At 36.2% G+C, this 238,968-nt stretch overlaps 2 protein-coding genes across 2 annotated transcripts; one reads left to right on the forward strand and one right to left on the reverse strand.

Annotated features, from left to right (window-relative positions):
• Positions 1-65,613: 65,613 nt before the first annotated feature.
• Positions 65,614-231,072, forward strand: LOC131850404 (1-phosphatidylinositol 4,5-bisphosphate phosphodiesterase epsilon-1-like). Its single transcript, XM_059200616.1, has 43 exons — positions 65,614-65,683; positions 66,468-66,583; positions 99,710-99,868; positions 125,024-125,169; positions 152,141-152,314; positions 159,496-159,591; positions 160,318-160,441; positions 161,475-161,659; positions 162,488-162,689; positions 164,019-164,151; positions 165,008-165,134; positions 169,149-169,352; positions 170,194-170,347; positions 171,828-171,941; positions 173,730-173,845; positions 174,875-174,979; positions 175,865-175,987; positions 177,165-177,298; positions 177,992-178,090; positions 179,580-179,692; positions 180,511-180,638; positions 181,846-181,999; positions 194,764-194,894; positions 196,574-196,667; positions 198,464-198,559; positions 198,984-199,090; positions 200,642-200,787; positions 201,391-201,581; positions 203,034-203,174; positions 203,591-203,772; positions 204,839-205,030; positions 206,394-206,613; positions 211,587-211,711; positions 212,867-213,074; positions 215,402-215,616; positions 216,365-216,512; positions 217,421-217,497; positions 218,573-218,669; positions 219,701-219,827; positions 224,683-224,779; positions 226,969-227,071; positions 229,449-229,571; positions 230,992-231,072. Exons 1-42 carry the CDS (start codon positions 65,614-65,616, stop codon positions 229,560-229,562), a joined length of 5,787 nt encoding a protein of 1,928 aa, XP_059056599.1. The 3' UTR covers positions 229,563-229,571; positions 230,992-231,072.
• On the reverse strand, positions 183,330-192,991 carry LOC131850405 (cleavage stimulation factor subunit 1). Its single transcript, XM_059200617.1, has 11 exons — positions 192,835-192,991; positions 192,527-192,613; positions 191,439-191,542; positions 190,415-190,569; positions 189,909-190,000; positions 189,184-189,322; positions 187,851-188,011; positions 187,079-187,229; positions 186,473-186,566; positions 185,579-185,729; positions 183,330-184,072 (listed from the first exon to the last, which is right to left on the reverse strand). The coding sequence occupies exons 1-11, from the start codon at positions 192,909-192,911 to the stop codon at positions 183,982-183,984; spliced, it is 1,302 nt and encodes a 433-aa protein (XP_059056600.1). The 5' UTR covers positions 192,912-192,991; the 3' UTR covers positions 183,330-183,981.
• Positions 231,073-238,968: the final 7,896 nt, after the last annotated feature.

Here is a 238,968-nt window from a genome sequence, read left to right on the forward strand (position 1 = left end):
CTGCTTCGCAAAATCTGCAGATTGCAACAACTGTAACAAACCTAGTATAATTAGCCAAACTGAAGAGGAAACGCCACTACACATCTTATGTGGTTGTAGCCCACTCATGCATAAACGTAATATCTCCTTTGGAAAGTATACACTCTATACTGAGGAGATAAAAACCATCGCTCCTAAGAATATGCTTCAATTCTTGTCCCTGCCGGGTCTAGGTAGCGAACATTGAAAAAGGGCGAGCACAATAGATCTATGTACGTCCCAGTGCTACATGTCCATGCACCTGATTATAGTCCAAACAACCCAATAAAAAAACCTAATATACAGCAGAATATAACAACTGTTTTGCTTACGGTACAGACACGAATACCTTTTAGCCAAAGAGCGGACGGCCCGAATAAAACCTGTAATGCAGTGTCTCTTTATGTGCGAGACTGACTGTACTTACCTGTTATTACAAACTTACTTTTAAATGTTTACTTCTCAATTAAAACAACATCTGTATGATTGTAAACATGTACAACATTTATTTGAAAAGAATACGAGCTGAGTTTCTTGTCAGTTCTAATCTCGAAATCATTCCGAACTGACGGTAGATTTGATATATCATAAGAATAGAATAGAAAATCATTTATTCAAATAAACTTTGAATAGTCATCACATTTTTTTTTAATCTACCGCTCATTCGGAGACCTGTCTCATCACAAGAAGAACGAGCAAAAAACTTGCGTGTTGCTCTTTTAAATAATTTTATTGTTACTTTACATTTTTAAGTTGAAGTGAATACAAACTACTAATTAACACTAATTCAATTACATAAATAATCAAATAGAAAAAAATATTGAATATACAACCAACTGGTTAAACAATTAATAAAAGAAAATCAGTCATAGTGATTAGTATTAGTTAGTTATAAGAGTCTGTAATAAACTTACATGAATATAGATATTTTGATTTTTTTGACGGTTTCGAGATCGATTTAATTTTGCTATCGCGCCATCTAGTCCCAAGTAAGCAGAGCTTGTGTTATAAGTACTAGACAATTTATAGAAATACTTATGGTTTTTCCATAAATACTTATGTTTTTTTTTTGTAAATATATACATTATTATCTAAATATATACAACTCAAAGGTGACTGACATAGTGATTTATCAACGCACAGCCCAAACCACTGGACGGATCGGGCTGAAATTTGCATGCAAGTAGATGTTATGACGTAGGCATTTCCTAAGAAAGGATTTTTATTAATTCTACCCCCAAAGGGATAAAATAGGGGATGAAAGTTTAAATGAAACTTTGTCAATTTTAAACCGATAGGGCTGAGACTTTGCATGCATAAAGCTACTATAAGCTAACTACTGGGGATAGTAGTTAGGTTAAGAAAAGATTTTGATAAATTCCACCCCTAAGGGGATAAATTAACGCGAGCGAAGCCGCGGGCAAAAGCTAGTATAAATATAAAATAGGTACAACTTGGTAAAGTGGAGTGTCGCATCAAGAGAGGCTTGTGACTGCGGAGCGCCATCCCAGACTATGGCACATCTATTGACCTGTTCTTTGTGTTCAACATCCTGCACAAAGCAAGACCTTAAACTGCGACAGAATGCGCAAAAGTCGTCGCAACATTCTGGGGAAAATCTATTTAAATATATGTATTTAGTGCCTTTGAAATGAAAGAAGAAGTATGAAACACAGTAACTGTCGCTGTCTGTCCGTCCCTATGTACGCTTAAATTTTTTGAAACTACGCAACGGATTTTGAAGAGGTTTTTTTTATAGATAGAGTGATTTAAGGTGAAGGTTTATATGTTGTATATATAATACAGGTACACCCGTGCGAAGCCGGGGTGGGTAGCTAGTAATATACATAGACAACACCCAGAGTGATATAGTGAGCGACCATTGGAGGTCGACAAATTGTAATCAAATTAAATCAAAAAACATTTATTTATTAGTCACATTTTAGCCACTTATGAACGTCAAGTTTTTAGTATTAATATTATTCCCTACCGTCCAGTTCAGTAAACAGATTCCATTGAGATGAACTGACAAGAAACTTAACTGCATTTCTTTCATTTAAAAGCTACTTTATTTACACTATTCACTTATATAGGTGATTATGTCTAACATTTAATGAAAATCCAATACATGAACAACTATTGCCATACACGCTCGTCATTCAAGTAATCGTTTAGTGAGTAATAAATTCAAATTCAAATTTAAAATACATACTTTATTCATGTAGGTCTATTACAGACTCTTATGATATGTCAAATCTACCGTCAGTTCGGAAAGATTTTGAGATGAGAAGAATTGATAATAGCTAAGAATCTCCATAATATGTGCTTTGAAACAAAAAAAACCGCATCGTAATCGATTATGTAGTTTCTGAGTTACGATGCCACAAACAGACATAGAAATACGTCATACTTATAACACTTATAATCGCGTGGGTGGTTAAAAATAGACGAATGTATTAAACAAGTCGCGTGCTTAGTATAAATAACTGAAAGGTCAATTACTTAGTAACAATAACGGTTTCAGGAAATAAGTTGTAATGAAAACGTTTTATTGTAACTAAAGAACTAGATACCGTGGCGAGTTTAAAGTACTGTATCTATTGGAACGTTTCGAAAAGTAACGAGTAACTTGTGTAACGACATCCGAATTTCTAGCGGTGCCCTCAGACTAAAGTCGTATCTGTCAGGCGGGTGTTGGCCTTCAGTTGCTCTTAAGTCCTTCCTTTGGTTTGGAGTGCCATCTGCACTCAACCCCTATCGTCAGGTGAAGCTGTAAAGGTCAGTTAATAAATAAAAATTTGTAATCCTAGTAGTTATTAGTTACTCTAGTTACTTAGTGAATAATAATAATATCCCAAGACAATTGACATATTGTCATCTAGTCGCAAGCTAAGCTGAGCTTGTGTTATGGGTACTAGACAACTAATATTAATACTTAGATATTTTTTATTACGTAATATACATGACAATCATGCTCAAGAATACAATTGTACGTAACGTGTGAAGAATCGAACAGGCGGTCATCGGAAGGAAAGCGGTGTTAAACCGCTAGACCATAGACCGCCGAGGCCGTCAATGTAACTATCTAGTTATTATAGTTGCTTATAGGTACTGTAGTTATATAGTTCATCATAGTTACTAACGTATTTAGTTAGTTTTGCACCTTGAAACTGGAGGTATCTGTTTATTGTATTTCTCTAGTTAATATAACTATATAGTTACTAAAATTGTAAACAAAAATAATATAATTTAACGGATTAAATGGTGTAGCGGTTTAGAACACTGCTTTGCTTCTAATGGTCACAGATTTGAGTCCTCGCACGCTAAAACATATCTATTTGTGAATCTGATTGTCTGTATTTATCTGGATGTTTTCTGTGTAGGTATATTATATATGTATATTCCTAAAAAATCTTAGTATTTATATCAGTTGTCTAGGACCCATAACACAAGCTCTACATAGCTTAGGACTAGATGGCGCTGTTTGCATTGTCCAAGCTTATTATTATTATTACCAATTCTTCTTTCCAAGTATATCGGGAGGTATATATATATATATATATTCTTTATCGAAGAGATGTTAATAAAGTTTAAATTCTAAAGTATAATGAATTATGGTTCAATTTCCTCCAGTTGGGGATTAATAGTAATAAATTTTATGTTAGAGTGTTTTAATGTTACTTTTAGTGACTAACAACCTGACATTATGTTCGTTATGACTTATTAACATGCACTCTCACTGTATACTCCCTTGTTCTAAACTAGCTGAACTCGCGACTTCGTCCGCAGTGAATAGTGACCTTGTCCAAATAAAGTCAAGATATTTAATAATCTAACCCAAAGAAGCTAAAGCAAGTTCAACAGTAAGCAGAGCTTGTGTTGTAAGTACTAGACAACTGATATAAATACTGAAATTTATATATTTTTGTAAATACATACATAACATACATAGAAAACACCCAGACCGATACAAACAATCATACTCATGAATACAAATGTTTGTACCGTGCGAGGAATCGAACACGCGACCGTCGAAAGAAAAGCGGTGTCCTATAGGTACCACTAGAATATATACGTCTAATAATAAAAAAGTTTAGTTTCTCAATCACTTAAAATTTGTATTTCCAGTAAAACTTTACAATTTACATTTAATAAGTATCCAGTAAAACTCTTTACAATTTACATTTAGTAATAGTCTCAAGTAAAACTCTTTACAATTTACATTAAGTAAGAGTCTTCAGTAGAAGTCTTTACAATTTACATTCAGTAAGAGTCTACAGTGAAACTCTTTACAATTTACATTCAGTAAGAGTCTACAGTGAAACTCTTTACAATTTACATTTAGTAAGAGTCTACAGTGAAACTCTTTACAATTTACATTTAGTAAGAGTCTACAGTGAAACTCTTTACAATTTACATTTAGTAAAAGTTTCCAGTAGCAGTCTTTACAATTTACATTCAGTAAGAGTCTACAGTGAAACTCTTTACAATTTACATTTAGTAAGAGTCTACAGTGAAACTCTTTACAATTTACATTCAGTCAGAGTCTCCAGCGAAACTCTTTACAATTTACATTTAGTAAAAGTTTCTAGTAGCAGTCTTTACAATTTACATTTAGTAAGAGTCTCCAGTAGAAGTCTTTACAATTTACATTTAGTAAGAGTAACCAGTAAAACTCTTTACAATTTACATTTAAAGTAATGTAAACTGAAGTAGTAAAGTCAAACCACTACACACGCTTACAGATCGTCAATTAAACATTTTAATTGTTTGAAACAGATGGGAGTTCATGAAAGCTGTCTCGCTAACTTCATTACGTGTTAACTCGGCTTAGTTATTGGTCACAGGGTTACTAAGTGGCGAGTAAGTTAATCAACCTCGGTACCCAGTCGATAATCTCACTTACTTTGTAGCTTACGATTGATCTCATATCCGCCCCCGTTCAAAGGGCAGAACCACTTAATTGAATGGTAATTATCTCTGTTTTTTACGTCGTAACCCAGTGGTTTACTAGTCCGGTTTTTATCTAAAAGATCGTGAGTTCAAATCTGGCGAAAATAAACTTTTAATTTAGTAAAATTATATTATTTTATTAGTCAAATTATATTTTGTACTAGCTTTACGAGTGATGGCCTGATAATTTATTTATTCTTTATTGTACACACACACACATAATAAAAAAAATAAACAGAATAAATGTAATGTACAAGGGCGAGCTTATCTCTAAAAAGAGATTTCTTCCAGCAAACCTAGAAAATGTTATAGGATCTTGTATTAAATAGAATAGTCATACATACGTGTACGAAAAGAGGAGATATTAAAATATTGTAATTTATTTATAAACTCTTTATTGCACCAATAGAATTAATACATAAGATTTATAATTAGTAAGTATTATAAGCAATAAGTGTATAATTGTACAAAAAGAAATAGTTTATTAAATTATTCAAGGATATATAAATAATTGTTATTCAAATAAACTTAATGTAAGGAATTTTGAATAGTCGTATTTTTATTCTATCACTCATTCGGAGCGCAGACGAAACTTACGTTTTGTTCTTTTAAGTAAATGTTGTTCAAATTACATTTTTAGGAATTTTGTGCGAATAAGAAATGCTGAAGAATAGTTGACATAAATACAACAGATTACAAATATCCATATAGACAAAAACGATGATCACTTTATACAAAGTCCATGTAGGTATACATGACTTTGAATAAAGTGATCTTACTAGTATTAAAAATGCGAAAATTTGTGAGTATGGATGGGTTAGTTACTCTTTTAACTACTAAACGTATTTTAATGAAACTTTACTGTAATGTAGCTTATACATCGGAATAACACATGGCTATTTTCATGCGGGTATCTCCGCGGACACAGCTAGTCTTTGATATTTCAAGTTTACGTTTTTAACTTGATGTCTCTCGTATTAAAGAGGTCAAAAGGGAAGGAAGGGACTTTAATTTAATATAATAAGTAGATAGATAAAAGTAGATAATCTGCTTGCTTGTTTGTTGCTTGTCCATTTCTGTCGATGTTTTCTTTAGTGACTACATCATGGGGTTTTTCAAGGGTATGTTAACGGGGGAGTTTAATAGATAGATAGATAAAGGTAGATAATAATTCATGTAGATAATCTACTTATTTTGTCGTAGCTTTTCCATTTATGCCGTAGCTTTCTCTAGTGACTACATCATGGGGTTTTTCAAGGGTATGTTACCAGGGGAGTTCAATAGAATAACATAAATAGATAATAATTCATGTAGATAAATAGATTCCAAAGTTTTTTGTAGTGACTATATAATGTTCGGGGGAGTTTAATAGAATAACATAGATAGATAATAATTCATAGATAATCTACTTGTTTTGTCGTAGCTTTTCCATTTCTACCGACGTTTTTTCTAGTGACTACAGCATGGGGATTTCCAAGGGTATGTTAACGGGGGAGTTTAATAGAATAACATAGATAGATAATAATTCATGTAGATAATCTACTTGTTTTGTCGTAGCTTTCCATTTCTGCCGAGGTTTTTTCTAGTGACTACATCATGGGGTTTTTCAAGGGTATGTTAACGGGGGAGTTGAATAGAATAGCATAAATAGATAGATAGATAAAGATAGATAATAATTCATGTCGATAATCTACTTGTTTTGTCGTAGCTTTTCCATTTCTACCGACGTTTTTTCTAGTGACTACAGCATGGGGATTTCCAAGGGTATGTTAACGGGGGAGTTTAATAGATAGATAGAAAAAGGTAGATAATAATTCATGTAGATAATCTGCTTGTTGGTTTTTTGTAGATTTGGACAAGCTACAACAAAATTCCTGCCGAGGTTTTCTCTAGAGACTACAGCATGGGGTTTTTCGTTATATTAATGTTTTTAAAGGGTCGCTAACTCGCATGACACTCTTGGCGCTTCAGGCGACTATAGGTTCATTCCTGTTGAGGTTTTCTCTGGAGACTACAATATATTTTTCAAGGTTATATGTTTGTTGTTGTGTTTGTGTAACGATGTGTTAACGTTATTACGTTTGTTAAGGGTCGGCAACGTGACACCTCTGGTGTTTCAGGCGTCCATATCCAGTCCAGTCCGTCCACGTTAACCATTTATTATCAGATGGGCCGATGCCACCAACTCTCTCTCTCTCTCTTCTTAGCTACATATCCCATATGGTGGTGGGTCAGTTTTCCTTATTTTTGAATGCCACTTTATCCTGTCCCGGACATCGTCTTCAGAGACCTCGTACTCTGAAATCTATCATATTCCTAGCAACTACGTCTTCCCACCACTGCCTTAGTCGGCCTCTGCCTCTTCGACCGGGGACGGAAAGTTACAGCGCAAGGTTTCCGACGTAATCAGACGGCCTTCTCATCATGTGTCCGTACCGTCGCAGCCTACTTTCCGGCAATGTAGCACACAGACAGACTTCCTTGTACGTACTCGTCACGGATTTTATCAAGTCTGGTTATACCGCACATTCTGCCAAACTGAAGAGGAAACGCCACTACACATCCTATGCGATTGTAGCCCACTCATGCATAAACGAAATATCTCCTTTGGAAAGTATACGCTCTTTCCCGAGGAGATAAAAACCATCGCTCCTAAGAATATCTTTCAATTCTTGTCCCTGACGGGTCTAGGTAGCGAACATTGAAAAAGGGCGAGCACAATAGATCTATATAGGTCGCAGTGCTACAGGTGCTACAACACCTGATAATAGCCCAAACAACCCAATAAAAAAAAAATATACAGCACATCCACCTCAGAACCATTTTCCTTGGACGGTATGCACGTTCTTCTTGGTCGGCCATATTTCACTGCCATAATAAGCATAAGTCTTATAACTGTTTTATAAATATTGGCCTGATTGACACCAACGTTGTATAAAAATGTATGTATATGTAAAAAGAAATCTCATTTCGATTCAGTGAATTATGTACACAGCGGAAATTACAGGTACTGCCGACGCCCAGAGGCGCGGGCGTGATGTTTGCACTGCGCTGTGTGCCGGCCGAGTCATGTACTATGGTACTGCAAACACAATTAAACGGTGCTCGGCAGCTGCGATGTAGCGTTAGCAGAAACATCGTTCCGTAGTACATTTGTATTTGTTTGTATTCATGTGTATGAATTGTTTGTATTTGTGTGAGATTCATTTAGGAAAACAGTTTAAACAAAAGTAATAAGAAAGGAACTTTATTTATTTATTTCTTTAAAAAACTATATTAAATTTTGTATAATAGGCGGGCTTAATGCTAATAGCATTCTCTACCAGCCAACCTTAAGGAGTGCAGAGATACTCGAAGGCGGTTTGGTTTAGGTTTCATTCAACTTTCGCTTCATTTCTTCATTTCGTTAAATAAATGTTGAAACTTAACTTTTTAAGCTGCGTTGTAGCGTTAGCAGAGACATCGCGCGGTAATATATTTGTATTCATGTGTATGAATATTTGTATTTGTATGAGATTCGATTTGAAAACCAGTCTCAGCAAAATAATAAGAAGAGATAAATTTTAGTGCAGCTCTTTTAAATAAATGTTAAAACTTAACATTTTAAATCAACATATTTGCCAGTCTTGCCATGTGCTGGTACTGCTAACACAATTAAACGTCGCTCGGCAGCTGCGTTGTAGCGATAACAGAAACATTATACAAATGTATAACACATTTGTATTCATGTGTATGAATATTTGTATTTATGTGAGATTCGTTTTGGAAAACTGTTTGAACAAATATATAATTAAAAAGAAATTTACGAGTCGCTTTTGTATATAAACGTTGAAACTTAACATTTTTATTAAAAATATTGGCGATATATTATAAAATCATACATATACATTTAATAAAACATTTTAATCTGTAATTAATATACTTACAAATGTATTTAAGTGCAATAAAGAATATTTAATAAATGCGAAAGTAACTCTGTCCGTCTGTCTCACTTTCAAGCCAAAACTACTGAACCGATTTAAATGAAATTTGGTATACAGATAGTCTAGACTCTGAGAAAGGACATAGGCAATATGTACACTGGAACTGCATTTACCTTTTCATTCCAACGTCAGAGGCCGAGATTCTGTCACAGTGAGTGATGTGATGACGTCCAGAAGATTTGCTATCCCGACAGATTTCCTCGCAGATCCCGAGCTCGCTGTTGTCTGTCTCCGACGGATAAGTGACATATCATTTGTATTGCGTCTTCTTCTTCTTCGACGGACTCTTGTCAAGTGGTCGTGACATATCATTTGTATTCGTCGCGGACTGCGTACATTCGTCAGTACCGTCAGAAAAAAAACAACTCGGTATTATATTAAACGAATTGTTATACCTCGACCAGACACAGTCTAATCACTCCTCTCCATCCTAAGGTTGCCTGGAAGAAATCGCTATTTAGCGATAAGGCCGCCCATTGTTACCTCTATATTATAATTATTTTGTTATTATTTTCATATTTAATGTACATATTAATTTATGTAATTACTCTTTCTGTGAGAGGAACAATAAAGTGTTTTTCATTCATTTTTTCATTCATTCATTAAAGTGTATAAATCTTTACTTAATATTATAAATACGAAAGAAACTCTGTCTGCTTGTCTCTGTCTTGTTTTTACGCCAAAACTACTGAACCGATTTAATTGAAATTTAATATGCAGATAGTCTATACCCTGAGAAAGGACATAGACTACTTCTTAATGCGAAAAAAAGGTTGTAAGGGGTGGAAAGAGGTGATTAAAGGTTGTATGGAGGTATCATAATATCATGACATTTTTGAAACTGTTGATTAAGTATATATAAACATAACTTCGACAGTTTTTTAAAGCTAAAACGATGAAACCTTTTCATTTGACTTTTTTGGGTCAGATTATTAAATATTTTTCTTTATTTTGTCACTATTTCAATAATTTCACGCGGACAAAGCCGCGAGTACAGCTAGTATTATATATATATCTTCATTATGTACCGTATACACATACGAAATAAATTATTTAAATTTATTTTATTCATGAATATTATCTGTTTTGCTGTCTGTACATCATTATCGACGGGGTCCCAATCTTTGTGACAGTTTCTATACTTAAATTACTTGAGAACGGGGGGGCCTGGGGTACTGATAAGACGACCCCTAAGTGTTTAGGGTTCCGCCCACCACACGAAGAACGTTCATGCAATCATACATTTTTAATGGGTGATAATGGTATGGTACAGGTTTTTTTTTTTTGTTTTCTGACAATGTTTATTTAATTGCTAACTAACTCCGCAAACGTTGTTTTGTCATATAAATTAAAAATCGTTGTTAAATATAGGGGTTGATGGTAGAAAGGTAAGAAACGGTAGGGAAAAATTATAATATAAAAAATTTACGTTCATATGCAGCAAAAAGGTCTTACATGAATAAATGGGTTTTGAATTTGAATTTGAATTTAGGGTTGTATGAGTTTACAATGTCACATTGAAAAAAATTACCAAAAAATAAAAAAAATGTTACAGGTGGACAACCCTTATCACGTAGGTGTATGAAAAATAGATAGTAGCTGTTGTATAAATATGTAATAAAACTATTTATGACTGAAAATTGTATTTTAATGTTATGGTAGATAGAGAAGGTGACACAATATAATAATTTTTTTTATTATATTTTTGATTATAGAATAGAAAAAACCTTTAAATATATTAACATCAAAAGAGTTTTCTCAACAGTAGCCGATTCTCAAATTTACCGAATATGCATATAAAATTTCATAAAAATCGGTCTCAAGACGTTTCAGAGGAGTATGGTAACTAACATTGTGACACGAGAATTTTATATATATAACTAGCTGTCCCGGCAATCGTTGTTTTGCCGTATAAATTAATAACGCTATAAAAAAATAGGGGTTGGTGGTAGAAAGGTGAAAATTTAGGGTTGTATGTATTTTTTAATGACACATAATAAAAAATATATTAAAAAATTTTGCCAAAAAAAAAATAATGTTAAGGGTGAACAACCCTTATCACGTGGGTTATGAAAAATAGATAGTAGCCGATTCTCAAAATTACTGAGTATGCATATAAAATTTAATAAAATTCGGTCTTAATTTAAAGAATTTTATATATAAGATTATTTTTGACGGCCACAGTGGTTTAGTAGTTTAGTACACCGCCTTGCTTCCAATGGTCGCGGGTTTGATTCCTCTAACAGTGCAAACATTTTTATTAATAAGTATGATTGTTTGTATTAGTCTTAGTGTTTTGTACATAGAAATATATTTTTTAGTCAATAGTATTATATGAATATTTATAAGTTCTCCTTCTTCTTTATAGTGTACGCTCATGACAGAGTGATCGTGGCTTTTACTATGGGATCTCTTCGTTGTCCTCCTTAGTGACAGTGCTCAAAAAGTGATTATATTAAAAAGTTTATTTGAATAAATATTTCTATTCAATTCTCTTTTATTCTACTCTATTCTGTTCTAATAAAAGTAGACGTGAAAAAAACATCAAAACGCCAGATATAGTATATCGTTTGCCTCAAAAAACACAAACGAGATCGCGTTTATTACAAGTACTGTATCTTCAAATTAAAATGAAAATTTTAAGTCAATAATAAGTTAGAAAACTTATTAATAATACTTCAATGTGTTTGCAGTAAAAATATTTCTACTTCAACCTTTGCTGTTATTTAGTGTATTGTTTGAAAAAACTTTCCAAATTATTCCTTGTGGAGCTTTATCAAAGGAGTTTCCAGATGCTTATGAATTCTGTTACGAATGATTTCGCCTTTGTTCTTAATGTTTAATGTTTTGTTTGCTATTCGGGCACCGCGTGTTTGTATTTGGCTATTGTTATGATTACTATAGTGCTCTGCCCTAAAATAACAAAACTAACTAACTAAAAACATCAAATAAATGTACAAGTTGAGTTTCTTTTATTCAAATTCAAAGTATATTTATTCATGTAGGTCTATTACAGACTTTTATGATATGTCAAATCAACCGTCAGTTCGGAGTGAATTCGAGTTGAAAACTGATAAGAAACTCAGCTCGTATTCTTTTCACAAACTCAAACTGAACTCAGTTATTTATATAGAAACTTTCGGTTTCTTATGTACATCATATTTATCACTAACCCTACCGACTAGTTCGATAATCTACTTCAATTGGGAAGAACCGGCAAGAGACTTCAGGATCACCTGATGGTTGCCGGACATTTAAGAAAGGATAAGCTCTTAAAGGATTGAATATTGGTATCGTATCGGTTCCGAAATACTATTGCTATAAGGTGATTCCACAATGTGGTTGTGCGTGGCAAAAAGTTTCTAGAAAACGCACTGTGGAGGACCGTCATTCATCCTGATGATTAGGATGGTATTTTAGTGTCTGGTCATGGCAAAAAGTTTCTAGAAAACGCACTGTGGAGGACCGTCTTTCATCCTGATGATTAGGATGGTATTTTAGTTTCTGGTCATGGCAAAAAGTTTCTAGAAAACGCACTGTGGAGGACCGTCATTCATCCTGATGATTAGGATGGTATTTTAGTGTCTGGTCATGGCAAAAAGTTTCTAGAAAACGCACTGTGGAGGACCGTCTTTCATCCTGATGATTAGGATGGTATTTTAGTTTCTGGTCATGGCAAAAAGTTTCTAGAAAACGCACTGTGGAGGACCGTCATTCATCCTGATGATTAGGATGGTATTTTAGTTTCTGGTGATGGCAAAAAGTTTCTAGAAAACGCACTGTGGAGGACCGTCTTTCATCCTGATGATTAGGATGGTATTTTAGTTTCTGGTCATGGCAAAAAGTTTCTAGAAAACGCACTGTGGAGGACCGTCATTCATCCTGATGATTAGGATGGTATTTTAGTTTCTGGTGATGGCAAAAAGTTTCTAGAAAACGCACTGTGGAGGACCGTCATTCATCCTGATGATTAGGATGGTATTTTAGTTTCTGGTCATGGCAAAAAGTTTCTAGAAAACGCACTGTGGAGGACCGTCATTCATCCTGATGATTAGGATGGTATTTTAGTTTCTGGTCATGGCAAAAAGTTTCTAGAAAACGCACTGTGGAGGACCGTCATTCATCCTGATGATTAGGATGGTATTTTAGTTTCTGGTCATGGCAAAAAGTTTCTAGAAAACGCACTGTGGAGGACCGTCTTTCATCCTGATGATTAGGATGGTATTTTAGTTTCTGGTCATGGCAAAAAGTTTCTAGAAAACGCACTGTGGAGGACCGCCATTCAACCTGATGATTAGGATGGTATTTTAGTTTCTGGTCATGGCAAAAAGTTTCTAGAAAACGCACTGTGGAGGACCGTCATTCAACCTGATGATTAGGATGGTATTTTAGTTTCTGGTGAGTATTACGACAGTGAAATTCAGAAGCTGATATTAATCCAAACAATTCCTCTAAAATTGCATAAGTGATATGGCCGCCATTTGTACACTGTTAATATTAATTCCTGTAATTTATCTAGTGGATTAAAGATCATATAAATGAATAAATATTTGAATTTAAAAATGAATCTATTGTAAACAAGTACAACATTTATATGGGCTGAGTTTCTTGTCAGTTCTTCTCATCTCGAAATCATTCCGAACTGACGGTAGATTTGACATATATAAGTCTGTAATAGACCTACATGAATAAGGATATTTTGAATTTGAATACAGATAGAGTCACGGGATTCGACTATGCTACATGCAATCGCATAGTTGATTACTTAAATGGATATTGTATGAATTAAAGTGATAATCTATTGTAATCTGATAATGAAATATCGATCGAGATATGTTATCAAAACTCATTGATAACAATATTTTAATAAATCTGCTGAAATGAAAGGAATACCGCATGGAAAGATAACTTCCAACTTAGTTAAAAGTTATAGTCACTCACCATCCACCTTGTCTTTCTCCTGTATCCAAAGGTTGTCTGGAAGAGATTGAGTAAAAATTAATGAAAATAGGTAGATGTTTGAACAGACGCCTTTTATTGCAGAGCGCAGTGACAGAAGAACCGGATTATAAAAAGGTACAAGCATATCTGGCTGCTGAGATGAGGATGGAACTTGGTCATTGTCAGGATGTTGATAAAATTTATCCTCGACAAAGACAACATCTCTAGAAATTATAATTTTTCTAGGATTTAGGGGATCTACAAGACAATAGCCTTTGCTTTCTGTAGCATATCCTATAAAAATACAAGATTGAGTTTTAGATTCCAGTTTTGTCCGTGTTGAGATTCCATAAATTGAGTATTAGGTTGAAGCATTTTTGCCCATAACCAGTAAAAATGAATGAAAATAGGTAGATGTTTGAACAAATGTCTTTTATTGCAGAGCGCAGTGACAGAAGTAGAATAAAATAAAAATTATACAAAGAACATCATAGTTTGAATATGGATAAAAAGAATATAAAAACTGCCAGTGACTCTGATTGTAGGTCTAACAGATTGCTTAAGCGATAAGACGGCCTATTGCGTCTTTAATAGTGACCTTGACCAAATAAAGAAAAAATATTTAATAATCCAACCCAAAAGAACTGAAGACAAAAGTTTCATCCTTCCAAAAGTGACGAATGTCGATAGAAACTTTCATCCCCTATTTTATTTTGATCCCTTAAAAATGTTACTTTTTTACTTACTTTGAAATCTTAATAATGTGTTAAACGTTATAATAGTTTCTGAGTATATATGTTTGTTACTTTTTCACGCAAAAGCTACTGAACGGATTTTGAAGAAACTTTACAGTAGTATAGCTTATACATCAGAAGAAAATATCTTAATAATATTATAAACGTGAGAGTTTGTAAGTATGGAAGTTTGTTACTCTTTCACGCAAAAACTACTGAACTGATTTTGATAAAAGTTGACAGTAATATAGCTTATACATCAGAATAACATATCTTAATAATATTATATACCTAAAAGTTTGTAAATATGGAAGTTTTTTTTTTTCACGCAAGAGCTACTGAACTGATTTTGATAAAATATGCCATATTTTATATTGAAATTTAAAGCGAGTGAAACCGCGGACACAGCTAGTATATAAATAAGCTAAGGATTTGTGCATTGAAATAGAGATAAATGAATATACCCGTCTGGATTTGTTAATGGCGATACGTACAATATACAATTTGAGTCGTAGACAAACATTTAGAATAGAATAGAAGAGAAGAGAATAGAATAGAATAGAAGAGAATAGAATAGAAAATTATTTATTCAAATAAACTCAATTTAAGCACTTTTGAATAGTCAACATTTTTTTAAATCTACCGCTTCGGAAAGCTGTCTCATCACAAGAAGAATAAGTTTTCGTGGGTACGTGCGTACGATCGATGGCAAATAAAAAATTAACAACTCCGTGACCTAATTACGTGGCCCATTAGATGTTTGACATGATTACTCGACGTACCCACATCGCTATTGATCCAACTCCATTATTAATACCAATAAATATTTATCTTCATAGTATTCAGTATTTGCTTCAACGGATTTTGAAGCGGTTTTTCTTAATAGATAGAGTGATTCAAGAGGAAGGTTTATATTTATTTATTTATTTATTTATAAAATTACATGCTCTCAGTGAGTATTACAGTACAATACCAATGCACTCACCAAGGAATAAAACGTATACAATACATATATTAATATTAATACTAGTGATAACAATAAGGTCATAAAAAAAAAAAGAAAAAAAAAATTAAAAATAATGAAATATAAAAAATAAAAACAGCAACTAATTACAATAATATCAATAATCTAGAAATATACTAATACTGAATATAATTTGTTACAGCTCTGTGAAACTCTGTGGCAGTACAATTAAATATGTCAAGTGGAAAAAATATATATAACTCATTAAGCAGACGAAGTGCTCTTGAGAGTGGTGCATGATCAGCATTTAAGGTTCTACACAGGGGCAGGGCAAATATATATATACGATTACGCTTTCCAAGTTCTGGGACGTGAAAGCTGATCGCCAATATATTGGATTATATTTTTGATAATTTTGAATACGAATTATATATATTCGTCTCATTTCGAGGGCTCTATATCCCACCATACCTAACAAGAAAGTGCTCGGATATATATGTGGATAAATTCGATAACCGTATTGTTTATAGTATAACCATCTTATAAACTTTTTTTGCAATTTTTCAATCATCATTGAATATTTTGTCTCGTGTGGATTCCATACAATAGCGTTACTTTCTAAAATACTCCTAACGTAAGCATTATACAAAATTTTGATGGCTTCAACACTATTCAGATACTAAAAAAACAGCTGTATGATCTGCGACATATCCCTACGATATGTTCACGAAAAGATAAATCCTACTCATTAACAGTAAATCGCTAACAGAGCTAAATGTTTTTGGAGTCTAGACAATTAAAAATAAAAGTTTTTTTAATCGACTGAATGTTATATATAACATTTGTCAATATTTTTAAGTCATTAGATCTCCATTGTTTGACGGACTCAATATCTTGTTGGAGAAGAATACAGTCAGAGTAGCTATTAATTCGCACGGGTGTACACGTATTATATATATAAACCTTACTTTAGAATTACTGCATCTATTAAAAAAAACCGAAAAGAAAATCAAAATCCGTTGCGTAGTTTTAAAGATTTAAGCACACAGACACGCCACTACACATCCTATTGTAGTTGTGGTATGTGGTTGTAGCCCACTCATGTATAGAAATAGAAATAATCTTTATTCAAATAAACTCATTACAAGCACTTTTGAATAGTCATATTTTGATTCTACCACTCATTAGGAACGCAGACTCATCACTAGAAGAATGAGCGAGAAACTTGTGTGTTGCTTTATTGAATACATGTTGTTTTTTAAATAAATAATTACACAATAACAAGTAAGAGGCATGTTATAATCAACATAGAAACCGCTACGCACTCATTCTTAGTGCAATCAGATAATATTGTCAGCGCTATGAATTTAAAGTTTTCTCTACAAAATATAAACTCTTTAATTTTATAATAAGGATTCTTACACAGAAAGTTTTTTATACAACATTTGAATCTCTTTTTTTAGGCAGATTTAGATAAACGAATATAAGCGAAATATCTCTTTTAGAATGTACACACTCTTTCCTGAGGAGATAAAAACCATCGCTCCTAAGAATATCCTTCAATTCTTGTCCCTGACGGGTCTACGTAGCGTACTCTGAAAAAGGGCGAGCACAATAGATCTATGTAGGTCGCAGTGCTACAGCTCTTATCACCTGGCAATAGCGCGAAACTCTCAATAAAAACAAAATAGTATCTCTCTGTCTAGCCTTTTACAATTTTATTTGTGGTCGGCTCACATAGTCCTTCCTCTCCAGACACATCTGTCCCGGGTTGTAGAGTCGGTTATTTTAGTTTTCTTTAGGTCTTTAATGATAACGGACTCCCAAGTTAATAGGGCCATCCCCGTCTCTTGGACTGCCAAGTTAGGTTAGTACGGCCTTTCTCGCCTATTTGGGCCGATATTATTAATTTAATGAAAGATAATATAACTCTTTTTTGTGCATAAAAAAATATTTACAACAAAATAACTTAATATAAATAGGTTAACAAAAGCCAGCCTTATCGCTTAATCGCGCTGACACTCAAGATAGTGTATTTTGTAAAGTTCCTGCAATTTATAACCAACTAGCTGTGTCTGTGACTTCATCCATGAGAAATAGAATAGAATTTTATTAACTCGTTTTTACAGTAATAACATAAGAAATACAAGAATAATTTACACATTAAAAAACGGAGTCAATGTGGACCACAACTCAGCATAATGCTGGAAGTAGTTTCCAGCGCTGATTTTCAGTTGGGCCCTCAGTACGGACGCGCAAATATTACAATTAAAAATAACTTAATAAATCAGATTTTTATTTTATTTGTATAATAAATAAAATAAAAATAATAATATCAAGAGAAAAAGTATATAAATAATAAAAAGTAAAATTATATATTAATAATCTTAAATAATAATCGTAAAACATTATATACGTAATGGATAAAAGAAAAAATAAACAATTATAAAGAAATAAAATAAAATAAAATTAAATAGAGGGGATAACATTTTATTTTAAGGGTAAATGTTTAACAAACTTTTAATGTCGTATTTATTTCTATTTTTTTTTTCGAACTATTCTTACGCTGTTAGCCGCTGCTGTCCTTTACAACTTCACCGGATAATAGGGAGACGAGTGCCGATGGCACTCCAAACCCGTGGAGCGGGTGAAGGCCAACTCCTGCCTGACGGTTAAAAGACTTAAGCCTGAGGGTATTATCGCTAGGGATTCGAACCTCTTTTGCTCAGATCCTCGTAATATCGAACTTCCTCGAATTGGATGGGGGATTAATCGGAGAGGTAATTTGATGTTTTTTCGGACTACTCTAATGCTGTTGACTGCAGCTATCCTTTACTGCTTCACCGAACTAAAAGAGCGAGTGCAGATGGCACTTCAACCCCGTGGAATAACTTATGGAGCGGTTAAAGGCCAACTCCTACCTGATAGATACGACTTAAGCTTGAAGGGCACACGGCTAGGGACTCGAACTTCAGTTCAGGCTGTCGTAATTTCGATGCCCGTTTGAATTGGACGAGGATCAATCTAAGGGATAATTTGTTTTTTTTTTTTCAAACAACTCTAATGCTGTTGGCGGTAGCTGGCCTTTACAGTTTCACCGGACGATAGGGGGCAAGTGTAACAGATGGCAATCCAAACTCGCAGGCACTTATAAAGTGGATGAAGACCAAATCCTGCCTGACAGATAAGATTTTAATCTGAGAGCCAGGAGTTCGAAACTCAGTTCAGGTGGTCGTAATTTCGATCCCCGTTTGAATTGGACGGGGGAGATCGATCGTAGCGGTAATTTTTTTATTTTTTTTTCGGACTTCTCTAATGCTGTTGGCCGCAGCTGGCTTTTACAACTTCACCGGACTATAAGGGGGCAAATGTAGCAGAGGGCACTCCAAACCCCAGGATGGACTTATGGAGCTGATGAAGGCCAACTCCTGCATGACAGATAACTGGTCTGAGAACTAGGAGTTCGAAGCTCAGTTCAGGCTGTCGAATTTTCGATCCGTGTTTGAATTAGACTGGAGATCGTTCATCATATATCATCGCAGCCCGGAAGCCGTCCACTGCTGGACATAGGCCTCCCCCAAAGATCTCCACGACGATCGGTACTGCGCTGCTCGCATCCGATGCCTTCCCGCGATCTTGACCAGATCGTCGGTCCACCTAACAATGACTGGAGGAATTAAATTTGTTCCCAAACTTATTGTCTTAGTATTTGTGGTCACATTACTGAGGACAAATATAAATTTAATGGACCCCAACGGCCATCTGTCCTACGATTATGTGTTGCCCATTGCCACTTCAAAGTCGCAATTCTTTCTTCATTTATGTCGGTCATTACTGGTTCTTCTGCGGATCTAAAATCATTTCTGATGTTTGATCACGCAGAGAAACTCCGGGCAATAGCCCTCTCCATTGCCCAATAGAGTGACTCTGAGCTTGTTGAGGGGGCCCATAGTTAGCGACCACGTCTCTGTTCCGTAAGTCATCACTGGCAACACACATTGGTCGTAAACCGGGGTAGCTTAATATATAATTGTTATGTATATCTAAACACAGAAAACGAAAATATATCGCGTTGTAGACTTAGTGTAGCGCCATCTAACGCTAAAAGGTGATTTAATCCGAACAACAACAATCAGTTAATGGCGCCCTCGATTATATTCCAGAGAAATTAACGGTTTCACAAACAAATCCCTAACTCGATTGTATACAATGTTTATTCGCGAAACTTCACCCCGCTAACAATGACGGGAGTGAATCGTGGAATTAAATTTGTTCCCCAATAAAACTTATTGTTTTTAGTATTTGTTGTACACATTAGGTGAGGGTATTTGTTTAAATACAAATATAAATTTAATGGACACGGAAATAAAGTTAATTTTAAAATGTCTCATAATTATTGTGTTGTTAAATTGTAGACAAATAGAATACGGCAAATCAAATCAAATCAAAATATCTTCATTCATGTAGGTCAATTACAGACTCTTTTATATGTATTATAAAATGCACTCGCTTCCGGTGTCTGTTCGCTTAGATCTTTTAAACTACGCAACGGATTTTAATGCAGTTTTCAGCAATAGATAGAGTGATTCAAGAGGAAGGTTTATATGTATAATATATGTACTTCCATGCGAGGTTGCGGCGCGTAGCAATGTAGCGCGTAGTTTGTTTTGTTTCATGCATGATAGTGGAATGGTGCACCCGCCTGCGCTAACGGTTTACGCTGGCGGGGCACCAGTGGAGGATGATAAGATGAGCACGAGGTCAATTAGCACATCGCGGTTAAATAACCAGGAATTAACCACGATGTTTGTCATTTTTAAAGCTAGAAGCTTGTAGCTTTTTTTTCTATTGTGGGTGAAATCATTGAATATTTTTTATTTATTTATTTCAATGTCAATAAGAAGTGGACGAAGCCGCGGGCAAAGCTAGTATAGAAATATATAAATAGCGTTAATGTTTACAAAAGTACTGCAAATAATCACATCCTATTAGCATAAATGAGATCACTCCAAAACACCTTATTTTTGATGTCGGTCGAAAACAGGGTTGACAAAATGAAATTAATTACGTCTAAGGGACGGGGATACAGCCTTGAATAAATAAATAGCGTACCGCTTGAGCTACAATATTTTTTTTAAGGATGATAATGGAATGGTGCACCCGCCTGCGCTAACGGTTTACGCTGGCGGGGCACCAGTGGAGGATGATAAGATGAGCATGAGGTCAGGTCAGTTAGCCCATCGTGACAAATTCACCAAGAATTTATCACGATGGTTTCCAGGGGGAGCCGCGTGGAGGTCAACCTGACATGGTACATTGCTAGCAATAGGATTATTAGTTCACATTACTAACAATCCTTCCACCCAGATCTACAGTATAACCATATTGGTATAGTAGCCGGCCCCGGTGGTCTAGCGGTTTAGCACACCCGTTTACTTCCGATGGTCGCGGGTTCTTTTCCTCGCACGGTGCAATCATTTGTATTCATGTGTATGATTGTTTGTATTGGTACGGTTACAAAAAAATCTATGTATTTAGTAGCTGTCCCGGCAAACGTTGTTTGGCCATATAAATTAATAACGCTATACAAAAATAGGGATTGATGATAGAAGGGTGAAAATTTAGGATTGTATGTATTTTTGTATGTTGTATCATAAAAAAATAGAAACTAAAAATTTTGTCTAAAAAATAAAAAAATAAAATTTAGGGGTGGACTACCCCTAACATTTAGGGGGATGAAAAATAGATGTTGGCCGATTCTCAGACCTACTCAATTCGCTCACAAAATTTTATTAGAATCGGTCAAGCCGTTTCGGAGGAGTATGGGAACGAAAACTGTGACACGAGAATTTTATATATAAGATATCAGTTGTCTAGTACCCATAATACAAGCTCTGCTTACCGTGGGACTAGATGGCGCTGTGTTAATTGTCCAGAGTTATTTATTTATTTATATCAGTTGTCTAGTACCCATAACACAAGCTCTGCTTACCGCGGGACTAGATGGCGCTGTGTTAATTGTCCAGGGGTATTTATTTATTTATATCAGTTGTCTAGTACCCAAACACTTGTTTACACTTTTCCTTATCTTTCAGTACTATACTTGCAAACAACTTTCAACCGACGTCAAAAAAGACTAATGACTATATTCAGATTCGAACACGGGAATAAACTTTTCATTAAAAAAAAAACCAACTTCCAACTGAAAGTTTCATCTAAAAGTTTCGACGCTTTCTACTAAGGATTTCATTTCATTTCGTAGGTATAAAGTTTTTATTGAATTCAACGAAACTATATTTAACGTTTGAGTACCTGGGCGACCGTGCTCCACGTTTTTTTTAGGAAGGAAGGAACTTATGTGTTGCTCTTTTAAATAAATATAGTTTTACTTATTTATTATTTAATTATCTATCACTTCCTCAATAATAATTATTACATATAAAACTTTCCGTCAGGTGGGCCGACTGCTCGTCTGTCGTTTTATTTAATTTCCTTGATGTAGCTGTTCCTTGGTCTCTCCCCCTCTATCTTCTATCTCTTCCGCAATAATAACTATTCCATAAAAGTTTCCATCAGGTGGTACGTCTGTTTATCTGTGCTTTTAAATTAATTTGCTTGATGTAGCTGTTCCTTTGTCTCTCCCCCTCTATCTTCTATCTCTTCCGCAATAATAACTATTCCATAAAAGTTTCCATCAGGTGGTACGTCTGTTTATCTGTGCTTTTAAATTAATTTCCTTGATGTAGCTGTTCCTTGGTCTCTCCCCCTCTATCTTCTATCTCTTCCTCAATAATAACTATTACATATAAAACTTTCCGTCAGGTGGGCCGACTGCTCGTCTGTCGTTTTATTTAATTTCCTTGATGTAGCTGTTCCTTGGTCTCTCCCCCACTTTCCTTCTGTCTTTCCTATTTCAATAATAATTATTACATAAAAGTTTCCATCCTCAATAATAACTATTCCATAAAAGTTTCCATAGGTGGTACGTCTGATTATCTGTGCTTTTAATTTAATTTGCTTGATGTAACTGTGCCATTTGCTCTCTCCCTCTTTTACTTTCTAACTATCCCTCAATGTTTTTAATAACTATTACATAAAAACTTTCCATCAAGTGGTCCATCTGTTTGTCTGTTGTTTCAGTATATAAATAAAAACGTACATAGCTCTCAACAGACCGGGTGTATGTTGCCGTTTGAGGTCCAATAACAGCACGCATCGACCAACACGACGCTTTTAATTAACTTGTTTAGTTCACTGTGTATGGTCCAAGATACAGCATGAAGCGGATATTGTCTATATATTTTCTTATTTATTTATTTAAACATTATTGATTTTTTTATACTATATATATATTTTTATAGCCGGGTTTAATGCTAATAGCATTCTCTACCAGCCTAACAATTATACAATGTTATTGTTATATATCTAAGCAGCTACTCGCCCCGGCTTCGCCCGCGTGTACATATATTATATATATATATATATATATATATATATATATATAAACCTTCCTAATGAATCATTCTATCTATTAAAAAAACCGCTTCAAAATCCGTTGCGTAGTTTTAAAGATTTAAGCATACATAGGGACGGACAGACAGCGACAGCGATTTTGTTTTATACTATGTAATGATAAATTATGATAGATATGAACTATTACTGTCTGGGGTTTGTTAGAATGAATGAATGAATGAATGAATGAATGAATGAATGAATGAATGAATGAATGAATGAATGAATGATACTTTTTATTCTTCCTCTCACAAACAATACATTTACATACACAATTATGTATGAAATTATAAAAAACACAATAACTAACAAGACAAGGCAACAACGGGCGGCCTTATCGCTAAAAAACGATCTCTTCCAGGCAACCTTAAGATGGATAAAAGTGATTAGACTTGCGTCTGGTAGAGGTATAATGATGGTAACAATATTGCAATAATAGCAATGAATCAATTAGGTTGACCACCACGCGGTTCCCCCTGGACTGAAAATCATCACTGGACACTATGTTTCCAACATTATATCCACTTTGCTATTAGCAATTTGTTTTCACACAAAATTGCTGAAAAGTAATTCTTAATAACATTTATTTACTGAAATTATTATTTTTTTTTATTGTAAAAATGCTTGTTATAAAATTAAAGAGTTCGTAAATGATAATAATGTTTTTGTAGAAAAAAAACTTAAAATTCATAGCGCTGACAATATTTATCTGATTGCACTAAGAATGAATGCGTAACGGTTTCTATGTTGATTATCGCATGCATCTTACTTGTTATTGTGTAGTAATTTATTAAAAAAAATATTTATTCAAAAGAGCAACACACAAGTTTCTGTCTCATTCTTCATGTGATGAGTCTGAGTTCCGAATGAGAGGTAGAATAAAAAATATGACTATTCAAAAGTGCTTGTATTGAGTTTATTTGAATAAACTATTTTCTATTTCTATGCTGAGTGATGGACATTGAATCTGTTTTTATATTTCATATTGCATCAAAAATCATTTAGTCATCAAAAACGGCACGCGTAGGTACTCATTTAACAAAATAACTCTCTCAAACTGATTAACATTTTGGAAGAGTTTGTAGATAGTTCTATCTACCTCATCTGGGGTAAAAGTCGTGAATATATTTCAGTCCTGGATTTGATTTGTTATCTATGTTTATATTACCGGAGAATTAATTAGAAATGTAGGTTAATAAGACTAAACTAAAATTATATTCTTCGACGTAGTAGCTTTGATTTTGTTTGTTGGATATATATGTCTTAAAAAAATAATATTATGGCAGACTTATCCCAAAAGATTCCTTCCAGTCAACCTTTGAGTGACTGAAAGGAACTGTGGAGTGGTGGATACAGACCAGGTACAAAATCAATAAAAAAAAATACGCGTCGAAAAACAATATATAAATAAATATCTGTTCTTAATACTGATATTTAGAAGATAAATATAGTTTAACAATTTTTATAGCTTTCATCAAGCACAGAACACAAACATAGACAAGATGAGGTGCTCTACAAACTCTATAGTCTACAGACTATACTATAGAGACAACATGCTACAGATAAACAAATATTTTATTACATCAACATAGGCAAACTCGCTGTGATTACACCCACGTGAAATTTATAGTCTATGTATTATTCTGATGATTTCTAATAACTATATTATTGTAAAGTTTCATTAAAATCCATTCTGTAGTTTTTGTGTGAAAGAGTAACAAACATACATAGATATTCACAAACTCCCATGTTTATAATATAAGTAAGATATAGCCACATATTTTTTTAATGTCAGCAGATTTGAACTTGATACTTTTGACGTCGAATTCCCGTGTAACGGTGGATTACATAAGGAATCTCTCCCTATTAGGCTGAGTGCGTGGGAGTTCCAACAGTGTCCTGAAGGCAATGGCTTGTAATATAGACTGTCCCATTCTAAGAGACTGGATGGGACAGGTAATACATTAAAGTTTACATTTCTATAATATTTTCTTTTTATTTTATACTAGCTGTTGCGATTTCGTCCGCGTGGAGTTTTATTTTATTTTTCTAAAATAAAAGTAGCCTAAGTTACTCCTTATTGCATCAGCTACCTGCCAAAAAAAGTCCCGTCAAAATCGGTCCAGCCATTTCAGAGATTAGCCGGAACAAACAGACCGACAGACAGACAGACAAAAATTGTAAAAAATGTTATTTTGGTGTATGTACTCCTGTATTTGGTGTGTGTACTATGTACTCCTATTTTACTGTATGTAATATATAAATGATAATAATGTTTTTGTAGAAAATATCTAACTTAAAATTCAAGTGCTGACAATGTTATCTGGTTGAAGAGAGATTAAGTGCGTAGCGGTTTATATGTTGATTGTCATGCCTAATCCTTGTTGTTAATTAAATATAAGTAAATCAATATTTATTTAAAAGAGCAACACACAAGTTTCTTGCTTGAATAAGCGGTAGAATAAAAGAACTTGACTATTCAAAAGTGCTTATATTAAGTTTATTTGAATAAAGATTATTTCTATTTCGATGCGTCGGAGATTCCTACTACCTGCGGCTGTATTGATTCAATATATCGTAAGAAATGGTAAGCAAACGTCTTCCGGGCTGCGATGATGATGATGATGATGATCGTAAGAAAGCGTCAGTCATGACATGTAATTATGTTAACTAGTCATCACGACACATTACCAAACGTAAATCCTCCTTTTAAAATATAAGTACAATAAAATTTCCTACCCCCTATTGCTAACAATCCCTCCCCCTACCCCCCAATTCCCACGGGGCTCGTTCAGTAATATACTAAATTCGCTTTTTAACAAGGAAAATAATAATGAAATTGCTGTTCTTATTGTTAACAGGTCGTGGGTGGGCGGATGATGAAATGAACTTTGACGGTGAGTAGAAAATACACAAAGACACACCGACAGGAAGGAGCTATGTGGTTTATTTAAGAAATAATTTAGACGTATAATAATTGAGGGTCATAGTGGTGTTGCGGTTTAGACTGGATAGTCACGGGTTCGATTCCTCGTGCATACAAACGTTTGTATTCATGAGTATGTTTATTTATATCGGTCTGGGTGTTTTCTTTATATAAAATTAAAAAAATGTATCTGTGTAAGTGTGTATCCATATCTGTTGTCTAGTATTCATAACACAAGCTCTGCTTTATTTGGGTTAAGATGGCGCTGTATGTATTGTCTTGAGATTAAAAAAATACTTGATAAGTGCACAGAAAAACAAAAGCCAGCCATATAGCTATAAGCAATTTATTACAGACAATCTGATAAGGAGCAAATAGATAACTGTAAGCCAATTTTATTCTGTTTATTCACTGTAGACTTTATAAAAAGTCTAGGTTATACCGGGACTTGGTAGACTCTTAAAAAACTCGTCCGCGTGCTTTTTTTTTTATACCGCGATGGTGGCAATCAAGCATACGGCTCATCTGATGGTAAAGGTTACCGTAGCCTATGAACGCCTGAAACACCAGGGGTATCAGTTGCGCGTTGCCGACCCTTAAGAAACCTTAATATACCCTTCTTGAAAAACCCTATGCTGTAGTCTCGTGGGAAAACCTCGGCAGGAAGTTCATTCCACAATCTAAGTGTACGCGGGAGGAAACTCCTCTGAAACCGCACTGTTCGAGACCACTTAGGTTTCAGTGTGTGGGGATGAATTCACTGTCGATGGCGAGCGGTGTGGTGGTAAAAGGTGGCTGTCGGCATCATGTCGAACAATTCCTCAGTCTCACCTATTTCAGTCAAGCAGCTTGCTTTGTAAGATGTTTCGGTTGTAGGGTGCAGATTAGACAGTGAAATTACAGGGTAAGAGGCGTGACATCTTAGTACTCTGGAATGACAACGCAGGAGTGGTATCACGGGTGTCACATGATAACGTGATGTCCGTAGTGCTGTTTATGTCTACCGGCTGGAACCTATGTGATCTCGGATAATGAGGATTCAGAGAACACCTGCGTATACTTAGATTGTGGAATGAACTACCTGCTGTGATTTTCTCACGAGACTACAGCATGCGGTTTTTCAAGAAGGGTATATTAAGGTTTCTTAAGGGTCGGCAACGTGCACGTGACACATCTGGTGTTACACGCGTCCATAGACTACAATAATCGTTTACCATCAAATAGGTCGCATGCTTGTGTGCCATTTCAATTAAAGACATGGAATTATTCAAGTCACCAGCTGTTTGGTAGCTGAAATAGGTCATGTGGACTTATAATACCATTGTTAACAATGTACCATGTTAGGTTGACCTCCACGAGGTTCCCCCTGGAAACCCTCGTGATAAATTGCAGGTGAAATTATCACGATGTGCTGACTGACCTGAACTCATGTTCATCTTATCATCCTCCACTGGTGCCCCGCCAGCGTAAACCATTAGCACAGGCGGGTGCATCATTTCACTATCATCTATTTAAAAAAAAGGTGAACTCTGTCAAGTATTGCCAATATCCAGTAAGATTAAGATATCATCCTTCTCATTCTATAGAAATTTAGAAATAGAAATAGAAATAATCTTTATTCAAATAAACTCATTACAACCACTTTTGAATAGTCATATTTTGATTCTACCACTCATTCGGAATGCAGATTCATCACAAGAAGCAAGAAGCAAGAAACTTGTGTGTTCTTTTTAATAGATGTTTTTTATATAAATAATTACTGTAATTATATAAGAGATCTGTTCAGGTTACTAACACTGATTAGACTTGTTTTTACAATAGCATATGCTGGTGGTCACTCTATTCTCCCAAATTTGAATTTAAAATGAATCTGTATTATTGTAAATATGTACAACATTTACTTGCAAAGAATACGAGCTGAGTTTCTTGTCAGTTCTCATCTCGAAATCATTCCGAACTGACAGTACATTTGATATCATTATTATTATTACATAGTATGAGACAAACGCTGTCGCTGTCTGTCCGTCCCTATATATGCTTAAATCTTTAAAACTACGCAACGGATTTTGAAGCGGTTTGTTTTTAATAGATAGAGTGATTCAAAAGGAAGGTTTATATGTATAATACATGTACACTCGGAGTAGCCGGAGCGATCAGCTAGTATCTGATAAGTCTGTAATAGACCTACATGAATAAAGATATTTTGAACTGAATAAAAAAAAAATCAAAACAAGTAGGTACTTACTCTTCAAGTTGATTATAATAAATATAATTTATGTACGCACTGAGCCTATTCAGGTTGTAATAAAAGAAATTAGACATAATAAAAACAGAGCACAATATTGGCTATTATTTCGGAAAGAATAAAGTATATATTTAAATGAATTTATTTTAATTGAAACCAGCTCTGTTGCCTGAGGGCCGTTGACCCAAAACCTAGCCACTTGGAGTAGTCGACGGGGATCAAAGGTCTATCTAAAATTTGTTTTAGCAATGTTTACTTTATGGTTAATGAATAGGGCTCAGAATAGGTAGTTCTGTTTTGTGTACTTGCGATTTTGTGACATCAATAATATGGATGTGCCTATAGAATAGGAATCATTTATTCAAATAAACTTACATTGAAGCACTTTCGTCAATCTAGTCATTACATTTTCTTAATCTACCGCTCATTCGGAAAGCTGCCTCATCACAAGAAGAACGAGCAAGAAACTTGCGTGTTGCTCTTTTAAATAATTGTACTATTACTTTACATTTTTAAGTTTAAATGTGTAAATACAAACCACCAATTAGTATTAATTCAAATAAATACTCAAATAGAAAAAATATTGAATATATAACCAACTGGTTAAACAATTAATAAGAGGAAATCTAGATGATAAATCTAGATGCATAACAGTGAGTAAAAATATAATATATAGGAGCCATTTATAAATTTCTGGGTAACTAGGGACGGTGTTAGTACCCATTTAAAATAAGTAATCTTGAATGACACAAGGGAATAATGTATATTCATATAATATACTAGCTCATCGCCCCAGCTTCGCACAGGTGTACATGTATTATACATATAAACCTTCCTCTTGAATCACTCTATCTATTAAAATAAACTGCTTCAAAATCCGTTGCGTAGTTTTAAAGTTTTAAGCATACATAGTGATGGACAGACAGCGACAGCGACTTTGTTTTATACTGTGTAAAAATGATGAGTGTATATTATGTATGTATTTAAAAAAAATCCTTGGTTTTCTATCGGTTGTCTAGTAAATATATAACTGAAAATCCTTGGTCTCAACAACCAGCCCCGGATCATTATTTTTAATAATAATGATATTAAATGTACCGTCAGATCGGAATGATTTCGAGATGAGAACTGACAAGAAACTCAGCTCGTATTCTTTTTAAATAAATGTTGTACATGTTAACAATAATACAGATTTATTTAAATTCAAATTTGGGAGAATAGAGTGACCATTAGCATATGCTTTTGCAAAAGCAAGTCTAATCAGTGTTCGTAACCTGAACAGATCTCTTATAGAATGAGAGGAATGATATCTTAGTTCTACAGGACGGCAATACTTGACAGAGTTCACCTTTTTTTTAATAGATGATAATGTATTGGTACATTCGCCTGTGCTAACGGTTTACGCTGGCGGGGCACCAGTGGAGGATAAGATGAGCATGAGGTCAGGTCAGTTAGTACATCGTGACAAATTCACCTGGAATTTATCACGAGGGTTTCCAGGAACCTCGTGGAGGTCAACCTGACATGGTACATTGTTAGCAATGGGATTATAAGTCCACATTACTTATTTCAACTACCAAACAGCTGAAATAATACCATGTCTTTAATTGAAATGGCAAACAAGCATACGACCCATCTGATGGTAAACGGTCACCGTAGTCTATGGACGCGTGTAACACCAGCTGTGTCACGTGTACGTTGCGGACCTTTAATATACCTTTATTGAAAACACCATGATGTAGTCTCGTGAGAAAATCTACACAGCGACAGCAACTTTGCATTATACCAAATAACAATCTGGTCACACTAAGTTTTTAACTATTTATTTATTAGAAATGTGCTCCATTGAAATATAGGCTCATAACCTATATTTCAATGGAGCACACAATCCAAGTCTACAGCCTGGAAATCAATCCACAAACAAAAGGCTTAACTTTCTGTAATAACGTACAATCCATTGTCTCTGGCTGTATTGAAAAAGACAAATGGATGCGATTTCAATCTCGTTTTAATCAAATTGGTAAAACTATTCCGGATTCCTGACGGTGAGCGTCGTGACCTATTGTGTACATCTTATCACTACATAGTTTAAAACAAAGTCGCTGTCGCTGTCTGTCCGTCCGTATGTATACTTAAATCTTTTAAATTGTACACATTGTATCATTACATAGTATAAAACAAAGTCGCTGTCGCTGTCTGTCCGTCTCTATGTATGCTTAAATCTTTTAAACTGTATACATTGTATCACTACATAGTATAAAATAAAGTCGCTGTCGCTGTCTGTCCGTCCGTATGTATGCTTAAATATTTTAAATTGTACACATTGTATCATTATATAGTATAAAACAAAGTCGCTGTCGCTGTCTGTCCGTCTCTATGTATGCTTATATCTTTTAAACTGTATACATTGTATCACTACATAGTATAAAATAAAATCGCTGTCGCTGTCTATCTGTCCCTATATATACTTAAATCTTTAAATCTACGCAACGGATTTTGAAGCGGCTTTTTTTTAATTAATAGAATGATTCTAGAGGAAGGTTTATATATATACTACATGCACATCCAGGCGAAGCCAGGGCGACTAGCTAGTAGTATATAAAACAAGTCGCTGTCGCTGTCTGTCCCTATGTATGCTTAAATCTTTAAAACTACGCAACGGATTTTGAAGCGGTTTTTAATAGATAGAGCGATTCAAGAAGAAGGTTTATATATATAATACATGCATAATATTGTAGAGAAACACTGATCAATTTAGAGGTAGGTGTATGTACTCACAAATAAGCGTATCTATATATTTATATCAGTTGTCTAGTACCCATAATACAAGCTCTGCTTAGCTCGGAACTAGATGGCGCTGTGTGAGTTGTTCTTAGATGCATTATTCAAAGTATTAAAAAAGAATTCTGCATTATTCAGAGGATAGAAAAAATTGGATTAAAAAAAATGAATTCCCGCCTTCTTGAGTAGATCAAACGTCGACCGACTGGCCGGGCGGCGCCGAAAAGGGTATTAATCGACATCTAACAACAGACATTTCCGGTATGCGACAGCGCCATCGGAAGTGACTTTTGGCAGTAGCTAAGGGTTGTCAGTTTTGTAAGCGATAAGGCTGCCACTTTACTAAAATAACTATTAGTAATTAAGATAATATAATAGTGTTATTGTAATGGGGTAGTAATGTTGCTTTTTGTTTGACAATAAAATATTTGATATATTTTATTACTGGATAACCTCGGTGGTTCAGCGGTTTATAACAAGGCTTTACTTCCGATGGTCGCCGGATCGATTTCTCCACGCAAACATTTGTGTTCATGAGTATGATTGTTTGTATCGGTCTGGGTGTTTTCTATGTATAATATGTATTTACAAAAAAATCTATGTATTTGTATCCGTTATCTAGTACCTATAACATAAGCTTTAGCTAGTTTAACTTGGATCTAGATAGCGCTGTGTGAATTGTCCTGAGATTATTATTATTATTAGAATAGAATCGAAAAGAAGATTGAACAGAAAATCATTTATTCAAGTAAAATTACATTGAAGCACTTTTAATTAGTCATCACATTATTTTTCAATCTACCGCTCTTTCGGAATGCTGTCTCATTACAAGGAGAACGAGCAAGAAACTTGCGTGTTGCTCTTTTAAATTTAAGTTGAAGTGTGTGAATACAAACTACCAAGCACTAATTCAATTATCTAACTAATTAATAATATAAAATGTAGGGTGGTTCGCAAAACTACAGCCATGTACAACGGCGGATCCAGGGGGGGGGGTCATGGGGGTCATGACCTCCCCTGAGTCCAGGACTTAGGTGGACCACTAATTGAACACAATGATTTTATTTATATATTTTATCACCATACAGATGTTATGTAACTACATACCTTCAATATTTAATTAATTATAATTAAATAGTGCTTCTCTCGATGTCTTCAAGAGAAGATGGCGATATGTACGTGTATGTGTACAAGTTATTACGTGTTAAGTTTTTCAAGTGTACAATAAAGAATAAATATGTTTAAGTACAGTGCATATGTACATTAATAAATTACCTACTTTTTACTTGTATCTATTGTTATCAAAATCTAAATATTTATAACTCAAAGGTGACTGACATAGTGATCTATCAACGCACAGCTCAAACCACTGGACGGATCGGCCTGAAATTTGGCATGCAGGTAGATATTATGACGTAGGCATCCGCTAAGAAAGGATTTTGATTAATTCGGGTAGAATGGAAGGGGATGAAAACGGGGATGAAAGTTTGTATGACACTATGTCAATTTTAAACAGATTGGGCTGAGACTTTGCATGCATAAAGATACTATGACGTAGGCATCCTCTAAGAAAGGATTTTGATAAATTCCACCCCTAAGGGCATACATTAACGCGAGCGAAGCCGCAGGCACAAGGCTAGTTAAATTATAAGTTCTTGACTTGACCACGACTATGTGACCCCCTCCTGGCGCCAAAGCTGGATCCACCCTTGGCCATGTAACGAACAAATCAACCTTATGACTTTATTATTTATCACCTGGGATTTAGTGAAATGTTTAAATTAACAAAGTTCCGTTGCGGGGATCAAGAACTTGCGAGTTCTTTTGAGTACATCTCAAAGAACAATAGGATTCTGCTTACAGCTCAATATCTAACTTTTACAGTACTTTACTAACTTTCATTAATAACTTTTTTGAACAGATTACGTTGTACATTTTATTTATGTGCTAGCTGTACCCGCGAGCTCGTCTGCGTAGAATTTTATTTTATTTTTCCAAAATAAAATTAGCCTAAATTACTTCTTGTTATGTAATCTACCTGCCAAAAAAAGTCGCGTCAAAATCGGTCCAGCCATTTCAGAGATTAGCCGGAATAAACAGACAGATAGACAAAAATTGTAAAAAATGTTATTTTAGTGTATGTAAATTAACTTTTTTTTTCTAAAATAAAAATAGCCTAAGTTACTGCTTATTATGTAAGCTACCTGCCAAAAAAAGTCGCGTCAAAATCGGTCCAGCCATTTCAGAGAGTAACCGGAACAGACAGACAGACAAAAATTGTAAAAAATGTTATTTTGGTGTATGTACCGTATTCATATGCATGCAGTAAAAAACGGTTATTTTAATATTACAAACGGACACTCCAATTTTATTTATATGTACAGGTTAAACCCCCGTCATAAGCTACCCAGCATCTCTCCAACAGTCCGCGACTCCTGATCTCTTATCACTAGTATAGATGTAGGTAATTTAATAAATGCGTTTCCCCCCCTTAATACAGGGTTAATTTGAGATAACTCTTTGTAGGTCAACGATAATCGTTCTACAACGATAATATATGATAGCGTAGCGGCTTTTGTATTGATTGCCTCATGCATCCTCATGTATAGTGCGAATACTGTAACTACCATATAGTAATTTTTGTAGCTGTGACGTGGTCGAGTGGAATGAGTAGTCATGATCACTAATGTCCAGACATGTGGCGGCGTGGTGGGCCGGGTCATTGGGCTCCCTAAAATATGGTCGAGGGCAGTGATGGCTGGCTCATCCGTCATACTCGTGAACGAGTGCTGCTTGTAGGGTCTGGTCTGCTCTTATCACTACGACTGATTTAATCTTATTGTGTTTTTATATTTGAGCCTATAGTACTATAGTACAGATATAGGTAATTTAATAAATACGTTTCCGGGTACAGCTAGTATAAAGTAAAACAAGCAAATCAACGGACAACAACTAGTCAATTTAATTAAAAAAACACAAAGGCAATATCCCGTAAGGCATTGATCCACTCGGCAAAGTCATTAAGTAGATTCCAGTTATCTGCTGTCGGACACCGGACGCGGGCCGGACGTCCGGCCCCGGACACGACTGTATTCGGACGCCGTCCGGCGTTCAGAATGATACACACAGTATTAAGCTTCTTTTATATAAACTAACTGTGCCCGCGGTTTCACTTAGGTCTAAATGACGATCTGTGAACTGTTCTGAGATTATTATTATTATTTATATACAGTGAGCGGATTCACCCGCATGAAATTTAGCCTATACGTTATTCTGAAGTTTCATTAAAATCGGTTCAGTAGTTTTTGCGTGAAAGAGTAACAAACAGCCATCCACACTCACAAAGTTACGCGTTCATAACATTAACCTAAATATACATAACTCAAAGGTGACTGACATAGTGATCAACGCACAGCCCAAACCACTTACTAGCAATGTACCATGTCAGGTTGACCTCCACGCGGTGCCCCCTGGAAACCATCATGATAAATTCCTGGTGAATTTGTCACGATGGGCTAACTGACCTGACCTCATGCTCACCTTATCATCCTCCACTGGTGCCCCGCCAGCGTAAACCGTCAGCGCAGGCGGGTGCACCATTCCATTATCATCCAAAAAAAAAAAAAAAGCCCAAACCACTCGACGGATCTGGCTGAAATTTGGCATGCAGGTAGATGTTATGACGTAGGCATCCGCTAAGAAAGGATTTTGATAAATTCCAACCCTAAGGGGATAAATTAACGCGAGCGAAGCCGAGGGCAAAAGCTAGTAAGATAGAATACGTGTTTTGCCTCTGAACAAGGCATCGTCAGGCGTTGAATAGAGGTCTATGAAAATATCAAATTCAAAATTCTTCATTTAGGTAAAATGAAGAATTCTGTACTTTGATAAACCGAAAATATTTCACATAGATATGTTCGGCTACCAAATTGGCCACATTGGCCGTAAAAATCTGAAAGCACTCTCGCTCCCTTATAATTAAGGACCCTAATCAAATAACAAAGCATCTAGTCGCCTCAGTAAACATAGTCGTTAACAAACAGAGTAATTTCTATTATTACCGACATCAGAGACAATTAGTTAATTACCTTCTTAACTACGTCAAGCTGATAACTAACAGAGTGACTGTAGCACGGTTCAGTTCACCACTGAAGGTCGTTGGTTCGAATCTGGCTTGAGATAAATAATAATAATCTCAGGACAATTCACACAGCGCCATCTAGTCCCACGGTAAGCAGAGTTTGTGTTATGGGTACTCATCATCTGCTTCATCCTTATCCCATTTATTTGGGGTCGGCGTAATATGTTTTTCGTTTCCATTCATCCCTGTTCGCAGTCATCGCGTTTAACACTTTCTTACCATATCATCTTTCACACAGTCCATCCATCTCTTTTTTGGCCTTCCTCTGATATAACCATAAATAAATATTATCCTCGTTCCTACGCATTAACATGTCCATCTACTCATGATAGCACGATTGTGTTCAACCTCTCTGACACCGATGCCATAAATAAATAACTTCCTCTAATGTATTCATTCTTTATCTTATCCATTCTTGTCACACCACACATCCACCTCAACATTCTCATTTCAGTTATGGGTACTAGACAACTGATATAAATACATAGATTTGTTTTTGTAAATAATAATAATTATGTTCATTTGTCTCAAATAAAAAATAATACAATTGCTGCTTATATATAAATAAAATTAAAAGGACTGAACGCGATATTACAGTGTATAAAGGATGGAACATTAAAACACGACTTATGTTCGCAAAGTAAGAGCACGCACTTATTTTATATGTGACAGTGATTTGTTCCAGCGTTCTGTAGATGATATTTAGTACTATAATATAATAAAATTATCAGGTTAATAATTTATTAAGTAATTGTTAGGGTTCACATCGATATTGTCGAAAAATCTGATATTTTATATTAAAAGAAGGCAGTTTCATTATTACTCGGTATCGTTAAACTAGTTGCATATAACCCCCACTCATATCTTCTCTGTATAAAAGGGAGGGTTTTTGTAGGCCGCGGCACCCCGCCGATCGATCCCCCGTCCAATTCAAACGGGGATCGAAATTACGACGGCCTGAGCCGAGGTTCGAACCCCTAGTGGTGCCCTCAGACTAAAGTCGTATCCGTCAGGCAGGAGTTGGCCTTCAGCCGCTCCATAAGTCCTTCCGCGGGTTTGGAGTGCCATCTGCACTCGCCCCATAACGTCCGGTGAAGCTGTAAAGGCCAGCTACGGCCAACAGCATTAGAGTAGTACGAAAAAAAAAAAAGCCATAGGCATTCGGTCTTTGAGCACAGGATGTGCTGGTTGTATTTTAATTGCTAAAGTGAATTGTGTTAGAGACATAGTTAAATTAATGTTATATAGTTGTTATTTTATTATAATACATACTTTTACTAGTACATAGAGTTGATATATCTAACATAATGAAATAATAAAAATTAATGATATTTTACATCGCAAGAGAACACCCACCGTCGTTTCACAACTGACCTTTTGCAAATTGGACAGACGTGAATGTTATAGAATTACATGTTCATAATCAATATATTTTAATAACGTGTGGATTTCTACATAGAACATAACATACATATATAATAAAACCTGACTTTACTATTACATGGTTTTATTGTATACTATATACTGTTTTAAACTTGACGCGGTCATTATTTATACATATAATTAGTAAAAATCACGGGATCTTACCACGTTTTATATTTATTTGCTGAGTTCCCGATATCTCGGTAGTGTTTCAACCACCATGATCACGGGTAAACTGAAGAGCAGCGGGTAGATGGAAAATGAAATCTTTTTATGGGCAGACATATGCGTCTACCTTCACACGTCTTCGTTTGTTGCTACTACTGGAACCCGCTCGATATTCATCTCGGCAAACTGTACTCACAGTATCTTTACGTACATTTAATACACTTTTTGATCGCGTTTTTTGTTTGTATGTAATTAAACCAATCAGTGGATTCCAGGCATTAGAGAGCCTATAGCCGTCTTCTCGATTGAAATTTTTATATTTCTGTATTTCAACGGCCTCTCTAACCATTCTTGGGATATAATGCCGTTCTGATGTTAATACTTTTGGTTGGTGTAGTTCAATCCAGTGATTGGGTCCCGATCCCAACAAGTGTTCCGCTATGGCTGATTTACGTGGATCGTTGTTTTTAATAGCTTTTATACTATTACATGGTTTTATTGTATACTAGCTGTATACAATAAAACCATGTAATAGTAAAGTCAGGTTTTATTATAGGTTACATTCGACAGTGTCCGCATGGAATTTAAGTTTATTTTTCTAAAATAAAAGTAGCCTAAGTTATTTCTTATTACATCAGCTACATGCCCAAAAAATGTCCCGTCAAAATCAGTTCAGCCATTTCAGAGATTACCCGGAACAAATGACAGACAGTCAAAATGCATAAATAAATAAATAATTTAATAAAAAAATAATATAATTTATATTATTTTATTTTATTTTCGCTACAATTAGCATTAAGTAGTGAAATGGATTTCCGAAATATAACACCTAATTCAATTAAAAAATTCATCCCCACACGCTGGAACCTAAGTGGTCTCGGACAGAGCGGTTTCAGAGGAGCTTCCTCCCGCGTACACTTAGATTGTGGAATGAACTACCTGCCGAGGTTTTCACACGAGACTACAGCATGGGGTTTTTCAAGAAGGGTATATTAAGGTTTCTTAAGGGTCGACAACGCGCACGTGACACCATTGGTCTTTTAAGCGTGCATAGGGTAGGGGTGACCATTTACCATCAGATAGGCCGTATGCTTGTTTGTAGTATAAAAAAAAATTAAGTACACTTGAGTAGGCTACAAGTGAATTTGTATGTACTCATACAAAATCATTTATACTGCGTTTCTTTTCGAGTTAAACACAATAAGCCTTGACATGAGACGAAACTAAGTTATTCCTAGGGTTGTCAACGAGCTCAAATGTTTATTATTTATTTAACGTGAATAAATTTTTTATCTATCTTTTAATATTTTAATTATGTATGTTAGCAGCACTAATTAATGATAACGACTTAGGCTTTGAAGCCGGCTACCGCAAGGGAAACCCCAAGTAGCGCCCGTGACTTGTGACAGGGATGTAAGTTTAAAAGGCCCTTTTAGAATGCACTCACCTTCACTACTTGCAGCTTCCCCCCAGGCCCAACTAAGACCGGGATAAACCCATTTCTAATACAATTCACTTTATACTGTTTTAAACTTTATACTGTTTTAAACTTGACGCGGTCATTATTTATATGTATAATTAGTAAAAATCACGGGATCTTACCACGTTTTATATTTATTGAGTTCCCGATATTTTGGCGCATATGTCTGCCCATAAAAAGATTTCATTTTCCATCTACCCGCTGCTCTTCAGTTGACCCGTGATCATGGTGGTTGAAACACTGCCCAAATATCGGGAACTCAGCAAATAAATATAAAACGTGGTAAGATCCCGTGATTTTTACTAATTATACAATTCACTTTAGTATCCAACACAACCGGTACGCTCTGCGCTCGTCGACTGAATGCCGCAGTTCACTCAACGAAAGAGGATTATTCAACTACCGACCTCCGTAACATATGACAAACATCTTAGTTAGGTCTATAAATACTAGATGGCGTTATTTACAATATTTGTACTAAACACAAACTACCTTCTTCTAATATCTTTTAAAATATCGGATTTTCCTACAATATTGATGTGAATTCTAACATGTATAGCGATTTTGTATATACATATATAATTGACGGCCTCGGTGGTCTAGCAGTTAGCATACCACATTACTTCCGATAGGCGTGTGTTCGATTCCTCGCCCGGTGCAAAATTTTATTCATAAATTGATTGGGTGTATCAGTCTGAATGTTCTATGTGTATTGTTTATGTATTTACAGAAAAATATATCAGTTACGTAGTACCCATAACGTATTCTGCTTAGCTTGGGACTAGATAGCGCTGTGTTCCATTGAATCGTGGATGCTGGATGGCATGGTAGAAAAATGTATATACTTTATTTATGGCGCTGATGTAGCAAAATGTATATGTTTTATTTTTTTGTATTTTATAGAAAATATTAGTTTTTTTTTTTATTAAAAAGTATCCTATGTTCATTCTAATCCAATCACATGCGTACAAAATTTCATGATGATCGGTTTAGTAGTTTTTACGTGAAAACGTGCCAAATATCAGTAATTTCACATTTATAATATTACTAGCTACTTGCCCCGGCTTCGCACGGGTGTACATGTATTATATATATAAACCTTCCTCTTGAATCACTCTATCTATTAAAAAAAGCCGCATCAAAATCCGTTGCGTAGTTTTAAAGATTTAAGCATACATAGGGACAGACAGCGACAGCGACTTTTTTTATACATTATAGAATATTATTTTTGATAAACCAGATGTTGACAACCCTACAGTTTGTCGCTGCTGCTATTACAAATATGATTGGAACAATTTGTAAATCAATTACTATTGATTCCTGAACTCATAACGTTTTCTTATAGGTACCTTGATTCGAATCAATTTTGCCATTACAATATACGAAATTAGGTTTCTCTGGGCATTATAATTGTATTATTGTATCATGACCTTCCAATTCTTGATATTTCATCCCTTTTCGAATGACTTCTTCATCTTACTAATATTACTAAGTTGATTATCGCATGCCTCTTACTTGTTATATTGTAATTATTTATTTAAAAAAAATCTATTCAAAAGAGCAAGACACAAGTTTCTTGCTCCTTCTTCTTGTGATGAGTCTGCGTTCCGAATGAGTGCTAGAATCAAAACTATGACTATTCAAAAGTGCTTGTAATGAGTTTATTTGAATAAAGATTATTTCTATTTCTATTAGGTCCTTACATAATATATGAAATTCGCGTTTTGTAAGGGAGTACCTTAAAGTCGATTTTCCTCAAAATCATTACATAGTATAAAACAAAGTCGCTGTCGCTGTCTGTCCGTCCCTATTTATGCTTAAATATTTAAAACTACGCAACGGATTTTCGAGCCGTTTTTTTTAATAGGTAGAGTGATTCAAGAGGAAGGTTTATATGTATAATACATGTACACCTGAGCATAGTCGGGGAGAGTAGGTAGTATAATATATTTATTTAGACAAAGTATGTACCATTGCTATTTATATAGTTTTGCCATCTGATAGGTAGTTCATTGATCCCTTTATTAAAAATCCATTCGGACGGGAATATATAACCTTTAAAATAAAACCTTTAAAGGTGCTTTGGAATATTCTATAAGAGTGTAAAGGCAAAACAACGTTTGCCAGCTCAGCTAGTTGATCTGTAGGATGCTACGTAGTTTTTTTATTTATTTATACTATGATGGTGTCTATCAAGCATACGGCCTATCTGATGGTAAACGGTTACCGTAGCCTATGAACGCCTGAAACACCAGGGGTATCACGTGCACGTTGCCGACCCTTAAGAAACCTTAATATATCCTTCTTGAAAAACCCCATGCTGTAGTCTCGTGGGAAAACCTCAGCAGGAAGTTCATTCCGCAACCTAAGTGTACGTGGTGTAGTGCTACATGCTACATTATGCTACATTGCATGTAGTATGCTACGCCGACGCGACGTAGCAGTGATGTAATGGCTGGTATCTTGTTAGCTGGAGAGCTACGCCGTAGTCGTAGCGAACTGCGACAGCTTTGTAGCAAATGCTACGACGCGACGCAGCAGTAATGTAATGGCTGGTACCCTGGTAGCTGGCGAGCTACGCCGTAGTCGTAGCGAACTGCAGCTTTGTAGCAAATGCTACGACGCGACGTAGCAGTGATGTAATGGCTGGTATTCTGGTAGCTGGCGAGCTACGCCGTAGTCGTAGCGACAGCAGCTTTGTAGCTAATGCTACGACGCGTCGTTGAAGTGATGTAATGGCTGGTATCCTGGTATCTGGCGAGCTACGCCGTAATCGTAGCGAACAGCAGCTTTGTAGCAAAAGCTACGACGCGACGTTGCAGTGATGTAAAGGCTGGTATCCTGGTAGCTGATTGTATGGATCAGAGTACTGGCCCGTAAAGGCGACGGATGACAGACGACTGCATGCAACTGAAATGAGAATGTTGAGGTGGATGTGTGGTGTGACAGGAATGTATAAGATAAAGAATGAATACATTAGAGGAAGTATGAAAGTGGCGCCGGTGTCGGAGAGGTTGAAGAGTAATCGTCTATCATGGTATGGACATGTAATGCGTAGGAATGAAGATAATATTTTAAGAAAGATGTTACATATGAATGTGGATGGTTATAAGGGCAGAGGAAGGCCGAAAAAGGGATGGATGGACTGTGTGAAAGATGATATGGTAAGAAAGGAAGTAAAGAACGGAAGTAAAAACATAGAAATAAATAATGGAAGCGAAAAACATATTACGCCGACCACAAATAAATGGGATAAGGAAAAAGCAGATGATGATCCTGGTAGCTGACTCTGAGCTTGCCTCAACAATTATACTGAGTTCATACTCGTGAACGGGCGCTGCTTTTAGGGACTGGTCTGCTCTAATCACTATGACTGATTTCCTCTTATTAATTGTTTAATCAGTTGTTGTGTATTCAATATTTTTTCTATTTGATTATTTAATTGAATTAGTGCTAATCGGTAGTTTGTATTCACACACTTAAACTTAAATTGTATAGTAAGAACAAAATTATTTAAAAGAGCAACACGCAAGTTTCTTGCTCGTTCTTCTTGTGATGAGACAGCTTTCCGAATGAGCGGTAGATAAAAAAAATATGATGACTATTCAAAAGTGCTTCAATGTAAGTTTATTTGAATAAATGATTTTCTATTCTATTCTATTCTACTGGCGAGTGTATAATTCCTTTATCATCCATTAAAAAACAATATATTATATAGTAAATTCAATTCAATAAATCAATTCAATAAAGTTTAGGATTAATAGCACGTCCCGGCTTCATCCATACGCTCATAATCAAATATTGTTTGGAATTAGATTGTTAGTAATGTGGATGGATGGATGGATGGATCAATGAACCCAATGCTAGCAATGTACTATATCTTAAAATAAATTCGAAATCTCAAAATATATATTACTGGACAAAGCCTATTACTCACTAAACGATTACTTAAATGACGAGCGTTCATGCAAGGGACTTTCATTTAATGTTAGATACAAACAACTATATAATTAAACATGTAAATAAAAACACAAAATGACAAATGATTTTTTAATTTGAATTTACAACCTCTGATCTACACACGTCAAACAGAATCTTAGAAATATAATGGTGAATAATGTACCTAATTAAAAGAACAAAAAACAAGTTTCTTGCTCATTTTTCTTGTAAAAATATACTATTTCAAAGTGTACTCGACAATCACTTTAAGTTAAGTTTATTATAAGGATAAGTTTATTTAAATAAATATTTCTGTTCTATTATTTCTATTCTATTTTATTCATTGAATAAAATTAAAACTGATTAAAAAAATATTATTATTATTACATTAAACGACCTCGGTGGTCTAGCACACCGCTTTACGTCCGATGATCGCGGGTTTGATTCCTCACGGCACAAACATTTGTATTCATGTTTGTATCGGTCTGGGTATTTTCTATGTATATTATGTATTATGTATGTATTTACGAAAAAAAGGATATCAATGTATTTATATCAGTCGTCTAGTACCCATAACACAAGCTCTGCTTACCGTGGGATTAGATGGCGCTGTGTTAATTGTCCAGGGTTATTTATTTATTTATATTAGTTGTCTAGTACCCATAACACAAGCTCTGCTTACCATGGGACTAGATAGCGCTGTGTTAATTGTCCAGGGTTATTTATTTATTTATATCAGTTGTCTAGTACCCATAACACAAGCTCTGCTTACCGTGGGATTAGATGGCGCTGTGTTAATTGTCCAGGGTTATTTATTTATTTATATCAGTTGTCTAGTACCCATAACACAAGCTCTGCTTACCATGGGACTAGATGGCGCTGTGTTAATTGTCCAGGGTTATTTATTTATTTATATCAGTTGTCTAGTACCCATAACACAAGCTCTGCTTACCGTGGGATTAGATGGCGCTGTGTTAATTGTCCAGGGTTATTTATTTATTTATATCAGTTGTCTAGTACCCATAACACAAGCTCTGCTTACCATGGGACTAGATGGCGCTGTGTTAATTGTACAGGGTTACTTATTTATTTCTTGCGACTATTTCTTGCCAGAAAAACCAACCATCCACCTGCCTTACACTATTTAGTTAAAAAGAACAAAAAAACCGTTTAAACGTTATTGCAGCTCATACAATACAAACAAACAAATATTTATTTATATATATATAAAACTTACAACGTCTCCCCTACTCGATCTTATTTTATCCACGAGAATCTATTATAAGTTTTGTCAGTCCAATTTTAACCTTATAACGACGTGTTAAAGTTTACAATGCAGATAGATACAGCGACCTACATTTTTCACCTATCTCGAAGCAAGGTCGCCCGATAAATGGGTCCGATTATAGATATAGCCCTACGTGAGAGACCTACCCTATACAATATAAGACTGTCTGTCACACGATGAATAGAAGAAAGAAAGAAAGAAAACTATTTTATTCAGTGCAATGTAAAAAATACTACATAAACAACAAACGAAAAAAATAGAGCAAATAAAATGTACGTATAATTAAACTTAATTTACCATAATTATAAAAAAATTACAGAATAAATAAAATTAGATCTATTTTTTTTAAATATAATCTTATATGTAAAATTCTTTTGTCATAATGTTAGTTACCATACTTTTCCTAAACGGCTTGATCGGTTTTCATGAAATTTTATATGCATATTCACTAGGCCTGAGATTATATACATATATATAATTAAAGTGTCTGTTTGTAATATTGAAATAACCGTTTTTTACTAGATGCATATGAATATAAATACGGTACATGCACAATTTTAGTCTGTCTGACTGTGTGTTCCGGCTAATCTCTGAAATGGCTGGACCGATTTTGACGGAACTTTTTTTGGCAGGTAGCTGATGTAATAGGGAGTAACTTAGGATACTTTTGTTTTAGAAATATAAAGTTAAATTCCACGCGGACGAAGTCGCAGGAATAGCTAGTTATATTATAATTGTGAAAGGGGTACATAGTAATTCATTTTCGCGAAACGTCAACGACCGAAGAAAATGCTAGTGAAATGAAAAGATGGCGACTGCAGTTTGTTTGTCAGTGTCATTAGAATTTAACGAAATACTCCATAATTGTAACCAATTCTTTAACGGTACATAGCTGTACTTTATTTGTGTGTTCTGTGGACACATCGCTACTTGTGGGTATGTTGGTCTATTTACTTGTACTGTATAACTACAACTGAAACACTGTCACGTGATTACTTCGATATGTTAAAATTGGCTAATGAAAAATTTAATCTGCTAACACTATTGGCGACGATTATTAATTGGCATACGACAATTTTATATGACAAGTAATATGTAAATAATTACACCGTTAATCTTCCTAAATAAATAAATAAATAATCCGAATTTTGCGGATATATGTTGTCGACTCGAAATCAATATTTTTTTATGTTTTGTTATTCACATAAGGTTTCGTTCGAGTCTACCGTACCCTTTGACGGAATTATTAATATAGATAAGATATAGATATAATAATATTGGGAAACTACTCTGCTACCAAAATGTTAGGGAATTTACTCTCTGTATATATATAGGGAAAAATAAGTGGAAGCGTCAGTCACGTACCTGTATTCTACACGTTCTGCGGATTTCTTGGGCTTCAGGGTCACGAAGATATCTTCGCTAGCTTTCCAGTTTCACAGTAGGTTTCACAGTTCTAATTTATTTTAATTCACAACACAATGCGCGCGCGCGTCAAGGCCGGCGTACAGTCAGTTCAGTACTGTAGGTAAGGGAGGGGAAGGAAAGACGCGGGAACCGAAAACTAACGGACTCTAATATAATAATCTGTGCTTACAATGGTACAGGGTAGATTTTGAACAGATATTAATATAGATAGATTTTAAGGCGTTTCTTTTTATTTATATTTCATGTAGGACATTTTAGTCGCCTTTCTGCCTGTAAAGCTTTTCATGTGACACGGAAATGTTTTATTGAGTGCGCGCGGAATCGAATCTTATACCACTTTGATTTACGAAGCAGATTACCGGGGTATCTCACTTTGTTACTTTAAACCCTTCATTTATTTTACTGGCATTCTATCACACGCAGCTGTTTAAATATATATGTATATATATAAATACAATTGGAGTGTCTGTTTGTAATATTGAAATAACCGTATTTATATTCATATGTATGCAGTATAGCATACATATGAATATAAATACGGTACATACACGAAAATAACATTTTTTGCAATTTTTGTCTGTTTGTTCCGGCTGATCTCTGAAATGGCTGGACCGATTTTGAACCGATGGACCGATGGACCGATGTTGCCGCGACTTCGTCCGTGTGGAATTTAACTTTATTTTTCTAAAATAAAAGAATTTTTCTGAAATAAAAGTAGCCTAAGTTACTTCTTATTACATCAGCTATCTACTAAAAAAGTCCCATCAAAATCGGTCTAGTCATTTCAGAGATTAGCTGGAGCAAACAGACAGACAGACAGACATAAATTGTAAAAAAAAATATTTTGCTATATGTACCGTATTTATATTATGCGTGTAGTAAAAAACAGTTATTTCAATATTACAAACAGACACTCCAATTTTATTTATATGTATAGATAAGTTCGCTTCTATATGACTTTCATATCCATTCAAACCCGCGTTTACGTCCTGCCCAGAATAGTTGAATCATTTATTGTCCCATAAAAAAAATAATATAAAAATAAAAACAACAATTCCTGCCCTTGGACGGGAATAGTAAAAGATCACTAAACGTCTGTGGGTCGTTGCCCCGCCCTGGATAATGCCATTGAGGTATTATGTAGCAATATAATTAGAGATGGGCATTCAAAGTCAAAACCCGGGCACCGCAAGGTTCGAACCGACTCAGGCCGTTGTAGATCCGAAATAAAAGTTTAAGGTGCAACTAAACGCAATCTTCAAAAGCAAACGTTTAGTTATTGCTAAGTTTTACGAAGTTACGAAATCCCGCCAACTGCACCAGATGGCCTCCTACGATCGATCACCCGTCCAATTCAAACGGGGATCGAAATTACGACGGCCTGAGCTTCACACTCTAGCAGTGTCCTCAGACTAAAGTCGTATCCGTCAGGCGGGAGTTGGTCTTCAGCCGCTCCCTAAGACTACATCATCTGGGATGGCAGTAGTGAAGTTATGTTTGTATGTTTGTTTGTTTCTCTTGGATAATTCACACTATGCCATCTAGTCCTAAGCTAAGCAGAACTTGTGTTATGGGTACAATACGACTGATATGAACACAGAGTTCTTTTTTGAAAAAAATTGCATATGTAAAAACATCCAGACCAATACAAACAATCATACGTATTAATAGAAAAATGTACCATATCAAGAATCGAACCCCGGATCATGTAAAACTGCTAGACCACCGAGGCCGTCAATAGAGGTCCCCACGCATACAACTTTATACAAATACACCTCGTTCAGTCATATCTAAAACATTCAAAAGCTCCAATAACGGACTACTCGAAAACCCCAATAGACTATTGCTATTGAGTAAAAATAATGCATCATGACGACCTCGGTGGTCTAGCGGTTAGCACACCGCTTCACGTCCGATGGTCGCGGGTTCGATTCCTCGCACGGCACAAACATTTGTATTTGTATGATTGTTTGTATCGGTCTGGGTGTTTTCTATGTATAATATGTATGTATTTACGAAAAAAAATATTAATGTACTTGTATCAGTTATCTAGTACCCGTAACACAAGCTTTAGGTAGCTTAACTTGGGACTAGATGGCGTTGGATGAATTGTCCTGAGATTATTATTATTATTTTACAAACATTCTCACCTCCCCTCTTAAGGAGAGGAGATGGCAACATACCCCCGGCAGAAGCACAGTCGGCCGGGGTTCAGGGCCCCAGGGAGAGAAGCCAGCGTACAACGCGGGCAGAATCTTTATTATTATTTAATTAATTATTATTATTATTATGACTAAGGGCCTCACTGGACACCGCAAATGTAATAAAACACATGGCGAAATTAGGCCTGTGCACAAGAACAATCTGCAGTTTTTGCCAAACTGAAGAGGAAACGCCACTACACATCCTATGTGGTTGTAGCACACTCATGCATAAACGAAATATCTCCTTTTTAAAGTTTAAACAAAAACTGGCAATTATATTTTCATTATTCGTACTAGATTAGAATAAATTATGCGAGTTAAAATTAGCCATGTTCAAAGACAGCTCGTTGCACTCAAAAATAACTACTCTGGGACGAAGGAAGAGGTCTATGACCTTACGCTACTTACAAGTGACTCTACCGTGAGGAGATAAAAACCATCGCTTCTAAAAATATGCTTCAATTTCTGTCTCTGACGGGTCTAGGTAGCGAGCTCTGAAAAAGGACGAGGACAATAGATCTATGTAGGTCGCAGTGCTACAGGTCTAAGCAGCTGACAATAGCCCAAACTCCTCAATAAACTCCTTGTTGCGTGTCGCAACACTGTCTTCGACAATGTACCTATCCCGCCTCCACGACGCCACCAAGCAATAGGACATTGTCGATTATATCCGAACCAAAATTAACCTGGCACTGAGGGTGACGCAGTTGGAATCGAGCCACAACGCGAGCTTCAAAGCGTTCGTGGCCCTGGTCCCCACCAACATGCTGCCCACCTTCATGAAGGAGGACTACTGGCCGAAGTGTGTGGTGTATCGGCGCTAACGTGGCAGATTACAGTCGTGAGTGCCGTGACCATAGAGACAATTTGAATTTCTATTTTATTATTATTTCTTACTAGCTACACACGCGACTTCATCTGCGTGCAATATAATTTTATTTTTCTAAAATAAAATTAACCTAAGTCTCTCCTTATCAGCTACCTGCCAAAAAAAGTTCCGTCAAAATCTGTCTAGCCATTTCAGAGATTAGCCGGAACAAACAGAAAGATAAAAATTGTAAAAAATGTTATTTCGGTGTATATACCGTGTCTATATTCATATGCATGTAGTAAAAATTACAAACGGTTATTTCAATACTACAAACAGACACTCCAATTTTATTTATATGTATAGATGTATGTTGTTAGTCTATAAAGTATTAATAATATGGATCATGTAGCCTGAATTGAATAAATAAAATAGTCTTATCTGACACATTAGGCCATAATGAGTCAATGTACAACTCACTCCCCAATTTGTGGTGGGGTAGGGATGTGTGGGGATTATGGCAGTAGAATTTATTATTCAACGTGCGAAACCACAACCACGGATGCGAAGGTTTTCACGTGCGTCTTCGACAGGTTGAAGTTTATGGGGTTTTTCATCGGGGATTGGGGTTTTTCATCGGGGATTGGGGTTTTTGGAGGATTGTTCTAAATAACATGTTTGTTTGTGGTTTTAATCTTACTATTTTAATAATAATATAACGGCCTCTGTGCCTAGTGGTTTAGCACGCCGCTTTTCTTCCAAATGACGCGGGTTCGATTTTTTTGTTCAAATCACTTTAGCATTTAAAATACAACCAGCACATCCTGTGCTCAAAGACCGAATGCCGCGGCCTACAAAAACCCTCCCTCTTATACAGAGAAGATATGAGTGGGGGTTATACGCAACTAGTTTTAACGATACTGCGTAATAATGAAACTACCTTCTGTTAATATTTTTAAAATATCATATTTTCGACAATATCATATTGTTGGTTAATAACTACGGGTATTAATAAATGTATGTAATATTTATTTTACTTATTTAAAGTATATATATCTATCACAATTCCACTTATTAAAAGACACAACTGGCACGTTCCACTGTCGTTACCAGAATGCCGTGGCTCATTTTTTTTTTTTCGGACTACTCTATTGCTGTTGGCCGTAGCTGGCCTTTACAGCTTCACCGGACGTTATGGGGCGAATGCAGATAGCACTCCAAACCCGCGGAAGGACTTATGGAGCGGCTGAAGGCACCACTAGGGGTTCGAACCTCGGCTCAGGCCGTCGTAATTTCGATCCCCGTTTGAATTGGACGGGGGATCGATCGAAGGGGGGCCGTGGCTCACAAAATTTCCCTCCTTTTATACCAAGAGACGTGGGGATGTTATCGCAACTAATTCAATAATAATCAAAGTACCTCCTTTTAATGTTTTAAATTATCTATTTTTTCGCCAATAATGACTTGAACCCTAACAATATGACATGTGGCGGCGTGGTGGGCCGGGTCATTGGGCTCCCTAAAATATGGTCGAGCGCAGTGATGGCTGGCTCATCCGTCATACTCGTGAACGGCGTGCTGCTTGTAGGGACTGGTCTGCTCTTATCACTACGACTGATTTAATCTTATTGTGTTTTTATATTTGAGCCTAAATAAATTAGTGCTGGTTGGTAGTTTGTATTCACACGTTTCGACTTGTAAAATGTGAACTTACAAGGATTGTTTAAAAGAGCAACACACAAGTTTCTTGCTTATTCTTCTTGTGATGAGACAGCTTTCCGAATAAGCGGTAGAATTAAAAAAATGTTGACTATTCAAAAGTGCTTAAATTAAGTTTATTTCAATTTAAAATTATTTCATAATTTTCTATTCTATTCTTATTATAAAATACAAGGACACCCGTGCGGAGCCGGGGCGAGTAGCAAGTTTACATATAATGAGACAAAAAAATAATTTCAAACTACAGACAAAGTGGATAATAATAATAATAATAATAATAATAATCTCAGGACAATTCACACAGCGCCATCTAGACCCAAGTTAAGCTAGCTAAAGCTTGTGTTATGGGTACTAGATAACTGATACAAGTACATAGATTTTTTTTTTCGTAAATACATACATATTATACATAGAAAACACCCAGACTGATACAAACAATCATACTCATGAATAGAAATGTTTGTGCCGTGCGAGGAATCGAACCCGCGACCATCGGACGTAAAGCGGTGTGCTAGACCGCTAGACCACCGAGGTCGTCATGTATATATAAAGTAACGGCAAGAAATTAGTTTCCAGGGTAATATAATTGAATCAACCATCAAGCAACGGTTATATTTGATCTAATTTGCCACGCAATGGTCACCCTGAGCGCTAGTCCGGTATAATCCGGTTTAGGCCGGATATAACCGGTTATAACCGGTTTTATCCGGCTAGCGGCCAATTACAGCCTATTTTATTTCCCCTTCGGAGTATCCTGCGTTCAAAACCAAATTGTATAGATACTTTTGTTTTCACGTTATTTCGTTCAGTTTATTTTTGTTTATCTATACATCTATATATATAAAAAAAATTGGAGTGTCTGTTTGTAAATTGAAGTAACCGTTTTTTACTACATGCATAGGAATATAAATACGGTACATACATCAAAATATTTTTTTTTACAAATTTTGTCTGTCTGTCTGTTCAGGTTAATTTCTGAAATGGCTAGACCGATTTTGACGGGACTTTTATTCGCAGGTAGCTGATGCAATAAGGATTAACTTAGGCTACTTTTATTTTAGAAAAATAAAGTCAAATTCCACGACGAATTCGCTGGTACTGCTAGTAAGTAATATATATTAAATATCGGTACATTTCATCGAGTTGGGTCACGATTTTAATTAGAAGTAATGCGTAATCTTATAATCTGGCGTTCAGAATGATCATTTTAATTAGGTCGGATATTATAGGAGTACTAGTCGACCAGCCAAGTTGTTATCGCCATTTTTTTATTGGGATGTTTGGGCTATTGTCAGGTGCTTGGACCTGTAGCACTGCGAACTCGTAGGGTTATTTGGGCTATTGTCAGGTGCTTGGCCCTGTAGCACTGCAAACTCGTAGGGTTGTTCGGGCTATTGTCAGGTGCTTAGATCTGTAGCACTGCGAACTAGTAGGTCTGTTCGGGCTATTGTCAGGTGCTTAGATCTGTAGCACTGCGAATTCGTAGGGTTGTTCGGGCTATTGTCAGGTGCTTGGACCTGTGGCACTGCGACCTATGTAGGGTTGTTCGGGCTATTGTCAGGTGCTAAGACCTGTAGCACTGCGAACTCGTAGGGTTATTCGGGCTATTGTCAGGTGCTTAGATCTGTAGCACTACGAACTCGTAGGGTTATTTGGGCTATTGTCAGGTGCTTGGATCTGTAGCACTGCAAACTCGTAGGGTTGTTCGGGCTATTGTCAGGTGCTTAGATCTGTAGCACTGCAAACTCGTAGGGTTGTTCGGGCTATTGTCAGGTGCTTAGATCTGTAGCACTGCGAACTCGTAGGGTTATTTGGGCTATTGTCAGGTGCTTGGACCTGTAGCACTGCGAACTCGTAGGGTTATTCGGGCTATTGTCAGGTGCTTAGATCTGTAGCACTGCGAACTCGTAGGGTTATTTGGGCTATTGTCAGGTGCTTGGACCTGTAGCACTGCGAACTCGTAGGGTTATTTGGGCTATTGTCAGGTGCTTGGACCTGTAGCACTGCGAACTCGTAGGGTTATTTGGGCTATTGTCAGGTGCTTGGACCTGTAGCACTGCGACCTATGTAGGGTTGTTCGGGTTATTGTCAGAACCTACATAGATCTATTGTGCTCGCCCTTTTTTAGAGCTCGCTACCTAGACCCGTCAGGGACAAGAGTTTCATACAAACTGTCATCCCCTATTTTATCCCCTTGGAATTAATCAAAATCCTTTCTTAGCAAATGCCTACGTCATAACATCTACCTGTATGCCACATTTCAGCCCGATCCATCCAGTGGTTTGGGCTGTGCGTTGATAGATCACTATGTCAGTCACCTTTGAGTTATATATATTTAAATTGCCACTATGTTAATTATATATGTACATAGATTTTATTTAGTTATTTATATATATTAGTATTATCATTATCATATATTTTCGCCATCACTGCCGATGCTTTCTGGTTCTACCCAAAGGTTCGCTGGTAGATAATGCCATATGCCTCGCTTGCCTCCAGCACACTCCTTATAGTGTAATAAAGAATAAAAAAAATACAAGCACTTTTGAATAATCATATTTTGTTTCTACCACTCATTCGGAATGCAGACTCATCACAAGAAGATTGAGCTAGAAACTTGTATGTTGCTCTTTTGAATAAAATAATAATCACACAATAATAAGTAAAAGGCATGCGATAATCAACATAGAAACCGCACTCATTCTTAGTGCATTTTTTATTCATCATAAGAAGAATAAATAAATAAATATATTTGTACAAGCTGTGCCCGCGGTTTTACATGAAATTAATATATTAAAATTCAACGCGGATTAAACCGCAGGCACAAATAGAATAGAATTTTATTAACTCGTTTTTACAGTAATAACATAAGAAATACAAGAATAATTTACACATTAAAAAACCGTAGTCAATGTGGACCACAACTCAGCATAATGCTGGAAGTAGTTTCCAACTAGTATTGTTATAAAAACTGACCTAAAAACAAATTCTGTCACTCAATCGTTTAGCACCTAAACAAAAGGCCTTGTCTCAGACACGATAAATTAGAAAAAAAAATGTGTACGGACCGGGCCGTTTATTTTACCGGAGATATTGACCCGATATATCAGCAGAACGTTGCTGTGTAAGGCTGCGGTCGGACTGACAGCGATTAGCGATTTACTACTTCTGTATTATATATATATGTATTGGTATGAGCCATGAACTGTTATTATTATTATTAATGTTACTTTGTGAATATGTTAGTGAGATTTGTTACTCTTTCATGCTTGAATCTATATAATATACTGGACGGTAGGGAAAAAATTATAATATATAAAACTTAACGCTAAAATGTCCTACATGAATAAATGATTTTTGAATTTTGATTTATTTTAAATGCAAAAACTACACAACAGATTTTAATGAAATTTTACAGAAATATAACTTAAACATCAGATTAACACATCGGCTAGGATTTAATACGATATTATGTAAACTGAGAGAAATGTAATGATAAATATTTATTTATTTATTTAAATAACTTTAATGCACTATATGCATATGTAAAAATAATGGCGAACTTAACACCTAGTGGCATGTTAAGTAAGTGTAATGCAGGCGAAGTTGCGCGCGTCAGCTAGTCTACATATATTCTGAGAAGGGTCTGACAAGATGACTGCGAACAGGGATGAATGGAAAAGAAAAACATTCCGACCTCGAATTTGACTACTGTAACTAACACTTTCTGCCACACACAACCACATTGTGGAATCACCTACCAGCAATGGTATTTCCGATTGCAACGATATCGTCTGACTAGCTTTTGCCCGCGGCTTTCGCGGTAATTTATCCCCTTAGCGGTGGAATTTATTAAAATCCTTTCATAGGGGATGCCTACGTGATAGCAGCTTTATGCATGCAAAGTCTCAGTCGGATCGGTTTGAAATTGACAAAGTTTCATACAAACTTTCCTAGGGTTATTGGGGGTAGAATTAATCAAAATCCTTTCTTAGCGGATGCCTACGTTATAACATCTACCTGCATGCCAAATTTCAGCCCGATCCGTCCAGTGGTTTGGGCTGTGCGTTGATAGATCACTACGTCAGTCACCTTTGAGTTATATATATTTAGATTGTCACTATTATACTATTGAACTCGTAGGGTTGTTCGGGCTATTGTCAGGTGCTTGGACCTGTAGCACTGCGACCTATGTAGGGTTGTTCGGGTTATTGTCAGAACCTACATAGATCTATTGTGCTCGCCCTTTTTTAGAGCTCGCTACCTAGACCCGTCAGGGACAAGAGTTTCATACAAACTGTCATCCCCTATTTTATCCCCTTGGAATTAATCAAAATCCTTTCTTAGCAAATGCCTACGTCATAACATCTACCTGTATGCCACATTTCAGCCCGATCCATCCAGTGGTTTGGGCTGTGCGTTGATAGATCACTATGTCAGTCACCTTTGAGTTATATATATTTAAATTGCCACTATGTGATTATATATGTATATATATTTTATTTAGTTATTTATATATATTAGTATTATCATTATCATATATTTTCGCCATCACTGCCGATGCTTTCTGGTTCTACCCAAAGGTTCGCTGGTAGATAATGCCATATGCCTCGCTTGCCTCCAGCACACTCCTTATAGTGTAATAAAGAATAAAAAAAATACAAGCACTTTTGAATAATCATATTTTGTTTCTACCACTCATTCGGAACGCAGACTCATCACAAGAAGAATGAGCGAGAAACGTGTGTGTTGCTCTTTTGAATAGATGTTTTTTTTAAATAAATTATTGCATAATTACATGTAAGAGGCATGCGATAATCAACATAGAACCGATGAGATGTTTACCACAATAATGAACACAAGTACAGAATAGGGGTAGGATAGGATATCTGGTGGTTGTACCGATTGGACCTTCGAGCCACATACGATCAAGTTTTTATTCATCACATCATAGTTTTTTAAGAATAAACAAATAAATAAATATATTTGTACAAGCTGTGCCCGCGGTTTTACATGAAATTAATATATTAAAATTCAACGCGGATTAAACCGCAGGCACAAATAGAATAGAATTTTATTAACTCGTTTTTACAGTAATAACATAAGAAATACAAGAATAATTTACACATTAAAAAACCGTAGTCAATGTGGACCACAACTCAGCATAATGCTGGAAGTAGTTTCCAACTAGTATTGTTATAAAAACTGACCTAAAAACAAATTCTGTCACTCAATCGTTTAGCACCTAAACAAAAGGCCGTGTCTCAGACACGATAAATTAGAAAAAAAAATGTGTACGGACCGGGCCGTTTATTTTACCGGAGATATTGACCCGATATATCAGCAGAACGTTGCTGTGTAAGGCTGCGGTCGGACTGACAGCGATTAGCGATTTACTACTTCTGTATTATATATATATGTATTGGTATGAGCCATGAACTGTTATTATTATTATTAATGTTACTTTGTGAATATGTTAGTGAGATTTGTTACTCTTTCATGCTTGAATCTATATAATATACTGGACGGTAGGGAAAAAATTATAATATATAAAACTTAACGCTAAAATGTCCTACATGAATAAATGATTTTTGAATTTTGATTTGTTTTAAATGCAAAAACTACACAACAGATTTTAATGAAATTTTACAGTAATATAACTTAAACATCAGATTAACACATCGGCTAGGATTTAATACGATATTATGTAAACTGAGAGAAATGTAATGATAAATATTTAATTTTATATATTTAAATAACTTTAATGCACTATATGCATATGTAAAAATAATGGCGAACTTAACACCTAGTGGCATGTTAAGTAAGTGTAATGCAGGCGAAGTTGCGCGCGTCAGCTAGTCTACATATATTCTGAGAAGGGTCTGACAAGATGACTGCGAACAGGGATGAATGGAAAAGAAAAACATACCGACCTCGAATTTGACTACTGTAAATAACACTTTCTGCCACACACAACCACATTGTGGAATCACCTACCAGCAATGGTATTTCCGATTGCAACGATATCGTCTGACTAGCTTTTGCCCGCGGCTTCGCTCGCGGTAATTTATCCCCTTAGCGGTGGAATTTATTAAAATCCTTTCATAGGGGATGCCTACGTCACAGTAGCTTTATGTATGCAAAGCCTCAGCCCGATCGGTTTGAAATTGACAAAGTTTCATACAAACTTTCAACCCCTATTTTATCCCCTTGGGGGTAGAATTAATCAAAATCGTTTCTTAGCGGATGCCTACATTATAACATCTACCTGCATGCCAAATTTCAGCCCGATCCGTCCAGTGGTTTGGGCTGTGCGTTGATAGATCACTATGTCAGTCACCTTTGAGTTATATATATTTAGATTGTCACTATTGTTATTGTATCTATAAATTAGAGTTGCCAACCGTCCTGTTTTCTCAGGACACGTCCTAGTTTTTGAAGTGTCCGGGGATGTTCTGAACAGTAGTTAGGCAGCGTCCTGGGGGCGTATTATGAACTCTTTAAAATCCAGTCAGTTTCCAGGCAGTTCAGTTTAAGCCGTAAACTAAATGGGAATAAGAGTTCATAATACGCCCCCTGGGTTTTTAAAATATGCTCGCCTCTTAATTACTGATTTTCAACAGTATAATTTTATCAAATACTTGTTATTAAAAACCTGATTATATTAATTACTTCAATTTTACTACATATTAATATAACTATAGCAACACTATCACTGCGATCTATTTTTAAACTGGATAGTCCTTTGTTTCTTGTACTTTCAATGTTGGATTTTTAAATTTGGGATTGGCAACCCTAGTATAAATTAATGCTTGAAACAAAACTGTGTAGGTACCCGTTTTTAAAATACGAAACGAAAAAAGTTTATGCTTCACGTACGTGGATGGGTCTGGAAAGTTTCTGACCTAGCAATGATACGGCAATTTTTTCTTAATTTTCGAAGTGAAACTTGTATATAGACGGTTTGAATTTGGTTTTTTAGGTCATGAAACGTTACGATACTTTAGAAAAGAAGTCCAGTATCTATTACCATCTTCAAATAAATGAATGAAGGAATAAATAAAACACTCTATACTGTTCCTCTCACAGAAAAAAAAACAATTACATAGTTTAGTTTAGTTTAATTTATTGACCAATGTAAAAAACATATATGACAAGTCATAATATACAATAATGATATTTATAAATTTTAAATTTAATTACAATTATTAATTAAATAAAATAATATAAATTAATTACGTACACAATACACGGTATAACTAATTACAAAACGTCATAATGTTTAAAAATCATAATTACGGTATAATTACATTTTATTCATATATTCTGTAATATTAAAAAAAGGTTGTTTTTTAAAATAATATTTTATTATCAATTTAAATTCTTTTGGAGTTAATTGTCTGATAGTAGTAGGTAGCTGTACATTATTTATTTTTCACAAAAAAATGTTATATCGAGTCTTGTATTTTGGCTAATTGTATAAAAAAAGATATATATATATATAAATATAACGCAAAATATTTTATTTCAATAAAAATTAATAATAATAATAAACACTGTATAAATATAAACATGATATATAAATATTATATATAAATAAATCATAATATATATCAAATTAAATTAATATGAAAAAAATATATACCAGTGTATATATATAGAGAGAGAAGGGAAATAACAGAGAGATGTGTAAAAGGTACAATAGTTACAATTTAAATGTTAAATTTCTGTTTAAACGAAATTTTACACTTTTAAATTTTTACTTTTTTACTAATTATTGTTGTTTTTATGTAAATATTATTGTCTATATATTACATTGTGACGCGTATTATTTATTGTACATATTTACACCACTCCGCAATTCCTCTCAGTAACTCAAAGGTTGACTGGAAGAAATCCCTCCTCTGGGATAAGTCTGCCATCCATCTACCCGCTGCTCTTCAGTTTACCCGTGATCATGGTGGTTGAAACACTACCGAAATATCGGGAACTCAGCAAATAAATATAAAACGTGGTAAGATCCCGTGATTTTTACTAATTATACGTATAAATAATGACCGCGTCAAGTTTAACACAGTATATAAGTCTGCCATTGTATGCATTTTTTTTCTATGCCAATTGTGTCCTTTTATTTATAATATTATTGTACAATAAAGTAGTACAAACAAACAAACAATATATAGTTAACAATCGGCGGTCTTATTGCTAAATAGCAGCATTTTCTATCTAATTTGAAAAATAATTTCATTTGTTTCTATCGACAAATAGAAATGGAAATAGAAATAATCTTTATTCAAATAAACTCATTACAAGCACTTTTGAATAGTCATATTTTGATTCTACCACTCATTCGGAATGCAGATTCATCACAAGAAGAATGAGCAAGAAACTTGTGTGTTGCTCTTTTTAATAGATGTTTTTTTTTATATAAATAATTACAGTATAACAAGTAAGAGGCATGCGATAATCAACATAGAAGTCGCTACGCACTCATTATTTGTGTAATCAGATAATATTGTCAGTGCTATGGATTTAAAGTTTTTCTATAAAAACATTATTATCGTTAACGAATTCTTCAATTTTATAGTAAGCTTTTTTGCAAAGGAACTGTTTTATTTATTTAAATCTTTTTTCTGGCAGATTTATAACAGATTCTGGTATTTTATTGTAATACCTTACGCAATTGCCATAAAACGAATTACTAACTTTAGCCAAACGACATTTAGGTAAAATCAGTTTGTTATTGTTACGTAAGCTTTGATTAGTGCAATCACTAACTCTTTTGAAACTATCTATATTCCTTCTGGCATAGACGATATTTTCATAAATGTATTGAGAAGCAACGGTGAAGATATTTGATTCCTTAAAACACTCTCGCAATGACTCCCTGGAACCCATACCATAAATGGAGCGAATGGCCCTCTTTTGTAAAGTAAATATTGTATTTATATCAGCTGCTTTGCCCCATAACAAAATACCATACGACATAATGCTATGGAAATAGCTAAAATAGACAATATGTTATGTTAGGGAAAGTACTCTCTGCTACCCAAATGTTAGGGAAAATACTATGTATATATATAGGGAAAAATATGTGGAAACATCTGTCACGTACCTGTATGGTTCTACGGATTTCTTGGGCTTCAGGGTCTCGAAGATATCTTCGCTAGCTTTCCAGTTTCACAGTAGGTTTAACACAGTTCTAATTTATTTTAATTCACAACACAATGCGCGCGCGCGTCAAGGCCGCTGTACGGTCAGTTCAGTACTGTAGGTAAGGGAGGGGAACAGAAACCGCGGGAACACAAACTAACGGACTCTAATATAATAATCTGTGCTTACAATGGTACAGGGTAGATTTTGAACATATCGCGATACGCGAGCAGAGAGACAGCAGCCACGTCCTAATAATAAAGAATCGCCTCGGAATATGTCTTATAGCTTTCTAGCTGTATCTGATATCAACGCTTTCCGAGAGGGAATCAAATGCCATTATATTGGAAACAATTACTCTGTGAACGGATAGCGCTCATCTGGACGCAGTGTTGCCAGTTTGTGAGATTTTCTCCCAAAATTGCGGAGATTTTATGGGCACGCGGTAATTTTTTCTTATGTTTACTACACGCATGTGAATATAAATACGGTACATATATCGAAATAGTCTGTCTGTCGGTTTGTTCCAGCTAATCTCTGATTTTGACGGGACTTTTTTTGGCAGGTAGCTTATGTAATAAGGAGTAACTTAGGATACTTTTATTTTAGAAAAATATAGTTAAATTCCACGCGGACGAAGTCGCGTGTATAGCTAGTAACACATATATATAGAAAAAAACCAGACCAATACAAACAATCATAGTAACGAGTATAAAAGTTAGCATTCGAGGAATCGAATCCGCGACCAAAGCTAAGTGTACGGTGTCAGGCCAGATTTGAAGTAATAACGTTAAACGGCGTGCTTTGTATCGACCAGACTTGAACTAATGACCTTTCAATGTAAGCAGGGATAACAAACCACTAAGCTCAATAAAACTTCCGCTAAAGTTACTTAAATAACTTGAATAGCCCCATTCATCAAGTAAGGCCCCAAAATGCCTACAACACGTGCCCCCGTATAAATAGGGTTGCCATCTCTAAAATTTGAAAACCAGGACAAAACGCGTGAAAACCCCGGATTTGAGTCCAGAACTGGGACATGTCAACAGGTTTTTTTAGTACAACTATACATATAAATAAAATTGGAGTATCTGTTTGTAATATTGAAATAACCGTTTTACTACATGCATATGTATATAAATACGGTACATACACCAAAATAACATTTGTTTGTTTATCTCTGTCTGTTTGTTCCGGTTAATCTCTGAAATGGCTGGACCGATTTTGACGGGACTTTTTTTGGCAGGTAGCTGATGTAATAAGGAGTAACTTAGGCTACTTTTATTTTAGAAAAATAAAATAAAATAATTGTCTCCTTAAAATTAAATGTAGTAATTTTTTAACATCATTTTAAATATCAATACATAGTATAATCCAAAGTCGCTGTTTGTCTGTATATGTATCTTAAATCTTTAAAACTACGCAACGGATTTTGAAGCGGTTTTTTTTTTAACATAGAGTAATTTAAAAGGAAGGTTTATATAATACATGTACACTCGTGCGAAGCCGGGGTAGTAGCTAGTATTAAACAAAACAGGATCTTATTACAGTTGTTTACAAATTGTTATAAGAATCAGTTTGATGTTAAGTTCGTAAAATAAAACAATTTATTAATATACTTTAATATTCTTTAAAAATAATACGTTCAACGGATTTTGATGCCTCTAAACTAGAACATATTAGAATAGAATAGAAAATCATTTATTCAAATAAACTTAATTTAAGCACTTTTGAATAGTCATAACAATTTGTTTTTTATCTACCACTCGTTCGGAAAGCTGTCTCATCACAAGAAGAACGAGCGAGAAACTTGCGTGTTGCTCTTTTAAATAATTTTGTTCTTACTTTACAATTTAAGTTTAAGTGTGTGAATACAAACCACCAATTAGCACTAATTCAATTAAAACAAATAGAAAAAATCACAAGAATAACGAGCAAGAGACTTGTGTGTTGCTCTTTTAAATAATCCTTGTGAGTTTACATTTACAAGTCGAAACGTGTGAATAAACCAGCACTAATTTAATAGGACCCTATAAAATATAAATACACAATAAGATTAAATCAGTCGTAGTGATAAGAGCAGACCAGTCACTACAAGCAGCACTCGTTCACGAGTATGACGGATTCGGGGGAACCTGGACGGATGGCAACCCTATGTATAAGTTGAAGTTATAACTTAAGCATTACTTGCCAAACATTTGATTGAATTGGCCCAATTTATTATCGGCTGATTGGGAAAACTCCGAGTAGGATATGGTACTAGCTGTGGCCGCGAATTCGTCCGCGTGGAATAGTCCATCTCTTTTTCGACCCTTACCAAATAAGTTTCTCTGGCCGCGACTTCCGCGTGGAATAACCATCCAAATAAGTACTGCTGGAACGACTTCGTCCCGTGGAATAGTGATACCAAATAAGATCTTCATTCGTCCGCGTGGAACATGACCCTTACCAAATAAGTACCACGATAGACCGCGACTTCGTCCGCGTTTAACCTCTCTGACATCTGTGGCCGCGACTTCGTCCGCGTGGAATGTGATTCATTCTTTATCTGTGGCCGCGACTTCGTCCGCGTGGAATCACACCACACATCCATCGCGACTTCGTCCGCGTGGAATAGTTGCATGCAAATAAGTCGTCTCTCATCCGTCGCCTTTATGGACCAGCACTCTGATCCAAACAAATTAATATACTTTAATATTAAACCCATAAATAATATTGGCCGCGAATTCGTCCGCGTGGAATAGTGACCCTTACCAAATAAGTACTAGCTGTGGCCGCGACTTCTCTCTGGAATGCCCTCTACCAAATAAGAACATATTAGTAATAGAATAGAAAATCATTGTGGCCGCGATCGTCGTGGAAAATAAAATAAGTACTAGCTGTGAGCACTTTTGAATAGTCATAACAATTTCGTTTTATCTACCACTCGTTGGCCGCGACTTCGTCACAAGAAAGAACTTACCAAATAAGTAAGCTGTGGCCGCGACTTCGTTGCTCTTTTACCAAATAATTTTGTTCTTACTTTACAATTTAAGTTTAAGTGTGTGAATACAAACCAGCTGTGGCCGCGACTTCGTCCGCGTGGAATAGTTAAAACAAATACCAAAAATACAAGAATAACGGCCGCGAGACTTGTGTGTTACCCTTACCAAATAATCCTGTGTAAGTTCGTGGAATATTTATAAGTGGCCGCGAAACGTGCGTGGAATACAAACTACCAAATAAGCACTAATTGGCCGGACTTCAAATATGGAAATACACAATAAGTATTAAATCGACTTCGTCCGCGTGGAATAGTGACCCTTACCAAATAAGAGCGAGACCGTGTAATAGTGACCTTACTTACCAAATAAGTACTCGTTCACTTCGTCCGCGTGGAATGACAAATAAGACTTGTGGCCGCGAACCGCGTGGAATGGCAACCAAATAATGTATAGCTGTGGCCGCGAAGTTATAACTTACCAAATAAGTACATTGGCCGCGACTTGCCAAACATTACCAAATGATTGACTTCGTCCGCGTGGAATTTATTATCGGCTGATTGTGGAAAACCCTTACCAAATAAGTACTAGCTGTGGCCGCGAATTCGTCCGCGTGGAATAGTGACCCTTACCAAATAAGTACTAGCTGTGGCCGCGACTTCGTCCGCGTGGAATAGTGACCCTTACCAAATAAGTACTAGCTGTGGCCGCGACTTCGTCCGCGTGGAATAGTGACCCTTACCAAATAAGTACTAGCTGTGGCCGCGACTTCGTCCGCGTGGAATTGTGACCCTTACCAAATAAGTACTAGCTGTGGCCGCGACTTCGTCCGCGTGTAATAGTGACCCTTACCAAATAAGTACTAGCTGTGGCCGCGACTTCGCCCGCGTGAACCTTGGCCAAATAATAAATAAACCGTGGGACTAGATGGGGCTGTCCCGATCTAGTCCCACGGTAAGCAGATCTTGTGTTATGGGTACTAGACTACTGATATAACTACTTATACCAATAAATAAATAACACAGCGCCATCTAGTCCCCGTAAGCAGAGCTTGTGTTTGTATAGACAACTGATATAAATATTTTTATTATTTTACATAGAAATCACCTGATACGTTTGTATCAGGTGATTTCTAATCATATAAATATTCGCACCGTGCAAGGAATCGAACCCGCGACCATCGGAATTAAGATGTGCTAAACCGCTAGTCCACCGAGACAGTCTTTACATGTAAACTTAATTATTATTTTACTATTTAGCTTTTGTGTGTGTGTGTGTATGTCTGTGTACGTATTATAGAATAACACATAAGCTTTATTCTCCACACGGGGGAAACCGCGGCGACAGCTAGTACTGGAATAAAAATGTATATTTTATAAAAGCAGATGGAAAAATATCGAGTATCAGGTGCAGGCGGGAGTGCCTAGATACGATGACGGTGCGTCACGTGACGCACCCCAACTATCCCCCGCCTGGGACGTATTAAGGGCGGATGGGTAACGGGACTACACGTCCCGATTTGAATGGGACTGTTGACGGGGACGCAATGTTGTCCCATTTTCGGAATCCACGCGAATTTTTGAGTATTCGAGCCGGTTGTGTTATTGATAATATAGAGTGAACTAGCTTTTGCCCGCGGCTTCGCTCGCGTTAATTTATCCCCTTAGGGGTGGAATTTATCAAAATTCTTTCTTAGGAGATGCCTACGTCATAGTAGCTTTATGCATGCAAAGTCTCAGCCCGATCGGTTTAAAATTGACAAAGTTTCATACAAACTTTCATCCCCTATTTTATCCCCATAGGGGTAGAATTAATCAAAATCCTTTCTGAGCGGATGTCTACGTCATAACATCTACCTGCATGCCAAATTTCAGCCCGATCCGTCCAGTGGTTTTGGGCTGTGCGTTGATGGATCACTATGTCAGTCACCTTTGAGTTATATATATTTAGATATAAAAAACGTACCAAGAGTGTCATTTTTCCCCCTCCGATCGATCCCCCGTCCAATTCAAACGGGGATCGGAATTAAGACGGCCTGAGTCGAGGTTCGAACCCCTAGCGGTGTTCTCAGACTACAGTCGTATCCGTCAGGCGGGAGTTGGCCTTCAGCCGCTCCATAAGTCCTTCCTTTGGTTTGGAGTGCCATCTGCACTCGCCCCTATCGTCCGGTGAAGCTGTAAAGGCCAGCTTCGGACAACAGCATCAGAGTAGTCCGAAAAAAAACTCATTCTTACTTAATATATTCAGCAACTGTATTAAAACAAATTTGCATCTCTTATTTTTTTATTTGTAAATTTTAAGCTAATTATTTCTTCATCATTACATAGTATAAAGCAAAGTCGCTGTCGCCGTCTGTCCCTATGTATGCTTAAAACATTAAAACTACGCAACGGATTTTGAAGCGGTTTTTTTAATAAATAGAGTGATTCAAGAGGAAGGTTTATATTGTAGTAAATAAGTTTACTAAGTTTGTTTATATTAGCTACTCGCCCCGACTTCGCCCGGGTATAAATAAACCACGCGGATGAAGTCGCAGGTACAACTACTAACTACTAAGTATACTAATAACTTTACATTTAAATTAAAACTACAATCCTATACAGTACACAATCAAACATGTACACTTTATTACAATACCAGTTCCGGGCACAGCTAGTAAATAAATGAAGTATACATAGTAGTGACGACCTCGGTGGTCTAGCGGTCTAGCACACCGCTTTACGACCGATGGTCGCGGGTTCGATTCCTCGCACGGCACAAACATTTGTATTCATGAGTATGATTGTTTGTATCGGTCTGGGTATTTTCTATGTATAATATGTATGTATTTACGAAAAAAAAAAAATTATCTATGTATTTGTATCAGTTGTCTAGGACCCATAACACAAGCTTTAGCTAGCTTAACTTGGCTCTAGATGGCGCTGTGTGAATTGTCCTGAGATTATTATCATTATACAAGTCTGTGGCGGTGGCGCCTAGAATCCGGCCCTGTCCGGAATTTAATACGAACATATCGTATAACAAGTATTTGTTGTACTACTTTCTGTGATTGATTGCGCAAATACAACACTGTGGCATTCTCGACATGTCACAATATACATTTATTTTTAATCAAAAATCATTTATTCATGTAGGACATTTTAGCAGCTTATGAACGTCAAATATTTTATATTACATTTTTAAATGTTTCCCTATCGTCCAATTCAGTATATGTATCCAATTGAGGAGAACTGGCAAGAAACTCAATTGAATATTTAATTTTGATTTTTTAAAAGCCAGTTTATTTACAACTAGCTGTACCGGTGACTTCGTCCGCGTGGAATTTAACTAAATTTTTCTAAAATAAAAGTAGCCTAAGTTATTCCTTTAGTTTAGTTAGCTACCTGCCAAAAAAAGTCCCGTCTAAATCGGTCCAGCCATTTCAGAGATTAGCCGGAATAAACAGACTGACAGACAGACAAAAATTTTAATAAATGTTATTTTGGTGTATGTATCGTATTTATATTCATATGTATGTAGTAAAAAACGGTTATTTCAATATTACAAACGGACATTTCATTTTTATTTATATGTATAGATTAAATACGAAACTTTAAAAATAACCGTTAATCTGTATTGTTACAGAGAGCAGTTCAAAAACACGCGAATAATGAGGACTAACTACGCTATCGCCCAACAGATGTCGCTGCTCCAATCATGAAGTTCAACCTACTCACCACTAGATGGCGTGTGTTTAGAACATTGAAGTGCCAGTGAATTTTATACCGTACTCCGTTAATTTTAAATAACAAATTGTGTTGTTTTAAGTAACAAAGTGCGTGTGAAATGATAGAAGGTTTTAGACACGGGCCCAGTGGCGCCTCGACGGGGCAAGAATTCGACAAAGATGAAGAAAGTAAGTACTTTTGGGTATATAAGGTTTTTTAAGGGTCGGCAACGCGCACGTGACACCCCTAGTGTTTCAGGCGTCATTAACACTCACCTTCACTACTTGCAGCTTCCCCCCCCCAGGCTCAACTAAGACCGGGATAAACCTATTCCTAATACAATTCACTCTAGTATCCAAAACACAACCGGCACGCTCTGCGCTCGTCGACTGAATGCCGCGGCTCACCCAACGAAAGAGGATTATTCAACTACCGACCTCCGTATTTATAGACCAAAGTCAGTGTAGTAGGTCGGACTATAAATACTAGATGGCGCTATTTACTAATATTCGTAATAATCCTTACATTGGGTACTTCATTAGTACTAAAAACAAACTACCTTCTTTTAATATATTTTTAAAATATCGGATTTTTCTACAATAATGATGTGAATTCTAACACAAGTTCATCATCACATCTATATATATAAATAGAATTGGTTTGTCTGTTTGTAATACTGTAAAAACCGTTTTTTACTACATGCACACAAATATAAATACGGTACATAAACCAATTTTTTTTTTTATTTTCGTCTGTCTGTCTGTTCCGGCTAATCTCTGAAATGGCTTAACTATTTTCACGGGACTTTTATTGGCGGGTAGCTGATGAAATAAGGAGTAACTTTTAGAAAAATATATTTTTATTTTTCTAAAATAAAAGTAGCCTAAGTTCCACGCGGACGAAGTCGCGAGTAGAGCTATTAGTAATATAGGTTTTTTTTAAAAAACCTCTTCATCACCTTCTCTATTCCAGGTTCAGCGCCGGAAGACACCAGTTACGAGGAACTGTCATCTTTGAAGAGTCTACTGCACTTCCCTGAGGAGGTGGCGCTGAGGCTCACAGATACTGAGTATCAGTTATTTTATCAAGTAAGTAATAGTTCTTTACTATACTATTGTTTTAATAATAATAATAATAAAGAAAGTGGTGCTCTTAGATTCTCCCTGGGGCCCTGAACCCTGGCCGACTGTGCTTCTGCCGGGGGTATTTTGCCATCTCCTCTCCTTAAGAGGGGAGATGAGATTTTTTTTGGAAGTTAGGAATAAGAACATATATCTTTATTGCGCACAGACAAACAAAGAACAATAAAAAAAAAGTGATTTTATCACTAACAGCAATTTCTTACAGACAACCTGGTATTGACAGATACTTGGTTTTACTGCGGTTTCGTCCGCTTTCGTGCTTTAAATTGAATCATTCATTAAATTACATGTGTATTCCGACTGCTCAGTTCCTATTTACGGAATCGAATGCTTCCACAATGTACATGAATGTACTTATGGATAATTTGGTTTGTTTACAGTATTTACCGTCACCAGTAAGTATGTTGGAAATTTAAAAAGAGATATAAAGTTAGAAGCTTGTTATTTTTTTCGACCGATTTCATAAAAGGATACGTGCCTGATACTTGTAATATAATAATAACTATCTCAGGGCAATTCACACAGCGCCATCTAGTCCTAAGCTAAGCAGAGATTGTGTTATGAGTACTAGACAACTGATATAAATACATCGATACATTTTTCTGTAAATACATACACATTATATATAGAAAACACCCAGACCGACACAAACAATTATACTCATGAATACAAATGTTTGTACCGTGTGAGGAATCGAACCCACGACTATCGGATAGTAAAGCGGTATGCTAAACCATTAGATCACCGAGGCTATCATAATATTTCTGTCAACACTTGACACCCCTTGTCGGGGACCCCCACAGGTGCTACTGACAGTCCCTTGTCGGGGACCCCCACAGGTGCTACTGACAGCCCCTTGTCGGGGACCCCCACAGGTGCTACTGACAGCCCCTTGTCGGGGACCCCCACAGGTGCTACTGACAGCCCCTTGTCGGGGACCCCCACAGGTGCTACTGACAGCCCCTTGTCGGGGATGTTATGACTATTCAAAAGTGCTTCAAAGAAATCGCTCACGTACGATTTCTTCGGTTTCAAAGCAGCCCCGACAAGGGACTGTCAGTAGCACCTGTGGACCCCCACAATGATGCCCTAATGATGACTTATGAGGGTTTTTTGCTTGTAAAACCACCGTGTTTGAATACTACTCGAACACTGATATTTATTACTAAAATAAATATAATGAAGTTAAATTGCAAGTGCACGCAATTGTATATTACACAGTAAGCACACATTTGCGGTTGCCCCAGCACCTATTGTATGCAGGAGTTTAATTCAAACCTGCTACCACCGAAACGAGAAGTGGTTCCACTTAACAAAAACGCCGGGGTACGTATCGATTATGTCTAAATTTAAACAGACCAACCCTTCACGGCACAGGGTTGCCGCCCCTCTGTTATTTACATTTAGTTGTAACGCTCGGGGAAATTAAATATGTATAAATTTGTAATATTTGTAAAGTTAAACTTACTGTGCCTAATCTTTATGGCCATTTAATGGGATTAAGTGGGGTTTTATGACGTGGTCTTTAATTCCATTGTTGGGATTAAATTTCTGAATCGAAAGAAGAATTAAAAACATTTTTTTTAAGTAATTAAATCAAATCAAATCAAAAATTATTTATTTATATAGGACATTTTATTAAACTTCTGGAGCGGAAAGTTGAATAAAAAAAATTTGATGTAATTAAATAATTTATTTTTACCAATGCACTATTATTTATTACAAAACAAATCAAAAATTATTTATTCATATAGAACATTTTATTAAATATCTGGGAATATTGAATAAATAAAAATTTAAGTAATTGAATAATTTATTTTTACCTATGCACTATTATTTATTACAAATCTAATCAAAAGTTATTTATTCGTATAAAACATTTTATTAAATATCTGGGAATATTGAATAAAAAAAATTTGATGTAATTAAATAATTTATTTTTACCAATGCACTATTATTTATTACAAAACAAATCAAAAATTATTTATTCATATAGAACATTTTAGGCTATTATGAATAACATAATATTTTTTTCCTACCGTCCAGTTCAGTATATAAATCTGATTTAGAAGAACTGATGAGAACCTCAACTGATATTTCTAACTAACTAACCACCGCCTGACGGATACAACTTTAGTCTGAGGGCACTATGGGTTCGAACCTCGGCTCAGACCGTCGTAATTTCGGTCCCCGGTTGGACGGGGGATTGATCACATAGTAATCAAATAACTGAAATTTTGTTTCCAATTGGAATAAATTGAACATAAAATTTGTTGTATTAGTGAAAACTGCACCCAAAAGGGTTCAGTCGATTTTGAGATTAACGCGGCAAAATAAACAGAGTATATATGATTCGAGCCATATTACTGTAAAGTTTCATCAAAATCCGTTCAGGAGTTTTTGCGTGAAAGAGTAACAAACTTCTATCCATAAACATTTACAAACTTTCGAATTTATAATATTAGTAAGATGTATTTACAAAAAAATCTAAGTATTTGTATCAGTTGTCTAGTACCCATAACACAAGCTCTGCTTACCGTGGGACTAGATAGCGCTGTGTTAATTGTCCAGAGTTATTTATTTATTTATATCAGTTGTCTAGTACCCATAACACAAGCTCTGCTTACCGTGGGACTAGATGGCGCTGTGTTAATTGTCCAGGGTTATTTATTTATTTATATCAGTTGTCTAGTACCTATAACACAAGGTCTGCTTACCGTGGGACTAGATGGCGCTGTGTTAATTGTCCTGGGTTATTTATTTATTTATATCAGTTGTCTAGTACCCATAACACAAGCTCTGCTTACCGTGGGACTAGATGGCGCTGTGTTAATTGTCCTGGGTTATTTATTTATTTATATCAGTTGTCTAGTACCCATAACACAAGCTCTGCTTACCGTGGGACTAGATGGCGCTGTGTTAATTGTCCTGGGTTATTTATTTATTTATATCAGTTGTCTAGTACCCATAACACAAGCTCTGCTTACCGTGGGACTAGATGGCGCTGTGTTAATTGTCCAGGGTTATTTATTTATTTATATCAGTTGTCTAGTACCTATAACACAAGGTCTGCTTACCGTGGGACTAGATGGCGCTGTGTTAATTGTCCAGGGTTATTTATTTATTTGTATCAGTTGTCTAGTACCCATAATACAAGCTCTGCTTACCGTGGGACTAGATGGCGCTGTGTTAATTGTCCAGGTTTATTTATTACTATCTGTACTATCTTTATTCTTCTGTAATAAAATATGTTTTCTTAAATAAAAGTATCTCCTTATTACATCAGCTATCTGGCAAAAAGAATACCGTCAGAATCGGTCCAGCCATTTCACAGATTAGCCGGAACAAACAGACAGACAGACAAAAAATGTAAAAAGTGTTATTTTGGTGTTATGTACCGTATTTATATTCATATGCATGTAGTAAAAAACGATTATTTTAATATTACAAACAGACACTACAATTTTATTTATATGTATAGATTAGTCAACTTATGACTTTTTAAGTGTATACTGGAATGAAATACCAGACACAAGCGCTCTCTTTTTTTTTATTTATCAATTAAAATATCCACTTCTATTACTTTTAAAAATAGAGTTGCAATTTGCCTGTGATTTCTTTTTAACAAGTTCGTCATTGGATTTTACTATTTATTGCGTATTCAAATGAAGCGAAAATCCTCTGCTCTTCCGTCATTGTTGCGAGCATACAATGGAATCCCGAGGGATAACCAGACCGGCGGATGATCATTAACAGAGGTATATTCCGTCATTGAGGCAATATGTAACAATGTACTAGATTAGACAATGTCCTTGTGTTCATCCATTGTTGTGCGATAGCTGCAATTAGCTCAATAGTTACCCAGCAGTGTTACATACAGGCTGTCGCAGAACTCAACGTCTGGATGACAGGATTGATTGTAACCATCATGGCAAAAATAAAAAATAAATGTAGCCCATGTAATTTGAATATTATGGGCATTTAAGAAAAACCTAGAAATTTGGTCAAACTGTAATCATTCTTTGGTTGTTGTGATTAATTTTTGTTACCCTAAATAACATTTCTAGAATCACAGTAAAAAATAATGACACAATTGCCCCAAGTTTTCTAGAATTAAGACTATTTGTGACTATTAAACCATGAATTTAAAATTTTTAATATTAGTCGACTTTGAAAGGCCCTCCTTTAAAAATAATGTACTAAAGTGCCTTGGCAAGTGCCATGAAAAGTTCGCGCATTTAATCAGGATTATAAAATAGTACAATACTTGTTAGTTTCATATTAAAACAAACCGTATAATAAAATAAAAACCTCAAGTAACCCAATTTTTTCTAACCCATTTTACCCAGTATAAATTCTTTTTTCTTCACACAAGCGCTTAATTTTACGGCAAAATGATGAGAGAGATGGATAGTGGACATGTTTGCCATGAGTGAGCGAGACAGATAGTGAAGTCACTTTTACCAAAGTCAACAAAAGTAAGTAAAATGAATAAGATAATGAAAAAACTTGACCTGGTTTAGATTAGGTTTATTGGAATAAAACACTTCCTATGTAAAAAAGCATATTATAAAAGTAAAGAGTTTGTAAACGATAATAATGTTTTTGTAGAAAAAACTTAAAATTCATAGCGCTGACAATATTATCTGATTGCACTAAGAATGAGTGACGGTTTCTATATTGATTATCACATGCCTCTTACTTGTTACTGTGTAATTATTTATTTTAAATAACATCTATTCGAAAGAGCAACACACAAGTTTCTTACTCATTCTTCATGTGATGAATCTGCGTTCCGAATGAGTCGTAGAATAAAAATATTTATTTTGTTTTATATAGTTTATACAATGTTTTTTTTGTGGAAATAAAATATTTATATTATTATTATCTTTATATATATATAAAAATGAAATGCTGTTTGTTAGTCTCGCTTAAACTCGAGAACGGCTGAACGGATTTGGCTAATTTTAGTCTTGAAATATCCGCGGAAGTCCAGAGAAGGTTTAAACGGTGAGAAAATATGAAGAAAATGCATGTAAAGTTGTAAAAACAACAATTTTATTGTCCCATACAAACCTGTCAAACAGGGTGCGTTCAGAAATTTATAGCGTAACTAAACTTCAAAAAACCTTCGATATATTTAATTGTGAGGCGGAAAGAAGTTCGCAGGGTCAGCTAGTTATTAATATATATACATATACATTTTTTTAAGGTTGGATTATATTTTGAATTCGACTCAAAAAAATAAGACAATTCAAAAGTGCTTGTATTGAGTTTATTTGAATAGAGATTATTTCTATTCTATTTCTGTAAATAGTTTAAAATGTGGCGTGTGCTCTAGCACATAATACATCAATGTATCCTTAAACATTTATGCAGAATATAACACGGATAATGATATTTAGATTTGTACGGACTACAAAAAGAATTTCACCCGAGGGAGATCTCGTACGGAGCCTGAATTAGGCTTATCTGATATAGCTTTCATGTGGTGTTCAGTCGTATATTTTTTTATATAATGATGAAAGTAAGCTTTCATCATTATATAAAAAAATGTAATGTAAGGCTCACCTGATGGTAAGTTATTACTGTCATCTATAATAATTATAACATAGCTTACAAAGTGGTTTAAGAGGAATTGAGATCAAAAGAGACTAGAGCTAGTAGTCCAATACATATTTAAATTAGACATGATGTGAGGAGTTTTGGCGTAACAGAATAGAATAGAAAATCATTTATTCAAATAAACTTAATTTAAGCACTTTTGAATAGTCATAACAATTTGTTTTTTATCTACCACTCGTTCGGAAAGCTGTCTCACCACAAGAAGAACCAGCAAGAAACTTGTGTGTTGCTCTTTTAAAGAAAAAATAATTTTACAGAAAAAAATAAGTCCGTAAATATATGAATAATAATAGTAAAAAAAATTATATAACACTTTTTCTAAATAACTCGATAACGGTAAGAAATATGAAAAATAGTTTTAAATAAAAGTTGTAGAGGAAAAAATTCTGCACAATACAGGTCCTCTTCATTTTTTTTGACAATTCACACAGCGCCATCTAGACCCAAGTTAAGCTAGCTTGTGTTATGGGTACTAGATAACTGATACAAATACATGTACATATATATTTATTTGTAAATACATACATATTATACATAGAAAACACCCAGACCGATACAAACGATCATACTCATGAATACAAATGTTTGTACCGCGCGATGAATCGAACTTGTGACCATCTGATGTAAGGCGGTGGACTAAACCACTACCCCACCGCGACCGTCAGTTTTTATTACATTTTTTTCTATTTACTTAGTATTTCCGAAAAACAGTTAACCCTTAAGTGATTTGCAAAATAATTCCGCCACATAGAGGCAATTTTATTTGAAAGTCGATGTTTCTCGATGACCGGGCATTTGGGCCCGGCAATGTGATAGTGGGCAAAAAAACTAGTTCGTACGAAATGGCCTATAAAGTGAATGGTTCTGTACGAAACATTCTGCAACTTGTAATAATGTGGTGGGAAAATTGGGCGGTGGGTCGATGGGGGTCAGGGGGTCGAGGAGTGTGACGTCACGAAACATATATAAATTGTATTGTTGTAAAGTATTGATTATATTGCAGTTGTTCGACGGTCATTGTAAACATTTTACAATGACGACCTCGTTGGTGTAGCGGTTTCGTTCAACGCCTTACTTCCGATTGTCACAAGTTCGATCGCACGGCACAAACATTTGTATTCATGAGTATGATTGTTTATATCTGTCTGGGTGTTTTGTATGTATAATTTTACTATTATAAACGCAAAAGTTTGTCAGTATGAATGTATGTTGTTACCATTTCACGCAAAAACTACTGAATTGATATTGATGAAACTTTAAAATAACTATAGTTTATAAATCAGGATAACACATAGGCTGTAATATAAAAATAGATTATGTAAATTGAGCGATATATATAAGTATGATGCAGACGTGTCGCGCGGGGCAGCTAGTATATATGTATTTACGAAAACAAATATATCTATGTATTTGTATCAGTTATTTAGTACCCATAACACAAGCTTTAGCTAGCGCTAGGGTCTAGATGGCGCTGTGTGAATTATCCTGAGAATATTATTATTATTTTGTTTATATATCTTATATATAAAATTCTCGTGTCACAGTTTTCGTTCCCATACTCCTCCGAAACGGCTTGACCGATTCTCATGAAATTTTGTGAGCGTATTGAGTAGGTCTGAGAATCTGAGAATCAACATTTATTTTTAATCCCCCTAAATGTTAGGGGTATTCCACCCCTAATTTTTTTTTATTTTAAGGCAAAACAACCATTGGCGGGACAGCTAGTATGTTATATATCTCCCTTTTTACGGGGATAATACATTCAAACACCCCGCGTGTATGAATGTATTATCCCCGAAAAATTCCCTTACAAATAGCCAAGCGTGGATGAGTTTAAAAGTTATATGAGGATTGTAGTGTATGTGGAAACACTAGCAGTTTATTATCTATCGTCTCGAGCCGAGCGTACACGGACCGCCGTGCGCAAGAGGGAAGGGATTCCCTGCGCAAGCGCCGCGGAGTAAAGACGTGGAGCTATGGCTAACGAGCCGATATTACGTCGATAACAACTTACATACAAGAAGACATAAATAACAAATAAGTGAACACTATATGTGGCGACGAGGCAAAATGGATATAAATAAAGATAAGTACAAAATCATTTAATAAGATATACATATACCTACGGGTACGGAGTAATTACAAATTTAGAAGGATTATGGTGGGGCCGCACGGGGAGCGAATTATATAGACCTATACAGAAAAAACAATAGCTGGGTAACATCGGTTTACGATCGATTTGCGCCAAGTAAGTAGGTACCTAATTATAAATTGTACTTGCTATACCTATAGTATCTCTAGCTGGTAGGAATAGTCGTATTAATAATCATTGTAGTAATATGTTTACGTATATCCGTGATTTATTATTTTTAATGTATGATAATAGTGTACTGCCTGCGCTGGCGTGGCACTGATGGAGTATGGTGGAATGAGCGGGGGGGATAGGATCGGTTGGCCCGTCGTGATGGGTTCGTGTTAATTTGTCGCGATGGTTTCTGGGGGGAGCCGCGTGGAGGTCCCTCTGGCGTGATACATTGTTAGCAGTGGGATTATTTTAACAATCCCATTCCCCCTTCCGTATTTCCGTGTTGAAATAAAAAAATCGGTAATGATTGTAGTTGCCGCTGCATGTTCGTTTCATGAGGGGACGGTGACGGTGAGATGTTTAGTGGGACATCATATTACGTGATGCAATAGACCTGTGGGTATGAAGTATAATAGAGCACTGTGCGGACGACACGTTTGTTTTGCTTTATCTTTTCTAGGTGTCGATGCACTTTAATTACTTTTGGCAATAGGGCCGGCTTATTGTATTTATACAGATGTGGTGACTAGTGTTCAAATGTCACTATTTTCTTTTAGAGTATTGCTGCAAATGGAAGTAGTCTAAAGTTCCTCTTTCTAACTGTAATGATCACATGATAACCTAATATTACGATGTTGTCGGGTGATACGATATTATTACAAATGATGGTGAGCTGACAATTGTACCTGCATTATAGTACTGATGTTGGGTATTATATACAAAACAACAATAGTAAAATCTAAGGTGGGGTGACACACACGGTTTGAGCAGTGCTTGGTGGACAATATTTATATTTGCCTTAATTGATTGCAAGTGTTGAAGTATCTGGGTAACAGTGTCCCATACATTTCGATGCGGATGAGTTGTTCGGAATACCTGCAGACTATTTTATTCTGGTATTCGAGCAGAGCCGCGAAGTAGTGTGGTTAAAATGTTTTTATTTGGATTGGATTTGGCTTTTGGATTATATAATTTATAAATAATAATTATTAGTGAGCATTCCAATGGATGCCGGTGGGAATTGCAATTGTTTTGCATAGGAAGGTTTTAAATGTAGATTAATTATTAGTTTTATATATTATGTTGGGGTCTACTATACATGTTGTATAGTGCAAGGTGCCTATCTACTTGTCTGGCATATTTTTAACAATTTGTGCTTTGTGTTAAAATGAAGCGCGCATCTACACTTGCGACCTAGAAGGCAATCTTTTGGTTTGGTGAATTTAGTGTCTAATGAATTCGTTGAAGAAAAACAAAAAACAACGTAGTCAAGAGGTTGAGATGCCGACTATTATATTGCGAGGAAGTGTGTCGCTAGTTATGGTCGGATGTAAGGTACAGGAGTGCTGTTTCTGTATGCGGTGTGTGGTTTCTATAGTCAGTAACACTGGAACGAGAAAAAGGATACCTAATTATGTATATAGAATTATTCTATTATTTTTACAGCAATGACAGTGATTAACTTTTAATAATAAGCTATAGTATAGTACAGTGGTGGTGAGTATGTCTTTATGGAATCATATTTAAGATTCTCTCTAATTTAAAAATACCAGTAAATTAGAAATTGCACAATAATGGTTACATGAAATAGAACTACTATTAAGTTCTGAATTATTGTACCTACTCGCCTAATGCATTATGCGGATGAGTGAAGGGGTTATTAGAGTGGAAAAAAAAAATGTTTTTACATTCTTTGAAGTTTCGGGAACATGGAATAGAATATGAATATTCTTTATTTAAAGAAGCTTGAATAAATAATAGGAATAATAGCCATAATTGCATTAATGTACCGCATTTAGTAGCTGTGGAATGGAGTTAGAATTTGTTTTGTGATCACATGCAGACAGCGCTGACAGCTGTTTTATATGAATGTGACGGGGATGTTGGAGCGATGGGGAGTCATTTTTAATTGACAGTTAATCCAGTTGCGGCTGGAGTTGTGTAGTGTCGCGATACGCGAAATAAGTGTATTAATGTGGTTTTGAGTTTTGAAATAGCTAATAGGAAATGATACCTGCTTCCTCCCGCGTACACTTAGATTGTGGAATGAACTTCCTGCCGAGGTTTTCTCACGAGACTACAGCATGGGGTTTTTCAAGAAGGGTATATTAAGGTTTCTTAAGGGTCGGCAACGCGCACGTGACACCCCTGGTGCTTCAGGCGTCCATAGGCTACGGTAACTATTTACCATCGGATGGGCCGTATGCTTGTTTGCCAACATATTATTAAAAAAAAAAAAAAAAAAAGTAGTTGTAAAATATATACATGTATTTGTTTATCGTCATAGTACTGGTGTTGGTCGCTCTCTAAATACTTTGGCCGCATTGCAGGGTAGCTTAGACAAATTAGCGTGTTTTAACTTTTACATACGTACTACAGTGCAACCTCGATAAAACAAATCGAAAAAAAAATATATATATATAGTATATCAAGTAATTCGTTGAACTGAGATTTATTATGTTGAAGGTACGTTGGTCTAAACTTCGTTATAAATAGGTAAAAAAAAAAACCTGTCTAAGCCATTTCAACTTGAATCTTTAACAATAGTGACGAGCAGCAGTGTTTACAAAACTTTACATTACTTTCCATCGAACAACAATTATTGTTCTACGAACAAAAGTACGTCGAAACATGTCCTGACATGAATCACATTTTATGAGATAAGAGATAAGTAGAGTTAGAGTCATACCATTGGTGGGAACATTACATAAAGGTTTTGGGTTAAGAAAATTCCTTAGAAAGAGGTGTTTTTCCAAATTTAAAAAAAAAAAAAATAATAATAATGTCGCAATGTAAAGGTATATTTTACATCGATTCTTATGGAAAATCCAAGGGATTACAAAGAATTAGTTAAATCAAGGAAGTCGTTATATACGAGGTATATTATTGTGAATGAGGTGCGTTATATTATGGCTGCACAATTATTATTATTATTACTAGATAATAATGTAAACCATGATGCATGATAGTAACAATTACTGACGATACATTATTGGAAAAAAAGTAGTTCTGAGGATACTATTAGTATTCCTATACTTTAGATTAGAATTATTTACTGGACATTCTTGTGGAGTAAATAAATCTGAAATATGTTTAATATTAGTAGTCATAAATGTATATATGGTGAAAATTTAATGGATAAGAGTGGCGTTTAATTGTGTTATAATTATAAAATTTGGTGTTTTGCAGGAGTCCATGATTTGCTTATAAATTGACTATTGGCTCGGATGACCTTAAAGAAATTAGCAAAGGAAGAAAAACAATGAGCAGAATACTAATAACCAATACTTAAAGAGGATGAATTAAGAAGTTCAATGGAGTTATAATGATGGTGACAATGGCATTGATATTCTAAAAAAGGAGCTACAGAGGTAAGGTAGACTGGGCCGTCAAGCATTAAATTGCGTATTGACGGACAGGTTGCATTAAATTGCGTTGGCTGGGCCATCAGGCATTAAATTGCGAACTGATGGACAGATTGCATTAAATTGCGTTGGCTGGGCCATCAGGCATTAAATTGCGAACTGATGGACAGATTGCATTAAATTGCGTTGGACTGGGCCGTCAAGCATTAAATTGCGTATTGGCGGACAGGTTGCATTAAATTGCGTTGGCTGGGTCGTTAAGCATTAAATTGCGTATTAACGTCCAGTTTGTGTTAAATTGTCTTTGGCGGGGTCATCAAGCATTGTATTGTATATTGATGAATGGTGTCCTATTCATTAAAGGTAAATTGATAGACTGTTGCATTAAATTGCGGTTGAATATAAGTAATAAAAAAATTGCCAGTTTAATGCATATTAATTATCGGAGTGAAATGGAGCGGATTCAGTAAAATATAATAAATCAAAAATCATAGGACACAAATTAATTTTGGTCGAAAATATAATTTCTATAACTAATATAATTGACGATTGCTGGAGTACGTAGAGTCGCTGTGGTGATATATGTGGTATATGTCGATCGCTCAAAGACTGGTCTGACAACCTTTCCTAATATTTTAGCACTGAATTAATGCAGGTGATAAGAGAGATAATTTTGGTACGATGAAGAATGGTTATAGTTATACCCAATTAATACTACATGGACTGATATCAGATGTGTAGACAGAATATAGTGGAAAGTCGTTTGCAATTGTTGATGCAACTCTTGATGTAATAATAATATTCTGATATACCACCACAGGACCCATCAATATTTTATGGAATGATAATAATAAATAGTGGGGAGTTTTGAAGAAATTCCAGATTATGTTTTAGATAATCAGTTTTCAAATGTACATGATAAAGAAAAATACTACATGTAAATAACACATTGCATGAGACAGATAGAATGGAAAAAAATATAAGTATTTACCTTAAACCTACAAAATATAAAGTAGTGACTACTATGATAGAGATATTCTGGTCATAGACATACAACATTTTTTCAGAAGTGCTTTATACTAATCTTACATAATATTACACAATAACAAAGTGGAATAACGATTATATGAAAACAAATATAAAAGAAGAAAGGTGAAGTATGTGAAACACAGAGTAAATTGGAGTTAATATATAAATGTAATTTATATTCAAAAGAGGAGGAAAAATCACGGTGCTGGTTACGCTGGAAAGGCCAATCGCACTAGAGGCATTCGGCTTATGTGTGGCAGTATAGTGTCAAAATGAGTCCACCATCGGTGTAACGTAGCACACATGCCTCCAAGGAACAAATACCTAATAGAGTGGATTGATTCATGCTTGAAAAGAAAATAAACTTAAAAAGGAGAGAGATGTAGTGTATGTGGAAACACTAGCAGTTTATTATCTATCGTCTCGAGCCGAGCGTACACGGACCGCCGTGCGCAAGAGGGAAGGGATTCCCTGCGCAAGCGCCGCGGAGTAAAGACGTGGAGCTATGGCTAACGAGCCGATATTACGTCGATAACAACTTACATACAAGAAGACATAAATAACAAATAAGTGAACACTATAAGGATGATGAAAGTGATGACGAAAGAAATTTGATTACAATACGGCTAATTAATTATTAATTAATGGCGGCGCGGGTGAAATAAATATTGTTTGATTTTGATTTAAGTGGACTGTATCTAAATAATCTGACGGGTACGTGGATTGACACGATACACTGTTAGGTTGGTGATTGAGAACTGCTTGTGAGGATGGAACACAAAGAAAGACAGTTCTGGTAAGGAAGGAGGCACAGTACCTTTGAATTGTAGGTTGCAGTGCGGCGGCTATCGGTGTCTCCAGGTCCCAGCTACTTGCTTCACAACAATGGCACAAACACAATGGTCTTAAACACACTAGAGCGATGCGGTGGATTAAAATGTTTAGTAATTATCACGAATTACAAAAAAACTTGATCTTAAGCGCGATCAAGGCGGGAATTCAATGTCAACTTCAGCGTTCAATTTTACAGTGACGCGCGAGCGCGATATGTCACTTTCGATACAAGCGAATCTTCTCGCTCGCACTTAAAACAAAGGTATGTGCGGGAATAGGAGAGGATAAAGGAATTAGTGTAGTGCCAATCCTTAGAAAATTAACGTTTCGTACCACGCTAAATTATTTATTTGAACAAACTATTACTAATAATAATTATACAATGATAAACAAAAATGTAATGTTATATGGCGCAACCATTCCCCCCCGCCTTGAAGGGACGCCTTCAAAGTAAAAATAGAAACTTAAAATAAACTAAACCTTAACCTAGAACTCGTATTAACTAAAACTAATGTCTAGGTAAGGGGCACAGACGTACAACCGGGCGCAAATAGGAGCCGGTTGCAGTTTTTACACGAACAACCCGAATTACGCCGTCAGAAGCCGGAAAGACCTCTTCAATAACCCCTAAAGGCCAATGAAGTGGTGGCGCGTTTTCAGTACGTACAATTACAACAGTTCCGACAGTCATCTGATTGACGGGCGTATTCCATTTTTCGCGAGATTGTAATGTGTGCAGGTACTCCGCTCTCCATCGCTTCCAGAACGTTTGCACTAATCTGTCTAATAATGCGTGGCGTGAAATCAAAGAACTGTCAGCTATTTCTGCGGCGGGCAAATATTTCAACGGAGTAAAATTTAAAAAATGTGCGGGTTTTTGTGCAAGCGGCTCTGACGGATCATTAGATAAAGTCCGACATAATGGTCGAGTATTCATGATTGCCTCTACTTGCGTGAGTACCGTAATCATTTCCTCAAATGATAAAACTTGAACCCCAACGACCCTGAACAAATGCGTTTTCAAACTTTTTATATTAGTCTCCCAGTTACCTCCGAAGTGACTAGCAGCGGGAGTGTTGAGAAACCAAGTCAGGCGGTTTTCTGACAAGACGTGCGCAAATTCGGTGTTAAAATGTTTAGAGCTCAAAAATGCGTGAAGTTCCGAAAGCGTGCGTTTTGCTCCAATATAATTAGTGCCATTATCGGAGTAGATATGAGCTACAGGACCACGACGAGATAAAAACCGTTTAAGAGCTGACATGAAACTTGCTGTACTTAAATCTCCTGCCAATTCTATATGGACGGCGCGGGTTGTTAAACAAACGAATAAACAAATATAAGCTTTAGTAGACCGTATGCCACGACCACGTGTTATAGTTATTTTGAAAGGACCAGCATAATCGGTACCTGTGTGCATGAATGGTTTTAATGTTTCAAGAACACGACAGGGTTTGTGATCTGACATTTCTGGAAATGTCGATTTCGGACGAAGTTTAAAACAAGGTACACATTTGTGCACTCTGTGGCGAATCAAGTTGCGGGCAGATAAAATCCAATATTTCTGCCTTAAAATAGACATCAGTAAATCAGGACCAGCATGACAATTAACTTTATGGTGATAGTCTACTAATAAATCCAATATATGATGTTTCCGGGGAAGAACAATAGGGTGTTTCTGATCAAAATTCAAGTTCGAATTTCTCAAACGACCACCGACTCTAATTATACCTTCTAGAATGAAGGGTTTGAGTCGCTGAAGTGATCGGGAACAAAATTTTCCATTTTGTAAATTGTTAATTTCCCCATGAAAATACAAAGCCTGTAATTCTCGAAGGATTACAAGTTCTGCGTAATCTAAATCTGCTGCGGTTATGAATTTTAGCGGGGTTAATAATTTTGCGAAACGACAGACATAAACTACGCAGCGAAGAAGCTTGGACCAAGAAGAAAAGCGATTTGCCAGAGCGATGAAAACCGATTCTTCTGGCGGTGTACGAGTAACAAAGGAGAGTTTCTTCTCCTCAGGCGGGTCCATAACAGCAGAAGGATTGAAAGTGGTGACTGGCCATTCCGAAAAGGTGGATTTAGCCCACTGCGGGCCGTTGAACCATAGGGGGTGGTGAATTATTTGGGCAGGAGTAAGCCCTCGCGATAGACAGTCGGCTGGATTGTCCGAACCAGACACGTGATAAAAATTGTGCGGTGAAAGCAGAGATTGAATTTTAGAAACTCTATTCGCGACAAAAGTATCCCACCTGTGGGGCGATGCGTGGATCCAACATAAAGCAACTGTTGAATCAGACAATGCGTGTATTGCCTTAATTGGATAGCGGTTGTTAACAGCGGTAACAATATTATTAATTAAATTAGCGAGCAAAAGCGCTGCGCAAAGTTCGAGTCGGGCCAACGACACGACCTTGCGGGGTGCAACCTTAGATTTTGCACTTATAAGATGCACAGTACTCACACCATCATTCTCGACGTGGAAGTACACAACAGCACCATAAGCCTTTTCACTAGCGTCTGCGAAGCCAATGATGTTCACCACACTACGTTTTGTGATGTCAACATGGCGCTGTAATTTAATTTGATCTAGACTGGGGAGCTCATCCCTGAAACGTGACCATTGTCTGACGATAACTTCAGGGGGGGCGTCGTCCCAATCGCAGTTGCATAACCATAACTCTTTGACAAGAAGTTTGGCAAATAATATAACGGGTGCTACGAAACCCATTACATCCCACAATCTTGCGACACAAGATAAAATGGTGCTTTTTGTACACTTTTCAGCGGGCGTGCAAATTTTTAAACTAAATAAATCTGAGCTAGGAGACCAGCACAGACCCAGAATTTTATGCGTATCAGACACATCGAATTCTACGACCGACGAAAGTCGATGTGTTGACGGAATGGAATTTAAAACTACTTGCGAATTGCTCGTCCATTTGACAAGATCAAATTGTCCGGCCTTCATGAGTGAGATGATCTCAGCAGCTGTGACGATAGCCTCATCTTCACTATCTAGACAATATACTAAATCATCCATGTACAGACCGGTGTGAACCGCTTCCTTAGCTTTTGGGAACGATTCGCCTTCGTCGGTGGCTAACTGCTTAATAGTACGCAGTGCAAGAAACGGACTCGATTTGAGTCCAAAACAAACGCGATTAAACTGATAAACCTGGAGAGGTTCGTCAGGCGAAAATCTATACAATATGCGTTGAAATCTGCGGTCACTCTCTCTAATACGAATGCAAAGAAACATTTGCCTAATATCGGCAGAGAGAGCTACTGAAAATAATCTGAAGTTAACTATAATATCAAATAAATTGCGTTGTAAATTCTGTCCATTATAAAGAAGATCGTTGAGAGATACGGACGTGCTAGTTTTAGCGCTAGCATTGAGTACGACGCGCAATTTAGACGTGAGTTTATCCTTTCGAATAACTCCATGGTGCGGTATTATATACGAAGGAGCATTACTATCATCATTAACGGGTGCGGGTGAAATATAACTCTTATCTAAATACTCCGTAATGACGTCATCATAGGCTTGCTTGAGTTCAGGCGAAGCCTGCATTTTGCGTTCGAGACAAAAGAAACATTTCTCGGCTAATCGACGCGAGTCGCCAAGAGAATGTGCATTACCCTTGAAGGGAAGCGCGACGGTATAACGACCGTCGTCCTCGCGAGTGGTAGTGCCAGCATAAATAGCTTCACACTCCTTGTCGTCCGGGCTGAGAATCGGTGCAACATTCACCTCTTCCATTTCCCAGAATCTACATAGAACGGATTCCATCGTGGGTTCGGTAACACAACAATGCGCGGTGGTAGTGTAATTACAATTATCTAACATATTAGACACGGAAGTATCGGTATTTGATCTAGCGGGAGCTGAACCTACAATAACAAAGCCTAATACGGTCTCAATAGCATACGGCGAGACGTATGCGGGTTGACCTTTAACCTTACGGGACAATATTAAATGCGGGAAAATTGAGGCACCGATTAACATGTCAATGTTCCCAGGAGTAGCGTAACTATCATCGGCTAAAGGCAAATTTTTAAAATTTGAAAATAATGAAATATCGACACTAACAGTCGGTAAACGTTCGGTTATTTTATCTACAACTAAGGATTCCATATCAAATTTAATATTACGATTAAACCGTGAAAAGAATTTTATATGTACAGAACCCTGTGTGGCCTTTGTTGTCCCTCCTATACCTTTAATCGAAAAGGTTGTATTCTGTATACATTGCAATCCCAAGCGATTACAACAATCCCTAGTTACAAAATTACTTTGAGAAGCACTGTCCAATAATGCTCTAATATAATGTTCGTTACCGTCTCTATCGATCATTAAAACACGAGCGGTGGCTAACAATACGGTAGTAGGTACGCGAGGCATATTTTTATTAACATTGTCTGATAACGTGCATAATGCTACGTCTTCCGATGCGCGGGATACGACGGGTGTCGGCGGGGGTGAGTGCGGGGCGCGGTCCGTGCAAGGAGCCGGTCGGCCGCCGCCGCCGCCACCAACAGCGGGCTGCGTGTGCGACGAGTGCGACGATAGATCCACTACGCGTGACGTAGTCGCTGTGACCGAACTACCACTGAGTATGTTCGCGGTGGAGGTGGCATTACTATGCTCAAAGTGGAGCATAGTATGATGTTTTGAGTCACATTTGTGACATCGACTATTTGAGTTACAATTAAATACACGGTGATTTTTACTTAGACAATTAATACAGTAGGAATTAGATTTAACAAATCGGAAACGATCATTAGGCGTTAAATTTCGAAAACCTGGACATTTATATAAATGTTCATGTTTTATGTTACACAATGAGCACTTAGGCTGCGGATTAGCGGTTGTAGTATAAGAGTATGTAGATTTATGTTGCATAACTTTCGATGCCGCATCCATACGACGATCGACAACTTTCTTAGTAACTTCTTGGTTGCTTGAAGAAGTGCGTTGCAATATTTTAATGTGATCGCGCACAAATGACACTAATGTATCGAAAGATGGGATGTCGGATCCTCGTTTATCTAGTTCGAAAGCGCGGGCGGTTTCGGAATCTAATTTCTTTAACGCGGTATACAAAAATATAAAATCCGAAAGATTATTAATTTTTAAGTTATTTAACGCGGATACTGAAGTTGCGAATTTATCGAGAAATTGTTCTAAATTATTTATATTTGATGAATGAAAGGGCTTCATTTCGAATATTTGATCTAGGTATGATGATGCGAGCAGTCTCTTATCTTCATACTTACTAATTAAAGCATCTAAAATGACCTTATAATTTTCAGAACAAGGGTTTATACCGGCAAATACAGAACGAGCTTTACCTGTCAGTTTACCCATCAAATAATGTAATTTTTCCGAATCTGACAATCTAGGATTGTCATGAACTATGCTTTTGTAAGCTGTATAGAATAAAGACCAGGATCTCAGATCTCCTGAGTATTCCGGAATTGGTAGGGGGCAGACGAGGCCTGTCCTCATCCCTATTATGCTGATGATGTTTGACATCAGGCGGTACCTCTAGCGATCTTGCGGCTCGTTTTATACGGCAATACAAATCATCAAATGCCATGAGCGGTTGATAATTAATAACATATTTAGGATTCAATTTAGATTCTAAAGTATTTATTTTATCTAACATAGTTTCGAAATCCGAGCGTAATTTGTCAACTGTTTCGATCTCACACAAGAATGTTTCTCTTTCATATTCACTAGAAAGATTATGAGTCCTATCTGTAATACTTTGTATGCGAGAAAACATTAAATCCTTTTTAGCGAGTAACAGGGGTAACTGATTGACATCCGACATGATGAACAACCTATAAATACAAAAACTTGTTTGTACTAATAAATATATAAGAAAGCGGTGCGGTGGAGAACAGATAAATACCTACACAAGTTACGTGCGGTGCGGTACGGTACGGTGCGGTGCGGTGCGGTGCGGTGCGGTGCGGTGCAATGAGAGCCGGCAGTACACAATGTACTTACAATTAAAATACGAAATAATAAACCACAACGTACTCGTGATAAGAATCTGTCAAATATTTATATTAAACAAAGCGATGTCTGTTTATTACAGCGTAAGCAATGTCTTGTTTATTACAGCGAACTAAATTCAAAGTCTATGCCGCTAACCTATTCAATAGTAGACCGGTAGAAAGCGATAATATTAAGCTATAATATCGTATGCGTCTCAGCCTACCCTAAGGGGGCCTGAGGATATCAATATGTAGGTAGATAGACTACCTACAATGGCGCGAAAGTAATTGATAACTACGAATATAAATGCGGTGACTACAAAAATAAAGTTGTTTTACCTATAGTTAGGTTAAAACAATGCGGGAGTATTACAACAAATCGTAAATACCTACTATTACTTACGATGCGAAATTGAGTTGACACGGAATTTGATATGAATCTATCAGGTAGTTGTACCTACATGTACCTACGAGATTCTAGAAACATCGATATAACGAAATAAAGAAAATGATGTAGTAAAATACAAATTAATTGTATGCGTTTGTACGAAATATACCTAGAAATAAAATATCTAGTGTGGTTTAACCAAATAATTACAATATTCGGCTCGAAATGGACCACTAAAATAATGGCGGCGCGGGTGAAATAAATATTGTTTGATTTTGATTTAAGTGGACTGTATCTAAATAATCTGACGGGTACGTGGATTGACACGATACACTGTTAGGTTGGTGATTGAGAACTGCTTGTGAGGATGAAACACAAAGAAAGACAGTTCTGGTAAGGAAGGAGGCACAGTACCTTTGAATTGTAGGTTGCAGTGCGGCGGCTATCGGTGTCTCCAGGTCCCAGCTACTTGCTTCACAACAATGGCACAAACACAATGGTCTTAAACACACTAGAGCGATGCGGTGGATTAAAATGTTTAGTAATTATCACGAATTACAAAAAAACTTGATCTTAAGCGCGATCAAGGCGGGAATTCAATGTCAACTTCAGCGTTCAATTTTACAGTGACGCGCGAGCGCGATATGTCACTTTCGATACAAGCGAATCTTCTCGCTCGCACTTAAAACAAAGGTATGTGCGGGAATAGGAGAGGATAAAGGAATTAGTGTAGTGCCAATCCTTAGAAAATTAACGTTTCGTACCACGCTAAATTATTTATTTGAACAAACTATTACTAATAATAATTATACAATGATAAACAAAAATGTAATGTTATATGGCGCAACCAATTAATAACTAATAATTAGTGATTAATGATTAGTGATCAATGATCAATAATTAATAATTAATTAAGAAAGACGGTTTCACAGAGAACATTAGTCTTCCAAGCTATATCAGAACTCCATTCAATGCCTGATGATGCCTCGTTCAGAGACGAAACACGTCTCGCAATATGGGTGTAGACTCAATAACGGTCGGAATTTGATCACCAATAGAGAAGGTCGTAACTGTAGTCAAGTTTCCGCACTGAATATTTGTGATCTCACACATGATAATTGTAGCGGAATTAAACAAAATAATATAAACACAATTTATAAGGAGTAACTTAGAACGTTAAATTTAGAAATTACAGTTATTTTGAATAAATAAGAAGTTAAATGTCACGCGAGCGAAATCTGGGACAACAGCTAGTACATAAAACCGGGACAATGTACTAGGAATTCATAAACTCGCTTTTTCTGAGTGGAAGGTAAAGTAAACATTATTTTAATAAAAGAATATATACAGAAACAACGAATTAAGATTAATAATGTAATTGGGAGTATAAAGCTGTTATACTGTCATGGTACCGTATATTAGAAACAAAAACCCTTCAAAAAAAAACGACGGCTCGACTATTATCTTTGAGGGTAGTCAGAGTCATTGTGAATTGTCGACTTTATGAACGCAAGTCTTGACATGTCCACATTTCGCTCGGTATATTTGAATAAAGAACCACATTACTCCAGTAGACGGCGGTAGTCTGTAGCCTACTTGCGAGTCATGTTCTCCTGGTACCTGCACTGTTGTGTTGGTAATACTAAGGTAACTTCACAACTGTTATCTTTGATGGCGTAGTCAGGACTTATTATCATCTGTTGATGTTGTGAAAGCAACACTTGACATCCACATTTCGCTCGGTATATTTCAATAAAGAAAACACATTACTCCAATAGACGCTGGTAGGCTGCAGCCTACTTGCGAGTCATGTTCTCCTGGTACTTTTACTGCAGTATCAGTAATAGTAAGATAACTTCACGACTGTTATCTTTGATGGAGTAGTCAGGACTTATTATCATCTGTTGATGTTGTGAACGCAACACTTGACATGTCTACATTTCGCTCGGTATATTTGAATAAAGAACCACATTACTCCAATAGACGGCGGTAGCCTGCAGCCTACTTGCGAGTCATGTTCTCCTGGTACTTTTACTGCAGTATCAGTAATAGTAAGATAACTTCACGACTGTTTGATGGAGTAGTCAGGGCTTATTATCATCTGTTGATATTGTGAATGTAATACTAGATAGGCCCACATTTAGCTCGGATTATTTGAAAAAAAAAACACATTAAGTCTATAGATAGCAAAAGACTAGTCTACTTGCAAGTCATGCTCTCCTGGTACTTTCACTGCAGTATCAGTAATAGTAAGATAACTTCAGGACTATCTTTGATAGAGTAGCCAGAGTTAGTATCAACTGTCGATGTTGTGAACGCAACACTTGACATGTCCACATTTGACTCGATATATTTGAATAAAGAAATCACATAACTCCAATAAGCGGCGGTAGGCTGTAGTCTACTAGCGAGTCATGTTCTCCTGGTACTTTCACTGTAGTATCGGTAATAGTGAGATAACTTCACGACTGTTGTCTTTGATGGAGTAGTCAGAGTCATTGTCTACTATACATGTCGCGAACGCAACACTTGAAATGTCTAGATTTTGTTCGATATATTTGAATAAAGAAAAATTACATTACTCCAATAGACGGCGGTAGGCTGTAGCCTACTTGCGAGTCATGTTTTCCTTGTACTTTCATTGTAGTATCGCTAATAGTAAGATGTTATCGCGACTGTTATCTTTGATGGGGTAGTCAGAGTCATTGTCAACTGTCGATGTTGTGAACGCAACACTTGATATGTCCACATTTCGCTCGGTATATATTTTTTTTATGGATCGTACTTGCCTGTGCTAACTGTTTACGCTGGCGGGGCACCAGTGGAGGGTGATAAAATGAGTGAGGTCAGGTCAGTTAGCACATCGTGATAAATTGACCATGAATTTATCACGATGATTTCCAGGAGGAACCATACTTGCGAGTCATGTTCTCCTGGTACTTTCACTATGCTATCGGTAATAGTAAGATAACTTCACGACTGTTATCTTTGATGGAGTAGCCAGAGTTAGTATCAACTATCGATATTGTGAAAGCAACACTTGACATGTCCACATTTCCCTCGGTATATATATTTTTAAATGGATGATAATGGAATGGTGTACTTACCTGTGCTAACGGTTTACGCTGGCGGGGCACCAGTGGAGAACATGAGGTAAGGTCAGTTGGCACATCGTGACAAATCCACTAAGAATTCATCACGATAGTTTCCAGGGGAAACCGCATGGAGTTCAACCTGACCTGGTAGGGTATTGCTAGCAATGGGGTCATCAGTCCATATATTAAATTTCGAACGTTATTGAGTCTACACCCATATTGCAATGTGGAGAGATGGTCATAACGACAGTTAGCTCCATAAGTCTCTCTCTCACTCGTTCCCTATCGTCCGGTGAAGTTGTAAAGGAGCTGCAGCCAAAAAGTCCGAAAAAAAATCTACAGTTACCCCTTACCATCAGGTGCAAGTATGCTCGAAAGACGATGGTACCAGGAAATCATATACAAGGTAGAGGTATTCATCTCAACTTTCGAATTTCTACTTTAATACAATAACTTTTGCGTTTCAAATTGAGAACTACAAATTCGTTATTTTAACGGCCATCAGATTGTTTCGAATTCCATGTACGTACGTAAAAATAACATATTTCGGTCATTCATTTTAGTTTCCGAGTAAAAAATAGGTTTTCAGCACAGCAGTTTTGCAGGTCTATAGTGAATAAGCCTTTTTTGGCAAATTGCAAATGCTACGAAGCATGTAAAAACACTGCCAAATCCGGTACAATCCGTTTTTGTTAAAATAATACATGAAGCTTTCAATTTTTTTCTTTAAGTGTTAGTTATTTTGTATTTCCTTTTATACACATCTATGCTTGCTTAATATTATAAATACGAAAGTAACTGTCTGTCTATGCGTCTGTTGCGCTTTTGCACCAAAACTACTAAACGGAGAAAATGTAGACCCTGAGAAAGGACATAGACTAGTTTTTAATATGAAAAAGGGTTGTAAGGGGTAGACCTTTCAACCCCTTACAATCCTTTTTCGCGTCTTACAACATTTCTCTACTTGGAGATGAAAGAACTTTCTATTCGTCTGTCGCGCTTTTACGCTAAAACTAACAAACAAACATCAGCATTATAATATTATTATTATATATATTATAATGTTATATATGTTATGTTATAAGTATAGATATAAAAATATAGTTTGTCTCGTGATCCATCTACGTTCAGGACAAATTTCCGCGCAATTTTCGTAAAAAGGCCATAAAGCCGTTAAGCCGTTTCATAAACTTAACAAATAGACAGAAGGACAATACAATTTCGCATTTATAATACGAGCTGTAATAAGCAATTTCGCCTCTTTTTTTTTAGATTAAAAATATCATTTTAACGAAAAATTTGTCATATTCGAATTTTAAAAATATCTTTATTCATGTAGGTCTATTACAGACTCTTATAATATGTCAAATCTACCGTCAGTTCGGAATGATTTCGAGATGAGAAGAACTGACAAGAAACTCAGCTCGTATGTTTTTTTAAATGTTGTACATGTTTACAATAATACAGATTCATTTAAATTCAAATTTGGGAGAATAGAGTGACCACCAGCATACTCGTATGCTATTGAAAATAAAAAAAACATAAAAATCTAATCAGTGTTCGCAACCTGAACTGACCAGTCCCCACACGCAGCACCCGTTCACGAGTATGACGGATGAGCCAGCCATCATTGCACTCAACCATATTAGAGGGAGCACATCCCGCCGCCACAAGTTTGAACTTTATAGCGAGCATGACTGTTTCAAGTTACTCCACTACGTCATTTATATTATTTACAGCATAAACTGTACCAATCACAGTTTTTACCCATTACAATATTTAATTTACATATTATCTAACGATCTATGTATCAAAGTTTTTGCATTACGTATTAATAATTTTAGAATAGGGGAATAATATTGGGGCACTTGATACGACACGACGAACTAATTAACAAGAATATTGAAGGAAAAATAGATGGAAAGAGAGGAAGGGGAAGACCGAGACACAGCTATATCAAGCAGGTTAAAGAAAAAGTTGGAGTCGTGTCGTATCAACTGCTAAAAGGACTGATGGAAGATCGTGGAAGGTGGCGGGAGCTCCACCGCCAAGAGCACAGCTCTTAAATTATGAATTAATTAATTAATAATTTTAATATCTGCTTTTTTTCGTACACGCATGCATCTAGTTAACACACTACACTATAAAAAAAATTTTCAAGAAAGAAAGAAATCTTTTTTAAGGATAATCTCGCCTTTATACATAATTTTTTTTGTATCACAGTTTTTATATTACTAAATCTTAATTTCTTAAATTTTTAATATTAATTAGTATAAATAAATAATTAATTATTATTAAAATAATTAAAAATTAACACTAAAATTTATATGTAAAATAAATTTAAAATAATTAATTTAAACTATAATTTTTTTTATTATAATAATATAATTTTACATAGATTTTATAATATTAAATAATATTTTATTTTTATATTTTATATATATATTTATATTTTATTAATACTTTATATTTTTCCTATGTGTGTACAACACACACAGGAAAAATATAAAGTATAAGATACAGATAATTATTGAGTTTAACAAAGTATACAGAACCTCAATAAGTACGTGCCCAACTCGGTCCTAGCTCTCCTTTTATCTGGCAACATCGTCAGATAATACGAGTAACGGTTTTCGGGCGAAATATAATTTTTTTTTATAACAATACGACTAAGGAAAATTGTAACTCTAATAAAACTCATTACAGGACAGTGTTTTATTTTGTTTATTTTAAAAGAAATTATATTAGTATATGTTGTTAAATTATTGTTTGTTTTGTTGGATATTCTTTCTTAAAACGGCCTCTGTGATCTAGCGGTTAGCACACCGCCTTACTTCTGTAAGACATAATTTATATGTCCATATATTATCTTTATGAAATGATTAAATAGGAAACTATCAAGTATTGTACTGACTATACAGCGCCATCTTACAATTAGATTAGAGACATTCGTGTTTATTTCATAACTTATTTATATTATATAAATGTAATAATGATACAATATTTACAAGGAAATGCTAATTATTTTTGGTATTTTCTAAAACCATTTTAAGTATTGTATGTTCCACTATTTTGTATAATTGTAGTGTAATGATAGATAGAGGAAAGGAATGAAACGAACTTTTTCTTAAAAAGGGGTAATCGGTTCAGAAAGTTAGTTAGTTACGCGCTGGAGTTCTAACTCTTTGTTCTAACAAAGAGGAACTTTGAATAAACAGCTTGCATATCGATTCACTGTTTTCATTATTGCCACCTGATTTCTTATACTTCTAATAGTCACGGGTACGTAAAGCACTAACATATGTATTCATGTATAATTGGTTGTATAGGTCTGTGTGTTTTCTATGTATAATATGTATGTATTTACGAAAAGAAGTACCCATAACACAAGCGTTAGCTAGCTTAACTTGGGTCTAGACAGAGTTGTGTGAATTGTCCTGAGAACGCTGGAACCTAAGTGGTCTCGGACAGTGCTGTTTCAGAGGAACTACCTGCCAAAGTTTTCTCAAGAGACTACAACATGGGGTTTTTCAAGAAGGGTATATTAAGGTTTCTTAAGGGTCGGCAACGCGCACGTGACACCCCTGGTGTTTCAGGCGTCCATAGGCTACGGTAACCGTTCACCATCAGATGGGCCGTATTCGTGTTTGCCGCTCACGTGGTAATGGTCTCAGACAGTGTGGTTTCAGAGGAGCTTCCTCCCGCGTAATTAGGTTGTGGAATGAACTGCAGAGGTTTCTCATGAGACTACAAGATGGGGTTGGGGTTTTTCTTTAAGGTTTCTTAAGAGTCGGCAACGCGCACGTGACACTACTGGTGTTTAAATCAGTTTACCATCAGATGGGCCGTATACATGCCGCCTACGTGGTATAAAAAAAAAGTTTAGTATACAGATTCAGTCGAGAAGAACTGGCAAGAAACTGACAGCATTTCTTTTTTTAAGGCCAGTTTGTTTGCAATGATCTATAAAACCCGTATTAGATCTATTAACGTGGTATAAGAAGTTTAGTATACAGATTCAGTTGAGAAGAACTGGCAAGAATCTGAACTGATTTTTTTAAAGCCAGTTTTCTTGCAAAAGGGTTATTTATTGTTTTATTTTATTATTATTTTCTTCTATTACTTTTATTAAGGATGAGTTTAATTAAGTTTTGGTAACATTAAGATTGTTGAGTGAATATGTCGCTGCACACGATCGCACCACCACTGGGCTGCTACTGAAAATTGTAATTGCAAATTGTTCACTGAGTAGCTCAACCTTTTCGTATCTCTGTGGCCCCTAATATGTATTTTAATGTTTATTTTATGATCTTATTTTATGTGTAAGTTAAAGTGCTATATGTTTTTATTATTATTATTAATCTTATATGTTTCTTTCTTACACTTGTTAATTGAATTTTGTTTGTGTTATCTTATCTATAAATCTTATGTTAAAGATTTTTATCTCTCTATCCATATATACCCACTACTGGTAATCCCATCCTGTTCATATCAAGTTATTAACATAATATATTTACCACTCTCGTATGCGGTCGTTACTCTCTCTGTCCCTGTTAATTTTTAAAGAGAAAATAGGATTACAGTCCCTGAAATCCATCTAGTTAATGTGTATTTATTTAAAACAACATTTATTTAAAAGGGCAACACGCGAGTTGCTCGTCCATTCTTCTTGTGATTATTGTTAAATTAAAATTCATAGCGCTGACAATATTATCTGATTGCACTAAGAATGAGTGCGTAGCGGTTTCTATGTTGATTATAACATGCCTCTTACTTAGCTGTAGCTAGTAATTAACTATAAAGAACCTGGTAAGTATACGAGGATTTGGACTGTCCCCAAACGCAGCGTTTGCACTGTCCCCAATAACAGTGCACGCGGCACCAAATACTTGATCAGCAATGAGATCAGATCACGCCATATTTCGTCATGCCAATAGGTAGATTTCATTTTTATGTAATTATGTAAAGTAAATTCATTATCTATTCTAACATCGAACTATAAGTATTGTATCTATTATTTTATCTATGTATCGCAAGCCTAATCCTTGTTAATAATTAAATATAAGTAAATCAATATTTATTTAAAAGAGCAACACACAAGTTTCTTGCTCATTCTTCATGTGATGAGTCTGCGTTCCTAATGAGTGGTAGAATCAAAATATGACTATTCAAAAGTGCTTGTAATGAGTTTATTTGAATAAAGTATATTTCTATTTCTATACATGAGTGGGTTACAACCACATATGTGTAGTGAATGTCTGTATTATTAAATATTTAAAACTACGCAACGGATTTTGTGTTTTGATTGTGTAATTATTAAAAAAACATCTATTCAAAACAGCAACACACAAGTTTCTCGCTCATTCTTCTTGTGACGAGTCTGCGTTCGAATGAGTGGTCGAATAAAAAATATGACTATTCAGAAATGTTTATTTTTAGTTTATTTGAATGAAGATTATTTCTATTTATATTTGTAAAATACATAATCTATACTAGTATATATAAAGAGGTGTAGTTTGTGAGGTTGTAGGGGTAATCTTTGGATCTACTAAACCGATTTTGGAAATTATCTTATTGTTGGATAACCCAATTATTGAGACTCTTTCTCAATAATTGGATTATCCATTATATCTTTGAAATGGCTGGACCGATTTTGACGGGACTTTTTTTGGCAGAGAGCTGATGTAATAAGGAGTATGTAGTAAACCATTGAGGTTACATAAAAGAAATTTTCTAGTAATGCAACAGGTATTCAGCATGTTAATTATAAATATTATTTTTTTTGATTTGAATTGATTTAAACGAAAGAAAATTATGAATTTTATATGATTAGGTACTAGTTGTCCCGGAAAACTTTGTTTTGCCATATAAATTAATAACGCTGTAAAAAAAGTAGGGGTTTGTGATAGAAGGGTGAAAATATAGGGTTGTATGTATTTTTTAATGACACATAATAAAAATATATAAATAAATAATTTTGTGCAAAAAATAATGTTAGGGGTGGACAACCCTTATCACTTAGGGGTATGAAAAATAGATAGTAGCCGATTCACAGACCTACTGAATATGCATATAAAATTTCATAAAAATCGGTCAAGACGTTTCAGAGGAGTATGGTAACTAACATTGTGACACGAGAATTTTATATATAGGATTTTACATATATATATGTACCTTATGTACCATGTTACCTTATGTCCCGTTTAATTTAAATACAAAAGAAAATAACGTTAAAACTTTACAGAAAATGTTTAATACAACAATAAAAAAAAATGTTATAACTATTCTCAAAAGTGCTTAAATTAAGTTTATTTGAATAAATGATTTTCTATTCTATTCTACAACAATTACAAAATCACTTACTGGCACCGGCCTCCGTAACAAGACTTTTTCATTTGCACCCCTCCCCGCCACTTCTGAAGCCATTTAACTTCGTTCATCCCTTACCTACCCACCCCATCCCTTTCTCTCAATTCCGGCTATTTACTCTTGTAAAGTGATTTAGATTTATACAAATTGATACTTTTTCACTTTGTTATTCATTTATGGAAACAAATAAAATTTATGTGTTTGTTTGTTTATTATGGATTCTACAGACGGAGGTTGTAAAAAAGGTCCAACCTTTTTCTTAATTTTTAAATTAAGAAAAAGGTTCTTCTTCTTGAAAAACCCCATGCTTGGGTTTTTCAAGAAGGGTATATTAAGGTTACTTAAGGGTCGGCAACGCGCATATGACACCCCTGGTGTTTCAGGCGTCCATAGGCTACGGTAACCGTTTACCATCAGATGGGCCGTATGCTTGTTTGCCACCTAAGTGGTATAAAACAAAAATAGAAATAGAAATAATCTTTACTCAAATAAACTTAATATAATCACTTTTGAATAGTCAAGTTTTTTTATTCTAACGCTTATTCGGAATGCATATTCATCACAAGAGGAATAAGCAAGAAACTTGTGTGTTGCTCTTTTAAATAAATATTGACTTACTTATATTTAATTATTGACAAGGATTAGGCATGCGACACATAGATAAAATAATAGATACAATACTTATAGTTCGATGTTAGAATAGATAATGAATTTACTTTATATAATTACATAAAAATGAAATCTACCTATTGGCATGACGAGATATGGCGAGATCTGATCTCATTGCTGATCAAGTATTTGGTGCCGCGTGCACTGTTATTGGGGACAGTGCAAACGCTGCGTATGGGGACAGTCCAAATCCTCGTATACTTACCAGGTTCTTTATAGTTAATTACTAGCTACAGCTAGCGACTTCGTCCATGAGGAATTTAACTTAATTTTTTAAAGAAAAAGTAGCCTAAGTTACTCCTTATTACATCAGCTACCTGCCAAAAAAAGTCCCGTCAAAATCGATCCAGCCATTTCAGAGATTAGCCGGAATAGACAGACAAAAATTGTAAAAAATTTTATTTTGGTGTATGTACCGTATTTAAATCTACCATCAGTTCGGAATGCTATCGAGATGAGGAGAACTGACAAGGAACTCAGCTCGTATTCTTTTCAAATGAACTTGTACATAGCTGATTTGATTTCAAATCAAATCAAATCATATTTGGTTTGACAAATCGTCCCGACAGCAACTGATTCTGCAATAAATGACTATTGTAACGTAACGCGCGAGTTTATAATAAAGTTATCAAAATTATCACACCGAGTTCATAATTTACATATATAGAATTCATTATATAAGTTATCCTTGTTAACATTATAAATGAGAAAGTAACTCTGTCTGTCTGTCGCGCTTTCACGCGAAATCTACTGAACCGGTTTAAATTAAATTTGGTATAACCTCTATAGAAAGTCAGACAAAGATCTAGACCCTGAGAAATGATATAGGCTACTTTTTATTGCGAATGAAAGGGTTGTAAGGGGTTGAAAGGGGAGATATCAAGGGGGTTGAAAGGTTGTATCGTCATTTTTAAAGCTAGGAGCTTGAATCTTTTTTTAGGCTGTTGATTAAATGTTAATAAATGCAATATTCGAAATTTGTAAATATTCACCCTTAAATTGAAATTGAAATTGAAATTCAAAATATCTTTATTCATGTAGGTCTATTACAGACTCTTATGATATGTCAAATCTACCGTCAGTTCGGAATGATATCGAGATGAGAAGAACTGACAAGAACCTCAGCTCGTATTTTTTTCAAATAATAGTGGAACATGTTTATAATAATATACAGTCATTAAAATTCAAATTTGGGAGAATAGAGTGACCACCAGCATATGCTATCGCAAAGAACAAAAAATTTAATCAGTGTTCACAACCTGAACAGACCAGTCCCCACAAGCAGCACCCGTTCACGAGTATGACGTATGAGCCAGCCATCATTGTACTCAAGGGGGTGAAATAAAATAAGGGATCAAAGCGTGTATGGAAATTATTACGTTTTACGATGAAACTTTTTTTTTTCATTTTGTTTGTAAAATAATTAAAAATTTATATTGACATTTTATAATTTAATTACATAATTCACTCAATAAAATATTACAAAAAACAATCATTTTCTTTCTTTCTTTCTTTTCTGTTAGCCTTTGGGCAAAATAAATTCGTCACGTTTGGAGCTGAAATATACGAAAAAAATTTTTCTTGGGCTGGTAAAACCATTTTGTTTGCCGCCTGTGTTGCTGCCGTGCCAGGACGAGAGGACGATCCAGACACAATAATTAAAAAGGGTCATATATCTCGCGAACAATTCCATAAGGCCATTTATTTTGAGAATTTTTGTTAATTTGAATAAAAACAAATTCCCCGCGCGGACGATGTCACGTACAACAGCTAGTATCAAATAATTAATTATTGCCTGTTTTTTTTCTGTAATTGCAAACACATACGGACAGACAGAAATCTAAGTACCATATAAACTTTAAAGCTGTTACTTTGAAATACAAACAGATACTTAAATTTTATTTATATGTATATAGATAGCGGTGTAGACACTTAAAATAAATAGAAACAAGTAATAAAATAGTTTAGAATGGTTCATCGCCCCTGTAATGGACGAGTTGGGGGTTGTAGAACAGGGTTGTATATTGAATCCACGCGTGGGGGTTGTTAAACAAGCTGACCACAAATTCTTGTGTCTCAAGTATTATTGTTGTAAACTTGTCGCCGAATTTCAAGAAACTACAATAATGTAGCTCACTAGCTGTGCCCACGATTTCACTCGCGTGAAATTGATAGCCAATATGTTATTCTCATGTATAAGCTGTATTACTGTAAAGTTTCAACAAAGTCTGTCGAGTAGTTTTTGTGTGAAAGAGTAACAAATGTCATCCGTCTATTCACACATATAACTTAAGCGTCAGTAAATAAAAAAAAACTACACGAGTGGGTGGCATAGATACTAGGAGATTAGGTGTGTGGTAGAGAGTTATTTAATTTACTAAAGACAAAATCCATTCATTCTTTGCCTAACATAAGACGGCGCTTCGATACCAGGAGATAATGTACACGTTAGAGGTATTCTTCCACTTAGACTTACACGCGAATTTCAACTTTATTGCAATCACTTTTATATTTCAAATTCAGAATTCCAAATTCATTATGTTAATAGCAATTTGCATATTACAAGAATTCTCTTTTTGAATTCTTTTCGAATATTTAATAAGATACGAGAAGTCTTGCTTGACACTATCTCATTAATATTACAAGCGACTCGCCCCGGCTTCGCACGGGTGCAATGCTGATACTAAATATATGTACCTACCTACTACAGAATGTCTTTATAAACAACGTTTACAGTTTTTTTGTCATTAGACAGTACAAACATGTTTTGTTTAGTGCCGCTGGCCGGGCCGGTACCGCCGCACCGCATGTCCCTGCATTTTAAATCTGTAATATCTTCGGAAATATTCATTTAAATTACATGCTGTAAACGGTCATATTGATCTCTATTAAATGGACAATGTATTTAAAGTACTTAATATTATAAAAAATTAATGCTGTATTACTTAAAATCACTTCGCAAATAAGCCATTGTTTCCCGTAAAATGTAAAGGATAAAAATGGTTATTGTGGGTTATCCTTAAGAGATAGACATATACCACAGCAGCCTTTTTTGTTGACCTTTGTAAGATGTTTAATACTGTAGTACATTATTTTGTTCTATCTCGTGGCGTTCGGCCAGCGTTTGTAATGTAACCGGATATTAATGAAACTTTACAATAATATAATTTATAGGTCACAATAAATTTTATTAAAAAATAAATTTTATACGAACGAAGTCGCTTCATAACTGCTAATATAAAATAATTAGGATATTGCCAATTGTCCTGCCTTTGTTTTTTTCATACTGCAAATAGAACTTTTTACTAGTCCGACTTATTTAACACTAAAAACTCATCCAGTAAATCACGCTTAATGATATTTGTCGAATTGTTCCAGGTACCTCCAATTGATTACCTCAGACAAGTCACCCTGGACCTCGGAGGAGAGGGGGTGTTAGGGGCTGTCAGTGAGAGGCATATGATCCGCAGGGCACCCCCCACTCACACCCAGCAAGCGAAGAGTACCGTCAGAGCGCTTATTAGAAGATTTAACGAGGTATGTACTTAGTAAGTGAGAGAGAACTACTTGTCTGCAGACAAGAGTTTTGGAGGAGAATAATTGTAAACATTGTGATAGAAAATAACTTTTTATCTATCTATCTATTGACATAACTCCACTAGACAACTCACCACTTGTATTCCCTTTAGATTAGGTTTTTTTATTAATTTGGGAGTTGGGCTATTGTCTGGTGCTTGGACCTGTAGCACTGCGACATACATAGATCTATTGTGCTCGCCCTTATTCAAAGTTCACTACCTAGACCCGTTAATACAATAATTTGAGAATATTCTTAGGAGCGATGGTTTTTATCTCCTCAGGAAAGCGTAAACTTTCCAAAGGAGATATTACTTTTATGCATGAGTGGACTACAACCCATATACATTTTTTTTAGTCGGTAACGACTTAGGCTTTGGCACCGGCTACCGTGGTGCAGGGAGAGAAATCCCAAGTAGCGCCCATGACTTGTGACATGTATAGGACCCTTTTAGAATGCAATAATCTAATAAATGCTTTCGCTACTTGCGGGACTCCCCCAGTCCTAACTAAATTCTAGATAACATGCGAATGCCTCCAATTTTTTGGAATTAAATTTGTTTGAAGAGAGAACTACTGGCAGGAGTTTTGCAGGACAATAATTGTAAACATTGTAAAAAATAAAGGATTTTATCTATCCATCTGTTAACATAACTCCAGTAAACAACTCGCTACTTGTATTCCGCTTACATTAGGTTATAGACTCTGGAGCCAGCTAACGTGGCGCAAAAAGAGTAACCCCAAGTAGCGCCCATGACTTGTGACAGTAGGTTCAAGGGCCCTATTAGAATGCATTAACACTCACCTTTGCTACTTGCGGCACCCTCCCCGTCCCAAATAAATCCGGGCTAAACCCGCCAAAACCCCTCACAATTTCCTTTATTTGTTTGGTAATAATCACTCTAACCTTCAACTCTCGGTACTTCAGTTCAATCCATCCATCATTTTGCCCACATAAATAATTTTGGCTCTGGCCTCTGACGTTCCGTTTCAGGTTACTCTAAATGCTTTAGATAAAGAAACGTGATTGGTATTGACTTTAGCATTTTTAATTAACGGTGCTTCACACCATTGAAAATGTCTAGATACAGTATTTTAAACTATTTATGTAAACATAGATGCCGTTACTACTATTATATCTATGCCTAAAAACAATACAATAAAAAGAAGTATATATGTATTACGAACTAACTAAATTATATGCGGTCGAAGTGGGAGCGAGAGTTATACCAGCGAAATCTCTCTACAATCCTTTAAAAGATCTTGGCCTGTCTAATGCCCAATTTACACTCAGCCCGAGTGGGTGGAAACACTTCCCATGCCATTGGCGCTGCCACTCGCGCTGCCCGGCGCTCCCTCGATTGTCGGTTTTTCGTGCGCGAGTCAAAGGACTGGCAGCGCAAGTGGCAGCGTGTTTTTACATTCAGCCCTCTCGCTCAGTTGTCGCCCGGCAATATTTCCGGCAGCGCGAGTGGCAGGGGAAGCGGCTAAATATAAAACTAAAATTAAAATGCTAAGAAGTTCGTGTCACAATAGGGTCAGGTATTATTAAAAGTTTTTTTCTGATCATCTGGATGAATAGCTGTCAGCCACCGTGCGTTTTTCCAGAAATTTTTTGCTATATTATCGAATACCGTCCAGCAATGGTATTTTAGAACCGATACGATATTGAAAACTTCCAAAGTGCTTATTCCTTCTTAAAAGGCCGGCACCACACTTGCAATTCCCCTGATATTGCGGGTGCTTATGGGCGGTGGTATTTAGTTACCATCAGGTGAGCTGCAAGCTCGTTTGTGTCCTATGCTATGAAAATCGGCTGAGATAGACAGTAGGGTAAAGCATTAATACAAAACTTGACGTTCTTGGAATTAATTATTTTTGATTACCTGACAATTTATTTATTTGGGTTATACTAAGCGATCTTTACAGTTTCCCAATATGTCCACTTAAGAAGATAGCATACATATATACACACTAGTTACAAGGAAAAAAACAATCTTAATTTTACGCATAAATAATCTGCTGCCATTGTACGAAACTCCAGCAAATTACAAGTAAATATGTCTAGATCTGAAAATAGAAATAATATTGCAGGCAGGCAGCGTTGTAGGATGTGCCTAGTCGATTATAAACATAACATTTTCCCTGATCTTAAATTATCTACGCGATTTATATTATTCAGAAGAAAATTGCTTATTTCCGCTGTAAGGTAGATGATGGATGAGCTTGCCAAAATTGCTTTATTTAAAATAATAAATAATAATCACCAGAGGTACATCCCCTCCGATCGATCCCCCGTCTAATTCAAACGGGGATCGAAATTGCGACGGCCTGAGCCGAGGTTCGAACCCCTAGTAGTGCCCTCAGACTAAAGTCGTATCCGTCAGGAGTTGTCCTTCAGCCGCTCCATAAGCCCTTCCGTGGGTTTGGGGTGCCATCTGCACTCGCCCCCTAACGTCCGGTGAAGCTGTAAAGGCCAGCTGCGGCCAACAGCATTAGAGTAGTCGGAAACAAAATAATAATAGAGGTACATAAATTGTAAGACGTGAGAAGTCATTCTGAGGACTAAGATATCATTCCTTGCATCCAGGAATTTCTCTACTCCATGTATATAGGCGACTGTTACCGTTTACCATCAGGTGTCAGTTAGTAGTATTTTTTTTTATAACACAGGGGACAAACGAGCATGCGGCTCACCTGATGGTAAGTGATTACCGCCGCCCATGAGCACCCGCAACACCAGGGGAATTGCAAGTACGTTGTCGGCCTTTTAAAAAGGAATAAGCTCTTTTCTTGAAGGTTTCAATATCGTATCGGTTCGAAAATACCATTGCTGGAAGGTGATTCCATAATGTGGTTGTGCGAGGCAAAAAGTTTCTAGAAAACCGCACTGTGGAAGACCGCCATTCATCCAGATGATCAGGATGGTATTTCAGTTTCTGGCGGGTGGTACGGTGGTGAAACTCAGCAGCTGGTATTAATCCGAACAATATATAAAAAAATCAATTATAAGTGCTGTTTTGAATGGATTTGAATGTTGGATTGTAATGGGAATGGAATGTGTGCATGTAGCATAAATGTGAATATTGAGATGTTATGGAGTAACCAAGAATGACAGAATAAGGAATGAGTATATACGAGGAAGTTTGAAAGTTGCGCCGGTTATAGAAAAGTTGCAAGGAAACAGATTCACTTGGGCATGTTATGCGGAGGAGCAAGGATCATGTCTTAAAGAAAGTGTGTAATATGTAATAATATAAATGACATAGTGGAGTAACTTGAAACAGTCTAGCTCGCTATAAAGTTTAAACTTGTGGCGCCGTGGTGGACCGGGTCGATGTGCTCCCTCTAATATGGCTGAGTGCAATGATGGCTGGCTCATCCGTCATACTCGTGAACGAGTGCTGCTTGTGGCGACTGGACTGTTCAGGTTACAAACACTTATTAATTTTTTTGCTTTTGCAATAGCCTATTTATTTATTTATTTAATTCAGGCTACATGGCCCATATTACAAATACCTTATAGACTAACATACATAAGAAATAATAATAAAACATGAAAAATAAAATTGTCTCTATGGTCACGGCACTGACGACGGCAATCTGCCACGGTAGCGCCGATAGACCACCCCCTTCGGCCAGTAGTCCTCCTTCATGAAGGTGGGCAGCATGTTGGTGGGGACCAGGGCCACGAACGCTTTGAAGCTCGCGTTGTGGCTCGATTCCAACTGCGTCACCCTCAATGTCAGGTTGCTTTTAGTCCGGATGTAGTCAACAATGTCCTGTTCCTTGGTAGCGTAGTGTAGGCGGGATAGGTACATTGCCGTGGTCGGTGTTGCGGCACGTAACAACAAGTTGGGCCCTGTCAGTGCTGTGCCACAATGGTTTCGATTGACCCTCTTTGTGCGCCTCTTCTTTTGTACCGTGACAAAACCATCATCGTCACGGTCAGCGGACTTTGTACACATGGGGGTAATTTTCAGAGTCACTTTAGGCTCATTCAGCCTATGCTAGTGATCACTCTATTCACCTAAATTTGAATTAAAAAATGAATCTGTATTATTGTAAACATGTACAACATTTATTTGAAAAGAATACGAGCTGAGTTTCTTGTCAGTTCTTCTCATCTCGAAATCATTCCGAACTGACGGTAGATTTGACATATCATAAGAGACTGTAATAGACCTACGTAAATGACTAGCTACTCGCTCCGGCTTCGCCCGGATGTACATGTATAATATTTATAATCCTTCCTCTAGAATCACTCTATCTATTAAAAAAAACCGGTTCAAAATCCATTGCGTAGTTTTAAAGATTTAAGCATACATAGGGACAGACAGCGACAGCGACTTTATTTTATACTATGTAATGAAGATATTTTGAATATGAATTTGTAGTATAAAAAAACATCTAAAATCTTCAAGCAAAACTCTTTCATAATCAAAACGAAGTGCCATACCACATTGGAAAAGCTTCGTATAACAGGTATATAGCAGACTAGCTGTACGCGCGTCTTCGTCCGCGTGGAATTTAACTTTATTTTTCTAAAATAAAAGCAGCCTAAGTTATTCCTTATTACATCAGCTACCTGCCAAAAAAAAGCCCCGTCAAAATCGGTCCAACCATTTCAGAAATTAGCCGAAACAAACAGACGGACAGACAAAGTAAAAAATAAGCCCCGTTAAAATCTGTCCAACCATTTCAGAGATTAGCCGGAACAAACAGACAGACAGACAAAGTAAAAAATGTTATTTCGGTGTATGTACCGTTTATATTCATATGCATTTAGTAAAAAACGGTTATTTCAATATTACAAACAGACACACCAATTTTATTTATTTGTATATATAGATGTGAGTACAAAATTCAACGTAAGAGCCTCTATGAGGTATGAGGAAATAAAATTATCGAGAAATGCGCGAGTAAATTCTTTCGATAATTACGTAGAACATCGAGTGAAGTGACGTAGGGCGGGGATTTGTCGATGTAATAGAGTATCGATTAAATTTAAATAAAACGTGTTCTAATTTTGAATATGCGCTGTTGATAGATGGAGGCCATTTTAATCTATATATATAGATTAAAATATTACATAGAGACACGAAACAGTATTGTCAAATTCAAATTCAAAATTCAAAATATCTTTATTCATGTAGGTCTATTACAGACTCTTATGATATGTCAAATCTACCGTCAGTTCGGAATGATTTTGAGATGAGAAGAACTGACAAGAAACTCAGCTCGTATTCTTTTCAAATAAATGTTGTACATGTTTACAATAATACAGATTCATTTAAATTCAAATTTGGAAGAATAGAGTGACCACCAGCATATGCTATTGCAGAAGCAAAAAGTCTAATCAGTGTTCGTAACCCGAACGGACCAGTCCCCACAAGCAGCACCCGTTCACGAGTATGACGGATGACCCAGCTATCATTGCACTCAACCATATTAGAGGGGAACACATCGACCCGACAATGGACATGGAACTTCATCTATACATATAAATAAGAGTGTCTGTTTGTAATATTGAAATAACCGTTTTTTACTACATGCATATGAATATAAATACGGTATATACACCAAAATAACATTTTTTACAATTTTTGTCTGTCTGTCTCTGTTCCGGCTAATGTTTGAAATAGCTGGACCGATTTTGACGGGACTTTTTTTGTCAGGTAGCTGATGTATTAAGGAGTAACTTAATCTACTTTTATTTTAGAAAAAATAAAGTAAATTCCACGCGGACAAAGTCGCGGGAACAGCTAGTTCTAGTTTAAAAAAAACATTCTCTCTTTCACCTCCTTCTAGATTGTTATAAGATAAATTATAACCTACGTCCTAATCACTTTGGGGTATGAAAAATAGTGATATAATATATATAATGAATAGAATAGTTTGTTTGTTTGTTTGTAATACTTTATTGTACAATAATATTATAAATAAAAGGACACAATTGACTTAGAAGTGTTAGGGAAAGTTCTCTCTGCTACCAAAATGTTAGGGAATTTACTATGTATATATATAGGAAAATATGTGTGGAAACGTCTGTCACGTACCTGTATGGTTCTGCGGATTTCTTGGGCTTCAGGGTCTCGAAGATATCTTCGCTAGCTTTCCAGTTTCACAGTAGGTTTAACACAGTTCTAATTTATTTTAATTCACAACATAATGCGCGCGCGCGTCAAGTCCGCTGACGATCAGTTCAGTACTGGAGGTAAGGGAGGGGAACAGAAACTAAACGGACTCTAATATAATAATCTGTGCTTACGATGGTACAGGGTAGATTTTGAACAAATAGAAATAATATTTATTCAAATAAACTCAATACAAGCACTTTTAAATAGTCATATTTTTTATTCTACCACTCATTCGGAACGCAGACTCATCACAAGAATGAGCAAGAAACTTGTGTGTTGCTCTTTTGAATAGATATTTTTTATATATGTAGTTCCACAATAACAAGTAAGATGCATGCGATAATGCTACGCACTCATTCTTAGTGCATGTGTATGCACCAATTTTCATGACAATCGGTCAAGCCATTTCGGAGTCTTGTTATAAATACTGTTACATGAGAATTGTATATCTATACTTAATATTATAAAATGAAGAATTTGTTTGTTTGTTTGAACGCGCTAATCTCAGGAACTACTAGTTCGAATTGAAAATTTATTTTTGTGTTGTATAGTGTATATGACGAGGAAGACTTTAAGCTATAACATTACGCTACGACCAATAGGAGCTGCAATGAAGAATATTACAAAAGGTGGGGAAAGGAAACAAAGAAAAAGATGCGCGCGGGTCAGCTAAAAAAAAAGAATCCATTTATCGTATCTCCTCAGTTTCAAAACACTCTCCTTGATGTGAAGCCTAATCTCGAGGTCCTTGGCGTTGATATATCCAGTGACGTTCAGTTTTGCGGTCATTTGGAGGACAAGGCTAAAATAGCCTCAAAGAAGCTTGGTGTGCTCAGTAGAGTGAGACGGTATTTCACGGCGGCCCATCGCTTGCAATTATACAAGGCGCAGATCCGGCCGCACATGGAATACTGTTCTCACCTCTGGGCGGGAGCACCACAATACCAGCTACTTCCATTTGACCGCATTCAGAACCGAGCAGACATAATCATTGGTAATCAACGTCTATGTGACAGACTCGACCCATTGGCTTTGCGGCGTGATATTGCATCTCTGTGCATTTTCTACCGCATATATCACGGGGAGTGTTCTGAGGAATTGTTCGGATTAATACCAGCTGCTGAGTTTCACCACCGTACCACCCGCCAGAAACTGAAATACCATCCTGATCATCATCTGGATGAATGGCGGTCTTCTACAGTGCGGTTTTCTAGAAACTTTTTGCCTCGCACAACCACATTGTGGAATCACCTTCCAGCAATGGTATTTCCGAACCGATACGATATTGAAACCTTCAAGAAAAGAGCTTATTCCTTTTTAAAAGGCTGACAACGTACTTGCAATTCCCCTGGTGTTGCGGGTGCTCATGGGCGGCGGTAATCACTTACCATCAGGTGAGCCGCATGCTCGTTTGTCCCCTGTGTTATAAAAAAAAAAGCTAGTATATATATAGAATAGAATAGAATATATATTTATTGCTAACTGTGTGAGTACATTTTTTTGTAGGTGATATAACAATATAACAGTTTCACCCTATCGGGCATGCAACAATTTAAAACATAGGTATTTCATTTTATATTATAGTATAAAATACATTAATTAATTGTGTTATGGTATTATTATTAAGCAATTCAAACTTTATATTAAACAAATGTTATGTAAAAAAGCCTATTATAGGATAGATGAATTTATAGATGATAGCAATATATAGCAAGTATAAGTTTATTTGCGGACAACGTTATAATTTATTTTTCATACTGCTTTCTTGTATGATAGCGTAGCGGCTTTTGTATTGATTGCCGCATGCATCCTCATGTAAAGTGCGAATACTGTAACTACCATATAGTAATTTTTGTAGCTGTGACGTGGTCGAGTGGAATGAGTAGTCATGCTCACTAAAATATCCAGACATGTGGCGGCGTGGTGGGCCGGGTCATTGGGCTCCCTAAAATATGGTCGAGCGCAGTGATGGCTGCCTCATCCGTCATACTCGTGATCGAGTGCTGCTTGTAGAGACTGGTCTGCTCTTATTACTACGACTGATTTAATCTTATTGTGTTTTTTTATATTTGAGCCTAAATAAATTAGTGCTGGTTGGTAGTTTGTATTCACACGTTTCGACTTGTAAAATGTGAACTTACAAGGATTGTTTAAAAGAGCAACACACAAGTATCTTGCTTATTCTTCTTGTGATGAGACAGCTTTCCGAATAAGCGGTAGATTTAAAAAAAAGTTTGCTTTTTCAAAAGTGCTTAAATTAAGTTTATTAATGATTTTCTATTCTATTCTATTCTATTCTATTATAAGTACATTGTCAAGAATGTCTATATAGAATATAAATAAACATGTTTGTAGGTAATTACACAATTCCAACCACAGACAAAATCTGGCTATTAAAACACCGGAAACTTCCCTAACAATGCAAACAGCTTTAACGAGATCTCAACTAGTTTTACGATTCATATCGATTTTAGTTTTGATAAATTACGGTCATTATCCGAACAACTAAATCTTGAATCACCTGAACTGTGTCCTGGGCTTGGTGATCTAGCGGGTTAGCACACAGCTGGACTTCCGATGACTGCGGGTTCGATTCCTAATACGGTGTTAACATAAGTATGTATTCATTAGTAGGGTTGTTCGTATCGGTCTGGGTGATTTCCTGGGAAATCACGATACGAACCAGGATAAGTACCAGGACTTATCAAAAAAATGTCTAAGTATATCCCACACCAATTTAAGATAACGATCGAAACTTAAAGGAGACATGTAGCAAAAAAAAAATTAAATACATACATAATATACTCTCCCAAATTTGAATTTAAAAATAAATCTGTATTATTGTAAACATGTACAACATTTATTTGAAAAGAATACGAGCTGAGTTTCTTGTCAGTTCTTCTCAGCTCGATATCATTCCGAACTGACGGTAGATTTGACATATCATAAGAGTCTGTAATAGACCTACATGAATAAAGATATTTGGAATTTGACTTTGACAAATTTTTCGTTAAAATGATATTTTTAGTCTAAAAGAAAGAGGCGAAGTTGCTTATTACAGCTCGTATTATAAATGTGAAATTGTATTGTCCTTCTGTCTATTTGTTAAGTTTATGAAACGGCTTAACGGCTTTATGGCCTTTTTACGAAAATTGCGCGGAAATTTGTCCTGAACGTAGATGGAGCACAAGACAAACTATATTTTTATATCTATACTTATAATATAATATATATAGAAAGAAAGATATTATAATATATATAATAATAATATTATAATTGTTGGGTAAAAAAGGGAAACTAAGGACCAACCTGGTTCGTGTCGTCCCCGCGTGCAGGTCTTATTTTACGCGTAGCCGTTTCACTTTAAAAACGCACAACACTACGATGAATTTCACTGGATGATGTACTAATCAGATGATTGCGCGAAGATCGCGGCTGATGGTTCCGTTAACGTTGATTCGCGGAGAATATGTTGATTTGCGTGTGCTCGACGCGACGTACAACGAACGACTCATTTTGTTGATGCTACCCCCAGATTTGGTGGATAAAAATAGGAGTAGGATTTAGGGTAGTAACATATTGCAAGTTGGCTAGAAATTAGTAGATTTATATCAACCATACCGCCCCCCAAAGAGCCTCTAAGCTCTTTAGAGAATAAAAAAAAAGTAAGATATGAAACTGCAAAGGTTTCCAATAATGTTAACTATAAAAAAAAAAAAAATAATGAGATGTAACTAAACTAATAATACTATAAGCTAAGGTTCGATAGCATAAGAATAATGATCGGCTTTAGGCACAAGGTAATAATGGACAAATCTTGACTACTGGTCGAAGTAACGTACCAGTAGAAGTTTTCAACTCTACCACCCTAACAGTACCGTCAGAACCTGGACAAATTTTAGTTACCCTAGCAATTTTCCAACGAAATGGTGGCAAACCGGGATCTTTCAGCAAAACCAAATCGGCTACTTGAACGTTAGGTAGTTTAGCAAGCCATTTGGGTCGCTGTTGTAATGTATGAAGATATTCGGATTGCCAACGCTTCCAAAAATGCTGAGTTATTTGCCGTACTAACTGCCAACGCTTGAGAAGATTTGATTCTATTATTTCTTCTTCAGGTAATGCCTGAAGAGGTTTACCGATGATAAAATGGCCAGGAGTTAAAACGTCCAGGTCATTTGGATCATTTGTCATAGGTACTAAAGGACGTGAATTTAGAGCAGCCTCTACTTTAGTGAAGATGGTAGCTAATTCTTCGTAAACCAGTGAGCGATCGCCAATTACACGAGTAATGATTAATTTGGCAGAGCGAACAGCACTCTCCCATAAACCACCCATGTGTGGACTGGCGGGAGGATTCAAATGCCAAACTATTTGTTGATGAGCTAAATATTTATGGATTTCCTCATGAGAATTTATAATATGTTGCGTAACATCTTTTAGATAATTCCGAGCACCAACAAAATTGGTACCGCAATCGCTAAATACGTCGCTAGGAAGTCCCCTACGAGAAACAAACCGATCGAAGCATGCAAGAAACGCTTCAGTAGACAACTCTGAAACAATTTCCAGATGAGTACATTTGGTAGTAAAACATACAAAAATACAGAGATACGATTTTACGGACTTGGCGTTTCGGATACGAGAAGTTTTTAAGAAAAACGGGCCCGCAAAATCGATCCCAACCTTTTGAAAAGGTCGACAGGATGTTACTCGGTGGGAGGGTAGATCTCCCATAAACGGTTCAATAGATCTAGGTCGTGATCTATAACAACGTTGACAACGAAAAATTTGTTGGCGGACAATTCGACGCGCTGATATAATCCAAAAGTATTTTTGTAATAAATTTAGAAGGGAATTTAGACTAGGATGTAAAAAGACATGATGATAATAGTCAATTATCAATCGTGTCACGTGGTGTGCCTTAGGAAGTAGCAATGGATGCCTTGTGTGGTACGGCAAATTAGAATTGGTAAGCCTTCCACCTACTCTTACGAGACCGATGTTGTAAATTAAGTCTCATGAGACCACCTTTAATAGATTTGTTTTCCTGTAGCCTTTTAATTGTTCCAGAGAATTCCGAAGACTGAACCAATCGAATGATAGTGTGAGTGCTATCAATCAACTCGGCCACACTAATTGGTCCAGTTCTTCGTTGTAGGCTTGCGTAGATTGTGACAGAAACGTTTGCACCAAGCTACTATACATCGTAACTTGGTAAACGAGCTGTACTTGGTGAGAAAAGGAGGCTCCGTAATAGTATGCGTGACATAAGCTGCAGGATAGGAGGACCGTACACCAGGCAAGTCGGCTTCGCTAAGTTCTGATGATTCATTAGGCCATGTTGAATCGTCCATTTCAAGCCATGATGGACACCACCATAAGGGATGATCAACTAATTCAGTAGGAGTAAGGCCTCGACTGGCTGAATCAGCTGGATTCATCATGGACGGTACGTGTTTCCACGTGACATTGGAAAATAAATTTTGGATTTGGGATACACGGTTCCCTTCATAAGTTTGAAGTTTGTGAGGTGAAGTTTTAAGCCACGATAGGACTATGTTCGAATCACACCAAGCAATGACAGTAGTGATTGACATTTTGACATTTAAAATGTCAAACACGTGTTTGGTTAAGCGAATGAGTAAAAGTGCACCGTTTAATTCCAATTTGGGAATAGTTAGTTTTTGTTTGAGTGGTGCTACCCGTGATTTTGCAAGTAATAATTTAACATAATTACCATATATTTTGAATACGCAGATAGATGCAAGCGGCATACCCGCGCTCGGACGCATCACTGAAACCGTGCAATTGACATACAAACGGTTGATCAGTATAACGTAACGTGATATAGATACTTTATTAAGATGAGGAAAATCTGCTATTAATTCCGACCAAGATTTTTGTATAGCAGGGGGAAGTGGATCGTCCCAACTCTTTTGTGTTGACCACAGCTGTTGCATAAGGTGCTTGGCGTAAAAAGTGACAGGAGCTAAAAATCCACATGGATCGTAAAGTCTCGCGATGTTAGACAAAACGCCACGCATGGTCATGACATTACTCATGTTTGAGACATGATAGATGAAGCTATCCGTTTTTGCGTTCCATTCGATGCCCAGAATTTTGAAGATGTTGTCACCCTGCTCCTCGAAACGGTATGGTGGCTCGCAATGATCGGAGGTGAAAGATTCCAAGAACTCCTTTGAGTTGCTTGACCACTTGCGCAAATCGAAACCGCCTTGAAAGAGAATGGCAACCAGATTTTGCTGCAATTGCTGAGCAGAATCAAGACAATGAGACCCACTAACTATACCATCTACGAATGTATCTGCTAGCAACACCCTACAAGCCTCAGCATATTGGCTAGTATTTAAATGAGCTAACTCGTGAATGACGCGAATAGCTTGATAAGCAGAGCTCGTGACGCCGTATGTTACGGTAGTTAACTCGTACTGCTTCAAGGGTTCAGCAGGAGAAGCGCGCCAGAAGATAGTTTGGTATCTGCAGTCGTCATCATGCATGCGGACCTGTCGATACATTTGTTTTATGTCGCATGTGAAGACAATTTTGTGGAGTCGAAATCGCAAAATAATATCTTCAATATTTTTTTGAAGTTTGGGACCGGACATAAGTACCTGATTAAGGGAAACACCTGTAGAGCTAGAGGCTGATGCATCATATACAGCACGAAGTTTTGTGGTACTACTGTGTTCACGTAGCACACCATGATGGGGAATATAATATCGGTCACTTGATACTGGACCTGACACTTGACGCATATGGCCAGCTTCAATGTAATCCCTCATAAAGGCAACATAAAGTTCATGCAACTTCTCATCCTTAAGCATGCGACGCTCCAAATTATGAAATCGCTTTAAGGCGGTGGTGTGTGTTTCACCCAAAGGCTTATGATCCACTTTGAAAGGTAACCGCACAATGAAGCGACCAGTGCTATCCCTTGTGTGAGTGTTAGTGAAGTGTTTTTCACAAATAATGTTTTCAGGATCTTGTATAGGTTGACCGGGAGGTTCCTCAGATTCCCAGAACCTTGAAAGGTTAAAATTAATATCTGTGGTACAGGCCATGGAGACCACACCACAAGTCTGCTGCGATGCTGTGGGAGCCTTGCCCATGATGATCCAACCTAAGATGGATGAATGCGCAGTGGGCATGTCTTCACCCAGGCTACGTTGTTCACCATCAATAATTTTATTAAAACAGTCAACACCTAAAAGAACATCTATTTTTCCCGGCATTGAAAAGTTGTTATACTAAGTTTTTGCATTTATCTAAAATGCATTTATTTACCATAACTGATGGGAGATTACCTGTTATGCGTTTTAGGATGATACAATTAGTTGATATGGTCTTGGTAGGATCCATAAAAGATTTTATGTTGCAGTGTATCATTCCTCGACTATGCTGAGCTGATGAAGCACCTAAACCAAGAACACTGCTAGATGGTGAACGTGGCAGTCTAAGTTGTTGTGCAAGATTTTCGGTTACAATTGAAACCTGAGAACCATTGTCGATGAGAGCACGAGCTGAATGGTAATATCCATTGACATCTCGTACACTGACAATAGCAGTACCCAAAATCATAGTGGATTTACATTCGACACCATGGATAGATTGAAGTTGAGCTATGGAACCCACTGTCGACACAGCAACTTCATTATCTTTTGGGTAAGGTTTCAGTTGATCGGATGAGATGTGTAGCTTTGTATGGTGTCGGCCACGACATACTCTGCATACACTTTGTGAAATGCATTTTGAAATATGATGAGTTCTTAAACAATTAAAGCAGAGTTTATGTTGAAAAACAAAGGATTTTCTTTGTTCCGGAGTCATTGTATCAAATTTAGAACAGTAATATAGACTATGTTTATCCTGACAGCAAGGACAAATAATTGTACTAAGTTTATTTTTATTGTTTGATTCAATGACTGTTAATGTACTACTAGTAGAAGCCCTATGTATAGAAGCACTAACATTTTATAATTGATTTTCCAAAAATTTAATTAAATTCTCAAATGTAGGTATAGTTTTAATGTCAACTTGAGATTCAAATTTGCTTCTTAAATCCAGTGACAATTTTCTAAGAATTATATGAAGTAAAAGAAAACTCCATGATTTAGTATTCATGTTTAAGGCATCAAGAGCTTGAGTGCTCTCTTTAATGGTGAATAAGAATTTTGTTAAAGTTTTTAAATTTAATTGTGTTAAATTTGGCAAATTAAGAATTGCTTCTACATGTTTATCAGCGATAACTCTCTTGTTTTCATAGCGTTCTGTTAATAAATTGTAAGCAACTTGATAGTTCTCACTAGATATTACTAAATGCTTTACCAAAGAGAGTGGTTCCTTATCCAAAACACTCAATAAATAGTGTAACTTTTGAACAGAACTTAAACTATCATTATTATGAATTAGACTGTTGAAAATTGAGATGAAGTTTGGCCACTCTATGCTCACACCTGAGTACCTATTTAGAGATATCTTGGGAAGCTGAAAGGCAGGTTCAGATTTAGATGATGAGTGTTGAAAACCACTGGCATTGTCACTCTTTGTTTGTATTGAACTATGCAAAACTTGAACAGAATAAAACATATCCATAAAAGTTGAATATCTGTTTTCCAACTCCTCACGAGATTTGTCACTTACAGACTCAGTACTAGACATAAGAATAGCAAAAGCCTCCTCGAATTGTTGCCTAAACCGTTCAATATCCTTAAATCGAACCATGAAACCAACTTGCTCTTGTGAAGTTAAGTTTGGATTTTGGCTAAGTTTACCTGCAAGTTCATACACATTTCGCATGTTTTTGTAACTCAGATCGCAGTTTGTGGCATACGCTTTGATATTTGCCATTGTATTTTGATGTTATTTAACCAAAATAATGTAATATTTTCCTAAATGATATACGAAAATTAAAATGTAAACAAAAGTTAAACTAACAATTTGATTGAATGAATTAATACTGACGGGTTATGATTGACAACTTACTGTTCTGTGTTGCCAACAATGAGTTATGATTTTTGCTTAAAGCTTTATTGACAGCCAATGAATGATACTGATTTGATGGAATGAATGACAAGGTGAAATATGAGCAAAATGGCTGATATGTACGGCGGTTGATATGACAATGAAAAATGACTTGCAATACTTGATGAAATTATGAGATGAATATGATAATCAGATGATTATGAAATATGATTTATTTATGGGTTTTGAGATGAATGATGGTGATCTGGACGAAGGACCATGAAGAATGTTGGGTAAAAAAGGGAAACTAAGGACCAACCTGGTTCGTGTCGTCCCCGCGTGCAGGTCTTATTTTACGCGTAGCCGTTTCACTTTAAAAACGCACAACACTACGATGAATTTCACTGGATGATGTACTAATCAGATGATTGCGCGAAGATCGCGGCTGATGGTTCCGTTAACGTTGATTCGCGGAGAATATGTTGATTTGCGTGTGCTCGACGCGACGTACAACGAACGACTCATTTTGTTGATGCTACCCCCAGATTTGGTGGATAAAAATAGGAGTAGGATTTAGGGTAGTAACATATTGCAAGTTGGCTAGAAATTAGTAGATTTATATCAACCAATAATGCTGATGTTTGTTTGTTTGAACGCGCTAATCTTAGCAACTACTGGTTAACATTGAAAATTTTTTTTTTAATCTTTATTGCACTTTAAAAGAGTGTACAAGAGGCGAGCTTAATGCCATATAGCATTCTCTACCAGATAACCTTTGGGTAGAACCAGAAAGTGTTGTAGGGCAGTAATGGCGAAAATTTGTGATATAAATACTGTAATAAATAATTAGCTAAACAAAATCTATGTACTATGTATAATTTATGTTATTATAATATATTAATTTAAATTTATTACTAGTATTTACATAACCTAATTGTACAACTAAGAACCTAAAATTAAAAAGCTTAAAAAAAATATATAATATGATGACTAAAATATATTATTAAAAGGGGTCCCTTTAGGCAACGTTCCGAAGATACTGGCAGCGTTCCCTCTTTGAATGTTATATAAATATAATATATACTTTAAATACATATATGTATATATATATTGTATATATATTTTTGCTCTATTTGTTACGCAAGCCTAGTATAGAAGGACTGCTGCATTTGCACTGTCCCCAATAAACATTGCACGCGGCACCAAATGCTTGATCAGCAATGAGCATCACGCCATATCGCGTCATGCCTATAGTTACATTTCATTTTTATAGAATTATATAAATCAATCATATTCTGTTCTAACATCGAACTATAAGCATTGTAATTATTATTTTATATTAATAAATTTAAGTTAAGAAAAGGTTGGATTTTTTTTACAACCTCCGGCTGTAGAATCCATAATTTGTTTATATTTTGTTGCATTTTGTTTATGTTTATAATTTTGCACCGCCAATAATTATTCTCAGCACCACCTATGGTTGACTGGTAGAAAATACCGCATGGTGTTAAGTCCGCCAAATATACTATACTATATATTATATTGTGTGCATTAAAGTTAAATAAATAAAGTTATATAAGATTGATCGTTAAATATAATGTAGTTGGTAGTAAGCCTTTTGTAAATTGGATGGTATCCATTCAGTTAGGAAGCGTGTTATTTCTATGTTACGATCGTACGCACCGTTCGGATATAAACGACAATGTTCCAATAGTTGGAATGGGAAAGGGTCTTATGTATTCCTGGATCAATTGTTGGTCGGGAAAAATATATGACCTTTAGACGTCCAAGTTTCTGGGTAGTGTCAATGAAAGGAGAAGAAAATTAGAAATAGAATTGAATAAAAAATCATTATTTTATTCAAATACACTTAAATTTAAGCACTTTTGAATAGAGATACTCAGTTTTTTGATATACCGCTCATTCGGAAGCTGTCTCATCACAAGAAGAATGAGCAAGAAACTTGCGTGTTGCTCTTTTAAATAATTTTATTATTACTTTACATTTTTAAGTTTGTGTGTGAATACACACTACCAATTGGCACTAATTCAATTAAATACTCAAATAGAAAAAATAATAAATACAGAATGTATTGGTTGAGTAACTAAATAAGAGTAATTCAGTCGTAGTGATTAGAACAGACCGGTCTCTACAAGCAGTACTCGTTCACGAGTACGGCTGAGCCAGCCATCACAATACACATACCATTTCCCCTTCAGTATTCACAATCAAGCATCAGTCCACACTCAATCATCGTCTACTGAATAAATCAAGGTGGAAATCAGCCCGGACTTATCAGGTATAGATATCTTCTGGGTAAGAGCGCTACATCCTAGGTGTTGCCATCATTTACCATCAGATGAGGTAAGACCAAGCGCAATCCCATTATTAATATAAAAAAAAAATGTCCCGGTGGGACTGACTTAGTCCCGTATTCGAATCGTGCTCCGTTTTTTATTATTAACTCGATCGACCTACACTAGACAATTTGTCTTTTGATAATTTGTCCCGAATAAGAAACCAAATTCCCGTATTTTTTTGCTTACTTAAGTATTTGCCCCTTATAGGCTGAAAAAAACTGGCAACTCTAGTCACAGCAGACTTACATTTTTGGGAGCCCAAGAATTACATTAATTCAATTACAGCCTCGGTAGTCTAGTGGTTTAGCATACCGCTTTACTATCCGATGGTCGCAGGTTCGATTCCTCGCACGGTACAAACATTTGTATTTATGAATATAATTGTTTGTATAGGTCTGGGTATCTTCTATGTATAATATGTATTTATTTAAAAAAATGTAAGTATTTATATCAGTTGTCTAGTACCCATAACACAAGCTCTGCTTAGCTTGGGACTAGATGGCGCTGTGTTAATTGTTCTGATGTATATTATTATTATATTATACTAGCCATTACCGCGACTTCGTCCGCATGGAATTAAACTTAATTTTTCTTTCTTTCTAAAATAAAAGTAGCCTAAGTTACTCCTTCATCAGCTACCTGCCAAAAAAAGTCCCGTCAAATCGGTCCAGCTGCTTCAGAGTTTAGCCGGAACAAACAGACAGACAGACAGACAGACAAAAATTGTAAAAAATGTTATTTTGGTGTGTACCGTATTTATATTCATATGCATGTAGTAAAAAACGGTTATTTCAATATTACAAACAGACACTCCAATTTTATTTATATGTATAGATTATATATTGTTAGCATTTGAGGTACAATTACCTTTCGCAATTCAAGAAGTACCTCCCGTATTTACTGCCATGTCTCACCCGTCAATTACACAGCTTGCCGCTATTTAATAAGAGTCAAGTAACACTCAGGAACACCGCAAAACCTAGTAGCCGATGCTTCAACTAAGCCCCCAGATAGTTTTAGAACAAAAACAAACAGCTACCAGGGTCACCAATTTAATATGTTACCCTTAAATAAATTCTAAATATCTGTTAAATCATATTTATTGAGCAAAGCCGTGCCGAGCCGAGGAAAGAGAGTGGATGGCAATATTATTATATATTATTATTATATTATACTAGCTGTTACCGCGACTTCGTCTGCGTGGAATTTAACTTTATTTTTCTAAATTGAAAGTAGGCTATGTTACTCCTTATTACACCAGCTATCAGCCAATAAAAGTCTCGTCAAAATCGGTCCAGCCATTTCAGAGATTAGCCGGAACAAAGAGACAGACAGACAAAAGTTCTAAAAAATGTTATTTTGGTGTATGTACCGTATTTATATTCATATGCATGTAGTAAAAAACGGTTATTTCAATATTACAAACAAACAATCCAATTGTATTTATATGTATAGATTTAATATCTGACTCTAATAAATTAGAGCTAGTTGGTAGTTTGTATTCACACATATAAACTTAAAAATATAAAGTAACAATAAAATTATATAAAAGGGCAACACGCAAGTTTCTTTCTCGTTCTTCTTGTGATGAGACAGCTTTCCGAATGAGCGGTAGAATGTATTTTTATCATTTATTCAAATAAACTTAATTTAAACACTTTTGAATAGTCATAACAATGTTTTTTTTAATCTACCGCTCATTCGGAAAGCTGTCTCATCACAAGAAAAACGAGCAAGAAACTTGCGTGTTGCTCTTTTAAATAATCCTTGTAAGTTCGAAACGTGTGAATACAAACTAGTAATTAGCTCTAAAACAGATTGAAAAAAATGTGATGACTATTCAAAAGTGCTTCAATGTAAGTTTATTTGAATAACTTACTTTCTATTCTATTCTAAAAAAAACACAAGTACTTGTGTTTAGTTTACGCTAAAAGTTTGAAGCCTGGCAACCCTGGCAGCGTCCCACGCTCCCCTACCCTTCCGAACTTATTGGTTCGGGTTTCTAGAAAACTTATCCATTGTTTACTGACCCACTTATTTATAAAAAAATGAAGTTAACCTATTCTAGCTAAGGAACTGGCAGCCTAGGTTTTTCCGTCGTACTCGTAAACGGGTGCTGCTTGTGGGGACTGGTCTGTTCAGGTTACGAACACTGATTAGACTTTTTGCTTTTACATTAGCATATGCTGGTGAAAGATAGTACTAGATAAAACTAGTCTACCTGGGGTAGGTGTAGAAATTCGTGGGCGTACGTCTGTCTGCCGGCTGAAATAGGCGAGGCAATCACCTATTTCAGCCGGCAAACAGGTTGCTTTGTAAATCGTAGGGTGATATTACGTGAAATTACAGGGTAAGAGATATACCATCTATTACGAGGTGGCATCAAAGATACACAAAGTTTATTAACTTCTTACATTTCTCTCAAGTTACGAATACTGATTAGACTATTTGCTTCTGCAATAGCATATGCTGGTGGTCACTCTATTCTCCCAAATTTGAATATAAATTAATCTGTATTATTGTAAACATATATAACATTTATTTGAAAAGAATACGAGCTGAGTTTCTTGTCAGTTCTTCTCATATCGAAATCATTCCGAACTGACGGTAGATTTGACATATCATAAGAGTCTGTAATAGACCTACATGAATAAAGATGTTTTGAATTTTGAATTTGAATTTGACAATACTGTTTCGTGTCTGTATGTAATATTATATGCAAATAATTTGCATGCTGTAAGCGATTTTATGCCGACTACACATATGTATTCATAGACAATATTCACATTCATAGACCATACAATCTTATCTAGTCTATGAATGTTAATAAATCTGTTGACATACTAGTTGAACTCGCGACTTATTTTGTTTTTAAGTATGAAAGTGGTGCGAGTGTCGGAGAGGTTGAAGAGTAATCGTCTGTCGTGGTATGGGCATGTAATGCGTAGGAATGAAGATAATATTTTAAGGAAGGTGTTACATATGAATGTGGATGGTTATAAGAGCAGAGGAAAACCAAAAAAGAGATGGATGGACTGTGTGAAATGATATGATAAGAAAGGGGGTAAATAACGAGATAACTGCGTACAGGGATGAATGTAAGAGAAAAACGTGTTACTGCGACTAGAATAGTGCTTTCTCTCAACCCTCCGATTGATCCATCCAATTCAAACGGGAATCGAAATTGCGACGGCCTGAGGTTCGAACCTCAAGCGGTGCCCTCAGACTGAAATCGTATCCGTCAGGCGGGAGTTGTCCTTCAGCCGCTCCATAAGTCCTTCCTTTGGTATGGAGTGCCATCTGCACTCGTCCCCTATCGTCCGGTGAAGCTGTAAAGGCCAGCTGCGGCCAACAGCATTAGAATAGTCCGAAAAAACTCTCCAACACAAACTCAATAACTCAAACTGCTTGGTTAAAATAAAGTGAGACTGAGGTACCCATTCAGACTTTTCTTTTTACAAAAGATACCACAATAAATTATAATTTTATAATTAATCCGAATTCATCGAGAAATTCTCGTTTCTAAATAAGTAACTAAAGATATTAAGCAACATAAAATACGGCTATGAAAAATTCTTACAAGTTTTTCTTGCAATCTTACGGAGGCTGTATGTGTGAATTCCTTTGTCGACCGCCCACGCCGCAGGTTCGAGCCGACTAAAAAAATAACAAGATGAAAAATTCTTGTCTATGGAGAGCGAATTGGAGCGAAACGACCGGACAATGGCGGCCAGTAAATATTGTATACAAAAGCGTATCTTAGATTAAAGTACTACCAAAATATGTATCATATCATACTTTAATATTTGAATTACTATAATATTAACTTTAATATTTTATTTTTATGTTTTGCTATTATTTATATATTTATTTTTCTCTGTGTAATTTTAGTTTGTAGTTACTAACTACTTGCTACATAACAAAATGGGCAGAAAGCCTGTAATAAATAAATATTATATTGACGACCTCGGTGGTTTAGCGGTCTAGCATACCGCTTTACGTCCGATGGTCGCGGGTTCGATTCCTCGCACGGCACAAACATTTGTATTCATGAGTATGATTGTTTGTATCGGTCTGGGTGTTTTCTATGTATAATAAGTATGTATTTACGAAAAAAAATATCTATGTACTTGTATCAGTTATCTAGTACTCATAACACAAGCTTTAGCTAGCTTAACTTGGGTCTAGATGGCGCTGTGTGAATTGTCCTGAGATTATTATTATTATTCTTTATTATTATTAATATTATAATGCTAATAGTAAGGGTTTTTTATATGTATAATATGTATGTATTTCCGAAAAAAATATATATCTATGTATTTGTATCAGTTGTCTAGTACCCATAACACAAGCTTTAGCTTAACTTGGGTCTAGATGGCGCTGTGTGAATTGTCCTGAAATTATTATTAATATTCATAATAATTTCAGGACAATTCACTTTTCTGGACAATTCGCTTAAGAGACTGTTTGTAAGCACAAATCTCCGTACATAATTTTACCTAGGTAGATTTGTTATATAGTTGTCTAAGTGGGAAACTCTGCCTCATATATCAGGTAACTAACAGGGTATAATGGACTGTCAGATAGACACGGTGTTGTGGTTTAAACCGCAGTTTATATATAGTGAAATACAGAAGTAAAATATGTATATAACTAGCTTTTGCCCGCGACTTCGCTCGCGTTAATTTATCCCCTTAGGGGTGGAATTTATCAAAATCCTTTCTTAGAGGATGTCTACGTCATAGTAGCTTTGTGCATGCAAAGTCTCAGCCTGATCGGTTTAAAATTGACAAAGTGTCATACAAACTTTCATCCCCTATTTTATCCCCTTGGGGGCAGAATTAATCAAAATCCTTCTTAGCAGATGCCTACGTCATAACACCTACCTGCATGCCAAATTACAGCCCGATCCGTCCAGTGGTTTGGGCTGTGCGTTGATAGATCACTATGTCAGTCAGTCACCTTTGAGTTATATATATTTAGATTGGTAAAAGTAAAAGACTCTTAATAGGTCAATAGCAAAATTTATAAACAATAAAAGGCACTGAATACACTACCTTTCTAAATATAAAATTCGAATCACAATATCTTCTACCTGACCGGTTAAAAATTTAATAACAAAAGTTTCATTACACTGGTCACTCGCACTAGAGTTCAGGGGTGAAATTTGGGGCCTCGAGGACCCTTTGTCCCAGCAACAACCCTGGATATCTGGATTATAAGTCACTTATGGCGGGTTACTTAAAAACTTAAGCTAGGGACATTCTCCAGAATAGCAAGGCGTGAGACGTGTCACATGATAAGGTGATCCGTAATGCTGCTCATGTCTTGACAACCTCGGTGGTCTAGCGGTTTGGAACACCGCTTTACTCCTCATGGTCGCGAGTTCGGTTCCTCGGTGGAAATTTGTATTCATGGGTATGATTGTTTGTATCTGTCTGGGCGTATTCTATATATATTATGTATGCATTTACAAAAGAAAATCTAAGGACTTATATCAGTTGTCTAGTAACCATAACGCAAGATTTGCTCACCGTGAGACTAGATGGCGCTGTGTTAATTGTTCAGGGTTATTTATTTATGCTGTTTATATAGTCGACAGTTACCACTTACCGTCATGTTGAACGTTCGCTTGTTTTCTTTTTTAATAAAAAACCGTTTCTGAGACTAGATGGCGCCCTCTCCGATTCATCCCCCGTCCAATTCAAAGGGGATCGCAATTACGACGGCCTGAGCCGATGTTAGTACCCCTAGCGGTGCCCTATATAAATGAAATTGGAGTGTCTGTTAGTAATATTGAAATAACCATTTTTTACTACATGTATGAATATAAATAGGGTACATACATCAAAATTAGGTTTTTTTACAATTTTTGTCTGTCTGTCTGTCTGTCTGTCTATCTGTATGTTTGTTCCGACTAATCTCTGAAACGGCTAGACGGGTTTTGACTAGACTTTTATTGGCAGGAAGCTAATGTATAAGGAGTAACTTAGGCTACTTTTATTTTAGAAAAATAATATAAAATCCACGCGGCCCAAGTCACGAGTACAGCTATACTAAATACATGCCGTTATTAGCTATAATAATATGCCGTTTCTGAGATGCGTCGCTAAACTTTCACACAGATTTCATGAAAAACAAAACCCTGTAGAGAATGTAGTCACGTTCATTAAAACGAAAAGGTAGCGGTTCAAAGTTGTAAACAAATTACATTGTTCTCAGAACTTGTGTATATAGAACCGACACAAAGATAATACAAATATGAACTCTATATATATACCTTTATGTACAGTTCATTATTATAATGTTACTAAATAAACAGCCCTCAAGCAGTGACAGCTCCGAGAATTCGTGTCTATGGTCCGTAGATCAAATTTCAGCCAGGCAACAACATTTTCAAGGTTTTTAAAATTATAGTAAATTATTCTTTATCCAAATCAATTTCATTATCGTCAAGGTTATTTTTAAAAATGGAATAAAAATATTGTTTATTCAAATTAATTTAAATACAGATCATAAAAGGTTTTTTAAAAATGGAATAAAAATATTATTTGTTTAAATTTATTTAATTATATATCATAAAGGTTATTTAAAAATGGAATAAAAATATTGTTTATTCAACTTAATTTAATTACATATCATAAAGGTTTTTTTAAGAATAGAATAAAAAGATTGTTTATTCAAATTAAATTAATTAACTGTCCAGGGTTTTTTTTAATGGATTAAAAATATTATTTATACATATTAATATAATTTACTAAAGGTATTTTATTTACCTTATATTATAAATGCGAAATAATTACAAATGTTTGTACCTTGCGTGGAATCGAACCCACGACCATCGGATAGTAAAGCGGTGTGCTAAACCACTGGACCACCGAGGCTGTCAAAATTGATTCAGTAGTTTTTGCGTGAAAGAGTAACAAACATCCATCCATACTCACAAACTTTCGCGTTTATTACATTAATAAAATATTTTTTATATTAAATTTTGAATATATATAACATAGTGAATGTTTTAGTTTTATTTTTATATTTATATATAAAAATAAAACTTCGACTTTACGTTAATTGCTCTATGGTAAAGGTTTTTAAAAAAAGAATCCAATAAAATAGAAATATTGTTTATTCAAATTAAGTTAATTAAATTCAAATCTGAGATTGTTATTCTTTTTTATTAAAACTTATTTGACAGCGTCGTGAGCTAGTGGTTTCTTAAACCGACACTCACCAATATGTCAGGAGTTCGAATCTGACTATTATAAGACAAGGTTTTGTGTACTTTATATTGAAGTCTGATTGATCCAGTAAAGGCATCATCGATAATACCCTTACCATATAATATATTCGACGACCACGGTAGTCTAACGGTCTAGCACACCGCTTTACGTCCAATGGTCGCGGGTTTGATTCCTCGCACGGCACAAACATTTGTATTCACGAGTATGATTGTTTGTATCGGTCTGGGTGTTTTCTATGTATAATATGTATGTATTTACGAAAATAAAAATATCTATGTATTTGTATCAGTTATCGAGTACCTATAACATAAGCTTTAGCTAGCTTAACTTGGGGCTTGATAGCGCTGTGCTAATTGTCCAAGGTTTTTTATGATTATTTATTTGTTTCAGGTGTCTGCGTGGGTGACAGAGCTGGTGCTCTCGCAGACTTCCTCCGAGGATCGGAAGGCGGCTCTCGCCTGCATCCTTCGTATAGCACTCACCTGTTGGAACATTGGCAACTTCAACGGCGCTATGGAGATCGTGGCCGGCCTCAAGTGAGTCCATACATCCTTACTAATATTACAGATGCGAAAGTAACTCTGTCTGTCTGTTTGTCTCGCTTTCACGCCGCAACCACTGAACCGATTTAAATTATTCATTCAGAACCGACCAGCCAGAATCATTGGTAATCAAGGTCTATGTGACAGACTCGACCCATTGGCTTTGCGGCGTGATATTACATCTTTGTGTATTTTCTACCGCATATATCACGGGGAGTTCTGAGGAATTGTTCGGATTAATACCAGCTGCTGAGTTTCACCACCGTACCACCCGCCAGAAACTGAAATACCATCCTGATCATCTGGATGAATGGCGGTCTTCCACAGTGCGGTTTTCTAGAAACTTTTTGCCTCGCACAACCACATTGTGGAATCACCTTCCAGCAATGGTATTTCCGAACTGATACGATATTGAAACCTTCAAGAAAAGAGCTTATTCCTTTTTAAAAGGCCGACAACGTACTTGCAAATTCCCTGGTGTTGCGGGTGCTCATGGGCGGCGGTAATCACTTACCATCAGGTGAACCGCATGCTCGTTTGTCCCCTATGTTATAAAAAAAAATTTAATTTGGTAAACTGAGAGTCTAGTTGCTGACAAAGGACATAACTACTTAATACGAAAAAGGGTTGTAAGGGGTTGAAAGGGGCGATGAAAGATTATATGGAAGTATCGTTATTTTACAGAGACGAAGTCAAGGACGCAGCTAGTAAATAATAATCTAATGAAACAATATATGAAAAGAATACGAGCTGAGTTTCTTGTCAGTTCTTCTCATCTCGAAATCATTCCGAACTGACGGTAGATTTGACATATCATAAGAGTCTGTAATAGACCTACATGAATAAAGATATTTATTTATATTGAATTGACTTCCCTGGTCATGGATTCAATTCCTCGCCCAATTCTCAAGAACGGCTGAACCGATTTCGTGAATTCTTTTTTTATAACATTCCTTGAAGTACAAGGATTTTTCGGAGAGAAAATTTAAAAAAATTGGCTGAATAAGTAATAATACTTAAAAGTAAATTTGAACTTTAATAAACAAGCCGAGAAATTCATAGATACAAAAATTCAAAAGACATATCATAAGAGTCTGTAATAGACCTACATGAATAAAGATATTTTGAATTTGAATTGAGTTCCCGATATTTCGGCAATGTTTCAACCGGGTTTCAAACGGGTAGACTGAATATCGGGAACTCAATAAAAATAAAACGTAAGATCTCGTGATTTACTAATTATACTCGTCTATAGACTGCGGTGACCGATTACCATCAAACAGATAAGATAATATTACATACAGATACCCAAAAAACTTTTGAATAGTCATAACAATTTTTTTTTATCTACCGCTCATTCGGAAAGCTGTCTCATCACAAGAAGAACGAACAAGAAACTTGTGTGTTGCTCTTTTAAATAATCCTTGTAAGTTCACATTTACACCAATACAAACAATTATAGACACGAAAAAAAATGTTTGCTCTGTGCGAGGAATCGAATCTGCATTCATTAATATATATGTACAATCGAACGAGATTACATGTTTGTTTTAGTTCCTAAGTGAGCCACTAGATGGCGTTGTTTAGTTTTATACTTTTTTCTACATCGCGCTATTTAGATTTTTTTTGGAACATATATAGTCTTTTAATAATTATTAATTACATAACATAACAACCACTGTGGAAAGATTTCCGTAGTTTAATTTATTTAACTACCCTGGTCAAAGTACACTCTTGAGGATCCGTGGATAAGATTATTCATTGTGGTCCTTCGAGCCGGATTCGGCAGGCATCCTAGTGGTGGTGCATTTTTTGGCACATGAGAACTACGGACAGTGGATTGCTGTTGCAAACGTAGTTACGAAGCAGAAGCATAATTTTTTATATGTATATGTATATGTAAATAAAAATGAATCTCTATTTCCCTCGGTCACGGCATCACGCATGAATGGCTGAACCGATTTTGCTAATTCTTTTTGTTGTGTTTGTTATTAGAAGGTTCTTATGTAAGAAACACTGAACAAAATTCCGCGGACATTTTAATGTTCTATTACGTATACCATTGGAAATTATATATGTATAGTTAAGACAAGACAATACGTCTGTTGCGTCAAATAGTGGTAAATAATTTAGTAAAGAAGAACAATATAGATACAGAAGAATATAAAAGAAGTTCAGAAGAGAGAAGAGAGAAGAATGTGTACACTCAGCAGGGGTTTCTTTCGGCCTTCAGCTGTTTTGGAGTCTGTAGGCCGGCGGAAACTACTTGCTGGGTCTGCATTAAATCAACCGGAAGACGGAAATGAAGAGAAATGAAAATATTTATTTGCGAAAATTGGTACAGTGGTAAGTTGGTACGTAAACGATTTATTGATAAGCAATATTTACGACAGGCATGCAAATTATACGAAAGCAATAATTAATTAAAGAAGGCATTAAAAAATTTCATTCAGCATTAAATAATTTTAAAAAGCATTAAGTATTTAAATAAAGCATTGATTAATGAGAAAGCTTTTGTATGTAGTTTGTATTCACACATTTCAAATTAAAAATGTAAAGTAACAATAAAATTATTAAAAGAGAAACACGCAAGTTTCATGCTCATTCTTCTTGTGATGATACAGTTTCCAAATGAGCGGTAGATTAAAAAAATAACTATGTGTTACTATTCAAAAGTTTTTAAATTAAGTTTATTTGAAAAAACGATTTTCTGTTCTATTCTATTAAAAAAAATTTACAGCATCGGCTGTCTAGCGGTTTAGCACACTGCTTTACTTCCGATGGTCTCGGGTTCGACTCCTCGCACGGTGCAAAGCATTTGTATTCATGTGTATGAATGTTTGTATCGGTCTGGGTGTTTTCTATATATATTATGTATGTTACAAAAGTTATCTAGTACCCATGATAGAAAATCTGCTTAGCTTGGAACTAGATGGCGCTGTGAGAATTGTCCTGGATATAGAGCTATTTTGCTTTGAGCTGGTAATTGTGCCTAGAGATGTGTTAACTCGAGTTGCGCATAATTCGAGTTAAATCGAGTTGAATTCTGCCAACTCGAGTTGGAAGTATTCAACTGGTAAATGAATGAATCAAGTGAAAGAGCGAGAGCATGATTCTGTGATCGAACTAACAATGACATGAAATTTTCCGATCATTTCATATCTTAGAATTTTCACTCGTCACAAATATTTCAGTATTGATTTGAGGTTGTTATCATTTTTTTTCGCACATTCGTCCTATTATGTTATCATTAAAATGATTATATGCGTTCTATAAGTCCTTCCGCGGCTTTAAAGTGCCATTTCTACTCGTACCCTATAGTTCAGTGAAGCTTTCAAGGCTAGTTGCGCCCAAAAACATTAGAATTGTTCGATATATTTTTTATTTTTTTTATTCTAGGTGACTCGAGTCAACTCGAGTTAACTCGAGTCATGTTTATTACGAGTTGGCACATCTCTAATTGTGCCGATATTATTTTATTTATTTATTTAATTAACACACACACATACACATCTAAACTTACAGCTAATTGCAAACACGTTTATATGTTAAAACTACAAAAACTTACATATTATGGAAGGCAAGGGTTCTGTGTATACGTTAGCATCTTGGACCTTACCTAAAAATGATTTTAATAGATGCAATGCTCTCATAGTGGGAGATTATTAGAGTGGCTTGTGAGAAAGATTTTTCCCGTTTAATATACATTATTTAAATTATTAACCGGGTCTTAACACGAATCATTTTATGGCAAATAAAGGTATTTACCTCTCTCGATGTTTCGACTAGGTTGCAATAACCGTGGTCACGAGCTGACAGATCGCTCTCGCTGGTAAGGTAAATTTATTTGCCATAAAATTATTCGTGTTAAGACCCGGTTAATAATTTAAATAATGATTTTTCCCGTCCAACCGGGTGCATCCAGGAACTACCGATCTAGCTATCATATCCGAGCTTAGTTTATTATTTTCATTCATTCAAAATTTAAGAGCTACGCTCTTGTCGGTGGAGCTCTTGCCACTTTCCGCGATCTTCCATCATCCTCTTTAATTCTTGATACGACACGACTCCCATTTTGTCCTCAGTTTGTTTGATGTAGCTATTCCTTTGTCTTCCCTCCCCTCTTTCCTTCTATTTTCCCCTCAATAATAATTTTCATGAAATCATCGTGCCGTATCAAGTGCCCTAACATTTTTCCTCGTCTATTTTCTATGGTGTTCAATATTTGTCTTTTTCTTTTACCCTGTGTAGTACTTCTTCGTTTCTTACTTTATCCTTCCAGCTAATTCTTTCCATCCTCCTCCAACACCACATTTCAGAAGCCTCCAGTTTGTCTCTTTCCTTTTGATTTAATGTCCACGTCTCACACGCATACAAGGCTATACTCCAGATATAGGTTTTAATAAATCGTTTCCGTGAGGTCTTTGATATTTTAGCGCGTAAAAGGTATTTTTTGTTGTTAAATGCTTTTTTTGCCATGGCTATTTGATGTATTTTTTAGCCACACTGCATTGATCGTAGGAAAAGGGAATTAAGGAACTCACCCAAATTGCACAAATTATAATATTGATGATCTGCGTCGGCGACTTGAAGCACTTGAAGTTTTCAGTTACAATACACCACACTCGCGACACAAATACAGTTTGTTATAATATTTAAGGAGCTCCTTGATTAATTAAAATTGATGCATGCGGTGGTTGTTTCACTTGTTAGATGGCGGCGAATAATGAATTGTCCATATTGTGCCGGGGAAAGCGCATTCAAACAAAAAAAGCAGTGTGGCAGCTTTATTATCAGTATAGATTATTATTATTATTTTCTTTTTTTTTTTATGGATTTAGAAGACGCGCGAACACTATTCTTGTTATAATATGTGTGTTTTTTTATCATAATCAAATTCAAAAATCATTTATTCAGGTAGGACATATTAGACGCTTATGAACTTATTGTGTTTTTTTATAATTTCATACATAGCTAGCTATGGCCGCGACTTCGCATTCTATTGCGAAGTAAGTATTAATTATTTTCCCTGTTTCTGAAACATTTTTCACTGATGCTTCGCTTCTATTGGTCATAGCGTAATGTTATATAGCTTGAAGCCTTCCTCGAGAAATGGACTATCCAACACAAAAAGAATTTTTCAATTCGAACCAGTTCCAGTTCCTGAGAATAGCGCATTCAAACAAACAAACTCTTCAGCTTTATAATATCAGTATAGATTATGTATGTAACTGTATTTTCTGTGAGAGGAACAATAAAGAGTTTCATTCATTTATTCATTCATTCAGATCCATTGTGTACAAGCCTTTATTCAGGGCTTTCTGTGAGAGGGACAATAAAGAGTTTCATTCATTCATTCATTCATTCATTCAGATCCATTGTGTACAAGCCCTTATTCAGGGCTCGACAACATTCAGCCGGCGAAAAAATTATTATGATAATTGACAAAGTGGCGGCTACTCGGTAGTATCAAGTTAATCTATGTCGGCCGTCGCCAACATTTGTACGTTCCGAAAAATCGGCTTTCGTCCCACGTCGACCCGTCTCAAACAATCCGTCATAATTTGCGCGTCTCTGATCCAGTGGTGACAGCCCTATACATTAGCGTAGGGTTGGCAGTTCACAAATAAATAATGATTAATAAAAAATGAATAATCCTTGTAAAACAGCTGTTTAAATTATAAGAATACTAGCTACTCGCCCCGGATTCGTTCGGGTGTACATGTATTATGCTACGTTTACATTCAGCCGCTTCCCCTGCCACTCGCGCTGCCGGAAATATTGCCGGGCGACAACTGAGCGAGAGGGAATGAATGAAAAAATTCAAATAAACTTAATTTGCCACTTTCGCGCTGCCAGTTTTTTGACTCGCGCACGAAAAACCGACAATCGAAAAAGCGCCGGGCAAGCGTGTGTGGCAGCTTTTAAATGGCATGGGAAGTGTTTCCACTCGTGTTTACACTCTCGCGCTGCTCACTTCCCTGCCCATTCGGGCTGAGTGTAAATTGGGCATTATATATATATATATATATATATATATATATATATATATACCTTCCTCTAGAATCACTCTATCTATTAACAAACCGCTTCATAGTCCGTTGCCTTGTGTAAAGATTTAAGCATACATACGGACAGACAGCGACAGCGACTTTGTTTTATACTATGTAATGATGATATATTTATTACCGTCGAAAATGGAGTACATCTCTGTCTGCCCCATCACTGGTTATAGTCGTAATGATATGTTTGTGTTTGATAATCTGAATAATGATGCTCCATCAAAAGTTAGGCCACAAACAGTGAATTACAGTCAAATCATTTATTCAAATAAACTTAATTTAATCACTTTTGAATAGTCATAATAATTTTTTTTTATCTACCGCTCATTCGGAAAGCTGTCTCATCAGAAAAAGAACGAGCAAGAAACTTGTGTGTTGCTCTTTTAAATAGTCCTTGTAAGTTCACATTTATAAGTCCAAACGTGTGAATACAAACTACCATCCAGCACAAATTTACCGTCGACAATGGAGTACGTCTCTGTCTGTCCCATAACTGGTTATAGTCGTAATGATATGTTTGTGTTTGATAATCTGAATAATGAATCTCCATCAAAAGTTAGGCCACAAGCAGTGAATTACAGTCTGTTTCATACAACCACAGACAACAGAGTGCAATAGCATAATGAAAAGAGGGATTCCAAGGGATTTGGCATTATGAGGGTATTATTTAATTAATATTTAGATAGGATCCCAGTCGCCATAGTTACCGCGTACAGTTGGCAAATAAATTTAATGCAGATATATTTTATTCCTGAGAGAGCGTGAGACAATTCACACAGCGCCATCTAGTCACAAGTTAAGCTAGCTAAAGCTTGTGTTATGGGTACTAGACGACTGATACAAATACATAGATACATTTTTTTTCGTGAACACATATATTATATATAGGAAATACCCAGAGCGATACAAACAATCATAATCAGGAATACAGATGTTTGAGCCGTGCGAGGAATCGAACCCGCGACCATCGGAAGTAAAGCGGTGTGCTACATCGATAGACCAACGCGGTCGTAATTCATACATATAAATAAGATTTGAGTGTCTGTTTGTAATATTGAAATAACCGTTTTTTACTACAAGTTTTTTACTACACCGTTTTAAGTTTAATTATATGTACATTTAATTTGCTCTTTTTTTTTCGTTTGTTGATAAAATATTTTTCTTTCTTTCTTTCTTTCTACATGCATAAGTATGTAAATACGATACATACACCAAAATAACATTTTTTACAATTTTCATCTGTCTGTCTGTCTGTTCGTTCCGGCTAATCTCTGAAATGGCTGGACCGATTTTGACGGTACTTTTTTAAGAAAAATAGCTAGTTATAAATAAAATAATAATTATTATTATTATATCTAAATAGCTATTCCCGCGACTTCGTCCGCGTGGAATTTAACTTTATTTGTCTAAAATTAAAGATTTTTCTAAAATAAAAGTATCCTAAGTTACTCCCTATTACATCAGCTACCAGCGAAAAAAAGTACCGTCAAAATCGGTCCAGCCATTTCAGAGATTAGCCGGAACAAACAGACCGACAGATAGACAGACAAAATTTTTATAAAAGTGACTTTTTGGTGTATGTACCGTATTTATATTCATATGCATGTAGTAAAAAACGCTTATTTCAATATTACAAACAGACACTCCAATTTTATTTATATGTATAGATTATTGTGCTGACTGTACTCGGGTTCATTAAATTAATAAAGAATTCGTGGATTGTTCCGCGCCGCAACCGAGTATACCTCTATTATGATATCATACGAAACTTGAGTACTAACGCTGGTAATTACTGAATAAATAAAATAAATAATAATAATAATAATAATAAGCTTGTGAGCCTCACGTCGACAAACATAAATCGAACGAATGGCTAAGGAGAGGTGAACTATTTCCTGAGACTGAAGGTTTCATGCTTGCAATACAAGATGAAGTAATACCAACCCGTAATTACAGAAAACATATTATACGAGACCCTAATCAATCTAATGACACATGCAGACAATGCAACAGTGCAACTGAAACTATTCAACGTATAACCGGGTCTTGCAAAAATATTGCACAAACTGATTATAAACAGCCTTACTATAAATACAGACCCGAAACCGTTCTAGAAAATCACAATTGTAAACTATACTGGGATAGGACCATTCTCACAGACAAGACAGTACACTTCAATAGGCCAGATATCACATTACATGACAAAAACTCTAACACAGTATATCTTATAGATATAGCTGTACCTAACACACACAACATACAATCTACCATTTCAGATAAAGTCTCAAAATATCAGGATCTTGCAATAGAGGTAAGAACACAATGGCGAGCTGATACTGTACACACTGTACCCATTGTACTTTCCTCTACCGGTATTGTACCCAAAACACTTCAAAATAGTCTGCAAACATTAAACATTCATCCATCCAAAACATATCTCCTACAGAAAGCCACAATATTAAATACCTGTCGCATAACCCGAAAATTCTTATCCTCCTCAACAATATCTTCACCCAGCACAACCTCTCCCACACTTGGCTAAGGCCCGTGTAGGTGAGTATTACCTTCTTTTAAATCCATAAAAGAAGAGAAAAAAAGGGAAAAAAGAATAATAATAATATCTAGCAATAGAATTAAAAAAACAATGGAAAGCACACACCATCCACATAGTACCCATAGTTTTGTCATCCACAGGAATTATACAAACAAGTCTGAACAAACACCTAGACACGTTGCATATCCCCTCCTCTACAATAGACCTATTACAAAAGCCGTCATACTAAACACATGCCGAATAGTCAGAAAATTTCTATCTTCATCACATAACTCATCCATGCTTGGCGAAGGCCCGCGTGTTTGAATATATTACCCCCGTAAAAAGGGGAGATATATATATATATATATATATATATATATATATATATATATATATATATAATAATAATAATAATGTTTCACTTGTTGACAATTGATCTAAGCCAGATGACCATATGTAAGAGTTTGCTCAGAGCTTGTGTTTTGAGCTAGACAACTGATATAAATAATGGATACATTTATTTTGTAAATAAATACATATTATACATAGAAAACACCCAGACCGATACAAACAACGGGCCAACTCATGAATACAAATGTTTGCCGCGGGAGGAACGTTCGAACCCACGACCATCGGATAGTAGCGGTGTGCTAAAACTAACCACCGTCTGTCATATATAAATATATTATATATACTTCTAGTATAAATTTTATTAACATTATAAATGTGAATCTTTTCTTTTGTAACACGTTACTGAGCGAATATGGCGGATTCCAGAACCAGCCAGAACACTAGATTATAATTAAACATTGTTACTTAAAACATAACAGTTAAAGTACTTTTAAAAGCAAAATAGGTATTTTCAAAATGCTATTTTCTTATTTTTGTCCAAACCTCAGATATTTTATTTATTTTAGGTATATCAATACATAGTATCGCTGTCGCTGTCTGTCCTGTCTGTTTGTTACGCTTAAATCTCTGAAATAGCTGGACCGATTTTAACGGGACTTTTTTTAGCAAGTAGCTGATGTAATAAGGAGTAACTTACGCTACTGTTATTTTAGAAAAATAAAATAAAATTTCACCGGACGAAGTCCTATGTACGTCTTAATATCTTTAATGTTTAACTGCTATTATGTTATTGATTTTGAATGTTTTTAATATGAATATATATAAGGTACATTCAAATACTATTTTTATAATTTTAGTCTGTCGTCTGTCGGTCTGTTTGTTCCGCTAATCTCTGAAATGGCTGGACTTAAATCTTTAAAATTTTTTACGTAACTGATTTTGAAACTTGTTTTTATTTTAGAAAAATAAAGTTGATTCAAAGGAAGGTTTTTAATAAAAACATCTTTTTTGTGGTACTTGAGAATGTTGAAGCCTGTTGTTTGTAATATTGAAATAACCGTTTTTTACTACTTGCATATGAATATAAATGTATAAATAACATATTTTACAATTTTTGTCTGTCTGTCTGTTTTTCACGCAAAATCTACTAAACCTGCAATTTTGACACATTTTTTGGAGATATTCGAATAAATATAGGATATATATTAAAAACCAAAAAAACAAGTGTATAATATATTAGAGATACCTATATTGAAAAAAAATTAAAAAGTAAAATATCAACGTTTTGCTACTTCAGCACACTGCATCAAGCATCTCGTAATGCAAACATATGTATTCATGAGTATGATTGTTTGTAACGGTCTGGGTGTTTTCTATGTATATAATATATATGTATTTACGAAAAAATCTTTGTATTTATATCAGTACCCATAACATAATCTTCAGCTAGCTTAACTTGGGTCTAGACAGCTGTGTCTTGCCTGAGATACTATTATTCTATAATAAATCTTTTCAAATCAGCCGATGTTTATTTTGCCATAATACGTGCTGTTAGAAATATATAATATTACTACGTACATTAAACTATTAACTTATTATTAAATTATTAACTATTTATACTGTTTTAAATGTGATCTCTCATTATTTATATTTCCTTTGAATTAAAGACAAATGTATATATATATATATATTTATATACACTTGCACATAGTTGATCCAGCCACGATCCGTAGATATTGCTGATCCACTGTCTCTCTCTTTCTATCACTATCTTTGTATTCTAATATGCGATGTTGCCGTTCCGGCCGAGACCATGCGTTGTTGCCAAATGTATTCGTCGATAGTAGTAGATACTTATAGTCGATATATATTTTTTCAACAATTTCCTGCAATAGTGAATCCGTATCGGCATTTTTTTTAAATGCACAAAGATTTTTTGGCTCTGAATATATTTAAAAATCATTTACTTGTGTGTTGATGAATTTATATACTAGTACATGAAGACCTAATACTTGTTTTGATTTGAAAGAGCGATATTATGAATTTATTATACGTAATCTAAAGATTTTGACGAAATAAAAGTAATTAGTTATCTGTTAACCTTGATCATGCTGGCACCAGTATTATCAGATGATAACATACTCTTCGAAAACTTACAGCAGAAATATCGTGTTTGGACTCATTATATATCTCGATGAATAGTTTAAAAAACTTAAAATAAATGGTAAATTAGAAATAATGTATAAAAACCCCTTACGTAAAATTAAACCACTTTAAACTTAATAATAATAATAATTAGGAAAAAGAGATTATACATGATACTGAAAGTAATTGATGCCTTCCACACAATATTTTCAGTATTAAACAACTCTGTTTGTTTAGTAAAAGTGTAAATACACTGGTAACCTTTAATCATATTTTATATACATTACATATACAAATAAGTTTTATAGAATAGCCAGTAGTTTTAAATAAGTCTTTGAAATTGTACGTGTAACTTATATATATACCTACTAGTTTTTTCACCATAACAAACAACACCAATATTAGTTAGTAGTTTACCTGTGTACCAATTAATAATAATAGTAATCTCAGGACAATTCATACAGCTTCATCTAGACCGTAGTTTCTCTTATGAACTGATATAAATATTTTTTTCGTAAATACATATATATTATCTATATTAAAAACACAGACCGTTACAAACAATTTAATAATAAGTTAATAGTTTAATAAGTACGTACGTAATATTATCACATGGTAACAGCACGTATTATGGCAAAAATAAACATCGGCTGATTTGAAAAGATTTATTATAGTAATAATAGTAATCTCAGGACAATTCACACAGCTTCATCTAGACCCAAGTTAAGCTAGCTGAAGATTATGTTATGGGTACTGATAAAATACAAAGATTTTTTTTCGTAAATACATATATATTATCTATACATAGAAAACACCCAGACCGATGAAAACAATCGATGACCGATGAGTACAAATGTTTGCATCGTGCGAGGAATCGAAGTTTTACCATCGGATGTAAAGCGGTGTGACCACCGAAGTCGAAATATATAAATAATCTTATGAATTTAATAAATTTGTTTATGTGCGCGGGGTGCAACAAACTCCCCTGTCTCCACCGTTGCTGGAGCTTGCATGTTGGAGCATTGCGAATATAAAATATCTAGATTAGTAAATTCATAATTGATAGACCGTTTCTATATATATTGATTAAAATAAGTATCGCAGTAAGGACCAGTATATAAAGTGATCAACACAATTAACTGATTTTTGAAATATATATACAGAAAAAGTTTTGTGTATTCAAAAAATATCTAATTTGTTTGTGTGCGCTGACAATGTTACGGTGCAGAGGGGGGACCCTGCCTCCACCGTTGCTGGAGCTTGCATGTATGGAGCATTGCGAATATAAAATATCTACATTAGTAAATTAATAAATTCATAATTGATAGACCGTTACGGTATCTATATATATTCGGATGAATTTAAACGAGTATATAAAGTGATCACACATAATTAATTGATTTTTGGAATATATTCAGAGCCAAAAAGTCTTTTGTGTATACCAAAAATTTAGCGGTTCGGAGACATTCAGTCACGAATTATTAGTAAAAAAAGTGTCGAGTATATCGTACTATCGACGAATATATATGGCCGCATCGCAAAATAGAATGCGACGTTGCCATACCGCCAGAGATATACGCGATAGGTCAAGTTATTTGCAAAAGGTGGAATAAGTGTGTAGGTTGTGGCGTGATCAACAAAGTGCCCAAAGAGGTGTTTATATATATATATATATATATATATATATGTAATAATAATAATAATAATAATGTCCCAGGACAATTGACACAGCGCCATCTAGTTCCAAGCTAAGCAGAACTTGTGTTATGGGTACTAGACAACTGATATAAATACATAGATACATTTTTTTTTGTAAATAAATACATATTATACATAGAAAACACCAAGACCGATACAAACAATTATACTCATGAATACAAATGTTTGTACCGTGCGAGGAATCGAACCCACGACCATCGGATAGTAAAGCGGTGTGCTAAACCACTAGACCACCGAGGCTGTCATATATAAATATATATACTTCCAGTATATGTTCCTTATTAACATTATGAATGTGGACTTATTCCAGAATCAGGCCAGAACACTGAATTTTTATATTTTCTTATCTTACTTCACTACATAGTATAAAACAGTCGCTGTCGCTGTCGCTGTCTGTCCGTCCCTATGTACGCTTAAATCTTTAAAACTACGCAACGGATTTTGAAGCTGTTTTTAATAGATAGAGTGATTCAAATAGTATAAAACAGTCGCTGTCGCTGTCTGTCCGTCCCTATGTACGCTTAAATCTTTAAAACTACGCAACGGATTTTGAAGCTGTTTTTAATAGATAGAGTGATTCAAGAGGAAGGTTTATATATATAATACATGTACACCTGTGCGAAGCCGGGATGAGTAGCTAGTTAATATTATAAATGTATAAGTGACGATGTTTCTTTCATTACTCTATCACGCAAAAACTACTAAACCTGCAATTTTGTACACATATACAGTACAGATATTCGAATAAATATAGGATATTTATTAAAAAAACAAATATTTTTCATAAAAAAAATTAAAAAGTAAAATATCAACATTTTGCTACTTCAGCACCATCAAGCTTACAGTAATGAAGTTATACGAGCGAAGCTGCGGGTAAAAGATAGTACTAGATAAAACTAGTCTACCTGAGGTAGGTGTAGAAATTCGTGTGCGTACATCTGTCTTGCCTCATCTATTTCAGCCGGCAAACAGGTTGCTTTGTAAATCGTAGGGTGATATTACGTGAAATTACAGGGTAAGAAATATACCATCTACTACGAGGTGGCATCAAAGATACATAAAGATTATTAACTTCTTACATTTCTCTCAAGTTACGAACACTGATTAGACTATTTGCTTCTGCAATAGCATATGCTGGTGGTCACTCTATTCTCCCAAATTTGAATTTAAATGAATCTGTATTATTGTAAACATGTACAACATTTAATTGAAAAGAATACAAGCTGAGTTTCTTGTCAGTTCTTCTCATCTCGAAATCATTCCCAACTGACGGTAGATTTGACATATCATAAGTCTGTAATAGACCTACATGAATAAAGATATTTTGATTTGATTTGATAGGAACACAATGTACGGTCACCCATCAGGACCATATCACACTGCTTAACGTCATTGATCGATAGCACAGTGCTGTGAGCTTATATATTGTGACATATTGACGAAAAGACAGATGTAGTTAGGGCAGCTACTGCCTGACAATGTTGATTATATATAATTTTCCTTAATATACATTTTATCATTTGCTGAGGGTCTATTTTATTTACATTATAATTACTACCGACCCCACATTGGTGACCTACCGACCGGAACAAATACAACATAATGGAACAACAAATCGGGTATGTACCAAACGATACTAACAATTCCGGAGCCGACACATTTCGAATTGGCGTGAAAGTACCACCTTTCTGGCCCGAAGAGCCAGCCGTATGGTTCGCTCAGATCGAAGGACAATTCACATTGTCAAACATTATAGCCGATACCACAAAATTTTATTTTGGTCAGTCAATCGATCACCAGTACGCAGCCGAGGTGAAAGATATAATTGTTTCGCCGCCACCTACGGATAAGTACGAAAAACTATAATTCGAACTTATAAAACGACTTACCACGTCAAAGGAGCGTAGAATTAAGCAATTATTGATGCACGAAGATCGGAGACAGGAAGCCTTAACATTCTTGGTCACCTGAAAAGTCTCGCTGGACAAGCAGTAAGTGAAGATCTTTTGCGTACTATCTGGTCCAGTCGCTTACCCGCTAACCTTCAGGCTATCGTCGCTTTGCAAAAGGATAGCACACTTGAAGCCACCGCCGACTTGGTTGATCATGTACACGATATCGCACCACCTACCATCGCATATATATGTTCAACACCATGTGCCAGCGAGTAGAGGAGTTAACTAGCCAAGTACAAGCCTTAGTACTAAAGCAACAAGATCAGTCTCGTTCCAGATCGAGAGGCAGACCTTACTATGGTGGACGTACTAATTCAAGATTCCCGATCTAAATCACAAACCAACGATGTATGCTGGTATCATAGAACCTTCGGATATATATGTACTACTCCCTGCACATACAAGTCGGAAAACTGCACAGGCAGCCAGTAGTGGCGGCAAATGACTGCCTAGTATGCAACGGCCGCCTCTTCGTCACTGACAGGAAAACCAAGGTCCAGTTCCTAGTAGACACAGGCTCTGACTTATGCGTATTCCCAAAATCAGCGATACCCAAAATACCGACCCCACACCTTAGCTGCTCGCATAAGGAAAGATGATGCAAAACGGTTAGTTCGAGCAGCTGGGATGTCAATAGTGTAGGGGTGGAGCCGCTCTCAACGTCTTGTTGTACGTTGATGGAACGGTGCTGGAAGAATGAGGTTTCTTTATAAATACATTTTAAATATTTGATACTTTGTTCCTTTTCTATTATTTGTCACATTTGAAAAATATATGTCTTTACCTTCAGCGACCGTAGTTTCTCTTAGAACTAAACTTAAAATATATTAAAAATACAGCCCTTAAGTAACCTCAGTCATTAAAAAGGGCACTGTCAGTAATGTGGACTAGTAACCCCATTGTTAGCAATGTACCGATGTGGTAAATTGCCATTTGCTTCTCAATACATCTACGAAAATATTATGTATGCCAGGAAAAATATTAACAGATTTAAAAAAGTAGGTGATTACACTGATAAAAGCTTACGTAATGTCAACTAACTAATTTTACCTAAGTGCCGTTTGACGAAAGTCAGTAATTCGTTTTATGGAAATTGCGTAAGGGTTTACAACAAACTCCAGAGTCGGTACTCAATTTGCCAGAAAAAAAAATTCAAATGTGTCATAAAATATTTTCTTTGTAAAAAAGCTTATTATAAAATTGAAGAATTTATAAATGATAATAATGTTTTTGTAGAAAATATCTAACTTAAATTTCATAGCGCTGACAATGTTATCAGATTAAACAGAGATTAAGTGCGTAGCGGTTTCTATGTTGATTGTCGCATGCCTAATCCTTGTTGTTAATTAAATATAAGTAAATCAATATTTATTTAAAGGAGCAACACACAAGTTTCTTGCTCGTTCTTCTTGTGATCAGCATTCCGAATGAGCGGTAGAATAAAAAACTTGACTATTCAAAAGTGCTTATATTAAGTTTATTTGAATAAAGATTATTTCTATTTCTATTTCTATTTTGAATATACCATAATTATTTAACGGCACGTAAATAAATAACGAAATGTAGTTAAAATATTATACTACCGAATGAGTTAAATTTACATGAATCTGCGATGAATTTTCAAAGTAATATATAACTAACTCTAAGAACAATAGTTATGAACTTACGTACCTACACAACTTAGTTAGCAACTTATTAAACTTGTAAGTTAGCTAAGGAGATGGCCAAGTTAACGCAAGATTACATTTCATAAACAACTTAGTCACGGGAGTTATTTTTTTTATACTAGACAACTTTTATATACACATTAGCTAAACATTTTATAAACAGCAAACGTTTGCCATATAAATAAATGTTGCTATTAAAAAATAAAAGGGTGACAACTTAAGACTGTATGTATTTTTCAATGTCACATATTTAAAAAATTAAAAATAAAAAAAATTGTCGATATAAATTAAAGAAAATTTTTTTGGAGTGAGCTAACCTTGACACTTGTAGCACTTGTAAGCAGTTATAAACCTATTCTATGACCTGCTGAATACATATAAAATTTCATCAAAATCGGGCAAGCTGTTTCGAAGAAGTATTAACACGAAACCTGTGATACGAGAATTTTATATATTAAATACATTATATATATAGAAAACACCCAGACGGATACAAATAATCATACTCATGAATACAAATGTTTGTACCGTGCGGTGGTCTACCGGTTTGGCACACCGCCTTACTTCGCAGGTTCGATTCCTCGCACGGTACATGCATCGAGGCCGTCAGTCTGTTTACCAACATCGTAGTATAGAAAAAGTGAATCCAAAAAAAATACAATTACATAGGGTTTCAGGCGTCCGTAGGCTACGGTAATCACCATCAGGTGAGCCGTATGCTTGTTTGCTACCGTCGTAGTATAAAAAAAGGCGTAAGCTCTACCAATCCAATTATAAAAGAATATATCAGTGAATATATGTAGCGTATATATATATATATATATATATATATATACTAGCTGTACCCGCGACTTCGTCCCGTGGAATACCCCAAGTTACTCCTTATCACATCAGCTATCTGCCAATAAAAATCCCGTCAAAATCGATCCAGCCATTTCAGAGATTAGCCGGAACAAACAGACAGACTGACAAAAATCGTAAACAATGTTATTTTGGTGTATGTACCGTATTTATATTCATATGCATGTAGTAGAAAACGGTTATTTCAATATTACAAACAGACACTCCAATTTTATTTATATGTATATATATGTTAACAGTCGATTGGAGATCATGTACGGAATTTTAATGAGTTCAGCGAGAGGCGAAGAGAAATATGTATATGTATATAGTATTAAACATGTTGGTTCATCGGAGATTCTTGAATGAATGAACATCATATATATGTTCATAGAGTAGCGGACTAGCGGTCTAGCACACCGCTTTACCTCTGATGGTCGCGGGTTCGATTCCTCGCACGGCACAAACATTTGTATTCACGAGTATGATTGTTTGTATCGGTCTGGGTATTTTCTATATATATTATGTATGTATTTACGAAAAAAAAATATCTATGTACTTGTATCAGTTATCTAGTACCCGTAACACAAGCTTTAGCTAGCTTAACTTGGGTCTAGATGGCGCTGTGTGAATTGTCCTGAGATTATTATTATTATTTAAAATTAATATCAGTTCAGTAGTTTTTGCGTGAAAGAGTAACAAATATCCATCCTTACTCATAATCGGTAGGGAAAAAATTAAAATTATAATGTAAAAAATTTTATGTTTATAAGCGGCTAATATGTCCTACATGAATAAACCCCCTCCGATCGATCCCCCGTCCAATTCAAACGGGGATCGAAATTACGACGGCCTGAGCCGAGGTTTGAACCCCTAGTGGTGCCCTCAGACTAAAGTCGTATCCGTCAGGCGGGAGTTGGCCTTCAGCCGATCCATAAGTCCTTCCTTTGGTTTGGAGTGCCATCTGCACTCGCCCGCTAACGTCCGGTGAAGCTGTAAAGGCCAGCTGCGGCCAACAGCATTAGAGTAGTCCGGAAAAAAAAATGAATTAACGATTTTTGAATTTGAATTTGAAATTGAATCTTTCGGGATTATAATACTAGCTGAACCATGCAGCTTCGTGCATCACACTTACTTCACATTTATCACTATATATCGGCCAATTTACATAATATCATTTTAAATTATAGTTATATGTTATTCTGATATATAAGTTATATTACTGTAAAGTTTCATAAAAATCAGTTCAGTAGTTTTTGCGTGACAGCGTAACAAACATCCCAACTTCCACACTTATAATATTAGCACATATAACATAATATATTAGTAAGGTTTAAGAAGATTTCGCTCATCTTTTTAATTTATAATCTATGTGTTATAAGTAGAAATAGAAATAATAGAAATAATCTTTATTCAAATAAACTCATTACAAGCACTTTTGAATAGTCATATTTTGATTCTACCACTCATTCGGAATGCAGATTCATCACAAGAAGAATGAGCAAGAAACTTGTGTGTTGCTATTTTTAAGAGATGTTTTTTTTATATAAATAATTACAGTGTAACAAGTAAGAGGCATGCGATAATCAACATAGAAATCGCTACGCACTCATTATTAGTGTAATCAGATAATATTGTCAGTGCTATGTATTTAAAAATTTTCTACAAAAACATTATTATCGTTAACGAATTCTTCAATTTTATAGTAAGCTTTGTAAGTCTGATGTATAAGCTAAATTGTTGTAGAGTTACATCAAAATCCGTTCAGTAGTTTTTGCGTGAAAGAGTAACAAACTTCAGTTCCTATAATATTAGTAAAAATAACTATTTTAGAGGCAAAGAATCTTACTAGTATTAGTCCAACACTAAAATAAAATTATTTAAAAGAGCAACACGCAAGTTTCTTGCTCGATCTTCTTGTGATGACAGCATTCCGAATGAGCTGTAGATTGAAAAATGTGATGACTATTAAAAAGTGCTTCAATGTAAGTTTATTTGAATTAATTATTTTCTACTAGCTGACCAGCGCAACGTCGTGGCGACACACTAACTTGACATTTATCATCCCCATTTACCAATATCTTTTTAAATTATACCCCTAGCTACCCACCCCGGCTGGGGGGGAAGGGGATTGTTAGTAATGTGGACTCATGACCATTACTAGCAATGTACTATATCAGGTTGACCTCCACGCGGTTCCCCCTGGAAACCATCGTGATAAATTCTTGGTGAGTTGGTCACGATGGGCTAATTGACCTGACCTCATGCTCATCTTGTCATCCTCCACTGGTGCCCCATCAGCGTAAACCGATAGCGCAGGCGGGTGCACCATTCCACTATTATTCACAAAAAAAAACCCACCCAGCGTCGCACGGCTGTACATGTATTATTTATCTCTATTTATTAAAAAAACCGCTTTATAATCCGTTGCGTAGTTTTAAAGATTTAAGCATACATAGGGACAAACAGCGACCGCGACTTTGTTTTATGCTATAACTAGTTAATCGCCCCAGCTTCGCACGGGTGTACATGTATTATATATATAAACCTTCCTCTTGAAACACTCTATGTATTAAAAAAACCGCTTTATAATCCGTCGTGTAGTTTTAAAGATTTAAGCATACATAGGGACGGACAGACAGCGACCGCGACTTTGTTTTATACCATACTAGCTATTCGCCGCAGCTTCGCACGGATGTACATGTATTATATATATAAACCAAATTGTTATGACTATTCAAAAGTGCTTAAATTAAGTTTATTTGAATAAATGAATTTGTATTCTATTCTTAAACCTTACTATGAAACACTCTATCTATTAAAAAAAAACCGGTTCAAAATCCGTTGCGTAATTTTAAAGATTTATTCTTATTCTTTATTGTACACACACAGGAAAAAAAATAGCAGTAATAAAATAAAAGTAATGTACAAGAGCGAGCTTATCTTTAAAAAGAAATTTAAACATACATAGAGACAGATAGACAACGACTTTGTTTTATACTATGTAATGATTCTAGTTTTTTTATACACGGAACCCAAAAACTCCCACTATGCCATTCATCACAGTTGACCTCTAATCTGCTGACCTTTGGCAGCTTTTTTAATATCACGCTCTTATGACCGTGTTCAGAATATTATTTATTGTTTGCAATAAAGAGTGAACGTTCTGAATTCGGGTTAGCATTTGTTCGGATTTTTGCGGACATATCCGGATTTCACACTAGTTCACGAGTGCTGCTTGTTTTGTTTTTATGGATGATAATGGAATGGAGCACCCGCCTGCGATAACGGTTTACGCTGACGGGGCACCAGTGGAGGATGACAAGATGAGTCAGGTCAGTTAGCACATCGTGATAAATTCACCAAGAATTTGTCAGGATGATTTCCAGGGGGAACCGCGTGGAGGTCAACCTGACATGGTACATTGCTAGTAATGGGGTCATGAGTCCACATTGCTGACAATCCCCTTTCCCCCCACTGCTGCGTGTTGCTGTGTTGTTGTTCTGGTCTGCTCTAATCACTACGACTGGTTTACTCTTAGTGTGTTTTTTTATTGGGTTGTGTGGGCTACTGCCAGGTGCTCGGGCTTGTAGCACTGCGACTGCACTGATATATAAGGCGCAGATCCGGCCGCATATGGAATACTGTTCTCATCTCTGGGCGGGAGCACCACAATACCAGCTACTTCCATTTGACCGCATTCAGAACCGAGCAGCCAGAATCATTGGTAATCAACGTCTATGTGACAGACTCGACCCATTGGCTTTGCGGCGAGATATTGCATCTCTGTGCATTTTATACCGCATATATCACGGGGAGTGTTCTGAGGAATTGTTCGGATTAATACCAGCTGCTGAGTTTCAACACCGTACCACCCGCCAGAAACTGAAATACCATCCTGATCATCTGGATGAATGGCGGTCTTCCACAGTGCGGTTTTCTAGAAACTTTTTGCCCCGCACAACCACATTGTGGAATCACCTTCCAGCAATGGTATTTCCGAACCGATACAATATTGAAACCTTCAAGAAAAGAGCTTATTCCTTTTTAAAAGGCCGACAACGTACTTGCAATTCCCCTGGTGTTGCGGGTGCTCATGGGCGGCAGTAATCACTTACCATCAGGTGAGCCGCATGCTCGTTTGTCCCCTGTGTTATAAAAAAAAAAACCTACATAGATCTATTGTGCTCGCCCTTTTCAGAGTTCGCTACCTAGACCCGTCAGGGACAAGAATTGAAGGATATTCTTAGGAGCGATGGTTTTTATCTCCTCAGGATAGAGTGTATACTTTCCAAAGGAGATATTACGTTTATGCATGAGTGGGCTATATTAACATAGGATGTGTAGTGGCGTTTCCTTCAGGCTTTATATTTAATATTTTGATTGTAATGAATTAGTTTGTATTCACACATTTCAACTTAAAAATGTAAAAAAACTGTTGAATTACGAATCCTTCTAAGATTATTTCTATTTCTATATTTCACTTTTCAATAGTCAAGTTTTTTTATTCTACCACTCATTCGGAATGCAGATTCTTCACAAGAAGAATGAGGCAGAAACTTGTGTGTTGCTCTTTTAAATAAATATTGATTTACTTATATTTAATTAACAACAAGGATTAGGCATGCGACAATCAACATTGAAACCGCTACATAACATTGTCAGCGCTATGAATTTTAAGTTAGATATTTTCTACAAAAACATTATTGTCATTTATAAATTCTTCATATTTATAATAAGCTTTTTACAAAGAAAATATTTTATAACACATTTGAATTTTTTTCTGGCAAATTGAGTAAGAGAAACCACGGTCGCAGAAGGTAAAGACATATATTTTTCAAATGTGACAAATAATAGAAAAGGAACAAAGTATCAAATATTTAAAATGTATTTATAAAGAAATATAATTATTATATAAAAAGGTGCGTTATGCACACCCCTTCTTCCCTAACCGTATGGTCACCCTATCCATAATCAACATTGTCAGGCAGTAGCTGCCCTAACTACATCTGTCTTTTCGTCAATATGTCACAATATATAAGCTCACAGCACTGTGCTATCGATCAATGACGTTAAGCAATGTGACATGTTCCTGATGGGTGACCGCACATTGTGCTCCTATCAAATCAAATCAAAATATCTCTATTCATGTAAGTCTATTCAGACTCTTATGATATGTCAAATCTACCGTCAGTTGGGAAAGATTTCTTGGAGTTTTAGAATTTTTTTTTTAAGTCAGTTTATTTACAACTAGCTTTTGCCCTCGGCTTCGCTCGCGTTAACTTATCACCTTAGGGGTGGAATTTATCAAAATCCTTTCTTAGGGGATGCCTACGTCATAGTAGCTTTATGCATGCAAAGTCTCAGCCCGATCGATTTAAAATTGACAAAGTTTCATACAAACTTTCATCCCCTATTTTATCCCCTTGTGGGTAGAATTAATCAAAATTCTTTCTTAGCGGATGCCTACGTTATAACATCTACCTGCATGCCAAATTTCAGCCCGATCTGTCCAGTGGTTTGGGCTGTGCGTTGATAGATCACTATGTCAGTCACCTATAAGTTACATACATTTAGATGTTTATATAGGTGTCTGTCTAATATTATTTGTGATATTTTTATTACTTTTGAACGTCAAGTTTGCGACGCAGGTTTTTTTATGGGTGATGACGAAATGATGCACCCGCCTGCGCTAACAGTTTACTCTGGCGAGCCGCCAGTGGAGGATGATAAGATGAACACGAGGTCAAGTCAGTTAGTTCGTGTCAAATTCACCATGATTTCCAGGGGGAACCGCGTGGAGGTCAACCTGCATGGTACATTGCTAGCAACAAAATCATTAGCAACGGCGGATCCAGGGGGGGTCATGAGGGTCATGACCCCCCTTGAGCCCAGGACTTAAGTGGACCACTAATTGAACACAATGATTTTATTTATATATTTTGTCACCATACAGATTTTATTAATATTTTTAAGTCCAGTACTTACGTACAATAATAAAATACTTGTATCAAAATTAAATTATAACTTCCTGACTTGACCACGACCAGGTGACCCCCTCCTGGCGCCAAAGCTGGATGCGCCCTTGATCATCAGTCCACATTACTACCAATCTCTCCCGAAGTTGCACGGTATACCTAGTAACACTATGTATATATGTGTGACATACAAGCTCAGGATTATCGATCTCCCACCCACTTGACAAACAGCGGACATATGTTGCTAGCATTAATTTGCCATTTCATACATACTAGAGACATGCTCTGACTTCGTCCGGAACCCTATATAAATAGTATTAAAACCACAAGGTCTTAAGGTTACTATGAAACAAATATTGAAGAAGATTGAAGCTGTAAAATCCAGCTGCGGCCAACAGCATTAGAGTAGTCCGAAAAAAACAAACAATTTTGTATCTATGTTTGAAACTGTTGTAGTGATAAGAAAAAAGACTAGGTAAACGGAGAAAATTTATTACTATAACGAGGGTAGTTCCTCTACTTGGGATACCTCGTCATCAGAACCAATGTTGGGCATGGTGTAGGCAAGAAATAATAGTCTGGATTTAAAGTATAATTGTCTATTAACTCACTCCCGATAACAAAATAATAAATTTAACAACGATTAGCCAGATGCAAACGGATTAGTCAGGGAAACGCGGCAAGTTCGGTACAGAGTGAAGAACAACCTCTCGCGCTCGTCCCCAATTCAAAAGTGCCGTTTCGTAATTGCCGTTAAAACTGCTTTACCCTGTACCGACCTCACCCAAGCAAACCGCTTGACGTTTCCAACAACGATAATAGATGGCGCTATTCTAGTAGAAACTAATCAATTGAGCCTCTTTGCTGATTCTGCGACAACTATATATACTGACAATTAGGAATAGAAAGAAGGAATTGAAGTATCAAAAACAAGAATGTAATATAAAAGAACTATAAATTTAAACACAAATTTAGAATATAAAACATTTCTTCATTAGCCAGTTACAACAGAAACCAACCAATAAACCTTATATACACGAGGGTAGTGTTTTGAAATGAATTTAATTGAATATTTATTGCTTACTTTTTTTTTTTGACAATTCACACAGCGCCATCTAGTCCCAAGTTAAGTTAGTGTTACGGCCACTAGACAACTGATATAAATACATAGATATTTTTTTCGTAAATACATACATATTATACATAGAAAACATCTAGACAGATGCAATCAATCATACTCATAAATACAAATGTTTGTGCCGTGCGAGGAATCGAACCCGCGTTCATCGGACGTGAAGCGGTGTGCTAGACCGCTAGACCGTCTAGACCGCGTCGTCGAAGCATATCTTAAAAGTGTTCGCGGTAAGCGAAATGAATTCTTATATTAACATTACGTAGCGTACATTATGTAAATTTACACTCGAAGCGTGTTATTACGTTTTATTTATGTAGTTAATATATTCAGGGAATACATTGTAATTTGCGGTTATGGTTTTATTTTGTGGAAAAACATCCACGTTCGAGGTAGTTTTAAGGTGACACCCATACAGGAGAAGATTTTAGAGAGCCGCCTAAGGTGGTACGGTCATGTCATGCGACCATCAGACCACATAAGAAAGAAAGAAAGAAAAATATTTTATTCAGTGCAATGTAAAATTACAATATAAACAACAAAAGAAAAAAAAGAGCAAATAAAATGTATGTTGGAGCTTCAGCAGCTCCAATAATACAAATTTTGATATGATGAATAGTTTAATTGCTGATTCTTTACAAGATTATAAAATAAGGTGTAACTTTGCCGCCGTACTATGCACAAGTGGCGGTCGGCTCCGTTCGGGTATTGTCGGTGTCCTCCGGACGGACCCCGCTGGTCGCGCTGCTGGTTGATCAGAGTGCCGTGTAATGAACAATGTACATATAATTAATCTTAAACTTAAAACCGTGTAGATAAGTAAAAATAAACATAAAATAATAATTCTTTATTTCGCACAGACAAACAAAGAACAATAAAAAAATATGATAAAAAGACAATCTATTATTGACAGATATTATTTACATAGAGAAGGTAGAAGGCGCACAGTAGACAACATATTTATAATACACATATAGATATACATACATTTTATAAGTATAAATAAATAAACTTACACACTAATACATATTATACATATACATACATAAACTACATATGAGATGAGAACAAAAGGAAAATTTAGTTATAGTTTAGTTACAGAGAGAGAGATAATGAGATTTTAGTGAATTTTGAAATATAGTAAGTGATTGTGCTGATCGAATGGGAAATGGCAAGGAGTTCCAGAGCTAGTAAAATAATCATTTTTTACATCCAAAAGTGCACTGAAATGGCTCTACTCAGCTTTAATGTCAAGAAGACACACATGACAAGAACAGTGCTTGACATAAGTACCCAGCCCAGAAGACGCGGCAGACCCCGTCTCACATGAGAAGGATATAAAAAGCGCCAAAATAACCTCACAGACGACCCAGGACAGAACGTCCTGGCGAAGACTGACCAGACGGGCTGACCCCAAATAAATGGGAGCAAGGCCAGGCAAAAGAAAAAGGTATTATTTTGTGGAATTGACCTGGTGTTATCTTTAACGGAGAGTGAGTCGGAAATATATCATCATCTGCTTCTTCCTTATCACATTTATTTGTGGTCGGCGTAGTATGTTTTTCTGGGGGGATTGTTAGTAATGTGGACTCTTGACCACATTACTAACAATGTACCATGTCAGGTTGACCTTCACGCGGTTCCCCCTGGATACCATCGTGATAAATTCCTGGTGAATTTGTCACAATGTGCTAACTAACTTGACCTCATGCTCATCTTATCATCCTCCACTGGTGCCCCGCCAGCGTAAACCGTTAGCGCAGGCGGGTGCACCATTCCATTATCATCCATAAAAAAATAATATGTTTTTCTCTTCCATTCATCTCTATTCGCAGTCATCGCGTTATTTACTTCTTTTCTTTCCATATCATCTTTCACACAGTCCATCCATCTCTTTTTCGGCCTTCCTCTGCCCTTATAACCATCCACATTCATATGTAACACCTTTCTTAAAATATTCTCTTCATTCCTACGCATTACATGTCCATACCACGATAGACGATTACTCTTCAACCTCTCCGACACCGGCGCCACTTTCATACTTCCTATCTTTTCTTTCCTTTTACGTCCGATGATCGCGGGTTCGATTCCTCTAACGGCACAAACGTTTGTATTCATGAGTATGATTGTTTGTATCGGTCTGGGTATTTTCTAGGTACATTACGTATGTATTTACTCTGCTTACCGTGGGACTAGATGAAGCTGTGTTAATTGTCTAAGGTTCTTTATTTATATACTAGCTGACCCCGCGACCTCCGTTCCGCCTCAGTATCAGTATACATATCAGTTTTTTTAAGTTTAGTTACACAATAAGTTTATGAACGCACCCTGCTTGACAGGTACGTACAGTTTGTAATGTTTTTGTATAATACAATTTCCTCGCAATTTTTCTATATTTTGTCACCATTTACTTACTTACACCCTGGACTTTTTCGAATATTTCAAGACTAAAAATAGCCAAATCGGTTTAGCCGTTCTCGAGTTTTAGCGAGACTAACGAACAGCAATTCATTTTTATATATATAGAAAGATAGATTATGATGTAAGAAAATAAATAGTAATTGATATAATTGTCCACAGATCCAATAAGCTGAAAGCCTTCTGGTTCAGCATATCAGATGAACCTCTGCCAGCTCTCGACTTCCTCTCAGCGGCTCTACTCTCAGCGGAGTATGAGCGCGCACTGGGCCGGGCGCTGGCTATGCCTGAATGTAGACTAATACCCTTCTTTGGAGCCTTTTTAAGGGAACTCAGGTGAGTTATTGAATAGAACTAGTAGATTACCGCGACTGCGGGTGGGGGGCGGGATGAGGAGTGGGGGAGGAGGAAATTGTTAGCTTAGGTGAGTTACTGAATAGAACTAGTAGATTACCGCGACTGCGGGTGGGGAGAGGGGGGGAAGAGGGGAAGGGGGGGAGATTGTTAGTAGAATAGAATAGAAAATCATTTATTTAAATAAACATAATTTAAACACTTTTGAATAGTCCATTGAAATAAAACGGTTCTGGCTTGACCGTTTCCTTCTTGGACGCATGGCCGACCGAATAACTGACTAATATCCTTTGGAGCGTTCTTAAGGGAACTCAGCTGAGTTACTAAATAGAACTAGTACATTACCGCGACCGCGGGGAAAGGGGGAGGAGATTATTAGCAGAATAGAATAGAATAGAAAATCATTTATTCAAATAAACTTCATTTAAACACTTTTCAATAGTCCATTGAAATAAAACGGTTCTGGCTTGACCGTTTCCTTCTTGGATGCATGGCCGACCGAATAACTGTATAATATCCTTTGGTCGACTTCGATAAAGCCGGTAGTCATTTATGAGAGGTTACGCGATATTTTCCGTGTTTCTGATCTAATTTTAGTGGTTACTAAATACTTCTAATGGAAATCATACTATTTGGTTTGGATTGGTTGTATAAGAATTTTTTCAAAAACAATCCATTGTCTATGGGAACTCAAGTGACTTACTAAATAAACTAGTAGATTACCGCGACTGCGAGTGGGGGGATAGATGAGGAAGGGGGGGGTAGATTGTTAGCAGAATAGAATAGAATAGAAAACGAATTGTTCAAATAAACTACATTTAAACACTTTTGAATAGTCCGTTACAAAAATTACTATTCAAAAGTGTTTATATGACACATATTATAAAAAAACGATTCTGACTTGACCATTTCCTTCTTGGATGCATGGCCGACCGAATAACATACTAAAAATGCTCTTCTTTAAAACTCAAAATACAATAAAAACAGCAAGTCGTACCGCGGCGTAAATCCCCAATTCGCGTATGAAATCACGACTTCTCTAGTATAAAATGAAAACAAACATAAATTGTAAAATAACAAACCCGAAAATAAAGATATATATATCGAGTCGTTTATACCACTCTATATAAATCTTTACTGTTGCGTATAATGTATATATACATGTAAACCATCCTCTTGGATCACTCTATCTATTGCTTTAAAATCCGTTGCGTAATTTAAAAGATCTAAACGAACAGATAGCGAAAGCGACTTCGTTTTATACTATGTAAAGTCGGTAAATAAAAACAAACATAAATTGTAAAATAACAAACCCAAAAATAAAGATATATATATAGAGTGGTTTATACCTGATACATATATAGAGTCATTTTTACCACTCTATATAAATCTTCACTGTTGCGGATAATGTAATTATTACAAAGTCCAATACGGAGAATACATTGAAAAATGGCGAGCGGAAATTGATAATGTCACGTACAAAATGGGATGCAACGTGAGTCGAAGATTACAAGAATATAATATTATATCTGCACTGAGCTGTTAATACCTTCCGATACCGAGGTGAACTTTGTATAAAGTCGTTTGCGTGGATAGGATGGCATGGCTATTTCGATCGAATTACTTTGTTAGCTGTATTTCAGTCACAGGATAAGTTATGATTTTTTTTATACTGCGATGGTGGCAAATGACCATACGGCCTATCTGATGGTAAACGGTTACCGTAGCCTATGGACGCCTGAAACACCAGGAGTCTCACGTGCGCGTTGCAGACCCTTAAGAAACCTTAATATACCCTTCTTGAAAAACCCCATGCTGTAGTCTCATGAGGAAACCTCGGCAGGTAGTTCTTTCCACAAACTAAGTGTACGCGGGAGGAAGCTCCTCTGAAACCGCACTGTCCGAGACCACTTAGGTTCCAGTGTGTGGGGATGAATTCCCTGTCGATGGCGAGCGGTGTGAAGATATCTTAGTCTTTAGGAATAGCAATGCATGTGTGGTATTACGGCCGTCATGTGATAACGTGATATCCGTGATACTGTTCATGTATATATGTGACGGTTACCACATACCGTCAGGTTAGCCGTCAGTTATTTGATATTCTCATTCATTCATTCATAATTTAAGAGCCACGCTCTTGTTGGTGGAGCTCTTGCCACTTTCCACGACCTTCCATCATGCTCTTTACAAGTTGATAGGACATGACTCCAATTTTTTCTTTCATTATTATAAAAAATTATATCACATCTTACTAATATTAACGTGTATGTATATGTATATATGTATATATTAATTTATTCAATACATATCTTACATATTCATATATGTATATAGTAATTTTGTTTACTGTATATTTATCTAAATATATATAACTCAAACGTGACTGACATAGTGATCTATCAACGCACAGCCCAAACCACTGGACGACTGGACAGAAATTTGGTATGCAGGTAGATGTTATGACGTAGGCATCCGCTAAGAAAGGATTTTGATTAATTCTACCCCCAAGGGGATAAAATAGGGGATGAAAGTTTGCATGAAACTTTGTCAATTTTAAACCGATCGGGCTGAGACTTTGCATGTATAAAGCTACTATGACGTAGGTATCCCCTCAGAAAAGATTTTGATAAATTCCACCCCTAAGGGGATAAATTAACGCGAGCGAAGCCGCGGATAAAAGCTAGTATATTATATATATATATCAAAGGGTGGATCCAGCTTTGGCACCTGGTCGTGGTCATGTCATGAACTTATAATTTAATTTTGATAGCAATACATACAAGTAAAAAGTAGGTATTTTATTAATGTACATAAGTGCTGTACTTAAAAATATTTATTCTTTATTGTACACTTGAAAAACTTTACACTTAATAACTTGTACATATCGCTATCTTCTCTTGAAGACATCAAGAGAAGCACTATTTAAATATGATTAATTAAATATTGAAGGTATGTAGTTACATAAAATCTGTATGGTGACAAAATCTATATTAATAATTTCGTCTAGGGGTACGGTAGACTCGAACGAATACATAATGTGAATAACAAAAATAAAAAAATATTGATTTCGAGTCGACAACATATATCCGCAAAATTCGGATTATGGTAAATTTCGTTAAATTCTAATGACACTGACAAATAAACTGCAGTCGCCATCTTTTCAATTTACTAGCTAACAACCAATCAATATATCGCGTGCGTTTGCGCCAAAATAGTATCCATCACAAAGATCTGTGACTCGTGTGTAAAACTAAACGTCTTGCTAAAAACAATGAGTTCATCATCATCAGCCCACTGCAGTCCACTGCTGGACATAAGCCTCTCCCAAGGCACGCCACTGGGCACGATCTTCAGCCCTTCTCATCCAGTTACTACCCGCAACCCTACGTAAGTCGTCGCTCCACCTAGCTGCGGGGCGTCCTACACTACGTTTGCCAATTCGCGGTCTCCACTCTAGAACACGCCTACTCCAGCGAGCGAGTGAGTGAACCATAACAAAATTAAATACTTTTCTTCAGTCGTTGACGTTTCGAGAAAATATTGTTTTTGACACTTTTTTATGATAAAAGAGTATATAGTTATGTGTTTTTTCTTTAAATTGTCCGATTGCGAGACATGTTTGTCAATTGTTTTTATTAATATATTACCCATATTTCACCCGGGTTTTCATCTAGTATATAAATAAAATCACTGTGTTCAATTAGTGGTCCACCTAAGTCCTGGGCTCAGGGGGGGTCATGACCCCCATATCCCCCCCTGGATTCGCCGTTGTATATATCTTGTACAGTTATTTATATGTATTAGTAAATTTAAAACAGTTCTCGCTAATACCCCACAACGCTTTCTGTTTTTAATCTAAGGTTAGATGAGAGGGAATGTCATACAGCATTAAGCTCGCCTTACAACAGGCGGACAAAAAGTTGTTTACTCAATAAAGATTAAATAAATAAATAATAATCTCAGGACAATTCACACAGCGCCATCTAGACCCAAGTTAAGCTAGCTAAAGCTTGTGTTATGGGTCCTAGACTGATACAAATACATAGATAATTTATATATATAGAAAAAAAAAATTATCGGTCTGGGTATTTTCTATGTATAATATGTATATATTATACATAGAAAATACCCAGACCGATACAAACAATCATATTTATGAATACAAATGTTTGTGCCGTGCGAGGAATCGAACCCGCGACCATCGGTCGTAAAGCGTTGTGCTAGACCGCTAGACCACCGAGGTCGTCAAAATAAATATTATAAACGCGAAAGTTTGTGAGTATGGATGGATGTTTGTTACTCTTTCACGCAAAAACTACTGAACGGATTTTGATGAAAGTTTACAGTAATATAGTTTATATATCAGAATAACACATAGACTATAATTTAAAAGGTTATTAATTAAATTTAGCGAAATGTAATGATAAATGTCATGTAAGTGTGATGCATACGAAGTCGCGAAGGACAGCTCGAATAATTCACTCTTCAACTGAAACTGACTGAAACTGAAACTGACGTGGTCGTGTGGAATGAGTAGTCATGCTCACTAAAATGTCCAGACATGTGGCGGCGTGGTGGGCCGGGTCATTGGGCTCCCTAAAATATGGTCGAGCGCAGTGATGGTTGGCTCATCCGTCATACACGTGAACGAGTGCTGCTTGTAGGGACTGGTCTGCTCTTATCACTACGACTGATTTAATCTAGACGACTTTTTACAAAGTCTAAGTCTAAGTTGAAATTGTTCTATTATTTTTTATTATTTAAATGTTTCTATTATACCCACACAGATGACTTTTTACAAAGCCTGCCTCGGACACTTTGGTGAAATTAAGTTTAAAAAACTTTTCTGTTATATCTAATTAACAACTCTATATATATATTAATCATTTCTCTCTCCACTCGACCACTCCCGACTTGTTATTTTTTAATTACAGCCACCCCTTTTGTTTGTAGTTCGCATGTAAATTAACACGTCCATTTGGGGCCGATGAGACCCGAGCGGGCCCCCCGGGTCCCATACGTCCGCGTCTACACAACAAACTAATCAAATTGCGCGACTTTGAACCTTATTTCATACTTAGATATGACTGCTTCTTAATTTATAAGTTTTAATGGGGTTATAACGGGCTCATATAAGTTTTCTATTAAAGCTGTTGTCTTAATAGAAAACATTGATTTCGTGTTTAATATTCATAACAATATTAAACTTATATTATAGAGAGGAAATATATTTTATTTTATACTAGTATGGTGACAAACAGGCATACGGCCCAGCTGTGTTTCAGTCACAGGATAAGTTATGATTTTTTTTATACTGCGATGGTGGCAAACGAGCATACGGCCTATCTGATGGTAAATGGTTACCGTAGCCTATGGACGCCTGAAACACCAGGGGTGTTACGTGCACGTTGCCGACTCTTAAGAAACCTTAATATTCCCTTCCTGAAAAACCCCATGCTCTAGTCTCGTGAGAAAACCTCGGCAGGAAGTTCATTCCACAACCTAAGTGTACGCGGGAGGCAGCTCTTCTGAAACCGCACTGTTCGAGACCACTTAGGTTCCAGCGTGTGGGAATAAATTTCCTATCGATGACGAGCAGTTTGATGGTAGAAGGTGGCCGTAGGCATCATGTCGAACAATTCCTCAGAACACAGTCCGTTGTATAATCGGTAGAACACACAAAGCGAAGCGAAGTCACGCCTCAAACTAAGTGGTTCGATACCGCCAGAGAGATTAAGATCATCGACAATTCTCATAGCACGTCTCTGGATCTGTCAAAAGGACCGAGCTGGTATCCAGGTGCTCCTGCCTAAAGATGAGAGCAATACTCCATGTACGGCCAAACTTGAAAGTTATATAAGAGAAGTCTCTGGTCCGCAGAGAAGTACCGCTTCGCTTTATTAAGCAAACCGAGTTTTTTGGACGCCAGCTTGATCTTTTCTTCGAGGTGACTACGGAACTCAACTGTGCTAGAGATGTCGATACCGAGAATCCCAATACTCTTAAAGATGGTAATGGACGTGTTCTGGAATTTCGGAGCCACAGCAAAAGGGGTTACTTAGCGGTGAACGCGCAGGTTTGTGTTTTGGTAGGGTTGAATTGAACTAAGCTCAGTCGCCCCTAATCGGAAACTCTGGTAAGAGTACTCTCGATTTCTGAAACAAGCTGTTCTCCATTTTTCTCCACAACGGAAAGAGGGATATTATGACGTCCCCAGTACTGTCATCCGCATAACAATGAATGTTAACTGTAGTTAATAAATCATTAATATGCAGCAGAAACAGTGTCGGGGAGAGAACAGAGCCTTGCGGGACGCCAGCGTTAATGTCCATGCTATCGGAGCAACTACCGTCGACCACAATTTAGATGCATCTGCCAGACAAAAAACTAGCGACCCATTTGCATAATCCCTCTGGTATTCCGTACGAGGGCAATTTCGATCGAAGACCTTTGATGTCAAACCCGATCGAATGCCTTCGCCATGTCAAGGCTGACTGCCAATGCCTCACCTTTACTCTCGATGGCAAGAGCCCAACGGTGTGTGAGATACACTAAAAGATCACTAGTTGAGCGATTATGGTGAAAGCCATATTGAAGATCGCTCAATAGATCATGATCCTCCAGGTATCCAAGGAGCTGTGTATTAATTACACGCTCCATCACCTCAGGCTAACATATGAAATAATATAAAATTGACTGACGGCGGCAATCTGCCACGGTAGCCCCGATACAGTCAGGTTACTCTTGGTACGGATATAATCGACAATGTTCTGTTCCTTAGTGGCGTAATGTAGACGATGATTATGAATCTCAACTCACTAAACGATTACTTGAATGACGAGCGTGCATGGCAATAATTGTTCATGCACAGGATTTTCATTTAATGTTAGACATAGACACCTATATAAATATACATTGTAAAAAAAGTAGTTTAGTTAAGTTTCTTGCCAGTTCTTCTCAATTGGATCCATATACTAAATTGGACGGTAGGAAAAAAATTAAAATTATATTGTAAAAAATTTGACGTTCCTAAGCTGCTAAAATGACCTACATGGATAAATGATTTTTTATTTATTTCAATAATGCCTTTTTTTTAAAGACCTCCTTCGGAGAGGACCTTCCATGAATTCCCTTTTTTAGTAACACTATCATTTTGTTTAAAGGGAGATCCTGGCTGCATCACCAGCTCTGACCAGCCATTCTGTAGCAGGCACCCCCACCAGGAGAGATTTTAAACGGGAATCCACAAAAGAGGATAGGTATGTACCTAATATATATTCTTATTATAAATACGAAAGTATGTGTAAAAGGCTGAACGAATTAATGAAATTAATATGTTACCGACTTACTTTCGATGGTCGCAGGTTCGACTCCTCGCACGGCACAATTATTTGTATTTATGAGTATGATTGTTTGTATCGGTCAAGGGTGAACGAATTAATGAAATTAATATGTTACCGACTTACTTTTGATGGTCGCAGGTTCGACTCCTCGCACAGCACAAACTTTTGTATTCATGAGTATGATTGTTTGTATCGGTATGAGTGTTTTCTATGTATAATATGTATGTATTTACGGAAAAGAAAATATATCTATGTATTTGTATCAGTTATCTAGTGCCCATAACACAAACTGTAGTGAGCTTAACTTGGACAATAATCTCAGGACAATTTACACAGCGCCATCTAAACCCAAGTTAAGCTAGCTAAAGCTTATGTTATGGGTACTACACAACTGATACAAGTACACAGATATATATCTGTTTTTTTCGTAAACACATACAAACACCAATACCGATACAAATAACCGTACTAATGAATACAAATGTTTGTGCCGTGCGACGAATCGAACCTGCGACGGTCGGTAAAGCGGTGTATTAAACCGCTAGACCACCGAGGTAATTTAATAAGTTAGTTACGTCTTTCCTTTACTGTATATTGCAAATAACGTATATTCTATATCTCTATCTGTTCTATTATTTTCAGAGGGTCTCTAAAGAAGGATGCGAGGAGAGAGAGCGGGAAGAGAGTGGACCAGGGCACCACAACGAGTCCACTGCGGGACGCGTGCAAGCGAGAAGCAAGAGTCAACGAGCCTAGTAGACAAGTGGTGAGAACAATGAGAATATTTATTATATTGAGAATATTAACAATAATTATCAATATTCTCAATCATCATTGCTTTGTCTTTATTCCGTTATTTGGAGTCGGCACATGTCCTTTTCTTTCACTGATCCCTACCTGTCGTTATATCTGAGCTTACTCTCCGTTTATAGATATCATCTCTCACACAATCCATCCATTTTTCTTTTGGTCGTCTTCTCCCTTTCCATCTATCCACGTTCATGTTAAGAGATGAGGTTCGCTCTTGGTGTTACTTCGCAACTTGTCTACATCAGGAGATTATTGAGAAAGTTGGTAATGTTGAGAATGTTGGTAATGTTGACAATATTGAGAATGTTGAGAGTATGATAATGTTGAGGATATTGAGAATGTTGAAAGTATGATAATGTTGAGGATATCGAGAAAGTTGAGAGTAGGATAATGTTGAGGATATCGAGAATGTTGAGAGTATGATAATGTTGAGGATATTGAGAATGTTGAGAGTACGATAATGTTGAGGATATCGAGAATGTTCTCAACATATATTGAAAATAATGAGAATATTGTGAAAGTTTGGAATATTTAATGGATAATTCCAATATATAGAAACATGGCAGTGAAATGACAAGGTTTAGAGGAACAATACTTAAGTACATGGCAATGCATAGGATTCTACGTCCGATGATAATGTGATGTTGTGGTGCTGTTCATGTATAAAGGTGACATTTACCACTTACCATCTAGTGTTTGTTTGCCATTCCAAGTACCTAAAAAGTCGTAGTTTTTTTTACCAATTAAAATCTTGTAATTATAGCTCAGATTTTATATGGTATGGTTAACCTTCCTGCGCTGAGGGCTTACGCTGGCGGGGCACCAGTGAGGAATGATGTGAGGCCGTCGTAGTAAATTCACCAGGAATTTCACCACGTTGGTTTCCAGGGGGAACTGCGTAAGGTCAATCTGATATGGTACATTATTAACAATAGGATACTAACAATTACCTTCCTCTCTAAACCTAATAATGATCAATTTGATCGCAGTACATAGCATCGTTTGACGAGGAAGGCGAGTCGGCTCCTGGCTGGAGGCGGGTGGGACCTGAAGGTCTGCTGAACTTGGAGAAGGTGTACCGGACCCAGGCGGTGATGGACCATATAGCCAGCTTTCATCAGCACCACTACGCGCTTGCCAGAAACAATGCACCAGTTTTTGGTGATTATTTAAGGTGATACGATTAGATAATAGTAATTATTTTCCCGGGAAATTCACACAGCGCCATCTAGTCGCAAACAGTGTTTCTTTGCAATAATATAATATGTAGAATGTATATTATGGATGTATATATGACACTAAGCAAAGCTTGTACTTATAGATACTAAATAACAGATACTTGACACTTAAATACCTTTTTTGTATATACCTACATAATCTACGTAGAAAAAATCCAGACCAATATAGAAGTGTAATAAATACAAATTATTCTACCATCCGAGGAATCTAATCCGTAACCAGGAAGTAAGGAGGTACTAAACCATTAGACCACCGAGGTTGTCTGACTGTATTCTTCTAAAGTTGAAAGTTGTCCCTTCATAAGATGTTTTAGGAAGGTTGAGATAAAGCACAAGATGTAGAGGCATGACATCTTAAATCTCCGTTATGACAACGTATGAATAGCATCATTGGTATGTTAGCTTCAATACATGAAGAACACTCAGTTGACTAATAATAATAATAAAAGTGCAACTGAAACTATTCAACATATAACCGGGACTTGCAAAAATATTGCTCAAACTGATTATAAACACAGGCATGACCAAATAGCTTCCATAATGATATGATACATGACTTAATCTAATTGAATGGCAACACATGAGTCACCTGATATTGCCCCTCGCTCTCTTTATCTACATTTACAGGTACAATTCTTAAAAGAGCCTAAGTAAGTAAGTAAGTCTTTTATTTCCATTACAGACAGATATGTAGATAACAATGAAGCCACTTACTTACTTACTTACAAGTAAATATAGTTAATAACCACCAATATTCTTCACAGAGCAGCAATGTCGGCATGCGAGGAGCCTGTGTTCACGCAATCCTCGCAGAAGACATCCGGCTGTGACTTTGAAAATGAGGCCTTATATGAACTAGAGGGGGGTGGATATTGCCCTGTACAACCCTTACCACATGACCACGGCGTCACCATGTTCCCGTTGGCACCGCAAAATGGCGACAGAATTGATAGGCATGTGTTACAAGTAAGTATCGAGCACAATAATTTCAAAGGTAATGTTGAAGTCAATGTCAGAGTTAAAGTCAAAGTCAGACTCAAATTCGGAGTCAAAGTCAAAGTCAGTGTTAATTTCGGAGTCAAAGTCAAAGTCAGAGTCAAATTAGGAGTCAAAGTCAAAGTCGGAGTGAAAGTCAAAGTCAGATTCAAATTCGGAGTCAAAGTCAAAGTCAGAGTCAGAGTTAAATTCAGAGTCAAAGTCAGAGTCAAATTCAAAGTCAAAGTCAAATTTAAGGTAAAGATCAAATTCAATCACAATAGAATATCATGTCATAGTTATTTTATTTTAATCTACCGCTCATTCAACGACAAGACACTTGTGTGTTGCTCTTTTAAATAATGATTGTAAGTTTGGTAACTTTACATTTTTAAGTTGTAACGTGTGAATACCAACTACCAAAAGGCACCAATTTATTAGGGTCAAAAGTAAAGATTTTTTATATATCACACTCTTAAAACTACAAGAGATTTTTTTATATTAAAAAGTCAAAGTAAAGGTCAAGATAACGTTCAAAGTGAATAAAATAGAATACAAAATTATTTATTCAAATAAACTGTATTTAAGCACTTTTGAATAGTCATAGTTATTTAATTTGAATCTACCGCACATTCGGAGAGCTGTCTCATCACAAGAAGAACGAGCAAGAAACTTGCGTGTTGCTCTGTTCCCCTCCCTTATCTACAGTACTGAACTGACCATACAGCGGCCATGACGCGCGCGCGCATTGTGTTGTGAATTAAAATAAATTAGAACTGTGTTAAACCTACTGTGAAACTGGAAAGCTAGCGAAGATACCTTCGAGACCCTGAAGCCCAAGAAATCCGCAGAACCATACAGGTACGTGACAGACGTTTCCACACATATTTTTCCCTATATATATACATAGTACTTTCCCTAACATTTGGGTAGCAGAGAGTAAATTCCCTAACAGATATTATAAAACAAAGTCCCTCACTGCTGTCTGTATGTTCATGATAAACTTAAAAAACTACTGGAGGGATATTCATGCAGTTTTGGTCCGTCAATACAGTGATTTCTGAGATAGCTTTAAGTGTATAGTCAATCATTAATAAACGATATGCGATAAATTCTGAACTGATTTTTATTATTCTTTCTTTAACCTAGAACATTTATTCTGAGACGGAAGTCTGTTTTTTTTAATTACCCGTGCACAGTTGATCTGAATCAAATTGTGAACCGGTTTTTATTGTGCTTTCTTTAATCTACAAGAGTAATCTTAACATGTATCTATAATTATATATGTTATCTCTTCATCTTAATACTTTGACTTTACAGATAATGCATCACGGCACCGCTTGTATAGTAGGAGAATCAGAATGGGGAGGCACTCTTGCGCAGCTTCGATTAGAACGCGCATGCGCTTTACTTACATGGTGTAGAACTGCGCATAGACCCCATACTCAACATGGTGAGTACAGCTTTCTTTGTATTAGACCCTTCCATTAGTACCTCTGCAGATAACATAGATTTAAGTGTAAAGTCAGTCATATAAGGCTATAATGGTGAGAAGTAGTGGTCTTGGAGTGTAGGATGTCTTACTTCCGATGGCCGTGGGTTCGATTCCTCGCAAGATGCAAACATTTGTATTAATGAGTGTGATTGTTTGTATCAGTCTGTTTTCTGTATATATTTACTTACAAAAAAATATTACTATTGTCAAGACAATTCTCACAACGAATAGGCAAATTTGTGTGTCGTTCGCACAATTGTGCGACAACACACGACACAATCTTGTTCCAAGTTAAGCAGAACTTATGTTATGGGTACTAGACAACTGATACAAATACGTAAATATATATTTTATGTAAATATATCATCATCATCATCATCATCACAGCCCGGAAGACGACCACTGCTAGACATAGCCTCCCCTAAAGACCTCCACGACGATCGGTCCTGCGCTGCTCGCATCCAATGCCTTCCAGCGATCTTGACCAGATCGTCGGTCCACCTTGCTGGAGGCCTTCCCACGCTGCGTCTTCCGGTCCGTGATTGCCACTCGAGGACTTTATTGCCCCAACGGCCATCTGTACTACGAGCTATGTGCCCTGCCCATTGTCAGTTCAGTGTCGCAATTCTTTGGGCTCGTGTAAATACATACATAATATAAATAGCAAACACCAATAAAAATAATCATACTCATGAATATAAATCGAACCCGCGACCATAAGAAGTAAGAGGATGTGCTAAACCACTAGACCATCGATGCTGTCACTGTACCTATACCTCTGAAGTAAGTTATATAGGTTTTTTTTATTTTACAGGTGAAACTCCCTCGGAGAACATGCAACAACCTGAAGTGAGCCTCTCCTACAACCCTGAGGAAGTAATACCCCTGAAATACACAGCTAACCTGCACGAAAATGAAGCTGGAATTGTAGGAGAAGAAGGGTAAATATAATATCCGCCTTATATTTTCTTCACGAAATCTAATTTAGAAATCTATTACTAATTATATGAATATGAAACTGGATCTGTTTGTTTGTTACCTTTTTAAGGCGGGAATAGGGTTGATTCGTGTGAAAAAAAGCACATTTTTGTGATTTATTTTTATGAAACAAAAGTACTCTATTTATTAAAATGAATGGTATATTATAGTATGGCATTTGAAGAATATTGTGTAATTTTTGAAAAAACACAGCAATTATTCTGGAACTTCTGAAGAAGAAGTAGAATTGCGGTGACACTCAGACCTCGGTGCTGGATCATCTGAAATAAAAAAGTCAAAATTATATTCTTAGATAATCGCTTTACCTAGGTATTTTTTATTGGGTTGTTTGTAGCACCTGTAGCAATGCGACCTACATAGATCTATTGTGCTCGCCCTTTTTCAAAGTGCCTAGGCCCGTCAGGGACAAGAATTGAAGGATATGCTTAGGAGCGATGGTTTTTATCTCCTCGGGAAATAGTGTAAACTTCCCAAAGGAGATATTTCGTTTATGCATGAGTGGGCTACAACCACATAGGATGTGTAGCGGCGTTTCCTCTTCAGTTTGGCAGAATCTGGAGATTTTTGTCGTGCATAGGCCTAGTTTAGCCATATGTTTGTTTAATTTGCAGTGACCTGTGAGGGCCCTAGTCATCATGCATATATTGTTTTTACTCAATAGCAGTAGTCTATTGGAGTATTCGTTCGAGTAGCCCGATATTAGGGCTTTTGAATGTGGCATCAAATGGCCTGGCATTTCTTGCCAGTGATTCAGTGCTTCTCCAATTACCCAGGTCACACTGGGGGGTTTTTCGAAATTTCAATTTTACACTTTTTGGGAACACTTTAATTTAAATGAAAAAGATTTTTGCAAAAAAAGAAATAATAATAGCAATTCTTTATTGCGCATAAATAAACAAATAACAAGCTAATTACGTTCTGATGGTCGGTGATGGGTTTTTTAAAACAAAGAAAGTTCATTTAATTAATTATTTAATTCTATACAATTTAGCGATTGATTCGTCTTATAATACAATTAACCTATTCGCGTTCGCAACTAAAACTAGAGTGACCGTCCACCTGCCTTCCTTTGTTCTCGTACTTCTTGGATGCCGCTCATTTGAGTCAGCAACTGTCGGAAATTATAAAAGTATTGGGACAAACTTTCCTAGAACAATCGCTATATCCATGCTGATTGAGTAACTACAGGTAGATAGTTATATGGATTTACTATGCTTGTTTGTACTCGTAACAAGCTACATGATTAAAGATAATAATAATAATAATAATAATAATAATAATAATTTATTTGCTTAAAAAACACAGTATAAAAGATGGTAATTAAAACTTAGTATCATGTGTTTTGCCATAGTAATGGCATGCAAAATAGTATTGTTTAAAATTATGCATAATTAACTATACAGAAAGAAATAATAATAATAATTATAATAATAGTTAAATAGGTTCTCTCTAGTCGGTATTTATACATTGTCAAAAAAATTGTTTAAACTGTAAAATTCCTTATTTTTTAACCATTCTCGTAATGTCTTCTTAAATAATATTTTCTTATTCGTCTTTAATGTCTCAGGAATGCAATTATAAATTCTTATACACATATTTTCACAGTTTTTTGTGTACTGTGTCATTGTATGGGTTTTAGCAAGTACCAATCTATTAGGATTTCTGGTATTTCTTGGATAAATGTCCTTTGCTTTCGTAAATGAATTTAAATTTTGTTTTACAAAAACAGCTACCTCATATATATAAAGCGATGGAAGTGTCAGTAGTCCAAGTTCTCTGAAACGTGTTCGACATGACTCGTACGGTGCAAGACCACACAATGCTCTAATACACTTTTTTTGAGCAATGAATGCCCTATTAATATTTGTACCATTTCCCCATATTAATAGTCCATAACGCAGTACAGATTCCACGTATGCATGATATGCAGTAAGTGCAGTCTTTCTGTTCGTTATGTTTTTAACACGCTTCATTGCATATATAAACTTATTAATTTTGTTACTAATATTTTCGATTTGTTTTGTCCAATTAAGTTGTTGATCTATCATTATACCCAAAAATTTTGTTTCATTAACTGATTCAATTTGTATATTTCTGTAGTTAACATTAAGATGACAGATTTCATTTTTCAATTTATTAAAATTAATATAATTAGTTTTATTTACATTTATTGTCAAATTATTCATGTTAAGCCATTTAATTATTAGGGTTATAGTTTCATTTATATCAATTTCGTGGTCTTTCAATGTTTTATATTTTTTATCAGTAGTTACTATAATAGAAATGTCATCTGCAAAGACAATGCATTTATTTGTAGTTATTTCAATTAAATCATTAATATACAGTAAGAATAGTATGGGCCCCAATATACTTCCTTGTGGAACTCCATATTTATTTGATCTGTATCCAGAAGAATAAGGTTTTTTGTCTTTAGTATTTACTGTATTATTTGTTTTGTTTCTTAATGTTACGTTAGACTGGTCGATTGAGAATGTATTTTTACTAATTTTCTGTTTTTGTGTACATAATAGACACTTCCAATTTTTTCGCTTCTCATATTCCATTATAAAGAATCGCTTTTCTGAGACACCTGCGCAGTTATATTCGTATCTATTTTTACAAGAAGAACATACTATAGTCTCTTTTATATCAATTTGCGATTTACATTTGTAGCATGTTGCTACTGACATCTTGCGGCCGCTTTTGGAAACTTTATCGGATTTCGTATCCATTGTCTCAACACCAATGTGTACTGTGCACGTATGAATTTAAATATTTTTGTCTTTTTATTCACACCCTTTAGTTTACACTGTTTCTAAATATTATTCAATAACAAAAAGATTTTGATCTTGCAATCAATTTTCGACCAGTATACTAAAAATTGTAAGTATAGCCACTAGGCCAATTTCGTATTCATACAAAGCTTTGAAATTAGCGATGTATAGTTTCACTGGATTCTTAAAGTTCGTTATGCGTTTTGAATTATTTTGTTTACACCCTCACCAAACAAAAAAGATGCACATACCAAATTTTATTGTTATTGAACCAATTTATTGATTGTCCTTTACTTGTAATTAACACGAATACAAGTTTTTTGTACACTGACAATTATTTATATTGAAATTCTGTCTCGTAATTGTTATATATCCCATATCATAGTCAATTCACTTTATCACTTTTTATTATTATTTGACACTTTTTCTTCTGTATAACATATATATCCTAATAGTCACAATGATATTTATATATTGAATTAATTATCGACAGGATTTACACACTTTTTAAATTTTTTAAAACCAATAGTTCGGAGAGCTAATGTTTACGTGCCGGTGGCGTCCTCACACTCCTATTATATTATTAAATGATATTAATAAATATATTTTGATAAGTATTTTTTTTTATTGGATTGTTTGGGCTATTGTCAGATGTGTAGCACCTGTAGCACTGCGACCTACATAGATCTATTGTGCTCGCCCTTTTCAGAGTTCGCTACTTAGACCCGTCAGGGACAAGAATTGAAGGATATTCTTAGGAGCGATCGTTTTTATCTCCTCGGGAAAGAGTGTAAACTTTCCAAAGGAGATATTTCGTTTATGCATGAGTGCTACCACATAGGATGTGAAGCGCGCTTCAATTTGGCAGAATCTGCATATACTTGTCGTGCATAGGCCTAATAATAATTTAATAAGTAAATACAGTAATTTATTTATCGTTATGTCTTATGGTACGTTTACATTCAGCCGCTTCCCCTGCCATGAGCGAAAGGGCTGAATATAAACATACGCTGCCACTCGCGCTGCCAGTCCTTTAACTCGCGCGCGAAACCGACAATCGAGGGAGTGCCGGGCAGCGCAAGTGGCAGCGCCAATAGCATGGGAAGTATCGTGTTTACACTCTCGCGCTGCTCACTTCCCTGCCCACTCGGGCGGAGTGTAAACGTAGCATTAAAATTACAGCTTCATAGACCTGCAGTGTGTGAAAGATATGCGTCTCGGAGGGAAGTTGTTAGAACCGAGAGATATCTCGGATCTGATGGGCTGCGCTAAGCGACACGGCCTCGAGAGTTGTTCACATGGACCACATATCATTACGCTGGTGTACGGAAGGAGTTTGAGCGACAATAGGACTGTACATTTAGTTCTGCCTTCTTACTCATATAGGTAAGTATTAGATAAATGTTTAATCACATATCTAAATATATATATAACTCAAAGATGACTGACGTAGTGATATATCAACGCACAGCCCAAACCACTAGACGGATCGGACTGAAATTTGGCATGGAGGTAGATGTTATGACGTAGGCATCCGCTAAGAAAGAATTTTGATTAATTCTACCCCCATTGGGATAAAATACAGGATGAAAGTTTGTATGAAACTTTGTCAATTTTAAATCGATCGGGCTGAGACTTTGCATGCATACAGCTACTATGACGTAGGCATCCTCTAAGAAAAGATTTTGATAAATTCCACCCCTAAGGGGATAAAATAGGGGATGATAGTTTGTATGAAACTTTGTCAATTTTAAACCGATTGGGCTGAGATTTTGCGTGCATAAAGCTACTATGACGTAGGCATCCCCTAAGAAAGGATTTTGATAAATTACATCCCTAAGGGGATAAATTAACGCGAGCGAAGCCGCGGACAAAAGCTAGTTAAACTTATACAGGGTTACTGGTTATGTTGAACTATTCCCCTTAATTTGTATATCTGAAATATCTGAACTACGTAACTTGTTAGTTCAGATATCCATAGAGCAACACACAAGTTTCTTGCTCATTCTTCTTGTGATGAATCTGCATTCCGAATGAGTGGTAGAATCAAAATATGACTATTCAAAAGTGCTTGTAATGAGTTTATTTGAATAAAGATTATTTCTATTTCTATTTCTAACATTATAAATTAAAATCTATTTATAATGTTAGAAATAGAAATAGATTTGTCTATCTATAATAGTAATACAATGCCACAAACATTTGCAACACTTCAGCTCTGTTCCAGGGTATGGGTGGTGGGTCTCCACTCCGTGATACGAGCCCTGATGAGTCAGGCAAAGCTAGCAGACAGGAGTTTAGCGTGGCTGAAGAATAAGTACACAGCACTATACTACGAGGACGGATGCTGCTGTGAACCGCTCGTGTCTGATGCCATCAGGGTGGGTATTCTCATGTGGAAATCAATTACTTGTTACCTATATTTATTTATTTCAGGGTCGATATTCTCATGTCAATCAATAACTTGTTACCTATATTTATTTAATATTTTATTGCACTTATAAAACAAATTCAATTGTATGATTGAAATTCTAATTAAAAAATATTCTTTATTTAAGTAACGCAGTCTGTAAGTTCTATATAGTTGCTAAAATATTATTTTAGGCATATAGATGCCTATGCCAAAAGGCTCTTACGTGTTTATTGTTTCTGTAAAATTCTAATTCAATAATATTTATTTGGTAACACAGTTATTACTACGTTCTATATAATTATTTTTTATTCTACTCCCAGGAGGATTTTTAGACCTCCACCCATCCATATAAGAAATTTTGAACTATGTGTAACCTTTTATCATTACATAGTAAAACAAAGTCTCTGTCGCTATCTGTCCGTCGCTATGTATGCTTAAATCTTTAAAACTACGCAACGGATTTTGAAGCGGATTTTTTAATACATAGAGTGATTCTAGAGGAAGATTTATATATATAATACACACCGCTGTCTGTTCGCTTAGATCTTTTGAACCACACAACGGATTTTAATGTAATTTTTAGCAATAGATAGAGTGATATGTGTAGTGAATGTTATAATGGCGCAAGTTTGTGTTTGTAAATGTATTTATTTATTTATTTATTTCGGATTACAAATTTAATTCGGATTACATCCATATTGTGTTAGTAAAAACTTATAAAACTATTATTGATGGATGTTTGTTACTCTTTCACGCAAAAACTACTAAACAGATTTTAAAGAAACGTTACAGTAATATAGCTTTACATCAGAGTAATATGTGGATGAAACCGCGGATGCAACTAGCTTATAATATGTATTACTATATGTCTCGTCAAATGATGTGTTGCCATATTGGCATGGCAATGGCAGGCACAGAATACCAGCGTGACAGTTAACTGTCACGGCATATGCTGAGCGTCAGCCATGTTGCCAACCATATGTAGAAATAATATATGATGAATTATTGTAATTGTTCTAAGTGTGTATGTATGTATATGAGTGTGTTGTGCATATGTGTATGTATATATATATGAGTAAATGTACATTTGTCAAATGTGTAAATGTAATAATGGTTGTCAATAAATGTTTTTTTTCTTTCTTTCTTTCATATTAATTACCTTATTAAGAAATATGGATACAAGGATGAAAATTAAGGGATGTATCTATTATTTATGCCAAATAAAAAACAAAACATGTCGTAAAATACAAAACAAAACCTCATTACCCACCCCACCCTTATGACTAAATATATATATAGCAGTATGAAAATTAGTTTAGGTACGTCCTATTCTCAGATCTACTAAATATATTCACTAAATTTCATAAGAATCTGTCAAAACGTATCGAAGGAGCGTTGTTACAAACACTAATGAGAATTTTGTTTAAAAACTTATTTTTAATTTCAAGGTATTTGGAGGCAGAGAGAGCACATGTGGCAGCTCATCCCACTCAACTCCCGTTAAAGGCGCTTACACTGACTCACATTCCGACTCAATTAAAAGTGGAGGCATTAAGTTTAAGGTAATTATAATAATATGACCCGTAACTTGAACTTATAATACAGTAGAATTGAAGCAAAAAATATATAATGTTAGATGTGAATATTACATTTATTTCTGTTTCATTAATATTGTTTTGTTTTTTTACTATTTCAAAATAAACAAACGAACGTTTCGTTAGTTCATTTTGAAATATTTATTGTTATTTATTTATTTGTTTTTACACTTTTTTGCACCAGTTACAGATAATATTAATTTATATAAAAATATGTATAACAATGATGAGTACAAAGGGCGGCCTTATCACTAAGCAATCTCTTACAGGCAACCTTTAGGTAGACGGTGAAGATATAAGAAAAAGAGTAGATGGTACAAATGACAACACAACTAATATAGGTATAAATAATACATGCAGATATACATAAATATATATAGACACTAGGTGTGCCGGCAAACGTTGATTTGCCTTAAAATAAAAAATAAAATTTAGGGGTGAACTACCCCTAACATTTAGGGGGATGAAAAATAGATGTTGGCCGATCCTCAGATCTACTCGATACGCTCACAAAATTTCATGAGAGTCGGTCAAGCCGTTTCGGAGGAGTATGAGAACGAAAACTGTGACACGAGAATTTTATATATAAGATACATATGTACATACCTACATAAACATACATAAACTTAATAATAATAATCCATGGAAAGTTTGAAGGAAAGAAAGGGCGTAGAAGAAAAGTTAAAATAGAACTAAAGGTAAAGGAAATAAGTTTTTAGTGATGCTTTAAAGCTAACTAAGCGAAATAGTAAAGAAACAAAATTAATACAAATCAATATAAATTATAAATAATGATTGATCAATAACTTTATTCCAATTAGTAGTATTTTGGTTGGAGCTTATATATGTTTAGTGGTAAAGTAAACAAGCAGAAAGCCCGTAGTAATTTTCGTGATTCTGAAAAACTCATCCAAAAAAATGAAGTGGAAAATTTAAAATAATTTGTAAACACTTCATATAAATTGTATATAGATTTAGTAAGAAAAGTTCAGAAATGATTTTCAAATTTCCGTTTTGTTTCTGGGTTTCTGGGTTCAGTTTTATGAGTATTCTGATTCAGTTCAGTTTGGTTCAGTTCCTTTTACGGATAACTGTGTATATATGAAGCCATTATAACATGACCTTGACCTATTTCACATGAGTGGAGATTGGTACGTAATTAGCCTAATTACGTACTATTTTAGGACTGTATACCTACATACATAAAGTATATTGTGCTCTGGCGATATATATTTTTGTTTTGACATGTTATTTGGGATGAAATAACGAAATATTTTGGACCTTAATAATGTCTACAATTGAGTTTAATTTAGAATGCTAATTTATATATGTGTCAGATTTTATCCATACATATATGTAATTTGGGTTCTCAACTGCGTCAATTTATATTTTTATTTGACAGTTCATATTTGGATGAAGTAGAAATATTTTGGACCTTAATGATGTCTACGATTGAGTTTAATTTAGAATGCTAATTTATATAGCATTTGTGTGAAATTTTATACATACATACATGATGTATATTGTTCTCTCAACTGCGTCAATTTATATTTTTTGTTGACAGTTCATATTTGGAGAAAGTAACCTAAATATTTTGTACCTTAATAATGCCTACAATTGAGTTTAATTTTGAATGCCAGTATCTGCAATCTATGCGAGAGATCAAATAATTTCAAAAATGTGAATTTAGTGGTTCCATATTTTGATCACATTTCATGTGATTGGATGATGTTTGAACTCCTTATTTTGTTCTAGAAGAACAAATCCACATCAGAATTGAAGACAAGCTCACCTAAAAGCTACTGTTCCACTCATACATCGGGCACGAGAAGTGAAGATGAAGTGGTGCTGACTCACTCACCGAGACATAGGTGAGTTGCAACACACTCACTAATTGGTTGACTCATCAATGCATTATACTTTTTATGCAAATGGTATGATAAATAACGGCCTTCTGATTGTAAGTGGTAACCGTCATGAACAGCACGACGGTTATTACGTCATCAAGTGACTATTGTGATAGTATCAGTCATCAGTCATCAGTGCTTTACCATTCCAGTGCAGTGCTTTAGTTTACCCATCAACCGAAACAAATATTACAACAACACAAAGTACACAATAAAAAAATTACCTCTTCGTATAAACACGTCAACCTTACTGTATATAGTAAGGTTGACATAAAAAAAATAGTCTAAGAAAATTTTGTCAGTCAGTCTGTTTGTTCTTGCTAATTTCTGGCTGGACTGGACTGGACTTTCAATCGCAGATGGATAATATTATAAAGAATAACTCATGCTACTTTTACTTTAGAAATTTTATTTATTTTCATAGAAAGATAAGTTAAATTCCACACGGCGAAATCTCGAGAATTTAGATTCATAGGAGAACTGAAAACTATGTAAATCGGAGATCTATGTCTTAGGAATCATGAATCAGTAGATTTTAATAAATTAACTTCTATATATTCATATATTTGTGTATGTTTGACTTATTATTATATATATAATTTTAACGTCTACTTTTCCTTTTTTTTCTTTTCTCGTACACGTATGTATGGCTAATCTAGTGACCACATTATCCTATAATATTTTTAGGTTTGCTGGAAAAAATCTCTTCTTAGAGATAAGCTCGCTCTTTTACATTACTTATAACTGATATATTTCCCTATGTGTGTGTACAATAAATAATAGAGTAACTTATGCTACTTTTATTTATTTTCATAAACAGAAAAGTTAAATTCCACACGGCGATATCTCGAGAAGTTAAATTTATATGAGATTGAACTGAAAACTATCTAGATCGGAGATCTGTCGTAGCAAATTATAATGTATGAAAATTATTTTTAAAAAGTAATATTAATTAATTGTGCTTACTCACATCGGAAACTCATCACTCGGCAGTTCGTACTCAGCCACGATGAGTCAGCACCATCCGTGTGCTCCACGACACAGCAGCCTGACCGCGGCCGCCACCAGCATCATGGCCGGCTCACCAAACAGGAGTAGGTGAGAAAGAGTCTTAAATAAAACATTTAAACCTGTGCTTAACCAAGATTTGCAGATTTTGCCAAACTGAAGAGGAAACACCACTACACATCCTATATTATTGTAACCCACTCATACATAAACGAAATATCTCCTTTGGAAAGTTTACGCTCTATCCTGAGGAGATTAAAACCATCGCTCTTAAGAATATCCTTCAATTCTTGTCCCTAAAATATGGTTGAGCGCAGTGATTGCTGGCTCATCCGTCATACTCGTGGTGCTGCTTGTAGGGACTGATCTGGTCTAATCACTATGACTGATTTCCTCTTATTAATTGTTTAACCAGTTGGTTGTATATTCAATATTTTTTTTATTGATTATTTAATTGAATTAGTGCTAATTGATAGTTTGTATTCACATTTAAACTTAAAAATGGAAAGTAACAATAAAATTATTTAAAAGAGCAGCACGCAAGTTTCTAGCTCATTCTTCTTGTGATAAGAAAACTTTCCGAATAAGCGGTAGATTAAAAAAAATGTGATGACTGTTCAAATGTGCTTTATTTGAATGAATGATTTTCTATTGAATTCTATTTCTGATGAAATTGGTATTAAACTCTAAAAAAAGGGCGAGCACAATACATTGTACGCATTTTTTTTTCTAAGTAAATTGTGTCCTTTTATTTATAATATTATTGTACAATAAAGTATTACAAACAAACAAACTTTATATAATAAATTATTGTGCTGAATTTATATAATAAACAATACTAAATATCCAGAGAACGAATATCGGAAGTAAGACGGTGAGATAAACCGATAGATCACCAAGGCCGGCGTCGTGTTAAATGTTGGTTAAGCAATTTCGCTTTGGAAATGCATATAAGAATGTAAATTGTATTTGCAGCTTGAAACGACTGGAGACCAGCGAACGGTTTTGGGAGAACCTGAAACATTTAAGGACTGGATCAGTCGGTTACGATACACAATTAGATTTTATGGACTTTGTTGCCTTATTCAGAAGTTTTAGGTAAGAAAAACACATTAGTACCAATAAAAATACAATAAGATTTTACTTTATGTATAAATTTAAGTATTCATTATTTAGGGAAACTACTCTCTGCTACCAAAATGTTAGGGAAAATACTATGTATATATATAGGGAAAAATATTTGGAAACATCTGTCTAATACCTGTATGGTTCTGCGGATTTCTTGGGCTTCAGGGTCTCGAAGATATCTTCGGTAGCTTTCCAGTTTCACAGTAGATTTCATAGTAGGTTTAACACAGTTCTAATTTATTTTAATTCACAACACAATGTGCGCGCGCGTCAAGGCCGCTGTACGCTCAGTTCAGTACTAGGTAAGGGAGGGGAACAGAAACCGCGGGAACACAAACTAACGGACTCTAATATAATAATCTGTGCTTACGATGGTACAGGGTAGATTTTGAACACACTTATTTCCTAAAGATAAGTTTAAGATTTATAAATTATCAATAACTCTATAATTGTCTTTGCTCTATAGTCAGGTGTACGCCATTTTGCAATGATAATTACTACAAAATGGCGCTAAATCACTGTGTAGTACGCGGGATTGCGCTCACTGATGTCTACATTTACATGAACACTTATTAATGAGGTGAAGTTATCTTACTATCACCGATACTACAGTAAAAGTACCAGGAGAACATGACTCGTAAGTAGGCTACAGCCTACCGCAGTCTATTGAAGTAATGTTTTCTTTATTCAAATATACCGAGCGAAATGTGGACATGTCAAGTGTTGCGTTCACAACATCGACAGTTGACAATGACTCTGACTACCCCATCAAAGATAACAGCCGTGAAGTTATCTTGCTATCATTACATAGTATAAAACAAAGTCGAGGTCGCTGTCTGTCCGTTCCTATGTATGTTTAAATCTTTAAAACTACGCAACCTATTTTGAAGCGTTTTTTTTAATAGATAGAGTGATTCTAGAGGAAGGTTTATATGTACACTATTTATATGTATAATACATGTACACCCAGGCGAAGCCGGGGCGAGTAGCTAGGATGTAATATTATGTTATCTGTGCTATTACTAATACTACAGTGATAGTACCAGGAGAACATGACTCGCTAGTAGGCTAGAGCTTATTAGCTAAGACAAAAGCAACCTAAATTCGACTCTATCTAGTCTATATTAAAATAAATAATCGTTTGCAGTTTAGTGATGCGTTCGGAGTTACGAGACGTGTTTGAACAACTCGCCGTGCCTAGAAACAGATCGCCCCTACTCGGAGCTGAGAAGAGTAGGAGCTCCCCAGAACTGTTTAGAGGAAGAGCTGCTTTTAGAACTGGTGAGTTATTGGTGCTTCTTTTCAACCGACTTCATAAGAGTTGTTAATCTGACTACATATTATGATTTTTATGGCCTCACAACTTGTTCTACTGACACCGATTTTGATATATATTTTTTATTTGAACCCTAAAGCTGATATAATTCCGTTTGGTCACATATGTACTGCCGTGTTGATCTAATGTTTTACATCCGATGGTCGCATGTTCAATTCCGGTACAAGCATTAGTATTCATGAATATGATTATTTGTATTGGTCTGGATTTTATCTGTTTGGTAGTTTTTATTCACACAAAAGCATTATCATCTGCTTCTTCCTTATCTCATTTATTTGTGGTCAACGTAATATATTTTTCTCTTCCATTCATCCCTGTTCGCAGTCATCTCGTTATTCACTCCCTTTCTTATCATATCATCATTCACATAGTCCATCCATCTCTTTTTCGGCCTTCCTCCATCCATTTAAGGAAGGTGTTACCTTCCTTAAAATATTATCTATAATCACGAAAAAGTATAATTTAAAAAGCAAAACACCCTGAAATGACGGTTGATTTGTTGACATATAAAAATCTGTAATAGACCTACATGAATAAAGATATTTGAAATGCTGGTCTCCATAAATTCTAGTAACCGCTCGCTATCCGGCGGGACGTATGCTTGAAATCTTAAGTTTTAATACAACACCTCTTTTCAGGCCTACTTACTAGAAATGGATCCTTAGATATAGAAGCTCCAAGCGATAAAGCTGGGCGGAAGAAAGCTTTCGATCTTTTAGCTGCCGCCGCTCTACCTGGTAAGTCTTCATCATCATAAACTCTTTAGACGCGGTTCATTTATCTCGTGATGTTTTTTTTTAACATTTTTAATCATCTGTCTGTCGCAAACTGGACTCTAAATGAGCGATCTGAAGGACAAAAATTGCGTAAATCTAATCTTGGGGTGGCGTAAGTCGTCATAATGCCCACAGCTACCTATTACCATCACACCGCTCGCCATCGACAGGGAATTCATAACTTCACACTGGAACCTATTATAATTAGTCTCGGACAGTGTGGTTTCAGAGGAGCTTCCTCCCGCGTTCACTTAGATTGTGTAATGAACTACCTGCCGAGGTTTTCTCACGAGACTACAGCATGGGGTTTTTCAAGAAGGGTATATTAGTATTTCATAAGAGTCTTGGACGTAAAAGTCCTGGTATTCGAAGCATTCATAATATAATATAGTCATTGGTAATCAACGTCTATGTGACAGACTCGACCCATTGGCTTTGCGGCGTGATATTGCATCTCTGTGCATTTTCTACCGCCTATATCACGGGGACACTCCCCGTGATATAGGCGGTAGGAATTGTTCGGATTAATACCAGCTGCTGAGCTTCACCACCGTACCACCCGCCAGAAACTGAAATACCATCCTGATCATCTGGATGAATGGCGGTCTTCCACAGTGCGGTTTTCTAGAAACTTTTTGCCTCGCACAACCACATTATGGAATCACCTTCCAGCAATGGTATTTCCGAACCGATACGATATTGAAACCTTCAAGAAAAGAGCTTATTCCTTTTTAAAAGGCCGACAACGTACTTGCAATTCCCCTGGTGTTGCGGGTGCTCATGGGCGGCGGTAATCACTTACCATCAGGTGAGCCGCATGATCGTTTGTCCCCTGTTATAAAAAAAAAAATACGGTCACAATCTCGTCTATACAGAATAGCAGAGAGGATGGACTCACTGCCACCACTGCATTCTAGACCGTTCTGTCTCCTTCATTATTTTTAAATTTTATTATTGTATGGGCAGCAATTGTGTTAGCGTTTATTAGAGACATATAAAGATGATTATTATTATTATTATATACCATCAGATAGGCCGTATGCTTGTTTGCCATTCCCATTAAAAAAATGGAGTAATTAATGTCACCAGCTGATTGGTAGCTGAAATAGGTCAACATACATGTCATACGTTGCCATCCTGGAGGAGTTTTTTTTATTGGAGAGTTTTGGCTATATTCAGGTGCTTGGACCTGTAGCACTGCGACCTACATAGATCTATTGTGCTCGCCTTTTTCAGAGTTCGCTACCTAGACCCGTCAGGGACGAGAATTGAAGGATATTCTTAGGAGCGATGGTTTTTATCTCCGCAGGATAGAGTGTAAACTTTCTAAAGGAGATCTTACGTTTCTGCTAGAGGACTAAGATATTATATCTCTCATTCTATAAAAAAATAATAGAAATAAGGCGGGGCATTAGTGTATTTACTGCTTTAACTAGATTTATATTTGCAGGCGCCTGTCCGGACGTGAGTGGACGGGTCTTATCGATGCCTACGTTAGGCAAATTCTGTGAAACTAGACAAAATGAGCCAAAGACTGATGATCAACTCAGGGACATCATTCAGGTGAACATTTATAATATAGAATTCAAACTTGTGGCCGCGTGGTGGGCCGGGTCAATGAACTCTAATATGGTTGAGTGCAATGATGGCTGGCTCATCCGACATACTCGTGAACGGGTGCTGCTTGTGGGGACTGGTCTGTTCTTGTTACGAACACTGATTAGACTTTTTGCTTTTGCAATCGTGAGAAATTCACCAGGAATTTATCACGATGGTTTCCAGGGGTAACCGCGTGGAGAGTAACCTGATATAGTACATTGTTAGCAATGGAGTTATTACTCCACATTACTAACAATCCCCATTGATTAAAAACAATGTATGACTATTCAAAAGGGCTTAAATTTAAGTTTAATTGGATATAAATTAATTCCTATTCTATTCTATTAAGGTTGAATTTGACCTTGATCTTCGACTCTGACTCTGACTTTGACCCTGACTCTAACTTTGACTCTGATTCTCACTTTGACTCAATATGACTTTGACTCTGAATGACTCTGACTCTGATTTTGACTCTGATTCTCAATATGACTTTGACTCTGACTGACTTTGACTCTGACCTTGACCCTGACTCTGTCTTTGACTCTGAATATGACTGTGACTCTGACTGAATCTGGCTCTGAATTTGACCCTGACTCTAACTTTGACTCTAATTCTCACTTTGACTCAATATGACTGTGACTCTGACTGACTCTGACTTTGACCCTGACTCAGACTCTCACTTTGACTAGAATTTGAGTTTGACTCTGACAGACTGACTTTGCATCTGAATCTGACTCTGACTTTGTAAAACTGTGTAGACTAATTATTACTCTATCTTCCAGAGACACGAACCAGATTCGACTCTGAGATCCGAGCACTGCCTGTCCTTTGAGGGTTTCGTTAGGTTCCTCACCGACAAAGACAACTACGCCTTCGTGCCTGAGCAGAGACGAGCAAACAATTTTATTAGGTAATATTTTATCTACGGTTTTCTTTTAAAAAAATATGTAAATATCGAGTCGCTTTTCCCCGATAACGTAGTTGTCCTGATTTGAAAATTATTTATATATTATGTTTTTTATTGGGATTAATAAGATAACATCTTATTTCTCCTCATGTGCTGCCTACTTCATTTTTATAATACTCTCTTTCCTAAGGTTGTTTGGAAGAGATTGCGTTAGGGATAAGACTGTCTTATCACTACGATTGATTTTAATATTATTGTGTATTTATATTTGACCCTAATACCCAATTTACACTCAGCCCGAGTGGGAAGGGAAGTGCAGGGAAGGGCACTTCCGTGCGTGCAGCGCGAGAGTGTAAACACGAGTGGAAACACTTCCCATGCCATTGGCGCTGCCACTCGCGCTGCCCAGCGCTCCCTCGATTGTCGGTTTTTCGTGCGCGAGTCAAAGGACTGGCAGCGCGAGTGGCAGCGTGTTTTTACATTCAGCCCTCTCGCTCAGTTGTCGCCCGGCTATATTTCCGGCAGCGTGAGTGGCAGCGGAAGCGGCTGAATGTAAACGTAGCGTAATAAATTAGTGCTGGTTGGTAGTATATATTCACATGTTTCAACATGTAAAATGTGAACTTACAAGGATTATTTTAAAGAGCAACAGACAAGTTTCTTGCTCGTTCTTGTGATGAGACAACTTTCCGAATGAGCGGTAGATTAAAAAAAATGACTATTCAAAAGTGCTTAAATTAAATTTAGTTGAATAAATGATTTTCCATTTATATTTATAATATTATTAAGGACTAGCTTTTGCCTGCGGCTTCGCTCGCGTTTATTTATCCCCTTAGGGGTGGAATTTATCAAAATCCTTTCTTAAGGGATGCCTACATCAGAGTAGCTTTATGCATGCAGAGTCTCAGCCCGATCGGTTTAAAATTGACAAAGTTTCATACAAACTTTCATCCCTATTTTATCCCCTTGGGGGTAGAATTAATCAAAATCCTTTCTTAGCGGATGCCTACGTCATAACATCTACCTGCATGCCAAATTTCAGCCCGATCCGTCCAGTGGTTTGGGCTGTGCGTTGATAGATCACTACGTCAGTCACCTATGAGTTATATATATATAGATTTGTTATGTCTTATCATTTCAAATTAATATTTTTTTAAGTAAAACTAGGATTGCACCTTAATCCATCGACTTACAACTCACTTTCCCCCAGCAAGCCCCCCAAAACCGAAGAGGAGGAGTTGATCAAGGATATCACGAAGGATATGGGTGGTCCCTTGAGCCAGTACTACATAGCCAGCAGCCATAACACTTACCTCACCGGCCACCAGCTCAAGGGGGAGTCTTCTGTAGAACTCTATAGCCAGGTAAGTGATTAAATTCATTTAATGACCTCGGTGGTGTAGTGGTAGCCCACAGCCTTCCTACCGATGGTCGCGGGTACATAGCCAGCAGTCATAACACTTACCTCACCGCCCACAAGCTTCTGTAGAACTCTATAGCCAGGTAAGTGGACTCAATTTATTTAACTTGACGACCTCGGTGGTTCAGTGGATTAACACTATTTTACTTCCGATATTCGCAGGTTGGATTCCTAGCGCGCAACAAATATTTGTATTCATAATTGTTTGTATCGGCCTGGGTATGTTATATGTATAATTATGAACTGAACGTCCTATACTAGGAATTTAAAAAAATATAAAAACAAAATTTTGTAAATCTATATGTACATAGTTGTATTTTAAATTCATCACAACACTTATTGATATTTGACGCCCTCGATGGTTTAGTGGATTAACACTACTTTATTTCCGATGATCACGGGTTCGATTCCTCGCACGGTGCAAATATTTGTATTCATGAGTAATTGTCTGTATCAGTGTGGGTGTTTTTTTTATTCTGGTTGAAGCTTATTGAAGTTTATTCTGGTTGGCGAGACCCTTAGCCCCGGCTAAGTGATAAAATTATTGACTCCGATTGTGATGAGTCTGCGTACCGAATGAGCGGTAAAAAAAATATGCTTCTATGACAATTCAGAAGTGCTTATATTATATTTATTTGATGAAAGATAATTTCTACATTATAGAAATACCTATATCCAACATAATAACGGCGTCCTCGGTGGTATAGTGGATTGACACTACTTTACTTCCCATGGTCGCGGGTTCGATTTGCACAACAAACATTTGTACTCATAATTGTTTGTATCAATCTGGGTATTTTCTATATATAATATGTATTTACAAAAAAATATATCTATGTATATGTATCAGTTATCTAGTACCCATAACACAAGCTTCAGCTAGTCTAACTTGGGTCTAGATGGCGCTGTGTGAATTGTCCTGAGATTATTATTATTCTTATAAGGTAGCAGGTTCCAAGCCGTACAATATTAAAACACAATATTAATTATGTACATCAAGATATTAATTTATTTTCTAATTTCAACTTAACGAACTCTATACTTAGTAACTAAAATCAATTGAACCTGAAATTATACATTATTGTACAAAGGTAATGTATGTAGTGTAATATAGGTAGAAATAAAGAAAATTTTGAATATATATTTTTAAAAAACACACACACACAGACACACGTACTCACATACGCACGCACGCACGCACGCAAGCACACACGTACCCACGCAGACAAACAATGTTTAATTGTATTTATAACTAGGTGCACCCGCGACTTCGTCCGCGTGGAATTTAACTTTATTTCTCTAAAATAAAAGTATCCTAAGTTACTCCTTATTATATCAGCTACCTGCCAAGAGAAGTCCCGTCAAAATCGGTCCAGCCGTTTCAGAGATTAGCCGGAACAAACAGACCGACAGACAAAAATTGTAAAAAATGTTATTTTGGTGTATGTACCGTATTTATATTCATATGCATGTAGTAAAAAAGTTATTTTAAACAAACAGACACTCCAATTTTATTTATATGTTACGCGAAAGTTTAAATATAAGTAGATTAGATATTATAAAAAAGTACAGATCTCTACATTAATAGTAATAAGGCGCAGTCGGGGCGCGTGGCTAGTGTATATACAAAAACGTGTCACGTTGTTTATCCGCGATGGACTCCTAAACTTCTGAACCGATTGCAAATTTGATTTGCACATTGTGTGCAATCTGATCCAACTTGAAAGATAGGATAGCTTACATCTCAATTTATAGTCGCAATATTATTTTATTCAAAAACCTCAGCCACAGCATCGCGTGGCCGAGTCTGCTAGTATCAAATAAAGGTAATCAACGTGCTTAAAAATACGTATATTTTACTTTAAAAAATTAGAGATCTCTACATTGACAGCAATCGCGCGCAGCCGCGGCGCGTGGCTAGTATATTTAGTGTGTGTTCCGTCTGTACCAAAACCTTGCTCGGTAATCGTCGCTGCAGGTCAGGAACGCCGGCGCGGTGTCAGAGTGTACTATATACCTGAAAAAACAACGTAATTATATTACTAGCTGTCCCGGCAAACGTAGAACGCAAGAGTTCGTTGGCCACAAGTTTGTCAGCAGCTTTTGCCGTGCGTAAGATTAGACAGTACACTGATACTGATACTGCTAGATTAGTCTATTTCAGTTATTTTCATAGTTTACTCTCTTATGGAATATTACTATGGGGAAAAGCGGCAGATATTAAAAATATATTCATATTACAAAAACGTGCCGTTCGAGCGATCTACTGTATGAAGAGTCGTGACTCATTAAGAGAGAAATTCAAAGAGGCAAATATTCTCACCGTTGCTTCTCAATTTATATATTCAAATATACTATATGTTCATAAAAATCTTGACTTATTTCCAAAAAACAGCAATATTCATAATATTAATACTAGATTTAAAGACAAACTTGCTGTCCCCAAGTATCGTTTAGAAAAAGTTAATAGGTCTTTTATGGGAATAGGTATAAAAATTTACAATAAGATACCAAAGGATATGTTGGAATTACCCTTAAATAAATTCAAAACATCTGTTAAATCATATTTACTGAGCAAGGCCTATTACTCACTAAACGATTACTTGAATGACGAGTGTGCATGGCAATATGACACCTATATAAAAATACATTGTAAATAAACTGGCTTTAAAAAAAAAAGTAATTCAATTGAGTTTCTTGCCAGTTCTTCTCAATTGGATCTATATACCGAACTGGACGGTAGGGAAAAAATAAAATTAGAATGTAAAAATTTGACCTTCATAAGCGGCTAAAATGTCCTACATGTATAAATGATTTTTGAATTTTGAATTTGTATTTGTCACACAAGGCTGGAACTTCGACTAGCACGGCTTATGCCACGCTGAGCAATTACGATATTAAATACAATAATTATAATAGGTGCACATCGATCGCGCTTACACTGAGACGATGCACCAGTTACAGAAATATTAATTAATATAAAAATATGTATAACAATGATGAGTACAAGTTCAAAATAACTGAAAATTATGTCACCTAACTTAAATTTTTTTCACCCTATCTTAGGAGAATACATCAAAAATAATTTAAACTGATTTCCCCAAATTTACGCGGGTCGGGGAGGGGGGGGGGGGCTCAAAATAACTGAAATTTATGATTCCTTTCACTCCCCTATCTTAGGAGAATATCAAAAATAATTTAAATGATGTCCCCCAATTTACGGACGCGGGTGGAGGGGGGTGGGGGGGACGGGGGGGATCAAAGTAACTGAAATGTATGTCACCTAACTTAAATTATTTTTAATCTTAGGAGAATACATCAAAAATAATAAGTTAGGTGACATACATTTCATACGAATATGGGAATGTATGAATGAAACATAAATTTTATTTATGGGGGGGGGGGGGGGAAGGGATTTATGTCACCTAACTTATGAAAAATTAATAAAATTAATGAAAGGGGAGGGTATGTTACAAATAAATGAATCTGATATCCCCCAATCTGGACTCCTGGACTCGCATACCTGACGGCGCCGTTGTGTCCGAGCGACATCAGCTGGCACCTGCTGGCGCTCCGCGAGTGCCACGTGCACAGCGAGGTGGTTGCCTCGTCCGGGAACATAACGTAGTCCTCCGTGTGGTTGAACACGGCCTGCGCCAGGTGCTCCTGTTTACCTGACAGACAGACATAGACACCAAATTAAAAAATTATATATTTATAACTGACAATAATGACTCCTGATTACCTGACAAACATAATAAATAGATGAAAAATTTTAGTGTTTAGAATAGAATAGAATAGAAAATCATTTATTCAAAAAGCTTTTTGTATTGATTGCCGCATGCATTCTTATGTAAAATGAATACTATAACTATCAGATGGCAATTGTAAGTAGCTATGACGTGGTCTAGTGTTTTGAGTAGTCATGCTCACTAAAATGTCCAGACTTGTGGCTGCGTGGTGGGCCGGGTCATTGGGCTCCCTAAAATATGGTCGAGCGCAGTGATGGCTGGCTCATCCGTCATACTCGTGAACAGGTGCTGCTTGTAGGGACTGGTCTGCTCTAATCACTACGACTGATTTCCTCTTATTAATTGTTTAACCAGTTGGTTATATATTCAATATTTTTTCTATTTAAGTATTTAATTGAATTAGTGCTAATTGGTGGTTTGTATTCACACACTTAAACTTAAAAATGTAAAGTAATAATAAAATTATTTAAAAGAGCAACACGCAAGTTTCTTGCTCGTTCTTCTTGTGATGAGACAGCTTTCCGAATTAGCGGTAGATTAATAAATGTAATAACTATTCAAAAGTGCTTCAATGTAAGTTTATTTGAATAAATGATTTTCTATTCTATTCTATTCTGTACTATTTATTTTAATTAATATTATTTCTATTTCTATAATATTTATACCTGTGGTACCAGCTCCCGTGTACTGTATGAGACACCTACTGCTTGCCAGCTCCCACAACTTTATTGACGAGTCCAGACCAGACGTGAGCAGGTACTGCAACCATTTACTTGTATTTAATATAAATATAATAATAATAATCTATACATATAAATAAAATTAGAGTGTCTGTTTCTAATATTGAAATAACCGTTTTTTACTACATGCATATGAGTATAAATATGGTACATACACCAAAATAACATTTTTTACAATTTTTGTCTGTCTGTCTATCTGTTTGGTCCGGCTAATCTCTGAAACGGCTAGACCGATTTTGACGGGACTTTTATTGGCAGGTAGCTGATGTAATAAGGAGTAACTTAGGCTACTTTTATTTTAGAGAATTAAAGTTAAATTCCACGCGGACATTTCAGAGATTAGCAGGAACGTTTGTTCCTGCTAATCTCTGAAATGGCTGGACCGATTTTGATGAGACTTTTTTTGGCAGGTAGCTGATGGAATAGAGAGTAACATAGACTACTTTTATTTTAGAAAAATACAGTTGAATTCCTCACGGACGAAGTCACAGGTCCAGGTAGTGAAAAATAAGATGAGATTATTTCTATTACCTTGCTATTCCTAGTGAACGCTACAGAGCAGACCTCAGCACCGTCGTGTGCATTTATGAAGGTATTGAAGCACCGGTTCGAAACCGTGTCCCATAGCTTCACGGAGCCATCAGCGCTGCCGCTGGCGAAGTACTTGCCATTCGGAGAAAACCTGGAAACGAAAGAAATGAGGAAATATTTACATATCACAGCTTCGGTAGTTTAGCGGTACCGCCTCACTTCGGTTCAATTCCTCGCACGGTACAAACATGAGTATGATTGTTTGTATCGGTCTGGGTGGTTTCTATGTATAATATGTACGTATTTGTATCAGTTATCTAGTACCCATAACACAAGCTTTAGCTAGCTTAACTTGGGTCTAGATGGCGCTGTGTGATTTGTCCTGAGATTATTATTATTATTATATAGATCCAATTGAGAAGAACTGGCAAAACTCAATTGAATTACTTTTTTTAAAAGCCAGTTTATTTACAATGTATATTTATATAGGTGTCTATGTCTAACATTAAATGAAAATCCCGTACATGAACAACTATTGCCATGCACACTCGTCAATTCGTCATTCAAGTAATCGTTTAGTGAGTAATAGGTTTTGCTCAGTAAATATGATTTAACAGTTTTTGAATTTATTTAAGAGTAATTCTAGTATATCCTTTGGTATCTTATTGTAAATTTTTATACCTATTGAATTTTTCAAAACGATTCTTGGAGACAGCAAGTTTGTCATTAAGTCTAGTATTAATAATATGAATATTGCTGTGATAATACTCACTTGATGGAATGGACCTGCTTCTTATGATGATGAGAGGATATAGGACACACAAAGCACTGGCTGGTTGTGACGTCATACAGCCGGATAACCGGATGTGTGGTGGATGCTATGATATGGTCACCCAGTGGATGAAACGCCACACATAGAACCGGCTCTGCGTCCTGTAATAGTCATATATATAAAATTCTCGTGTCACAATGTTAGGTACCATACTCCTCCCAAACGGCTTGATCGATTTTTATGAAATTTTATATGCATATTCAGTAGTAGGTCGGAGAATCGGCTACTTTTCAGAACCCTAAGTTAGTCATTAGTAACCCTAGGATTGTCCACCCCTAACATTTATTTATTTTTAAGCAATTTTTTTATTTATATTTTTTTATTCTTCTTCACCCTTCTATCACCAACCCCTATTTTTTTATAGTGTTATTAATTTATAAGGCAAAACAACGTTTGCCGGGACGGCTAGTAATCGTATAAAATTAATTATTTTCTTTCGTTTAAATCAATTCAAATCAAATAAATTAATAAAAACACTGAATACCTGTCGCATTACTAGAAAATTTCTTGTATGTAACCTCAATGGTTTCTAATATGACGTAGATCATCACTTTACTTTTTGTTTTACAATTTTAATCTACCAAATACATAAAAAAATACTCTTGTATGTCCATTTAATTCTCCATAATCCTTATTTCATTACAAACAGCCAGTTTCAAACAACGCCATCTAGTCCCAAGATAAGCAGAGCTTGTGTTATGGATATAGATAAGTCCCCTCTGATGGAACCCCCATCCAATTCAAACGAGGTTCGATATTACGACGGCCTGAGCCGAGGTACGAACCCCTAGCGGTGCCTTCAATATCCGTCGGAAGGGAGTTCAGAAGCCACTTCATAAGTTTTTTCCTTTAGTTTGGAGTGCCATCTGCACTCGCCCCCTATCGTCCGGTGAAGCTGTAAAGGCCAGCTGCAGCCAACAGCATTAGAGTAGTCCGAGAAAAAAAGACAACTGATAGCCAAACCGATACAAACAATCATATTAATGAATACAAATGTTTGCACCGTGCGAGTAATCGAACCCGCGACCACCGTTAAGCTATGTGCTGAACCGTTAGACTATCAACTCCATGAAACAAAACAAGGTGCTTGGAGGCTGAAATAGGTGGGACTGAGATACACACGTAGTCTAATTTATACAAAAATCCTCCGGTAAGATTACTGTCTTATCATCATCATCATCACTCATCGTCGTCATCACTCATCATCATCACTTATCACCACCACCACTCATCATCACCAAAAAGTCATCATCATCATCAAGATGCTACGAACCGTAATAGACTTATATGCTTTCTTAGCTGATGCCTTGGTGATATCAAACAGCTTGATGCAGCAGTCTCTGGACGCAGACACGAGGATCTGTTCTCGCGGATGGAAGTCCAGGGCTGTTATCTCGTCTGTGTGATCGTATCTAGTGAACAAAATATTTACTCATTAATAATTATCGACCAGAAGTCTATACCCACATTTTATTTTTAATTATCTACTTGTTTATAATATTAATAAGAACTAAGATTTTTTATAATATGAGCCTATGTGTTATTCTGATGTATAAGCTATATTACTGTAAAGTATCTACAAAATCCATAGTACTTTTATTGTAGTTTTGCTTCTTTACTTTTCTTTTGTAATTGTAATAACAAACAAGCTGACATTCCACCTGATGGTAAGTGGCAATCGTCGCCTATATACATGATCATCACTACGGATATCACGTTATCATGTGATGCACGTGACCACTCATGTGTTACAATTCCAGAGCACAAAGATGCCTAATCTACATTCTACATACACTATATATAATACTAGCTGTGCCCGCGGTTTGAGGCACGTGAAATTTATAGCCTATATGTTATTCTGATGTATAAGCTATATTACTGTAAAGTTTCATCAAAATCCATTCAGTAGTTTTTGCGTGAAAGACTAACAAACATCCATCCAAACTCACAAACTTTCGCGTTTATAATATTAGTAAGATGTATTGAAGTAATACATACAGAGCCCTGATTACAGGGTGGCCCTGCTGCTCCCTCCCAGGGTCCACCTCCTCAGGTGCTGACTTGGCCAACATACGCTCCACGTCCAGAATCTGAAATCAATGGAGGAAGGGATTGTCAGTAATAGGGAAATGTGTTTATTGCTAGCAGTAACCTCAACAGCAGGAACTGTAAGCTATTGACGTAAATTCCTGATGAATTTGCCACGATATGCTAACTGAGCTGACATTCATCCTCATCATCCACTCCACATAGAAAACACCCAAACCGATACAAAAACCATACTCATGAATACAAATATTTGTGTCGTGCGAGGAATCGAACCCGCGACTATCGGCACAGCACCGCCAGACCACCGAGGTCGTCGGACAATTTGCTAAATCAAAAAATCTAATACTAACCAAACAAAAGTAACAAAATAGTGAGTGAGGTGACGTGTGTACGTGTGAATGTAGGGTGAATGAATTTATGGACAGTCCAGCAGTGGGACATCAGTCTTGACTCACCTTGATACTGGCGTCCACACTGCCCGTAGCCACGAGCTGGCCGCACGAGCTGAACGCGCCGGCGCGGCACGCCATCTTGTGTGACGTCACGTACGCCGTCTCGTACGTCGCCGGCTCCGGCGCTAGTGATGACGCATCCATTTCGAACTCCAAATCTGCGATGGGGACATGTATCGATATATCGGACTCTTATAAATATATGTGTCCCGTACGTCACCAGTTCCGGTGTTAGTGACGACGTGTCTTTTCGCATTCCATGTCTGTGATGAAACGGGGATTAGTATCGATATATCGGATTCTTATAAATATATATGTCACGTACGTCGCCATTTCCGGCGTTAGCGAGGACGCCCATTTCGAACTCCAAATCTGGGGTGGGAACATGTATCGATATATAGTACTCTCATAAATACATAGGTCACGTATATTGCCAGCTCCGGCGCTAGTGACGACGCGTTCATTTCGAACTCCAAATCTATGATAGGGACATGTATCGATATATCGGATTCTTATAAATATATAAGTTACATACGAAGCCAGTTCCGTCGATTTTTTATTTATTAATTCCTAACAATAAATATTGTGTCGATTTTAAAATACAAAATTATAATCTAATATCATCGACGTATCTTTTCGAACTCCAAATCTATGATGCACGGAATGGGGACATGTATCGACATATCGGAATATCGATGAATCATCATGATGATAATAATAATAATATAACGATGAATCATCATGTACTAATGATAATAATAATAATAATGACATAGCATCATCTAGTCCCAAGTTAAGCAGCGCTTGTGTTATGGATAGTAGACAACTCACAGATATACTTACATACTTTTTTTTGGTAAATACATACATAATACATATGTATTTAAATATTATGTTTTAAACATGTATCTAATTATATCTAACAGTTATCTAGTACCCATAACACAAGATCTACTAGGCTTGGGACTAGATGGCGCTGTGCAATTGTCCAAAGATGTTATATCATTTAATTAGTGAAACTACTCACCAAACCCAGTGGTGCCGAGTAGATGTTCAGCACCGCTGGACGCTGCCAGGCGATCCTTACGATCTGGTTCATGTTGGAGACCAACCATCATGAGGTTCAATAACCTGAGGATTAATAGACAATATTATATTTTTTTATATCTTATCGATTAGGTGTTCTTTTATCGGATGTCTATTTCACTACTTAATAGATTTTTATTTTGTTTATTTCTGTTAATATTGATTGATCTACAAGTTTTTAGAAATAAAACAAACATAACAAGGTGTTCACTGTAATATAGTTTACTATATCATACACAATCAAGCACATACACAATCTTAATTAAGTAAAATAATAACTTTACATGTAAATTAAAACTGCAATTCTTATGTTTTTGTGAAGGAACTGACTCCTGGTATAAAGCTAGTGTGGGAGTCAGGATTAACCATCTTAGTGCCATACATTTTTTCGCAATATATGTGAAAAATGATTCGAGTAAGAGAAAATATTGTGTAACTTTTGTAAAAATGCTTCAATATTTGGAATAGCAGCCGGACTAAAAAACACTGACATGTGAGTCGCTACTGCGCATCTGGCATTTTTTGATAAAACGCGCAGCATGACATTAAGATTGTTAAACTATACACTTTGACGGTTTCTCTGGTCTAGCACACTGCCTTACATCTGATGGTTGTGGGTTCAATTCCTCACATGATGCAAACATTTGTATTCATGAGTATGATTGTTGTATCGGACTGGTTGTTTTCTATATACAATATGTATGTATTTATGAAAAAAATATCTATGTATTTGTATCAGTTGTCTAGTACCCATAACACAAGCTTTAGCTAGCTTAATTTGGGTCTAGATAGCGCTGTGTGAAATATCCTGGGAAGATTTAAATAAATAAAGGAATTGTTACATAGTACAAAATGAAGTGGCACCCGCTGTTTGTTTGCTAAATTAAACTATGCAATAGATTTTAATGCAGTTTTTAGTCATAGATAGTGTGATTCAAGAGGAAGGTTTATATGTATAATAACATATACACCCATATGAAGCTGCGTAGTAAGTAAGATATAAAATAGTAAATTGAATATAGTTTGTACCTGTCACTGGGGGGACAAGGCGGGTCTGCATGCACGGCTGCCGCCAGCGTAGCGGCTATAGGTTGGAATCCATCGTAAAACAGTTGGCTATAAAATAAAAAACAATAAATAAGTCATAATAACATATATAAGCATTTAATGCTATATTTATTATTAACTTGTACATATATATATTTTTATGTTCTATTATTATTATATTTAAAAGAAAAAGAAAGAAAGATCAGTAAAGTGGATATTCAAAATTATTAATTACATAAAATTTAACATTTGTTTCGCAATTGCATACTTCGGTATGTCTCAATATTTACCTTATAATCATACGGTATAACAACTCGCGGTTCTTTACAACATTCCTGTTATCGACCTCTGTGCTTGTTTCTTTCATTGTTATAAAATATTATAAGACAATAAACGAATAAACTGAATTTAAAGCCGGTAAAATGCAACAAACTACGCTGAATGAAAGTTAGGTTATATTTTGTTTCTCCAACTGTCAGTTTGGCACTTTGATTGACAGTAATTGACGTTTCGCGGTTATTATGTATTGTCTGTGGTTTTTGTGTTGTCCATATAAAAATATCGACTATTGATTATATTAAAATCGCCGAATTATATTAAAATTTCTGACCGAGTATTAATTCTGCTCTAAAATAAAGACCAAATCAATAAACACGCCAATGCGTATAGCTGTATAAACTACTACTAAAATCAATACCTACGAGACTACGGGCATGCGCAATGATGTTGTCGCGCAATATTAGCAACAAAATTCAAACAAGTTTTGCAACGAATAAACATTAAATTATTAATAACTAGGTACTAGCCCCGGATTTGCCCGGGTGTACATGTATTATATATAATATAAACCTTCCTCTTGAATCTCTCTACATATCTATTAAAAATCCGTTGCGTAGTTTTAAAGATTTCAGCATATATAGGGACGGACAGACAGCGATAGCGACTTTGTTTTATACTATGTAATGATAATGATGGGAACTTGTAACGTTACAATGCCTAGTCGATTTCCAAGCGGTCTCTGACCCCTCATGTCTAGTTTATGGTAATTCGTTACGATGTACTAAGTTACCTGACTTCATGTTTATCTTATTATGGTACTCTTATTGATGCTGGTGCAGAAGAAATGGATGACCATTAGTGCTGCACTATCGTATACAGTTATCTAAGACTGATGGTAGACACCGTTCTTTTATTATCCATGAAAGAAATTCTTGAACATTCGATACAAGATATGTAAGCTTAATTCGGATAAAGTTTTGATAAGTAAAGATCTATTACGAAAAGAACTATATAGCAAAGTTGAACAAAATTGTGCCGCACCATAAAGTTCTGTTCAATATTTTTAATTAGAAACTTAAGGAACAAATAACAACAAATAATTATCACAAAACAATAATACATAAACGATATTTATACGGGTGTTTTTTTTAACGTATCACTATGCACATATTTCTAGAAAGTGTTTGTTTTTATAAATATAAATAATTATATTCTAATTCGATAATTTTATTGAAGAAAATTCATTTACTCTTTTGAATCAAACGATTAACTTCTTGTTATTGTTATTTCTTCATTATTAAACAAAGAATACTACTATATATAACAAATTTCTACGACAAATGTGCTTAAACATCGACCATTGACGGCCTCGGTGGTCTAGCGGTTACTTCCGATGATCGCGGGTTCGATTCATCGCACGGTGCAAACATTTGTACGTATGACTGATTGTTTGTATCGGTCTAGATGTTTTCTATATATATAATGTATGTATTTACAAATAAAAAGTAAGTATTTATATCAGTCTAGTACCCCTAACACAAGCTCTGCTTACCATGGGACTAGATGACGCTGTGTTAATTGTACAGGGAATAAAATATACGAAAACGATTACGCGCCATCTTTATTACACCGACAAACGACAACGAACTCTTTACTTTTTTAAAAATTGTTTTAAACGACAAGTTACTTTTTAAAATTATGTTTTATGGCTCTGGATACAAATATTATTTATATCGCGACATTGTTTTGACATTGTTTGTTTTATGAAATCTTCATACAATTAAAAACTTAATATAAACCCTTGTTTTTTATTCTAGCGTTCATTCGGAACACAGACTAATCACAATAAGAATGAGCGAGAGACTTGCGTATTTTGAAGTCTACATTCAGACTTCGTATAGGTAAATTTTATGTATTAATTATACCCATTTATTTCTCAGGTGCTACTAACGGGATGCAGATGCGTAGAGCTGGACTGCTGGGACGGAGATGACGGCAGTCCGGTCATCTACCATGGACACACGTTTACCACCAAAATACCGTTCCGGAGAGTCGTAGAAACAATTGCAAGGTATGCTCCTATAGAATAGAATAGAATAGAAAATAATTTATTCAAATAAACTTTTTTTTAATCTCCCGCTCATTCGGAAGAATAAGCAAGATGGTAGGGCAGGCCCCATCTCGGTGATAGGGCGACCTATTTCGCCCTACTCCGTTGTGAAATGGCGAGGCCATTTAGTAAACCGTCTAAACAAGGAGAACGAACTTATTTTCGCCATTTTGGGTTAGTTATTGAATATTTTTTCTTTTTGGTCAAGGTCACTATAACACGCAGACGAAGTTGCGGGCACAGCTGGTATATAAATAAGAGTCATAACGCCACTTATGTTACGGCGGGCTATATTTGCCTTTTAAAAATATATTTTATTTAATTAAAACAATGAAATTATTAAAGTATAAAATGTATAATTATGTCTAATGATCGAACAAGACTACTGTAAAAATATAACAATTAATAATTGGTGTTAGGTGCCGATTCGTGGTAATTTGCTGTTCCTGGTAGCGGTGTCAGCTTATTGTGCCACACACAGCAATTTACCAGGCGTTACGCCATGGTAACTCGCCTCTTGTCGAATTTTTTTTTTAACTTTTTCATAACCCTGAATTTGTTGAATTTTATTACATATCAATATAATTTATAATTAATCTATATATATATATATAACTCAAAGGTGACTGACATAGTGATCTATCAATGCACAGCCCAAACCACTCGACGGATCGGGCTGAAATTTGGCATGCAGGTAGATGTTATGACGTAGGCATCCGCTAAGAAAGGATTTTAATTAATTCTACCCCCAAGGGGATAAAATAGGGGCTGAAAGTTTGTATGAAACTTTGTCAATTTCCAACTATCGGGCTGGGACTTTGCATGCAAAAAGCTACTATGACCTAGGCATCCCCTAAGAAAGGATTTTGACGAATTCCACCCCTAAGTGGATAAATTAACGCGAGCGAAGCCGCAGGCCAAAGCTAGTTAGTTATATGTCTGAAATGAATGCATGTTAAATAACGTGAATGTCCATTTGATGATAATAATTTACAATGTCATGTTCATTACATTTATTTTATAAATCATTAATTGTATAATATCATTTTTTTAATAAAGAAAAATCGTTAAATTGTTATTTATATTATTAACCGCGTCTTAACACGAATAACTTTATAGTATGCTAGCTGACCCCACGAACTCTGTTCAGCCTCAGAATTAAATATGTCAAAGGTTTTTAGGAAGTTTAGTTACGCAATGAATTTCTGAACGCACCCTATCTGACAGGTATCAGCAGTTTGTATGGGAAAATAAAATTGTTGTTTTTACTATTTTACATGCAATTTCTTCATATTTTATCACCGTTTTAACCTTCCCTGGACTTCCACGAATATTTCAAGAATAAAATTAGCCAAATCGATTCAGCCGTTCTTGAGCTTTAGCGAGACTAACGAACAGCAATTTATTTATGGTAAATAAAGGTATTTACCTCTCTCGACGTTTCGACTAGGTTGCACTAGCCGTGGACACGAGCTGACTGGAGTAACAGCGATGTCAATGAAGATAGGTAAACACCTTTATTTACCATAACAGTAAAACACAAACAAAACTAAAACACGAAAGTTAAAAATAATCCCATATTGTGTGTTTAAATTAGTCGTTAATTCGTTTAAGTTTAACTGTGAAGTGGTCGTTGACAGGAGTGCGTTTGTTGCATCCCCGTACCCCCTCATCTTGAGCATCGAGAACCACTGCAGCCTCCCTCAGCAGCAGGTCATGGCCAGCACATTTGAGGTCAGTTATTACCGCTACAATACATTTACCGATGTTTTCTGCAGTAGTCTACAGCATGGGAAATAGAATAATATTTATTTCAATAAACTTAATATAATAATAATAATAATCTCAAATAACAATTCACACAGCGCCATCTAGACCCAAGTTAATCTAGCTAAAGCTTGTGTTATGGGTACCAGATTTGTGATACAAATACATAGATTTTTTTTCATACCGAAAATACCGAGATCGATACCAACAATCATACTCATGAATACAAATGTTTGTTCCGTGCGAGGAATCGAACCCGCGACCATTGGAAGTAAGACGGTGTGCTATACCGTCATACATTGTAATTCCGCACCGAGCATTATATATCAACTATTCTACTACGGCGTAATTTTTATACGCTTCAAAAATGATTATGAATGTTACGTTCTTCTGTTAAATAATAATGATAACCAAACTTCCGCCTCTAAAACTTACGGGTCTAAAGCCTAGGTTCCGTAGGCCCTAGTCCGCTCCTAAAAAATGAAAAGGGGTTTGCTAAAAATGGTCTAGGCAGAGGTGGACCAGCGTCGTCGGGGTTATGGAATATCCCTCCGCGTTCCCGTAACCCTGACAGAAGATGAATCCCAAGCCTAGGTAGCGTATGCTCTAAGGACGGTCTGCTGTAGAGCTGACCCTTAAAAAATGAAAAGGGATCTGCTAAACATGGTCTAAGCAGAGGTGGACATACGTGGTCGGGGTTATGGAAGATTACTCGCGCGTTCCCATATCCCTGACAAAAGGTGAATCCCAAGCCTAGGTAGCGTATGCCCTAATCCGCCCCTAAAAAATGAAAAGGGGTCTGCTAAAAGTGGTCTAGGCAGAGGCGGACCAACGTTGTCGGGGATATGAAAGATTACTCGCGCGTTCCCATATCCCTGACAAAAGGTGAATCCCAAGCCTAGGTAGCGTATGCCCTAATCCGCCCCTAAAAAATGAAAAGGGGTCTGCTAAAAGTGGTCTAGGCAGATGCGAACCAACGTCGTCCGGGTTATGGAAGATTACTCGCGCGTTCCCATATCGCTGACAAAAGGTGAATCCCAAGCCTAGGTAGCGTATGCCCTAATCCGCCCCTAAAAAATGAAAAGGGGTCTGCTAAAAGTGGTCTAGGCAGATGCGAACCAACGTCGTCCGGGTTATGGAAGATTACTCGCGCGTTCCCGTAACCCTGACAGTAGGTGAATCCTAAGCCTAGGTTGCGTATACCCTAGTCCGCCCCTGAAAAATGAAAAGAGATCTGCTTAAAATGGTCTAGGCAGATGCGGACCAACGTGGTTATGGAAGATTACTCGCGCGTTCCCATATCGCTGACAAAAGGTGAATCCCAAGCCTAGGTAGCGTATGCCCTAATCCGCCCCTAAAAAATGAAAAGGGGTCTGCTTAAAATGGTCTAGGCAGATGCGGACCAACGTCGTTATGGAAGACTGCTCGCGCATACCCGTAACCCTGACAAAAGGTGAAGAGAAGGAACACCTTGAGATTTTAGCCAGTAAGAGTCTAGCAGTTTATCTCCCTCAAAGCGGGTTCCATTAGAATTCCCCCCAAAAAAGGTCCTTGTCCGGAGCGATTTTTTTTTATACCACGTAGGTAGCAAACAAGCATACGACCCATCTGGTAGTAAACGGTTACCGTAGCCTATGGACGCCTGAGACATCAGAGGTGTCACGTGCACGTTGTCAACCCTTAAGAAGTCTTAATATACCCTTCTTGAAAAATCCCACTTGTTATTAATGTACTAGTACTGTACTGGTTGCGTCTTCATCCAGGCAGTGTTTGGAGACAAGCTGGTTACATCATTTCTGTTCGAAATTGACTACACCGACGACCCTCGGCTGCCCAGTCCAGACCAACTCAAGTACAAGGTAAATTATTATTATTCTTTACTAGCTTTTGTCCGCAGCTTCGCTTGCATAACTTCATTACTGACGATGAGACAACGGTAATAATAATAATAAACATTTATTTAGCAAACATTCCTAACATTAGCATGCAGTAAATTTAGCTGGTAGCATATATATATATACACAGCCACTACAACATACAAAATAATTAGAAACCAATATAGTAAGTAAGTAAGAAATTTGCTAAAAAGGACTCTGCTCAACATATTGCTGCAGCCGAAGCTACAGCGCTAAATTTCAGCTGAAGCCTACATATAAACCTTCCTCTTAAATCACTCTATCTATTGCTAAAAACGGCATTAAAATCGGTTGCGTAGTTTAGAAAATATAAGCGGACAGTCAGCGAAAGTGACTTCATGTTATACTATGTAAAGATAAATTCCAGGTGCTCATAAAGAACAAGAAACTACCGCCTATTGAATCAAGTCCAACGGTGGGACTCACTGGAGCCAGTTCAGCAGGACATGGAGGAGTACTCGCTACTGCTTTCAGGTGATTACTATACTGTGGAGATCTTTGGGGGAGGCTTATGTCCAGCAGTGGACGTCTTCCGGGCTGAGATGATGTTGATGATGACAAGTGAACGAAAGCTGCTTGTACACTTGGGACTGGTGTGCTCTAATCACTACGACTGATTTACTCCTATTTAGTTACTCAACCAGTTGGTTGTATATTTAATATTTTCTCTATTTGAGTATTTAATTGAATTAGTGCTAGTTGGTAGTATGTATTCACACGCTTCAACTTAAAAATGTAAAGTAACTACCAAAATTATTTAAAAGAGCAACACGCAAGTTTTTTGCTTGTTCTTCTTGTGATGAAACATCTTTCCGAATCTACTGGATTGAAAAAAATATATTTTCGATTCTATAAATTAAATAAAACTCCGTCCAATTCAAACGGAGATCGAAATTACAACGATCTGAGTCGAGGTTCGAAACCCTAGCGGTGCCCTCACACTAAAGTCGTATCCGTCAGGCGGGAGTTGGCCTTTAGCCGCTCCATAAGTCCTTCTTTTGGTTTGGAGTGCCATCTGCACTTACACCCTATCGTCCGGTGAAGCTGTAAAGATCAGCTGCAGCCAACAGCATTAGAGTAGTCCGAAAAAAGTCACCTGCACTCGCCCCCTATCATCCAGTGAAGCTGTAAAGGCCAGCTGCAACAGCATTAGAGTAGTCCCAAAAAGGAAACAATAAATTAGCGATACCCATAGACTAAAGTCGATTCTGTCAGGCGGGAGTTGGCCTTCAGCCGCTCCATAAGTCCTTCCTTTGGTTTGGAGTGCCATCTGTACTCGCCCCCTACCGTCTGGTGAAGCTGTAAAGGCCAGCTGCGACCAACTGCATTAGAGTAGTCCGGAATATCGGATTGTTATAATAATTATCCGTGTTACTTACTTCCTTTGGTTTGGAGTGCCATCTGCACTCGCCCCCTATCGTCTGGTGAAGTTGTAAAGGCCAGCTGCGGCCAACTGCATTAGAGTAGTCCGGAATATCGGATTGTTATAATAATTATCCGTGTTACTTACTTTCTTTGGTTTGGAGTGCCATCTGCACTCACCCCCTATCGTCTGGTGAAGCTGTAAAGGCCAGCTGCGACCAACTGCATTAGAGTAGTCCGGAATAACGGATTGTTATAATAATTATCCGTATTACTTACTTTCTTTGGTTTGGAGTGCCATCTGTACTCGCCCCCTACCGTCTGGTGAAGCTGTAAAGGCCAGCTGCGACCAACTGCATTAGAGTAGTCCGGAATATCGGATTGTTATAATAATTATCCGTGTTACTTACTTCCTTTGGTTTAGAGTGCCATCTGCACTCGCCCCCTATCGTCTGGTGAAGCTGTAAAGGCCAGCTGCGGACAACTGCATTAGAGTGGTCCGGAATATCGGATTGTTATAATAATTATCCGTGTTACTTACTTTCTTTGGTTTGGAGTGCCATCTGCACTCGCCCCCTATCGTCTGGTGAAGCTGTAAAGATCAGCTGCAACAGCATTAGAGTAGTCCGAAAAGACTACTACATGAAAAATGTTTTTTTTAAGGTCGAATGGCATACGGCATACAAGCACCTCGCTTCAGGAGCAGAGCAACCGCACCAGCTCTATAATGTCCAACCAGTCGGCTGGCAGTTCCCTCACTGAATACTTCTCCGACGAGGACTACGATGAAGATGATGAGGAACTTGATGGTCAGCTTCTTCTTCAGATTACTAGCTGACCCGGCAAACGTTGTTTTGCCATATAAATTAATATCGCTATTAAAAAATAGGGGTTGGGGATAGTTTTGGATTGTATGTATTTTTAATGCAATGTAAAAAATAAGTCATATAAATGAAAAAAACTTTTTTGTCTGAGTATATTTCATATGTATGTACATAAAAAAACGTATTTAAGTATTTATATCAGTTGTCTAGTACCCATATCTAATCACTTCTCTCCATCCTAAGGTTGCCTGGAAGAGATCGCTTTTTAGCTATAAGGCCGCCCATTGTTACCTCTCTGTCTTGTTTATTGTATTTTTTTTTATCATTTTATACATAATTGTATATGTAATTGTATTTTCTGTGAGAGGGACAATAAAAAGTTTCATTCATTCATATCACAAGCTCTGCTTAGTTTGGGACTAGATGGCGCTGTGTGATTGTCCAGGGTTATTATTATTACACTTATGATATTTGCACTGTACGAGGAATTGAACCCGCGACCATTGAAAGTGAACGGCGTGCTAAATCACTAAACCATCGAGGCTATCAATTATTAATCAGATATTAATAAGTAACACACAATTTCAGAGAAAGAACTGCACAAAATTCTAAAATCCATGGAGGATAAGTGCGGTCGGACTTCCCTCTCCCTCTACCAAAGTTTCCGAAGGAGTGAGGGAGACGGCGAAACCACTACGGGAAGCGTAAAACATACCACCACGAGAAAACGAAGCAACCAGATCGCTAAAGAACTGAGCGATATGGTCACATATGTTCAGGTAGGATATGGTTTCTATTTTATTTTATTTATGGGCATAGGCATGGTGGGGCAGGATAGGGCGCCCCAACCTGGCTCCGCTCTGAAAGATACTTATGTAACACAGTTGCCTATATACATCAAAATAATAATAGCATTTAATAATGTCTAGTAAGACAAATCCAATATTGTCTACTAAGCACTGCCGTATCGAAACTGTGTCACCCCACCTTACATTTTCCTATTGTTATTTAGTATATGCCCACGGCTACTTTTTACCATCGCACCGCTCGCCATCAACAGTGAATTCATTCCTACACACTAGAACCTAAGTGGTCTCGGACAGCGCGGTTTCAGAGGAGCTTCCTCCCGCGTACACTTAGATTGCGGAATGAACTGCCGAGGTTTTCTCACGACACTACAGCATGGGGTTTTTCAAGTAGGGTATATTAAGTTTTCTTAAGGGTCGGCAACGCGCACGTGACACCCCTAGTGTTTCAGGGGTCCATAGGCTACGGTAACCGTTTACCATCAGATGGGCCGTATGCTTGTTTGCCACCATAGTATTATAAAAAAAAGTATATAAGTTCAGTATTTTTATGTACATACTAGCTTTTGCTCGCGGCTTCGCTCCCGTTTATTTATCCTCTTAGGAGTGGAATTCATCAAAATCCTAACTTTGAGGTAGGCATACGTCATAGTAGCTTTATGCATGCAAAGTCTCAGCCCGATCGGTTTAAAATTGACAAAGCTTCATACAAACTTTCATCCCTTATTTTATCCCCTTGGGGGTAGAATTAATTAAAATCCTTTCTTAACGGATGCCTACGTCATAACATCTACCTGCATGCCAAATTTCAGCCCGATCCATCTAGTGGTTTGGGCTGTGCTTTGATAGATCACTATGTCAGTCACCTTTGAGTTATATATGTTTAGATTGTCAGTATAATATCATCTGTAATATACATCGTCTCAACCGACAACATCGTATTGTTACCCCGCAACAGTACCTAACCAAATGTAAAAAAAAATATCTAAGAACTGAGCGATATGGTTGCATATGTTCAGGTAGGAGCAATATGGTCTCTATTCTATTCTATTCATGGTATAGTCGCGGTGGGGCAGGATGGGGTGTTTGCCCCACCCTGGCTCTGTTCTATAAGGTGAGATTGCCGTCAAACGCGCTCAAATTATGATATGAAAAAAAAAACCTAATCAAATCTACAAAAAAAAAATATAAATAATAATACTTAAATATTTTTTTAAGTTACTCTTATTGCTACATTTTGAGGTAAAAAAATAAATATACATTTAGGGATATAATAGATCACACGTATAAAATTTCATCAAAATCGGTTACGCCATTTCATAGGATATATATATAACACTTAAAACTGCGACAAATGTAAATTTTATATATTAGATTAGTGCAAAAATGAACATAAAAATTCAAAAATATTATTTATAATTACAGGCGATCAAATTCCGCGGCCTCAGCCCATTGTCGCCGAAGAGCTCTATCAAACAACCCAGCAACTCAAGTGTTACCAAGGACAGCGCGCCGTGTAGCAGCTTCGAGTCCTCGGAGAGCAGCGACAGCACTGGAACAGTAAATGTAAGTAAAGTAAAGTACTTTATGTATTATAATAGATGTACCATTATTAATACAGTTGAATGTTAATCCCCCAATATGATCAAGTGCAAAGATGGCTGGTTCGCAGTAAAAGAAAATCGCGTATCTTCGACAGATACTCTAATTTCATTAATTTCATCAGGTAGCTCAGTAGTCGCTAACCCATACAAAAATGTATGAAAATGAATTTGTCGTAGACTGGACTCTGATCTGATAAACTGAAGAACGAAAATCGCGTATCTTCGACAGATACTCTAATTTCATTGATTTCCTCATAGCTCAGCAGTCGCTAACCCATACAAAAATGTATGAGTCGTAAACTATACTCTAAACTCATAAACTGAAGAACGAAAATCGTGTATCTTGGACAGATATTCTGATTTGATTCACTCCATCAGGTAGCTCAGCAGTCGCAGTCCTCAAGCGGTCGAGCTCGCTGCCTGAACGCGCCAGCTTCTCACCACCCTTGCTACAGATGTTCTTCCGTCAATGAAGCTATTGGCAAGAAGATTTGCAGGAAACATCCCCTAGCTCTCGTAGCCCATACGGAAACACAACTCGTTAGGACTTATCCCGCCGGGTAAGTTACATATATTAACTACTAGCAGTGTCTCGACGACCCTATAATGGCAGTTAACCTCCCCAAGGGTTCACCCGTTCCGTCCCGACCACACTTAAACACACACACGACACCGTCCTCGCCGGCGAAGACGACGACCTCAAACACACAATATCTCGGCGCTCCACACCGGCGCCCACGGGCGCCCTTCTGATCGATCCCCCGTCCAATTCAAATAGGGAGAGAAATTACGACGGCCGGAGCCAAGGTTCCAACCCCTAGCGGTGCCCTCAGACTAAAGTCGTATCCGTCAGGCGGGAGTTGGCCTTCAGCCGCTCCATAAGTCCTTCCGCGGGTTTGGAGTGCCATCTGCACTCGCCCCCTAACGTCCGGTGAAGCTGTAAAGGCCAACTGCGGCCAACAGCATTAGAGTAGTACGAAAAAAAAATAACTAGCAGACCCGGCCACGCGTTGCTGTGGCTAATAATAGACAAATAATTTGCAATAAATTAATATTGCGACTATAAATTGAGATGTCCTCCTATCTTACAAGTTGGATCAAATTGCATAGAAATTAAATTTGCAATCGGTTTAGTAGTTTAGAGGACAAACAATGTGACACGTAATTTTTATATATAAAGACTAGCTGTACCGGCAAACGTTGTTTTGCCTTAAAATAAAAAAAGAAAATTTAGGGGTGAACTATTCCTAACATTTAGGGGGATGAAAAATAGATGTTGGCCGATTCTCAGACTTACTCAATACGCTCACAAAATTTCATGAGAATCGGTCAAGCCGTTTCGGAGGAGTATGGGAACGAAAACTGTGACACGAGAATTTTATATATAAGATATACTACTAGCTGATCCTGCAATCGTTGTTTTGTCATATAAATTAAAATCGCTATTAAAAAATAGGGGTTGGTGATAGAACGGTGAAAATTTAGGGTTGTATATATTTTTAAATCCACATTATAAAAAAATAAGAAAATATTGGCCAAAAAATAAAAGTTAGGGTATGGACACCCTTATGACTTAGGAATGTGAAAAATAGTTAATACCGATATTATAGAATAACTGTTTTACAGCCTAAGAATCGACTCGTCGAACTTCGACCCTGTGACCTTCTGGTCTTGCGGCGTGCAACTCGTCGCGCTGAACTACCAGACGGAAGACGCCGCAATGGCTGTTAACGCAGCCATGTTTGAAAGCAACGGATATATTGGATATGTGAAGAAACCGCCAGTAATGTGGGATCCTGGACATATTGCGTACAGACGGTCAGTATTTTTTATATAGATAACTGAAGTGGCCAGGGTCCACTCCGGTCCATAAATCGGATGACATCTATCTCTCACTCTACTACATCATGACCACAATTGTTCTGACAAGAGCGTATCGAATAAGACCTGAAGTGACAATGCTAACTGCTTAACTGAACTTGGCTTTTATTTATTTATATTTATAAACTCTTTATTGCACCAATAGAATTAATACATAAGAATTATACAGAAAAAAGATATGTAAGTACAAAAGGCGGTCTCATCGCTAGAAGCAATCTCTTCCAGACAACCTTTAGGTAGAGAAAGTACAACAAAAGTGGTAGGTGGCGCATGAATAGAATGGAAGAATATATATATAAACGTAATAATAGGGATAGGATAATAATACCAATAAATGTTAGAAGATAACACACATTATATATACTATATATAAAATATATACATACATATATAAATACACAGAAATGCAAGTACAAAACAACAATGTCATATGCAAAGAAACAAGACACATAGCAAGAAGGAATATAGAGAAATTTAAGTGGAGAGGTAAAGGGATTTAACCGAGCTCTTAAAAATGGGTAATGATTGGCTTTCATTAGCTTCAGCTAAGGAAAAAATTGCAGTTAAGTTTTAACAGCAGTCAGTTTTTAGCAGCCATTTGCACTCGCCCTCTATCGTCCGGTGAGGCTGTAAAGGCCAGCTGTTTTCAATTAACCTTTAACTTAGTCCTTACCTGCTCTATAAGTCCTTCCTTTGGTTTGAAGTGCCATCTGCATCTGCATCACCCTATTGTCCAGTAAAGCTGTAAAAGCCAGCTACGGCCAACAGCATTAGAGTAGTCCGAGAAGACAACCATGTGTGTGAGATGGCCCATACTACTATATAATATAATATTTTTTATGCAGGACAATTCACACAGCGCCATCTAGTCCCAAAAGAAGCAGAGCTTGTGTAATAGACAACTGATTGAAATAATCAAAATATTTATTTTAAATACATATATTACGCATAAAAAGGCCCTAAATGTAATACATTTTCCTAATTTGCTGTTATTTTGCGGAATTCCATTTCTGTACTTAATCGATATATATTATTTTGCACACATGCTAATGGTAGCGGTAATATATATAAATTAATATAAATAATATAAATAATCTTTAATACAAATGTTTGTATCATATGAGGAAGTGAACCCGCGACCATTGGATGTCAGGCGCTGTGCTAAACTACTAAACAACTGAGACTATCGACTTATGGCGAAGATTGAATCCACGACCATCGGTCAAGCAAAGCGGTGTGCTAAATTACTAGACCACTAAGACTGCACTTATGACTTACCATATCATATTACCAATTTCAGGTTCAACCCTATGGACAAAGAGTTTGATGGTATCCACGCAGCCCACCTGACCCTCGCCGTTATATCCGGACAGTACGTCGCTGAAAATGTATACTCATTCTACAACGCATTCGTTGAAGTCGAAATATTAGGCGTGCCAGCCGACTGTAAGAAGATCCGGACAAAAGTGGCAAGGAAGAACGCTCTAAACCCTATATGGAATGAAACATTCAATTTTAAGGTAAGCTTAAATATTCTAATACTGGCTGAAACCGTCAGTGCACTTATACTAATATTATATAAGACTACAAGAAAATCCGGACTAAAGTAGCCAGGAATAACGCTCTAAATCCTATATGGAATGAAACATTCAATTTTAAGGTAAGCTTAAATATTCTAATACTGGCTGAAACCGTCAGTTCACTTATACTAATATTATATAAGACTGCAAGAAGATCCGGACTAAAGTAGCCAGTAATAACGCTCTAAACCCTATATGGAATGAAACATTCAATTTTAAGGTAAGCTTAAATATTCTAATACTGGCTGAAACCGTCAGTTCACTTATACTAATATTATATAAGACTACAAGAAAATCCGGACTAAAGTAGCCAGGAATAACGCTCTAAATCCTATATGGAATGAAACATTCAATTTTAAAGTAAGCTTAAATATTCTAATACTGGCTGAAACCGTCAGTTCTCTTATACTAATATTATATAAGACTATAAGAAGATATGAACTAAAGTAGCCAGGAAAAACGTTCTAAATCCTATATGGAATGAAACATTTAATTTTAAAGTAAGCTTAAATATTCTAATACTGGTTGAAACCGTCAGCTCTCTTATACTAATATTATATAAGACTGCAAGAAGATCCGGACTAAAGTAGCCAGGAAAAACGTTCTAAATCCTATATGGAATGAAACATATAATTTTAAGGTAAGCTTAAATATTCTAATACTGGCTGAAACCGTCAGTTCACTTATACTAATATTATATAAGACTACAAGAAAATCCGGACTAAAGTGGCAAGGAAGAACGCTCTAAACCCTATATGGAATGAAACATTCAATTTTAAGGTAAGCTTAAATATTCTAATACTGGCTGAAACCGTCAGTTCACTTATACTAATATTATATAAGACTGCAAGAAGATCCGGACTAAAGTAGCCAGTAATAACGCTCTAAATCCTATATGGAATGAAACATTCAATTTTAAAGTAAGCTTAAATATTCTAATACTGGCTGAAACCGTCAGTTCTCTTATACTAATATTATATAAGACTATAAGAAGATATGAACTAAAGTAGCCAGGAAAAACGTTCTAAATCCTATATGGAATGAAACATTTAATTTTAAAGTAAGCTTAAATATTCTAATACTGGTTGAAACCGTCAGCTCTCTTATACTAATATTATATAAGACTGCAAGAAGATCCGGACTAAAGTAGCCAGGAAAAACGTTCTAAATCCTATATGGAATGAAACATATAATTTTAAGGTAAGCTTAAATATTCTAATACTGGCTGAAACCGTCAGTTCACTTATACTAATATTATATAAGACTACAAGAAAATCCGGACAAAAGTGGCAAGGAAGAACGCTCTAAACCCTATATGGAATGAAACATTCAATTTTAAGGTAAGCTTAAATATTCTAATACTGGCTGAAACCGTCAGTTCACTTATACTAATATTATATAAGACTGCAAGAAGATCCGGACTAAAGTAGCCAGGAAAAACGTTCTAAATCCTATATGGAATGAAACATATGTATAATTTTAAGGTAAGCTTAGATATTCTAATACTGGCTGAAACCGTCAGTGCACTTATACTAATATTATATAAGACTATAAGAAGATATGAACTAAAGTAGCCAGGAAAAACGTTCTAAATCCTATATGGAATGAAACATATAATTTTAAGGTAAGCTTAAATATTCTAATACTGGCTGAAACCGTCAGTTCTCTTATACTAATATTATATAAGACTGCAAGAAGATCCGGACTTTCCTGGCTACTTTATAGCCAGGAAAAACGCTCTAAATCCTATATGGAATGAAACATTCAATTTTAAAGTAAGCTTAAATATTCTAATACTGGCTGAAACCGTCAGTTCACTTATACTAATATTATATAAGACTGCAAGAAAATCCGGACTAAAGTAGCCAGGAAAAACGTTCTAAATCCTATATGGAATGAAACATTTAATTTTAAAGTAAGCTTAAATATATAGCTTATATAATAGTGGCTGAAACCATCAGTTCATCTATACTAATATTATAAAAGAAATTATGAACCAAAATCATTAGGAAAGTGGCTCTAAACCCTATATGGAATGAAACATTTCATTTTAAGGTAAACTAAAATATTCTGAAACCGGCAGTTGATTTTTAAGCTAAGCAGAGCTTGTGTTATGGGTACCAGATAATTTATATTACATACACAATATACATAGAAAACACCCAGACCGATACAAACAATCATACTCATGAATACAAATATTTGTACCGTGCGAGGAATCGAACCCGCGACCATCGTAAGTAAGACGGTGAGCTAAGTATAAACCCTATATGGAATGAAGCGTTTAATTTTAAGGTAAGTTTTAATATAGTGGCTGAATCTGTCAGTTCCTGTACATATAGTAATATTGCGTAAGATTTTATAATAAACTGTCAGAATCTGCACTAAATCTGACAGAGAGGCAATTCAAATCTTATATTAAAGAATTCTTGTGTAAGAAAGCCTATTACAGGATAGACGAATTCATAGACGACAACATATCAAGTAAATAATTAGTTTATTAGCATACAACGTTATAATTTGTTTATCTCATTGCTTTCTTGATTCAATTATTTTAGAAATATGAAAGCGTAGCGGTTTTTGTGATTGATTGCCGCATGCATTCTTATGTGAAATGTGAATACTATAACCATCAGATGGCAATTGTGAGTAGCTATGACGTGGTCTGGTGTTTTGAGTAGTCATGCTCACTAAAATGTCCAGACTTGTGGCGGCGTGGTGGACCGAGTCATTGGGCTCCCTAAAATAGGGTCTAGCGCAGTGGTGGCTGGCTCATCCGTCATACTCGTGAACGGGTGCTGCTTGTGTGGACTGGCTGCTCTAATCACTATGACTTGTTTTCTCTTATTAATTGTATAACCAGTTGTTGTATATTGAATGTTTTTTCTATTTTATTATTTCATTGAATTAGTGCTAATCGCTGGTTTGTATTAAGGGGGTCTTCCTATGTGATGGGTTGAAAAAATCGATTTTTTTTTTTCATAAATTGCTCCCTTAACATGTCTAGAATACGGTAGTAAAGCGATTTTAGAAAATTCGAAGTCGTTTTAAAGATACAGCAGGTAAAAGAAAGAGCGGTTCGGAGCGGTGAGTTGGCAGTTAGAGACCGGGCCTATTGTGTATTGGGCCCGGCTTTATACCTGGCCTCCCTTTTATTAATATATTTGTTTATACAAGTTTAGACACGTTTAGGTAAACTTACTGATAAAGTTATCCAAGAAATTACAAAATTCTACGGATTAGCAATTCGACGCCATCCAGATTCGCTTGAAGATATGAGAAAGGAAGTTTGGGCAACGTACTATCACAAATGTTCTTCTGATGAAAACCCTCAGCATCAATTTTGTCCAGAAGGCGAAGACAGTTGGTGTAAATGGCGTAAGGCTGAAACTAATAATGAACTGGACCAATTTCATCACGATAAACCACCTCTAATTCCGCAAGTCCAAGAAGCTATCAAACCGGTTTTCGAAGATTTATCGAAAGACGAATTATTAATTCGTTGTTTAGGAGCAGAGACACAAAACAATAACGAATCTTTGAATTCTTTGATTTGGACTTTCGCTCCTAAACATCTTCATTCTGGTCCCAAAGTTGTTGAAATTGCTAGCTACTTAGCAGTTATTATCTTTAATGAAGGTTTTCAAGGTATTTTAAAAGTTATGTCGATTATGGGATGCCCTGTTGGTCGTGAAGCCCAAGCGTATGTTGAGAAACGGGATGAAAAGCGAATCTTACGCTCTGAGCGGCGCGTAAGTGATGTCGTTAAACAAGCCAGGATTGACTCAAGAGCTGAACAATCTGCTTTAAAAGAGTTTCACGAGGAAGAGGAAGGAATACTCTATGGACCAGGCATCGCCGATTGAGAGTAAGTTGATATTTTAATAGTTTTTAACGGACTTGAAACTTTAAACGCGTTTTTCTCAAAACTGTGTTTTTCAAACTTTCCTCCATTGTATCTCAGAAACGGCTGGACCGAATTACTTGAAATTTACAGGGCACACTCAATATATGTAAACGCATGGAATGAACTATTATCAATCGAAAATTTTCAAAACTTCGATTTTTTTATAGCAAAAAACAAAAAAAAAACGCCTAATTTGCAACTTTTATTTCAAATGTCTATCAAAAATCCAATTTTTTTTATATTCATTTGATTATAGGTCATTCCGTGCTTTTAAGCCTACAAATTAAAACGCCGTTTTTTTTTTTTTTTCAGATAAGCCGATCAGCCGGAATCGTGGAGGAAGTGGGAGCTCTTTTTTTCGAGGCGGGGGTGTTCAGAGCGCTGTAACTCTAGTTTGGCTGAATATTTTTAGCTGAAATTTTATATTTATACTGTCCAAATATGTGTTAATAAATGATAAAAAACTTGAAGCTCTAAATATTTACTGGTCGTAGAAAAAAAATCCTAAAATATCCCTAAAAACAGGCCGTCACATAGGAAGACCCCCTTAACACACTTAAACTTAAATTGTAAGTAAGAATAAATTCTCCACGTTAGCACTACATCCAAGTGGTCCTCTGGTGTCATCCATAAATATATACAGCCACTTACCACTTTCTTTAAAAGAGATAAAAAATGATAAAATATTTATAAGAAATCTCAAGACATTGTTGATTAAAAAATGTTATTATACAATTTTAGAATATAAAAATGACACATTCAATTAAATATTATACAGATTTTAGTAATTAAATATATACAATTTCAAATTATTAATTATTATTACTATTTTTATTATTATTATTATATATTATATAAAAAATAACTCGTCCTCATCTCTTCTCTTCCGCTTGCTCTGCCCAACAGGGTCTATAATTAACCTACTTTGAAATGTACCTGTCTATCTATATACTGTAAAATTATGGAATGCAAAGCTTAAATAAATAAATAAATAAATAATTTTCAGATTAACTTCCCAGAACTAGCATTTGTCCGTTTCGAAATATACGATGCTGATACGAACTATATGCTGTCTCAGAGAGTGATACCACTGCAGTGTTTGCGACCGGGCTACAGGCATGTACGGCTGAGGTCAGTATTATATCCTTACTAGTATTATATATGCGAAAGTAACTGTCTGTCTGTCTGTCTCGCTTTCAAGTCAAAACTACTGAATCGATTAAAATGAAATTTGGTACACAGATAATCTAGACCCTGAGAAAGAACATAGGTAATTAATAGGCAACTTAATATAATTATATTAAGTTGCCCAACACGGCAATACAGCTCACCCCATACACCCCAGCTCTTGTGCTGAAAAGCAGCGTTGCAGCGCTCCAGCCGCTGCAACATTATGCTGAGCACGGACCTATTCAGTAGATGCTTCGACAAACATACACATGTACGCACCGCACACACGTAATTTGTGTACTTTTTTTTTGTAATTATTGAACTGTTTGTTTTTTTTTGTTTGTTTAATGTGTGTTTTAGTTTTTTCTTCTACTGAATAAATATCATTTCATTTCATTTATGTGGGAGTGAGATAATGTAATATAATGGGACGTATTATATAATATGAGATTTTTTTTCGGACTACTCTGATACTGTTGGTCGCAGCTGGTCTATACAGCTTCACCGGACGATAGGGGGCGAGTGCAGATGGCACTCCAAACCAAAGGAAGGACTTATGGAGCGGCTGAAGGACAACTCCCGCCTGACGGATACGACTTTAGTCTAAGGGTACCGCTAGGGATTCGAATCTCGGATCAGGCCGTCGTAATTTCGATCCCCGTTTGAATCCAATAAATTGGATCGGAGATAAGCGACCGGGGGCATCGGTGGTGCGCCTGGGCGCACGTAGGCCCCCGGTTGATTGCGCGGGGTATGGCCGGGGTCGTCGTCTTCGCCGGCGAGGACGATGTCGTGTGTGTATCTGAAAGTGTGGTCGGGACGGAATAGGCGGACTTATAAGGAGATTAACTGCTGTTATGGGGTCGTCGGAATGATTAAGGACATGTCTCGGGCGACGTTGTCGGATTATATCGGATATGTCTCCTCGGCATAGTCAATCTTATTGATTATAAGCGGGTTCGGGTGATATTGAGCGCAGTAGGCATTTCAAATGACATACAAATGTTTGTACCGCTCGAGGAATCGATTCCGGGACCGGAATTACGTCAATATGCTAAACCGCTAGACCAATGAGACCGTCAAAATCTTGATTGTCAATCTTGTATTCCTCGTCAGATCACCAACAAATCAGCCCCTAAACATGGCATCCCTACTCATCTTCTCCCGCTGTTGCGAGGAGTTGGCAGGAGAGACGTGTCGTGGAGACTTGGAGCCGAGTTCACCTCACGAAAGACGGAAGATCCACTTCCTGGTCGTATATGCTGTTGCGAGGCATGAACCGTACTCTATCCTCAAGGTGACGCAAGATACTACAGCGAATGAGGTAAGAAACTTGTTCTTGATTGGTTCTTGACTTCCTCAATAATATCTTCACACAGCACAAACTCTCCCACGCTTGACTTCTTTTAAATTTATAAAAGAAGATAAAGAAAAAATTAAAATAAGAATAATAAATACCAGCAAATGCTAAGAAAATGCGACAATAGTAAAGATCATAATAATAATAATTCGGGCTGCCATTTTAAATACCTGTCGAACTGTCCGAAAGTTTTTGAAAATAGGTGAAAAGGACATAGTACCAGTCACACAATAAGTACACACAGACTCACACTCATACACACACACACACACACTGCACTTACTTGGTTTCGGACCGTAAGTGTGGTAAAAAACCAGCTAAAGCTGAGAAAATGCGACAATAGTATAAATAATATAATAACACCAGTCACATAAATAGAAAGGCTCACAATAAGTACACACAGACTCACATAGACACACACATACACACACGCCCTGCACTTACTTGGTTTCGGGCCGTAAGTGTGGTAAAAAACCAGCAAAGTCTGAGAAAATGCGACAATAGTGAAAATAATATAATAACACCAGTCACGTAAATGAAAAGGCTTACAATAAGTACACATACACTCACACAGAAACACACATGCACACACACACACACACACTCACACTGCACTTACTTGGTTTCGGCCCTTATACGCCATAAAGCGTAAAAAACCAGCTAAAGCTGAGAAAATGCGACAATAGCGAAAATAATAATAATAATAACCCCAGGGACAATTAACACAGCGCCATCTAGTCCTACGCTAAGCAGAGCTTGTGTTATGGGTACTAGACAGCTGATATAAATACTTAAACATATATTTTGTAAATCTATCTAAATATATATAACTCAAATATGACTGACATAGTGATCTATTAACGCACAGCCCAAATCACTGGACGGATCGGGCTGAAATTTAGCATGCACGTAGATGACGTAGGCATCCGCTAAGAAAGGATTTTAATTCTACACCCAATGGGATAAAATAGGGGATGAAAGTTTGTATGAAACTTTGTCAATTTTAAACCGATCGGGCTGAGACTTTGCATGCATAAAGCTACTATGACGTAGGCATCCCCTAAGAAAGGATTATGATAAATTCTACCCCTAAGGGGATAAAATAGGACATGAAAGTTTGGTTTCTTCTTAGATTTTGTAGGCCCTAATTTTTTACACACGCTTTACATTTGTAAAGCCGTAAAAACTACACCTAATTGATAATAATACTTACTACTATACGAGCGAAGCCGCGGGCAAAAGCTAGTACATACATAATATACATAAAAAACACCCAGATACAAACAATCATACATTTCTGAACTTGTCGAATCATTCTAATTCATCCATAATAGAATAGAAAATCATTTATTCAAATAAACTTAATTTAAGCACTTTTGAAAAGTCATAGTTATCATTCTTTCAATCTACCGCTCATTCGGAAAGCTGTCTCATCACAAGAAGAACAAGCAAGAAACTTGCGTGTTGCTCTTTTAAATAATCATTGTAACTTTACATTTCCAATTCGAAACGTGCGAATACAAACCACCAACTAGCACTAATTTATTAGGGTCCGATATTAAATACACAATAGGATTAAAACAGTCGTAGTGATTAGAGCAGACCAGTCCCTACAAGCAGCACTCGTTCACGAGTATGACGTATGAGCCAGCCATCACTGCGCTCGACCATATTTTAAGGAGCCCAATGACCAATGAATGATGAATCATCATCATCTGCTTCTTCCTTATCCCATTTATTTGTGGTCGTCGTAATATGTTTTTCGCTTCCATTCATCCCTGTTCGCAGTCATCGCGTTATTTACTTCCTTTCTTACCATATCATCTTTCACACAGTCCATCCATCTCTGTTTCGGCCTTCCTCTGCCCTTATAACCATCCACATTCATTTGTAACATCTTTCTTAAAATATTATCCTCGTTCCTACGCATTACATGTCCATACCATGATAGACGATTACTCTTCAACCTCTCTGACACCGGCGCCACTTTCATACTTCCTCTAATGTATTCATTCTTTATCTTATCCATTCTTGTCACACTACACATCCACCTCAACATTCTCATTTCAGTTTTTTTTTTAACGGATGATAATGGAATGGTGCACCCGCCTGCGCTAACGGCTGGCGGGGTACCAGTGGGGGATGATAATATGAGCATGAGGTCAGGTCAGTTAGCCCATCGTGACAAATTCACCAGGTCTCATTTCAGTTGCATGCAGTCGTCTTTCATCCGTCGCCTTTACGGGCCAGCACCAGACCAATGAATGATGAATAATAATTTATATTCCCAGGCTATAGCCCAATGTTTAACAAAAGCGGGGGTCTGCCGAACCTCCCGAGGTAACTACGTCCTCGTGGAGGAGGTACCTTCGAGAGCACCAACTCAAAGGGTCCTGGCTCCTCACGAAAGGGTCCTGAGAGCAGCCACGGCGAGGGTTGGAGCCAGATTACTACTGAAGAAGGTCGGCGATGACCCAAGTAGCAGAGCCTGGTTGACAAGTATAAGGTGAGAGATGTTTCCAGGCAATCAAGTAAGAAGAAGAAGATGGTAAACGGTTACCATACCCTAAAGACGCCTGAAACACTAGGGGTGTCACACTTTGCCGTCCCTTAAAACCATAATATACCCTTCTTGAAACCCCATGCTGTAGTCTCTCGAGAAAACCTCGGTAGGTAGTTCATTCCACAATGTAAGTGTACGCGGGAGGAAGCTCCTCTGAAACTGCACTGTTCTATATACCGAGACTTACATCTTCATGTTTTTTTTGTCTATTTGTCTGTTATTGCTAATCTCTGAAACGGCTCGACCTGGATTTTGACGGGATTTTCACTCTTAGAGAGAATAGAATAGAGTAGAAAATCATTTATTCAAATAAACTTAAATTGAAGCACTTTTGAATAATCATCACATTTTTTTTAATCTACCGCTCATTCAGAAAGCTCTCTCATCTCAAGAAGCACGAGCAAGAAACTTGTGTGTTGCTCTTTTAAATAATTTTATTCTTACTTTACAATTTAAGTTTAAGTGTGTGAATACAAACTACCGATTAGCACTAATTCAATTAAATAATCAAATAGAAAAAATATTAAATAGCTAAGTTTGTAATGAGTAACGTAGGTAAATTTTATTTTAGAATATTTAATTATATTAATCAACTATAAGTTGTAGTCCACGTGCAAGAAATGGCGGGGATGGCCAGTTTTTTTTTATAATTCTTAGATATATTATGAAAAAGAGAATAATCTGTCATCAGATCAGCGTCATCAGACCGGTCCCGGGAGCGAGCTGTACCATCAGATGATGAGACGAGCACACAGGAAGACGAAGCACGGAAACCTTCCGATAGCTTCCTCGTATGCGTCCATAATGTCTCCCACGAAATACCCTACGCTATACTTAAGGTGAGCCTGAAACGCGCTATCATTAATTTTTCTTAATTTAGTATATATATGATGCACCAATCTTCACATCAGCGTCTCGACGCTACTTCGACTCTGCCCAATCCCACCCTAACCCGCTTGTAGTCAGTGCGGTCAACTACGCACCGAGGAGTAATATCCGATATACACGACAACGTCGCCCGAGGCACGTTCTCATTGACCCCGACGATCCTATAACGGCAGGAAACCTCCCCACGGGGCCAACCCATTCCACCCCGACCTCACTTTTACACACACACACGACACCGTCCTCGCCGGCGAAGATGACGACCTCTCAAACACAACAATATCGCGCATTCAACTGGGCGCATGCGGGCGCTCGGGCGCTCCGGTCGATTCCCCGTCCAATTCAAACGGGGATCGAAATTACGACGGCCTGAGCCGAGGTTCGAACCCCGTAGTGGTGCCCTATGTCGTATCCGTCAGGCAAGGAGGTTGGCCTTCAGCCGCTCCATAAGCCCTTCCTTTGGTTTGGAATGCCAAGTGCACTCGCCTCTAACGTCCGGTGAAGCTGTAAAGGCCAGTTGCGCCAAAAGATTTCGAGTAGTCCGAAAAAAAAATTCACACGTTATGGGTCAGTGCAGGGGTGACAAAGAAATTGACTCTCTGACATGTGAATATTTCATATAAAGAAATAAAGAAAAGAAAAGAAGGGGAAAATGGGGTTATAAAAATTCACATTCAATAATTATTATAAATGCTAAAGTATGTAAATATGGATGTTTGTTGCTCTTTCACTCAAAAACAACTGAGCGGATTTTGATGAATCGTTACAGTAATATAGCTTATACATCAGAATAACACATAGGCTATGTTTTATATTGAATTTATACACAGCTAGTGTAACATAAACTAATACATAATTACAGGTGCCACTGAGTGCGACAGCATCCTACGTTGTGTACCAAGCACTCACAAAGGCTCGGTGTCACGATGACCCTAAAAGGTAAGAGGAATTAATAGAAAAAGAAAGAAAGAGAAGGGTGCTAATGCCATACCTTCAAAATTAGACAATCCTATATAGCAATGACGGCCTCGGTGATCTAGCGGTTTAGCACATCGCTTTACTTCCCACGGTCGCGGGTTCGATGCCTCGCGCGGTACAAATATTTGTATTCATGATTGTTTGTATCGGCCTGGGTGTTTTCTATGTATTTATGAAAAAATATATATCTATGTAATCATATAATTGTCCCATGTACATTTGACAAAGTGTAATCATTTGTAAAAATGTTATTTTGTAAGTAGTATTACTATACATAATAATCGCAGTGTACAACACATTAGTAAGGAGCCATCTTGAGTGCAACGCTGCAATCTGGGATCCATATGAAATAAAATTGTACCGTATTTAAATATTTAAATAAATAAAATACTAAATTGTGGCGCTTCACATTAAATAGGCTGTTCCCGCCATTTATACATACAGGCTCTGTCAACTGCACAGAGTACGTTATGAACAATATTCATTATGCCAAAGACTATATATACCACAAAAATATAGACTAATGTTGGAAAAAATTCAAAATAAATTTATTAGGTATATATATATATATATATGAGGCAATATGGAGTATATCCCTTGTATCCTTTGATGTATCCCACTCTGTTCGTATTGGGCATGGTGGGATATAATGAATTACGAGTACGCAGGAATTGGCTATTGTCTTCTACATATTTAAAGTGTTTCGGGATCAAATCACCAATTCTCTGGTTCTTGGTTTGATAAGTGGTACCAGATAATTACCTGGGGCGGCGACGAAGGCCCCAGCTATTAGCGGTACCTCGCGGCAGAATTAATTGATTAAACAAGGCGTCCATGACACACGCACTGGCCACTCTCAATAAAATAGCAGAAACAACGGATTTGTTTGTGTGTAGTCTGTGTGAATTCACAAAAACAACATTGTATATTATATGTTATATTAACGAACATGTATAATATAGAATTAGATACACTATTGTATTAGGCCTGTAATAATAGTTGTGTAAGTATATAAATAAATAAATAAATTTTTCAGGTTCGTTCTAGTCGAGGAGTTGGAGTGGGGCGGACGGGCTGGTACCGGTCCTCAACAGAGAGCATTGGCTGATGATGAAGTGGTCTACGGCGCTCAGGTCAGTGTCTAGCATCTTGCAACCAAATTTAGCAGTTTGTATTCAAACAAAATTTTTAAATATATCATTTATAACTAGCTGACCCTGCGAACTTCGTTCGGATTCCTTCAGAATGAAATAATATGTCAAAGAATAGAATAGAAAATCATTTATTCAAATAAACTTAATTTAAGCACTTTTGAACAGTCATAACAATTTGTTTTTTATCTACCACTCGTTCGGAAAGCTGTCTCATCACAAGAAGAACGAGCAAGAAACTTGTGTGTTGCTCTCTTAAATAATCCTTGTAAGTTTACATTTACAAGTCGAAACGTGTGAATACAAACTACCAACAAGCACTAATTTTTGGGTCAAATATAAATATGCATAAGGTTTTTTGAAGTTTAGTTACGCAATAAATTTCTGAACACGTCGTTAGAACAGTTTGTATGGGAAAATAAAATTGTTAGTTTTTACTATTTTACATGCAATTTCTTTATACTCGTATTTTATCACCGTTTAAACCTTCCCTGGAGTTCCACAAATATTACAACACTAAAGTTAGGCAAATCGGTTCAGCCGTTCTCGAGTTTTAGCGAGACTAACGAACAGCAATTCATTTTTATACATATAGATTATGAAGTAAGAAAAGAAATATTAATTCATATAATTGTTTCAGCAGCATTTTTATTATTATATAGATAACAATATGCATATTTGTAGCAAGAAAATTGCTGCGTCCGTGTACTCCTGAGGTTTTTTCGGACTACTCTACTGCTGTTGTCCGCAGCTGGCCTTTACAGCTTCACCGGACGATAGGGGGCGAGTGCAGATGGCACTTCAAATCAAAGGAAGGACTTATGGAGAGACTGAAGGCCTACTCCTACCTGGATACGACTTTAGTCTGAGGGCACCTCTAGGGGTTCGAACCTCAGCTCAGGCAGTCATCATTTCTGTCCCCGTTTGAATTGGACGGGGGATCCAGCTCTTGAGATCAAATTCCAGGTTGTAACAACATCAATATAATAAGAAATTCATTGATTTCTTTGCAGGCATGTTGGAAGACCCTCGGAAGGTTTGTGCTTCAGGAGAAAGGCAGTACAGCACCGATACCCAGACATAGGGCTGCGATAGCGAGGATACAACGTGGGCTCAGCATGACGAGAGGTGCTATTACAGGTTCGTATCAATAGTCATCAAAGAAATAAAGACACGTAGCATCATCATCATCATCGTCATATCACCTAGTATCATCATCATATCTACGCATATCATCATATCACCTAGTATCATCATTATACATCATCCTCATCATCGTCGTATCACCTAGTATCATCATCATATCTACGCATATCACCGAGTATCACCATCATATAGACACATATCATCAGAATTTTATCGATGATGATGATACTTGTTTATATTTCTGTTCAAGCAATATGATCAATTTCCGATTATTGAGCCTATTAGTCCTAAGCGCGGGACTAGATGGCGCTGTGTGAATTGTCCAAGGTTATGTTATAATAATTATTACCCACAGGATTGACGACCTCGGTGGTCTAGTGGTCTAGCACACCGCTTTACGACCGATGGTCGCGGGTTCGATTCCTCGCACAGCACAAACATTTGTATTCATGAGTATGATTGTTTGTATCAGTCTGGGTATTTTCTATGTATAATATGTATGTATTTACGAAAAAAAATATCTATGTATTTGTATCAGTTATCTAGGACCCATAACACAAGCTTTAGGTAGCTTAACTCGGGTCTAGATGGTATTAGAGAAACAAGACATGCAGTGTAAAACATAAAATTGTATTCAGTTCAAACAACCGTTACTAAGTAACTGACATTTATATATTTTTCGGTATATTAGATTATAAACCTCAATACCACCCCTTAATCTTATATACGAACATATACAATTATTTGGACAACCCTAAGTCCTTAACAAATTTCTCATGTTTAAATATACACAGAGGTTTAGTTAAAATATCTGCAATCATTTGATCCGTTGGCAAGAAATTAATTTTTATATGACCATTGCCTACCGCCTCCCGGACGAAATGATGACGCATGTCTATATGCTTAGTCCTAGCATGGAACATACTATTTTCAGTTAGTTTTATTGTAGACTGATTATCATTAAATATAATTATATTATTAATTTGACTTGATATTAAACATTCATTGAGAAAAGTTTTAATGAACATTGCCTCTTTACAAGCATCTGAGACTGACATATACTCCGCCTCGGTACTAGATAAAGCGACAGTCCGCTGTTTTCTACTTTCCCAACAAGTAATAGATTCCCCAATTTTGAAAACATAGCCTGTATACGACCTACGATCTATATGATTTGATCCCCAGTCTGCATCCGCAAATCCTGTCACAGTCAAACCAGTTTTTCTATAAGTAATACAGTAATCTATTGTACCCTTGAGATAGCGTAATACGCGCTTAGCTGCTCTCCAGTGTATCTCAGAAAAACAGTTATTAAATTGACTTAATACACTTACTGCGTGACAAATATCGGGACGCGAACATACAGCTATATACATAAGACAGCCAATTAACTCACGATACTCCAAGTTGTCATCCTTCTTTTCTGACTTAAGTAGTTTCTCACATTGCATTGGAGTTTTCGCTGGCTTACAGTTCTGCATATTAAATTTTTCTAAAATCTTTTCTATATACGCACTTTGATTTAATGTAATCGTGCCATTCACTTTCTTTATTCTTAATCCTAATACTTTTTCTACTGGACCAAGATCTTTCATGACGAATTCTTTCATTATCATACTTTTAGTTTTATTTTTCTCTTCTTTACAGTTACTCATAAGTATCACATCATCTACATATAGAGCAATTATCACCAGCTTATCATCATTTTTCTTTACATAAACACATGGCTCGGAAAATAATCTCTTGAACTTTAATTTATTTACTAGAACATTGTTTATTTTCTCATTCCATGATTTTGGTGCTTGCTTTAATCCATATACAGCCTTTCGTAGACGATATACTTTATTTTCACCTTTATCTTCATCAAAACCTTCTGGTATTTCCATGTATATAGTTTCTTTCAAATCACCATTTAAAAATGCAGTTTTTACATCCATGTGCTCAATATCCATATCGTATTCTGCAGATAGAGCTAACAGCATTCTTAATGTTTCATATCTCACGACTGGTGAATATGTTTCAAAGTAGTCTACTCCGTACTTCTGTGTAAACCCTTTTGCAACCAATCGTGCTTTATACTGTATTATCTCACCATTCAAACCTCTTTTCTTCTTGAAAATCCACTTAGTTTTTATTGGTTTCACTCCTTTCGGTAAATCAGTTACAGTAAAGCATTGGTTGTCAATAAAGGATTGATACTCATCATTCATTGCAATACGCCATTGCTCTGCTTCAGAACTGCTTAATGCTTCCTTAACAGTTTTAGGCTCAACCGCTTCATAGGATTCTCCAAGTAAAAATGCAGAGAGAAATGAGTTGTCAGCTTGACTAGCTCTAGAATCATCAGATTCAAAGGACATATCAGGTACATAGGTTTCATCTAATGAACGGTCTTCGACGGATTCACTAGTTGAAGGTTCACTAGTTTCATTACTTTCAGAAGTATCAGAAATTTGCTCTACATTGTTATCATTATTCGAAATATCAAAGGATATTGATGGAGAAACAGGATTCATGTTCAAATTTGATGAAGTTACATTTAAATCCTTGAGAAACTTATTTTCTAAAAATGTTACATTTCTAGAAACAGTCAGCTTTTGACATATAGGATCCACAAGCCTATACCCCTTAGTGTTCTCACAATAGCCAACAAAAATGTACTTTTTGCATTTCGGATCAAGTTTCTTTCTATTATTTTGTACTGAGTATGCTACACATCCAAAGACTCTTAAGTTAGACAGATTTACCTTTTGTCCAGAGTAACGTTCTTCTGGAGTAAAACCTCTGACGGCCTTTGTAGGAGAACGATTTTTGACATACACAGCAGTACATACTGCTTCAGCCCAGAATTTTTGTTCAAGACCGGCTTCGAGTAACATACAGCGCACCGCCTCCATAATAGTTCGGTTCGCGCGTTCTGCGACTCCATTCTGCTGTGGACAGTGAGGGACTGTAGTTTGGTGTTTAATACCACACTCACTCAAATATCGTTTAAATCGAGTATTCATGTACTCGCCTCCATTATCGCTTCTCAATATTTTAATCTTTTTATTTGTTTCATTTTCTACCTCAGCTTTAAATTTCATAAAACACTCAAAAACTTTGTCTTTAGAATCAATACAAAAACAAAAAGTTTTTCTAGAAAAGTCATCAATAAAAGTTAATAAATATTTTGCACCACCAAAAGAGTTCACCTGCATAGGACCACATAGATCCGTGTGTACTAAACCCAACACAACATTAGCTCGTGTAAACGATTTCTTAGGAAAAGGTAGTTTAGTAGCCTTACCTTCTATACAGGAGATGCATTGTTCATATGACGTTACATTATAGTCAATGCCAGTTGCCATACCATTCTTGAGTAAACTCATGCTGCGACTATTTAAATGTCCCAAACGTCGATGCCAGATACCATGACTTGCTTGGTTTACGTGAGATTGAACTTCATTTTTATTATTTGAAGATTTACTCACAGACATGACTGTACTTTTTACGCGATCAACGGAATTTACAAATGCAGACCCAGTTTGTAATTTATATAAACCAGAATTACCCCGCTTTGCAATCGCTGCTAATATATTATTTTTATATATTTTACATAAATCAAATTCAAAAATTACACGATATTTTCGCTGTGTCAAAACATTGACAGACATTAAATTACATGACAAGTTAGGAATATAAAACACATCACATAGAGTTTTTATACCATCCTTAACTAAAATATCTGTATCACCTCGACCGACACTATTTATTTTATCTCCGTTCGCTACTGTCACATATAAACTATTGTCCTCGACGTAATTTTTCAAAATTTGCCGATTGTTGCACATGTGACAAGACGCACCAGAATCGACATACCAACCCTCAAACTTCACATCTGCTGATAGGACCGACAGCATTATTGCACTCTTGGCTGCACCAGAGCTGCTGCTCGACTTTGGTTGCTTATCTTTACTTGATATTTTCTTACGGCAGTCCTTGGCATAGTGACCAACCTTCTTACATTTGTAGCATATAGGACGTTTTGAAATTGCCAGAACTTTCTCCTCAGGGCACTCGGAGCTTGTTGTACCATCTCGTCTCTGTGATTCTTGTAGTAATTTATTTTTAACGAGATCACTAGACAGATTTAAGTTTGCATTTTCTAGTGTCATTATGAGTGGGTCGAAATCCTTCGGGAGTCCACTAAGCATTATGACTGCGACAAAATCATCATCGAGAGGAGCATTCATGTCTTGGAGTTGTTGAGCGATATCCATAATTTTTGTGAGATATCCGTCCATATCCTGAAATTGTTCAAGTTTCAAAGAGAATAATATTCTAAGAAGACCTAACCTTCTACAGAGACCCTTGTCTTCAAATGCACGTTGCAGATTTCTCCACGCTTCAAATGCTGTTTCACAGTTTCTAACATTTGAATAGACGCTAGGAAGTACGCTTAAGCATATCTTCGCTAATGCTTTTTCTTGCTTTTTCCTATCCATGCATTCGGGTTCTCCATTTTTAGTAGCAACAACGCAATCGTACAAATCTTCATGTATGAGTGTCATTTTCATCTGGAATTTCCAATTGCCGTAATTTGCCATTCCCGACAATTTATCCATAGTTAACGATGAAGAAGTCATTTTGAAGAGTATTTGCGTGTATGAATCGTAATTCGTTACCGCTCTGCTACCATATTAGAGAAACAAGATATGCAGTGTAAAACATAAAATTGTATTCTGTTTAAACAACCGTTACTAAGTAACTGACATTTATTTCTTTTTCGGTATATTAGATTATAAACCTCAATAGATGGCGCTGTGTGAATTGTCCTGAGATTATTATTATATTATTATTATTGCAGGCGGAGCTTTCCCTATGAGTAGCGGCGTGTCTGAGAATCCCATGACAGAAAGCAAGCCCCCTGTACAATCCGCCCACAGCGACCCTACGCACTGCAGGTAATAACACACACACCCATACATTCACGCACACACACACACATACACACACAAACACATATTACTAAGATATTCTTAGTTAATATATTTATATTATTTTGTACTAGCTGTGCCCCCGGTTTCACTCGCATTAAATTGTAACCTATATGTTATTTTCCATGCAAACGCGTATTACTAAGATATTCTTATTGTCCCTCCGATCGATCCCCCATCCAATTCAAACGGGGATCGATATGAAACGGCCTGAGCCGAGGTTCGAAGCCCTAGCGGTGTCCTCAGACTAAAGTCGTATCCATCAGGCGGGAGTTGACTTTCAGCCGCTCCATAAGTCCTTCCGCGGGTTTGGAGTGCCATCTGCACTCGCCCCCTATCGTCCGGTGAAGCTGTAAAGGCCAGCTACGGCCAACAGCATTAGAGTAGACCGAAAAAAAAATTCTTAATATATTTATATTATTTTGTACTAGCTGTGCCCAAGATTTCATCCGCATTAAATTTATAGCCTACATCTTATTCTCATGTATAAACTATATTATATATGTAAAGTTTCAGCAAAATCCGTTCGGTAGATTTTGCGTGAAAGAGCAACAAACATCCATACTCACTTAGGGAAATTACTATATGTATGAAACGTCTGTCTCGTACCTGCAATCTGCGGATTTCTTTGACCCTTAACACATTCAGGTCTCGAAGATTTTATCACCAGTTTTCCAGTTTCCCAGTAGGTTCCACACAGTTTCAATTTATTTTATTTCTGAAATATTGCGCGTGCGTCGTGGCCGCCGTACGGTCAGTTCTGTCACAGGTGTAGGGGGAGAGAGGGTGGGGGGGGGGGGGGGGGGGGGGGGGGGGGGGGGAAGCGCGGGAACAGAAACTAACGGACTCTAATATAATAATCTGTGCTTACGATGGTACAGGGTAGATTTTGAACAATAATATTAATAATAATAATAATAATAATAATAATAATAAAGAAAGTATCTCGACCTGGCTCACGAGGTGACAATGAAATGGGGGGGGTGATGTCCACCGAAATCACATCGTTATGTCGGTGAACGGTCTTATCCCAACCAGTCTGGAACAACATCTCAGACGGTTGGGATTCCGGGGCACACACGGGAAAGATGCAGAAAGCGGTGCACATTCTGCCCGCATTGTACGCCGGTTTCTCTTGGTTTCTGAACTCCGGCCGACTGTGCTTCTGCCGGGGGTATGTTGCCATCTCCTCTCCTTAAGAGGGGAGATGAGAATTTTTGGAAAAAAGAAAAAAATAATAATAATCTCAGGACAATTCTCACAGCGCCATCTAGACCCAAGTTAAGCTAGCTAAAGCTTGTGTTATGGGTCCTAGACAACTGATACAAATACATAGATATATTTTTTTTTCGTAAATACATACATATTATACATAGAAAATACCCAGACCGATACAAACAATCATACTCATGAATACAAATGTTTGTGCCGTGCGAGGAATCGAACCCGCGACCATCGGTCGTAAAGCGGTATGCTAGACCGCTAGACCACCGAGGTCGTCATAAAATAAATAATTCCGCTACAATTAGAATGTGTGAGACCACAAGCATTCAGCGCGGAAACCGGAACACTGCTACCGGAAGAGGTACAGGCTTCACCACAATTGTCAATTCAAATCGAATTAAGAAGAAAGATAGAAGAAAGTGTTAATTATAAAAAGGGAATTACAAAAAAGAACCTAAGAATGTCGTTATTTTGTGACGACCGTGATACCACTCATGTTACCATTCCAGAGTACTAAGATGTCACGCCTCTTATCCTGTAATTTCACTGTCTAATCTGCACCCTACAACCGAAACAGCTTACAAAGCAAGCTGCTTGGCTGAAATAGGTGAGACTGAGGTACACGCGCGGACGTGTTTGTACAGTCTACCCTGGTAGACATGTTTTATTCTATTCTATTCCACTGAATACCACCGAACTCCTCTCAACTACATTCAACTCCACGCAACTCCACCAATTTCTACTCAACTCCACCCGATTCCACTCAACTCCACCCGACTCCACTCAACTCCATCCGACTCCACTCAACTCCACCCGACTCCACTCAACTCCACCCGACTCCACTCAACTCCACCCAATTACACTCAGCTCCACCCGACTCCACCAAACTCCACTCTACTCCATTTTTCTCTATTCTATTATATTGTCAACAGGAGAGTATCGACAACACCGTTGGGGAAAGGTATCGGCCGAGCAAAAGGACACTCCGACAAGGATATGAGGTCTTTTATGCAGAGGCGGGCGGCATCCAGAGAGGTGAGTTATTGTAGGTCTTTTTTAATTGATAGTTGCGATATGAATCCCACTTAATAATAAGTAAGTGGTGGAAAATCCTTATCACTTAAGGGTTTAAAAAATAGAAAACACTCAGGGGCGCACTTATCATTTAAGGGTATGAAAAATAGATAGTAGGCGATTCTCAGACCTACTGAATATGCATATAAAATTTCATAAAAATCTGTCATGCCGTTTGGTGGAATATGGTAAGTAACATTGTGATACGAGAAATTCATTATAAAACAAAGTCGCTGTCACTGTCTGTCCCTAATAGTCCCTATGTATGCTTAAATCTTTAAAAACGGATTTTGTAGCGGTATCTTTTTAATACGAGTATATAGAGTGATTCAGGAGAAAGGTTTATATATATAATGCATGTACACCCGGGCGAAGCCGGGGCGAGTAGTTAGTTATATATATGACCTATCCATCTAAATATATATAACTCAAAGGTGACTGACATAGTGATCTATCAACGCATAGCCCAAACCACTGAACGAATCGGGCTGAAATTTGGCATGCAGGTAGATGTTATGACATAGGCATCCGCTAAGAAAGATTTTGATCAATTCTACCCCCAAGGGAATAAAATAGGGGATGAAAGTTTGTATGAAACTTTGTCAGTTTTGCATGCGTAAAGATTTTGATTTTTAGACTTTGCATGCATAACAAATGACGTAAATATTTTCTAAGAAAGAATTTTCATAAATTCCACCTCTAAGAGGATAAATTAACGCAAGCGAAGCCGCAGGCAAAGTCTAGTAATATATAAAGCTGCATTACGGTGACTGACTCACTGATTGACATAGTTGTTCTACCAGAACGAGTGGGGTCGGGACGATGTGTAGGGGAAATATTCCTTTGACTAGGTGACCACGAGAAAATTCCGAAAATTGGGAAAATCCGAAAGTGTGAGCAAAGATGGCGGCTAACTTTGACAGTTTTGCTCGGATCGATTCCGTTCAAAGAGTGATTTGGGACCTCTCAACGGGACCCAGAATATGACGTAAAATAAAAAAAAATAAATCCAAGTTGGCGGCGAGAAAATTATCAAAAACTGATTGAAAATTTTCTAGGGTTTTAAAAACCGAAATTCCCATTGTTATATATACTGGCGATTTCGGTTTTGGGGCATAGGAAAGTCGAAGGACCCGGCCTCTAGGGAAAATTATGAAATTTGGAAAATACAAGATGACCGCACATTTGTGTGTCACGGACTCACAGTCTCACTCTCAATCTCACTCTAAATCTCACTCTCAATCTCACTCTCAATCTCACACTTACACTAACACTGACACTGGCACTGAATCTGACACTGACACGGCTCGAACACTGTCTCGGACACGGACACGGACACTGACACTGGACACGTACTGACACTGACACTCACACTTACACTTACTCTGACACTGAATCTGACACTGACACGAACTCGTACACTGTCTCGGACACGGACACGGACATTGACACTGGACACGTACGTAATTCCATCGGACTTTGACACTGGAGACAGACTCGGCCACTGATACTGACGCTGACACTGTTACTCACTCTCAATCTCACTCACAGTCTCACTCTCAATCTCACTCGCAGTCTCACTCTCAATCCCACTCTCAATCTCACTCTCTTTCTACTCTCAATCTCACGCTCAATCTCACTCTCAATCTCACTGATTGACAACGACAATCTCAAATTCCATCGGACTTTGACACTGGAGACAGACTCGGCCACTGATACTGACGCTGACACTGTTACGCACTCTCAATCTCACTCACAGTCTCACTCTCAATCCCACTCTCAATCTCACTCTCATTCTCACTCTCAATCTCACGCTCAATCTCACGCTCAATCTCACTCTCAATCTCACTCTCTATCTCATTTACAATCTCACTCTCAATCTCACTGATTGACAACGACAATCTCAAATTCCATCGGACTTTGACACTGGAGACAGACTCGGCCACTGATACTGACACTGACACTGTTACTCACTCTCGGTCTCACTCACAGCATTACTCTCAGTGTCAATCACAGTCTCACTCTCAATCTCACTCTCTATCTCATTTACAATCTCACTCTCAATCTCACTGATTGACAACGACAATCTCAAATTCCATCGGACTTTGACACTGGACACAGACTCGGACACTGACAATGACAATGACACTCATACAGACACGGACTCGGACGCTGACACTGACACGGACCCGGACCTTGACACTGACACTGACAATCAGCAACACAGACCCGCAAGCCTCGTGAGGGCCCGCGCATACACGCGACATCTAGTTATAATTATAAAATTGTTTAATAAATTAATTATATAAGTAATATACATATATATTTCTATGTCCAGGTACATTCAGAAGGCGAGACGGTGGGCGGATCTTTGGGTGCGGAAGCTCTTGCAGCTCAAGTGGCGAGGTTTAAGCGCGTCTCGTTGAGGAAACTGCGGGCGTGGAGATCCTGAGTGTGGCGGGTAATATTATTATTGCTAGCTGTTCCCGCGAATTCGTCTGCGTGGAATTTAACTTTATTTTTCTAAAATAAAACTCGTCAAATTGTTTATGGTACGCCCGAATTATAACTAATTCAAATTATTTACACAGTCGTTACGTGTAATTTGAGAGGTTATAAATTTCATTGTGTGCTGTATGCGGAATAATAATAACGGACTGTGTAACTAGCGATCCGTCCCGGCTTCGCGCGGTTGTTTTACAAATCTTTGAATTTCTCGGCTTGTTCTATACTATAACACGCATTTATTGTACACTAGTTGTTCCCGCGAATTCGTCTGCGTGGAATTTAACTTTATTTTTCTAAAATAAAAGTAGCCTAAGTTACTCTTTATTACATTAGCTACCTGCCACAAAAAGTCCCGTCAAAATCAGTCCAGCCATTTCAGAGATTAGCCGGAACAAACAGACAGACAGAAAAATAAATTGTAAAAAATGTTATTTTGGTGCATGTAGTAAAATACGGTTATTTCAATATTACAAACAGACACTACAATTTTAATTATATGTATGTATTACAAATATACATTTTTTTTTATTTATATGATTGTTTCGGTTGTAGAGTGTAGATTAGTCAGTGAAATTACAGGATAAGAGGCGTGACATCTTAGTACTCTGGAATGGCAACCTCTGGAATGTAAATAGGCGACCGTCACCACTTACCATCAGGTGGACGGTAGCAAAGAAGCGAAATTACATTAAAAGTACCAGGAGAACATGAATTTATAGACAATTTGTTGTGAGATAAGTATGGCCAGTGAAATGAGTGTATGGAGACCGGACCGTGTAGACCTCCAGACTGGCGATGTATTAAGGATACTAGGAGCTTCAGATGGTGACGTACTGTCCGTAATGCTATTCATGTATATAAGCGAAGGTTACCACTTACCATCCATCAAGCGGTCACTCAGCTTGTTTACCATTACAATGACAAAAAAAAATTTAAAGTAGTAAGGAAACGAAACTAAAGGTACCAGGAGAACATGAATTTACAGGCAGTTTGTTGAGAGGCATGGCCTGTGAAAATACAGTGTATTTTGTATTAAGGATTCTACGGGCGTTACATGATGACGTAATGTCTGTAGTACTGTTCATGTATATAGGCGACGGTTACCACTTACCATCAAATGGACTGTCAGATTGTTTGTCATTACAATTATATAAGAAATCAGTCTACAAAAAAAGAATAAAATGCTTATGATTTCACGTATTATATGTAGATTGTTAAGTATACCAATTACATACAAAATGAAGCCTAAAAAAATACTTATGATTTTATTGGCTATGGTTTCCAGGTGTTCCGCCATGTTTGTTTTTCCAATTACCTATAAAAGTTTAAAAATAAAATAAATCGTTTATGATTTTGTGGCTTGTGGTTTCCAGGTGTTTCGCCGGCTCGGCACCAGGTTAGCCAACCACCGAGCCTCCCTCTCATCCGAGCTCGGTTCCCTCTGGGACTTCATCCGCATAGATCGCGACAGACGGAGGTCAGCTCCAGCTGGTACCTCCTACGAACCTATACACACAGACACCAAATCCCCAGTAAGGTTAGCCAGGGATCTCCTCCAAGTAGTCCAGGATACAGTCTTCGCGCGAAGATTTGACGAAACTCCAAAGAGATGTCCATTAGTAAAAGAAGAATCCGATTTGACCAGTTCAGAAGAGGAAGAAGGTAATGACAGAAGAATAGCCAATCTAATCGATTTCTTCTTCACTATAGTCAAAAGTCAGAAGGAAGAAAGGAAAGGTAGCAGCGGCAGTTGCTTCAAAAGTGAAGTTAGTCCGACCGATAATAAAATTGAAACGTACATACCAGCAAAAGTTAATACAGAATTAGAACAGAAAATGGAAACTCTGATAGAGTTCTTAGCGTCAAGTGGCTGTATGGATAGAGAAGAAGAAATGTCAACAAGAGAAGATAAGAAGATAACATTAATGGAATTTCTATTCGGACCAGAGGATAGGAAATGGCCTGATAAACCTGTGATTGAAATAAATACAGAACCGGAATTAAATAAAGGAATCAGTTTGTCTGAATCGAATATAAATGTTAAAGATATCTCATATATAGACGAAACTCCGAATGAGGAAAAGAATGAAACATTAGTAGAAATGTTGATTAAATACATGGAACATTATGGTAGTAAAGAAAAATTTAAAGAGCCATCAAAATCAATTTCAGTTACACCGTCATTGTCAGAGAAATCTAAATCAGACGTTACAATTAGTAAATTAGAGACGTTTAGTGATATTAGTAAAACAAAATCGGATTCCACACTAACACAAACGCAAGATACAGTAATCGATTTGCGATCGGAAAGATCTCCTGGCAGTAGACGAATTTCAGAAACAGTTATAGATCTAAGTAATGTAAAACAAGATTTAGAAGGTATATTTGAAGAAGCTATTATAAGAATATATGGTACTTATAATATTCTAAATGAAGATGATATAATGACTGAACAGGAAGACATAGAGAATTTCAATTCGTATACTAAACCACCGATACTTCAATATATACAATACCTACCTTATAGCGTTGAATTGTCTGATATCATAGAAGAGGATGAACCATCCTCAAGAGGTCTAGATAGAAAATTATCTGAAGAAGATCGCATGTATTACATTAAACAAGCAGCCGAAGATTTAGTCGACTACATTGAAGATAAAATACAAGAGCAATTTGAAGAAGAAACCGATTCAGAATACGAATTCGACCTAAGTCTTAGCTTAAAAAGATCATCCATAAGTTTAATAGACTTACGATGTATCCCTGATCTACCGCCAAGTATGATAATAAAACCGATAGTTAAGAAAATCGATAGATCGACATCAACAACGGAAATTTCCGATTCGATATCCGATTTGTCCAGGCGAATCGATTCTGCATCAATGACGGAGGAGACACTGCTAACGCCCAGTTCGGAATTAACGGAGAGAGCTTTGGATAAAATCGAATCGCTACAAAGATTCTTCTCGAAATCTCGTTTGGAAATCATCGATGAAAGCCTGGAAGAGAATGGCGATAGGAGAAGTCCTAAACAGATGTATATGAATGTGGAGATTAGTAAAAGCGATCAAGATTATAGGGCAGGTCAGGCTAGCCTGGACGACGTTGAAGATATACAATATGATAATGATAGGAATGATAACGTAAATGGGAAAAATAATGATTTAGATAAGTGTGAAGTTGATACAAATGATAATGATGTACAAGATGATAAATAAGTCAATAGAAGAAAACAATACGATGATGATAAACATTGTAACGTAAACAATGAAACAAATGATATTTATAAATATGAAGTTTGCATGAATGATAATGATGTACAAGATGATAAATAAGTAAATGGAACAAAACAATACGATGATGATAAACATTATAACGTAAACAATGAAACAAATGATATTTATAAATATGAAGTTTGGATGAATAATAATGATGTACAAGATAATAAATAAGTCAATGGAAGAAAACAATACGATGATGATAAACATCATAACGTAAACAATGAAACAAATGATATTTATAAATATGAAGTTGACACGAATGATAATGGTTTACGAGATGATTAAGAAATAATAGATATTTCTATTGTAGCCATCTTGAATCTAAGATTTGAAGAGTTCTCTGTAACAGACAGTAATGTTACTTAAGAAAAATTAACTCAGAACGATGGTGGAGGTTTTTATATAATTATAAATACTAGAAGAATTATTTCCTCTGAAAGAAGAAAGGAGTAACAACTGAATTTAGAATATCAAGAACTATACGAGACGCTTTAATTATCGACACTGAAAAAAAAATATTAGCTTTTGTGAGAAATTCTTTTTCCAATTTGTCCTTTCGGACAGGCTACGGGCCTAAGCCAAACTGCTTTGTTTAATATTAGCGCATAGAATAAAAATATAAAAAAGTGTATTAATGTCTGTATGCATCAAATCATTGGTAAGCATTCAATTGTATTTTTTGTAATTTATAATGACACAAAAATAGTTTATACTATTTATAGTTTCATTTTTTATTTTAAAACACATAAATATAGCCTATAAGTCTACAGATAATATTTTTTTCAATGTCGATAAACAAAAAACATTTTAGAATTTCGATTCTTTATACTATACCTATATCGGTCACTTTTAGTGACGCGAGAACTAATAGTGAGATTTTTAATATTAAATATATTTAGTGATAATTTAGTAACGTATTGTCATCTCCAAATACTAAGCAAGTAATCACTACGTGTTTATCTACAAGTATTCATAGACAATTTATGAAAAAATGTACAAAAATGGCGCCAAAACTTTTGACATATCATATTCACATTCATTATTCTGTCGGTTAAGGTTTAATCAAATAAAAATACAATTAGCTCATAATATATATCTTATTTATTACAAAAATTAGCGTATGGATATAAAACAAATCTTTGAAATTCTCTGCTTGTTCACTTGTTCACTATAACATGCATGTATAATATACCCTTCTATTTTATGTATAACTAACGAACTGTCAAGGCTTCGCACGGATACATTACAAATCTTTGTTCTTATATTACGCATGTATCTATTACTGAAATCACACTATCCATTGCTGAAAACTGCATTAAAATCCGTTGCGTAATCTAAAATATATAAGCGTACAGAAAGCGGTGGCGACTTTGTTTTATACTATATAAAAATCCCACTTAATAGAAATGTTAAACTGGCAATAAATTACTACTATTTAATAGTTTTGTCCCTTTTTACTAAGAATTGTTGATTTGTTAGAAAATGACAGAAGATAAAATGTTTTTATATGAAAAAATAAGAATAGCAATGTATTTTTTTCACATTTACAGAGAACCTTCTGGATATGTTACCAAATAAACACTTATTCTGTAACAGATTATTTCAGATTGTTTTTATACAGATTTTAAATATAGGCTCAGAGCAATTATTTAATAGGTTTTATAAGAATTATGAGAAGTGAACCAAAATTTAATATATCATAACGTGAAGTGCAATAGCATATGCTGGTGGTCATTCTCCCAAATTAGAGATTAAACACGAATCTGTATTTTTGTAATCATGTATAACTTTAATTGAAAAGAATACCAGCTAAGTTTGTTGTCAGTTCTCATCTCGACAGCACTCCGAACTGACGGTTGATATGACATATCATAAGTCTGTAATAGACCTACGTGAATAATTTGATTTCATACCAAGATTCTTTTATTTTACATCACTTAAAATGCAGAAAGTATACTGGCAGACTTATTGTCAAGTACCTTTCGCGGGAATTAAAAGAAAACCAGTATTAACTGGACCTCTATTTCGTATCTACTGATGTTATAACCAATCCTCAATAGCAATATATTAAATTTGATGGATTTGCAATTGATGAGCCATGTTTCGTTGTTGCAACTGTAGCTACAAAATTGTAGATTTTAATTCCTTATATATTAGAACTATTAGTATAGTTTTTACATAATTAAAATCATAGTATATATTGCATATGAAATCACAACAAAAAATTATGATTATAAATTCACTTATTTGTTATCTAAGTTTTTTTTATATCTAATAGTATATTGGATATCTCTACAATATCGGCTTGTTAGCTACAGCTCCACGTCTTAACTCCGCGGCGTCCATACGCGGAATAATGCGACTCACAATCTGCGTGCTCTACAGAACTACAGTTTAATGAACTCTCTATTCATAATATTACATATACACTATAATGATAACTCTAAAATTAAATAATAAGTACATTTTTTAAATATTAAATTGGAGATGACATTACAAAATATGTTGGTAATGCTCGATGGAACGCTTGCCTTCTAAAATCTACAAATTAATTAAGAATGGCCGCCATATTGAAAAAAATAGGTCGCTTATATAGGCAAAAGGCGCCTACCAGACATACTAAGCAAGTAATCACTACGTTATAAGATTATGCGCTATCCCACAACCCCCGAACCAAATTGTGTGGGACCTTTCAATAGAATCTACTACTAATACTAATAGAATCGACTTTGTTGCTATTATATTAAAGTCTACTTTTAAATTTTGTGATAAGAAATTATATTCTACAGGTATAGTGTATGTCTTTTCAGTAACACTACGTAAATGTCAATTCTATATTTATTTTTTGACCACAATTTAAATTATTCCAAATATAAAATACAGACCTTGTAATTTCAAACAGTTACAAAAACGACAAAAAAAAATATTAAAAACATGACATGCGGCTAAAATATCCTACTATAATAAAAAAAATATATATATATTTTGAGGTTAGTCTCCATCGAGCATTTTCAACATGGCGCAGTACGTATATTTCTAGTAATTAAATTAATGTGTGTTAAAAAAATAATGGAATTATATATATCAAAAGTTGAATTTATATTAAAAAAAATATTATAAATAGATACAGAAATTTTATACTTATAAACGTAACTAAATATATGATAAGGTAATATATTTCAAATAGATTAATTATACTTTGTGTAATTCAATAATTCTTTATGGCTGTTTAAATAGTGAATTCATTTTGTACCATAGACAAGATATGCAACTTCTATTTTTAATATATTTTTTATTTCATTGAATAATTCTCTAATCATATGCATGTTTTATAAATAGTCTGAAATATTTCAGATGCAATTAAAATGGTTAGGTAGATAATAAAAATACAATTTAAATATATTAACTCAATTTTAATTAGTCGTTTACAGTAAATTCGAAATAGAACCATAGAGTAATTTAATAGTTTCTTATGTAACAAATTATTTTCATAACTATTTTCTCTATGGGACATCTTTAAAATGAGTCACGAATTTCAATATCTTTGACCCCTATCCCGTCATTGTCACTGTTTTGTGATACTCTCCTCATCCCAAGTGTGACGAATATGTGACCAACATATGTTGAAAATTTACACCTAGAATGATTAAATTATAAAACAGCGTGTTACTTGCATATATTGGTTTGAAATGTTGTCACGAAATTTGGAACCCCTCTCATCCCTTGTCACAGGGGGCGAAAGGGGATTGTTAGTCATTACTAAAAGATCATCACTCCGCATTTGGAGTGATGATCTTATTGCTAGCAATGTACCATGTCAGGTTGATCTCCACGCGGTTCCCTCTGGATACCATCGTTATAAACTTTTCGTGAATTAATTGACGACCTCGGTGGTCTAGCGGTCTAGCACACCGCTTTACGACCGATGGTCGCGGGTTCGATTCCTCGCACGGCACAAACATTTGTATTCATGAGTATGATTGTTTGTATCGGTCTGGGTGTTTTCTATGTATAATATGTATGTATTTACAAAAATAAAATATCTATGTACATGTATCAGTTATCTAGTAACCATAACACAAGCTTTAGCTAGCTTAACTTGGGTCTAGATGGCGCTGTGTGAATTGTCCTGAGATTATTATTATTATCACAATGTGCTAACTGAACTGACCTCATGCTCATTTTATCATCCTCCACTGGTGCACCGCCAGCGTAAACCGTTAGCGCAGGCGGGTGCACCATTCTATTATCATACATAAAAGAAAACCTTGTCACACTTCGTCACACTTCCTCGAGCCTTTCCGATCCCTAATGTGACGTAATTTATGGATGACCCGTGAATTAATAATTAATAGTATCTAGATTTTATAGTTGAGTTTATTCAAGAAGTAGGTACACATAATAAGGTCCACCAAGCCGAAAGCCTATGATAAAATTAATGAAACAAAATTCACATAGATGATAAAATGATCACCGCGTAATCAACCGGGCGCCTGCGCGCACGTACCTCTCCGACCGATCCCCCGTCCAATTCAAATGGGGATCGATATTACGACGGCCTGAGCCGAGGTTCCAACCCCTAGCGACCGGCCCTCAGACTAAAGTCGTATCCGTCAGACGGGAGTTGGTGAAGACCAACCGCCGGTGGCCGCTCCGTAAGTCCTTGGTTTGGAGTGTCATCTACGCTCGCCCCCTATTGTCCGGTGAAGCTATAAAGGCCAGCTGCGGCCAACAGCATTAGTAAAGTCAGAAAATAAATGATAAAATGGAATAATTCTTCCAAACTACCAACCAGCACTAATTTATTTAGGCTCAAATATAAAAACACAATAAGATTAAATCAGTCGTAGTGATAAGAGCAGACCAGTCCCTACAAGCAGCACTCGTATCTTATGACTATTCAAAAGTGCTTAAATTAAGTTTATTTGAATAAATGATTTTCTATTCTATTCATATTGCGTGGTCATGTGATCAATTTAGTATTGATGTGCGTGATCGATGAAATTTTGAACATGTTGAACCCATATCACAAGTTCTGCTTACCTTGAGACTAGATGGCGCTGTCCAAAATATGATTATTATATTATTACTAGCTGACCCCGCGAACTCCATTTCGAATCAAAATTAAATATGTCAAAGTTTTTTTGAAGTTTAATCTTATATATAAAATTCTCGTGTCACAGTTTTCGCTCCCATACTCCTCCGAAACGGCTTGACCGATTCTCATGAAATTTTATGAGCGTATTGAGTAGGTCTGAGAATCGGCCAACATCTATTTTTCATCCCCCTAAATGTTAGGGGTAGTCCACCACTAAATTTTATTTTTTTATTTTTTAGACAAAATTTTTATTTCTATTTTTTTATGATACAACATACAAAAATACATACAATCATAAATTTTCACCCTTCCATCATCAACCCCTATTTTTTTATACAGCTAGTAATAAATTTCTGAACGCACCCTGTTTGACAGCTACGAACAGTTTGTATGGGAAAATAAAATTGTTGTTTCTATTATTTTCTATGCAATTTTTCCATATTTTACCACCGTTTAAACCTTCCCTGGACCTCCACGAATATTTCAAGACTAAAGTTAGCCAAATCGGTTCAGCCGTTCCCCCATTTTTAGCGAGACTAACGAACAGCAATTCATTTATATATATAGATTACTTTCGTGGATATTCTACCGGCCATTCGGCTTGGTATACCCTTACTAACTCTATATATCAAATTAATTTCACGACCATTACAAATTATTGTAGATTTCATAGTTGATTTTCGTCACAAAAGTATTTATGTATAAATATTTAAATGTAAATTTATTTTTAATGTACATTTTAATGTTTTTAAATTAATGAAGGTAATATAAATGTTGTGTTAATAGGTGGTCTAAAATTATAAACATATAAACATACATACAGATATATAGTACTAACTCGTCTCAGTCTCACCTATTTGCGTGTATTCCTGTCTCACAGTCTTCAGCCAAGCAGCTTGCTTGTAAGCTGTTTCGGTTGTAGGGTGCAGATTAGACAGTGAAATTACAGGATAAGAGGCGTGACATCTTAG

The sequence above is a fragment of the Achroia grisella genome, unplaced genomic scaffold (genome assembly GCF_030625045.1).
Source record: "Achroia grisella isolate CSIRO2021 unplaced genomic scaffold, CSIRO_AGI_Agris_v1 utg768, whole genome shotgun sequence".
Classification (NCBI taxonomy): domain Eukaryota; kingdom Metazoa; phylum Arthropoda; class Insecta; order Lepidoptera; family Pyralidae; genus Achroia; species Achroia grisella.

Excerpts from the sequence above, each read along its gene's own strand:
- LOC131850404 (XM_059200616.1), top strand. The coding sequence starts at position 65,614 with ATGATAGAAGGTTTTAGACACGGGCCCAGTGGCGCCTCGACGGGGCAA. Across the intron at positions 177,299-177,991 it reads AAGAGCTGCTTTTAGAACTG|GCCTACTTACTAGAAATGGA; the intron begins GTGAGTTATTGG and ends ACCTCTTTTCAG. Across the intron at positions 182,000-194,763 it reads CTGTAGAACTCTATAGCCAG|GTGCTACTAACGGGATGCAG; the intron begins GTAAGTGATTAA and ends TTTATTTCTCAG.
- LOC131850405 (XM_059200617.1), bottom strand. The coding sequence starts at position 192,911 with ATGAAAGAAACAAGCACAGAGGTCGATAACAGGAATGTTGTAAAGAAC. Across the intron at positions 191,543-192,526 it reads CCTTGTCCCCCCAGTGACAG|GTTATTGAACCTCATGATGG; the intron begins GTACAAACTATA and ends ATTAATCCTCAG. Across the intron at positions 184,073-185,578 it reads GGACACAACGGCGCCGTCAG|GTATATAGTACACTCTGACA; the intron begins GTATGCGAGTCC and ends TTGTTTTTTCAG.